The 288,358-nt window shown below is 40.4% G+C and overlaps 5 protein-coding genes and 3 long non-coding RNA genes across 10 annotated transcripts; 3 read left to right on the top strand and 5 right to left on the bottom strand.

Annotated features, from left to right (window-relative positions):
• The first annotated feature begins 67 nt into the window (after nucleotides 1-67).
• Nucleotides 68-4,599, top strand: LOC113030538 (uncharacterized). The gene is made up of 5 exons (XM_080291801.1): nucleotides 68-503; nucleotides 1,983-2,442; nucleotides 3,150-3,218; nucleotides 3,386-3,532; nucleotides 4,189-4,599. Exons 1-5 carry the CDS (start codon nucleotides 424-426, stop codon nucleotides 4,405-4,407), a joined length of 975 nt encoding a protein of 324 aa, XP_080147927.1. The 5' UTR covers nucleotides 68-423; the 3' UTR covers nucleotides 4,408-4,599.
• Nucleotides 4,600-4,884: 285 nt separating this feature from the next.
• On the bottom strand, nucleotides 4,885-7,892 carry LOC145421479 (uncharacterized). The gene is made up of 3 exons (XR_013902848.1): nucleotides 7,615-7,892; nucleotides 7,306-7,528; nucleotides 4,885-7,221 (listed from the first exon to the last, which is right to left on the bottom strand). It is a non-coding gene; the product is annotated as an uncharacterized LOC145421479 (long non-coding RNA).
• Nucleotides 7,893-17,280: 9,388 nt separating this feature from the next.
• LOC145421317 (uncharacterized) lies at nucleotides 17,281-22,674 on the bottom strand. Its single transcript, XR_013902651.1, has 4 exons — nucleotides 22,603-22,674; nucleotides 20,575-20,606; nucleotides 19,394-19,420; nucleotides 17,281-17,889 (listed from the first exon to the last, which is right to left on the bottom strand). It is a non-coding gene; the product is annotated as an uncharacterized LOC145421317 (long non-coding RNA).
• Nucleotides 22,675-45,941: 23,267 nt separating this feature from the next.
• Nucleotides 45,942-69,537, top strand: hgfa (hepatocyte growth factor a). 2 transcript variants are annotated; one of them, XM_026147716.2, is made up of 18 exons: nucleotides 45,942-46,333; nucleotides 50,037-50,196; nucleotides 50,356-50,468; nucleotides 51,054-51,168; nucleotides 56,164-56,306; nucleotides 56,472-56,592; nucleotides 56,744-56,862; nucleotides 59,938-60,109; nucleotides 60,229-60,362; nucleotides 61,289-61,382; nucleotides 62,486-62,625; nucleotides 64,421-64,453; nucleotides 64,693-64,801; nucleotides 64,903-64,977; nucleotides 65,635-65,772; nucleotides 65,927-66,033; nucleotides 66,148-66,281; nucleotides 66,632-69,537. In XM_026147716.2, the coding sequence occupies exons 1-18, from the start codon at nucleotides 46,270-46,272 to the stop codon at nucleotides 66,797-66,799; spliced, it is 2,139 nt and encodes a 712-aa protein (XP_026003501.2). In that variant the 5' UTR covers nucleotides 45,942-46,269; the 3' UTR covers nucleotides 66,800-69,537. The 2 variants fall into 2 exon arrangements, with proteins under 2 accessions (XP_026003501.2, XP_026003500.2); XM_026147715.2 differs by having other exon boundaries at nucleotides 60,211-60,362.
• Nucleotides 69,538-69,930: 393 nt separating this feature from the next.
• Nucleotides 69,931-76,508, bottom strand: pax4 (paired box 4). 2 transcript variants are annotated; one of them, XM_026147784.2, is made up of 10 exons: nucleotides 74,428-76,508; nucleotides 74,150-74,280; nucleotides 73,780-73,995; nucleotides 73,600-73,690; nucleotides 73,310-73,450; nucleotides 73,132-73,214; nucleotides 72,983-73,046; nucleotides 72,713-72,786; nucleotides 72,433-72,526; nucleotides 69,931-71,781 (listed from the first exon to the last, which is right to left on the bottom strand). In XM_026147784.2, the coding sequence occupies exons 1-10, from the start codon at nucleotides 74,459-74,461 to the stop codon at nucleotides 71,489-71,491; spliced, it is 1,221 nt and encodes a 406-aa protein (XP_026003569.1). In that variant the 5' UTR covers nucleotides 74,462-76,508; the 3' UTR covers nucleotides 69,931-71,488. The 2 variants fall into 2 exon arrangements, with proteins under 2 accessions (XP_026003569.1, XP_026003568.1); XM_026147783.2 differs by having other exon boundaries at nucleotides 72,713-72,789; nucleotides 74,428-76,506.
• Nucleotides 76,509-79,986: 3,478 nt separating this feature from the next.
• snd1 (staphylococcal nuclease and tudor domain containing 1) lies at nucleotides 79,987-259,173 on the top strand. The gene is made up of 24 exons (XM_026146181.2): nucleotides 79,987-80,344; nucleotides 82,282-82,431; nucleotides 82,967-83,084; nucleotides 83,266-83,347; nucleotides 88,575-88,735; nucleotides 92,181-92,272; nucleotides 92,929-93,087; nucleotides 93,192-93,298; nucleotides 93,477-93,567; nucleotides 98,886-98,990; nucleotides 109,528-109,629; nucleotides 120,095-120,195; nucleotides 122,416-122,526; nucleotides 124,060-124,132; nucleotides 128,079-128,220; nucleotides 140,505-140,614; nucleotides 191,223-191,411; nucleotides 216,072-216,213; nucleotides 229,600-229,723; nucleotides 234,521-234,590; nucleotides 237,432-237,545; nucleotides 241,846-242,049; nucleotides 255,426-255,470; nucleotides 258,140-259,173. The coding sequence occupies exons 1-24, from the start codon at nucleotides 80,270-80,272 to the stop codon at nucleotides 258,203-258,205; spliced, it is 2,733 nt and encodes a 910-aa protein (XP_026001966.1). The 5' UTR covers nucleotides 79,987-80,269; the 3' UTR covers nucleotides 258,206-259,173.
• Nucleotides 159,344-163,300, bottom strand: lrrc4.1 (leucine rich repeat containing 4.1). Its single transcript, XM_026146180.2, has one exon. It carries the CDS (start codon nucleotides 162,780-162,782, stop codon nucleotides 159,924-159,926), a length of 2,859 nt encoding a protein of 952 aa, XP_026001965.1. The 5' UTR covers nucleotides 162,783-163,300; the 3' UTR covers nucleotides 159,344-159,923.
• Nucleotides 239,024-281,704, bottom strand: LOC145421505 (uncharacterized). The gene is made up of 2 exons (XR_013902884.1): nucleotides 281,622-281,704; nucleotides 239,024-239,449 (listed from the first exon to the last, which is right to left on the bottom strand). It is a non-coding gene; the product is annotated as an uncharacterized LOC145421505 (long non-coding RNA).
• Between the last annotated feature and the right edge of the window lie 6,654 nt (nucleotides 281,705-288,358).

Here is a 288,358-nt window from a genome sequence, read left to right as displayed (position 1 = left end):
AGTGAAAACAGGGTACATTACTGTCTTTCTATTGGCTCAAATGATTAACACAGGGGACCAATAGAGAGAGGCACAAATGATTAACACAGGGGACCAATAGAAAGAGCCACGTTTATGTGTGTGTGTGTGTGTGTGGGGGGGGGGGGGGGGAGAATGTATACTGAAACAACGAACAATAGCTAGGTTTCATTTGACGTAGACGTGACGTCGACGTAAAGCGCGAAATTTGACTGGCGGTCGGAAGTGAAAAAGATAAGCGCAAAATCACAGACAGACAGTACGCAAAATGCCTATGTCCTGTTGTGTTTACGGATGCTCCAGTAGGTCGACCAGAGAAACTGATAAACGGTATTTTAGGGTACCAAAAATAGCCCAACGAAGAGGAGAAAAATGGAAAATTCTAACCGAAAAACGTAGGAAAAAATGGATTTTAAATTTACGTTTACAGTCGGGAGGAGCAGAGTCTGCCAATGCCCGTGTCTGCAGCGACCACTTCGTCAGAGGTAATGTTATGTTTGCAAACGAACTTATTAGCATTAGGTTGTCGTTAAATTCTCGTTTACTTAGTGCTTTTAAGTTAGTAGTCTAATATTGACTTGATTGGGACTATAGGCTGCCCAAGTGCTTTGGATGACGAAGAGTCGGAGGACTGGGCTCCGACGGTCAATCTCGGCTACGAACGAAAACCCAGATCGGAATCAGTTCTCAAACGAGAGAAAAGAATGAAGCTTAAGGCAGAACAGCATCGATGTGCAGAGGCGATTTTGGATATGCAACAGACGGCTGAGAGCCCGGATTTGAGCCTAGTAACAGTGGAGAATAGGCTACTAACCCTGCCATACAATTGCAATGAGCTGCAATCACTTCTCCATCCTCCTTTGCAATTACCCAAGTCTTCAGAGGTGTCTCGTTAGACCGCTGAGAATGGTTTACCTTGAAACAAACAACTGTCACTCTAACGAAGTCCTAAGGATGTGGCATGTTTGTTGACGTTAAAGCCGCTACCGCTAACTGTTAGCGTGTTTAAAAAGCAATATAAGAACAAACACTCACCCTTGCAAACACCAAACTGTATCCATCACGGAGACGTTTTGTTCCAAGGTTGTGGACCCACCCGCTGACAAAAAAATTGTACGCCTCCAGACTCTTGAAAGCTTTCATTTGCTGCCTAGTGTAGTAAGAAGTCTGGAGGACCAAGTAGTTGGTGATATCCACAGCCTCGATAGTAGGCAAATCCTTTACTTCTGTGGTGTATTCGGACATTTTCAAAGAATACGGATCACGTCCGATATATTTTTTAACTATCTGTTTATATCTCTCCCGAGAAACGGGGTCTAAAGTTGCACAATAGCTGCTCTCCTGACTCTCCACAGTGTCCTCCATGTTTACTTCCGCCCTCCACTCAAAAATCGCGCTGCCTCCGCACGTCATCAGAACCACGTGACCGCAACCCAACTATTTAGGCATTTCAATAAAGTTAAATCATCTCTGCTCTTTAGAAATTCAAAGCCACAGACCAAATTGTGAATAGAACTGTAATTTCACTGTTTCACTTCAGCAGCATCAATCTTTGCACAGACAATCTTCATATGATGATTTCTTGTTTATTGTCAGTATTTTCAAAGGAGATTATATGCTAGAAAATACAAAAAATAAATGAATAACAATTTGGTGAGAAAAAACATTACTTTCACCAACTTGTCTTTGCTGTAATATTTAGATTAATTCATAGAAGTCTTAGAACTGTCAGCTTTATTTTAAAACCAACGTTGTATATCAAAAAAAAAAAACTTTTAGACAGGCCTGTGTTTTTGGCCTGTCATTTTTAAGCAGGAACCTCAGAAAGGTATTTATGAGTTTTGTTTGACATCAGAAAGTAAAAAGACTGCACAAAAGCTACACGTGTTACCATATTATATGACCCTTGCTATAATAGAAATGTATTAACCCCTTAATATTTTTTTGTGTTGCTTTTTTTTCAGAATGGCTTTGACAAAACTTCTCAACAACCGCCCTGACACGCCATACTTCCGGCCACCCCCACTGCACATAAAAATTTTAAAGTCCTGTGACCAGCTAAAAGTCATTAGCTGGGACTTCAAAGATGCAACACCAAAACCCCTGATGACAAAGACGAACACCATTGCGGCGATCACCGATGGCCAGACTGTGACAAAGGTCACAATATTTGAAGCACATGCCTCTAAAGTCCAGCAGGGGGGGTCATTTATTATGAGAGGCCATGAACTCAGTGGCACAGGCCCCCCTTACAACATTAGTGTCACACCCAGAACACAATTTTTTAGGGCACCGACCCTAAGTGTGAGGGAAGGTCTAGTAAAACAAGCAGAGGATCTTCTGCATCCTCTTGCTCCTCTCACCTCACTCAACATGAGCTCCACAAATGACGGACTCATGACAGTTCAAGGGGAGGTGGTGGAGGTAAGTATTTGTGGTTCCATCAGAATTTACATGGATTTAGGTTTCCAAATAAGCCATTATTGCCAGTATTTTTTACAGTGAAAATAATTTGGGTTTTTGCTGTCAAGCAGAGACTAAATTCTGTTAAGATTGTTAAGCACAATTTTTAAAAAATATTTTCCTCAGAGCATTTCTGGCATTTTTGCAGCCAATTTGCATTGTGCCTACGTACATTTGTGTTGTAAGGGCTAGATTTTAATGAACAGTCTCTACTTGATAAATAATTATTTATTTAAAACAGAATAATTATTTTATACACTTCTGTATATAAATTCGCACAAAAGTCTTAATCTAAATATATCCTTTATAATAAAAATAAAAGCAGATACAACAGAAATGGTCAGAAAGTACCCTGAATTGGACATAATGGAAAACAAGTAGATTTTATATACCTGAAACTGGCAAACTTTTCATTTATGTTGCTGTCACTTAAACTAAGTTGCAAAATGTATTGTTTATAGAAGGATTTCCTACAACCTGTTTCATAATCACAGTATATGAAAATCATCCTAATGACCGATACAGATAAAACTGCTTCTGATAAGATAAATGGCAGAATACTTAACAACAACCATAACATAATCTAAACAGATTACTGAAGAAATAAAAACCTATCACAGATAACTACACTGACTATTACTGACATTAAATTTCAATTTACTTTTCAGGTTTCTGCTGTAAAGAAGGTGCTGTCGGGAAAAGAATACGTTCCCCTTAAAAATCTGCAGCTGAAGGAGGTAATGATGGAATTTAAGTTTTATATTGAAAATGGTTAAACTAATGTGACAAATTTGACATTGCTGGTACAGAATGTATGAGGCTGTGAGCTTTTTTTCTAGTTACTGGACTTGTTATCATTTAATTAATTAATGAATCTTTAATTCTGTCATGTTTGTGATTTCAGGATGGTTTTGCCATGACAATCTGCCTCTGGAGGGAGGCAGCTGCCAATAACTTCAACGTGGGAGACCACATCAGCGTCTCTCACGTTAAGCATAGACAGTCGTCTTATGGCATACATCTTCAGAGTACAACATTTACAAAGATTGAGGTATGAAGAAGCTAAACCTTTGTTTGTCTTATCAACAAATGTTTAAAACTATGTTTTCAAATTTGACATAACATTATATATATTTTATTATCTTACACACACACGCACGCACGTACGCACACACACACACACAAACACTAGATAGATAGATAGATAGATAGATAGATAGATAGATAGAAAAATTCACCACTCGCCCCTGCGGGTGGTCAATCCTTCAAGCTCGGGTCCTCTACCAGAGGCCTGGGAGCTTGTGGGTCCTGCGCAGTATCTTAGCTGTTCCTAGAACTGCACTTTTCTGGACAGAGATCCCGCACCACTATGGCTAACCAACCGGACATAGTGGTGCGCAGTCCTGGGAAGAGCTAAGATATTGCGCAGAATCCTCAAGCTCCCAGGCCTCTGGTAGAGGACCCGAGCTTGAAGGATTGACCGCCCGCAGGGGCGTGCTGGGTATTTTTTCTCCAGGTGAACATAATTAAGCATTTTGGAATTTACTTACCTGGATGATTGAGCATGCATCAAGACATAATGTGTGTATGTATGTGTCTTGGTGACTTAGTGAAACCACGTGATGACCATAGGTTTTCTTTTTTTCTTGTTGGATAAAGAAACCCAACGTTTTCTGGGCTAAATGTGTGCCTATGCTGTGTCAACAGACAAAAGTCGAGGAGCGAGCTGAAATTCTCATCATTGGTGTGGCCACGGCAGAAATGCCAAACCACCTGGAGGTGTTACTGGAGGATGGAAAGACCCTTTACATTCAAAATGAGCTGTGGAGTCCCTTTGACAAGGAACTGGAGGAGGCAGCAATCAAAGTCACAGTTAAAATAAAGGGAAACCATATTGTACATATTCAAAAATATCAATACGAATAGTTTAAACAAAACGTACCGTTCCTTTGTTCAGAAATGTGATTGTATTTTATAACTTAAAAAGTATGAATTTTTTTTCCTATCAGTATTTATAATTTTTAATGACATTTTGTTAAGTTCTCTACTATAGTTAACACTGGAAAATACTAAAACTGTTAAGTATTTATATATTAAAAATTCTACATAATAATCTTATATTTGTGTTTGTTTGTAATTTTTGGAACACTGGAAGTCTATAAAATGTTTTTTAAAAAAAGAAGAATAACAGAACTGATCAAGGCTTAATGTTGAATTTTGTAGATAATAAAGGGGGCAGGTCTATAAACAATATTTGATTCGTACCTTTTGAAAAAGCCAACAAATTCCTTCCATTATTGATTTTAACATTCCTGCTCTTTTAATTTTTAATTCAAATAATTGTGGTAGGGCAAAATGATGAACTCGAGATTTCTGGGTGAATATGATATCAATTAGAATAGAATAGATTAGAATAATCATTTAATTGTCCCACAAGGGGAAATGTGCTTGTATCAGCAGCACAAAAAAAAACCCCACATATACAAACAGAACAGGACACAGAACAGAAACAATTGTTACATATTTACATCATGGACAATAGTTACCAAAGCAGAGTACAGTACAGTTGTTAAAATTTGAGTACAGATCGAGTGCAAACAGAGCAGGATACTGAAAAATGTTTAAATAGTTAGGAATATTTAGAATTAGAAAACTGCAGATTGTGTATCGTACTTGTGCATTAAAAAGTAGACATATAACTCCCAATAAGTGGGTGTATATATATATAAACTGAGAAAAGTAATGTACATAGGTGTAGATCAGCAGGTGGTTCTCCTGAAACCAGTGGACTCAGTACAGACCTGTGGTGATGACAACTATGGCAGAGTTGTCAGAGAACTTCTGTTGGTGGCAGCGTGGGGAGGTGATGGAGAAGTCTGCAGTCTAGGAGGTGAAGAGGAACAGATCCATCACAGTTCCCTGTGAGGCCACCGTACTGCAGACAGTGTATCAGAGACACAGCCCTGTGTCATCACATACTGTGGGCGTTCTGTGAGGTAGTCCAGTATCCACTGTCCAACAATTGAAGCATCCGTTGGAATTGTGAATATATCCTTGTTTGCCATGTTTATGTTCACAGGCTATTTTAAAAATTTATACATATACATATATATATATTTATACATGGGAAGTGAGAAACAAAATATGTTTTCTGATTTGTTGGAGTTTTTTGCACATACCGTGTGGCAAGGATAAACAACATATTCAAATGCCACATTAAAATTTTCAAAAGCTTCTTTTTTCAATTAGTTTACAGTTTCCTAATTTGATGATGAATATGGTACCAAACTAAGGAATACTGTTGAAATGAAGTTCACATTGTGATATATTTTAGGTATGGAGAGTCACACAGCTGAACAATTGATGTGCATATTTAAAGAAACAGGGATAAAATAAAGAACATTGTTGGGGAATAAATTATATTGAAAAATAATCAATGTTAGAGAGTGACTTATGATCAGATAATATTTGGGTTAACTTTACCTCTTACAGCTTTTCACATAGTACTGTGACCAGGATGAAAGTCATCATGAAGAAGCTATAAACAGTAGAATCATTAACATGAATGTTATGGTTCTACTTTGACTCATGTCAGCTGTGTGACCTCATAAAATGATAAACAGAAACACATAGCACTGGATGAGACCTTCATGAACTTTTCAAACAGACTTAATGGGTCAAACTATATGTCTGACCCATTATCTATATATATTAGAGCAGCGGTCCCCAACCTTTTTTGCGCCACGGACCGGTTCATGCCCGACAATATTTTCACAGACCGGCCTATAAGGTGTCGCGAATAAATACAACAAAATAAAACTAGTACCGGTACCGAAAAAAAGAAGATTTATTCATAACACACGTGAAAAGACCCAGGAAAACCGAGTTAATGATAAAACGATGACAAAATAACGCTGAAAACCGATAAAAATCCTGAAAACTATACATTTCACACCTGAGCCTCAACTCTCGCAGCCCGGTACCAAACGACTCACGGACCGGTACCGGTCCGAGGCCCTGGGGTTGGGGACCGCTGTTTTAGAGCAGTCTAAGCACAGATGTGGAAAACCACTGTTACACCTATTCTATACTCATGTACTTACTGACACCCCATACTAAGACAATATTCATACAAACACACTTTAAGCTTTCTTTACTTATCCTCTTAAACACTTTCTTTTTTTGAGATTGTGTAATCTCTATAAAGAATATGTGTAATGGTTCAATAGATTCTGATTTAAATGTCCATAGTAATCAAATGATCATTATTGTGCAGCCTACAATTCAAGAGTTAGAGCTGTGTGTTTGTATGAATTCAGGTTGCTATACTTATAGACTAAAATTACAGTAATTCGCTATTTACCCAAACAAGTTACGTTGTTTGGGTAAATAGATTGTGGTTTTTCTACAACATAATTATTCAACAATCAAAAATACAAAACAATATATGTGCACATTAATCCAAAGTTCAGTTTTATATATCCGATATTGTTTGTAAAATCTGGTGACACAAACAGAGGCAAAAATTCATTGTTGGTGTGACATGTGGCTCTATTTACCTTTGAACAATGATGTGCTGCTAAAAAAAATAATATGTTAATTAAAAATGTTTTTGTTTAGTAAAAGGACTGAAATCACAAGGAAACTGTCACCTTAAAGCCTCACTTTAAATACCATCACAAACAGATGTTTTCCACGCAGTTAACAAAGCTCCAGCACATCCGATCACTGCATCTAAATCTAAAAGAAGACAAAAACATATCAAATATAATTTACACAATGGAAGCCTTTTGATTTAATAAATAAGCTCAAAATAAGTGTTACCGTTGAATATTTGTGGGAAAAATCTGATGCTACCCCAAGAATGCAAAGTCACACTGGAAACGATGACAGGCTTGCAGCCCTCTGTCTTCCTGGAGTGAGGTGCCTGATCAGTAGCAGTGAGTTGACAGAAGTTGGTGTCTGTAAGAGTGGCCAAACACTGATACTCTGTCCACTTGAGTAGAGTCTAAGAAGCTGGAATGCAGGCACACTGGACGAGCTTGTTCTAAAAAATACAGAAAAAGGAACATTTTATTTGTGTTAAGGCCTAAAAACTACAAATAAGTTATACAATGAACAATGTTGAAATACCTTATAGGTGCTGCAGGCCACATAACCAGAATCCAGAGCAATCTCACACTCACATGATGGTGAGGAAAGACATGAGCTCTGCAATGAGGTTTGAATGTCCCAGTTGGGACACTGAAGAACTCAAAAGACAGCAATACCTGCACAGAGAGACAGAGTAGAAAAAGCATAGATTTGTAATCCGTAATGTGAATTAAAACTCAAAAAGTGTCAACAAGTATAATCATTTGAGTGTGGAATTATTTATGCACTAAACAGGATTTTAATATATTAATTGAATTAAAAACACTGACATTTTTTTTATCAAAGATAAAGAATCATACCTCTCTCTGCTCTGAGGATCACTGAGCATCTCTGACAGGAAATACAGTTTCCTCAGTAGGAGTCATCATTCATGGTCTCAGAGGTGTGTAGTGTGGCAGCATCATGATGGTCTCCAGATCAGGCAGGAGGTCAGGTGATGGGTGTGTCATCTTCTCCATTGAAGACATACTGGTATGGCAGTTCATAACACAGCAGTCTCTGTGTGGCATGTAGTTATCTGTGCAGTCCAGCACTGATGGATCAGGTTTGGCTCAGCAGTTCATGAAGATGGTGTTAAGATGTTGTTGTTTCAGCTGAGGATGGTGAAGTTTGAAGGTTTTCCCACAAAGGAAACAGGACTGTGTGTGCCCTGTCTGAAAAAAATACATCTACAAAACATAAAGTGCTTTTAACACCACCCACCCCCCCATACCCACCCATCTCAGCCCCGCAAGTGTCTATGTAATGCTGGTATGGGGTGTCAGTTACTAAATCTAATTAGTGCGTCAGAAAGCGGGGGCTACACCTAAAGCCCCCGCTTTCTGATGTCTTTGTTTATTAGCAGCTTTTTCCAGCTGCTCAGAGAATTCTGACTTGGCCTTTATCCACCCAAACCCAAACCCACCCGGATAAAGGCCAAGTCAGAAAATGGATGCAGAAACTTTCCATGTACTTCTAAATCAGTTTTTATACAAATTCTGTAACCTGTAAAAATGTTTTTCTCTACATAATGTATAATTATAGACATCTCTGGTAGCCTAAAGATAGTTTAAAACTTTTAACATTTTTTACCTGTAAAACATGATAAGCAAAACCTCATTCATCCAAAAAACATTTGATTCTACAAAATTTACTATAATCAAGAAAATATAATTGTCTGTATTTATTCACGTGACCCATAATAAATACCTGCATTTATCTGGGATTTATTTATTTACTATTTCATATTTGAAAGCATCTTGGAGGGGAAGATCTCGTTTGTTGAGATACATACGTCAGAGTAAAAAAAGTATCAAAAAAGGAGATGACAATAAACATCCATGAAAAAATGTATAAGTAGATTTAGTCATTTAAAACATGAGAATAAAAAATAAATTATGTCCGTTTAATGCAGTATATTTCAGATCTGAGGTGCATGATAACAGAAAGCAGATCTCCCGGCTCTACATGAAGTACAGCCATGATTTGGTGAAATGATTAATAACATTGCAATAAGAAAGGGTCTTCTTACAGACAGAGTAGGGAAGACAATTTTTTCCAATGAAAAATATTTTTCATACTCTACAATCAGTAAAATCTGTAACAAACATGATCTGTAATTGTTTCAAAACTCACCAGACGACTTCATGATTGGCTCGAGGACAGGACACAAAAGACAGGATTGTGGTAACTGTAATATGTCCTCAGAACACCTGACTGCAGACATTTCTGTGGCTGAGAAATAAAAATGAGGTCAAGCAGGGTGTTCTTGTCTGTAGTGGCAGAAGAGATCAGCTGTGAATACCCTCTAGACTGAAACTGCTCCAGAATCTGTTTTCTTCCACTCTGCAACTGGTTCTCATTAAAATCTCCACACACAATGATTGGGTGACAGTCCATGATTTCAAGGGAATCTAAAAGACTTACCAGGTTTTGCATGAATGGTGTCAAACTGTAGTCAGGGGGTCTGTACACAACCGCAATGAGTGCAGGGAATGGAGCCTGAACCTTCAACACTAAAAACTCAAGATCAGTGACATTATGCAGATACTGTTTTACCTGAACCTGAAAATGATTCCTCAAATACACAACAACTCCCCCACCACTTCTGCTGGCCATGTGAGGAAAGTTTGTGTAGGACACATGTCTGTTGCGTTTGAACATGGTGTAGCCATCCAAATGAAGACTGTCTGCAACAAAGGAGCCTTGGAGGTGAGACTCTGTGAGACACAAAACATCTGCTAAACACATTTCATGATGACTCTTGATGTCACTGATGTGAGATGGCAAACCCTCCGTATTGTGATGGATCAGTGTAAGAGTGTCAAGTCTGCTGGCTGTTTCTCTGACCTGAAGAAGAGGCATCATTTCCTCAACGCTGGCTTGTCTCATGGTTTGGAGCGCTGCAGTTACCTCGGGATTGGAGTAAATCTTTTTCTCATCCAAGTCCTGCAAATAGAGTCCACTGAGAGACGTCACCCTGCTGAGAGCAACATAAGCCATACCTGGTTCAAAAATGTTCTTCATTGAAACTACAGCTGTCTGTGTTGTAAGACCCTGAGTTTTGTGAATTGTGCAGGCGAATGCTAGCTTTACAGGAAACTGTCTGCGTACCGCTCCTTTAAACTTCAGACTCTCCTCTGCTCTCTCAATGTAAACCAGATCATCAGATGCTGCATTAGCACTGCGGTTGTGTCTCATAGGCTGCCGGTTGTCCATTCTGAGCCCCAGTTTGATTATGTGTCCATCATTTTCAGATCTCACCACCTTTACCAGTATACCAAAAGCACCGTTGACTAAACCGTTTAGTGTGTCCAAGTTTCTGGTCAGCATGACTCGAGCTCCTTCAGCAACATTCAGAGTGTCAGGTAAATCATTTCGCCCACCTGTAAATGGTTTGTCTCTTCGTTCCATTCTGCCTGTACGTTTATCCTTCTGGAAATCGTCTGCAGTGATGATTATGATGTTTGAATGAAGCTTCTTCAGGGTATCTGTGTTGTGGGATTCCACATTCTTGTTGGTGGCATAAATGTGTAAGACCTCAGTTGGACATTCTTCTGGTGCAGTCACAGCCTGTGACAACAAATCTCTGTCGCACTGAGAAAGCTCTTCTGTCTTTTCTTTGACTCTAATCCTGTTCAACATCTCTGCAAAGGCCACATCATCTTTCTGACGCATGATCTCGGTTAGAGTGATCATCTGAAAATGTTCCTGCCATAGGTCAATCTGTTCTGGATCGTAAACACAGAGAGGTTTAGACTGTCGCACTGGTGGCAGCTGGTAAAAATCTCCAACAGCCAAAACTGACATTCCACCAAAAGGTCTCTGAGTGCCTTTGATTTGTTTCAGTCTTGCATCCACATAGGCAAAAAGGGGTTTTGAAACCATTGAAATCTCATCAATAACAATAATTTCTGCATTCATCAGCTCAGATCTGACTTCATCCAGTTGGTTACCAAGTCCTTGAATGGGTGGTTTCAGACTCCTGGGTAGTTTCAGTAGAGAATGTAATGTAGAGCCATTGATAGAAAAAGCTGCTGTACCGGTAAATGAAGTCAGTAAAACAGTTGGATTTGATATGTCAGCTTCTTCTGCATTAGCAGGCAGTCTGCTCAGGATCTTTGATGCTTCAGAGTGAATACATTTAATCAGATGTGACTTTCCAGTTCCTGCACCACCATTGATATAGAAGAAAAATGGATCTGGGTTCAAACCACAAACTCGCTGAATACACCAGTCTCTTATAGTATAGAACACGCAGGCCTGCTTCTGGTTCAGATTCTGATACATTACACGTACCACGGCTGGATCGACTGCAGGTTGTTCTCTGATGGCTCTGATCTCTGTTACAGCATCAGACTGACGACTGTAGTCGGGGACATTTTCCTGTTCGTTCTCATCATCAGAATGTCTCTCAGGAAGATTCTCATCACATTGCAGCCTCACAACTTCAGATTCAGGAGCAAGATTACACCATTCATCAATCACAACATCCCTATTTTGTTCAAACTCTTCCAGTGCACTCTCAATATCCTCAGAGTTCTTCTCATACTTGTCTTTATTTCTTTTCACAACCCTTTTCACAGACTCACTGTGGTCTGAACATGGAAGTCGTACAAAACCTGAGTTGTAGAAGGACTGATAGGTTTGGAACCCTTGTGGTTTCAGTTCCTGCTCTGATCTGTGTGGAAGGTAAAGTCTCAACAGTCGACCATAATATTGCTCAGGATCTTTTTCCTGTGAACAGTGGTAATATCTGATTATAGCTGGTTTATCATTCTTTCGCCTTTGTACAAATCCAAGCTGGTTTAGAAGAGGAAGCACATCTTTTCCTTCATTTGGACCACTCACCAACCGGCACAGGGCAGCAAAATCAGCCAGCGACATTTCCTCATATTCTGGGGTCTCAGGTCTGCATTTGTATTTATCACTCAAACTTGTCATCCAAATATTACAGCTGTCATGTGTTGTGCTTTCCAGGAAGCTCATGGGCCGACTCATTTTTACTGGGTTATCATCTGTTGGTACAAATACAACACTGCGGGAACATTTTTTCATTTTTAGGCCACAGACTCGAGTCACACACTCCTGTGCGCTGATCTCTCTCTTTTTTGAGTAAGCCTGCATCACAGCTCTCATTTCATCACATTCATTGACGGTGTTCTTATCAGAGTTATCGATAACTGTCTTCAGGTATTCAGAGAGGCCAGATTCTTTCTTCGTTATATATTTACAGAGGTATTCTACACATGAATAGGCATTCAAAATGAATGAGACATCTAAATTAGAGTTCCAGGCTTCAAGCAGGTCTGAGTTGTAATTGTTGATCCAACAGTCCTTTGGGTCACGTTTCAGAATCAGAGCTGTTTTCTTGTTTATGTTCTGGAGGCATTGTTCATACTCATTCATTGTCAAGTTGCATCGTGACAGAATCTGCTCTATGGTGAGCAAAGCAGCTTCAGGTTCCTTCAGCAGGTTCATCAAAGGTCTGAGTTTGGCTTTTGCAGCTTCAGTGTCTGAATCCTCATCCTGTCTCACAATCATTGTTCTTGTGGCTGGTGGTTTGGGAAACCCAAATCTACAACCAGAGTTCACACTCTTAAAGCATGTCTTTGTGTGGTTTTTGCTGTGCTTTTGTAGCTCAGTGACTTTTTTGTGCAGTTCAGGTTGTTTTTCTGGATCAGGGAGTTGAGCTGAGATGTATCTGTCAACAAAGTCACAGACAGTTTGGTCGTCATCCACATCTGCTTCTACCTTTTCTCGAATCCACAGCAACATGTGTATATGTGGACTACCTCTGTGCTGGAACTCAACTCTGTAAAAGTAATCAATGATCTCACCAAGGGGCTGTGCAGGAGAAAAAAGCAAATCTCTGAACAAAGCCTCAACACGTTTATCAAACATTCGCATGGTAGTTACTGGATTTGATCTTAGAATTTCACACTTTTCTGACCAGTCCAGGGCTTCAAAATCAACCTCTTCACCTTGCTGTCTCTTTATTGCTTGAATCACTTCAGGCCATCTCATCTCAGCAGCAGAGAAAGTGACAAAGAACTGAGGTGTTCCTATTTGACGAATCATACTGAATAAATCTTTGGTAGTTTTCTGCCAGTAAGCTGGAGTTCCTCTGAGTGGCTGCATAAATCTGATTGCATCTTTATTTCTTACCAGCTTCTCTACTTCTGTCTTACTTTGTAACATTCCTGATGTGATTTTGCGTCCATCTTTGGTCATAGTTTTACCTTTCCTTAGCTGTATTGTCATGCTGGAATTAGCCAAATGTATTTCAGTGACAAACTGTGAGAAAAACAGGTAATTTGTGTCTTTAGCAAATCTTGCATCAGTGTTGAAAAGCCTTGACTTGAAGTAAGCACTTGGTGTGAGTTTAAGAAGTCTCTTTTCATCCAGTGTATTCTGACCAGTAGGAAACTGCACAGGAAATGCCATGGCTTCCAAATGAGGAGTTCTGAAGAAGCTAACAGGATTGTTTCTTTCTGCAGGAGCCACACAATATGTGTTATCACTGAAACAGAGAATCTCTTCTGAAATGTCTAAAGGCTGCAGACAACTTTCTAGAGCAAAACCTCCATTGTTCAAATCACTTTCTGGTTCCTCTGGATTTTGTTCCTCTGGTTGTTCATCACAGGATGCCATATTAATATCTTGTTCTATTTCAGACTCGTTTTCGCACAAAAGGGCATCTTTTTCATAGTTGTCAATTTCCATTAAATCTGCTTCATTATAATCATCACTTGCCATGCTGGCTTCATCACTGCTGTCATCATCAGGTAACGTTGGATCACAAAGCAATGCATCATCTCTAATAACAATATCTGTGTACTGTGGATGAATTTGTTTCAGTTTACGCAGGGCTTCAATGAGTTTAGACCAGGTGACAGTCTGGAACAGCTGATGGCCTTTGTAGCACAGTCGTCTTTTCAGCTTTATCCTGATTATCTGTGAATGGTTTCTGAGCCTCGGTAGAGAGTCAACTGTTTGTTGGACTTCAGATGGTACACACACCACATTACCACGTATGAGTCTCTGTCTGCCCTTTGGAAGTGGAATAATCTTAGCAAAAGGTATGCATTTGGCAATCAGATGTCTCTCCAGAATGTTGAGATCACAAAGTTCAGCTGGAATATCCTGCAGTTCTAAACCATTGACAGCAGCAAGCCTTGGCATGCGTCCACTTTTGAGGGAACTGTGACACGTGTGACAGATATACTCCTTTTTTCTCTCAACGGGAAAGCTGCAGTGATCATGACATGCTTCATCACACACATGAACAAATTTACCAGTTAGACACTGCTGAGCTACAGTCTGGTGTTTTGAGTAATTTTCTCTTTTGCAGATTTTCACCTGATTAGGAAAAGAAGCTTTTAGACAAACAGTACAAACATAAGATGGTGCTGACTTAATGTTTGATCTGAAACGAGATATGGCCTCATTCATTAAAGTGTTATCTGGATGACACTGTAAACTTTCAGCTGGTCGATGCATCTGACGATATTTTCGTTTTATGTTGATTGCACATCTGATATTATGCATCTGTCTGAAAGAAAAACTGTTCCAATATTTTACTCTCATTCGTTCTCTCATATTCTCTTTGTGTTGTTGCTGAAATTGTCTCTCTTCTCCATAACGTTTGGTGATGTAAGATATTTTTTTCTTTTTAAATTCTTCACTTTCTTTATATAGTTTATATACATATGACCTCATGCAGGCTTTATGTTTCTCTCTGAATTCAACAGAACTTCTATATGTTCTTCTTATACGTTCTTTCTGCTTTTCTCGGAATATAGAAGACTCTCTATATGTTCTTCTTATACGTTCTTTCTGCTTTTCTCGGAATATAGGATTGTCTTTGTATGTCCTTATGACACATTCCCTTTTTTTCTCTCTAATTTTAGCACTTTCTCTATACAGCCTTTTCATTTGCTCCTTCTGTTTTTCCTTAAAATCATCTCTTTCTTTATAGATCTTTCTCAAATGTTCTGTCTGTTTCTCTCTATATGTAGCATTTACTTTATACAGATTATTTTTGTATACTCTCTTTTTCTGTCTGTGATTTGGATCATTAGACTTTCTACTGGAATTTCTTTTCTTTGCCTTAAAGCTTTCATCAAAAGTGTACATCTCCCTTTCCTTCCTTTTCTGATTTTCCTTTCTTTGTGGTAATTTCTGTTGGGCCACTGACCTTCTCCTCATTTTTTGTGCTTCCTGTTTATTACGTTTCAAAATTTTATGTGGCACTTCCTGTGTTGCCTTAGTTGAACAGGAGGCAGTGTTTGAATCATTCTGAGGAACAGCATCTGATACTACCTGAGTTTCTCTCACAGAAGATGCAGATGTTTCTTTCTGTAAATAATCAGAAGCACGATTCTTGTTTTCAGTAGCAGCTGTCTCATCTGAAGAATCCACCCTGGATGATGTCACGTCAGTGATTACAGTCTCCGTAACAGTTTTCCGTGTCTGCTCAGTGGTTGTTTGGGAATTTAATTCATGGACAGGTTCATTTAAAGCTGCGGCTGGAACACTTGCAGCGGTTCGTCTGTATTCGGTGGTTTGATCAGCATCTCTTTGGTAAGGAGCGTTTTGACTGTGAAACTCGATTGGCTGTAGCTCATAGGTACAGGTTGGTGCGATGCTAAACTTTCGGTACAAGCATTTGATCCTGTCAATCATGTCGTTAAGACGTGTGAATTTTAACATCACTGCAGTTCCACCACTTACATTCAGCGACAATGGCATTCCTGTAGACTTACGTGGGTGAGGATCAAAATATGCGTATTCACCTGAAGTCAGCCTGGAAACTGCAATGGCTGTTCCTCCCATGACTAGCAAAGCATAGCAAATGTCTGAAGCCAAACACTGTAGTCCCTGTTCAAGGCTCGGAAGATGATCTGTACCGTCAAATGTGCCATAAAGAGCAAACTGAGACATGTCGACTTGATACTCGTGTCTGCGGCTGATGATCACAGTGGGAAGTTCATCACAGGCTAGAAACACGCTGTTCACAAACCTCTTTCTGGCATCTGAATACACGGCATGGCCTTTGTCCAACACACGGTTAAGATCTGCTCTGGTAATGAATTCATCCTCGTGTAAGAATGACAGGAAAACCAAACTGTTCGCCATGCATTGCTGATTCCGGTACTTTCCATACTTAGCATTGGCCTGGCTTCGGGATGCACAGATGCTACTCACTCGTGGACGACTTTCACTGTTTGTAACCTGTACATGAGACGGTCCTGGAGCTTCTCCATCATGCTGCGTTTGCACAGTTAGCTGGGGTTCAGTCTGGATTACCTGCTGTACTTTAGCATTTGGCACCGATGATGAGCAAACACCTCTCTTTACCACATCTGCATAAGACACTGCGGCTGTCTGAACGCTGAGCTGCACTTCTGGACTGGGAATACTTGTAACAGACACCTTTACCTGCTCACCGGTCTGAGAAAGATTTACCTGTTCCTTCTGCTTTTGCCATCTAAGCTTCTGGGACTGTGACCTTTGACCTTTCCTTGGCATTTTGTGCAAGTACAAACTGGACCTTATATGTATTTATACACAAATGTATACAAAAATCAACCTGTAAACACTGAAAAACTCCTCAAGTTTCTATTAAATGGATAAATGTAAAACTATACAAATGGTAAAGTGTTCTTATAACTGTTTAATTGATGTAAAAGGCTGACTTAAATACAAACTCAATATAAAAGTTATTGAAAGATCTTTAAAAAGTTTTATTGTAGCTTTTTCAAAAACTGTATATTATACTTTTTTTTTTAACCAGACTGGTTAATGAATAGGTCTATACTTCTGTGAAGTAATATGCAGAATAAATCTCAACAATCAATCAACAGGCTATAATAAAACTCTTAGTTTTAAAGTAGACTTTGTGTAAATCTTTCAGATATCTAAAATCTAAAGCAAATATAAGGAGCTGTGGTGGTGTAGTGATCAGATGACAGGCGATGAGGATTCTTCAGCTGGATGTTCTGCAGCAGTCAGGAAACAGGAAGTCTGGGTTCTCAGGGCAGCCTCTAGATGACAATTGTAACTGAATACTTACACTGAGTGACAAAAAAAGGGTTTGTCCTTAAATAATAATAGTTTAAACTTGTAGTCAAATGTTATAGCCAGTGAAACAGACTTGAAAAATGTATTTGAATCTAATTTAATATTTATCTAAATAGAGCAGTCTGAATGTATATATTACAAAATAACCAGATTGTCTTATTACAAATAAACCTTTAAGAGGTGTATATTTTATATAATTTCTCAAAGTAATTGCACCTGTAAGCCAAACTATCACTGTTTATTTCAAAGTGTAATGCAAAATTAAAATGACAAATGTAGGGCTCTGTAAGTAGTTTCTACAGTGAGTTCTACTGTACTGTATATTCAACTTTTTACTTGTAATTTCCAAAAAAATGAGTGGATATGAGAGAGTTTAACGACAGGAAAGATGGAGCAGTGAGAGCAGAGATCTCTCAGATTTCTGAAAACAGATCGTCGAAGTTGCGGTAACTTCAATTTCCAAAAACTTGGTTTGTTGTCAACCTTGGTTTGTTGTCAAACTTGGTTTCTTGTCAAACTAGGGCTTATGCTTGTCAAAATTAGATAGAGTTCATGGCGGAGAAATGATAGAAGATAGAATCCCTTGTCAAAAAAGATGGAGCAGGGAGAGGGAGAGTGATAGGACAGACTGAAATTGCTTGTTAATGGCTTGTCAAAGATAGAGGGAGAGGGTTTTCTGCAGCAGGTCACCTGTAAGACAAAAAGGGACTGGAATTAGGCATATTTCCAATAAACATGGCTTTCCAGTATTTTTCAAACTATAAGTCACACTTGAAATCCTTTAGTTTTCTCAAAAATCAACAGTTTACCTTATGTATTAATTCTGGCTGTGCTTACTGACCTCAACCCAATTTTATGTGCTACACGGCGCTCAAACATCTGTCAAAATGTTTTAGGTATGACTTTGGAAAGCTACAAAGCTGCAGCGCTTGATGGATTGTTGGAGCATTACAGCTACAGTAGTCAGGAGCCTCGCCGAGTAATTCGTATTGTCCTTAAACATAATATTATGGTGTGTGTATGAGGACCTGGCATCTGTTTACAGACATGCGTACGAAGCAGATTTCAAAACCGATCAATCCATGAAGAATTTGATAGATTTGTGGAAGAGGACTGAAAAGAGAAAGTGAGTGTACTGTTCTGTGTTACCAGTGAAAAATGTTGAGAGTTATTGTGAATGAGTTGAATAGTTTGAGTTGTCTGAATATTTGGTTAGCTGCATACACCTTATAATCCAAAAAATACAGTACATACAGGGCTTTACATATTGAAGAGTTCCACAGTACATTATTGGACTGAACTGATTGAAAATGCTCAAAAATGGTGGTGGAAGTGTTCTAAAGAAATTTTTACATTCTATTAACACAATAAAAACAAACAGTGTCTATAAACCAAGATGTGCTGCTACAATAACCTACTGTAAATATCATATGGTCCAACAAAACCCACACATTGAGGTTAGAGCAGACAGTTTCAGACCACCTGCTTAAAATTTATGCCACATCACAGGTTATTTAATCCCCAAAGTACCTGTGACAACAGTACATGATAATATCTGGGCACACAGAAACAGGGATTTGAGATCCGTTAACATAAAAGTAAACAATACTTTACTCAGAATGACTTTTGACAAAATGAGAAATTTGGAGATGGATGGTTCCTACAAAGCAGTTTCTACATATTTCAGTCACATGTTTAATGCACAGCCATAAGCACTCCACTAAATCTAGGACGCACTTATAATGGTCGATTTAAAGGCCTAATTAAAAATGTAGTATGACGATAATTTCTTTGTAGATCATTTAATCATAAAATACAGAAATGAGTGCTGTATCTGTGCTTTTGATTTTTTCCAGTCATCAACAAAATCTTTAATTAAAAGACTAATTCAAAGAGCAGTTTTCAGACAGTGACTTAATTTAATGAAGAGAAAGAAGCTTTGGAAATCCACAAGGCCCTACTTGAAGACTTAATTGTACCTAAACTGCTGTTCATGAGCTGCTCTAATGTGAAAAAATATGCGCTGCTACAATAACCTACCGACCTCTGTAGGTCTGGAAATGTTTACACAGACTTTTCTAGGATTTGATGACTTTTGATGATCACCAATAGCTGTGCTCACTCACAGCACTACACTGAATCTCCTATAATGAGAAACATTTCTCACCATTGCACCTCAGACACCTTTACTTACCAGACTTGAGACGATCAGATCAGCAGTCTAGAGAAAGGAAACAATTCATCAGATCACTGTTTGATGATTCAGACTGTTGAGCCTCTTCCCACACAATCCAATTTACTGTGACAAAAATTAACTAGTAAAATTCTTAATTTATTTAAGGCTTTATGAGCTTACTGTAGTCTAAAGAGGAGATAAATGAACTGCAGCGTCTCACATGGCTATAGCAGGTGTAATAAAGGCATTCATTACTACAGAAGTAAAAAGAATAGGCACCAATATTTGTTGGCACAAGTGCAGGATATACCAAATATTTCCTAAACAGAAGCTTTGTGGCTCCAACATTTTCTACAACAGGTCAGTACTAGTAAAGTGTGAAAGCCAAAACTTTTCAAAATGTTAGATACAAAGTAATTATATAAATCAGAAGCAACAGAAAACCTCATCATGTCTGATGTGAATATACCTTTAAATATTGACATGTTACAATAGCAGAGGTGCACCATGTTTTGTAATTAAAATTAAATGTCTTAAATTTTTACACTAAAAAGCCCTTTCATTATACCTGTTGCTAGGAATATTTATGTATTTTGCAGTCACCTTTTTGGCAACTTTTCTATTAAATTTTAAAACACATATTCACCAAATAAGTGATAAACTAATTAGACACACTGGCTGTAATGTACCTAACAATGTCCACTCACACCTCTGGTTCTCTTAGTTTTTCATTATTGCTTAACTGTACAAAACACTTCTACAGTGTTCTGACTTTAATGTAACACATCAGCAGAATTTGAGAGACAATATGAATCAATCACTGTGCAGCTCTTAAGTGTTTGAGCAACCACTTATACCGACTCCCCTAAAACACTTTCATTGTTTTGTCTGCTACTTAAATCCACAAACATAAGGAGAAAATGAACAACTGACATTTAGCTGTATGTTTGGATTTGATAAGCCATAAGAAATTGAAATCATACATAAATGGGCTATTAAACTTCAGGGACATTTTCAGGGACAGTCAGAGGTCCCGTGTGAGGACTTTGCTGCTACGTGTAATAAATCCTGACTTTGTGTTTTTGCCAATCAGTAAATGGAAACATATCACAAAAAGTCAAACTACTGTATGTAAGTTGCCACATGTGCTACGCAATGCCAGGTTCATACTGCTTCAGTTACAATCACTGTTTACTTACCAGCAAAGGCAAAACCAAAGATCTCTTTCACTCTGTGTAACAAAAGACAAAGCACAAAAATACAGAATGAGACAACTCAAATCAGCATCACAGTCAATACTGCATCACTCTGTGTAGTACAAAAGATTCAGTACACTTCTTTGTTTACCACAGAAACAAACAACTCTCCTCTTTTTCCTACACCTTATTAAAGATTACGTCTTCATTAAGGTAAAATGTGGTTTCATCCATTTGTAATAAGCCACACACGTTTCTCAGTTATGTGATAGCTCTATTAGTTTGGTGCTATTAGATAACACAGTAGATTTAATAAGCAATGATTTGCTACACCTAGCTCTGCACACTTTATCAAATTCTGACATCACAATTTCAAAGCATGAACAATCATAAATGAAAGCTTGGATGTTATTTTTGTAGGCTTCAACATTTGAGTTCTTCTGCATTCAAATTCTGCTTCCTAAAAATATTATCACCTGCACACAGTATCATTTAATATGCTGTTGTTTTAAATATCTACATATCATATTTATAATATTAATGGTGCACTGCTGCATTTTATTTATTTGAAGGTGGACTTTTTTATATTTCGTTAGTTTTTCACAAAGTGAGAAGTTAAACAGAGCTGCAGGTGTAGGTTTCATTAAAAAAAAAAAACAACCTGCACAAACAAGTGTTTGTTAAACAGTTCTTAAAATTTAACTAAAAAACTAAAATTAACTAATTAAAAAAAACTTCTTGTTAAGAGATGTTATTATTCTTATATTATGTGTTTCATCCTCACTCTCTCTCTCCCTTCTGTTAATTAACCCACAGCACAAAAACACACCGGTACAGGCACGTGACTCTTTTTCTCCCGGCTTTCAGTCAGAAGCTGTGTCCCAAAATGTCGGCTGCATCCTCCGGAGGCCGCATTTGAAGGCCGATTATGTCACAGCCAGTCGACGAAGGCAGTCTCAAATGCGGCCGACAAATGAGTCCTTCATTTCCCCGAATAAACTTTTAACATATTTTTAGTCGAGAAAGTAGCGGTGTAAATTACAAATATCTGCTTGGTTTATCAAGACATCGCATATTTGCAAAAGTGTGCCGACATTTTCAGAGACGTCTGTCACCCACCGGCTCGATGGCAAGCCGGGAGGGGGGTTCAGACCCCCGCTCTTTCGCTACTCAGGTTAAACATGATATACAAGTCACTCTGATAACTTAAAAATGTAATTGTTTGCCTTTTTCTGTGTTTTATTTGTTCTGGAGTAAATCGGTTTGGCTGAGATCAAAGTTATTAGATTATTAGATTAAATAAAGCTTTATTAATCCATCCGGTGGGTCCTCCGGGATTTTCACACAGCTCAATAAACGTTAAACGGTCGAGAATTTACGCCAGTGTCCTGTTATATTTTAAATAGCAAGGAGCAGACGGCCGAGTTTATTAAACTCCAGCGAGACAGCGGTGACGCAAATCTGAAGGCTAGACCGTCCAGTTTCACAGCCTTCTCGGTCCACGTAGACCGCGAAAGCTGGGTCCTCCGAAAGATGCAGCCGACGTTTTGGGACACAGCTAATGGCGGTAAAATGGCTCCTTTGAAGTTGCCGACCCTGCTGCTTCAGCAGCTAATCAGTGGTTCTAAAATGACGGCTCATTACCTCACAACCGAAAGAATGAGGCAGTTTTTAACTGACTGATTTGTGAAGAGAACTAACTTCAGCTTCCCTAACAGACTCAGAAACACTAACACACCGAATGAACCAAATACAACACAATAACTGTAATAAACAATCAAATGAACCATATTAATTTCACACTGGGCCTATAGCAGCTAGGCTAGGCGTTAGCACTTAGGGCTAGCATACCAAACACTCCTTTTAAATAGTAAAATTACAACGTTTCACTAAAAAAGCAGCCATTGTGTTACTTTAACATGACTTATACTTCGACTGGCTTCATAAGTCACTAACAACAACTGGGTAAATCCCTCATACAGTTTATAGACATTTCATTTCAGATAAGAGAGACAGAGAAGCAGCACTTACCGGCACGGATTGAGCTGAGAGTGGACGGAGATTCAGGAGTCAGGCGGAGACGTAAAAAAGGAGGCATTCACGAGTAGTGGGAAAAGTGGGAAACTCCGCAATTACACAAAATTGGCATGGAAAACGTGAAAATATATGTAAATTTAAATATTATTATACTAGATTTTTTTGCAACAAAAAACAACTTTTAATTTAATTCTATAAGTTTAATAAATGTTTCAAATGGGATTCTTTGAATTTGAAATAATGGTTAAAAGACATAAATAAACACAAGGTCATTATGTTAAAATGTACTTTATTATGATAGATTTATTTAACTGACTGCAGTAATAAGAACAGTCTTCTTCTGAACACCAACACCAAGGAGCTGGTGTTGGTGATCGCCTAAGCATCCTCACAGTAGGAGCTGCAGAGGCTCATCTCACTCCACTGCAGGACTCAAGAGGTTCAGGAGGTCCCTTAACCCCACTGCCATGAGACTTTTTAACAGCGACTCCTGACATGTTCATTGCACATTTGTTTCTTTTACTCCAATACATATTGGTTGTAATCATATGAATTCTGAATTGCTTTAAAGCTGAAGCTGTCTGCTAAAACTAGCTGAAAAAGCTGAAAAGTTGCAGAAAAGGGTGGCCTTTTGTTGTGGGCAGTCTGAGGTACACCTGTGCACTACTCATGATGTCAGATCAGCATCCTGATGTGGCACACCTGTGAGGTGGGATGGATTACCTCAATATAGCAGATGTGCCCACTACCACACATTTGGACTGATTTGTGACCACTGTTTGGGAGGGATGGTTATATTGTGTATCTGGAATGAATTTTAGGTCTCTACGTCCATCCCATGAGGAATGGGAGCAGTAACAAAGGTGTTGCGTTTATATTTTTGTTGAGTGTATATTTGGCAGAAATACTATATTTGGCACAAATCTTATAAAATAGCAGAAATAGTATGATTTAGCACAATAGTAATAACTTAAACAGAAAAATTGGAAAAGCAAAATGGACAGGTGAAAAAATGCTGAACATGCTGAGGGTCCCTCAAATATACTTGTTAAATGAAAAAAAATCAGCAAAAAAATCTATAACAGCCACACAATCACAAATATGTACACATAAGGAAACACACATGCACAGAGAGACACACACACAACATCCAATTCAGTCACCCAGTCTAAATATATTGAATTTGAATCTTAGAATGAGATCATCCCATTAAAAGGCTTACTCTCACTCACTCTCTCTCTCTCTCTCTCTCTCTCTCTCTCTGTCACACACGCACACTCACACACACACAGGGAGAGAGAAGTAAGTTTCTAGGTCAGCCTGGGAGCTGCTGAATTTGAATCCACCAATCAGAGAGCCTGTGGACTTTTTCCCGCCAAAACAGGTGCTTCTGTTTACACACGCAGCACAGAGAGGCACAGGATTATTGCAGTCTATTTCTCATAGTGACGACTCCCCTCAAACAAATGACCATAATTTCCTAACTGTAGGGGCTAGAAGGGTCATTCTTACACCGTTTTGTTCAGAAGAGATGGGGGAATCTTCAAGTGTTGACAATTTATCATTAAAATATGAATTTTTAGAGATATATGACATGGATGACTTGTTGACTTAGAAGCCACGAATTCCCCAATATGCAAATTTGAATGCCTGGAGCCCACATACATGATTGGCTGGCTGGGAAGCTGTGCAGGCCCTGATTTGTGGATTTGAATTCCTCAACCCTCAGATATGATTGGCTGGCTTAGAAGCCATGAAGGCCCCAATATGCAAATTTGAATGCCTCAGGACACATATGTGATTGGCAGGGAAACCGTGCAGGCCCTGATTTGAAAATTTGAATGTCTAAGTCCTCACAGAGGATTGGCTGCCTGGGGACCTGGCAGAAATATATAGAAATAGTATGATTAAGCATAAATACTACATTTAGTAGAAATACTATGTTTTAGCACAAATACTATAAAAAGCAGAAATACTATAATTTAGAAGAAAAACTATATTAGGCAAAAATCTTATAAAAAGCAGAAATACTATAATTTAGCAGAAATACTATGTTAGGCACAAATCCTATAAAAAGCAGAAATACTATAATTTAGCAGAAATACTATATTAGGCATAAATTCTATGAAAAGCAGAAATAGTATGATTTAGCAGAAATACTGTATTTAGCACAAGTAACAAAAAGTACCAGATTTAGCAGAATAGTAATAACTTATTGAAACACAAATGCACAGAGGGACACACAAACACAGGCTCTAATCCAGTCAACCAGTCTAACTATATTCAATTTAAATCCTACAATGACATGCTGCCAAATAAGGGCAGGGTCCTCTCTCTCCCACTAAACACACACACACACACACACACATGCAACACACAGGGAGAGAGAAGTAAGTTTCTAGGTCAGCCTGGGAGCTGCTGAATTTGAATCCACCAATCAGAGAACCTGTGGACTTTTTCCCGCCAAAACAGGTGCTTCTGTTTACACACGCAGCACAGAGAGGCACAGGATTATTGCAGTCTATTTCTCATAGTGACGACTCCCCTCAAACAAATGACCGTAATTTCCTAACCGTAGGGGCTAGAACGGTCATTCTTACACCGTTTTGTTCAGAAGAGATGGGGGAATCTTCAAGTGTTGACAATTTAATATTAAAATATGAATTTTTAGAGATATATGACATGGATGACTTGTTGACTTAGAAGCCACGAATTCCCCAATATGCAAATTTGAATGCCTGGAGCCCACATATGTGATTGGCTGGCTGGGAAGCCGTGCAGGCCCTGATTTGTGGATTTGAATTCCTCAGCCCTCAGATATGATTGGCTGGCTTAGAAGCCACGAAGGCCCCAATATGCAAATTTGAATGCCTCAGGACACTTATTTGATTGGCTGGGAAACTGTGCAGGCCCTGATTTTAAAATTTGAATGTCTCAGTCCTCACAGAGGATTGGCTGCCTGGGGACCTGGCAGAAATATATAGAAATACTATTATTAAGCATAAATACTACATTTAGTAGAAATACTATGTTTTAGCACAAATATTATAAAAAGAAGAAAAACTATAATTTAGCAGAAATACTATATTAAGCACAAATCCTATAAAAAGCAGAAATACTATAATTTAGAACAAATAGTATAAAAAGCAGAAATACTATAATTTAGCAGAAATACTATGTTAGGCACAAATCCTATAAAAAGCAGAAATACTATAATTTAGCAGAAATACTATGTTAGGCACAAATCCTATAAAAAGCAGAAATAGTATGATTTAGCAGAAATACTGTATTTAGCACAAGTACCGAAAAGTACCAGAAATACTATGATTTAGCAGAATAGTAATAACTTATTGAAACACAAATGCACAGAGGGACACACAAACACAGGCTCTAATCTAGTCAACCAGTCTAACTATGTTCAATTTAAATCCTACAATGACATGCTGTCAAATAAGGGCAGGGTCCTCTCTCTCCCACTAAACACACACACACACACACACACACACACACACACACACACACACAGGGAGAGAGGACTAAGTTTCTAGGTCAGCCTGGGAGCTGCTGAATTTGAATCCACCAATCAGAGAGGCTGTTTACGTTTTCCCGCCAAAACAGGTGCATCTTTTTACACACGCAGCACAGAGACATAGACCTGCTTCTTTCAGTTTATTTCACATAGTGAGGATTCCCCTCAAACAAATGACCATAATTTCCTAACCATAGGGGCTAGAGCGGTCATTCTTACACCGTTTTGTTCAGAAGAGATGGGGGAATCTTCAAGTGTTGACAATTTATCATTAAAATATGAATTTTTAGAGATATATGACATGGATGACTTGTTGACTTAGAAGCCACGAATTCCCCAATATGCAAATTTGAATACCTGGAGCCCACATACATGATTGGCTGGCTGGGAAGCTGTGCAGGCCCTGATTTGTGGATTTGAATTCCTCAGCCCTCAGATATGATTGGCTGGCTTAGAAGCCATGAAGGCCCCAATATGCAAATTTGAATGCCTCAGGACACATATATGATTGGCTGGGAAGCCGTGCAGGCCCTGATTTGAAAATTTGAATTTCTCAGTCCTCACAGAGGATTGGCTGCCTGGGGACCTGGCAGAAATATATAGAAATACTATGATTAAGCATAAATACTACATTTAGTAGAAATACTATGTTTTAGCACAAATACTATAAAAAGCAGAAATACTATAATTTAGCAGAAATACTATATTAAGCACAAATCCTATAAAAAGCAGAAATAGGATGATTAAGCATAAACACTACATTTAGTAGAAATACTATGTTTGAGCAAAAATCCTATAAAAAGCAGAAATACTATATTAGGCACAAATTCCATAAAAAGCAGAAATAGTATGATTAAGCATAAATACTACATTTAGTAGAAATACTATGTTTTAGCACAAATAGTATAAAAAGCAGAAATATTGTAATTTAGCAGAAATACTATATTAGGCACAAATCTTATAAAATAGCAGAAATAGTATTATTTAGCACAATAGTAATAAGTTAAACAGAAAAATTGGAAAAGCAAAATGGACAGCTGAAAAAATGCTGAACATGCTGAGGGTCCCTCAAATATACTTGTTAAATGAAAAAATCAGCAAAAAAATGCACAGGGAGAGAGAAGTAAGTTTCTAGGTCAGCCTGGGAGCTGCTGAATTTGAATCCACCAATCAGAGAGCCTGTGTACTTTTTCCCGCCAAAACATGTGCCTCTTTTTACACACGCAGCACAGAGAGGCACAGGATTATTGCAGCCTATTTCTCATAGTGAGGACTCCCCTCAAACAAATGAAAATAATTTCCTAACCGTAGGGGCTAGAGCGGTCATTCTTACACCGTTTTGTTCAGAAGAGATGGGGGAATCTTCCAGTGTTTACAATTTATCATTAAAATATGAATTATTAAAGATATTTGACTTCTAATGCACCATAACTGAGTAGAGCGAAGCAAAAACTGCCTTGACTTGCCCTCAAACAACGCTTTCTAACTCTAAATCTATTTGGAGTATCGATATCATTCTTTCACCGTAAGAGACAGCAGGCTTTGGTGAACAATCATGGAAATTTTCAGGTCTCTGTGGAAATCCAACAAAAAGTTATGACGAGAGAAAAAAGTGGTTCATTTCCACAGTTTGAAATCTGAAGAAATCTGAGCGAAGGACAAATTTCCTACCCTCAAACAAGTCCAACTCATTTCAGAACGGTAATAGGTGAGAAAATAATTCTTGAATTGTGAGCGTCACGAGTGTCTGAAGATATACCGGGACAAGCCTCATGTCTTAACTTTGCTTCGTTAAGGAGATATGACGATTCGAATATGCCTCTCATTACAGAAATGCAGCGGTGATTTTGAACAAACTCTCCATTGACTTTATATGGAGAGTTTTCTGACCTTGTGTTAGTCTGAGGAGATTTGCCAAAATTCTATAAATCCCACAACAATGATGGTGACATTTTCTGAAAGCCAGCAAAAATACCTACGTTTTGATGTATAATTTGTGGAAGTTGAGTGAAAATTGAGCAAGTAGCAGGAAGTTGTTCGGACATGAAGTGAAAATTGCAAAACCTTCAGTGGCACACTGGAAGCCAAGAGCATAGCAACCATAACAACACATGTATTTTGTGAAAAATCACAATTTTGCAACTCAAAACTTTAAGAGGCATAAAAGTAAAACAGTAAAAGATTTGAAAAAGCTGAATCATACCTGAATAGCCCAATAATTTGTGAACATTTTAAAATTTGAATGGTTGTTCTAGGTGAAAGTATGAGGAAGTAGTTAAGTTTCAAAAACAAGCAAATTTTAGCAGAATTGCTGAAGTTTCCCATTCATTTCAATGGGACAAATTAAAGGAAAAAAGCTTAATATTTTAAAAAGTATAATAGCAAAAAATAGCAAAAGTCATAGCCGGAAAGAGCAAAAATAGCAGAATAGTTTAAAATTTGAACGGTGAAAATCGGCTGAAAATTGTGGAAGTAGTTCTACGGCGAAAAGTGTACGGAAGCAACTTGAAGAATAATAATAAAGAATAAAGAGAAACAGGAACTCAATAGTGTGGATGCTTAAAGCATCCACACAATAATAAAGAATAAAGAGAAACAGGAACTCAATAGTGTGGATGCTTAAAGCATCCACACAATAAAATAAAATATACAGCTGTCAGATGGTTACATACATTTATAATGGGCATGAATATCACAGTTTTAATCATTTCTTTGAAGTGTTTTCTAAGATGGAATGATTGTACAAGCGTATATGTGTGTAACACCTCAACCAGGTGTTTTTGCTATCCCTCAGCAAGCTTCTGGCATAATTCTTCTATGCATAATTGTTTGGTTTCCTGGTGTAGCTTTTAAACATAGTCCAAAAATTTCAATAGGGGCATTGGGAGAGCAAAAAACTTGACGTTAGCCTGCTTTATCCATTCCAAAACCAGGTTTTGTGCTTTTGATATAATTCCTGTTTCAAGCATTTAGCTGTTTATTTGAGGTAAAGTTGAAGAATCTGGAGGTAGTCGTCCTTCTTCATTATTCCAGTATCATTAGCAGCAGAACAGCTCCAGAGCATAATGTTACTACCACCGTACCTAATGGCTGCTATCCGGTTGTTAAGTCTGACGTCACTAGCCGTGTCTGGGCCTAAACTCCGCTGCAGGTCCATATATCAAACGATCACTATGGCATTACTGAGAGTTGAAAAACTGTCTAAAGTCTTTCGTCTTTAATAAAATGATCAGCGTTCTGCTCTACCAGGTGTAACAATTGAGTTTAACATCCAGGCATCCATGAAAACGGAATTTATGACATTTAACGGAGTTAGAAGTTAGCAGGAAGTTAGCTCGCTAGCTTCTATCTAAATACAATATAGCATGTCCTGACTGCGGGGTTTTGGAAACAAATTAAAACGTACAGCTCTGTTATCACTTCCAACATAAATGAAGACAGAAAACTAAACAGCAGTGACATTTGTAGGGTTACTGAAGTTTGGCTAGCTGGTATATAATGATGTGCTACGTGACCGCTAGCGACACAGGTATGTTAGCATAATATAAACAAGCTAACTTTTTTCCCACTCGATAAAAGTTAACGTGAGTTTTCTCAGTGGTCAGGAACAAATGCAATCGCATGGCTGGATGCTGTAAAAGGACCAAACTTCAGCCAGGAGAACAACTGAGATAATCCATCCACAATACGAGGTTAGTCATTCATATACTGCTGCATGGGCTGGGCTGTAGTTACATCCTAAGGTTTTAAAAACTGAGCTTAAATAAATGATTAGCAGTAATAAAAGCCGAGGGAGGTCAACAGTGATCACTGACTTTTTTAGGAGCTTTTTGAGATTAAATAGAAGAAAATACATAACATTAAACACGTTAACAACACAAAAGCCATATTAAACGCAGACTACTTTAGGCCCGGAAGTAGGATCCGTCACGTCATCACTTAACGACCGGATAGTGTTCTTGGGTTTGACCTTTACTCCTCCAAACATACCTCTTGTCATTGTGGCCAAATAGCTTGATCTCTGTCAGGTCTCCAGCAACCATTTGGCTTGTCCATGTGTAACTTTAATTTCAGTCAACCTTAAAGGAATCCATTTTAAAACAATGGCTACTTTTTAGGTTGGATGGTGATGTAAATCTCACTTTACTGTGGACAGTGAGGTAAGTGTCAAAGCAGTTTTCTGGATAGACAGACTGACACCAAACAGAGAAAGACAGAGAACTTAAATACACAGGGAAAGTGAAACTAAATACAGTGAACATGGAGACACCTGACTCTGACTGTGGCTACATTCACACTGCAGGAGAAAGCGCATCAAATCCAACTTTTTTGACCCTATGCGACCCATATCCGATCATGGTATGACAGTTTGAAAAGCACAAATCCAATATTTTCAAATCTGACCTAGGTCACTTTCGTATGTGGTACTGAATCCAATAAATATCTGATGTTTTAGAAAGCGACTGCTGTTTGAATGGTCATGTCGCATTAAATCCGTCTTTTACATCATTGACACAAGACGGACGCCAATTATCAGCGCCGGAGAAGACAAACCTCTGCACAGAGGTAGCAGCCACTGCTCCAAACAAAGCCATTGTTAAAGCACGGGCTCTCTTTTTTCTCAGTGTCCTTCTTTCTCTAATTAATTTGTCAAAATTCTGTCGATTACGACTATGCAGAAATTGATAGACTGCTGCAACAACACCTACTAGCTCTGTGGCCGTCATTTTTACTTCCATAAACAGAGAGCGTTGTGTGTGATGTCGTCTTTTGCACATGCGGGTTGCTTTGAAGGCCATGAACCGTTCACTCTAGAGCGGGTTTGGTGTCACATTTTATTTGTAGTGTGAACAACCAGACAAAAAAAAAATCGGATTCGATCAAAAAAATCGGAATTAAGCATTAAGACCTGCAGTGTGAACGTAGCTTAAGATGTGGATTTAAAATGGTGGACTGACGAGGAGCGTGAACATTGTAGAAACATACAGAGGGGGAAAGGAACTGGAGATATGAACATAACTAAGAGAGGAACACAGGGTGAAAACACAAGGGGAACTAAATCAAAAAGCAACTAACATGGCAAACTAGACAGAAGAGAAAGAGCTTTAAATAACTACATGACTTGAGCATAAACAATGAATGTCAAAATACAAGAAACTCAAAACACTGGGTCACACAACACAGGACCGTGACAGTTTCCAGTTCATGGCAGGCTTGATTCTTGGTGGTTCCTGGGTTGTTCCTAAACATCCTAACTAATTTTCTCTCATATAAAGGTGATAGTGTGAGCCTTCTACTAGACCACAGCAAAAGTGCTGACACAGCCAAACAACTTGTACTTATTTACAGTTGTTTGAAATGATCTTTGAATCTGCAATTAGTTGTTTAGAAATGGCTCCAAAAGGCCTCCCCAACTCATGCAAATCTACAATTCTCCTTCTTGGCTTATCACTGAGTTCTTTGGACTTTCCCATTGTTCTGAGTATCAATCAATCCAACGAGTCTAGTCAAATAAATCTTTTTTTTAATCCTGTCAAAGAGAAAATACCAGTCGTACTTAATCATGATCACTAACAAGTAGTTAATATGGTTAAAATACATTGTAGAAAGTGAATGCATGCATATTTCTGAACCTCTGAAGTCATTAAAGATACAGGGAGTGCAGAATTATTAGGCAAATGAGTATTTTGTCCACATCATCCTCTTCATGCATGTTGTCTTACTCCAAGCTGTATAGGCTCGAAAGCCTACTACCAATTAAGCATATTAGGTGATGTGCATCTCTGTAATGAGAAGGGGTGTGGTCTAATGACATCAACACCCTATATCAGGTGTGCATAATTATTAGGCAACGTCCTTTCCTTTGGCAAAATGGGTCAAAAGAAGGACTTGACAGGCTCAGAAAAGTCAAAAATAGTGAGATATCTTGCAGAGGGATGCAGCAGTCTCAACATTGCAAAGCTTCTGAAGCGTGATCATCGAACAATCAAGCGTTTCATTCAAAATAGTCAACAGGGTCGCAAGAAGCGTGTGGAAAAACCAAGGTGCAAAATAACTGCCCATGAACTGAGAAAAGTCAAGCGTGCAGCTGCCAAGATGCCACTTGCCACCAGTTTGGCCATATTTCAGAGCTGCAACATCACTGGAGTGCCCAAAAGCACAAGGTGTGCAATACTCAGAGACATGGCCAAGGTAAGAAAGGCTGAAAGACGACCACCACTGAACAAGACACACAAGCTGAAACATCAAGACTGGGCCAAGAAATATCTCAAGACTGATTTTTCTAAGGTTTTATGGACTGATGAAATGAGAGTGAGTCTTGATGGGCCAGATGGATGGGCCCGTGGCTGGATTGGTAAAGGGCAGAGAGCTCCAGTCCGACTCAGACGCCAGCAAGGTGGAGGTGGAGTACTGGTTTGGGCTGGTATCATCAAAGATGAGCTTGTGGGGCCCTTTTCGGGTTGAGGATGGAGTCAAGCTCAACTCCCAGTCCTACTGCCAGTTTCTGGAAGACACTTCTTCAAGCAGTGGTACAGGAAGAAGTCTGCATCCTTCAAGAAAAACATGATTTTCATGCAGGACAATGCTCCATCACACGCGTCCAAGTACTCCACAGCGTGGCTGGCAAGAAAGGGTATAAAAGAAGAAAAACTAATGACATGGCCTCCTTGTTCACCTGATCTGAACCCCATTGAGAACCTGTGGTCCATCATCAAATGTGAGATTTACAAGGAGGGAAAACAGTACACCTCTCTGAACAGTGTCTGGGAGGCTGTGGTTGCTGCTGCACGCAATGTTGATGGTGAACAGATCAAAACACTGACAGAATCCATGGATGGCAGGCTTTTGAGTGTCCTTGCAAAGAAAGGTGGCTATATTGGTCGCTGATTTGTTTTTGTTTTGTTTTTGAATGTCAGAAATGTATATTTGTGAATGTGGAGATGTAATATTGGTGTCCCTGGTAAAAATAAATAATTGAAATGGGTATATATTTGTTTTTTGTTAAGTTGCCTAATAATTATGCACAGTAATAGTCACCTGCACACACAGATATCCCCCTAAAATAGCTAAAACTAAAAACAAACTAAAAACTACTTCCAAAAACATTCAGCTTTGATATTAATGAGTTTTTTGGGTTCATTGAGAACATGGTTGTTGTTCAATAATAAAATTATTCCTCAAAAATACAACTTGCCTAATAATTCTGCACTCCCTGTATATGCTGAACAATCAAGACACCCTAGAAGAATAATGCTTCAAAGAAATAATTGACAGCCCTAAATTACCTTGATATGAATCCCTATGATAACTGTGTGTAATCATCTGATCACAAATGTATCTACCTTAACAGGAATAAAGGTAAGTGTGCAACCAGTTTTAGTGTGAACCAGCTCACCAGAAGATTGTTTATTTAAAGATAAGAGCAATTTCCTGGCAAACTGGTGATGCAGCATAAGTCAGTTGTGCGTTCTGAGAAAATTGTGAAAGTAAATCAGATTGTTTATGATTGTGTGACTATCTGGATTTGTCTTGCTATAACTGTTGTTCAACTGGTTGTCTAACTGCCTTAGTGACTGACAGTCCAAACGGACAAATTCCTCCTCAGAGTCACAAACAATGAGTCACTCTACTAAGCTAGCACTTCTGATGACTTATAGGTTTTCTCCTTACTAAGGCACATATCAGATACATCAGCTGCATCTCAGTTACATAACCCAGACATATAGTCAGACCAGACATTTTTGTTGTTAGACCGTGAGTTATTTCCTCCAGTGTGCGAGCCCCAGGTGTCTGATCACAATAGCGAGTCAGCATATCAACTGTGTGTCATAACACAGCGTAATTAACCGCCAGAGTCTGGCACACACAGAAAGTCGACTCTCTTAAAGATCTTCTGACACGCCAAGCCCTCCAACTACTGTGGCTAAATTAACCTACAGCTGGATCTCACAGCTGGAACTATATGCAGATGCTCCCATTTCTCCAGGCATACACACAAGCACACACAGACACATTAATACACAAAAGCTGTGCAAAAGATAAACAACCTTCTCCGTCTTTACACATACTTGAAAGCAAAAACAAAACACATGACTTTCCAAAGCGCAGGTGACTCCTCTTACTCATTTGCAAACCGCCGTGGAGCACTCACGCAAACATCCATGCCACCCACATTCATAGTTCGAAGAAAAAATTAGAAGCATTCAAGACGAGAAAGTGAAAAGCTCGCATGTGGGAACTTGCAGGAAGTCCATTAGATGCTGAGTAAGTGAAAAAATGGCGTTAATAAATAATTAGTGCAATGAAAGTGCGTGAGCAGCTCAGGGCAGTGTAAGTGTTATTGGGGTTTTTTTGTTTTTAGAAATAGATATAAGCTAATATTGTTGATATGGAGTGAGGATAGATGAACTACTATTCTTTCCTTGAATTTCTTGTTGCATCGCATCTGTCTGTGCAAAGCATGAAGCGGTCCAGCGTACTGTTGCAACCAGCTCAGCCTGTTCTCATTTCCAGGGTGTCATACATGTCTTTTGGCATATCAGAATTCCACACAAGTTGTCCTTTGACATCTGTGTCATGACTCACCAGGTGTATGGCAGTTGTGAAGTGGGTCTTTCAAATGCGTAAAATCGCAAAGGTCCACTTGTCTTGATATTTAAACAGACTCGTCCAGGGTTTATGTTGCGAGGAGGCATATTTAAAGTAAACAGCAATTTTTTCCTAAACCAAAAGGAGAAAACAGAGCAAACAAAGTGGGAAAAGGAAGCTCCCAAATGTCTCCTGGATGACAAACTTTTCCCAGTCATCCCGGTCAACTATTTTACACACACTTTCACCTCTTCAAAAGAGGATTACTACCTCTCTGCTACCGTGTTCCCCCCTTTTACCTGTTTTAAAACTTCATGTAATGCATGGCTGTTGTTGTCATCCCACCTCTTTAAGAACTACAACATTGTCGTTTGCTGTTTTTATCAGCTTTAACACGATATAAATGAACTTTCTTTCTCATGCTTGTAGATTATACTTCCAAACCTTAACTTTGTTTGATTGGAAAGAGTCAGGTGTCAGGTCCCGATGAACTTTACAGATAACTACTTTGGGCTGCTCCCTTGTTCTCAAAGGTAGCTTCACATGTTGATTTTGGCAGATCAAATGCTTTTCCTGATGCAACTTCAAGGAATTTGTGTCACCTCCCAGAAAGCTTGTCTTATGCAAATGTTTAAACTGCTTCTGATTAACTTTACAGATACTGAATAATTATTCAGGTGTCTTAGCAGCCTTAAACTAAAACTCTGACATGATATGCAGCAGACCAACCAAGCCGCCTCATGTTTTGATGTTTTATGTTATCCTGATTATTTTACATTAGTTTTCGCATTCTGATATATTTTAGAATTTATTTATGTATTTAATGTAATTACTCTTAGTCTTGGGTGTTGTTTATGTTTCTGCAGCACTATTGTGCTGAAGAAATTAGTAGTTTAACATCTAGCTCACTAGTGTTGACAAAATGAGTCCCGTTTCTTAGGGTTTGCTGCGGTGAAATGCATGTATTCTTCTTACAGGCCCACTCCCTGGGGGGCCTTGAAAAGCAAGGGAACCCTATGTACTTTTGGCTGCTCCCTTTGTTCCTAAAGAGATTGCCACAGTGGCTTGCATGTTTGATTTGGTACAGATATTAGGGTGGATGCCCTTCTTGGAACAACCCTTCCTTTTAGCAAGGACTGGGAGTGGCACTAGGAGTACACTATTGTGACTCCCCTGAGGCTTGAATTGTGACTCCACCCGGCCTTGAACCGGGTTCTTTTTCATCTAAGGCGAATGAATGACATTGAACCACTGAAAAGACAATTGACATTTTTGGCATTTAAAGTGGAGACATGCTTCTCATGTAGGTGTCAAATAGGGACAAAATATATAGCATACAACAACAAGTTGACAATATCAAGGATTTGTACAGTTAAAACAAAGGTGATAGAATCTAACAGTCAAAGACTACGGTGAGTAAGTAACTGCCTTCTGTTAATCGGGATTATTACCAGGACAAATACGATGTTAAAGACAAAAGATTCTATCTTCTGAGTCCATCTCAGTATTATTCATCACTGTCCATGTGGCTAAAACTGTATTGTCACATTAAATAAGTACCAAAAACTGTTTTATTTTACTCAGCGGATTTGGTATGGACCAGATCCACTGAGTAAAATCCCTTGGACCTTATCCCCTTTTCTATTCTTTTGTTTTTAGCTAACCTTCCCAGCTCTTTGACGTAGCGTAGCTCTACCTGTTCTTCATCTGGCTCTTATGTTCTCTTGTGTATCGGAACAACAGCTAATCTGTTCTCTTACTTTTCCATATTTTTGTTTAGCTTAGGCATTTATAAGCATAGAAGTATCAAACACACAACTGTTACTCTGTTTCCATCTTCCAAAAGTTAGTGCAACAAGATTAGGAGCATTTTTTTAACTTTGGACATAGTGAGGACATGCTGTTCCTCCCTGCATCTCATGTTAATTACAAGCTAGCTGCGATTCCAGCTGCAGACACGACAGTGACATTAATTCTCGCGTCTAACGTTTGGAACCATACCAAATGAGCGCATTTCTCAAAGCTTTTGAACTATTTTGATTTTATAAATGAACATAAATATGAATTTGTAAGGCCACGTCAACACTGAGGATGTATGTAAGCAGATCTAACAGTGGGTGTGTGCACACATGTCTGTCCCCTCTTGGTAAGTGTGTATCACAGGCATGCGTCTGGGGATCTGTGTTGAAGGGAGGTCAAACCTCGGTCCGGGTAATTTGCCACAGATGAAACTTGATTCCAGTCCAGGGGACGAGTGCAAGTAAACGTTTCAAAGCTGCAGGAAATCTATTAGCACCTGGTGGGACTCTCCGCACACCCTACTCCATCCCCGCTCCCCCTCCCTACCTCCTTCTATCCCTTACTCTGCCGCCTCACCTCTCCACTCTCCACCCTAGTTAATAAAGCCACACAAGACCACCACACTCCTGCTGTGCCACTAAAGCCAGGGGATTAGTGAGTGTGTGCTTGTGCACATGTGTCTGTCTGTGGCGTGTGGCAAAGCATGCATTTAATGCCTGTAATATGTGGACCTCAAAAAGAGCATGTAATGTATCTGGACCTGTCTTTTTTACACACGTGGAGCCAGTTAGCAGGGAATGAGGTGCCAGACAAGCATGCAGCAGCTGCCACATGAGAAACAATAGCTCATGATGCAGGCACAGTAGGTTGCTGTCACTGCTGAATGCTGACTCTAGGTCAGATAAGATGTCCTGCTAAACCTGGTGGGACGATGTTCGTAGTGTCCGGGGAAAGAGAATTATGGTCAGCTTCACCACAAATATACAGCTAGATGCTCAAAGGAGGAGAAAAAAATGTCACACTGTTTTTTCATAACAACTGGATTTCACATTAAACATTTAGATGAGAAAATATGGAAATATTTATGATACTCATGCCAAATCTTCTTCTGCACTCAAGCAATTCCAACAGAACTTGTTAGATATTCTTACAAACCCATCGGTTAGACCTAATCCTAATGATCAGAGCCATGCAACGCATTTCCATCTATTTCACGATCCACTCCAGAGACAAATACCCGTTCACACTTTTTATTTATTTCTCTGGACTGTGGGAGGAAGTCAGAGTACCCAGGCACCATTTAACTTAACATGCATGTTGGGCAGAACATGCACACTCCACACAGGAAGGCACTCCGGACCCTTTATTACCTGAAAATCAATTTCTTTTTGGGGGGAAACACTCAACATACATCACATAGTGTAAATAATGAGTGCACGGTTCATTAAATACATTTTCACTAGTAAATTTTCAACTGTTTTCAGTATGAACTGCATTGTCATGTGTTAAAATGGAACGCTTGAAAACTAGGGAAGACTGAGTCATCCATTGGGAAATGTTTGTGCTCGTGTCTGAGTCAGACTTTGCACCTGCAACATGCCAATAAGCAAGCACACCTCGCTTAAATACATAAACAAGGCATTTGTGAGTTAACTTTAATTAATAAAGGTGTTATCTTTTCAGTTATGCCAGTCACTCAAAACTGTTTCACTTATTGTAATCACTAAGGTATGTGTCTGTCACTTTGTACTCACATGGCTCATAACGTTTTCTAAGATGAAGCCTCAGATGAGGGTCAAATGAAAAAGATTTTTCTGCCTAATGCTGGGCAGACACTGTGCGATTTTTTCAGTCGCGCGATTCAGCTCCTACTCAAACTGTACGGTTGACTCGCAGGGGTTAGATGTTCATAGGTCATGATGCAGGGTCTCACACTATACAGCCCGATGCTCTGATGTGACCTAAGTGCTCACACTGTGCGTCCATAAAATGAAGGTTATAACAGAAATTCTGTCGCTCGCTCTCCCTCTCTGTCTTTCAATCACACAGACACACCACCACCATCAACTTTGCTAAATTGCTAATGAAAAACATTGATCAGGCAGCTGTGATTGAGCAGCAGTGTAGATCCAACTATTTTCACGGTTGTTGTGGTCGTGATAATTTTGTGAGGCCACATCGAAAAGGCTCGGATGAGCTTTCCAAAGTTCTACAAGATGTGCCTCCATCGCTTGTGTCCAGATCACACGCTGCACTGCCGTGCTGCTCCGTCTTTTTCGCTGACATTTGTGTTTGCGCGTGCGCAGTGTGACAAACTGCGGTGACACCCTCACGACGGTCGCAACGGTCGTGACACCCTCACGACCAAGCGATTGATGATCGGGAGCTGGTCGTGGGATGTTAATCGCATCTCGTTACCCCACGTATACTATACGATGCACGACGCACGATGAAGGCCAAAATCGGGTCGATCGCCAAAACGGTCGCACGACTCAAAAATCGGCTCAAAATGGGCCAAAAATCGCACAGTGTAAGCCCAGCATTAAGATATTTTGGCATAGAGATCCCATAATTATAATTGTGCATTTTATCCTGGGGCAAGTAATCTGGGTGGTGTTTCCAACTGCTGATACAACTTGTGACAGTTTGGGTGTGCTTTCAAAATGTTTTTGTTAAATGCAATTGCTGATATTTTCCGCGTAAATTTTCTCTCTCTGTTGCTAAATGCTGACTCCAGGTCAGATAATGTGTCCTGCTGAAGCTGCTGGGATGATGTTGGTAGTCCACAGGCAAAACTAGGTACACAAACACAGCCCTAACCCTGATTAGACCTCATCCGAATGATGATAACCTTTATGTTAAAACATAACATTTCAAAGGAACACAGGATCCTCTTGCTGTGAGGCACTTTTGATTTTTTGCTCAAGGGCACCTGCTACTGCCTCTTCTTCTTTGGGAAATCTCTACATACTGTAGGTAGTATGATATATACAATAAGCATGTAGTTCATTAGATAAATATTCACTGGTAAATTTGTAACTATTTTCAGTTTGAATTTCACTGTCTTGTGCTAGAATGGAAAGAATGAACTCGAGGGAACACTGAGTCAGTGGGAAATACTTGTGCTGATGTCTGAGTGACAGTTTGAAATAATGCCTGCAGCATGCAAACAAGCAAGGTATTCATCATTTACGTTGCGAGCGCTTAAAGCTATTTATCTTTCTGTGATCAGGAAGATATATGTCTTCCACTTATGCAAATTTTTTTTATTGCACGTCGGCCTGAGTTTTAAGATCAAATGTGCTATGTTGTTAGATCCAATCAGTAATTTTTTTTCTCATACATGTCGTTCTCCATGGTGGCTTAACTGGTTTTATGTTTTGTTTTGACTTTTGTTTTTTCTTGGTTATTTTGAACCACCTAGATAACGAAAAACCTGACAGCAGATACTGAGCCGTCAGAGCTTATTAATCGACCCATTTTTATAAAAGCAGACAAACTGAAAAAAATTTGTTTGAAAAGAATTGGAAAATTCTGCATTAGAACACTGGCTAACTCAAACGTAGTCTTTAAGCATAATTAACTCTACAGCTTCTTTTTTTCCTGCAGTGAAAAAATCAGATAATTTAAGTCAACTGAGTCTGTGGAGAGTTTGGGCGGTCGTGAGCACGCTCGCCTGCTCACCAGCTAGCTCGTGTTCAGGGTCCGACCTAATTGGGTTTATGTGCGGGAATGTTTTCCAAAGCCACACTTGTGAAATACCTCCACATCTGCTGCCCATTAGCGGTGGACATAACACACAACAGAGAGAGGAAAGCCCCCAACCCATTGATTCATTGGACCGCAGCCCGACTTTTATTGCAGCAGAGAAAAAAAGGCTCGCTGCAACACAACGAACGCTGCATTACCCATCTCTATTTCTTCCTCCCCAGTTCTCTATTTCATCTGGTTTTTTGTTCATTTATTTATTCATTTTTATTTTGGACATTTAATCTTTCTATCTATTTGCTATTCCCATGAACAACATCTTGCTCTCTTTATCTTGAAATTAGAGTTCCTGCACCAGTCTTTTCTCCTCAGGTGCAGCCAATCCTCTTTGAGAATCTACCCATTTTGCGAGTCTCAACCATCAACTTTTCACACCTATATTGTCTTCCTATTTTCATCAAACAGCTCTTATTTCCCACACCCGCTTCCCAACTCTGTGAGCTTCAGTGTCTAGTTTTTCGATAGCTATTTATCTATGTCGACATTACTTCCATCTCTTTCTTCTTGTCACTCCCCAGGGCAAGGACGTCCTTCTGTTTAATCCCATGGTGAGCATGAGGAGAAACTAGCAAGGGGGTCTGACAGCCCCCTGACCCCTCATCTGTCATCTGCAAGGGGAAAAGCACCCTCCTAATTGGGGAAAAGCGTTGAGGGGTTGTGGGGCTGGTATGGAGGTTGTTATTCTAGTGTTGGCGGGGTCAGAGGTGAAAAGGGGGTGATCACACCGGTGATTAGCCTCCTTCATGTGCAGGAATGGAGGGAAGCATGGACAGGGGGAGTGTTTGTTGAGCAGCTGGGGTGTAAAGTAATTAGAGAGAAATGGGTAAAGCCCTGCAATAAGCATGGCCAGTGCAGCAAATGATACCGCCCTGGTTCAGGGCACGGGGTTGTAAATAACAGAGGTGATGGCTGATGAGGCTCAACGCTGATAAGTTGAGTCCAGGTACAGATAAAAGCAAGAATAATCCAAGCCAAACTATGAACACCAAATATTTGCATGCATATGTACACATATGATCAAAGTGTGCATCACTGAGCACTTTATTCCCACTAAAAACTTTAACACTGTGAGATTTCATGTAGCAGTTCACTGAAAAAGGGTTATTAATATTGCTATTGTAGCCCTTTGAACTACTTCCTCCCAAATGCTCAGAATATCAGTAATCAGAGACCTGGAGCTTCCAGCTGGATAAGCAAATTAGCTGTGTTTAAAAAGCATTTATCTTAGACAGCAGTGTGCTGGCATTATGCTGCAAGCAGTCGAATGAGTCTCCTTTTAACGAATGCAGTGTGAGCAGACAATTTGAAAAAGCACCTTTCCTCCCTGAATCCACTTGATGAGCAACGCTACCAATCTCTGAAGGTCTCTCTGCTCTGCACTTCCCCTGTCCACAACTCTTTACTTGACTCAGCAGGCCATTAAATGGATGTGTGTTTATGTAGGCATAAATGGAGAGAGCAAGAGTAAAAAACAAAAAAGACAGCCGTATATACTCACACGTGATATGTAAATAATATGTAACATGTAAGAAAACTACGTCTTTGATACCTAAGTGGTATAATTTTCACTATATGCATCTATGTGTATGGCGATGTTTAACTCTGCAAAAATTAGAATTAACAAATGAAAAATTTATTTACAGACAAAAATGAATCAATTTCTGTCGCATTATATAAAGGCATCTGTGCCTAAATAAATTTTAATTTCAATTACGCTCAGTTTAATGAAAGATGAGTTTATTTATTAAGTAATTTTCTAACTTTCCCCCCTTTTTTGATTTGACACGTTCAATCCTCCATATAGGAAAATAAAAATAAAATTTTACCATTTCAACCTCAGCGTTTGATCGGGAAAATAAGCCCATTTGGTGTTTGGGGTTTTTTTTTTAAACAAAAGTAGAGATTGAGATCTAATAGGAAGAAGAAAATTGTTTCAATCAATAATCACATTTGTTTCTTTTCTGCCTGGAAGCGTATTTTCTTAATGTGGCAGAACCAAAGGACTCGAGAAAGATCAGGGTTGCAATTATTATCGTTATCTCCCCTGGATGACATTGGCGTGCTGGAATTTAAGGGCGATCTCACATCAGCTTGAAGTCATCTGAGAATTATCTTGCTATCAGATAAAAAAAAGTAGCTTGTGAACACGCTGTCATGAACTGGGCCATGTAGTTTCTGGCAGTTGTGAAGTTTATGTCAGTTACACTGATTGCGTCTTAAACTTGTATTTAAATAAAACGATCATATACATCATACATAACATCTCCTGCTCTCATTAACAGTGCTGCAGAATGACTGACATCTTGGATTCCTCAGCACCAGGCCTGGAGTGAAAAAAATAAATTGTGGAAGGCAATACTCCCATTGCTTTGGTCTGTTATGAAAGCGCACTCCAACTTCCAACATCTCCTCCCTCGATGCATAATCAGCTGTCAAACCTAACTTATTCACGCAAGGCTTGTGAAGCACATGGGACAGGGCGCGCTGTAATTCAAAAGGTACCAATCTACAGAAATTTCCTCCAAGACAGATTTCGAGTGTCTGGATTTCTTCTTTGCTCTACCACTGATTGACAGGTTGTGTGCATGCTGAACAGCGCACCTACACGCCTGCTGCCAGGGCCTACAGAGTTCCAGTTTGAAGCCCCCTGAGCGCACGCATACACACACCTCTACACCTGCTGGTACACTTTTGTACCACATACGCATACGAAAGGCAAGCAAAGGGACCAAAGAGAAATAAAATGACCTGCACGCGTCTTAATGAGGGAGGGCTGGGCGTCTGGCATTTACCTCAAACCATTTCTTCCCCCTCCTGCTCTCTCTGGAGGGCTTTAAGTCTGCCGCCTGTTAACGGCTGAAGTGTGGATTTCCTGTCAAATAAGGGTTAGAGCCCAACAAAAGTTCTGTACTCTAGTACCTAAATAGGATCACTTCCAGCTGCCCCACCTAAACACACACATTTCGTGTCTTATAACGTCCCTATAGGGATTTATACTGTTCCTGTGGTGCTCAGTGTTGTCTTTATAGTGACCTTATTGTACCTTTATGGCACTTTTAAACTCCAGTGATCAGTGCAACAATAATAAAGATAGAGAACATTAGAAAGTTCTATGCTGCATTTTGCTCCAGCCAATCGTATCCCTTTATAAAGCAAATAATATAGTTGTTAGGACTGTGTAAGGTCACTTTACAATGTGCTATTACCATACGCCATGACTCTTGGAACTGTTTTCACCTCATATATATTTTTATCCTGTCTGATTCGCTCAGTCCCTGACAGATATTTTTCATTTTTGTCATTTGACTTCCCTGAGAACAATTGACCCTGTATGCCTTTGAAAGAAGATGCTCTCCCGTGATGGCGAGTCCGTGCAAATTTGGTGGCATGTTTGTCACTGTGAGGAGCACATTCATCATAGAGACAGTTATGATACGGACATGCACTGACACGCTGAATGACTGAAGAAACTCAGTGTTTTTGTATCAATTGGCTGGAGTTCAGAGATAAAGTATTTGCTGCAGTTTCAGTGTCTTGCTTCAGGGAATTTAAGTGAACTATTTCTTCCTTGTTTTATGTATTCTTTTATGTCTGTGAACTGTGTCTGGTACATTAGGTATTTTGCAACTGGCTAATCCACAGAGGATGCAATCAATACCTTGTGCCAAGATCTCTTTGATGCAACATGTAAAGAATCCCATCTGCCTTTTTGGCTGAGCCACACTGAGGCAAGTGAGGAGGGACAGAAAAGGGGATCTTTCAAGAAAAAGCTCTTGCCTCATGATCACCAGACCAATAAAGGTCCTTTAATTATTTTTGCATGGCCTCAAGACAACACACTATGGCCACTTCAGCCTCAGTGCTCCACTGATGTAAAAGGGTGAACAGCTTCTACCAAGTAGCACTGGAGCCCCCCAGGGGTGTGTTCTGAGCCCCCTGCTGTACTCTTTGTACACATATGACTGTGTGGCCACTACCAGCTCCACCACCATCATCAAGTTTGCTGACGACACCGTCGTGGTGGGCCTGATCTCTGATAACAACGAGACGGCCTACCTGAAGGAGATTAGGAATCTGGAGAACTGGTGCCAGAGGAACAACCTCCTTCTAAACGTCAGTAAGACAAAGGAGCTGATAGTGGACTTCAGCACTAAGCAGGAGAGGAACTACCAGACCCCCGTCATCAACGAGTGCCCAGTGGAGAGAGTGGACAGCTTCAAATACCTCGGAGTTCACATCACGCAGGACCTGTCATGGTCCTGTCACATCAACACTGTGGTGAAAAAGGCCCGACAGCGTCTCTACCACCTCAGACGCTTGAGAGACTTCCAACTACCCTCCAAGGTGCTCAGGAACTTTTACTCGTGCACCATAGAGAGCATCCTGGCGGGAAACATCTTAACCTGGTTCGGGAACAGCACCATGCAGGACAGACGAGCTCTACAGAGGGTTGTGCGGTCAGCTGAGCGCACCATCCGCTCCGAGCTCCCTGACCTGCACTCAATCTACAGCAGGCGGTGCTGGACCAAGGCCAGGAAGATCGTGAAGGACCTCAGCCATCCCAACAACAGACTGTTCTCTCTGCTGAGGTCAGGAAAGCGATTCCGCTCCCTGAAGACCAACACAGAGAGACTGAGGAGGAGCTTCTTCCCGCAGGCGATACGGTCTCTCAATCACACCACCACACAGTACTGACCCACACATACAGTTCTTACACACACACTGGACTTTCTGGACTTTGGTTTTGCACAACACTGGTCACTATATTCTTCATTTCCGGTTAATACTTGTACAGCTGCTGTTATTGTGTATATATTTATTTATATTTAGATTTCTTCATACATTCTTATATAGTTCTATATTGTGTATTGTGTATTTTGTTGTACAGTTATTTTATTTTCAACTTTAATTTATATATTTATCTTTATCTTATTCTTCCCAGTTAAATTTACCCTTCATTCTAATTTGTGTTGTACAGTTATTTCATTTTTAACCTTAATTTATATTTTATTCCTTCCTAGTTAAATTTACCCTTTTTAATTTTTCATATTTATTTCCTATCTTATTCATAGCCTTTTCCTTTTTTGTTCTCTTTAGGTCACGAGCAGTTGTCCAAGCATTTCACTACATATCGTACTGTGTATGACTGTGTACGTGACAAATAAAATTTGAATTTGAATTTGAATTTGAATTTGTATCATTTTATCTTTTACCTTAATCACAACAATTTAGCCATAGATCATGAATAAAGGTCCTCACCTTGGCCATGCAGAGTAGTGTTAGATCATAATTAGTTGCAGTCACGGATTTCTCAGCAGCAGATGGTCCAAATGCAAAAGTTAGTGAGTTGTCTGTTTTTGGAAATGATGCATAAAGTATTTTTAAATGTAGCTACTAAAAAATTGTTAATAAATGAGTTTAATGTAGTCGAGTAATAAGTAGTTTATATGAACTTATAAATAAATATAAATAGACTGCATCCTGCATGTCGATGGCAGATTAACAGCAGATCTATAAAGCAATATTAAGTTATTTCTTTACAATTTATAAACTTCTTTTTAAAGTTAAAGGTTAAATTCTACACAGCAACCACCAAATGAGTTGCCAAAAACGGATTATATGTAACATTAATTCGTTTTTCTTTTCCTTATTTATTGGTTGACAGTAGAATGAATGTAATCCATTGCTTCCGTTTAAAATTGGAAATTAAAAAAAGAACGGCATCTGGTTTTAATTTGAAATGATTAACCGGAAGTCGTGCTATTTGCCCTGCTGCGCTTGACAGCAGAGAGACGCTGATAGTACAAACTTGAGAAAAAGGGGGTTGACCCGAGGACGTGTGGGTTTTTGGGAAGGTGACATCTGTGTGAGGAAGCTAAGTCTTCTGCTCACCATCAGCCACTCAGAACTTCAAACAAGCTCCGAGTGCGTCGCTCTCTTAATCCGGATTCTAACTTGCACCCAAATCTTTAACCATGAGGACATACGTTTGGATTTATCAGGCTTTGCTCTGTGTTCTGCTCACTATTGTGGATACAGGTAGGACTTGAACGGTTCCAGTGGATGATAAATATCTGCACGAACTGGCTGAAATCTGATTGTTTTCCGTCTCTGCTTTTCATGCTTTCAAGTGAGAAATGAATAGAGAAATTGAGAATTAATTAGTGAGAGTGAAGAAACTTGCAGGGGAAAAATTAAAAGTTGGAAATGGGAAAGGTGGAGAAATTCTATGTTATTTTTTTTAAAAGGGGGATTCTGACAGTCGTGATTTTTGCTTGAAGTTTGTAGCTGCACTTCGTTTTGTACAAATAATCAGTTTTTAATTGCACACCATGACACTTCGTGCTATTGAATGACCTTGATCACAGACCTCCTTCAGAAAAGTTCCTGAGAAAATAATAATGACTTACGTTGTTGTTTTTTGGTTTGTTTATTTGTTGTTGTTGTTGGTTTTTAGAAGGAATCAACTTTTTATAACCTTTGCGCTCTTTAAGACTTTGAATGAAATCATCACTCTTTTCACTTTACCTGCTGCTCTAACAGCAAATAGTTCAAGAGTTCACATTGGTGTGATTAAAGTTTCTGTAATTAAGACGGGATCTACAAGTTTCTGCCTCCACATTGAGGACGTGCACGGTTCTAAATTCCAGCTTCAAACCCGTTCCAGCGCACTTTTTTGGAATGACTCTGCTTCTTTGTCATGAAAATCTTTCATTGGTCGTGGTCCTTTTAGTAATAGACACTCCTGTGTCTGTTGGGCTTATGCCAGCTATAGAGAGGATGCCAGACAGCCTGGGGTTCACACACGGCAACCGGTCTTGTAAACGAGCACCGTGCGGGCTGCTCCTATGTTCACCAAGCGCTGATTATCTGGGGGCTGTCCAGAGTCACATCCGCCCCGCTGACATCTGACCACTGAATCCGTAGTTACCACCTCCAGGGGTGCCGACCCTGACATCTGACCGGCCCGGAGGTGAGGGGAAAGTAATGCGCGGCCCGGACTTTGGCTGGCCCTTTCGTGCGTTTCTAGAGAGAGAGATGGAAAAGGTGTGTGTGCGTATATGTGTGAGGGAGGGGAGGTGTGTGTGTGTGTGTGGAGGGTTTAACATCTGGCTGCTGAGCCCACTACCACATTTTGCGCTCTCTGAAGCAGATGTAATGTCTGCGTAATTCCCAGACAGAGGCGCACCTTTAACCTGTTACTTTCCTGTTGTTCATGTAATACAGATTTTCGTCTGCACTGTCCTAACATTTATATTCTTTATAATGATTATTATTATTACAAAGTGAGGTATTGTTACATAGGAAAGCGTGACTAAAACGCTTATCCAGCTGAGAGTTAAATTCTTTGCTCAAGGGCACCTAAGTGGAAGTTTCTGAGGTCAGAGTGTCGGCATTTCACCTTAGCTATCTGCATTTTTCAAGCTCAGCTAGATACTCCGAGCTGTTCCTCTAACCTGCAGCTGCCTCTTCTTATTAAATCTGATGTCTTTCACTCACTGAGCACCTTTTATTATAATCTTCAACCTCAGCAAATGTTTAGGATTTGGAGATAGCAGAAAGCTGAGTGCAAGGAGAGGAAGAGACTAAGTGAAATCTAATTGAGCAGCTTGGCCAGACATCAGGGCTGAAACAACACTGTGATGCGTGCCAGATGTGGTCCAGTGGAGCCCAAAAACATTAATAACACGTCCTCCCCGAAAACCATTTTCAACCACGAGGAGCCTCTAAACGCTCCACAGTTTACAATATCCTAAGTACACACACAGCGCCATGTGTCGGATCTTGGCACAGGAGCGTGTAGCTGTAATTCAGTAGCATAAGATCTTCCGGTGTGATTTATGTTGCACTTGCTCTTAATTGTAAACTCGAAACTATTGTGAGCAGACACACAACCCATCTAAAGATGTTCAGAAGCGTCTTTTACAGAAAGGTTTCATACCGCTGAAAGACGGGATCTTAACTTTTTCCAGTCCGTAAAAATGAATGATTTGCATCACTAGGGGGATTTAGGCTTTAAAATATGGTTTTGTCCTGCTTTTGAACCCAGTTGGAGCTCATATGCATCATGCCACATTGTTCCGATAGTAGAATTTCCTTTTGATGTACTTCTTTCTAGGAAAAAGCTCTCAACAAATGCCTATAAATAAAGCAAGAATGAATTGTGTATTTGAAGCGTTTCCATTTTTCCACATGAGCATCCAGCCAATTGCCAATAGCTGAGAGACTATGCATAAAATTTGATACATAAAATTTTACTATATTGTAGAAATTATGAGTGATGTTAAAGTTTTCCTATGAAACAAGATCTGCCCCACCCCCCGTTGGTTTTGTTTTTTTGGCTGCCCAATCTGCTCATTTAAAGCACCTCAGACTGATGCAGGGCTTTGCTTCCGGCCACTTTTCGTACTGATTTTTTATCCTGAAACATAACCTGACTTACCTGTTACTTCAGCTGAGGCTGCACATTGTATCTAAAGAATTGCAGAACAGCTGAGCTTGGAACAGCTCCGGACTTGCACAAAACACTTCAGTGTGTGGATGCTGACGTGCCAGCAAACACAAGGCTTGAAGCAAACTATATTTGAAGGATGTTTTCATCATCAGCTGGCCACCCAGTTTACTGGATGATGGGGAAATAATTTCATCTTTTCTCCCTGTTTGATGCCAACTCGCTGAAACCAGCCGTCACGCTGCCTGATAACCTCAATGGTGACACCATGAGAAAACTTTAGTTCTTGGCAGTAGCTCCTTAATAACAGCACTAATATTAGAGCAGTGCATGACTAAGGTTTTATACTTTGTTAATGAAGATGCAGTATAGAAACCAAGATCCCTGGCCCACATCAAAAACAGTGGTTACAAATTGGCATACACAATTTGTGATCCATCCGATTACCAGAACGGCCCAAATGCTATTAATACCCCTGAGTGGAGTGAGGCTTTAAATGCTAATGGCTTCAAAGAACAATGCCACCTCAATGTCTTATAAGCAGCTTTCACAGAGCTGAACATTGTGCATTCTCATACGAAGATATCTGTGACCAGTCTTCAGGTGCAGAACAAAATATGTGGTGCTAGAAGCTTTGTGTTTTCTGCTTGTAGTCCAAGCAGTACTGAGCATCACCTTTAAGTGGACCTTGGTTACAGGCAGGTAAATATTCAATGTAGACAACAAAAGAGGGATTACATTTGCCAGCCCTAAAATAGTATTATCCCCAGGGGTCATCGGACTGATGACTCCTGATGATGGGCTAATGGGTTCCCAGACTGACCACTGATTAAATCAGTCCTTGCCAGCCAGCACTTATACAGTGTTCACAAGGACGCCAATGTTTAAGGCTTACGTGCAGTCATATTAGAAGACCCTGAAAAAAATCTCTGGGGCAAAAGTAGTTGCCAGCTATATATTATCAAAGTCCAACAATAAAACAAAATTGGTTTACAAGTTAGATATGCAACTTTTATGGCGATATTAATGATATTTAACCTCTTAAAATCCAAAAGATGAGCAGTGATTTCATCTAGGGTTAAGGATAAGGTTTCAGCCAGATGCTAAACTATGAAATGTTGTCATTGTAAATTAAAAGCCTTGGCTTTTAATCGAGGATGCTTAAAAAGATGTTAAAAACCAGAGAGCAACTCCCATATGAGGTGATCCTTGGCGTAAACAGGCTTATTATCTGATCTAATGGATGTTTTAACATGTGCAGATCTCATGTTGTGTCCTTGTGTTTTGCAGGTTGCTGCAGAAAGTCTCGTCAGTTATTACAGAGGTATGAAAAGACTGAAAGCCACATGCTGGTTTGCACAGACTGTCCTCAGCTCCCATTGATACGAACCAGCAACTCAGAGGAACGCTGTGCCCGGAAATGCAAAGTGAAGAAAAACTTCAACTGCAGGTGAATTATATTTTGTTCCTGTGTTTATCTGATTTCCCGCACATGGTTTTTTTTTTATAACCAGGTTTCCTCAATCCTCTTGTTGTCCTTCTGGTATTTACACATTTTTCTTGTTTTATCAGTTGTTTATCTCTCAACTACTTCCTGGGTGTTTTTCAGAGCCTTTAACTTTCAGCGGCACAGCAAGAAATGCCACTTGCTTCCTTTTGACCGTTTCACCAACAATGTGCAGAAGCAGGCCAGCATCAACTTTACTTTATACGAAAAAAAAGGTAAATGGCAAAGCCCCAAAAATAATTCGATGTAATTCGCTTTTGTTTTTTTGTTTTTTTCTCATGAGAACATTCAGGTGCGGGGAGGTATTTACACGGGCAAAATGTGTAATTGCTGATTGCTCCTCAGTTTTTTAAGTCTTTGGTTTCTCTGTTGATGCAATAAAAGGAACCGAGCCACCTCTCCCCCCCACTGTTTAATCACCCCAGCGGGGAAAGTCGCATGCAAAAGCACGTCAAAGACCTAAGTGGAATATAAACAACAAAAAATCATTGCTTACAGTCAGAGCGCAAAGCTCTCTCAAGAGTCAGCTATGGAATCTAGCACTTTAGACTGCGCTACAGAATTTACAAAAGCTCCCTCCGGTGACATTTAATGAACTTTAGGGAGTCGTCTGTTTAGGGAATAACACACAAGCTGGGATCTACTAAATGCTGGCTGTGAAAAAACAAAAATACAAAATGTACCATATATGGGAAAATAAATTCCAGGAGGTCAAGGCTGTAAAGGCAAATTAACTTTTAATTGCAGGAATTATATCTGAATTAACACATATACTTTTTTATGCCTTTGCTGTTATTTAGATTACATAAGGGAGTGTATCACTGGCACCATGGACAACTACAGAGGAAGGAGGTCATGGACAAAGTCAAATATCACTTGCCAAGCTTGGTCAGATAATAACATCAATGAGCACACGTAAGTCATCTCTCTTTTTTTAAATTTATGCCTTTATTGGTGAGCAATCACAGATACAGAGAAGGAAATGCAACTGAAAGGGAGCAGCGCAGCCCCATCTGGAACCTACCATTTCGGCTGATGTGATTTACGCTATAATTGGGATGCTCCGAGTCCCGTCTTTTACACAGGGAAGTCAATAGCAAGTGCATTTTTCCATTCAGATCGTGTTCGAGGAAGAAGAGTTACTTGTGATGCCTTACTCAGCTGTACACCAGAGGGTTTTTTTTAAGGAAGAGAACATGTTAATCATTCACTTCCCCTTACCAGATTCTTGTAGATTTGAAACAACAGGCTTCAAAGCTTGCGTCTCTAATCTCCATGCTTCCACCACCTTCCTGGATGCTCCTTCTCTGTGTCTGACACTGAACAGGCCTCGGAAGCTGATTTATTGATGTTCAGTTCATCCCCTTGCACCTCTGGGGTTAAGGGAAGGCGGAGGCTCAGAGACAGTTGAACGTTTATCCAGAGTTAAGTCAGATTTCTTTCAACACATGTAGCCACCTCCTCCCCGGTGGGGCTGTTTATTTTTTTTGGAGCACTCCAGACCATCAGGTGTATCCCCGAAGATGTTTTCTCCCAGGCACAGCAAGGCAAAATCAGTGAATTTGCAAAGATGGTTCTGTGCCAGGGCCTCATTAGTGGTGCTCGTTAGTTATAAGATATTTTAACTGCAGCTAAGGCGGCGGGGTGGGGGTAATAATAACCGTTTGAAGAAGTGCAGTGTGAAAAAAAGTAGAATGGAGGTAAAAATGAAAGAAAGAAGGTGCAAAGACTTATAGACTGAAGTCATGTTCTGTCTGATGTCCAGCTGAGCTCACAAAGCCACAATATTACTGAGAGAAAATACAAGGTCAGTAATACAATCAAGAGAATGAAATGTTGATCCATTTTTACCCCCCTTCTTCCACATTCCCCTTAAGTCCTATTTTCATTTCAAGAAGCAGTTATTCACATTCTGAATCCTTTGTCATTGTTTATTTGACACATGGTCCCAGTCTCCTTCTCAGTTAGAAGGGGACTTCTACCGTTTTGACTTTCGGAGGGTCACAGGGAGCTTACTTAAGGAAGATTTAGTGGGTTACCTAACATGGGACTATCCCGCTGTGTGAGAATTACCACCATAATGAACCACGCACCATTTGAGTTTCAGGTAACTATTATTTTCACGCTTGACTGATCAGTGTGGGGCAGGGGTGATTTCTCAGGAGGTTCCCTTCCCGGAAAGGGACTTCCACCTGTTATCTATATTTAGTGTTTGAACCAAGGCTCCGAAAGAAATGTGCACTGATGTCCAGCCAAGCGTGGAGAATGGAATATTTTTCTTCGTATTAATAATAATAGATAATATTGTAATCATTTATCTGTACCCCTAGGGACTTTCTTTTGTTTTTCTACTAATTTTTCCAATGGGATGTCAGTGAATGCTCTCAGCTACAGGCACACGCATAGTTACAGCTTTGATTTATGATTTTCTTGAATGGAAAATATTTAGCATCTTAGTAGTTTAACCTTTGAAAGTTTAACCTTTCAAAACATAGGGAAAAAGAGATTAGCAACACGCTGCACAGAGATTAATTATTCTAAAAAACAGGGAACTATTTTTCTGTTTTCGAAAACATTTATTTAACCTCCTAGGACCTGGCATCCATAAATGTGGACATCACATTTTGGGTTGTCTAGACCAAAATACTAAATTTTGCTCTACAAGGGCCTCATATCCACTTACGAGGACATTATACTGCCACTGTTCTACTGAAATTTTAAACAAATATCCTCATATGTGGATCTCATTTTTCTCAGAAACAAAAATCGGGTAAAAAAAAAATTTTGGTAATTCTTTGTTTTTACATTCATCGGGTCCCAATATGTCCAAATATCAAAGAGAAATTAAAAATGCATGCCATGGAAGAGTTCAGGTCTTAGGAGGTTATCAGTGCGGTAGCTAAAATTGTTAGCTAATCATTTGGCAGCTAAAATTGTTAGCTAATCATATGGAAACTGATAAAACCAGTGAGAGTAAAAAATAGTCTTTGGCTGAAATAGATAAAAGTATGCATTAGTAGTTGGCTAACAGTAGACCTATCCATGAAGTAAAAATTAATAGGCCTCAGTTAGAATGCTAAATGATACATTTCATGATAGTGCTATTATTAAAGAAAGACTGAACAAGTATGGCTAGCAGCTAAAATTATTAGCTAATAATATGGAAACCGATTAAACCAGTGAGAGTACAAAATAGTCTTTGGTTGAAATGGATAAAAGTATGCATTAGTAGTTGGCTAACAGTAGACCTATCCACAAAGTAAAAATTAATAGGCGTCAGTTAGAATGTTAAATTATACATTTCATGATAGTGCTATTACAGAAAGACTGAACAAGTATGGCTAGCAGCTAAAATTGTTAGCTAATCATATGGAAACCGCAGTGGTTTTGCAAAGGGGTATCTGAACAAACAACAAGACTTCTTAAAAGGCATCTGAGACCAAAGAGGAGACTTTGTCCAAAATGCAAGCTAGCAAGAAACTAGCAACAAAACCTCATACTGATTGTCAAGCAAAATGGTGGTGATGATGGGGGCTCTTGAAGCCACAGCACCTAGGCACCTTGCAGGCTGCGACTCAACTATGAACTTCTCAGTATATCAATTAATTCAAGAGTCAAATATGAGACCATCTGTATGACAGCCAATGCTTGTCTGAAACAACAACAACAATCTGAAGCATAGCAGCAAATCTACAACAGAAAAGCTGAAAAAGAAAAAAAAATCAAGGTGTTACCATGGCCCAGTCAAAGTCCAGATCTCAACCTGAGTGAAATGCTGTGGCGAGTCCTTAAGAGAGCTGTACATAAACTGCAAAACTCAATGAAGTGAAGCAACACTGTAAAGAAGGGTGAGCCAAAATTCCTCCACAACAATATGAGAGACTGATAAAGTTATACAGAGTTGTTGTTGCTAAAGGTGGTTCTGCAAGCTACTTAATGGTGGAGTGTAGTTAGTTTTTCACAAGACTGCATAGATTCTTGTGACTACAGTGAGTTTGCTTACCATACAAATTGGAAACAGAAAAATACAGCTGTGCATGGTTGATTTAATTATTAATTAATGAGCAATGCTGTAGGCGTAGATGTGCTGGTTCACAGATGTTGTCACATTTGGATAGCGTCAGGCCAAGCCAGACTAAGCTGTAGCCATATTTAAAAGATGAGACTGAGTTCTCATACCCTCTCTGAAGTAGCAAATTTCTTTAATTTTATATCATTTCCTTTCGGCACAGAGTTTCCCATTGCACCTTGCTTCCAGAAGTAATTATTTATGCACAAAGATAAATTGTGTCTTGGTCTGCTTGCTTTAATCTCCGACTGCTTTATTCTTCGGATGCTCTAGTACTAAATCACAGCATTGTTCCACCAGGTGTGGGTATTGATAGACATTTTGCAGCAGTTACTTCAGGTCTAGATTTCATCTTGAGTGTTATCCCAAATCCAGCCAATATGTTTAGTCGTCCCCGAGAATGAAGCATGTGCACATAGTGTCTGCCTGTGCTCCGCTGGGAACAGATTTTGGCAAGGAGATGAATAGCTGGTCAACATCTGTTAGCACAACATCATTATGACTAACTTGCTCCCATGCTGGGTCCTTTTTACAGAGCTTCAGCAGATGCAGACTTTTCTTTCTTTTTGCAAAGTGAGTAACCTTGTAATTCCATTTATAAATTAAGGATATTGTATTATGATCGAGATACGGTCTATTGAGCTTTTGATTTACACTCAGCAGATGTGAGTTTTGGCCCGTGGAAACTGCTGCTTTGGAGGGGAACAAGTGTTTTTGTTTTAGTTTGGGCTACATGCATAAGTGAGAACTTGGTGTATGGCCTGTTATATTTTGACACATGTAGGTAAAACTATGCATTTTAATGGTCCTCCCTTTCGTTCTCCTTTGCACTCAGCTTCTCTTGACCAAGTCAGATGCCTGTGATTTCTCCCACCTCTGGGCTGACTGATGTTGTACATTATTAGAGAAATCTTGCATAAGCCTCTGGGCACAAAGGGGAAAGCAGAGCAGACTCCCTTAAGAGTCATTGCCTGAGGTAGTTTTTAGACAAGCTGCTAAAGGGAGGGTGGCCTCTACCTCTTTTACTTTTTTTAATTGTTCCTGCAAGTTGTTTCTTACGTCATTAGTTAAACAATGAACTTATTCCCTTTTGCTCACTCCATTAAGATTTTTGTGTGTACTGGAATCAGTCTCTTCACTTGTTTCTTTTCACCTTTTCTTCTGCCTTGCTTCAATGTCTCCCTGGGTGGGAGGGGGGATAGTGGTCGGCATGTATCAGGGAGTTGCTGACATACCGGCTTTTGGTCGCCTTGCCACGAAAGAAGACAAATTTCCCACACTGTCGATTTAGTATGGGAATCCCCAGACTGTACAGACTTGCTTGGACGGTCCGGGTTCTGTTTCTTAAAGTCTTGTTCACTACATGGAGCCATTGGGGATTAGGTTTAAACATGTTCACAGGGCAGCCAGCAAAAGACCTGCATGGGATGCTCCAAGTGGTGCATAACGGTGTTCTGTGCTATTGGAGATTGCTGTGCTGTGACAGTTTCGCTGCTTCATACTTGAAGGAGGGGAGATGTGGTTGGAGTCACTAAGGTGATTGTGCAGGAGGTGCAAATCTGGCTAAAGCAGGCATATTGATGCCTTATTTGCATAAGATTGCTGCGAGAGGATGTAAAATGTAACCCGGTCTTGCTATCGTATTTCACAGAGCGGAGGCATACGCCGTAATGTAAATGCCTTTTGAATTTATTTGGGTTGTTACTGAGAGCACTAGCGTGCAGGTGTGGTACTGTAAACAAAACCAGAGCAGTCAAGTGTGCAAGTACTCCCAGAAATGTATTTATACAGCTTACAGTATCAGGTAACACTTTCAGTTATGTGTGTCTACACCCCTGTAGGTTTTATCCAGATAGGTACCCAACGCAAGACCTGAGGCACAACTTCTGTCGGAATCCTAACAACGATCCCGGTGGTCCGTGGTGCTACACCACAGATCCCAATGTACGAGCTGAGGAGTGTGGCATACCACAGTGTTCAGAAGGTGAGACCCATGAAGTATTAGCACTAGAAAATAAGATTTAAACAAATAAAACCAAAGGAGATTTATCCGTTGCGTGGTTCATTTTTTTCTAAAAGACACGATTCTTTTTCGATTTCCTTCATAGGCAAAAGAACATTTTGATAACTGTTGCTTCTTTGTTGACAGATGTCTGCATGACATGTAACGGGGAGGATTACCGGGGCAAAATGGACCATACAGAGAGTGGCAAAGAGTGCCAGAGATGGGACTCGGCAAGGCCTCACAAACACCCCTTCCAGCCCAAGAAGTAAGCTGCAGATCACATAGTAATCTTTCTCACAGATAACAACAGCACACATCCATGACACAGGCTTAAAAAAGAGAGGTAAATCTCATGATTTGTTATGGCTTACTTAAATCCACCTTCTTTTTTTAACATTCTCTGTCCCTCTTTTCAGGTATCGGGACAAAGATTTAAAGGACAACTACTGTAGGAACCCGAATAACCGCCTCCGTCCTTGGTGTTACACCATGGATCCCAAAACTCCATGGGAGTACTGTAACATCACTGTGTGTGGTAAGAGACTGTGCACTGTATATACTCCAAATCTGAGGCTAGGGCTTTGAGGACAAAGTCTTCAAACAAACTGAGAGCAACAAATTATTGTTTTACTCGGATTTATGACTTTATATTGGTTCAAAATGCATTACCCTTGCAGCATTTATGTGTCACACATGTAAGAATGTAATACAGGATTCAGAAGTGAACATATGATTGAGCAAGCTTTGGTTTTTGGATTTGGTTTTTACCACAAGCAAGTTGTTTAAATGTTCAACAGGGAATCGATACATACAAGTTTTGGTGTCTTTGGAGCAGTTGTGGTCAACTGAGCTAAAAAAAAAAAATGGTCCCCTTCTCCCCAGCAAAGTCTCAGGAGACTTTTGTTTATCCGGATGGTGTTTTCATGTGGGCGTTTGCTCCAAGTCATTCTACCTCAGCAAGGGACATTAAATAGGCTGTTTGCAAGAGGGCAGTTATAACTTCACAAAGCTTGAAGTGTTTTACTGAAGCCATTTAGGGCTATAAAGTGGAGGACTACAATAGAGGCTGTTATGCCAAAATACCGCACATTGCAATCGGAAAGTCTAAAAGTTGTTTCAGTGGTGTAAACATTGATTGCAAAATGATGCAATTTTATAGAGAAATTAGAGAAAAGACCTGAAATAATGCACAAAGAGCAAAACAGTTGCATATGCTTCCTTACAGGGCATGTTGGGTAAAGGGATGATTTGTTGAACAGGAGAATGATGGATGTGAATTATATTGCGTGGCCATAAAAGTAACACTTTTTTGGTGGGCTCTTATTTTGATGCCTTAACTTTCACATTATGGCTGTTGCCATCTGCCGTGATTTCCCACAATCCAAGATTAGACAAGAGATCGTAGTTTTACGCTAGCAAAGCACATTCGTATGAGTGCATCTAACAGACAGTAGTATCTTTGTTCTTGGTGGTAAATACAATATACTTAGAACAGACTTCTTGTATAGTCTTTTAGTACAAGTAAGCACACTCCGAAACATATTTGTTGTCAGATATCTGCATAAAGATTATGTTAAAAAAAAAAGGTCCTCCCAAACTCTAGCAGACAGATAGAAGTGTACTTGGCACCTGTTTGTGGCTTACATCAGCCAAGCCCCTTGTAATGCATAACCTTGAGCCTTTATACAATTTAAACAGATGAGCAGCAAAGTGGAATCGTTGCCTCACAGCAAGAAGGTCCTTCCACCATCAGGCCGGGGTCTTTCTGTGTGGAGTTTGCATGTTTTTCTCATGTTTGCATGGTCTTCTCTCCGGGTACTCTGGCTTCCTGCCTCAGTCCAACGACATGCAGTTAGTGGGGTTAGGTTAATTAGTAACTCTAAATAGCCCATAGGTGTGAATGTGAGTGCAAATTGTTGTCTGTCTATGTTAGCCCTGCAGCACTGGCGACCTGTCCAGGGTGTACACTGCCTCTCGCCCTAAGACAAGTGGGACAGGCTCCCCCCCATCCCCTCGGCGAGCCAAAGAGAATGGATGGATGAATGGAGTTATATTTTTAAAAAAAGGCCCATATATTTGTCACAAAGGGGAAAATTATATATATAAAGTTTGTTTTTGTTTTTTTACACCAGGCAGTAAACATGACGTTAAGCATGTTAACATGTGTGCCTTTGACTGATTCATTTTTGGACCCAGGAATTGCAGTTTTTGGCATCTTTGCGTTGCCTCCAGAAGTTGGATCTAAAATGTTAAACAGTGAGCTTAAGAGGTGCTAGTAGAGATATTTGCTTTGACAGTTCCTACTGATTCCAGGTTTTGCACTAAGGAAACCCTTCTGGGGTCATTCACTGATCAAAAATGACTGTCCTGGAAGATGGAGAAGGTGGAAATCTGAGTGATACTAGGTATGAATGTGCATTTTATAACAGACAGGTATAGCTAACTGGGTTGTGCAGATGAACCATTTGCCCAAAGTCTTCTCCAGGGGCCTGGGTTATAGTCCACGCTGGACCCTTTATTGCACGTTGTTCCACCCACTCTCTCTCCCTATAAATATATGTATATATAATTCAGTAATTAAAGTATGTCTCTGTTATACACTGTTGTATTCTGGATGTTAGTTAAACTTTTTTTTTTTAGTTTTGTCCCATACGGGGACAAGTATATATAACATGTTGCCTTTATATATAATTGAAAAGACAGAGGGAAAATGAAATCAATGGAAATTAGAAAAGATGTTGCGAAATTGGAGAATTTGCATTGAAATATTCCCATATGCACACCCACAACCTCACAGAGCATCTCTCTTTGTCTCTGTCAGACACATACACGCATTGACTTTACTGTACAGGTTATGATTTACAGCGAGCATCTGCATTTGTCCAGATGTGTGTATCCCTCAATGCCTGCCCTTAGAAAGATAAAAACCACTGACCTGTGCTACACTGTGCACACAGATACTGGCATGCATTACATCAAGCCAAAGAATCCTTTTGCACACGCCTTCTCGTTTCAACCTCGAAACATTCCCTCGCCTCCTCCATCTTCCCCCATCCCATTTGTCAAAGGCTAAAGAAACAAAGACAGAAATCTGGAAATTGCTCACTGTGTAGTGCTACCCCTGCACTGCTATGCGGAACACCAGAATTCCATCTAAAGATGTTTGGAATAGTCTGCCAGTGGATAATATCGACCAAATCAGACTGGGTTTGTTGCCATTTTCTTTAGTTGGCCTGCAATAGAGAAATTCACAGGAATCATAATGTCAGTGTTTAATTTTGAAGCAAAGGTATAAATAAGATCAGGCTTCGAGCTCTGCGACTTGTTCTGTCAGCAAGTTAACCAACTTCTCATTGTTGTGGATGTCCATACGTGAAAGAATGTCAGGCACCACTGGTATGAACACACAGTAAGTTTCTATTACTATACAAGCAGGGGGAAGGGCTACTGTTTTTGATCATCTGCCTCTAGGTTAAACATGACACATTCTTGTAGGGATTAATATTCTCCTCCTTCTCTTCCTCCCTCATTCCTGACTACAGTTTGCTTTTTCAGTGACTTTCTCTTTTTTTGCATGCTTCCACCTTACAATGACATTTATCTGTTTCAGGTTCAGACCCTACCGAGGACTCCGATGTTGAAGTAACAACTTCCTGTGTCCAGGGAAAGGGCACAGACTACCAAGGCACAATGAATGTCACCCCGGAAGGTGTGACATGCCAGCGCTGGGATTCCCAGTTCCCACATAGCCACTCATTTCTTCCGCAGAACTACAAATGCAAGTGAGTAACAGCTGCTTCATAGCTGCTGACAACATGGATTCACTTCTCTCAGGAATGTCAAGAAGAGTACTTGATCATTGGCATCATCATTTAAATTGTAGTTTGTGTGTGTGTTATAGAAACCTCAGAGAGAATTACTGTCGCAATCCTGATGGTGCAGATTACCCATGGTGCTTCACTACAAACCCTAATCAGAGGATAGCCAATTGCACCCACATCCCCAGATGTGGTGCAGAGGCTACACAAAAAGCAGGTAAATTCTATGAAAATTAATTTCTGAGAATTGCTCAGTGTTTTGGGGAATGCAGTTGTTTGCTTTGTATAAAAAAGGGAGTAACAGCAAGCACAGCCAATCGTGTTTATTTAGTGTTTTAAAAAATGTATTGTAAAAACAACTTAGAGTCTTGTCATCACTTTTGAGTAAAGGTTATGGCTCAAAGCCCGGTTCATTTGACATAAAGCCAAAATCGGCTTTGTTAAATCTTTTTTTGTTATATCAGTTTAAAGAAATACATTCTAAAGTGTTCAGTGTTGTTGCTTTTAGACAGGGCCAGATTGCTTTCTTCAGTCTTTAATTTTGAGAATATATATTTGCAAAAGTGTCGATCTTTTCTTCTAAAATTACTAGAATATTTTAAAAGTAAATAACAAAGTACATTCAATCAATTACTAGGAAATTTCCATGTTGAATTCCAAACTACAGATGTTTTAAAAGAGATGTCATGCTTTTGTAAAGTAGAAGAATACTGCTCTCATAAGACTGAGCCACTTGGCAAAGGGCTGCCCAACGAATTCCATTTCATGCAAGAATAACAACACCAGACTTTGGCAATAGCTGCTCGTTGTCATTTCCCATGTTTCTCTGCTTTGCATTTTGTAGAACACACACGTCTCAAAGCAGCCAGTCAGTTTGCAACTAAAGACCCTTCTCTGATTCTATTTAAGACCAGAAATAATGAGATTTGGGAGACACCGTTTACACAGAGACCCATAATATTAAATGGTCCAAACCACAAAGACAAGCATAGACCCAAATTCTTTCTCTGTCTCTGCAAGTACATGAATTTGTGTTTGTGAGTATTCCACCAACATGAAGAGGTGTTTAACCAGCTGTTGGACTCACTAAGCTTCAGCGCTTTAACAAAGTCATCTGAATAATTTTATCCTGTTCTATCTCAGAGTGTTATGAAGAGAATGGAGAGACTTATCGGGGCACTTTATCCATAACTCGATCGGGGATTCCCTGTGCAGACTGGTCACATCACATAAACAGGTAATGAAATAATTTGTTCTGCAAAGACTTTTGTTGCATTTCTGTTGTTGGCTCCCAGTGCAACTCCAGCCGTACCGAGCAACCCTGCAACTGTTTCCTAGAGAGATTGACATTCTTTTCAGCTCACTTGATGAGTGTTTGTTGATAACTTAGCTCCCATTGCCTTGTGAAAATCCCTTTCAAATGAATGAGGCTAAGCACTGAAAACAAACAGCAAGAGGAAATCAGGGGTTCCACAGGGGTCAATACCAGGTCCAATTATTATTCATCTAGCTGACGAGAGGAAACCCGAGGGTGCTCTCAAAGTGACCCATACTGGGGGAAAGACTGCCCGCTCCAAGGCCGTTACTTCACGCTGAAGTCAGCCTGTTGGAATTACTTAATTTACAGGAATTTTAAAAGCCAAAATGGCACAGACAGATGGACATGTTCCAGAGCCGACCCTTGACCCCAGGAAGTGCTTTCTTAGGAAAGTAGATCAAAGCCAATCAGCTCCCTCCCGTAGAATGCAGCCAGCGAGTCTACTCTGTTCAAGGCTCAGGGTCATACTAGGAAACATGCTCAGAGCTACAACATTGTTTAACATTCTCCTGGGAAGTAGAATTGTCTTCACCCCCTTACAAATTATCAGTTGATTAGAATCCTTTTTGTGTGCGCGTGTCTGAACTCTTACCAAGTAACTGTTTTTTTACGGGTATTGTGGATGGCTTAGATGACACACAATTAGATATAAATTCCTACAAATCAGAAGCAAAACTGCATCATTCCATAGAGGATGTGGTTCCTGCTGGTCTGAACCCTGCTGAACGCTTAGACTGCATACTTTTGAACTCCCATGAGCACTCTTCGCAAAACTCTGCGTTTCCTTCTACAGGCTAAGCAGCAAATGTTGAGGATTCATTGCATTATAGGAGAGCCAGAGTCAGAATTTTCTAGGCATTCCATGGTTACTTTCGTGTGTATGTAATATATGTGCCTGACAGCATTTGTGCAACTCCGTGTACACATGTGCCCACCTTTATGAGATATGACCCAGTATTAGTTTTTGTCTTTCTGCAAAATAACACATGGGATATGATAATCTGTATTTGTGTGTTTTACAGTGGGGATTCTCACTCTACGGTGTCCCATGTAGGGCTGGAGAAGAACTACTGCAGGAACCCAGATCGCGACAGACACGGCGCTTGGTGTTACACCAGTCCAAATAACCGCCTGGCCTGGGATTACTGTAAACTAAAACACTGTGAGTTCCTTAAATAAACATTTACCCTATGTAAGTTTCGGTAAGTAGATAATATCTGTGTTTACCCAAGTAGAATGAGAATGAAAGATATCTGTGTATGTGTGTATGTAAATGTGTAGTCAGTGCCAATATATAAGCTTTGAGAGCCAAAGACCAACAGGACCACAACTCATCCATACTAATACTAAATACTCACACATACTAAACAAGTGTGATATAACTGTTGACTTTCCAGAACAGATGGATGTTTATTATATCATCCGGTGGTTTGGAGGCCACAGCTTTGAAGCCACAAATATTTAATTTTGCCATATTGGGCTTTTTGATGTTGGATGTGATGATATTTGGATGAGAAGGCAGACCTGCAGAGCTGCCAGCTAACACTAGCTTGGTTTGTAATTGGTTCTGTAATTCACTATATTAAATGAGATGCTATTATTTGGCTAATGACAACAAGCTTAAAGTAAAAACTATGTACCCGAGTGACTTTAACTGCAGCCAAACCCAAACATAGCAAAACAGCATCATTTCTGGCAGCCAACTCCTTCCTAATGCTTACATTTAAGTCATAAATTTGATGTTTATAACTTGGGTAATATATAAAAAGAAACACCGCCATACAGTCAGTGTAAATGTTAGCTATTAGCCATCAAATCATTTTCATTCTTTGCTGTAAATGTGTTTATTTTAGCTTCAAAGTTGGGCATTTAACATGGGAGTGTATGCATGCACAATGTAATAGATGGATCACTTTTGAAACCTCAAGATGAGTGATCACCATCTTGGTTATGAAAAAAGATGTGATTATAAAGGGTGGGTCTGACTTAAACCACAAGCTTATTGGCTAAAAAGTTTTAGCTAATGACTTTCTGTACTGGGTTCATTTTTCATACCCAGAAGCTACATCCATGTTTTGTACCCTCTTTGGCCTTTGCGGATTGATTGGCTTTCTGAACCTGTCTTAAGTGGCCATTAGAGCAACTGCAGTTTTTGGCACTTGGGCATTACCTTCTTTTAAAAGCTTTAAAGGCTGCTTAGGAATATATGTCCCTATTTAATTTTGTGCTAAGCTAACCAGCAAGGCTGTGTTAGGTAGCCTGTAACACCCAGGAGAGAAGCATTGCTCGCAAATCAATAACATGGCTGTCTTTAAAGGCAGAGAAGCTTGTTATGAAACTGAGGGGTACTAAATGTGCTTCCTTTTTATCAAACAAAGAAGAAGTTTTCAGAGCCTTTGGGACTGTTTAAATGGGACATCTGAAAGAACATGTAATGACATTTAGAACAGAAGAAGTGCTGATATGTGGGTGTAGTACATTGAAATAACACAAGTGATTTAGCTTCGTAGCGTTTAGTGACTTCAACCAAAATATCATAATTGTTTTCTTGCACAGCTTTCTGGGCGGCTTACGTAATCTGTTCGCTGTGGTTTAGTCCAATTGGCAGAGAATACACGATGCTCAAACAGCAAACAGATGCGAAAGTCTGTTGCCATTTCATTTGAGAAAACACACACTTGGGCCACTGGACCCTGCATGTTCTTCGGCTGGTTTCAGTGAAGCTGCATTGAATATTTTCCATAATGTAAAACACGTCTTCCGTGAAGTTTTAAGGTCTCGAGCAAATCTATTTGTTGCGGTTGCTGACTAATATAGCCTCCAGCAATTATTTAGATCCAGAGATAAGCCTTTATAAAGTATAAAAGGCTGTCATATTTACTCAGGTTTCATGTTTTGTATGTTCCCTGCTGCTGTGGGGTGTATGTTCATATTGTACTTTGCTTTACTTACATCAGGTGATTCAGCTACAAAGGCTCCTCAGACAAATAGTGAGTATGTCTTTTTCTTTCTTTTTACCAAAAATGGTCCTCCTTCTCATGTGCTTATCTCTGATCTCCTTCCTTTCCTCTGTAACTCTCTCTCTCTCTGTAGATCAAGTCAGTCTGTTGATATTTGCCTAACTGAACAAATAGTTTCCTTTTGAAGTTTTGATAAATATTTTCCAATGGAAATGTTAAAAAAACTACATCTGTCTAACACACAGTATCAATTATATCTCCTTGCTTAGTTCAAACGAGGCCCAAGATATCATGCTTTGTGCACATAAACACCAGAATAGTTGGAGGACATCAAGTGCGAGGTACAGATGGCAGCTGGGTTGTAAGCATCCAAAGACAGTAAGTGTTTTCCAGTCTTTGTTCTTTAGAAGCCTAGACCTTCATCCATGTTTATGCTGTGTACTGTGATTGATCCATTTTTCCTTCTTACCTTTTCCTAGGAAGGTCCATTTGTGTGGTGGCTCACTAATCAGAGAGAACTGGGTTTTGACAGACCAGCAGTGCTTCACCTCCTGGTAATTTCTCTCCCTTTTCAGACTTTACTTTACTTTCTTTCTTTAAAAATGCTTCCATTGCTGCTTCTATCTATAATTGCTTAAAGGCTGCACAGCGTACTGCCAGACAGACTTGACCTGAGATAGGGACCGCATGTTTTGGACTGCTGTTTAACCTGCAGTTGCTTATGTCAGAACTAATCATATTGTCCTTTTGCAATGTCTCTGTCATGTGTAGTACTGGCTTTGATTTAAAAAAAAAAGATCCCTTTTTTCTGTAGTAATCTGCAATGCTGCAAGTAATACATATGGTGTAGATCAGCAGCTTTTAGCAGATATTTTGATTTAGCGGGGAGCCTCGAGGTGCTTGAGGCCTTGCCTTTTTTTTGGCTTTTTTCTCTATGAAAAAAATACACATTTGCCATTCAGGAAATGTTATTTTAAGAAAGTAAGTGTATTTTTGAAAAATATCAAGAGCTAGTGGAATGTGTTAACTAAAAAAAAAAGTAGTATTTGTAAAGACAGTTTTGTGAGATTTGTTTAAAAGAGAGGCTGCTCTAGATCTGGGCAGGATTTCCTATTGAATCCGGTCAGTTGAATCATCGTTTGGCTGTAATTCACTGTACGACTCAAAAAAACTGTATGACTTTGTCTTACACTGACTCTTGTAATCATCAGCGTTCCAGATCTCCGGGATTACAGTGTGCAGGTCGGTCTGCATCACCTCGATGAGTCTAAAAACCGACCGCGACTACGAGTCTCTCGCCTGATCTGTGGCCCAGACGGCTCCAACCTAGTAATGTTGAAGCTAGCAGAGTAAGTGCTCAGTTAGTGGCTAGTGTCAGCTGATTTATGCTTCTAGTTAAAGAAAAAGACAGTGATAGAAAATACTGTGAGTGCTTTAAATTTAAAAAGAAAGGTCGTGCAACATGCTTTGGCTTTTATTTGTGATGATTTCTGTTGGTTCTAGTCCTGCCCCTGTGTCTGAAGGTGCATCCACCATTCATCTTCCCGTGAAAGACTGTCGCATCCCTGAAGGCACCAACTGCACCATGTATGGATGGGGGGAAACCAAAAGTACTGCCTTCTTTCAACCACATGCTGTTTTCCATGTTATTTTTTAATGACAAAAAAACCCACTGTTCCTTTTACAAATTGCTTATTGTGTTTTTTGTATCCTTCTCTGTGCAGATACTGGACACGATGAAGCCCTTAACTCTGTAATCATGCCGATGGTGGACAACGACATGTGCTCGCACATCAAAGAAGACGCCGGGGAAAGCAGAATATGTGCTGGCGGGAAAAGGGGAGAAGGCGTGTGTGATGTAAGGATCTCAAATCGCCAAATGCATCCTGAAGCAAAACAACATGGATGTGAACTGAATGCTCGGTGCTTAAAGGATCATTTCACCACAATTGTGTAACAAACACCATTTATTGGAACTACTTTCTACTGAAGAAATAGTTCCCTTTGTTGAGCAGCAGGTGTTTTAAAGAGCCAAATAACACCTAAGCCTTTTGAAGCCAGTAAGGCTTAAATGGAAAAATATGTTTGTTTTGTGGGTGAACTGATATTTTAAGCATTATATTATTATCATTATTATTATTATTACTATAGACTTGCTTTGGTGTAATTATTGCTAATCCACAGTCTGTCTTTATTTTGTTCTTGCAGAGGGACTACGGTGGCCCACTGGTTTGCCAGGAACATGAGCGCAAAGTCATAATTGGTGTGAGCATCCAAAGGACAAAATGTGCCTCATCACAGCCAGCACTTTTTGTTAATGTTGCTTTCTACTCAGAGTGGATATACAAAGTCTTCAGACTTTACCCGAATGTGTAAAGAAACTAATGGAGTGGTGTGAAAAGCAACCCACAGGGGACTACCATAGCTTGCAAGAGCTGACAGAGGAACTTGGGCCACAAATCTCCAACATGGATTATTGGGTGGCATACAGAAAACGACTGTATGATAGTGACAAGTTTGGATTTTATGGTGGAATCTGTCGCCATCTGTAGATGACATAAACTAGAAATTGGAGACTGGATGCATCTAATTGGTTCTCACCCATTCTTCGATTTTGCAAATGAGGAGATCTCGGCATTTTCGAAATCAAAGTCTTGTGCACATAAACGGAGTGCAAATTGTTTTTTTTGACATGTTCAGAATTTCTGAAGCCATGCAAACAATGACAGTGAGGAGGACACTTGTGATTCAGTATTATCTCCTGGAATATACTTGAACCCAACTCTTTGGTGGTTATCACTTTAGGTAGCCTTCATTGACTGGGACCTTTTCTTTTTTTTAGATGAAGAAGAAGAATTTTTTTAAGTGTCGAGCTGGTCTTTTTACCTTAAACACAAGCGATGTGGATTGACATAAATGTGGCCTTCATGACATAAAAAGGTACTTATCTGGTATTAAGGTGATTATCACAGCAACTAAAGGTGTCCATGTCCCAGAAAAGAAAATATATGCGTGAAAATGTCATTACAATCTGCCTATTATGTTCCCTTTGTGAAAATAGCCTTTCAGCCTGGCAGTGCTAATTGTGTGCAGTAGCTGAACTACCTTTTCCCCAGTTAGCTGTAACTATTAGTTTTCCCCATGAGAGGGTCTAAGTAAGACGGAGCAAACTGCTCCAAATCTTATGCTAATATTTGTAGCATGAGAGAAAGAAGAGCCATGCCAAATATAACATGGCTATTTGGTCTCCAGTTTGGAGGGAACTGTGGCCCCTGGCGGGCTGTGTGTGGTCAGTAGGATATTTTATAGGTTTTGGGGTTTTTTTGTTTCATGGAAAGCGACTCTGTATGTGGATACCTGCAGATTTGTTTTGTTTCTGCTGTGCTGTATAAATTTATAGGTCTTATAGATCTGGAATATTTTTGGGTCACTCGGTAATGTCAGATTGGCTTATTTGTGCTTAAGTATGTTTAATATTTAAAGAGACTGGTTGCTTCTAAGTAATGTATATTTATTTTTCTAAATGAAAAAAACTGTTCCAAAACGAATTTGTAATTCCACATGATATTTTGATGATAATTTCTTGTTTCGAAGAATTACAGACTTTTAAATAACTGTGGCGTAAACCTGACATTTAAATAACACAGACCAGAGCAGAATATTAGGTACAATATGCCTCATATGGCCAAACTTTAAAATCAAGGATCTTTGTTTCATGGTATTATTTTGCCCACAGGTAAATTTTGAATCTAGGAGGAGGGGGGATATTTTCTTAAGGCAGTGATAGTTGAAATGGGGTGAAGGAGACAGACTACAATTTAAGTTCACATTCACTCCTACAGCCAATTTAGCATCTCCAGTTAACCTAATATGGAGGAAGAGGAAGCTGGAGCACACGGCGAAAACCTACTCAGGTACAGGCTGGCTGGTTGATTTGAACCTGGGATGTTCTTGCTGTAGCACAACTACTGCAACCACTCTTCTATACTTTATTTTAGCTCATAAAAGGACCTGACAAGAGACAAGAGTTGCCGATTAATCCAGTTTTCGCTCATATTAATAAAGCTTCTTTGGGCTGATCCCTTATAAGGGGTCACTACAGCGGATGGATATGCATATCTGATTTGACACATTTTCCTGCACCCTCTGAGGGATTTGTGTGTCCTCTCAAGCTCAAACCAGTGATCTTTTGTCTGTTAGGTGAATATGTTAGTCACATTTTTTTCTTTAACATTGATATTAGTTATTAATGGTGTTCCACGCAAAGGGATAAACAAGATGAACAAAATCATCAGGGGAGGGGAAAATCCCTACATGAAAAATCAGAGCATAATTGACTTTTGACACTTTCAACTTAGCATTACACAGATTAGAAAAAATAAATATGTGGTTTGCTTACAAGACTCTCATTCCCACAACTTTAGAATAACCAGAACCTAACCTAATGATGCCCCAAGTGGCCTTGTGTTTCTCAGCTATCAGCAGCAAAGTAGCTGTGGGGATGTTTGTGCATGTCGCAACAGCATTTAAAACCTAAAATTCTAACTCTCAGTTCTAAGATAACTGCTGTAAATATCATGTTGGAAATGTTACAGTAGAGTCACAAAAAATGATATATTTGGCTGTAAGTCAATGGGTTTTATGTTCTAACCAGTGAGTAAGTCATTTGGCCAGGATTCACAGGAATTCTTGTAAAGAAACAAACGGTATTCAGTATCATTGTATGAATGCAAGCCTTTAATAGTCTCACACAGGTTTCCAATCAAAGTGAAGGTCTGTAAAGTGGCTAATTTATGGAAAGGTAACTTCCTGAAAGGCTGATTAAACAGCTAAAACCAATACTCATGTGGCAGATCATGAACCACAACGAATGCTCTTAAGGTGCCGTTGCTGTTATTTAATTTTCCCTAATATAAAAAGCCTCATACAAATTGTAATTTTTGTAAATATCATACTTGAGTATTTTTATTCCTTGATCATTCTGTTCAAATGTTTGTATACTGTAAAATATAACAGCTGCTATTTTGTGTTAGTGATTTGTTTCATATTGGTGATCTTTCCCAAAATTTGTAACCCTTTGTAATTTTCCTATTTTAATAAACACCTTAACATTACACTAAGCTGTATCCGTCTTAGCGCTTGACATATTCCTTTGCGGAATATGTTGCGAGGAACATGCCAGAAACACCATCTCTGAGTCTGTTTACTCCATCTTTTGGCAGTTTGGTCCTTATATCAGTCAGAGAAGCAAATTCTAGTGTATAATAAATACTCTTAAGTGGCTAAAGCAACGGGGGTCATACATACAACAAGGGAAGGAGATAAATAATAACATGTCAGGAACATTTGGATAACAAATTTGGACATCCCAGACTAGAGTGAGGTTCAGTTGAACTTGGATGTGCTTTTCAGCAATTCCTAAAGTTTTAGTTGCTCAATATGAGATAAGATACAGAGAATCCTCCAGATGTAAGATTAATATTTCTGTCAAATTAGTATATGAAGGCTTTTAAAGTAGTGCACTAAGTATTCAGGTTTATTGCTTAAGAAAAAGAAAGCAGTACAACAGATAAAACTACCACATGAAAGCCTTGTAACAAGAATTGGGCATGCCCGCTGCTGTAGACTTTACATACTATTCACTTTGTAATACTGTAGGAGGTCAGAATGGATTTGGTTTTATTTTTCATTAAATATCAGTAGATAAGTAATCTATGAGATCCTGAATTCATGGATACATTTCTCCATCCAGAAAAGGTTAAAACAGCTGAAGAGTTTAGAAGAGGAAATGCTAGCAACCAAAAATATTGGGAAGCACAAGGGCACAATGGGTGCAATCCATATAAAAATGTATCTTGTAAGAAAACCATAGGATATTTTACTATATAAGCACAAACTGTAAAGAAATCACTGGAGCTGAAAAAAAAAAACTCTTATAAAAGGTCAAATACTGATCTCTGAAATGTGTCATAAATTAGCATAAAAACACTTGAAAACTGCATGTAAATTAAATACATGTGTTCAGTACCTGCTGTTAAAAATTCATATGCAGTCATCCTAAAACTTGCCTCAATTTATGCAAGATTGGTGGATGTTTCAGAAACAGTCACAACACAAACGTGGAGATATCATTTGACTATCTGGCTTCGTGATGTTATATTCCAGTGGGGGTCATTTCGCCAGTAGGCCACTTCCATGCTGCTGACCAAGCTTTTTGTATTCTGAACCCAATCTTTCCCCTGCTGACCAATTATCAGGAAACTCAGAGACTTACTGTCTCCTCACTGTAGTAAAGGGATATAAAGGAACTCAATGCCTCTGCCCTGTTGCAGCCGTAAAAAGTGATACCGAGCGGAGCAGATATCAGGTCACATTTAAACTTTAGGGTTTTTTTTTAGGGATTCTCCCACCGGCTTTTCCTGGACTGAAATCTTGGAAGTGTTCCTTACGCTCCTACACTGACACAAATGTCAAGCCTAACAATATAAAGGAGATCACGTCCATATCATCGTGTGGTAACCTTAAATGATCCATGGAGCAATCGTTTATGTAGGAGTCAAGAAGTCTTTAAAACTGATATATAACTGAGGAGCACAGCAAAGTATTCATTAAAGATTATACTCAGAGATTAAAATGTATCTCTTAATAATCTCTGTCAGTACTAAACTCTACCTTCTTTAACTTGAACCTAACTTTATTGTCCTTGTTGCCCAGCAACAAGAACAATAAAGCTTTCTTCCAAGAAAAAGTTTATTATCATCCTCATCTTATCTATTTTCTCATCCCTTCTGGTGCTATAAAGTCACATTAAGTTTGCTTCATTGCAAATGGGTTTAGTGAATTAATTTAATTATCTTACCAATCAAAAATTACATTGCATGCTAACAGCACAGACCTAAGGAAAAGTGATGAGTCGAGCTGCAGTGCAATTAAGAGGCAAAGGGTGGAAAGGACAACATTGTTGGGTCCATACTTTGTCTCCCTCTACTGGTTGAAAAGTGTGCCTTCAGTCGAGCAATTAAGCAGCAGTCAAAAGCTCTTCCCGCTGATCCACTGGTCTCATTATCAGTCCATGTAGAGATGCTGATTCACATCCGGGACCAACAGAAACTGCTCATTTGTTTGAAACTGACTCCAGGTAAACGGCATTCCCTGCTGGTTCCACTGTTGAATCACAGGGCAGTCTGCCCCCCCTGTCTTTGTTGCCAAAGGGCAGGTTCTCCTCATGTCTGTGTGGTGGGGAACCAGTGGAAAACTGTATCCATCTCTGTGGAGATCCAGAGGAGTTTTGTCTATGTTTTGCATGTCACTCGGCAGATGGGGAAATGAGGATGTCGGACATTCAGAATTCCTCACGGCTGTACGTCAAGGGGGAAAAGATTATTTTCTTTAATTTCTGAAAAGTTATTGCATAGAAATTAAGATAGTACAGTATGTACTTAGGAACAATTGAGAGTAGTGATTTTAAGTGATATTGTGATCCAACAGGCAGGCTTTACCCTACACCTACCCTATTGTTCATATTTAAACGAATAAACACATAAATAGTGAATAGAGTTTACCATCCCTACAAATCCCAAATGACTTGTGAAATCGACATAAATTTATTACATGTTTAACGTATGGCTTCATAGATAGGCAACTTTATATGATGACCAACAGACAGGTAGGAGGGAAAATATTAGAATAATACCTTTTTTGTGCAACCTTAAATTAGTTCATAATCAGGATCATTGGATTCTTAATAGATTTTTAGCAGTTTAGTAAATTCAAACCCAAGCCCATCACAGGGAATGAAACTTTTTATAACATGTACTCTCATCACTGACCTTTATATCATATTCAGCTAAACTACAATCAAGCTAATCTCCAGCTTCTTTAACATCATTCTTAAATACTCTCTATCAATATGAATAAAAATTAAATTGAATGAAAATCCTCATAATCAAACAGAGAGAAAGATTATTAAAGACAGTGATTTGGTCAAAGACAGTTTTCCTGGATCTCACCTGTTTCTGTTGGGAAGAAGCAGCAATTTTGCAGCTTCCTTGCAACAGTGCTGTACGAGGAGCTGTCCGCATTGATTTTTGCCATTCCAGTAGCCTTGGAAACCGCATAAACAAAGTTTAAATACCACAATGTCACCAGACGTTTGTTAAAAACACAGAAATCTCATTTGGAAATTGCCTAGCATTGCCTAGAAATTGCCTAGAAAACTATGCTCGGAAAAACATTCACAGCGGCATGTTTTAAGGGCTCTAAAGTAGATATCACTGGTTTGCACAGTACCTGTTGAGATGTGAAGCTGTATGTCATTGTTGGATTCACAGGAACAAAGTCACTTTGCTTTTCAAAGTCTTCAGCTGCTACAAAGAAACACATTTTAACATCTATGAGGCAAGAATCGATGTGTTCAGGAGGACTTTCCATTACCAGTGTGTTCAGCTCCATTTATTATTGTCCAGTGGTCAAATTATACACATTCTTAACACATCCTTGCCACCCACACTCAGCTCCCAAGTATGTGTGCATCACACACAGACACACACTCACACTTACTCTGCGTACTACCTCTCTGCTTGGCTTCTCTTCTCCATTTAGCACGTCTGTTAGAAAACCAGACCTTTGAGGGACAGAAGCCACACCTCAGGAACAGACAGCTTAAATGTATATGAATTTCGTGATGCTAAAATTGATGAAAAGTCTACCTTGATGGTGTCCTCGGGAAGTTTAATTTCAGCAGATAGCTTCTCTCTTGTGTACATGTCAGCATACTGGCTGCGAGAGAATTCTGATTCAACACAGAGAAATAGATCTTTAACTATTACTGAGTCTAAAAATTATGCATTGTGTTAGTTTGAAATAGCTGTAGAGGTTTTAAGTCACCTTGCTCAAGTGCTCTGCTCTGCTCTGGCGTAAAGGTGGTGCGGATTCTGTGCTGCACACCTTTGGATTTCTGTTTTTTACTGCACTCTGTCTCAAACTTCTCAAACTTCTTTGCTTCTTCTTGAGCCAGAGAATACAAATCTGCACATATGGAAACACACAGACTACATGCAGTTAATATTTATACATTTATGTGTTAAATTGTCATGTTCAGTGATAAAAATTCTGATCAAACTCGATAGTCTTCCTAAACCGTTATAAATGACTTCTCCAAGGACCAAGTTACTTACCCTGCTCAACCCTGACATCAGCGTTGAGGTCCATCCACGATGGTCCGCGGTCCAAGTGGATCTTTCTTAAAATCCTATTTATGGACGACACCTTGCAGAACACAGTGTGCACAAAACACCATCAAGTGCTAGAATCGTTTCAGTGTAGTTAAAGTACATTTGAATTTGAATCTTACTTACGCTGGGGACGTTGGAGGCCTTGCATATCCGCGCCGCTGCGAGACGTTTTCGGATTTCCCAAGCAAAAATAGTCGGATTTTCCCTTTTGCACTGGATGATCGTGGAGATGACACCGGGGGTGAGAAGTCGGGGGCGGCTCCCACCGATGGTCTTGGGTTCCAGGAGTCCTGTGCGCCGGTAGCGGCTCAGGATCTTACTGACGCACCCGTTGGACACCTAAAGATGCAAGTGAGCTCCACTGTGTTAAACAAGAATAATCCGTTGATGCTGCATTTAACATAACATCGCAAAAGCTTATTTTTTCGAAATCCAAAGTTGTTGTTGTTTTTGTTGTTGTTGTTTTTGTTTATCACTATTCAGGTTACCGTACCCTGAGTATCCTGGAGATCTGGCTTGGACGGACTCCCTCCAAGGCCAGCTGAATCATTTTTCGTCTCTTGGGTTGTGGGAGCGGTCTTCCGTTGAGAAACATTCCTCCTAACTGGTTGACATTTCCACCACCTTATCACAACACATACTAAATTGGTTATTTTTTCTAATTAACCGAATACAACGAGTCCACTAAAATGTCTTACTGTCGTTCATATCTAATCCATATTCACTGATTTGTAACGAATATAAATAAGTGGTTAAAAAATGAAAATGAACCTTTATTTTCCAGATCAGTGTTCGTTCCGCACATCTCTCCTTGCTCCCAGCCTTGATGATGAAACTGAAGTCAAAACTATAAGAACTTTTTTCCAGAGAGGGGGGAGACCTTGGACTGCAATGTGAAGAATGCGATAAATTAGAATTAACGAAATTGTCGCGGTAACTCCACTCCAGTCTGGTGAACGAATTACAGTGAGAGGAATCCCACCCTTCAGCAGCAATTTATAGACCTGCACACCTCAACATGACGTGGTGATCCGATTCCTGAAATGTAAATAGTCTACTGCTTTGAAAGAGAATGTGCGTGTTAAAGGCTGGACATGTGCTTCAAGTTGGTGCGTTTAAGCGGCCAGAATCTTCGGACATAGAACAATATCCTAGCTTTAAAACCACCTGTATTCTGATCCTTTTCGGCGATTCACAAAGCACGTTTCAAGTAGCCTATTTTAAAAGCAAATGCAGACGGGGGAAGACCAAGTGAGTGATAGGAATGTATTTTGTAGAAGAATTTCCCACAAAGCGTTCCGGCAAGCCAAAATTAGAGCTCGGTTTTTGTTGTTATAATAACATCTAGACATGTCATAGTGTGAAACATCCAATCAGATATAACCTACCCCCACATCATGTCAGCATCTTTGCACCATCTACTAGTGGGATATTACACACTGCACACTTGGGCAAAGCTGATGCCACCTGAGCGCACTTTACTAAATTTCTTGGCAATGTCTGATCATCTAAAGCGTCACAAACAAATAGATTAAATCTGTTTTTAACGTCTAGTAGCCCGTGCACTGCTCCAGCAGCTGACACACAAAAGAGTAATATCCGAGCTTGGGAACTCAAAGAGCTTCCTTTTGCGCAGTAGCTGGTTGCAGTCTTAATTAGACAATGCAGTTTTCAGCGCAGCACACTTCAGTCCTTCTCTTTTCTGCTTTGGCTCTTCTTAATGTAACGAAAATACATACCTAACCGTCTTGTTTCAAAGAAACTACATGGTCAACATCAGTGTGTTTCTCATACTTTAGTGGGTCACGTGACTTGAACATCCTCTCCTAGGTTAAGTGGCTCAGATTAAAATGATCTCTGGTCTCCTTTCATAAAACAAACATTTGGAAATCTGCTCCTATGACGACTGCCATATGGTAAAGTGCTTTTGATAAATCATAAATCCATCACAAAGTCTCTTTATTACATTTTCTTTCAAAACGTGAACAAATAGACTCCTATATGGGCGCAAGGAAAGGGCCAATTGGGGGACCTCTTTTTATGCAGAAGAGGGAGGCTAAAACAACCCTCACAGATGTTCCTTGGGCAGCCAGCAGATAAAAATACGTTGTAAACGTTTCAAAGGGAAATATTTGACGAGCAAATATTAGCCTATGTGAAAACCCACACGAGGCTCGTCTTTTGGTCTGTTTAATGACTAATTGAATCATTAGTTGGGTCCACACAGATCGAAGTGCCACCGAAATAAAGGCTTAGATTTTAAAATGCCATATGGCCCAAATTATACATTAACCACGAGTTAGAGGATAATAATACTGTGTGTACAATCAGCCAGGTTGGATAGAGGACAGCCATTTTTGGACACCATCATCTCCTTGCCAACCGACACAAAGAACGACCAGGGCGACGGTTTCTATTTATTACCAGCGAGTCAGCGTGGTCATTGATTTATAGTACTTTACTGCACATACAGTGTGTGCCAAACGAGAATAATTAAAGAACTTATGCTGTGTTGTTAAGACAGCAACACGTTTTCGTTGTGCGTAAATTTTAGTATGTGCTCGCCAGGGGAAGGGGTGAGTTTCAGCGCTTAAATAGTGCCACGGACAATATATACGTTGTAGTTATATGCCATAGATCTTTGTCTTGTGTATAAAAACTTGCGTATTGGTGCTTTACTGCTTTACTGTGTCCTAAAGCGTTTAGAACTGTGAAAAACTCAGCCGCGTAAAAAGGTTACCACAACCTCTCCAAAGCGCACCGAGTAGCTGTGTGCGCAACGAACTCGTTTTCATGGTCAGTTTCCTCCATCCTGTTACGAGATGGCAACGCGATTCAAGGAATGTTGACCTTTTTGAATTTTAAGATCGTAAATGTTCCCGCATTCTGTGAATGGAGGTGATTGTTTTAGTTTTTAATCATTGTTAGATATCCTACATGCGGTTGCATGGCCGCAGATAGCAGGATAAAAGACGGAAACAGTCTGTCTTAACATGGCATTAAGTGTAAATGTGACTTAAATGCTTATTTTTATTTGATTTGATTTTTTACTTGACGGAACTAAAAAAAACTAATGCTGATTATATTTTTAACAGCTTAAATTTGGAAAATACACGCGTTATTCACACATTTTATGCAAGGTAAGTCATTCTTGCAATGCTTCATGTTCCACATGACCAGGTTTCCCAACATTTAGTCGCAACCTAACCCCCCCACTTTTTAATCATTAGGATTTGATTTATTTATTTATTTTTACATTTTCATAGATCCCCAAACCAAACTTTATGCAAACGAAAATAAATCACTATTTATCCTTTTTTAAACACGTTTTAATATAAATATACATTTTGCGCTTTGTTTCTTCTGTGTTCTGCAGCACGGACACAGAAAATGATAAATATATTTTTATCTGGATTTCCCCCTTAAACCTTGTGCAGCTTTGCCATATCAAAGCATGCTCAATAACATTTGATTTTTTTTTTAAATTGTAATATACCTAAACGATTAAAAATAACAACAAAAATACAAGCATTTTTAGATCGTCAATTCTATGATTTGATTTAGTTCAAAGGGTTTGATTTCACAATGGTTTAAAGCATCAAAAGTTTTATTAGCAGCTCCAATTTAACGGTCACCAGCTGCCCAAGAACACAGTGTTCTGGCGCTGGCCTGCCTTTGTTTTGTTCTGTTTTGTCAATAAACCAGTTGAACCTTTATATGTTCTATGCTTGGATGAGCTCGTGTGTGTGTGTTGGACAATATTTAGCTGTCAACAAGCTAGTAAAAACTTCCCTTGCAATCACTGATTGACTGACCTGAACATACAGACTACCAGGTTTAAGACTTGGTGATACTATTTATAGGACGTAAAATGAACGTGAAATGTGTATATATGTACACACAACATACAAGAAGATGAATACAAATTGAAATCAGATATACATGAATCAAACACAGCATTAAAACTACTGATAGGGGAAGTAAGCACTGACCTATTTTGAGGCAATGTTAGGTTAGGAAATATTAGTTTCTCCCATTCATGTGGATTTTACATTAATATCACCACACACTACTTACACTACTTACCTAAACAATGCTGACTTTGGACCACTGTCTATCTATCTATCTATCTATCTATGGAGAAGGATGACTGTCCTGCCAACTTGAATACTAACTAGAGTTTTAAAAAGCCCATAACGGAGATTAACCTTTACATGAAATATATAAATATATGTAAATGCATGAATTATAATTATAGTGAAAAGTGAGAATAATGGGGTAATTGTCCAAGTTTCTAGCAATACCTTGAAAACTGTTAAAAACTTCTCTTCAAGACATTTTTTTACTCTGCTGCACATCCTGCAGACTGCTGACAGTATTTTAAATAATGGAGTCAGCATCGCTGTTGGGGAGATTATCATTTCTAAATTACCCCGTATGTTTTTTCAAATAATACTCCTTTATTTATTTAAAAAGGACGTCATGTCAGTATAACTCAGTCTACATATACACCAATGCATCAGCATAGCCCAGTATTCATGTTACTTAGAGGGAAAATCCAGCTGTGGTCACCCACACTCATCATGAGCATGAATGTCATGGTAATTCTGGGCTTTAAATGGTTTCTTTGAACTGCTTTTTTCCAGCATGAAATGTTTGCTCAGCTTACATCTTTAACATTAGAAAGCAAGAATGTGGTGTAAAAGTTTGACTATTTGACTATATTTTAGATTTTCACTAATCCACAGTATACATATAGTTCTTTACAGTAAAATTATACATGCGGGCTTAAATATGTACATACCTCAAACAAGCTAATGGCAACATTCTGGCTGGATATTTGACTACCCTTCTTGTCTAAATTGGTCAAGTTCATTCAAATTGGTTGGTTTCCTGACATGGACTTAACTTTTAAGCACAGATTTTCAGTTGTGCTGAAGCTGGAGCTTTGAGACATCCATTCCAGAAATGTAATGCTAGACTGCATTACTTATTTCAAAACCAGTTTTGATGTGTTGTTGGAACACCCAAATGTGTTCAAGTTTCACCCATCTAGATTTTGAACTGAGGTAAAGTTAAAGAATCTGGGGGTAGTCCTCCTTCTTCATTACTCCATCCACTTTGTGCAATGTACCAGTAAAACTTTTCTCTAAAAGGCATTTGGCTTGTCCACATGTGCAGCTGCAACATTCAGTCAAGCTTGGCGGTGTTGATTTTAGACCAGAGTCTCCTTTCTTGGTCGATACAGCCCATGGAAAACTTGCTTCAGTGTGGACAGTGACCCTAGTGTTCCAGCAGTTTCCAGTTCATGGCAGCCTTGAGCTCTGATTGTTTGTGGGATGTTCCCGAACATCCTAACAAATGCCCTTCCATCTAAGGGTGAGAGTCCAGGTCTTCCTCCAGACTTTGACAAAGTGGTGAAACAACCAACTAACTTGTACTTATGTACAGCTGTTTGAACTGATGATCTTCAAATCTACAGTTGTTTAGAATTAGCTCCAAGAAACCTTTCCAATGTCTAAACGAAACACCCAATTCTTATTTTAGTCATAAAACATGTTTGCTGTACAATCATTCCCCTCTGAAAAAAAGAACAGTTCAAACAGTTAAAGCCCAAAACTATCATGATAGTGATGAAAATGAAGAGTGTTTACAAATGGAAAAGCACTCTCTAGATCTGCATAATCAGTCATTAAAGTATGCAATTTCATAACTGCCTATATCACACTGCTCATATACAGAACACAGGTGACAAACCGAAGTGAAAAAAACAAAACCTTTATGCTTGGCATTCTGTTGGAGACATTTTAGCAGCATAGTTTGATTCCACTTCTTCCCTCCCTACTGCAAATCAGTACAAGGAATTTCTGAGAGATTGTGTTTATTCATTGATGTAATTGAAGGATGTGATATATTCAGATATTCTGATGGTTTCTTCCAGTATGATTAAACTGGAGAATCAATACAGGCAGTTTGGCCTTTTATTTGAAATATCACTTACACAGACCACTATCACACCAAGACTAAGCATGTCCTTCACGACATCCACAAACCTTCTCTTTGGTTTTCCTCTGTTCCTCCTGCCTGTCAGCTTCATATTCAATATCTCCAGTATATCCACTATCCTTCCTCTGCAAATGCCCAAACCTTCTCAGTCTTGCCACTCTAAAGCTAAAATTTGTGAATATATCTGCGTTATTTCACTGTTATTATTGTTTATAATACATATTCTTTGTTTCCATCGACCAACCTTTAATGTATTTTATTTGTCACTTTGGAGGTGTGTGACGAAATTGACGTTTTTCCGACACGGCTTGAAGGCAGCGTTATCTGGGGTAACACTGTGCTGACGTGTCGTACCTCTTGCACCGGAAGTCTTTATTTCAAGTCGCTTACGCGGTCAAAAAGCATCTCCATTAACTTCCATTGACGCTGGTCTCCAGACCCGGAAGTATTTTCACGTGCGTGGCAAAGTGTGTTTCCGGTATAACGTGTGTGTTGATCGGTGTTCAGCCTTTTTCTCTTGGCTTTCATTAGAACAGTCACTCACCTCAGAGTCCCAGCTCACTTGCCTGGTTACCCGTTAACGGCGTTGAATCTCAAACCGGTGGACATGGCATCTGTTTCGGGACCAGCTCAGACAGCCTCTGCTTCGGCTCCTCCTCTGCAAAGAGGAATCGTGAAAATGGTAAAGAGCCTAACGTGGATATGTGTACACACTGCGTGAGTGTAGGGAGGCAGCTAGTTAGCTCAGGGACCCAAGGGCTAATAAAGGCTCATAAAACTCATATAGCCTTAAGTGATCTTATTTGACGTTACAAATAATACGATCTGTTGAATGCATCTGTTGACAATGTGGTGCTGACAAGTTTAAATAACTATCTTAGGCGATTCGCCACTAAATCTGTTAGCCTGCTAGTAAGCAGAAGGAAACATTAGCATGGTCGCTATCTTGATAGTTAGCTGGAAACTATTTGGTTAGAAATTCAAAGTTTATTGGAATTGAGTTGTTTTAAAACCCACTGACTGGTTTGAGTCACATTTTCTTGTAGACGAATTACCTAGGAACTACTGCATTTTAGTAACGTGGGAGCTGTAACGACACCAGATGTTTAGTTTCTCAGCTAACGGCTATGCTAGCCAATAGCTAACTTATATTTACTTTAAAGCAACTGGTTATTTATATGAACAAAGTTCGTTGTGTCTGTAAACACTGTCCACTTTGTGTTGAGCAGTAGCGCAGACTAAACCAGTTTAATCAATGCTTCCCAGACTAGCGTATAAACTAAGTTGAGAAACTCCTGTCCTCTAGTTGCCGTTTCGCGTTTTGTCACGGTTTCCTGCGGGTTCCGCTGAAACATCTTCTAGCTTCAAAGTGTCTGTTAATAACGGCGGGGCTCCAGACATTGTAAGATAGTAGCTGGCTGATGTGTCCCGTCAGCTGAAGCCACAGACGAGGGATTTTCTCGGTGTGCTGGTTAAAACCAGCCAGAGAAAACTGACACGTAGCTGCAGTTTTCTTGCCCCCTATAATCTGCCATTCATCTCGGTTGTGTGTAACCTATGTTTGTCCATATGTTGCTTAGGGTTGAGTCATGGGAAACTTTATTCAGTGTCAGTTTTTTTTCTCGTGTATTTTCAGTTTCAGCCTGGGCACTTCTGCTATCTTACTTTGTTTAAAACAATTTTCATATATATAATTGGTACATACAGATCCGTTTAAGCACCTCTCATGATGACAGTTTCATGGTGTGTTTCAATTAAGTCATTTAACATTTGAATGAGCTGACAAAATTAATAAGTTAGTGTTGTTGTTTGTTTGTTTTTTCAACTGCCCTTTGTGGCCCATACAGACCTCCGTACTTGAAACAAACAGACAAAAAACTACTGTCCAATTTCTGCACTCTATTAAAGAATGATGCTTCCCAGTCTTTTAATTTATTTAAATAGGACCAAATCACAACAACAGCCTTTGAAAACACTGAAAGAAGTTGATGCATTATGGTGCATGACAAGAAGTCTGAACAACTGTTTTTTTGTTATGAAGGAGTTTGTATTTGAGAAAGGTGATCAGTGAGTCAGGCAGAAAATTCAGGGTGTAACTGTCTGTTACTCGTTACAGCTACACCTCTGTTTTGCCTTTACTTGTAGGGAGTGGAGTCGGTTAGTGGGAGCACCTTTGATTTGATTTATCTAGAGCAGATCTTAGATCAACAACACCCAGTGATGCTTCCTGCAGACACCCTGGGGAGTTAGCAGATAAAGGTTGTTTGCTCAGATTTGTGTAAATGCCATGGTTGTCAAACCCGACAGGAGGTTATCTGTGCCATCACATGGGCTGATCTCGCCTTGCATTTGAATGACAGTCACCATAGTAACGTAGTACGAAGCTCCTTTCCAGTCAATTGTACAGGCACATTAGCATCCACACTGTTGATTTCCTCTTTTGCTGACTAATTGTATTTAATGTCACACCAATTTAAATAATTCCACAGCTTTTATTCACATCTGTGTGTGTGTGAAATTATTATGGTTTAAGAGCAGAATCTGTGGTGTTTTTAACCAATATTCGTACTTTTGCTTCTGTCGTACCGAACTGACCATTTATATTGTCTTCTTTGCCAGGTCTTGTCAGGCTGTGCCATCATAGTTCGGGGTCAGCCTCGAGGTGGCCCACCCCCAGAGCGTCAGATCAATCTCAGCAATATCCGAGCTGGGGCCTTGGCCCGCCGAGCCGCACAGGGCCAGCCCGACAGCAAGGACACCCCTGATGAGGTGAGTGGTTCTGTTGGTTTGTGTTTATATTTATGTTTGACACATATCAGTGTCAGTATGTTACCAATAATGGTGTGTCGTGGAAAAATCAGAGTCAGTGTGTTAAAGAGTAAGTGCAGGTCATATGCTTAATGAAATTTAAAGGACCTGCATTTGTTGATTTGGCTGGTTTCTCACATAAAGGAAATGTGCACACTTGCTGAGACATTGACCAAATGAATCAAGTCATTTGCATGTGCATCAGGGACATAGCATTAGTACACAATTTTAATTGTTTCAGTGACATATTTAAGAAGGGGCCAGCATTAGTGTGGCTATTTTCATGTCAATACAACACACCTTTATGCTGGTCTTGTGGCTGTGAACCTTGGAGGCTAAAGGAAGTTTAAGCTGTAGGTGGTTCCCCAACATGTTTTATCCAAAAGAAAGGATTGGATTTGTACCTGAGCCAGTATGTCTTTACTATTTGTTTACATCTACTGATACTGACATCTACTGATGAGTCAAATGTCACCTTTTCTTGTCTGCAATGTAGCCATGGGCCTTCCAAGCCAGAGAGTTCCTGCGGAAGAAGCTAATCGGCAAAGAAGTGTGCTTCACAGTGGAATACAAGAATATGCACAGGGAATACGGCATGGTCTACCTGGGGAAAGGTGTAGTGCCATTTCTTAAACTACAATTATGCTTCTTTTTAAAATTGTAACTTTAGTTTGTATTTCTATTATAAAGCCATGTCATTATGTGGAAAACATAGGTTGCTTGCAATTTTCTGACGGTACATTGCGGTAGACTAGTGATGGTAATACATTTTCTTTGTCTTTCTTTTTATTTTAGACACAACAGGTGAAAACATTGCTGAGTCCTTAGTGTCCGAAGGCCTTGCCACAGTCCGCAGGGAAGGATTCAGAGGGAACAAGTAAGATTTTTGGTTCTATTCTTTCTGTTATGTATTAGTGTTTGTTTTAAGAGTTTCATTTTTTATGATTTTTGGAATCTTAAACATAGTTGTTTTTTTTAACCAGTTGGGAGACTTTTTTTTTTTTTTTTGCATGTAGCTTCTGTGTATGTTTTAATTATGTTGAGAAAAAAAAGGCACCATAGCATTGCAGCTGTGTAAAAGTAATTGTCATAAAAGTATGTAAGTATGTAGTTGAGATCACAGGCATGGCTGACACATGATTAGACAGTACTCGTGAATACTTCTCGTGGGACACGATGTCAACACGTTTAGGTGTTGCTGCCCATCCGATCCCATTGCATTGTGGCTGATGCAGAATTTATAATAAGAGTTTAAAAAGTACACTTACTGGATAATATATGTATTTTTTTAAAATCAGAATATTTGAAAAACAAATCGCCCATAATGAGTAATAAACTTTTCTGTTATTGTTTAAAAAGTGCAGTATGTAAGTGAGTGAGGGAAGACACACCTGCAGAAATAAGATTCAAGAAAACTATCCACTCACAATGAGTTCTTCGACTGCTTTCAAGAATGTTTTGTTTATACAACATATGTTTGGGATGTGATATGGTTAAAATGTCAGGGTGATGGTAGCAGGAGTTACTCGAGTCTGTCAAGGTCAGTGCAGACGGCCTATTCAGAAAGACCAGATAGAAATGTACCTGATACATCCTTCTTCTGTGCTCAAATTGTTTTGAGGCTTGTTTTGTCTTGTCTTGTCTGGTTATTGATTATAATTGTTGTATCAATGAGTGCTCTACATCTCTAAACCCTATGTTACGTCTATGAAAGCTTTAGCTTGGTAGTGAAAGCAAAAGTAAATAATTACTCAGAATCTTCTCCAGCCAGATGACAGCACAGCAGGTCTAGACCTGATCCAAGTTGGTAATTTCACAATTCTAATGAATGGTTTTGTTTTTTTCAAAGACATGGTCTAATTTGATCTGGATGGATATAAGATATCCTTTATAAGATAAAGATGTCATCTATGTGCAGAGACTAAAACTAGGAACTAGAAACTAAAATGAGGATCTTTTAAAAATAATGTGGCCATTTGTTTTATTAACTGAGAGAAACATTACTGGCATCATCAGTCTGCTAACATGACAGCATTGTCATTCAGACTGGGTCACTTTTAGTCCTTTCAGCTTCATTGCTTACATGCAAATGATCCGTGGCAACATGCATTATATAACACTGGCTCCAGTAAAGAGTAGACAGACTTTCAAACATTAGGTCTTTATGGCTTTGTCATCAAGACAAAACGAAAGTGTGTATGTTTATACAACAGCGCTTTAAGACAGGGAAATCAGAAGCATACAAGAGATGAATGTTTTTATCTAAATGACGAGGTAGAACGTTAGGGTGTACATGCTTTTGCCACTTAGGGTGTTCTCCAAGGTGGTTGGCATCTCAAAGATACACGAGAGACATGTTCAGTCCCAGTCTTGTGCATTTTATCTGCTGCTGTGACTGCAGGCGGTTTAGATGTTTGCTGTGCTGAAAGTGACTGAGCACCCTGGTAACTTTGCCATAACAGTAGCATAGACTATCCTATGATGTCAGATGTAGTAACATTTTTGCATACATGAAGCTTTCAGGTGGCATCTGCATAGAGTGCGTGCTATGTACAATTTTAGTTGGTTGTATTTTATGTGTTAGGGTGCCATAATCAAATATGTTGGCACAACAAACCATAAGTGGGTCATTATATATGTAACTGATATTGTAGATTTGTTCCACTTAAAGATTGCTGGCTCAGTCAGTGCTATTAAAGTAATTTTGATGTCAGAGAGTTTAATTTGCATCTAAACACTTCGCACTTGGAACAGGGAGGAAATCACTTTTGGCAACATGAGGTAATCTTCTTGCTAAGGCTTATCGCAGTACAAAACTGGAAAATCCGTAGGGAGATATACATAAGTCCTCAACTAGTTAGACTGTAGAGAATTGAGATGGAGCCAAAGTATCCCAGATGGTGGCAGCATTACCCTGCTGCTATATCAGTGTCCCTCTGAAACTCTTTTCTGCCACATTGCCCTTAGGCAGTAATTCCCTAAATACACTTGCACATGCAGAGCTATAGGACAGAGTGCTGTATATCCCCCCCAGTGGCAGTATTTGCACATTACACACATTACAAGCAATTTGACTCACGCTGCTACATTTATATCTTCCAATATGAACAGAGATGATGTGACTATTTTGCAACTAATGACCTATTTCAAGCATTCTGCGCAATGGCCTAGAACAAGCACTAATGTAAATTATGCTTAAAGTGTAAGCTGGCATCATTTGGCCAAAGGGGGAACCCATTATTCAGGAAGGACTCGAGGCCTCAGTTTTTTGCGAGTGCACTAACCAACAGTATCATTGCTCTTCATGACTGGCTACATTGATCATACAAACTATGGTGTGATAATTATGGAGCTGATGATAATGATGATGGCTTTGGACAGTGCAGTTAAACATGTGCTCAGAAACTGAAGCTGCAGCTTAGCCTGTTCACAAATTTGGTGCACAGCAGTACACCATGTTAGGATGGTACTGTATTTAATGACACTTTTTGTAATGCTACCAGCGCCATTTATAAGAAAACTATTACTATTCTGTTTTTTTTCCTTTCTTTTTCTCCTTTAGAAGTTAGAATTGAAATATGTGTTTAGCTTTCATATCGAAGCTAACAGATTCATCATTTGAATGATTTTTGCTTTGACTTGATCAGTCGTAGAAAATGCTGTCTGTAGTGCTGAACCATAAGGGGACTGTATTGAGTTCAGTCATCAGTCTCGTCTTTTTAGTGTTGCATCTTAGCCTCTGTCACTATGTCTGCCTGCTTTTTCTTTGTAAATTGGTAATCTGTTTACAAAGAAAAGCTAGACCCTGAAAATTGGTTAGATTCCAGTGTGTTGCACTTTCCTTGTGAAATATTAAAGCCACAGGATGAAGGGGGAGCTCGACTTATTGGTTTATAAAGCCCACCCATCAGAGCCCCCCCCCCCCCCCCCCCCACCCCTCCCGTTGCTTCTTTTTAACTGGAGCCCCAGAGGAGTACTGGTTGAGGGGTGTAACTGTCTGAGGGATAAGCTGTTTTTCTTCTAGGTCTCACTATTCACAGGGAGTGGAACCCTTCCAGTCAAGTACACCAGGGAACACGACTTACTATAACCTCTTCGAACTGTATGAAGACTAGAGGGAACCGTTTACTAAAGTTCCGCATTTTTGTATCTGTTTATGGTATTTTGGGTTGCACAAGGGAGACATGAGGTGATGAAAGATTTAGCCTACAGCATGTTCAAATATAAGGGAATTGGAAAGCTTCTCCTTGGCCCTTGTTTCTCCAGCAGTCTTGCTCAGTATTTCGCTCTCTCACCCGTCAATATCTGTTTTGATTTGAAGTAGTGTTGGTTGGAAGAGTTGCTGACCTAAAAAGAAAGCGGTCTATTTGGAGACATGGATAAGTTTGCTATCGTCTTCCTCCACACATGAAGTTATTTCTATATCTTAACCAATCTCTGCTTATGAGTTGCTCTCCTTTTATTTTGTGGCTTTATTATTTTTCTTCAGTCTGCATTCCTTGATTGCATTCTTAGTTTCTCTTTCTGTATCTTTGTAGGTTTCTGTTCCCGTCTGGTTCTTAAATACTAAGTAGCTTAAACAAAATGGACTTCTTACAGAAAAGTTTCACCATTGTTGCTCAGTAAGCAAGAAACTGTTTCAATTCAATCTGAAGTTTGTAGCTAAATCAGTGTAGAGGGGAAAGTGAACTTGACTGCATTTTGGGCGCGTGGCCAAAAGCCCAATTAAGTGCACACAGCTGGAGATGGGGGGGGGGGATATTGTGTGTCCGTATGTGTGTGGCATTTTAAATGCGAGCCACTTTGTTGGCTCTGCAAAGTGAAGCAAGATGCGAAAAATTTCAATTTCTCTGTTTATTTTTAAAAACCTCTTGTCACAGACCGCAACTCCCAGTCGGTCGGCCTTTGCTTCTTGGAAAAACAAAAACCCGCCGGCCAATTGAAGTTCTGAATAATTAAAGTTGTGCGAGGCCTCTCAAATGGCATTAGGCTGCACAATTTAGGAAGCCAGCATGGAATTAATTATGGCGTTTGTAGCCAGCTGCGTGGCTGCTTTTGAAGGAGCTGTTAAACACTGTTATTGTCGCTTCACAAAATGCTCAGATACATTTTTAAGCAGTTGTAATCTGGTCATCAGCTGGTTGCCAATAATATAAGAGTGCAGTTTTTTTTGGAACCGGCACTTAATTTAACAAAGCTAAAAACCATTGCAAGCACGTACGGTCCTTTTCTTTTTTTAAATTATCACTTTTGCATAGCTTGTGACAGTTTTGTTGTGTGGGAATAAAAAACCTCCAGTTGGGGCTGTAGTTCTGTGAATTTGCGATGAAGCCAACATGACAGAAGTCAGTTGTTGTAATTGTAGTTATTGTTATGGTAATTTTTTGGCCTACTGGTATAGAGCTTTGAATCGACAGCCGGCATAAGAGAAGCATGTTGAACTTAACAAGGGTAGCGACTCTACAATCAAAACCTTTTCCTGCTTGTTAAATACAATGTGTGTGTGTCTCTCTAACCAGTGTGAAATTAATTGCAGCTTGTTAACACGCTGAGCCAGTGGTGGTTGTCAGAACGGTTTTATGGTGCTCAAAGACCCGCTAATCTTTGTAGGTGCTGTTTGTAACATGTAACAATATTTAACTCAAGCTGTTACAGCTTTAATGCACCTGTGTTCTTTAACAGAAATCATTTAAATTTCAAGGTTGGTGAGAAGCCACATATAAAGTAGTGCCGCAGTGGCAAGGTTTCATGCTGCATTGCGTTTTCACCGAAGGGAATCTTTTATAGTTGCCATGGAGTTTTTCGTTTTGGTCTCGCGGTTTGTTAAAATTAGAGAAACTCAACTGCCCCTGCAGTGATGAGCCCACACACTGCGGCTGCATTCAAGTTCTCATAGAATAGAGGGCTTGTCAATTGGCAAAATATCTCTCCCATAGTTTTCCACATATTTAAAATTGCATCACAAAGCTCATATAGAGAAAAGTTAGCGATGTTATTTCTTGCATATACATTTAGCACCATACAGATTTTACAGCTTTAAGAGCGGTCAAAATTTTGAAAAGTGTTTTTTGTGGGTGTTCATTTTTTGGTTTTGGTTTTTTCAGTCCAGAGCAGGCCAGACTGTGTGACTTGGAGGACCAGTCAAAGGCCTCTAAGAAGGGTTTGTGGAGCGAGGGTGGTGGCGCGCAGACTATCCGCAACATCAAGTACACCATAGAGAATCCCCGCAACTTTGTCGACTCCTTGCACCAGAAACCTATCAATGGTAAGGAATATTAGATGGACTTTTACCTCACTCTTGAAAAATGAATGTTTGGCCTATGAAGAAAAACAATACATGAAAATGTAAAAAGAGATTACATACATAACCTCTGTTTGTTTATTTGGATCATGGGCCTCATGAGCACTACATGTTGAATTGTACTAAATAACTTTAGAGCAGGAAAGTTTGGGCAGTGCTGTTTTTTCCCTTTAATATTGTGATCTGTAAGATTCTTCAGAAAAACTGATCTTATTTAAAGTTAAGACTCTTAGATCATATCTTTATAAGGCAGCAGAAATCAGTTGATGTGGGCTTGGATGTTTTGTCCTGAATATCCACTTCATGGCATGTAAGGGCACACACTGTCTCGCTCTTCACCAGCTCATTCCTTTGGCCCTCATCTCGACCTATTCGAGGTGTAATGTGCCACTCTATTTCGAGAAGAGTGCCGGTAACAGTGGTTAAGCTCATTTCACCACCCTTCTGCGGAATAGAAAAATGAACAAGGGGCACTTTTTCTTTCTTTCATTTCTTATTCTTGCCATTTATGAGAATCTCAGGGCTATTTTAAAATTGGAGGCAGCAATCCAGTTGAAGTATTCTACACACAAAAAATAGCTGTTTAAAAATGGGTATGCCAGTTTCTCTCATCTGCTCATGCTACTCCCTGTTCCCATTGACATGCATGTAACACCTGTACATTCACATGTTCTATAGAGAGAAACCTTTAAGACACTGAGTGAGCCGATCGCAGAAGATTATTTAGGTGTGAAATTCCTTTTTTTAACAGTTACCTAAAAACCTGTCTAGATTAAATGCCCCTGCATTGAAGTCTGTTGTAATGCATATAAATTGGTTGTTTTTTTTCCCCCCACACAAAGAATTATGAAAGAAGTATGTACTGGGAAATTATGAAGCATACATTCAAGCTGACCACAGTCAAAGTGCTTTATTCATGTAGTGTCAGTTCAACAACAAAAGTGATCTCAAGGGAGTTTAAATTAGAGGTGGGAATCACCATACATCCCACGATACGATATTATCACAATACTTAATGCACGATACGATATTATTGCAATTTTTTAAAAATATTTTGCGATATTCAGATTCTGTACATAAAGGTAAACTTTATCAATATTCATTTTATCTAATAACAAAGTCTCACACTCAGTCTTTCTCTCATTTCACTCAGTTTTATTGTTGACAAACTGAACGGTTTGTATTACAGTCTAGTCCAACTTAACTGAATGCAACCATCTGGTACAATTAAATGGTAAATGGCCTGTATTTATATAGCGCTTTTCTAGTCCCTAAGGACCCCAAAGCGCTTTACATATCCAGTCATCCACCCATTCACGCACACATTCACACACTGGTGATAGCAAGCTACATTGTAGCCACAGCCACCCTGGGGCGCACTGACAGAGGCGAGGCTGCCGGACACTGGCGCCACCGGGCCATCTGACCACCACCAGTAGGCAACGGGTGAAGTGTCTTGCCCAAGGACACAACGACCGAGACTGTCCAAGCCGGGGCTCGAACCGGCAACCTTCCGATTACAAGGCGAACTCCCAACTCTTGAGCCACGAACCACGAACGATTATAGCTATTCTGAACTATGCAATTTGTGAAAACTATGCAGCCCCTTCAGCAACTGAAGAATTTGAAAGTAAATTAAAACAAAATATAATTTTACATTTTACATAATGTAAAGTTACATAATTTTACATTAAATAAAAAAGTTTTAAACTAAAATATCGATTTCTGCTGTACCTGTATCGATACATTATTAGCAAACAAAGTATCACGATACTACACAGTATCGATTTTTTTCCCCCACCCCTAGTTTAAATTATAAGGTAAAAACACCAATCATCAGACAGTCCCCCATGAAGTGACATGTGGTGACAGTGGAGAAAAAGAACTCTTAACAAGGAAGAGCAGACAGACAGAACAGGCTCTCATTTTTTGCAAATACTCGAAATAAAGAGGATTAAAAAACAGACTGCGAGAGACAGTGGATTAAAGCTGGTTAATTATAACTTTAGTATTATTATTATCATTGTTATTATTTCAAGCAGTTTTGTATTCTTGATTATTTACATGACTCTTCATTAGCTTATCATACATTTATTAAACAAAAGTGTGTTTTATAAGATAATTTGTTGGCATTTTTGCCTTTGTTGGATAGTGAAACAGTGAAGATAGACAGGAAGATGAGGAAAGAGGGGTGCAAGACATGCTGCAAAGGGCCACGGGCGGGACTCAAACCTGGGCCGCTGCTCTCTGAGCTAAATGGGCGCCTAACAAAAGTGTCTTTTAAAGGGTTTAGTTCATTCATACACAACTTAGAGAAAAGGTAAATAATACAGAACACATAATTTAAAAAAAAAAAGCGAATTAATTGCTCTATTACCACACTATGGCGTGAAGGAGAGGTGAATGAGACGTCCCTCTGCAGCCTGAACTTACAGCGCTTTCTAAATTCAAGATTGTTCAGAGTCACCTGACCTAGCCCCTAACTTCAAGGTTTATAAAAGAAAAAAGTTTTAAGGTTAGTGCGTCTGTCTCCTGAGCTCACATGAGAAGCTGTTTCCAAAGGTTAGGTTTGTGATGAGAAAAGCTCTTAAATTCAGTTCTCAATTTAACATTAGAAGAGATGGTAATATGGGAGAAATGTGATCTCCTTTTTCCGGTTAGTACTTTTTGTACAGCATGTTGAGTCAACTAAAGATTTTTAGGACAACCAGATGACTGGGAATTACAGCAGTGAAAATAAATAATGATAGAGTAGTTTTTCAGCGTCCCTCCGAAACAGGATGTTCCTAATTTTGACAGCATTGCACAGATGAAAGAAGGTATTTCTAGTGATTTGTTAAATGTGTGTTCCACAAAGTTGTCATATCATGTTAATTATATTTTTTGCAAAATCATTCGAAGCAGCAGTTTATGAACACGATGTTACTTTTAAGGGTGTGAAAAGTATTCCAGTTCATTTTAACCAACATGAGCTCAAACTGATCACAGCCTTTTGATGTCAAAAAGAAGGAAGTGTTCTTCCTTTAAATCTAGAGTAGTGGGTTTTGGATGAAATGTGACTTTGATGTGGAGTTCAGTCTGTGACTTTCTCCTCTCAGAGGACAACTCTTTTCAGTCACACTGTTCATTAAATCATTGGGTTGTGTGTGCCTGGTTCCTGTTTTGAGTTCAATAACAATCACTCATTGAGCTTTCTAAAAGCAATTGGATTGCACCCTGGATCACTAATAATTCACTCCTAGATTTCTATCTTTTAAACTCTACATTTTCCTAAGCCAGCAGTTGCGTGATTTAGTTTTGTGTAGTTCACAACAGTTACATTTAACTTTAAGAACTTGAGGTATTTAAGCACATCATAATTTGACACACAATCTTTGATTTTACATTATGTTGTCTCTTCTCCCTTTAGCCATCATCGAGCACGTGCGGGATGGAAGCGTTGTTCGTGCCTTGCTGCTCCCAGACTACTATCTGGTCACTGTTATGCTGTCTGGTATTAAGGTAACCACCACTTATTTGCTGCACATACAATTACATGTTACATAGTGTGGTTTTATTTGCTTTAAACAATTAAGTCTCTGCAGTTTCTGCAAGGAGATTGAAGTAACAACATGTAGTTAAATAAAAGCCACCCAGCTATTTTTTTTTTTGGTGGTTTTTGACGGTTCCTTCCAAAACCCCCACCCTTTTTTATTTCTTTTTTTTTTTTTTTTTTTTACATAAGTAATGTCTCTTTCTGTCACTTCCTTTAGTCTGTTTATTCTAGCAGTGGTGTTCTTGCACATTTGCCCATTAGTCTCTTTCATCAAGTCCAGCTTTGCCAATAGATCACTTAAGATAAATAATGTTTTTCATCCCCCACTTGAAGACATTTCATTCATTTCAAGGTGTTCTTCGCCTCATTGTTCAAAGACTTGTCTGCTTGTGTCGCCCATGGCGCTTATATTTGTCTGGTATTTTGCCACGCTTCAGACATGATTAGAGATAACATGCACATCAAGGTGACAACAGTTAAGAAGACGGCAGGCACAGTGAAAAGAGTTTCTTGCAAAGTGTATTTAATCAGTTATACATTTTAATGCACAAATACTTGGAAAACATACACTGATTAGTGCATGGGTAATCTATATTTCTTTTTCCGTTTCTCTTCCTCTCAGTGTCCCACATTCAAGAGGGAAGGAGATGGTACAGAAACGCCAGAGCCATTCGCAGCAGAGGCCAGATTCTTCACTGAATCCCGTCTTCTTCAGCGAGACGTTCAAATCATCCTGGAGAGCTGCCCCAACCAGATCATACTGGGCACCATCCTTCACCCGGTAAAACACCGGAATCAGTACCTAGTGGTGACATTGTTAATTCTTGGCTTTTCGTTTTATTCCTTTTGGTTTTTTTTGACTGTGCTCATTTGATTTTGTCTCAGAATGGTAACATCACAGAACTCCTGCTGAAAGAAGGGTTTGCACGCTGTGTGGACTGGTCCATGGCTGTTTACACCCAGGGAGCTGAAAAACTCAGAGCTGCTGAACGGTACGCAACAGAAAATACATTTTGACACAAGCCAAATTCGATTTAATCACCTGTTTTTAGTGTTTTCCAGCCAACTGGATATTTCTAGTCACTTGATTAAATCATATCTCCTGATATCTGACTAATGATGAGTATTTTATGTTTTTATTTTAAATTTTATTTGTCGTTGTCTTTCCAGATCTGCTAAAGAGCGCAAGGTTCGGATCTGGAAAGACTATGTGGCGCCGACAGCCAACTTGGATCAGAAGGACAGGCAATTTGTAGCTAAGGTGAGGACTTAAAGTGGTAATTTGTAGTCTTATTAAGAAGGGGCTTGTTATGAGGATCATTTTGCTTCATCGGGGGGGGAGCGAGAGCATGTGTAGAGTGTAAATCTTTGTGCATGACATGAAGGCATTGTTAAGTATGTGTAAGACTTAAATTTGGTTGTAAAAGGAAGCGAGAAAGGCAGCTTCACTTGGATTCACAAGTTGATGCTTTCTGCTGCATTTCCAATTTTCTCTCGGTATCGCAGCAAAAGCACGAGCACTCTGATGCTTGTAATGAATTATCTCTTCCTGACACTTCTTGCTTTCACGTTTACACACCCCAATGAATATATAGGGAGAAAAGATCCCCTCAGTAAAGGTACAAGGAATGCTTAACAGCAACCTTGAAGCAATCCCCAGGCAAATTAGTGCCAAATTGCTGGCGTGTGCTGTAGCAGCGGCACAGAACGACCCCAAAAGCCAACAACTAGAGATATTAGCTTTGGAGGTTATTGGCCCGGCCCTCGGGAGAAAAGAAACATCCATAATATCAAGTACAGTGGATGTGCAGTCCATCCTAAATGTCAGCACATACCGGTTCAAACCAAATAAGATTGACTCCTTGATACATTTGGTAATATAGCTTAACCTTGTTGTCACAATGAGATAACACATTACAGGGCACTTTAATGCAGTAAAGCAACTCTAGCCTTAAAGCGTCAGCTTTAAATGTGGCCCCTTCTGAGCATTTTGGCTAGTTGCCCCCATACCTTCCCCTTAGTAAATATATATATTTTTCTCTCTGGAAACGCTTAATAAAAAGAAAAAAGTTGAGCCTTTTGGAAGTTTCTTTTGTCTGCATTTGCTCCCTCCAGACCCCAAACTTTTAAGACCCTTAAAAATTCATACCCGGCCTAAGGGTTACATAAAAGGTGTTGCTTTGGCAATCTGCTTACAGAATGAATTTGATAAACTGCACAAGCATATAGAAGGCACCAAAAGAAAACTATGAGCATGTATATTTTTTTTCCTGAGTCAGAGGGAAGAGGATTGAGAGAGGATAAAACATTTATATTATCGGTGCGAGCTGCGTTTAGATCTCTGTGAACCCCCTCAGTAAAAGAGGGCTGAATGTGGGCAGTGTGCAAGTGAGGGAACATTTGGTGGTGAGCTCAGGGGAGTGTATGAAAAGCAGGCACAGAGAATATAAAAAAGTGAGAGGTAGAGGGTTAAAGAAGACACTGAAAGGGTAGGTTTGTGTGGATGTGTATAGGATGAAAAGGAAATGAGTAGTCAGTCTTTTTTTTCTTTTTATTTATTTATTTATTTTGGCCTCCTGCAGTGCACTGCTCATGCCCCCAGTTAAACTTTGATGCACTTTTGAATTTTTTCTCAGGATGTTTCTTTGTCCTTTACTTACCTTGCAGCTTAAGCTTGCTCAGTGTCAGCTGCTGCTATGTTAGCCAGTTTATTTGGGCATTAGTTTAGATATCGTACTTTGTGGATGTGGTGACTCGTCTGGGTGATCTCCTTTAAAGTGCAACTTCTTTCTATAACTTAAAATGCTGTCTGTTATAGCTTGCAAAGTAATTCCAGTGAGTGATAAGCCTCTGAGATGGCAGGAGGACCACGCAGGTCTAAAAATGTTCCCTTAAAAATTGATTTGATGGAAAGTGTCTTGTTGACCCTGCAGCTAGTTGAACTGTTTTAACGCTAAGTACATACCGGGCAGGCTAAAGTTACGCAGGCCCGTCACTCCCCTTCTGCACTCGTCCCTGTTACTTTTGTCGGCACCTAATGCTGCAGTGCAGCCACTCTCACAAGGACACTTTTATCCATCAATCCCATCATCATACACTCCTCCCCTCTCCTCATCCACTCTGCTTTTCACTTCTTATTACCTGAGTGATGGATAGAGTGGAGAGACGCAGCGGGTCCAATCCCCACAAGTCAATCCTGCTGACGCATCTTCCTTTTTGACTGTCTCGACTCTTTCTCCCCCTCCTCTGCTGGGACTAAAGAATAGGAATGTAGGCCATGTCCCAATAGTACCCCCTTTCTCCCCCAGGTAACCACTGACTTGCAAGGTGATAGACAAAGGGTGACGTACTGTAAAGCCCTTTGCCAAGCTCATCAGCGGCTTGTCAGGAAGACTGCTGGTGATGAGCTCATCCAAATCCATAAGAATCATATGTATAAGGTATCTGGATTTACTGCTCTCCAGCTGGGAGTTTTAGTAGTTGCATAAAGATTTTCTGATCGGTGTTGGGAGTAAAAAGGCTTATGCGTGTGCTGTTAAATGTAATGAGGCATAGGTGCAAAATACAATTAGTAAGTATGGCTTAATACTGTGTGTAAGACAGAAAGGTGACATGTGCACTGCCTTTAAACCAAGTCAGACAAACTGGGCTTAATATCTGACAGCTTCTTAAAATAACAAAACAAAATGACACATTTGGAGAGAAAGGCTTGCAGGTTAAACTCTAAAGTTGAGCAGCAGTAAAGTAAGAAAACAAAAAAACATCCCTGCTAGAGCAGGGGTGGGCAATCTCAGTCCACGAGGGCCGGTGTCTCTACAGGTTTTAGATGTGTCCTCGAACCAACACAGCTGATTTAAATGGCTACATTAGCTCCTCAACATGTCCTGAAGTTCTCCAGAGGCCTGGTAACGAACTAATCATGTGATTCAGGTGTGTTGACCCAAGGTGAGATCTAAAACCTGCAGGGACACCGGCCCTCGTGGACTGAGATTGCACACCCCTGGGCTAGAGTCCCTCTAAAGCAGGGGTTGGGAACTCCAGGCCTCGAGAGCCGGTGTCCTGCAGGTTTTAGATCTCACCCTGGGTCAACACACCTGAATCACATGATTAGTTCATTACCAGGCCTCTGGAGAACTTCAAGACATGTTGAGGAGGTCGTTTAGCCACTTAAATCAGCTGTTTTGGATGAAGGACACATCTAAGGACACCGGCCCTCGAGGCCTGGAGTTCCCTACCCCTGCTGTTTAGTGTTTTTGTACAGCATTGTGCAAATTAAGTGCTTGTCATATCTATGTGATATGCTTGTTATCCCTATATGCAGCTTTGATGGCATTTAAACCTTTATGTTAAACCATGGCATTTGGATCAAATCCACTGGTGTCCACATGGAACACAGTGCATTGGTGATGTGAGGCAAGTAATGACCAAGTCCTGGCTAAGCCCACATGTGGCCATGTGGTTAAAACCAACTGAATAAACGTGAGAGTCAACCAGCACTTTCCCCGATAGTAGCCAAGATTCTCCTTGCGCTATGACTGATCTTGACCACTGCAGATGTCATGTCATTACTAGGCAGAGGGTGGCAGTAGATCCCCACCGTTCGAGTAGCAGAATAGACCAGTGAGTCATGCTGCCAGCCTGTTTGTCTCTTCTGCCTGCTCGCTCAACCCTCGTGGCAGCTAACTTTCCAAAGAGTTTTTGCTCTATTTTTCGATCTATTCTCCATCTTTTCCTCTGTCTCTGTTCCTGTGATATTTGCTGTGAGATTACACTCTATCTCCCTGGCTCGCTCCAGCTTTCTGTTCGTCTATCTTGGTGTGTGTTGATCTGTCCTCCTTCGCCTCGCTCCTCTCACCTCCTCCAGCTGATAATTAGCCAGTAAATGCTGAGCCATTTTTATTCTGCTCCCGCCACGTTCTCTCTCTTGCACTTTATTTACTTGGGCAGGCCACAAAATGACCTTGTTACAGTGTGAATGCATGTAGGCTGGTATGTGTGCGCGCGTCTATGTGCACGCACGCGTCCCCTCGCACTTACTCATTACACCTCTCCCCTTCTCCGTCTCTCTCCCTCCTGCTCCCTAAGTCTCTGTATCTCTCCCACTCAGCTCAGTGATTAGTGTATGATGTATTTTGGCTGCTTTTGCAGGCAGCCTATTTAGCATGTGGGCTGGTCTAATTTCTGTTCTCTGGTGGCAAAATGCAACGGCAGTCTGATTTGTTTTCATGGAATAATGAATCTCCCAATGAGCCTAATATACCTGGATTTGTGTCTGCAGTATCGACATAAAGTTTCAACTTTTTCTCAGTTTTTGGTTGGTTTGTTTTTCTACCACAGCTGCAGCCACACAAACACCCACGCAGTCCAAATTGTGGTTGATACATCGCTCAGACCTGCATCTCTCATTTTGAGGACTTTTGTGCCCGGCCTACATATGAACTCCACTTTGAGTGATGATGAGGCCATTTAATGCATGTGTGGGTGGCTACATGTGTAGGGCGATTGATTTCTCAGTCTGTTGCAAGTGGCCTACTTAAAGGCTCTGGGTTTGGATGCCTTCTCCGTCTAAATCACATTATACCCTCAATCTGTCTTCCAACTAAAGTGAGCACATTGGACGCCACATATATAGACTGTGCTGTGTTAGAAATATTTGCTTCACCCTTCATTTTTAATGACTTGACATGAGTACACATTTCTCTGAGATTCATAATTTATCATCTATGTCAGTAGATTTCAGATTTCCCTCTGAAGTTCTGAGTGCTTTTGTGATGTTCTGTCATTGGGAAGAAATGCTGTAGTTCTAAGCTATCACTTTTGAACATCCACACATACTTCTGAACTGTACTTCCCTAAACTCCCATTGGAACAGAGAGAAATAACATTTAAATGCCAGACATAAATTAGTCTGTGTATTTAGTTACACTTCTAAAGGTCTGCAGAACAAAATGCTGCCAGCCAGTAGTCGAGTAGACAACTGCGTAATGCTCTGCCAGTCTATCTTAAACACGATGTTTGTGGTTTAGAGCTTTTTTTCCACACGCACTCTTGTCTCCCTCCTCTACCCTCCCTCCTTGCCTGCTGTCAATCCCCCAGATTGCAGAACGTCCTCGCCCTGTCCTCCAAACCTAGCTGGCCTACTGGGATGCCTTAGCTTGCTAACTTACTCATTCACTCAAGGATCGCTCTTTCTTACCTCCCTCTTGTTGCCTCCTGCTCATGACAGCACACAGTGTGCTCTGTCACTCTCTCTCTGCCTTTGAACAGATCTCTTCCTCTCCATTTATCCTTTACCTGCTCCTTCACTTCCCATCTTTCTGTCAGTCTATCTGCTTACTCACTCAACAAAATGCAATGCCATTCTTTTTCTTACTCTAGCACCCCCACTGCCCTGCACATAGGTTTGTAATTACCCCAAGGTTTTAAGTTTTTGGACCCTTAAATTGATTTCTAATTGAGTTTCATGTTCTTATTTTTGTGCTGTATGCTCACCTAATCACATTCCCGAAGTTTTTTTTTTTTTGGGTGGTTGTTTTTATTTTAATCGTTCCCGCTCCTCTGTTCTTCTATTCCTTGTAGGTGATGCAGGTGGTCAACGCTGACGCCATGGTGGTCAAGCTCAACTCTGGCGAATACAAGACCATCCACCTGTCCAGCATTCGGCCCCCAAGGAATGAGGGAGAGGTACAAAAAAAAAAAAATCTATCTGCTTTTAAAGTTTGCACAGCTTTGCTTGCAATGAGGAGCTACTTGAAATTGAAGGAGTGAGTGAATGTAGTTGAATGAGTGAGAGCTTTGTGGTCAGCCAGCATCTGGTGTCAAGGTATTTTCCACCTAAGCTTAGTTACTTAAAAGCTGCACAACTATAAATATCTGTCTGCCTCTTTGTGTTCTCGTGGCCTCTCTTCTTTTCTTGCACGTCAGTCTAAATTCTTTCCAAAAGACTGTGGATTTAAGTCTGACCACTTGGTGGCGCCCCTGCAGTTGGGGCATAAGCAGATACAGTGAAACAGTAGTACACACCCAGTGGTTGCAGCACTGCAGAGAGTGAGGCAGATCGATTTTTTTTTTCTTTTTTCTTTTTCCCCTTCCACACTCGCTTTCCTCAGAATCACTTCAAGACTGAAAACACACAAGTACATGCTTACACACGTATACTTGGGGACACCTGGGAAAAATACTAATTGATACAATATATGGTGTCCTTAAAAGACGAAACAAAACAAAGACTGCAATGACCTGGAGTCTGTTGTGCTCGATGTCTCTCATTCCTTACCTCCTGAGCACTCATCAGGGAAATTAGTGTTGGAGATGAAATCTTTTGCATTACTGTGCAACGAAAACATGCATTGCTTATATTTCCAGGTGACTGACTTGCATTTATTTTTGAGAAAGAACCAATCAAAGCATTTTGACTGCGCTTACTTATCACAGGTTTGACCATCGTGCTTTCAGTCAGCACACCGTTTCGTGTCATATCCTTTTATATAAGCTTGTATTACATTTTCCTCCTCTAAAGGTACGAGGCAAAGGGGTGTGGCGCTTTTGTCTAGGCAGCGGTTGTAAAAGTCAGCTTACAGACCATCTGCAATAACCCTTTTGTTTTTCTTCTGTTTTGGTTGTTTTGGTTTTTATTGACTCCCTCTTTGTGCATTCTGTCTGTTTTATGGCGTGCGCTTTCCTGTCTTTTCCCTTTTTATTGTCTTCTAAGTTTGGTTTTTATTCTCTGTCCTCGTCCTATTCTCGCAACTCGCTCTCTCTCCCCACCCCTGGCATTGTTGGTGCCTCCCATCATTAAGACACTAGTACTTTGTGTCTTCCCTCCCTCCCGTCTTCCTTCTGCTCTCTTCTCCCTCTTCTCCACAGTCACTTTCTGCTGTCCTTTCCCTCCGGGTGTGCTCAGTGTGGTCAGATTGTTGACCTGTGCCGTTGCCCTTCGTGTGTATTTATTCTCCTTAGTTATCTGTGGTTGTAACAAGCTTGTGGGCAAAAGCTTCTCCATTTTGTCTCTCTCCTCTTCTCTCGTTTCCTGCATTACACAGCATTTGCTCCTAACTTTTCTCAGTGTCTCTCTTTACTCTTGTCTGTCGCTCTTTTTTTCCTCTTTTTTTGCCTGCACCAGATGCTTCAACAGTATGTGTTTTGTGCTTCATTACACTGTCGTATGTTACAGGGAGCCTGGGAGAGTGAGCCCAGATGTGAACGTTTGTGTGCATTGTATTGGTGTTACATCGGCACAGTGCTGTATTGCTTTTATCGCACTTCATGCATGTTTAATTGTGTGGTCGTGTGTCAGATTATTGTGCAAATACCCATATTCATCAAAATTTGTTTGGTTTGGGTCTTGCCTCACTGAGCTACTAGAGTGAAATTTGTAGCAGGCTGGATAAAATTTGACTGAGTATAATGTACTAGCTCAGAGTACTTGTTATTACCCATTAGATTATTGTCTCCTGTTGTTTATAGAAGGATTATATAATAACACAATAATTACACTTAAACTTAGTCTTCCTAATCTAAACAATAAAGTAAGAACTACCTAAAAATTCCTTTCCATGTTAAAAACATGGAGATTTTTTTTAATTGAATTGTATATGTCAGAGTTGTTTTGTCACACACGAACCCGTCTATGTGGAAAAGTCGGACCATATTCTCAGTTTTGATGTTGTTGCATGTAAACTGCTGCTATGTTTTAGTTTTAAATGAGGGTAGTTTGCGGTGCTGCTGCTGGTGTCATTTGTTAGGTTGTTATTTCTGTCTGTGAGCTAAAGAGCTGCCTGCATGTCTCTAATGCTGTTGACTTAGCTTTGAATGTTGTCGCTATGGCAGCAATACAGAGTTTTGATAGGTTTGCAGAGACTTTGATGAGCCCTTTGACTTTAAGGTAGAATATAGCAAGTAAGGGAAAAAAATGCCTGTGCATGCAATAGGGAATTTTATGTCCTGTCTCATTTGCAAACTGGCCCCTGTGTCTGACCACTAAATTAGGCAAGTAAGCTGTTATCTTAAGTGAGCAGGAGAACTTAATTTCATGCCCTGTCCACACACCTTTACAGACGCAGATGTAGCAGTTCCCCTTCACTTATTAGAAGCCATTCTGGACATTGTAATTTTACATTCATTACTGTTGCTTGAATGATTTAGAAAGCCCCAAAAATATTGTTTGACACCTCAGAATACCGGTGCTCATCTGTATTCTCAAGCTCATAGCTAAAAGTTGCCAGGAGGATGGATCCACACTGAAAAAGCCTAATTTTGTCAACTTCTTACCTGTGGAGGTGATTCTTAGCTTTAGATTTGTAAAGGGAGACGTCAGGGCAGGTATGTCTCAATCAGGTCCACGCACACTGACATCATGTTGGCTAACATCACCAGTGAACTGTCTTCTTGCTTACAGTGCAGCAGGCAGTCATAAAGACATTGCCACAGTTTGAGGTGCAGCTTCAAAACACACACACAAACAGACATGCTTGGTTAAGCTGCATTAGCCTATGTCAGGAAACATCTTGGAAATTGGCGTCAGAGTGTCTGCAAACTGATTATAATAAGAAGTGATATATATGGCTGTGTTAGCACTGCAGTCTGCAAGCTTCAAGGAAACAAACTCAGCAGTTACACTCATACATTGTAACTTAAATGTCACATTATTCATTACTATATAATGTTGACATGATATTGTATCTAAACCGACGAGTAGGATATTTGCTTATAGGTTCTTTAGATTTATTACAGTCGTTCTCAAATCGTGACCATGGCCTATATTTACCTGGCAGAACAATTCATTGTGAGTGAACATGCTTTAAATTTAGCTTGCTTTTCATTACTTTGATGTTGTTTTTCTTCTTAAGTACTTACGATGTCATCCCATATTACCAAACTAAAAAATTTTTGAAGAGATTTTCTATTAGATTCAAGTGTGCTTGGCCCAGCCCGAGTTTTCACATTTTTCTTCCTTAGGAACTCTTGTGTGATTTTGGCAGTGTGCTTTGGATCGTTATTATGCTGGAATATTTCTCTTCAGCCAAGCTTCTGGAGACCGAGAGTCATCTCATCACCCAGTTTTTCACTATATCCACAGGCATTCATCCCACCATTTTTAAATGTAATTTCCCTAGCACCTTTTGCACTTCTGCAACCTCTTGTCATCACGATCCCATCTCCAAGCTCTCCATGTTCAGATCAGACTATGATAAAAGTCATGCTACCAATTGTTATCGGCTTCTTTTCATGTTCTTATTTTACTGTTGATGTCATCCAAAGAGATTTGCACCTTTGAGTGCAAAGAATCTTTTGGAGCTAGATTGTGCAGGCATTTTTCTGCTGGTCATTTTAGATAAGTGAGAATATTCAAAGGTTAGTATATAACCATGTCTATGCAGATGGCATGATGGGAAATTGTGTTTAAATGATCAGTTTTCTTCTCTTTTTTTTCAGTGCTCACAGATACACTTTAGTTGCATTCACTTACTACTTTGCGACCTGTATTTTCACTGTAGTCATTCTGAAATGTTTGTTTTTGATTTCTCATAACAGGAAATCTGCAACAACTTAGAAATAATACAGTTATTAAGAGGTGATACGGTTTGAATCATTTGGCATTTAAGTGATGTTGCACAGGGATGTGCTTGTTTTTGTCGTTCATACACCGTATGAGTGTTGTGTTCTGTAGAGGTCTGTCGGGATTGTGTCGTGCCAGTTGTCATTATTATCTTTGTCTGTCTGGATGTGTATGTGCCCTGTTGAACTTGGTATTCTGCAACAATGCCATTTATGTTTGTGTGTCAGGTTGTGTGTACTTTATTGGAGTATGGAGACCAGATGCGATGTACCAGTGCACTGATGAACTGTGACAGTTCCTGCCAAGTCCCTCTCCTCCTCCCATCTTCTGTGGGTCGCTTTAGTGTCCTAATGCCACATCTCCCCCTGTCCTCTCTGATGACTATGCTAATTGTGCTCAGACTGACAGATTAGTTGACCAATGGCGTCTGTTTGCAGAAAAAAATAGGATACAGAGTTCCTCACTTGTTTTTTTTTTTCTTCTTTTCTTTCTTTGTTTGATTTTGGTTCCTTTCCTCCCCAGTGTTATTTTGAGCTTGGGAGTTGGAGTCAGCTTTTTCTTCTCTCTATTTTCCTCTCTCCTTTCTCTTTCCTTTTTTTGGCTTTCTTTCTCCATTTCCTTTCATGTGCAGTAGGACAAACCCAGTGTAAACACGAGTGGGGAGATACGTCTATACCACAGAGTGACTCACTGTTACGCCCACTCACTCACACTCATTGTGTTTGGATGTGTTTGTGTGTTTCTGCTTCGATGATACGTGCATCAAGTCTCAAATGTTTGCGTATGCGTGTCTCTTTGTTCATTTTAATGTATCTGTGTGCTTATGCAGTTTAAGTAGGGTTAAGGACGGTGTTGACGGAGCACAGAGAGCAGTTAACTCACTGTTCTTATACTGTATACAGCAGCATGATGAATATGGCTCTTACATACAGCTCTCCCTACTTGTCCAACCTCAGCCAGATTGTTCAAACCTGTGGTGAAACCGCCATATTTACCAAAGTGCTAATCACTGTGGCTTGTTTCTCTAAAAATTCAGTACATGCAAAACATGTGGGCAGAATATGACCTTTGAAGTACTTGGAAGTCACAGTTATAGTCAGAGTTATTTGACGTACTATTTTTGAACAATACTTAGAAGGCAGAGTGGTTTACCACTGATTGACATGACAATGACAGTCAGAATGTCGAGGTCTTTAAAAAAAAATGTTACAGTTGTTAAACTAATTACCAATTGTAGCATAATGATTGTTCAATAAAAAAAAAGACACAATTTCAAAGGAAGCTTGAGAATTCAATTAATTATTCAAAGTGTATGTGGAGATGAGGCCTATATGGGAGTGTTTGTTGATTTTCATTGGTTTTCCAGAACCGCACATAATTTTTGAAAATTAGATACAGATTCTTTAAAAAAAGTCATGCTCGTACAGATTTTGTAAAGAATTACAGAGATACAGCTGTATAATTACCAAATCTTTCAGCATAAAGGCTCATTTGCTGTTGGCTGTGTTTTTGTGTTCGACACTTTATCTTCTCCCACTCGGCTCATTGTTTTGGTTTCCTCCCTCTCTCCCTCCTCCTGACTTCTGTCCTCATCCTCAAAATCTTGTGTCAAGCAGTGTGTGCGCTCGGAGCGTGCCTAAAAGCCTAGCAAGAAATGCTTTGACCTCAAGATTGGTAGCATGATGACAAGGGAGGAGGGTCACCCCACCCGTGATTCACTTATGCGCCACTGGCTGGGTGAGGCACACCGGGAACTGCTAGTACCCTTCTTCTCTTTTATTATTTATTTAATTATTTATTTATTTTGCTTTTCCTACTTTTTAGATGTCTGTACTTTAAAAGTAGAGGCTTAGCTTCCTTTTGTTTCTGTGTGAGCACAAGAGGGGGCGATATTTAAAAAGCTGCATTAGAAGATTATCTGAAAGATGTAGGTTAAAGTACTGATTTGCACCTCTTGAACAGGATTTGTTTAGATAAGAGTCATTTATAAGCTTTGTGGGGCTTTCTCTTTGAGATAGGTGCAGTGTTATCTGGCGCTGAACTTTTAGAAGTTGAATGACTTTGGCTTTATTGGCTTAAAAAAAAAAGTGGAAAAAAGACATGGAGAGCTCCAGCTACTCAGTCTGTCCATCACTCTGTCCGTCTGCAGGGCAAGTTCGACCGTCTGCTTCAGAAGCTTTTTTTTTTTTTTTTTTTTTTTTAAACAAAAGCACATTAAGTTGCAGTGTAGCTCTCTTATTCAGGCAGCAAGTGTGATGATTTAAGTTGTTAAGTTGCAGTTGGTGTTTGACATTCTTATTAATAGCAGAACAATCTGAACATGGGCTGAAACCTGTCCCAGCTGTCCCAGTATATTTACCCGTGTGGTAGCAGCTAATCATAAGTCGAGAGGCTGTTTGTTTTGGTGGCGCTGCGGGTAATTTCACTGTGAAATACAGGTTTGTTTGTTGTGTCTGTTGTGAAATCAATTCAAGTCGGTTTAGCAATGACTTATTCATATCCTGCATGAATTTTGGATTGTACACTATAACGAGCAATAATTTTTCTTTCTCTCTCTCTCTCTCTCTTTTTTTTGTAGTGCTATCTCTCCACCCCAGCCTACCTCAGCAATTTATTGTTTATGCATGCATATTTTAGTAATGTTAATGGGCATACAATATTAAATGCTGACTGTTTGTCTAAGCCTCCCTGTGCAGTGCTTAATAAAAAAAACAGTGCCCATCTTGTCTGGGACACACATGCAAACCCCCAAAAACTAAGCCCCAGAGATCACGTACAAAAGATTTTTAAAACAGCGATCTGAAAACAAACTAAATAATCCCTCCCACATAAGAGAACCCGTAAACAAAATTGAAGTGCTGTCAAGAGCCTGCCAAACCAACAGGCGGCGATATAATCTAAACCCTAAAGCCATGTTGGCCAATCAGAAGCCTGTCAACATGTCAACGCTGCAGAGTTTCTGATTATCTTAACCCCGGAAGGAGTTATCCAAAAGGTCTGTTTTCAGTGACCTAAAATTGTTTTGGCGTGTGGAAGAAAGGCCAAAATGCAGGGGAGGGGAAAAAGAGAAACAATGGTGTTATAAAAACACACAAAACCCAGAAAAAAAAACCAAGTGTTCATGAAGAAAGGGCCCCAAGCCCAATACTGTACACTTCCCCCAACACCAAAGCCAAGCATCACAAAGTGTGACATGCTCCTGAGTCATGATTTCACCCCAGAAGCTGCAGATGCTCCCAGCACGAGCATCCACACATTTGCAGCCCAGTACTCTGCAGCCCTGTGACACTGTACAAGTCAGCCAGAGCCATGCCTCTGCAATCGTCAGACACGATTCCTGAGCTGTAGCGGGTAATTTAGAATGAAGGGAATTTACCCCAAATAGAACAAAACTCCCCCCGAGGACACTGAGAGCAAACTGTTCTTAGTGGGTTATGGCTGAGACAAAGCAGTGACACTCTCCTCTCTCTGCAACCTTCCTGCAGCTGCATAATAGCGGTTTATGGTAGAGTCTGACCAGTAGTGGACTTTTGAGGCCAATACAGTATTTATGGGGAATAAAAACAGTACTGTGTAGATGCCACCACTGTCTACATATTGCACTTTCAATATATGGGATATTGAAAATACATTTTGTGAACTTTTATTAAAGCAACTTTACCCACTAAGGCAGTGCTTCATTCCACACCACTTTATTTTCAGTTGACAGCTGAATGTGCTGTGGGCAGCACTGAGAATGTTATAAACATTGGTGTAGTAGCTGCTCGATTGGAAAATCTATGAGATCACGCATTTTCCAAATTAATCTGGGAATGACAGCTGGGATGGGCTCTGGCCCAGTTGGATAAGTGGGAGAAAGATGGATGGATATACTTTTTTTTTTTTTTTTTTTTTTTAATAGTTAAGCATCGTCTTCTGTGAATAACTGCATAAATGATTAAATAAATGTTTCTGTATTTGAGTTGTATTTATGAAGACACCTGTATCTCTGTAGCCTGCTATTGTTATCATTTGAATATCAAATGATAATATTAGATTGTTTGGGTGTGGGTGATGTCGGTTTCTCCACTCCAAAGTTGAAGACTTGTACTCATCAAGGCAAATAGCTTTATGTTATGCTTGTTTGGCAGGGAGAGACATTTATTTTGAAAATCTTTGAATTGCGCTAAAATTGTCCACAAAGTTGTTAGGCCTTGTTGTGCAGCATAGCACAAGTTAGACTGCAGTAACGTTGGACCGCACTGATAATACTGGGCAGTTGTTGCAGTCATTAGGCATTAGCGCTTCCTTGTCTCACTAAAGCGCTGGCTGTTTTTGTTTAAGAAATAGCTTTCCCCTTCAATTTCTCGCTTAGCATGGTGGTGACAAGAATACTATCAGCCAAGGTGAGTTTTAAGGCAAGGTTAAAGTTGTCCAGTGGATAATGCCGGACATGGGCATTGGTTTGGAGAATGATTGCCTGTGTGTTCTTCACTACCGCCTGTTTGTGGTTTTTTTTTTTTAGTTGTAACATTTCCTCTGATTGTCTCATCTTCTTGTTTTCCGACTCTTTCACCTTTCCACATTCCACTCAGTCTAGCTCTGTTCCCCGTAGACGTTCTAAAAGATGCAGGAGAAGTACCTTTTGTCCTCTTGGTCTACTTCTTCAGTCCTTGTGCCTAATTGGCATAGAGTGCTGACATTTACACTCTTGGCCCTCAGTGACATGGCTACCTTTACACCGTGAAACAGCTTATTAGTTAGAAATGAGTCTTCCTCCTTTCTCACTCTTCTCAAGCCCATTCTTTGCTCTTCTCCATTGAAGTTATCTTGTTGTTTTGTATCCGTCTCTATCAGAATCCCAGTGTAAACACCATTATCTTGGAACTGTCTTAATGTTGAGTTAATGTGGCGTGATATGACATTAAGGAAAATATGCTCCAAATGATTTATTTCACCCCAGCAACGTCAGTCATTCTCATCCCCAGAAGTTGGATGACTGTGTCTGCAGCTCAGGCACTAAATGCAGGAGGCTTGGCTGGCAATGGTCCTAAGAGGCCCCATTATCCCAGTGCAACTGACTTGGTAGGGATGAAATTCCCAGGCGATTTGCCCCGACTGACACAAAATGAAAGACATTGGCTCCTGTCTGAGTGGTAAAGGGATTTCCACTTGGAATACTTGAGATTAGCCCTGAAGTTTGATCCTGCACAGACTCCACTAGTGAAAGTAGAAGGGAAGGAAGCAACAAATATTGAAATTCCATTATGGTTAAAGAAAGGCTATTTGAAGGTAGATTAGGTTATTCCCATTATGTGCCAGGGCAGTTGAGCGTATTTCTTTTGAGGACGTTTTGATTTTTTTCTTCCTTTTCACCAGTAAAGTTTGCCCCACCCTCTAACAAGACTAGTTTTAAACACCGTAATGCCTTAGTGCCATAGGCATGCACGCATTCTCATACATCCTTTGCTCCCCATGTGTCTCATTCCACATCCATCTGCCCAGCTGTGTGCCACACCTGGCAGCTCGGAACAACTGGAGAGTCATTAAAAATGAATGAACCCCATTGAAGACAGACGGAAATGAGGAATTAATCCAAGCCTGTGTGCTCATTTGAAGGAGACTCAGTTCTGTTTGTATGACAGATAATGATGGCGCTCATAGAAGAGCGTGGGAGGGGCAGGGGTGGCGAGCACACTGGTATTGTCATTCATAGCCTCCTTTCTCCTGTTAGTGTCTGTCGTACTTTCCCACTGCATCATTGTCATTTTGTGCATTCAGTTTTTTCCCTCTTCTTTTTCTCATACCCTCACAAAAACTACACCTGTCACTCTGCGTTTGTGCGTCCGTTTCTATTACACACGTGCATTTATTCACTCTGGGAGCAACACAAAACCTCAGCCTCCTTTGAAAATGCAAATGGGTTCTATTTGTGGCCGGCTGCTGTCACAGAGTGGGCGATCGTGTTGAGGGAAGTTTTTGTCTGCAGCTGTGTGTGTAAGTGTGTTTGCAAGAATTGGGCTCCATTGGTCAAAATATCTTTGTGTGAATGCGCAAATGATTAAAAGACCACCTTATTAGAATACTTTTTTTATCTGAGTAAAAAGCATGTGGTCATTGTTTTGATAGGGTTTGAAGAATCAGTATTTCTAAAGTGTAATAAACAAAAAACAAATATTCTGAACATTCATTTACCTTTAAAAAGGTGCGAATAATGTTTTATTTTTAACAAGTAACAGGTGTTTTTACCTGTGGTGCCCAAACTTTTGCAAGTTCGTGTAAATGAAAATGTTCCAGCTCACCTCTGAACATGTTTCTCTTTGCCTTGGTACTTTCGTGTCTTTTTACTTTGATAACGCTACATTTGATTATTTCTTTGTGTAATGTGTCAGCACTGAAAGTAGCAGATGCTTTTGTCAAGAGGAAGATGTGCAACACTCTTAATTTTTCCATTAGTTCCGGGGACTGTAATGGAAAGTGAAAAAGAGACAAATAAGTTGAAAAAATGTTTTCTCTCTGTCTGTATGCTTGAGATCAGAGTTGGTGCATGTTCTTTTATGAGAGGTTGTAGAAAGTGCAATATGAATAACTTTCTCCTTCCCCATCCTTCTTTCTCTTTTCATTTTCTCCTGTCCTCCCCTCATCTTGATCCTGACCTCCTTCATCACTTATCAATCTCTTCAGGAGAAGAACAAGGACAAAGACAAACGCTTCCGCCCGCTCTATGACATCCCCTACATGTTTGAGGCCCGGGAGTTCCTGAGGAAGAAGCTCATTGGTAAAAAGGTAAGAACCACTGAGAGTCACACAAACACACCTGCATTCACCAGTTTTGCCTTGTGTATGTGTGTGTGTGTGTGTGTGTGTGTGTGTGTGTGTGTGTGTGAGAGATATTGTGTGAATCAAAATGAATACCTCTTATCAGCTTTAAGAAATTAAACAATAGTTGTAATGTAGCTGCTCCAACACCCTTTCCCTCCCAGTGGTATCCAAATACATTTCAAGTTAGATAGCTATTTCTCTCAATCTCTTAGTGTGAATACCAAATACTCCTGGTAGATGCCCTAGGGCTTGGTGTTGCTCCATTTAAACAAGCAATGTTGATTTCCCCCTCTTGTGTCTATTGATCCACCGGGTCTGTACACCCTGGGGGAGGGAGCTGGGGCTGCTATGATTTACACACATCTGACCCAGCAGAAACCAGCAGTGAACTGAAGAGCACTCCAGAGAACGCACCATCGCTTGAGCATTTTATCTAGTTTATTAAAGTGAAATTGAGCTGATAAATGAAAGATGGTTTTGTGAATCTTACCAAAACGACATTTTTATCCGTCTCATACGTACAGGTTAGTTTTTGGAGAAGGGTCCCCTAAGTAAAACCGATTAATTAGATCTATGAAGCGTAATATACCTGCTCAAGACTCCACGCAACACCCAAAACCTTCCAGTGAATGAAGAGGTTTATTCAAAGTACCTATCAAGAAAGAAAGAAAGCGTATTAAATGGAGATATTGCCAGCCTCAGAACTGACAAACAAATGAATGCTTGAGGTTCAAATGGCACACGGGCGCTTTTAATAATGATGAAAGGGAAGATGTTGGATTTAATTATCAGTCTATCGATAAATAGCGACTGAGCAGGGAGCTAATAAACGTCTGTAAGACTTAATTAATTCTAACCGGGACACATTCAGACTAATTCACAGCAATTCAGAGTACCAGCGACATCAACTGCGATCCTAAGGCATCTGATTTTTCTTTTTTTTCTTTTTTTTTTTTGTCGGCTCGTCTCAGTTAGAGTCAACACGGCTCTGCTGCGCCCCAGCACAAGCTGCTATTTTGGGGTGTTACCCTACTTTTCAGGTGATCTGCCAGCAACGTCGAAGCACGTTCAGACGGGTAGAGTCAGGCGATATTAGTGATGCAGTTATGCAGTTAGAGGTCATCAAGAAAAAAAAATGACTTTTATTGTTCCCTGGGCAGCTTTAAATGTTGTTGATTAAAGTCATTAACTTAATATGGCTTAAGAATCTGTGTAGCGCATCTTTTAACTTTTTCAAAATAAAGAACTAATTCATCTGCCCTTTTTTTCACTCTGTCACATTTAATTTTCACAAACTTAATGAAAAGCAAACATTTGTGAACATGTACAGGGCTTGCCGGGACATCCTCTTAGGTGTGGTTAAGGACTTTTGTGCTGGTCTCCTCTCAACTCCTTTGTATAAAGCTTATACTTTACTCTTTTAGACACACAAGTCCATCTCAATTAATGAATTAAACACCATAAAGATGGCAGTTATTGTCTTGGACACTCTCAGGAACCAGATTATGACTTTTTTAAAAATGCAAATAATTAAATGACATTATTCATACATCAAATTCCACAAACAATTGCATTGAACTTATCAATTTTGGAAGCTTGAGCATATTTCTGAATGAGCTTTACTACAGCTGCGCCTCAGAGGACTTGTATAAAGAGGTGTATAGTAGACTCCAAGCGGAGCTGTATTTACATCAACTTTACACGCGAAGTTTGCATGCCAGCAATTTGCTTGTGGAACTCTAACTTTCTTCTCTGGCGATGATTAGGTTTTTTTTTTGGTTTTTTTTATTGGACGCATGAGCCACATTCTTCATTTTCACCATGATGAAATGCAAATAAAATGATTCCAAGAATAGCACAAAAAAGTTCTTATGTGTAGACAGAGAAGATTGAAATTGTGTTGCAACATAAATAACATTTCAGAGATTTTCAGTGCTTCAGTCTGTTTGACCATTGCAACGTCATGGTTACCATATTAGGAGACGGAATAGTGATTTGATTATTAAACTCAAGAAGCAAAGACCAGAAGGGTGAGGGATTAGATAAAGCGTGGAAACAAGGATGACCAAAGAATCATTCATCTTCCTAATTGCCGATTTCTTTAGACATTAATGTCACTAACAAATGCAGTTCTTTTCAGGACTTGCATTTTACATTTAACCAAAAATCTGTGACCTGGATGTCCTTCACAGTCCATCCTAATTCCTTCATGATTCAGATTCACAGCCTTCTCGCATCTGCCTTTTTTACTTATGTAATTAAAACACTAGGTTAGTTTTATGTCTTTATGCTAAATGATTGGTCTGTAAGATTGGAATTGTTCTCCATTTTTGCCTTTTAGTGTATAACTCTGCATCTTTCATATGTACGCTACACCTACATTGTTTTCATTGTGCTACAGTGGCAATTTTCCCACCTCCAGTGGCAGTAATGCATGGAGAGAAGGCGGCAGACCCAGAGCTTTTGTCCATTGCCTGAGCCAAATAATGGTTTATGTTTTCCCATAAAGATAAGTTTAAAACTTGTCAGATGCACAGGGGCCATATAATAATAGGGCCATGATGGAAAAGATTGCAGAAATTTACATGGAAATGCAGTTGCGAGCACAGATTGATGGAAACTGTCATTATGCGCAATCACCCTGACAAAATGACTTCCCCAGATAGAAGTTAACTCATAAATTCAATACTGTTTTGCAATTGACTTCCAAAATTTTGGAGCTTAGACCTCAACAAATCCATCCTTTGTGTGCTTTGTGAAGTCTCAGCATGTATTTCCAGTGGTACGAGAATGTACCAAACAATTGTAGCGATTTAATGGGGCCAAACTACAACAGCCTTACAATAAATGGAGCCAACATGTCACCCACACCTTCATACTTGTTCAACTGAGTTAAAAAAAAAAAAAAAATGGCAGTGCAGGCTGATAAACACAAAAACACGCACCCACTCAAAGCCAAAAGCCAATAGAGTTACTTTTGGCATTCCGTGTGAGAGTGAGATTCATATCTCTGTCCCAGCCTCTCATCACAGTCATTTTAATCATACTCATTAATGTTGTTGTTTTTTTTTTGTTTTTTTTTAATGACAGAAAATTCAGCCGTAAGCCGGCTTCTGCGACTGAAGTGCGAATAATGATCGCGCTGTTTATTTGTGGTGTTTGTGTTTGGAAAGATGAGCGTGCGGGTAGGGGGAATAAAAAGATGTGACAGTGTTGTGATAAATATGCACGTGTCATGTTGACTATAAAGGCTTGTCTGTAGGGCGTGTCTACCAAACAGTAGCTCATGTGTTTATGGTGCATGGACATGCATATAGATGATGTCACAATACATATACACTTAATTTAGAGCTTATGACGTATATGTAAACATGCATCAGAACCCTCACTCGTGCGCTGTAGCCTTTAACTGTTTAGTCATGCAAGTACAAATGGCATGCAACTCAGAACATGTGACATTACTCATATCAGTCTGCACTGTCTTTATACTAAGTTTGATTTCACGGTGTTTCTTGCTTAGACCCACGGGTGTTTCAAAAGTCAACTCAGCTAAAGCCTTACTGTTTCTCTCTAAGCCTCTGGCAAATCGCTATTTTGTAGTATTTATTGCAGAGGAAAGTACGCATGATTGTGTGTGCGTCAAAAGGAGTTAGTGTCTTAAGTGTGTTGACTATGCATGTTTTCACAGGATTGAATCACTGGCTCTGTTTGCCCAGTGTATTCAAATGAATCCTGGCTGATCCAATCACATGTACACAGCTCTAAATGCAGGTGGAAGCACCGCTTCATGACACGTTGAAAGATTTGATCACTCAAGGTATAGCTGGAAGTGGTGGCCATTAAGGATCTGTTTGTCTGCATGCAAAATCAACCTTGACCACTTAATCAGTGCTATAATATGTGCAGGGCGCAAAGAACTCCCACAGAACATTTAGTACCCGAGGCAAATTACCATCTCTCTTGCTACAGTATCATCCAATAGCTTTCGCTACATGGCATTTCTCTTAAGATCTGCCCTCGTGCTTCCCTTCTCTGTTAAGTTGAAGATCATTTCAAAGAGTTAACTTCATAGAAAGTGCAGTTAAGTGACATATTCTTAGTTAGCGTATTGTCTGTTTTGTCTTAATGTTGGTTTATGTTGGTTTATAATGGAGCACTGTAACAAAAAAATAATTTCCCCCAGGGATCAATAAAGTATTCTGATTCTGATCTGATTGCTGTCAAAACAGTTTGACTCAAACTGTATTTTTTTTCTTTTTTAAAAGAACTTTGTACAGTTCTGCTGCTTTAGGCTATGGTTCATTTAATCAAAGACTGACTCTAGAGTGGTGGCTTAATTAGTAAAAATTTAAACAAGAGAACAAAAATGATGACTGACTAGCTTAAAACTGAGAAACACTATAAATTAAGCATAATCTATGTGATGAGAGTAAACACTATCCATATAAATATTGCATGTCTCTGTAAAAGCTACTTGTAATTGTTAACTATCTTCTTCAACACTCAAAATGTACATTTTGCTTGAAATCTGTGGCAGTTTGCAAACATATAGTGCCAGATTAGCTTGTACATTGTGACTAATGCTAGCAGTACTAACACCAGTAGCCTTGTTTCTTAGCAGGTGCAGAATGTGGTTACGCATTGCTGCAGCTGAGTGGTTGAATGTCTGCTGACATAGCCTACATAAAAGCTTTTACTTCTATATTAGAGTACTGAAGAGATTCAGAGACCAGGGTAGACAACTGCCATCGTGCCTTAATAAAATATATAATAAATTGGATAAATATGCTAAAATGGATGTATGGAGTATGAATAATTACTTTAACCGACTTATATTTCCGTTGCCTAGACAACTAATCATGCACGTCCCTACTCTGAAGACATCCCTTTATGACTTTGACTGCATGTTTTTCATACTGCTGAATGAATTTAGAACTGTATATATAGCATATGCCACCATATTCCTCACCATTTGATTAGTATTGACGTTAGATTCCCCCAAGTGTGTACTTATAGGCTCTTTGAAGTGAGTTAGGTTTAAGTGGAGAGCTCTAGCCCATTTGCCAGCACTACAGCTTCCTCTCTCCTCACTAGTGAATCAATAACAGAGCAACTCTGGAATGTTGCCTTCCTCCTGTTTCTTTATTGTTCCAAAGACACAAGGTTAAACCGTTTGTCACATTGTATCATTTTTAGAAATAGTTACTCAGCCGTACCTGACTTTTGAAGGAACAAGAGTTGTTCTTTACCTGCTGTGTTGAACCCCCCAAAAATGATGATGGGGGAATATTTTTGAGCACAAATCCAACCCACGAGGCTTTAATGTTAATCAATGTTACCCTGGCCTACTTGTGGTGTCAAGTTGGATGCAGGTATGCAAGTGTGCAGATGCATGCTGCGATCCAGCAAGGAGAGGAGTTTAGTCGACCCACTTATTGTCATCCTGTCTCAGAACAATGAGCTCCAAGGAGACAGATTTGGAGCAGACTCCAAGACCACAGTTTCCCTTGAAATTTTTCTCGAGAAAGCCCCACTTTTATCCTGTCTTCCTTTTGCTTTCTGACACAAATGCAGACAAAGATTTGACCTCAATATTGTTGGGGGGTAAATTGGAAGTTCTTGCTTCATGTCTTCCCTGAAAGAAGCAGAGGATGTGATTCCCTCTAACTGCAGATCTGTCAGATAACAGTAGGTGTATTTCAGCATCATCTCGAACAGGTGTTGACCAACGCTAATGGTCCCTTCCAGTCACAAGGTTGAACTATCATATCGACCTCTGCTTCTCCTTTAAGCCCAAGAGCGCAATACATTACGGGAATTGGAAAACAAGCAGATTTCCCTGTGACTAAACCTGCTAGAACGTGACTAAGCATTAACCAGCAGTCTCAGTGTGCTCAGCTCAATACCCTAATGCCAGCGCTCTGGTTTAGGAGAATAAAGCTATATTAAATGCTTTTTTTCCCCCTTCTTTCTGTTAAACCCCTATTCCTCATCTCTATAAGGAGAGCGTGGGGCTTTTGATCTTTTATAAAGCATATCTAATATCCATATTCAAAAGACTGCTTTTTTCCCTTCTTTTTTTTTTTGCCCAAGCAGAGGCTATAACTCTCTGAGGCAAAAATGAATTGGTTCAATACCTTTTGAGCAGCTCCTGCAACTAGACATTTTTGAGTTTCATATTGACACATGCTAATTTCCTTTAATTTTAATCATGTTTACATTAAGACTTTGAAACTAAAACTTGATGATTTTTGTTTTTTAAATGTGACAAATAGTAGAAGGTGTTGGAATTTTTCAGTAACTCCTTCTATCTCATATCCAAGAACTTCTTCTGAGCTATCCCTTTATGGTAGGCTATAAATACACTAAGGCATTTTCTTTTTCTCCTTTCTTGATGTCACTCTACGTCTTTCTGACTGACTGTCTTGGTCTTTCTCATTTATATCGCCACCCCCATTGAAATGGCAGTGCTTGCATGGTGACATAATCCCAAAAAGCTTGATGTGGCTAACTTTATAAGTAGTGCTTCTTGTGCGCCTGGGTCTCAGCCTCAGCAGAAAAAAAGTAGAATGGAAATGTTGCATTAAGCCACTTATCAGGGTTGAGCACATTCGGATAATCCTGCGTGCTCAAAGTGGCTCCTGTTATGCAGCTGCTTGTGTAGTACTGTTAGCGACAGAGTTTCCCCCTCTTATTGGTGTGCACATCAGTGTGTGAATGAATTGAGAATGTTGTGTGTGTGTGTGTGTGCGCAATGTGGTATTTGATGCAGTGTGTGTGAGTGAATGTGAAAGTTGGTTTGGGAAAAGCTTGAGGTATGTGTGTTCAAGCAGACGCAAAGCAGGTAGTCAAAGCGTCATCAGGTCCCATGGCTGAAAACCCAGATGGGGCTCCCTCTTCCTCTTCCTTTACTCCCCCCTCGTCCTCTCTGTATTGTGCTGTCCCAGTATTTTCTTTCTTTCTTTTTTTTCAGCACAGCTCACTTCATTAAATGATAGCCAGCTGTGATTATAGCCTGCTAAAACACAGCAGCAACCTAAGCAACTCTCTTGCACACAAACGGTTGTTCACTCACCCACACAGTCTCCCTTCTCTTACAGTACCTTCATACCTCATTTTTTTCCGTATTGCACTAATTTTCTTAATTATCCCTCTTTCTTTCTCCTCCATTTTTTCTCTTCGAAGCTTAAAAATGTCCAGTCTTTTATATACGATAGTCTCTTGTGTGTTGCCAACATCCAGGTGCAGGTGAGGCTGTTCTAACACCTGTGTGTATTCCTGCATGTCGAACAACCCCACACCCACCGCTTTCTTTTTTTATCACCTTGGTATGCATGCTGCAACAACTGAACTGTGAAATTTCCACTAAAAGCTTTAGCACTGTTAAATGCAGTCTTTGATTACAAATGAATCTTTACAAGTTTTTAAGTGTGTATTTGTTGCCATGTCCATTTTAAATAGTTGCAAAAAGAACAAATTGTGAGGAGCTGGGTAGATAGACCGTGCAAGCAACGACATGTTTTTTTCTTTTCTTTTCTTTTTTTAGCTAGAGCAAAAATTAATCACCTACATGCTATTGGGATAAGCTGCCTGTCACTGTGCTCCTGTCTGGAAACCCCATCATGCAGAACCCATACTGGGCTTCTCACAACATGGTACCTTTCCCATATCACAGCTTAGCATAAGTTATCTGTAATAGCCTTTCACTTAAGACCATCGCAAATGGAGCTCATTCTAGGAAGCTCGACAACCCCACAGTCACGAGCCTGTCATTATGTTGCGTTATTGGCAAAGGTTGTTTGCACTGAATGCTAATTCGACTTAGTCTTCATGCATCCGTGCCGGTAACAGTCATGGCATAAGGCATTATTTTTTATTATTTGCACAAAGATCCATTTGGGCAGATGAAATCATTAGATTCAGGTATTTAAGGTTAAGTTCACTGAGCTGGTCAAAACTTACCAATTCATATGCTTATGATAGATAATAGGATGAAATGATAAATCCTATGTCCTTAAAATCAATAAAATGTCTTAAATTCACTTGGATATGAGTCTTGAATATTTTAGTCATGACCCCACAAGATTTTACAGCACACAGTGCTGCTATTTTAGCCATCTCTATACATTTAGCTTACACAATGACTGCATTAATAACTGCTTGCTTGCTTGCTACTTCAACTTAATCGGTCACAGTGGGTTTTTTTTTTTTTTTTAAATGTTTATGAAAATGTATAAAGGGAAAAATACAGTAAACGGTAACAGCAAGATGATAAGATAAAGGACATTGCTAACTTAACAGTTGTAGCTTACCCGTTTAAAAAAATATTAGAATTACAGAAATTCTCAGCAGGCCTGGTTTAGGCCCAGTGGGCCACCAGGCTTACAGCACACTGGTGTAAAGCTCAGTCTAAGATGCAAGTTTAAAGATAAATAGCTCGAGAATAAGAATTTCTCTTGGTGGTTAAAGTCGATGCCTGGAAATCCTTAGAAAACAAACTGCTTTGTATGCCAAAGTTTTTCCAAACTTCTTCACTGTCGACATCTCTCCATTGAAAATTTGGCATTATATTAAAATTAAAGTGGTATTAAAAAGACCTTTCTTATACCCTTAGACACAGAATGAAGCTGTGACATTTGATCATTGTGAATTCCGAATGTTCTTTAAGCCCACTGTGTTGGCCATTATTCAACATCGTAACTCAGAAGCAGAAAGGAAGATTTGATTTTTCGTACTGAACTAGTGACCCGTCTTTAGACTTAGGGGATTGCGGTGTAGTTTTTCTGTGCCGCAAGGTTGAAGATGCAAAATTTTTGCAGCAACATCCATTTTTCCCCTCTCTCTTGTGGCTACAGCCTTACGTTGTTTCAGAATGACCTCATTGGCTAGGCATGTGAACACAGAACTCACATTTGATAAGCCAATTTTTTTTTTTTTTACTGCAGAATACAAATTTGCAAAAAACAAAAAAACAACAACTATTACTCGAAGTCTTTTTGAAATCCTCTTCACGCTAAACCCTTTGCCAGTATACACGCAGAAACGCCAGTATATAGTAAAAAGAAAAACAAGTATTTTGTTCCTTTGGCAGAGTTGACTGAATATTCCCATGTTGCTTGTCGCCTCTGCAGAACAAACGCATTTTGTCTCTCACTTCTCCTACTGTCCTTATCACTCCCCCACTTTCTAATCCATCCACTGCCTCTCCCCCTCTGTTTCACTCTCCTCTGGGGGGTTCTTATAGATGGCTCTGCCTTATCAGAAGATCTGGTAGATGGCCCGTGGAGAATAGGCCTGGAACTCCTCTAATCTAACATTGCTGGTCAGAGTTATAATCTGTCATCACCTTGCTTAATGGGGAACCACTGGAATTTCAGATACAGAGCTTATAGCATCCAGCATTACATTTTGCTTGGATGTTGAAATCTCCCCCAGTCTCCTCTTTCTGTGTTGGATTTCTCCTTTTTACTATTTCCTGTTTCTTCTGATTCCTGCACTCGGGGTCTTGTGTCACATTGCTTTGGCTTTTATTCTTCTTCTCCCACGCCTAACCATGGATATGGGCATGGTCATTAAGAACAATTTCACACAAAACCAGTACAAAATTTTTATTTTCTATTTTTTTTTATTTTATTATTTTTTTATTTTCTCCTTTCTGAAATTACAGTTGCAGTTACTGTTGAACAGCACGGCACTCTTCTTTTCCCCTGTTCACGTCGCTACATACTCGTTCTGTCCATCTAACGACAGGCCAACATTGTTCTTTCATGTCCCTGTAATAGGCCTGCCTCCATTGTCTGTTGGACTCATGTCTATGCTTTGGCGCTGTGATGCAAAGTCAAATTCCCACATTCTTTTTTCCTTTTTTTAATATTCCTCCGTCTTATCACACTTGTCTGACAAGGTTGAGACGTAGCTCTTAAACTACCAATGGTGTATACTGGTATGGCTGCTGTTACTGCTGTCTGCCTGGTTCTAGCCCGCAAAGCAGGCTTTCCCTGTCTCCTGCCTGCACATGCACGCAGCTGAGTGACAAAATTGTATCTTCGGGGTGGGTGGATTGGAGTCTATCCCCAGGGAGCTGTGTTGAGAACACACAGTGTGGGGTCATTTGGGTTCTATCACTGTTGTGTGTGTGTGTGTGTGTGTGTGTGTGTGTGTGTGTGTGTGTGTGTGTGTGTGTGTGTTGTCCCAAACACCCACTGTGTGTTAATACTCCTCCTCTGGGGAGATCTGCAGTACTTGCTGATGTGATTCACACTGACTAGGGGTGACCTTGAGAACTGGGACAAATGAAAAGACCCTGATACACATACATAAGCCAGAACACACTTCTCACACTAATTATTACCATAACCGTTGTTGCCATCACTTTGTCTCTCTACTCTTGGTATATTGTTTGACCTCTGCCTTATGTTCCCCCTTTCAGGTCAACGTGACAGTGGACTACATCAGAGCAGCTACTGGTCCAGGAGAAGGCACGCCTGCCTTCCCAGAGCGTACCTGTGCTACAGTCACAATTGGCGGCATGTAAGTCATGCACCACACTGAGTCGCCTGCTTTATATTCTTTTCTACCGTTTTAATCCCCTTTTCCATTAATACCTACTCGGGTCGGCTCGCCACGGTTTTCAGGGTTTTCCATTAGGTGATAGTACCTGGTACCAGGTACCTTCTCCCCTGGGGTTCCAAGCGATCTGAGGCGATCACCAGAGTATGCCACCGATTGGCTAGTCAGTGTCATCACTCGATGAATCATGGCTTCACATGGAAATGGATACACAGAAACAACACTGTGGTCTCAGAGTCTCAGGAAAAGCCACAGTATGAGAGGTATATTGATGTCTCGACGTCCACCTTTTGGATGTGGCGTTCGCGTTGTGTACTAATTATGTCATAGGACACACTCGGCTGCGTTACTATAACAAACCCACACACATTAGGTGGTACTCAATTGCAATGGAAAACGAGTTGAGGCGAGCCGTGCCGCATCGAGTCACGCCGAATCAATCCGAGTTGGTACTGATGGAGAATGGCTCGAGATAATCCAGCAATATGAAACAAGAAAGGCTAAGTAAAACATGGAAGTATAGAAAAACTGCAAATCAAAATACTTTAGGTTTGTTCGGTTGTCTTTAGTGTGCAGTAGGAGACCACTGAGCCAACCTTATTGGGAGATCACACAGCACGTAATTTATCAGTGTAAATTATTTCACTAACACATTTCTATTTTGTTAGTACAGCTGCTTCCCTATTAAACCCTTTAAAAGTCAGGTTAATCTGTTGTAAAATGACACAAAATATTCATTTTTAAATCCATATTACTCGTAATCTCACCATCAATCATAAAGTAACCTGAAAGTGTTTCTTTGTCTTTTAAGTTCATATTAAAAAAAAGAAGAAAAAGGTCACCTCAGTGCAAGCAATTATTTTCTATCTACAAACTCTGCTTTGAAGGAATTCGGGTCATCCGTCTGAAACATGTATTTTACACAGTACCAAAGATATGAGGACACATACCTACTACTACAACTGTTCAGAGGTTCAAATTTAATCAGAGAGGCGCTTTAATGCCGCAGTGCTTGAAATGAAACGTCAGAAGCCTGTTCTCACTCAAAAAAAATAAATAATAAAAAAAAAAGTTAAAAGCCACACTTATCTTCTGGTTCCCTCTGTTTATATCACTCAACACATCAAGCACATGCGCACATGGAGACGTAGATGCCTTCTTTTCATCAAACCAGCCGTCCTGTGTTTGGTAGTGCATGTCCGTACAGAGGTCAGGTCAAACCAGAACCAGCAACTCTGCTTCAGATGGAACAGTTGGTGAGGCTCCCCATGAGGCCTGAGGTCAGGGCCTGATTTGGTCAGCAGGGCAGAGGATTTTGACCTTGTATGAGCTATTCTTGTGGTAATGGACTCGAGACTCGGTAGCTTGTTTACGAAGAATTGCGTTTTGCTGGAAACTTAGCGGGTGGCTATTTGTTCGAAATCACTCCACGAGACACTCATGCACAGTACACTTAAGATCTAACAGTCTTGGAGAACTTTTAGAGTCTTGTGCGAGTTAAGATTGTCTAAAGTGCTTCCATCGTTTCACGTCATCCAATATCAATTCGATTATAAGACCATCTGTTGAGGGACCTTTTGTTCCCTTTGTCCATGAAAATGTTTTTCTGTGGCTTTGTTTCTTGTGTCGCTATTGCTTGCAGAAAGTAAAATGGGGATCAAATGCCTAAAACCTTTTCATACATAGTTTAAAGACGATTGCTTTCAGGTTATCGCCCATTTAGCGGCATTATTTCCAACAGAAGAATTTTAAAATATAGAAAAGGAACCGTTTAACTGGCATCAACAAGGGCTGAATGATTGCGTCAGTCTCCATGCCTGCACCATGTTGACAAATACTCTGAAGAGTTTCTTTCTGTCCCTTCATTTCTTTCTCCCATGGTTTAGCTAGAACACTGATGTCCAAGGGCTAGCAACTAAGTGCTACATTAAGCAGCACAATGTCCCCGTCTTTCTGCCTTCAATCCTCTCTTCCCTACATCAGTATCACACGGTAGAAGGGGTTAGTCAAGTGTGCATTGTCAACATTTAAGTGACCTTTGTTTGTAAGCAAACCCCCCCCCCCCCCCCCCCCCCCCGTTGAGCTAGCTCCCTTTAGAGCTCCTTTGTGAAGCCGAGGGGTTTTGCTTGTTTTTTTTGTTTTTAATTAAAGTAATCTTTCTTTCTCTGTTCTGTTCCCCAGCAACATAGCAGAGGCTCTCGTAAGTAAAGGCCTTGCCACAGTCATCAGATACAGACAAGATGATGACCAGCGCTCCTCCCACTATGACGAACTGCTTGCCGCAGAGGCACGGTGAGGAACACACGCTCCTTCACACAAAGCACTCTCCGGCTACCTTTTACTTGAACTTAACGCTGCTGTGCACGTGGCATGAAGGGGGGCTGGGGGGTCTTTGAAATGATTAATTCTCAGAAATACACATTTTTTGCTTCAAACGAAACATGCTTGTGACGCACATGTGTGCACTCTCTCTTTTGACCTTGAGAGATTTTGCTTTTGTGAAATGTAGGAGACTAAAAAAAATGACCTTGAGGCTTTTTTCCTCCTTCAGTTTTCTTTTGAATTTGCTGTTAAATGCTGCACTGCAAAGGTGAAGTAATTCAATTTCTCAGTGTATTTTAGCGTCACCACCGTCATAAGTTCCAGCGTGTCACAGCTATTGCTGCTTTTTCCTGCAGAAACATGTCATTACCCTCACATATTGAATCATGCATGCATTTTTGCCCTTTCCTTTTTTATTTTACATGCCAAGGGACATAAACACACGTCTTCCCATGTGCTAGACATTAAATCAGAGGCTCTTTACACAGGGCCTAAGAATAATTATATGGAGATGCTGAGGAGAGATTTAGTACAGGCTTTATTACTCTGCCACAGATTAGGATCTGCTTGCTATAGGTAGAGCAAATGCAGCCACAGCCTCTTGGTTTAACTCTTTCTCCTCTTTCTTTCGTGTGTCACTGCCCAGTTGCCCTGTTTTTCTCCTTTCTCACCTGATTCCCGCTTTCCTTCTTCCTTTGCGCATTTTGTCCTTATTTCTGCACCTTAGCTAGTTTTGTCCTTCTTTGGTCTAGCTCTCCTCTTTTCCCATTTCCTTTTCTCTCTACCCCTTCTCTTTTTCTTCTTCTCTCCCTTTCTCTCTGTCCCTGGTGGGGTTCTATTAGAGTTGATGGGAGGTTTCTTTCTGTGGCCTTGACTTTATTTTTAGTTTCCACTGCACAAGGCTAGTGGCCCAGAGCCTTCAAAGGAACCTCCTCCTGGCTGTTAAATGCACATGTATACATGCTCATATGAATGTACACAGTCAATCCTTAAAGGCAGTGCTTTTGCATCCCAGTGACCCAGTTGTGGCATGTTCGCCCCCACTTCGCAGTTGCAGCCTCAGGCCATCTTCATTTTATTTGTCCCTGGAGCTGTGGTAACCATCACTAAAAACTGCTAGCTGACTCTCTATAAAAGCATCTCTCAATTTCTCCTCATTTTCGCTGGTATAACTGTAATTTTTCTTCCATTATTATTCTTCTGCCATCATTTTGACTTTTCATCTCAAACATATAGATTATCTGGCTGAGAGGAGGAAAAAAATCCTCCCACTAGTGCTTTCAGTTGTGCTGTAATGGCAGTTCAGGGAAAGAAAACTGAATGAATTTATATTCTACTTCTACAAATCCACAGTAGCTCTCCATGTATCTACAGTGATGACAAAGAAAGAGCTTTTGTTTCTCCAGGTCTAATAAACCTCCAGTCTTATGCTTTTTCCATCTAATAAAGCCATTGAGCTATGCTTGAGAGACATGTGTTTATAGCTTAACCCTTTTACTGCAGGGCCATCAAAAATGGGAAAGGGCTGCACAGCAAGAAGGAGGTTCCCATCCACAGAGTGGCTGACATCTCTGGGGTGAGTATGTTTTTGTGTATAAATGGATACAGATTGGCAGATTCTGTGTAAAGCGGAATAAAAATGTATGTACGCTGATTAACATGTAGTCATGCAGACTCATTTGCATACAACCTGAAGATACATCAGGCCAGTGATTCTCAGAAGACGCTCTCTAATCCTTGACTCACCCCTATAAGTGTCCTCTAAAAATATGCAGCATCATTAATAGAATCATCAGCGAGACTTGGTCCTAGCTTGTTTACGTGTGCCCAGGGGCTTGATAGAGGCATCGTTTGGCTAATGAAGCCTGATTGAGAGTGCTTACCAAATGAGCATCAGTGTGAGGAAAAGTATTTCAGTAACAAGTGATGGGTGATTGGTGCACTTTCCCCCCCTGTTTTTCTTTTCTTTTTAAAAATCATGCATTTTTCCTCGCAGTTTTTCAAATTTTTATCATCACGTCTTTCTGTCTTCTGTTCACCCTGTCGTCGCTGTCGCGCTCACTTTAATATAAAAATAGATTTTTTGTATTTTATTCATTAAAGATATGTAGTTTTATTTATGTGGAGTTTATGGCAATCATCCTTTCATTTATGATTGTGTTTGTCCGATTGCTTTTAAGTACAGGATTCAGACTGTGCAAAAATGGCTGTAATTGAAAGGGTTAATTCTTCTTTTTGTTAAACCCTTTTAATTAAAGCTGAAAGCAATCACATTTTGATTGCCTCATTTGAAACCCATTGTGTGTATAGAAGCAAAATTCTTAACACTGTGCTTGTCGACTCCCCGTCTCTTATAGATTTTGACAAGACACTTAACAAGTGGAAACTGAACTTCAGAAACATTAACACCTCATTGTCTCTCTCACTATTGTAGTACTCTTGTTTGCTCCGGAGAGACATTTTGTTAAATTAATTAGTCTGTATTTCTTTTCTTTTTTTTTCTTACTCATAGATTCTGTATTTTTATTCTTGGACTCTAGAGTAGCTTTGCATGATTCACAGTTCAAAATCATGCCTATTTATCTTATAATGGGCTGTGATGCAGTTACCCAGTTTATTCTGTATCTGCAGACAACTGTGTTTATATAGATTTGGCCAGACACACTCATTGGACACTTCAAGTTCACTTGCTAATGCCCGGTTGTATCCTTCTTTATCTTCAGAACTACCTTCACTCTTTGGCGCAGATTCAACAAGATGTTAGAAGCGTTCCTCTGAAATTTTGGTTCATTTTCACATGATGGAATATCACAGTTGGTGCAGATTTGTTCGCCACATCCTGGAGGTTCTCTCTTGGTGGCTGTGGAGGTCATTATCATGTTCAAGAAACCAGTTTGAGATGATTTGAGCCTTGTCGCTTGATCCATTATCTTGCTGGGAGCAGCCATCAGGAGATGGGAACACTGTAGTCATAAAAGATAATAAAGGGACCAAAGTGTGCCCAAAATTCTATTCATAGAATAGCAGCCTGAACCACTGATACAGGGTAGGAGGGATCTATGCTTTCATGTTGTTTACACCAAATTCTCCCCTCCTGTTGCCTGAATCGCACAATAGGCAATCAAGACTTACCGAGCCAAGTAACTTTTCGCCCCCCCCAATCTTCTGTTTAGTGAGCCAGTGCAAATTGTAGCTTCAGTTACCTGTTCATAGCTGTCAGGAGCTGCCAGTGTGGTCGTCTGCTGCTGTAGCCCAACTGCTTGTATTGTCTCTTCAGATATTCTCTTCTGCATACCTTAAATTAACGTTGGCTATTTAAATTACTGCTTTCACATGGAAGCTTTTTAAACCCCAAAGGTAGCTGTGCAGTAAAATCCCAGTAGATCAGAAGTTCTTGAATTACGCACACCAGCCCGTCTCGTGACTTACATCAACTTTCATCCCCATTCAGTCACCTTCTCCTTGTTTACATAGCTAAATGAATTAAGTTGCCGCCATGTGATTGGCTGATTTAGATATTTGTGGCAACGAGCAGTAGTTAAAAAGCTATACCTAACCAAGTGGCCAGTGAGGGTATAAGCTCCTGCTCTAATGATGCATTTGAACGAATCATTAAAGCTCTTTAACGCCAACTGGACTTCAGAGTCTGGCTAATAAGTCATTAATATGTGGCTGTGTATAAGTGCTCTCAGATGTTTTGCTCTTCTACGTTGTCATCATTGTAGGCTCATTGTGTCAGCAGCACAAATAAATTACCGGCAGTCCCTGTAAAAATAATTATGACAGGGAATTGTTGTGCTGACTGAGCAGCTCTTATATTTCATCTGGGAGGTTTAATGCAATTCCTGCTTATAAACCTCCACCCAACTTAACTGGCTAAACTGACCACATTTAATATGTGGCAATGACTTGGAAGTGGTTGCACGGGGAGGTGCTCAATAATTAACTATAACAGTAGTAAGAAAATTATTATAGGCCACACAGAGAATTGCACATCACACTCGTTAAATTCTGTCCCATTAAGCCCACAAAGGTCGGAGCCGTCCTTGCATTTTTAGCGCGATTGTGCTCCATCATGTGTTTATGTGTGACATGCACATGAGTGCTGTGCAGAGCCCCTCTATAGCATTTCTGTCACTTTCAAATAAGAGATGCATGATTTGCAGCACCAGCTAGGATTGATGCCAGTGGGCGTGAGCGCACGCGCGTGCATGCACATGCACAGTTGTTTGGCTAGGCTAATGTAATGAGCATTCTAATAAAAGGACCAAAATAGCAACATTGCAACTCCACACCTCAGCATCCATCCACTTTCTTCACGCTGTTTTTTTTTTTTTTTTTCTTTTTAATTTGGTATACGCCTACATGCAACTGCGGACATACACGGGCACCCTCACACACACAAGCACTCACACACTTCTTACACGCTTCTATACGTCAGCATCCTTTGGTGGTACAGGTTTACTGAAAGGGATTATGTACATTGAGTGGGATGCAGTCACAAATAGAGCAAGGATGGGTTTATAAATGTATTGTGTAGGAGATGTACAGAGGTAGTGGGAGGAGAGTAGATACAGCACTTGACTCACCTCATGCCTTTAAAGGTTGCATAATGAGGTCCTCTCCTTTCCCATGTCTCTTCATTTCTTTCTTTCTTTTTCGGAACCAAGTTAGACTGCACAGCCCACACACTGCAGGTGCTGTAAATGTGTGTACGAGCAAGCGTGCAGTTCTGACGTCTCCCACCGAGGGGGTTATTTTGGATTGCAGTGGGTGCAGTTCAGGTGGTACATCTTATGACTGAAGCACATACCCTTTACTCGAATACTCAAAAACCCCGGTGACGCGCGTTGCATGGTTTTTCTCGTCCGTCTTTTCTGTTGCTGCTTTATGTCTAGTGTAGCATTCTCTAAAAAAGGAACGGGATTATTGATATTTGTGGTTTTGAACCGCTCTGACCCTCGCATAAACTCGCAATAACAGTGGGAGAACACATGTTTTCGCTCTGACTTTACTCGTTTTAGCTCCGTCCTTTCCTCTGAGGCTTCGTGCCTACTCCCATGTCCACACTGCCACACACTGGGCAGTGACTCACTGGTCTGTTGTGCCTACATGCTCATGCCTGGAGTAGACGCATATTAAATATTTTTTTTTTATCGTTTACAAATCTTCCGCCGCCACTACATCACTGAACCGGCTTCAATACACATGATTTGGCTCTGCTTGTAATTTTGGCCCAAGCACACCACTAAGCTAGTGACTCACCCTTGAGAACAGAGACTGAAACGGGAAAAGAGAGTATTTTTTATTTATTTATTTTTTTAATTGGGTGGATCTGATCGACGTGTAAAAATATCTGAATTAAGCACACACATTATGTTGTCTATTAACCTATTTACGCTGTGTCTTGTCTACATAGCTATTTCAAATTTGAAATGTTTTGGTTTTTTTATTCCTTCTCAAAAAGTCCAGCTGTGACTTAAATTGACGATGCCATTTCTCTTTCTTTCTTTGCTGGTCAGGAGACACAGAAAGCCAAGCAGTTCCTGCCCTTCCTGCAGAGGGCTGGCCGGTCAGAGGCTGTGGTAGAATACGTCTTCAGCGGCTCGCGCTTAAAGCTGTACATGCCAAAAGAAACCTGCCTCATCACATTCCTCCTTGCCGGTGGGTATCTTTTACCTTTCTGCCGTGAAGGTCATTTAATTTTGTGTCATCTAATTGAGTCACATCTGGGTCTTGGTGGGTATTAGTTTCTTCTATGATAAAATTCCTCACCATGTCTTTCAGTAACAGAGAAGAATTATTTTCATTTAGATTGCAGCCAGTGCAGATAGTCAGCGTCACATTAGGACACCGGATGATGCAGGGGGCAAAGGTTTAGGCTCTTCCCACTCCTCTCAGCAGCCAACCTTGAGAGGGCACAGAGGTAGCTGGGTGTGTTCCAGCCCCAGCCCACCATCTTTCAGAACACCAGTGTTGGCGTGAAACATGTGCCCCCTTTAGCCTCGCCTCCCCCCTTCTGGTGTTCTGCCAAGTTTGAAATGGACTCCCTCTCTGCTCTCCACTTGGTAGTAATCTTCATTAGAAACTGGCTACTGTTTCAAGATGAAGTGAGGTTTAAACTCCAGGTTTTTAGTGCTACACTTTATAATTTCTTCCGTGCTTCAAGTACAAAACACGCCTTTTTGTCGTCCTCTTTTACCTTAAGTATGTGGCAAGGTATGTTGTGAAAACTGCAGTATATGTTCACAGTTAGAAAAGAAGAAGAAGTGGTAAACGAAGAATAAACTAACCTGAAAAGCAGCAACACAGAGAAGAATCGAAAATAAATAAACTGCTGCTGCAGTTGCTTCATTGACTGATTAATCCCAATATATGAAACTAAACTATATACAGAAGAGTGACCAAGGGGAGAAAAACAGAGAATTTTGCTGGTTCTTTCTGCTAACATGTAAGGATGTGGCGGATTTCTTTGCAAATATCACAAATCTTTTGGCGTCTCAGATAATAAAAGTAAAAATACATGTGAAAAATATCCCACAGCTATCCCACAAATATCGCTATTGTTTGACATTTTATAGAGAATAAAATTCAGAGATTAATCTCACGTGTCCTACCTTTTGTAGACCTTTATATTATTTTCAGTGAGAACAGCAGATGCAGATGGGATGAAATAGGGACTGCTTGATAGCAGGTCCAGTCATTTATTTCAGTTCCCCGACAGTGTTGACAGTTGGTGCTAGTAATAAAAACACAGAGACTATATCTCTAGCAGCCACCAATGATTTGTGCATCCTTCCAGATCATGGGTGGTAGCAAGAAGGCTTACCCTTTACACAGATAATGCTCTTTTTGCAATCAAACTGTGTTTCAGTCCATCTTCATTTCAGGCAGACATTTACTCGCTAAACAGTTCCTCTTCATTTCCAGTAGAACAAACACAATATATTTCTGTCAAGACAGCCAGATTCAGTTTAATTATGCGTGGCTGACTTGTTGATGCATTCATTAATTTTGTAATTTTGTGTCTGATTGTCTTGCGATCCACTGATGGCTTTTTAAATTGCATTGTTCTGTCCACTGCCTGCACCAGGATACATGTAAATGACCCCATCAAAAGAAGCCATCTGTACACAGGACCGTGTGTTTGTTGTTTTGGTCTTGCTTTTCTCGCTATCTAAATGCCCATAATGTAAACTCAGACTGATGTTTACATGGTATACTTTTGAAATGATTTTATTCAATCAAAGATTATTAGAAAATCTTAGGAACTGCATTAGTGCTGATGGGCACTGAGCTGACTTGATTAAAGCTGTTCCCAGAAGATGACCCATGATGTCTTTAATACACACATTTGGTTGGATTAACCCTGATTGATAAAAATGATTCATTTCCCTGCCTAGTTAATGTATTTAGCTTCTCTTTCATTTAGTCCTCTGCATGAATTCAAGAGCTTACATGTGTACTTATTCTTGTTGTCTCATTTCTATTCTGTTTCTTCTATTTCATATTATTTTTCTCCTCATCTTTAATGGTGGGCACCAGTTCCTTTCATCTATGTTGTGCATGGTTTTCTTTATGCGATAACAAATTTTAAACAGTTAGCCATACATGAAATGAAGCCCCACAGCACAAAGGACACCTTATTATCGCAGTACCTTTTAATCTCCAAGTGCGTCATATCTCTTTCCTCTTTCTCTTTCCTGTCAAAGTTATCTTGCAATGTTTTATTCGCACATCTGCACCAAGGGCTGTGGAAAATGACACGCACAATAAATTGGCTGCCCTCAAGCCTGTCGTGTTTATCTGTGTATGAAACTGCAGGGGCCCTTTGGACCTTTTTTCTTCAGGCTATTGCATATTTGTGACGGAAAATAAAATTTTCAGAGGAAATCTTTATTCATTTTTCCAATATGTTCAGCTAGTTTGAAAGGACTTACCGTTAATGTATGTCACGTAAGAGTCGTTCATAAAAAGAGATAATTGTATACATGACAAAAGCCTTTCTGGCACTAATTTGTGCAGATTTAATATTTATATTTTAAAGCTGTGCGATTGGAAGTTGTAACTTGATATCGAAATTTAAGCTCCTATTTATGCTGCATGGTACATATGTGATGTGTCGGAACAGTTACTCTAAGCCTTTATAGTCTATTATGTCTCATTACCATAACCATAAAGTTTTACAGCTGTGTCATTTTATGCTTTCGTAGGGTTAAGTATCATCATTACTCATCACCCCATTAATTATGGATAAAAGGTTAAAGTATGTTTTCTATATGCAGAGTCCCCTTGTTTAGTAATTTGCTCCGAGTGCTATGTAAATATTCACTACATGCAAATAAAAAGGAAATCATTCAAAGGATGCTGCTTTTAAAACCTGCCCTGCATTAGTCATCTGTTTCATTAGCTGCATTTTCTTCATACTGTATTCATCAAGGCCAAATTTTTATTCTTTAACAGTGTTGTGGGAGGGCATTTAAGAACAAAGTGTTTACAGTAGCACTGCAAATGAAATCATCCCAAGGCAGTAAGTGATGTAACGCCGCAATTCAATATTACAATACCAAAACACAATTTAAGATCTCCCGGCCTGCTTAGCCAGCAGCATTTTTATTCTTTTGTTTTAGCCATACTTATTTGTCCCGGTTTAACACGGAACCCTGCTGACTACTGCAAGGAAATTGGTTCTCCAGCGAGGTGCCTCAAAAGGCCCGGTGTCTCCTTCCTTTTCCAGAGTTTTCCTTGATGTAGAAAGACAGTTGAGGAAAGAAAGTACAGCAGCAAGTGAAGCCCATGCTTCAAACAAGACCGGAGGTGTGCTTCAGGGGTAGTTCCCCTTTAGTCTCCTGAAGCACTTTGCCTTACTTTTCTTCTTCTTTCACTCTGGCTGGCTGGGCACTGTCACTCCAATATGTAAGTTTGATAAAGGGTAAAGGAGTCATCCAGTTTCTAAGAGATGGGGGTACTGTATAGGAAAGGGATTTAAGGGTGTGGTGAGGGGGTCTCGATGGATGATGAAAGGAAGAGCAGAAGTAAGATGTGGAGGCTGGAAGGACATGGAGGTTAACAAAAAGGGGATACGGTAAAAAGGAGACATAAAAAAGCAATTCATGTAAGGTGAATGGGAGTAAAAGATGGTTTAAACAAAGGTGGACAAAGTGGTGAAAAGGATGTAAAAGTTCATTGTCTTCAGTGGATTTCAGAGTTTGAGTTCAGAGCAGGTGAAGTGCACTTCCAGAGTTACTTGTTGTAAAGTTATGAGCAGCAGACTGTCAAAAAGATGAACCAGCGATCAGACGGGCACAAAGATTTCCAGTGTCACCAAGGAACATTAGCCATCACACAGTGTTTGGTTTAGTGCAGACAAAGACTGCCCTAAACACCCGTGTGTTGGTGGTACACTTTAGGCATTGTCTGAGGGCAGATTTATAAAAATAAATAAAAACAGAAAAATAAATGAGGTAGAAAATTTCAAGACACACTATCTTAAAATGTGAAAAAAAAAGAAGAAACATAATCCCAACATAGTCAGGAGAGTATGTACAATAAAATGCTGTTGTGCCCTTCAGTAGAACCCAACCGATATATTGGCTAATATTAGCTACTTGCCAGTATGTTGGTATCAGCATTTCTAGCGACACATAAATTAAAAAGGAAAAAACCAAAGAAGATATGGAAGAAACACTCTTTAACCTGGTTATCAGCATGAAACAGTGATTTTCCTGATGTTGCATCACATGCTTGAAATATCACAAAAGCAACAGCATTGTCACATCATCTTAGTAAGATTCATGAAAAGCTATAACATTTTAATGAAACCAATTTGTGTATCTGATAAGGAAAGAAAAGATCAGCTAATATGTCTATATATTTTTAAATCACCAAATATTGGTATCAATTTTAACAATGCAGCAGTGATCAGGCTTTACTATGGATCAGGTAGATGGCTGCCCTTCCCTGAGCCTGGTTCTGCAGGAGGTTTCTTCTTATTAAAAGGGAGTTTTTTCCTTCCAACTGTTGCTAAATGCTTGCTCAGAGGGGGTTGTTTGATTGGAGGGCTGTTCTCTGTACTAAGGTAGGGTCTCCACCTTACAATATAAAGCATCTTGAGGCGACTGCTATTGTAAATCAGCGCTTTATAAATAGAACTGTATTGATCTGAAGGCCCCGAAAACACAGATAAAGACACTTGCTGCTATGGAAGCATGGTGGTGCAAACATGCTATGAAGAAGACCCTCTGCCTGTAAATGGAGGGACAACATTGTTTATTGTACACAAACAAATATAAAATATAATTATACATACTAAATTTCCTAAATCCTAACTGATCCATGCAAAATGCAATGTGTGCTCTAGAGGAACGGCTCTAACACTGCCTAAGCTTTGTCTGAGGTAATGAGGCCTTACATTTGAAAGCCGTGGTGAGATGATGGTGAGGCGGAAAGACTGATTCAGAGGATGAAAGAGAGTCAAACAATCCAAAGATTTTCCCTAATAGCACGCTCTCGTGATCTTACCATCAGCTGCCTGCACTCTGTGGCTTGGCCACCTGTGTGTTTACCCTCAGGTAAACTTTGGCTTGGCTTTTTTGCATTAATGGAAGTGAAGGATGAGGTGGACATATTCAAATAGGAGAATTTTACCTTATAGTTGCACACGGGGACGGACAGCAAGGATTAATGAGATGATAAAAGGGGTTATTGAGGAAAGGATTTTAGAGCTGAATTCACACACACGCTTAGGCATGAACCTCCTAGTTGTTTGTTTGCCTGTTGCAAGGCTAATTATAACCTGCCAAGAGCCTGTCAAAAATTAAGAATTAGTGACTTCATAAAATAAAACGATAGACAGTAATAGCATTCATACTGAGCTGCCTTTATCTTTTAAGCATCCATTTATACCTGCAGACATGCCAAAAACAGTACATCTGGCAGGGTATGTGTAAAAAGTCGAAGGCTAATCAGCATGCCGGTTACCAGCTTAGGGATTTGTGGCGTGTTATTTGTTTGCATAAACTGCATGATGACACTAGTGCATGACAGCCACGAGAGGCACATGTCTTTAGGAAGATACTTGTCATTTTTCATCATTACCAATGGAAGAGAAGTTGATCCACCACTGTGATCTCTAGTCACCTGAAAGCTCACCGAATTCCACAGTAAAGTTTTTGGGAGGAATTTGAACTAGGTTACTAGATGCTGGCAGTGTACATAATATTTGTCACTTATATATCCAGATTGGTTCTTTTAGGTGAGCTGTAATGATTTGGAAATAATAATTATTCTTTTAAGTGTTCATATTAAACAAATACGCAGCTAAAGTTTGACATTTTTGAAATTACGTTAATCTTGTTGTTGTTGTTGTACGCTGTACGACAGGATCACTATTACCTTCATGTCTTCCTGTGAAGAATGAGATTGGTTCAAGGTCGTTAGCTTGGTTTATAACAAAGATTTAAAGCAGGGTAAATGCTTAGCTTTATATAAAAGATAGATGTAGCCACTGTGACCCTCACATTTGTTTTTATCCTGTTTTTGAGTCTTTAAGTGTGACATTTTGACAGTGTTCAGCTTGTTTGTTTGTTTTTTTTAAGCATGACGATGAGCAAGGTTTGGATGTGAAGCAAAGGAAACTGATCACTCATAAGTTACTTTAATCCTTTACAAAGCTGCCAAATCCATTTTGCTGTAGTTAGGATAATAGTTTTTTTTTTAAGTAAGTTATTCTATAGTGAATATGAATTTAAACTAGAGACTGAGACTATAAACTCAGTAGGGTGGGTTTTTACTGAGGTAATGCATCAGGAGAGAAGTAGTCATTTTCTCTGTACTGTGCAAAAGTCTTGAGCCTCACGTCATTTCTTTGTATTTTGCTAGGAAAATGGAAAAGAGATAGAAAAAAAGTATAGAAGTATAAGTTCTAACAAACTGGAAAGTCAATATTTGGTAAGACCACCTTGACATCTTAAAGTCTCTTAGGCAGGCTTTCTTGTAATTTAAGTAGTCTTTAGGACGGATTTACAAGGCTTTTTGAAGGATATGCAACTCTTCTTTGGATGTTTGCTGCCTTTTGATTCCACACTGCTTTAACATTGTTAAGGTCCAGGGTGGGGAGGTCAATCCATGACTATTACATTGTCCAGGTTTGCTTTCACTGCATCGGCAGCAAGTTAAAAATTTGAAAATTAAATCATTGCCAATTAGGCCCTTTCCAGACATTTGACTGAACTTTTATGCATTCCTAATTCTATTCTAAGCCCCAAACCGCGACAGAGCCTCCACCATGTTTACCAGATGGCATTTGACCCTCACTTTTGTACTTCTCTCCTGATGTTGTCCATACTTACTGATAGCTATTTGGACCAAAAATGTTTACATTTGGATTAATCACTCCACAAGATCGATTGCCACCGATTTTCAGTTCCGTCCTTGTGTAATTTGGCACTCCTCAGCCTTTTTTCCTCCCTGCTTTCTTTCGTTGAGATTGGCTTCTTGACAGACACCCTTCAGAACATTTCTGATGATGCTTCAACAAACAGCAGATAAACAGACAGGTCCTGTGTCAGGTTTTTTCCCTGTTTCTTAAAGCCATGACTTTCAGATGCTGCTCATCTGCTGTAAAGCCTGGAGAACTGTTGCTCAAAACCACTTTACAAAATACACAAAAGTCTGTTTACAGTTTATTTTGCTTTTAATGATTCGATCTAAACCATAAACAATCTGCCTTTAATTCAAGCTCTATCTTTAATCTGGCTATTTTAAACTAGTGCAGCGGCCCCTTGGAAAGAATACAGGTTCAAAGCACTTGAGCAGTGGATTCATTTTTCAGATCTACAGTCTGTGGTTGTATTTTGTTTAGTATGCACAGCCCACACAGCAACACAAACATATGTTGAAGTTTTAATATCTTGGCTTTAATGTAAGCGACTCGTGATTTTTATTTTTATTTTTTCTTCTTCTTCTTCTCTGAAATGACAGTGGGCACAGAGAGTACTGTTAATGCTTAAACGAATGAGATTGTCATCTTTCTTGGTTGTACGACAAACAGTTGTCAAGAGAAAGCTGAAGTGGTTTAGCTTGCGTGTGTACGTTTCTGCCACAAGGTTAGAAGATTGACTTTGGTTCCATACATCTTATGTGCGAGCCCTTTTTATCGATTTATAGCAGAACGTATAGAAACAGTTGCGCCTCGTGTGGAGAATGATTGTGGCAGAGAATGATGGAGAATTTGTGAGGACCTGTCTGGATGGAGGGATAGTGTTTTGGTGCGAGGCAAAGGAGCTTAAAGCGTGTGTGTGTGTGTGTGTGTGTGTGTGTGTGTATATATGACTAAGCAGGAAAGGTGTTTTTAGCTAAGGGGGCAGGCAGTATTTCATCAGTCATGTTGCTCACCCCAAATCACAGATTAAAAACATCTTCACCACAGGGCCACCCCACCCGTCTCTGAGCCTGAGCTCTGCAGAAGGGAAGGAGGAGGAAGCGAGGCGGGGGGTGGGGTGGGCAGGGATTGGGGGTGATACAAAACCACAGCATTACTAAATGAAACTGCTGATAGCTTGTCATCTTTTACGAGTCGAGTTGCAGCATTTGGAAACGACAAATTAATTCTTTAATCTGCTCATTCGATTGTGCGTTAATTTGTTCCAAAATGAACCAGTCATTCATTACTAACAGTCCTTCCAGATCTGTCTCTAAAGTCTGGCTGAGACATTTAAAAATGCAAAATCCAATGCCCGTGTCTTACACATCAAATCTAATGATTGATGGTGGATTGACAAGTAGGCAGGCACTGCAGGCAATAATGAGGAGCAGCTGTACAGCAGAATCTGTGTGTGTGTGTGTGTGTGTGTGTGTGTGTGTGTGTGTGTGTGTGTGTGTGTGTGTTGTTGTTTTTTTTTTGCTTTCGTATATAGTGTGATGTCAGGACGATCAGTGTATGTCTTGTTTGTCTCGGAGATAAGATGGATATCCTGCAGTTTGACCTAGATGTTTATCGGGGTGTCAGGCGTGAGTTATGTATCGTGGCGCAGGTTAAAATTGGCTATGCTAAGTGACTCCCTGGTTCGGTCTAAATGCTGCAGGGAGGAGACTACAGTATGTGTGAGTAAGTCGCAGGATATTGAGTGCAGTTAGGTCATTTGAGGGGACAATGCAGTGTGTATTTGTTTGCAGATACGTCTGACTCGATTAGGGGGACTTCTCATTCAGGATGCATGATTAGTGTTTAAGAAATTCTAGCTACTTGTTAGAGGTTTGCTTTTCTTTGAGTATTAATGTTTTTTAAGCTCTTTAGTTGGTTTGAAATCGTCTTCCCTGCATGCCTGGAAATTCCTTGTACTTTGTGTACTTATACAATTAAACCAGACTTCTTTGTCTGTTACATTAATGTTTCGTCTTTTCTGTGGATTATGCTAGGGGGGTGGGGGTAAAACCCTACATTTCCAGCCCTTATCATAGCTTCGGCCAATTCGAGCAGAAACTCAAATATCTCTCCCTCTCCAATTATTTCATATACCAATTTTTGCTAACGGCTTGCAGTATTTGCAAGCTGTTAACAACCTTTCCTCTTGTCTTTTTCTCTCCCCCCCCCCCCCCCTCGGCATCCCTTACCTCTCCTCCTGTCTTTGTTCAGGCAGTGTTGTAGCTACAGTGTCCCTTGTGGAAGTCCTGTCCTGGTCCACTTCTATAAATACTTTCAAATGATCTTGGCCATCAGTGTCTCCTCCTCCTACTCCTTCTCTCTGTTTTACTGGAGGCTTTATTTTCTTTATGTTCTTGTTAATGTTTGAAAATAGACAAATACTTTGGAGAATATGCACAACAACTATGATACTACTGAACTATTGTATGCTATAATTTAAAAAAAACCCAGATGTTTCTTAATTTTAAATATATTTATTGTTAGTCTTTGGCATTTCATAGCTTTAAACTGTCTGACAGTCAAGTATATTGTAATTTAAACATCATGACCTTGAATTACTCAGGAACATGATATTTGAGCTGCAGTGAAACGATGCAAACTTCACTGTAAAAGAGAAATTCTCACGTGTCTGTTTGGCTTTAAAGCTAGCTGTTGGACACTTTAAGTCTTGCAGAAGGTTGACTCAACAGTTCTTCGTAACCCTTGGGTGCTGACTGTCCTGTGGCCTCATTTTTGCCTTTCCTGGGCCATTTTCCCTTCCCTGCCAGTGTGAATGCGCTGATGTCTTCTGTTCTTGTTCTCATAAATGGGACATGGTCACACAGGGAACAGAAAGTACTAAACAAAAAGATGAGATTAAAAAAAAGTCAGTTGGTCCTTCAGTCCAGTCTTTTTCTACTTCTATACATGAACAGTAATGTTAATCTTTTGGCAGTTAGAAAGTTTATAATGACTTCTTAGAAAGGACAAATAAATAAAATAACCTTATAAACTGCAGTAGCCAGTGTTTATACACTTTATAGGTTCATAGTGTCTTAGATTAATGACCCTGTAAACTAGGGATGGGCATTTCAAGTAACATCATTATTCTTTGAAGACTTAACACCCCTCTAATATAATTGGCCATAGTTGCGATAGACTTGCAGCATGCTATCTTAAGCTGGTGGAGTTCACGCTGGATGTAATTTTGTTCATTTTAAAAGCTGTTAAATGGCTCTCGCTGTGGCCCACACGTTTTATTGGTCTGGGGTCTGGTAGTTAGCAGAGAAACACATTCTTCTTTTTTTATTGTTAAACAGTAGTCCAAAAACAGCTTCTCTATGTGTTACCGCCACCTTTAAGTGGTAGAGGTAGGAAAAATATAAACTCACTGACCACTTTATTAGATAGAACTTTCTACCAGGTTGGATAATGTGAGCTTTGTGACGTGCTATGTTCAGGGTGTGTTGTGGTCTTAAAGGGATGGACATTATCAGCAACAATACTCATGCAGACCTTTACACCACCACCCTCAGTGGGAACTGATACAACACTAGATGGATTCATACGTTCATGTTGTTTATGCTTAATTCTGACCATCTGAATACTGCAGCAGAAATTAAGACTTACCAGACAAGCCAACATTTTTCCAATCTTGGTGAGACTGTTCTTATTCAGGAGTGGTCTTCTGCTGCTGCTGCAACAAGCTGGTCTTCTGCCTACCTTGGCTGTAACAAGTAGTTATTGCACTTACTTTTGTTTTCGTATAAGCTCAAAGCTATCCGTTGAAATACTCATACAAGCTAATCTGGCACCAACAACCATGTCACGTTCAAAGTCACTTAAATCCCCTTTCTTGACCGTGTCTGCATCAAGAAATACGTTAACTGCATATTTATATTAACTAGCTTTTAAGCAGGTATACCTAATAAAGTAGCTGCTGATTGCATATTTAAAAACAAATAGTCTCTGAAATAATGCATTTTTGTATATATGAATTTGAAAACATTTATAAAAAAATGGATATAATAAATCTTTAAATTTGAAGGCTTTATTCACCGTATGCAATTCCTCCCTTAATCTAACACACATGAGCTTTTCTGTTCCATACACACTTTCCCCCCCTTCAGTTTTGCACACAATCTCAGCAGCATATACCTCTGCGAATCTCAAATGCCTCTTATAGAAATACATCATCATTCAGAAGTTCTCCAAGGGAACACAAGGAGACCATAAATAATACTTACGAGGACGAGGAGTGAGATTCAAATCCCAGGATAGTATTAGAGGGAGATGGCCAACGCTGAGCACTAAGTCACCAGGATTCCCTAGCACATCTGATTTTACTCTTCTGTCATGTATTTGTGAGTCCATCCTGAGGCAGTATATCTGTCACTCGAGTGAAGCTCATTAAATTAAACCTTGAGTCAAAGAGGGAAGAAAAGACCGTAGGAGAGAGCTGTTGCTTTATTAGCACAGCGCTCGAGGGTTGAACTCCCAACCGAATCTATCATTAGGCTACTCTGCATAAAACAATAGAGCACCAACCTGCTTGTTTTAGTGGTTAAGTGACACTAATTGCTTATTAATTGAAGTATTTGGAGAAAACTGGATGCAAACGAATACGAAAATAAATAAATAAAGCTGTTGTGTTTTTATATTCACCGTTTCCATTTGAATCTTCATCTGAAAGAGATTCCATGAGCGTTCACATCATCATGTATGAAAGGGAATAAAAGGAGGAGGAGGCGTCTCAGTCAATGAAACATATCTTCTCCAGTACAGGTTATACATGTATAATTCAGTATGTGAACCGAGCCTTTTTTTAAAATATTTATTTATTTTTTATAAGACTAAGATCCTCGCATACTCATGAACTGAAGGCCGTTTCTGGGGCACCTTTAAATACATAAATTCTCTGTTGCATGCATACATATCTTTTTAGTTTCATACTGGTTGATGTAGATATTCTACAGTACAAGCACCTTTATACCTGCTCTTTCCCTTCACCTCTGCTCTCAGGCTTATTCGTTCCCTTCTCTCTTCTATTTAAAAAAACAACAACAAAGAAGCCTTTGGAAATATAGTAAAGTTCATGTCATAGGATCCAAAGACAAAAATTTATTAGTGTAAATGTTTTTCTACAGAAGTGCTTCATGCACTCAGGTATGACCTCTGACAACCAATTATCCATTTAGCGCAGATCATAGTGCCGCTGGTTAATCTCTGTTTTTCCTCTGACGTGCATTTGTACAATTGAGCAGCCAAACAATTTTTGACCTTTTTAAGAGGGACGAGGAACGTGCTTAATGTGGTCTAAGCTGTCAGGAGCGGCTGGAAAATGTGGATGTAATTTGATGGGTTTTTCCTTCTTTTTTCCTCCAAATGATAATTTGACTCAGTCATGCCTTTTTACAAAATTTTTATTTTATTGTTCTGGCTCTGCGAACCAAATAATGTTAAACCAATTTTTGGCATCTTGCTGTTCTTTTGAGTAGCAGCTGTGCTCACCTTTAACTCCTGCAACTGTTTTGTCTTTGGCCAGGTATTGAATGTCCACGCAGTTCCCGGAATACGCCCGGAGGCGTGCAGGTGGCTGAACCCTTTAGTGACGAGGCCATGCTGTTCACCAAAGAGCTGGTGCTGCAAAGGGAGGTAAGCAATGAAGTGGAACATTTTGGCCCCAGTTCTTATTGTTTCAAAGCCCAGCTCCATGTTGGGCACTTTTGATATTCTGCTGTTCTGGCGCTTAACTTCCTCTGTTTCGCTCTCTTATTCACAGTCTGAGTTTCAGTATCCACTTTGCAGCATTTTAGTTTCACACTCACACTTTAGTTTTACTTTACTTTGAACATAAGATCATTTTGGTTCAGAGATGTGAGAAGAATGTGTGTTGTGCTTTAAACAGCAGATGGGAGAGCAGCTCTTTTAGCTGAATTCTGCTATCGAAAAATCCAAGTTTTTCCTTCCTTCTGTCAAACCTAATATGAAGGCAGTTTGTCCATAGATAGGGCCACTAGCTTTAATAAGCTGATTAAATTGTTTACTCCCAAATGAGCTTTATTACAGGTGCATTAAAGTGTTGGCAAATCTCAACAAGAATTTTGAAAGAAGTGGACACAATCCCAATCCACTACCCTCAAAAGCACCTACACACACACCATCCTCCAGTGCTTATTCCAGTTTACGGAAAACTCACCTGATAGTGGATCAGTGCTCCTGGGCTTTAGAAAACTCCATCCACTGTGTGCCTCTTCATTCACATGCTAATAGGTTTTTATAGGAGGCAGTGAACGGACCAAAGCCATGATGGAACTAGCTATAATCCTGCCACCACTTATCCAGGACACACACACACACACACACACACACACACACACACACACACACACACACACACACACACACACACACACACACACACACACACACACACACAGTCTCTCCTCTCTCTCTTTTTTTTTAAACTACTCCTCTCTATTCTTATCTCAGTCTTAAAGGGGTTTTTTTTTTTGCGTAGGGTGGCTAACGCCACTGTCCTCTGATGTTTAATTGTAATGAAAATGGAGCCAGTAGCCACCGTCACAGGTGGACCCGTGTGTGTGTTTGTATGTGTTTGAGAAACCTAGATTTTTCAGAATGCCTGGACTGTTGAAAAAGTGATGCAAACAACTGGGGAATTTGGTAACAGAAGCGCAGAAGTCGAGGAGCAAGTATATGATCTGAATTTTTATTGTTTTTACAGATGCATGTATGATTAAATCTACAAGAGGCACACGGTCTTCGGAGATTACGTTTTCTTTACAGATTAAATTAAAGTCCCCCTGGAATGAAAATAGAGTTTTTAACCTCGTTCACATATCCATTTTTTTTAAACTCCCCACATCTGAACATTTTTACCATCAAGCTGCAGTGCAGGTGTGCTGTTTTGGTGCTTTCCTGCACTCTCTGTCCAACCGTGTGTGTGTGTGTGTGCGCGCATCTGGTTCATTGACACCGTGGACATTTGTATGCCCAAATGATGCCAAAGTCAGCTGCCTATCAAAGCTGTTTTAAGACATGAAATGCTTATTTTGGTTGGGGAAGAAAAATTGACTTTGAGGATTTGCCATCATGTACATAACCTCATCCATCCATACATACAAGCTCGTGCACACACTCTGACACACATTTTCTCCCTTGCCAGTCATTGGTGGTGTCAGCAAGTTTTTCACAGGTAGGTGGGAGTTAGCAGGAAAGACCGAGCCATATAATGAGTCTCGAGCCCAGTGTGGGGGCCGGCTGTTTGGCTGGCTGCACCGACCTCCTGTTTGGGCTAATATGAACACAAACCCAGTCAAACTCTTGAGAGGGACACATTCAATTAGCTAACAATAGAGTTAAGCATTCACACATACGAAAGCTGTCACTTATTAGAAAGAAAGTTAGTAGATGATGAATCACTGAGTAGAAAGGTATTTTAATGACGCAGTCTCATGATGTCTCTTGAATACCTTGAGGGGAAAAAAATCGTTACATTTCGGTGAACAAATTGGCTCAAGTGCACATCTAGCTGTTAGAGAACACATGTGAGAGAAAGCTGGAATGAAGAGGTGACAGGAAATGGAGTCGCTTTATTGAGGCAAGTGAGTAGCTACAGAATTAAACCGATGATAGACAGAACGAAGAACTGGTCCTTGCCCTTGAATCCATCTTTTTCTCCATCTTTCCCATCCCTGCAGATCGCAGCGAGTCTAAATGAAACTGGTTATTAAGGTGTGTCTCACTCCAACGTGAATGTGGATCATTTGATTTCATTAGCATGAGATTCTGCTGTTGGTTCATCTCTGAATAGCATCTGATTGCAGCGGCTTTTGAGGCTCCTCCTAAGGTGGCCTCACGTGAATACCATTTGATTTTGGGTCTCGGTGGCGCAGTCATTTGCATTCATAAAATATTTTTCCTGCTTACGCTGCTCGACAGCCAATTTTAGTTTTCTAGGGCTTTGTTGAGCTAACGATATGTTGACTCAGTGGCCACTACGTTCTCTCACTCCGACACCTCCGTTTTTTGCTCTAATTAGCTATTTCTTTCTCTTTGTGGCCTTGAAATTGAGTTTGGTTACTGGAATGAGCACGCAGTGCTCTCTGTCTCTTTTTTTCTGTTGTACCACTCTTCTGGTCCCCTTTCAAGAAATAAAATAAATCCTTTCTTGTCTTCAGCGTCCAGTTTGAAATCTTTGCCTGACATTTGCTCCCAGCTTTTTCTCTGCTTAACGCCCATTTCCCTCTACCCCCTCCTTTCCTCAATTTATCTTTAAACTGCTACACGGCTATGTTTTAATTTCTCTTGATACAGACATGCATAATTAATGTGGCACCCAGTGAGGGGAGAGGCCTTGGCTTCCATCTTAGTCTATTTACCCCCTCACCACTACAACTACCGCTGCCACCATCGTCACAGATTTGCCTCTGTGTCTCTCAGTTGTTTTCTTTAAAAAAAAGAAAAAGATTTCTTGCGCTTTCTGATTCCCCTTGTTTAAAAAATGAAAAAGAAAAAGAAGACTTTTGTGTTTATCAGCTCTGTCTTCCTTTATCCCTCTCCCTTCCTCATACTCTGTGTAGTGTTAATCTCTGACAGACACTGCTCCCGTTCCCAGCGTGGGACCAAAACAGCAGCATAGAATTCTGGGCAAAAAAAAAAAAATGCATCGGTAAACAGCACTCCCCAGACATTTCCTTTTTCTTTTCTGATGTCTTCCATTTAATTTGTCTCACCTCCCACCTTCCATTGACAAAAAAAAGGGAAAAAAGTCAATTCACGAGTCGCTGATTTTTCTTTGTTGTTTTTGCGTGGCATCTTCAAAAGCTCAACCTAACCAGGAGGCAGGGGAACGGAAGAATTTTACTGCATTGACGTTGGTTTTCTGGGATGACTCAGCTAGTCTTGGGATATATTTAGTGTTGTAGTGTTAATAAACAAGATATTAGTTAGTGAAATAATATTTGAACCATCTCGGTGGCTCATTAAAATGCTGCAGGCCCAGTGATCATTCCAGTGAGATGGCTGCCGTGTGATCATCTGCTTGATACATTAGATGATGCATTGTATTTTAAGGCTACTAGCTCTTAGGCTCTGAGGATTGAACCATTTGTTTCTGTTAAAACGCATCTACTTGTGTTCTTTTTTTCTTCTTCTTTTTATTTTATCTTTCAGTGTGTTTGGAGTAATCAACACAGAAAGGATCCCTGATTGGAACTGTTGGTGTTGCATAACTGCCTCACCAGGTGGGAGAGGAGGCAAGAATAAGACGGGAGGGGGGTGCGGGGATGGCGTGTTTGAGCAGGGATAAGAGCAGGCTAAGTGGACAGTAATATGTGATGCTCTCTTCTGCCTACGTATACTGTCACTTCTATTGACCTCATTCAGTCTGGGTGTTCTCATCTAGTGTATACCGCTGACTGCCTACTCAATAACACTTACCTCTGTTTTGCATACATTTTAATAGCCTTTTCTCACATATATCAAGTTGAGAAAAACATGCACATTGACATAAAAAAGGTCCCTATCGTAGTGTGTAACCTCTCTGCCAAAAAAAAAAAAAAAATCATACTCTAGATTAACCTGAGGTGAATAAGGAAACACACACCCAATATCAGTGGTCACAACCATGTGTATTGCCAGAGCCAAAGCCTGGAGAAAAGCGAGGGTTGTGCCAGGCAGGGCGTCCCACATAACGTCTGTGCCATCCTCCCTGGCGACTTCTTGGGAAACCAAAGTACCTACCATAGTTTCAGTAACCATCCACAATAGATACAGCATTCAAATACTACAGTTTTATTCACTCGGATGAATTGCCTTCTGTTTGACTAAACCTGAAATAACACACAGTAAAAGCTACACATCATTATTCCAAGTGATTGCACATCTTCTTTCTTCTGAGCTTGAATTACTAGATACTTTGCAGTTTAAGAGAAGCCTTATTTTCATCTTGTACTTGAGCTGTATTTGACAATAAAAAATAGCTGAAAACATAGGAAGATATCAGTAATTTTAGCAAAAGAAATTTGAAAAATGAACCAGCTCTTTAACATCCAAAGTGCTCACACACACACAGACACACACACACAGAGCACTTACTTCAGTTTCTGTGTAGGGGTTCATTCCCTTGGTTTCACGTGGTGTCGCATGCGGTCCTAAACGTGGCCCCCTCGTGCCTAAAAGAGGTCCCCCAAACCCCCCACCCGCATTTTCCACCTTGTGACACGAGCACTGTGTGCATCAGGCTGCCATGGGTGGGGGTTGGCAAAGGCTGCCTTCAGACCTGCAGGAGGTTGTGTTGTGGAGCGTTGATGAGTCACTGTGCCAGCGTGGCAGCACAGATGCCTTGCTAATGCCTGCCTGTGCAGATCTCTCTGCTTTAATAACTGTTCTTGGTGAGCATTTTGATTAAATGCTAATAAACCCAATGCCTTTGTAATATCAAGAGGATTTTTGCCTTCTGCTAGCGTATAAAGGCACACTGTGGCAATTGGTTTATTGAAGTGTTTCTTAGTGTGCCTTTTCTATTTGTCCCTGTACATCTGTGATCATTGCAACTGTGACCACTTAATTTAGCATTCCTCACACATACAACCCCTTCGTGGATCTGACCCCTTTTTTATATGTCCTATTTTGCCACACAGCGCCGCAGGACACCATCGAATTTCTTCACGTCTTCCATGCTCTCACATTGATTTCCGATCAAGCTTGAATTATTTTGGCGAGAGATCGATTACACAAGTGCTGGATCTCACAGCCTTTGACCATGTCTGCTCCTCTCTTGTGCTCTCTCACACACAACTGCCCCCCCACAACTGTTCTGTTGTTTATATTGGCCTTGCCTTTGCTATCTATTTTTGACTCGAGTTTCTTTGTCATACTTCGGCATACTCGTGCTGCGTGTGAGCGTGAGAGGTGGAGAAGAAGTATACACGATGAATAATTCATGGTGTGGTTTCCTGGTCAGCGAGACAGACGGTGGGGACGGTGAACTGGCCCTCAGGTCCTTTTTCCCCATCACATGCTGTAGTTAAACAAACCATGATTGCAGAAGGCAGCCCCATATCCAGATTACTGCTGCTTCATAACCACAGACAGGATCTGTCCCCATCCATTCATAACTCTGGCACTAGCCTAGCAGCATGACCAGTTTGGACTATATCCATACAAGAAATATTTAATGCTTCTCCTATCATATGGTAGCTTGTTGCCAAAAGCGGTTGCACACGAGTGTGTTTTATTAGCAAAGAGTAGCGAACGACCCATATGGCGTTTTTAATGGTTTTCATTTAAGAGATGACAGTAAAATAAATCTGAAAGGAAGCACAAAGTGTTAATGTTGTATTTAAATTTGACATAGATATTTAAAACCAATCCGATCTCAGTGCGATTATTTTGTTTCGGTTCTGATAGCAGATAAGTTTCTTACTTGAAAAAACAAACAAACCACTAGCTCTAGCTGCATGACCTCTGCAAACCATGCAAGTTTGCAATTCCAAAAAAAAAAAAAAGAGGAAAAGTTCAAGCTTGAATCCCACATTATGAGCATAATGCTATTATTCTTGGTTTTAGTTAACTTCTGACCATAAATTTTGTTGCCCACAAAAGCTTGTCTGCATTATATTGGACTAATTGGTGTCACAGGCGGAGTCGAGCTTTTACTTTTGCAGCAGTTTGGAATTTAAGTACCGCTCTGCCTCTTTGTTCCCTGAAAATAGTGAATTACGGTGCATTCGCGCCATCGCAGACGGGGAGATAAATGGGCTTGAATGGAGATGGAGAGAGAGGTAGAAACCTTCTCTCTGCTTTATGGTCACAACTCGTTTACAAGGGCGACCTTGTGTTTAGTGTGTGTGTGCGAGTCAGTGTGATGAAATTGCAACTTCATCGTCCACCCTGATAAGTATAACGTGCAAACTGTGCTAAGACTGCAACACGGTGCACACAGGGACCCACTGAATCCTCTTAGCCTATCCGCTACATGAAGGGCACTGCAGTGCTCTTCCACGTCAGTGAGGGCAATGGTATAATGCACTCTCTTATTGTCTTTCTCTACACTCCACTTCTTTTTATTCCCACACTACATTTTGCTGCTTCTGGATTTTTAAACATAGAGTTGGGCAAAATGAAGGTATAGGACATGGAGTATCAGTGTGAGTGCTCACATTCATAGACACATTCCTTGAATTATTACTGAACCTAAGGACAGAAGACTGGATGTGTTTCATAAGGAATAGAAGCAGCAGGAAAAGGAAGGGGGGGGAGGCTTCGGTTGTCTTTGTCGTGTCTTTATTTGCCCTTTCTCTACTTGTACTGGTCCATCTCACTTAAAAGGAAAATAGCCAAACTACATATTGGATTTTGGTCTGGCTGTGAATACCCGAGGCAACCAGCCAGATAGCCAGCGGCTGTGTCAATAAACACGTCACTACTCGTCTTATTGTTTGGCTTCATTTATTCCGCCTTCCAGCTTGTTTGAATTTGTTATTATATCCCACCTGTCTATGCAGCGCTGTCAGGGATATTCAGAGATGGCAAATAAAGAAAATGATAATAAGAGCAGACTGACTGATTGAAATTCAAAAATAGGGCTTGCTGTTTAAAACTCAGAACAGAGCTGATGAAATATATGAATACCTTTTGATCTTTCTTGGATGCTGGTAATCAAAGCAATAGACAAAAGTGCGAAACTTAAACATGATCCTGAGATGATATTTGTAAGGTGAAGTGATAGGCGTGGCATCTCTGGGTCATTTTAAGAAGGTTAATAGGGTTTTGTTTTAATGCTGCTAGTTTCATTCGCTCACTTTGAACACACACAAACGCCCAAATCCTCATGCTGCATTGCCTTCTGAGCTGCTGGGTTGCTAGGCGCTTACCTAAACGCGAACATTGGTTGACACTGTAGCAAAAATGACACGCAGTTGGCATCGGAGGCAAAATTAATAGTGTCACATTTCTTATCAGCAAATATATTATGCTCACAGTTGGGAGAATTCTGAAGCCATTTCCTTCTGAAGCACTCCTGAAATAAATGTCTTATTGACATTTGCACCTGGAATAATACTATAATTTGTTTGGGTCGTCTTGCAGTTTTCTGTGCTGCAGTTTGCTCTTGATAGTGTACAGTTCTAAAAATGGTTTATACTCCGTGTCCTTCACCGTGTGTCAGATGAATCACAGATGAGCCTGCCTGAGGAAATGGCTTCGGGTGCCTATGGTTTATTGATGGTCAGATTGATCCTATTCTGTTGATTCATAACATATTAACAGGTTGAGAGACGGATGCGTATTTATCTTTGTTTCTCCGCCATACATACATCAAATATATAGACTAGTAGTGCATGTATCAACTCTTGCAGCGTTTTGCAATCCATGCCATGTGTAGGGGTTTTGACAAGGAATCATTTGCGTAGAAAATGCCCATAAATCACCAAGATCAATGCAGTTTTTGTGTGCGTGCGACTCTGGTCTCTGTGCTAATGGTTCCCTTGACAACACAGCAGTTGCTACACATCGACATCATCCTGGCTTTAGGTTTAACCACAAGGACGTACAGGCGCAGAAATCAGCAGCCATTATAAAAAGAGACATTCAGTCCTTGTGAGACTTCGAAACTGGAAGAGCTGAGCACTTACTGACATTCACACACACATACAATCCGCTTGTAACCTTCCACACGCCATTAGTATTTTTGTGTCAGCGGTTCATGCCAGTTGTATGTTGCTTGCTTCCTTTAAAAAGTTTCTAAACACCTGTCTCCTGCTTCATTGAGGTCATACGTATCTCGACCAACCGTTTCCTCTTTTCTTTTCCCTCTGGCCTTTTCCTCTGCCTTCACAAAGCTACCATTTATCTGTGCGTGTGTCTGTGTACCCTGGCATGAGAAGGAAGGTAGCTCCAAATGATCTGAATAAGTAAACGGCAAATAAAGGCCATAAAGAGGAGAGACTTGAAGAAGTAATCCTTCACCAGCTTACCCCAGCATAATGTCGGCACACCTGCACCTTTATCCCCATCTCAGCATCGCCTTGCATCTACCTCTCCTCTCATTCCATTTCTTTATATCCCTTACCAACAACAGAGAGGCTATCTCAGTGGCTGTGTCAGCGATCAGCATCTCTTCCCTCCCCCTCCCTTTCCCTCTTTTTCTATGTTTCCCAGAGGACAGTCGGGGGCATAAAGGGAAGAACAAGCCTTGCAAAATCTATTCAAAATCCGAACGGAGATTGGGCTCTCAGCTTTAAATTCAGCCAGATAAAGCTAATGGTAGAAGTGGGCGACAGGCAGGAGGCTGTGTGTATAAGCATACTTCGATTGAGGCCAACTATAGAAATGTAGTTTCTTTAAACCCCTTTTCTGGCTGAATCTCTCTCTCTCTGAATGTGCAGGGGTGTATGCAGAGTAAGTTCCCAGAAAGGCTGCAGTTTCTTAAAATGCTCCCTTTTCCAGCAGAATTTCCCTTAAAGAGAGAGCATTTGCTGATGCTTGTACTGCTTCCAAAGCCTATGGTAATTTATCTTTTTGTGACATTCATTAAGTCATTTTATTAATCTTAGTGGTGGCCGGATGTATACCAGATGTACAGTTAGACAGAGGTTGGGAGTCAGAAATTGAATTAGGAAGACATGGAGTGCTTATATTCCTCTTATTCCCTGATGAAGTCCCGCCTCTCCCAGGTTATCTTCTGTTCTACTGATTTTCAGTTCTCAGTGTGTTTTCCCAAAAGGTTTCTTTCATTGCACATTATCAACAGCTGGGTTCCCTGTTCATACTCCAGAAAAACAAACAAACGAAAAAAAAAAACTAGATTGAAATAGGTTTAGCATTCTCCTACTATGTAATGTTTTGTTAGCCTTTGGTAGTTCTGCATCTGAGACTAATGAAGGCTGTAGTTGTTAGGGAGCTGTGGTCTTGTTAGCGCAGTGGCCTCTGGTGTTTCTACACTGCTGACATTTAGCACCACTATTACAGTGGCCCCTCAAATAATGCCTGTTTGGAACGGGCAGATTGCATGCTTGCTTTGACATGACTACGGCTGTGATAACATGGACTATAGGGGTAGTTTATAGTTACAAACATAGCATACAGTTTGATCTCAATTAGACAAAATGTCAAATGCAGTGAGCGTTTAGCGTTTGCTAACAATCTGATGTGCGATCCTTTAGTGGTGTTGTCGTGCCCAAATTTCAATGCCGAGTTCCCCACAGGTTTTGAATTTACCTGCGGCGGTGGTGGTTGTGGTGATGGTGGTGGGCGGCAGCACAGAGTATGACTGATGTCCACACAGAGTCATGCAGTTTACCGAGGGTGTAAGTAACCCCGCATGCAGGCGGTCATTAGTAGAGAAAAGCTAACAGTAAACAGCTTTTACCCAAAGTGTGACGATGGCACTACACATGCTAAGTAGCTCAGAGGAACAATTGAGAAAAGCAGGCACATCTACAGAGACTCCTTCATTTATTAGCCTGACACACCCACAGACAAACGCTTATTTCCACATACATGTTATACTGCCACTCCATATTGTTAATTTGTCACCTCATCACAACTTGTTAGCCACTTTTGGCTGAGAATTGACATCCAGGAACACATAGAACACACACAATCACACACACAGTTATTATCTCCTGGAACAATACTAATAGATGCATGTACTGCTGTGAGCAAACAGTTTGTGCCTCTGCTGCCAACAGAGTAGGATGGTGAATAGTTGCCAAATCTCCTCTACCCTGAGCCTCCTCTATTTCTCCTCTCCCCAACAAAAACCCTAACCTTTCTGTGCCTCCCATTTCTGTTTTAATCTTTACTTTAATCATTTTCCTCTTCTCACTCTGTATATTCTTCCCATGGGCTGAACCACATCCTCTTTTTTTTTTCTTCTCAAATCCCCTTTGCACATTACCACTCTGTGATTTTTCAGTTTTTTTCCCTTTCCTGGGCTCACCAGGCTCTGATGTTTACACTCTTCGAGCACAAACTTGGTTTGAAGTTGTTTTTGTTGCGATAACAACAAAACTATAATTGATGGACAAACACAAGCCTGTCTGCACATATACGCCTTTGATGTGTCCGGTCATGTTTAATTAGCTGGAGTTAGTGGCGAGGGGGAAAGAGAAATATAACTCCCTCGCTAATTATTGGCTCCCCCGTCGGGCAGGAACTCTCATATCAGCCGGGCTGTCGAGGTCACGTACAGCTTCGGGCCACATTGCCCTCGATTCACCTGCTCTCGAAAACATCTTTGATCTGAAGTGCTTTAGAAGTCCCTGAAAAAAGAATCACTGTTCAAGGTATCTGCAGTGCTGACAATCTGGTTGTTCAGTGATGACGCGACGAATCCTACTTCCGGGTCTAAATAGTCTGCGTTTAATATGGCTTTTGTGTTGTTAACATGTTTAATGTTATGTATTTTCTTCTATTTGATCTCAAAAAGCTCCTAAAACAGTCAGTGATCACTGTTGACCTCCCTCGGCTTTTATTACCGCTAATCATTTATTTAAGCTCAGTTTTTAAAACCTTAGGATGTAACTACAGCCCAGCCCATGCAGCAGTATATGAATGACTAACCTCGTATTGTGGATGGATTATCTCAGTTGTTCTCCTGGCTGAAGTTTGGTCCTTTTACAGCATCCTGCCATGCGATTACATTTGTTCCTGACCACCGAGAAAACTCACGTTAACTTTTATCGAGTGGGAAAAAAGTTAGCTTGTTTATATTATGCTAACATACCTGTGTCGCTAGCAGTCACGTAGCACATCATTAGATACCAGCTAGCCAAACTTCAGTAACCCTACAAACGTCACTGCTGTTTAGTTTTCTGTCTTAATTTATGTTGGAAGTGATAACAGAGCTGTACGTTTTAATTTGTTTCCAAAACCCCGCAGTCAGGACATGCTATATTGTATTTAGATAGAAGCTAGCGAGCTAACTCCCTGCTAACTTCTAACTCCGTTAAATGTCATAAATTCCGTTTTCATGGATGCCTGGATGTTAAGCTCAATTGTTACACCTGGTAGAGCAGAACACTGATCATTTTATTAAAGATGTTATTTCTTAAACATCAAAATGTTAAAAATTACATTGATTTTTTTTCACCTTCCGCTGACGTTCACTTAGGCTGGTCCCACTGCAGAAGATCTTACAAACTTAAGTTTTTGTGTGTCTTCTGACTTCAATAAACTGCCACTGGGTCTTTTTGCCTGTTTTCTGAGATGACATATGCTTTGATCAGTTTTTATGTGGAGGTGGCATAGTTAGACTGCCACAGGTTCACTCCTACAATCACTCCTACACAAGCACTTTCACATAGACAAACATGCTGTCACGCATCTGTGTTTCAGTTGTTACAGGGAGCCAAATTCAGCCCTAAGATAAGAGAGCAAAAACACACTGGACATCACAGCTTTGCAGAACACGTCACTGCTCTTTTCCCTCTTTAGACCGAACGCTAAACAGATTTATTTGAAATCCGAATTAAAGGGGAGAGAGAGATGTTTGCAAAAATATGGCATTGTTTCCCTGCCACATCAGATCTGCCATTAGATATTTTTTTTCTTCAAAGTAAGGGCTGCATTTTAAGTAGGCATGCTTGGAGATGATGTTTATTTGGGCTGCATTAAATCTTTTGGATGGCATTAGTGCCTGAATCCACTTCCCCATGAAAACAGCTTGCGAGCTTATTCCCCCCCCTTTCTTTTTTTGAGTATACAGGAGCTGCATTTACATTTTATTCCACTTAGATTAAGTTCTTAGCAAAGTCTGACAATTTTTCAAATACCCCCTACTAAATGTTAAAAACTCAAGTGAGGGGGGAGGGGTGGGTTGGACGCCACTTTGTACAGTGCAGTGGGGCTTAAGCTATAGACTGCAAACAGAGACTGGCTATTGATTAGTTTGATCTTTAAAGATCACTGCTGACCCAACCGCACACACACACTTAAACACATGCTGTATTTTGCTGCAGCGACTGAATAATTTCGGCTCCACGTGAAAGCTGTGTTTCAGCCCCGTTGTTGCACGACGCAGCTTGTCAGTGCTTTCCTCTTGACGTTGCTTTCCTTTGCCATTCTGTGCTCAGCGGTGCACATTTTCTCAGCAAGTCTTTCACATTAGCACACTGCTTGTCATCTTGAAGTCCAGATCAGAGTAAATGCATGAGCCTACAGTTACTACACAGTGAACTCTGAGCTCTTCTTTAAAGTACACAATAGGGGCACAATAGGGGCTTCTTATTTATTGCAATCACATTGTAAATTCTCCTTTCAGCTTCATTGCTCTGTGTTCTTATCCCTCCCCTCTGTCTGCCTCTTTTTCACACTCCTTTTCTTCTTCTTCCCCTACGTTCCTTCTTACATACGACGCTGCTGTCCTCTGACATGCCAAATTGGAGTGTCATAGATAATTTGGATTTTTTGCCCTCACCGTTGAGCTCAGTTCATTCTCTCTCCCTTGTCCGTTGTTGTTGTTTTGTTTTCTTCCCCCCTCCTCAGTTTCTTCTTTTTCTTGTTCAGTACAGGGCACCATTTTGTAACCCCGCTCCCACCCCTCCACGATCACCAAAATGTCTATGCTCAGATACACACATTGTCACCCTTGAAAAGATGAAGTCCCAGAATACTCTCCATAAACTCCATGCACTGCTAGTTGCATTGAGTATCAGTCTTCTGGTTTGCAAGAAAAGCTTCCTTTGTCCTCATTTCTTCCCATGCAGCATAAAAGCAGAGATTTTCTCAGTAACACTTTGTGTATGGGCTTCTTCTGGTCTTTCATGGACTCTTTTGCGTGGAAACGTACAAAGATGGAGGGCAAAAACACAAATGCAGTTCTGAAAAGTCACATTGGTGTTCTAGTTGTGTGGTCCACACATGACAGCATGAATCTAAATGAATGCCTAAATGGCTAAGAAAATTAGAAGAAGTGAAGGACGTCTCACTGCAGTCACTTCACAACACATCTATGCTACAGTATACATGTGGTGTTCTCTTTGGCTTGATAATAAAAGTGTCAAAGTAGTACAAACGTCATTTTCAGAAGATCAAGAATATTGATTATAAAGGAGGTCAGCGGTCAGAACATTTGCTTGGCAGCTTGTGCATATTTCAGCGCTAAACGGGGAGCCGGAGCTCGTTAATACATTTCAGGGTAAACATATCAAAGCAGTCCAGTAAAGATGACATAAAGGCATCTGAACCGCGTGGCTTTGGCTGCTCTTGTGCGTTTCTGTATAAACGTGTTTGTGTGGGTGAGTGAATGAGGTTTGATCCTGAGTGCAGTCTCCTTGGTGATACTGTGCCTGTGATGATGATTTCTCTCCAGGGCGTAAATCTCAACAAGCAGTGAAATTAATGGTCAGTGGCTTCATTCTTTTTTTTTTCTTCCCCCCTCTCTTTGGTGTCTATGTGTGCACGCGTGTGTGTATTTATGTCTTTATTTGTGTTTAGTGTGCGCACAAACACCTCAGCATACCCCACCTCACATATGTCTCAGTCCCCTGTTTGTTGCTCTCAGTGGACATGATTTAGTACACACACAAAAACACACACACACACACACACACCTAAGACTCAACTGTTGGATGGGATCATAAAAGTAAGGCTTCATCGTCTCTTGCTGTTAAGAAAACAGGGATGTTTTTCACCCACCAAAAGGGCAATAAACTCTGTCTCACAGGGAGTAACACACTTGAGCGGTTAGCTCGTGGGGGGAGGAGGAAAAAAAAAAAGCAGCCCACCTGTCATTCACTCTCGGTTACGGCAGCAAAATCTGTGGGAATTCGACCACGGTGTATGTCAGTCTATTGGCATACACCTATTCAACATTACAGCCTCAACTGCACTAGGCACATTGCCAGCAGGATACTGCGATGAAATTTCTTCTTCTGCCTCTGTTGACCTCAGTAACAACAAATCATATCACCAGCTGGTCACTGAATATGGCTATTTGCATCCATTTTCACACAGCTGAAGCAGATGCACCGGCACGCATCCACTTGCCTTTCCTCTAATCCACATGCACAACTGTCACCATTACCTTCCTTAAACGTTCCTTGATTTTTCAAAATGAATATCTGCAAAGCTCGTAAAATGTATTCTCAGTGTAGCATGCATTCTTCGTGTAGTAATGTTATTAGTAAGGATAATGCAGTAAAGCCAAATGATTAACACAGAGTAAGTTAATAATCCAACTCCCTTAAACCATCAAAATTTTGTCATAATAAGCACGTCCCTGCTTTATTCTTCTGTCTTTGTGCTGTGGTTTGCCGTTTCCACCTTTGACTCTGCTCTCTGTTACAGTCTCTCTATTTGACATTAGGACCCAACAACTCTTTGGCCCTGACTCATGTTGACTCACAAGGCAGCACGCTCACAGGCCTGCTTAGAATATCCTCTCCTCTGCTCCACTAGCACAGTGGCTAGTGTTCACACAGAAATCCTAGAGTATGCACCGTGCAGCACACATCCTTCGCTTCAACCGGGGATTCAAGGCAGTTTGCATACTCGGTTATTAACAGGAGTATATTTTTTAGTACTAACTAATCCATAAAAGAAAAATGCATGGTTAAATGTTGCGCTTATGGATATGCAAATTATGGAGTTATCACAAAAAACAACACTTGAACGTTAAGAAGCAACACCTTTGGATTTTTTGTTGTTGTTGTTTTTTGGGAGACATTTTGCAGATATGTTTTTGAGGAGTTGGCTTTTGCATGGCTGATGCTGTTGATTACAATGGCTGTAGGTGTAGGTTAAAATTAAAGAAATACTTTTACTCGTCCCAGCTTCTATACTGCACGGTAATTAACATGAGGAAAAAAACCTAATTAAAAGATTGCATCAAAATAATTGGGTTTTTGAAATGTCCTGCAATCCCCTTTTAGTTTAAAATGAACTCCTTTAGTCTTTTTTTTTTAATTGAATAGAGGAGCGAGTATGTTTACTTTCCAGCAGGTTTAAGTACTTTGACCTTTGACACTGAAAGCATACACACCTCGTCCCTGCTATTCCATTTCATTCCTTTCTGCTTTTATATTCCTGAGTATCTCTTACTCAAGCACAGTGGTCCATTTCTTGTATCAGCACTTCTCATCTGCTGCACTCTGCTACGTAACCCACCCCCCCTCCTCACACACACATACTCTCCTTGTGGTGCAGATCAGGCCATTCACCAATCATGCGAGAGCCATGACGGCCAAGTTATATATCCCCTATTCCATCTGTAGCTGGCACTCTTGCATCACATTTGCTCTGTTTCCTCTTCCCCAAGTGCCTTTGCTTTTGCTTTCTTTCACTCTTCCTGAATTCCTTTCCCCTCTTTTGGTAGCTCCATTTCCATCTTTTCCTCATTTTCAGGTTAGTTTTTTTTTCAATTGCTTTTCCTCCATTTTTTTTCCTTTCTCCCACCATGCTTATCTTTCTTTGTGTCTTTTAATTAACCTCTTCTCATCACTTCCATGTTGTCTTCTGTATTTCTTTTAGTCTCCCACCACATCGAGTTCTGCCACATTTTTCTGCGTACTTATTTTCTGTGATTGCTTTCTGCTCTTTGCTTATTATACTTGTCTGTTTATCAATTTTTACCAAATTTCCACCTTCCCAATAACTTATTTTAAGTAATCTGTCACGAAATCTCACTTAAAATGTCTTTGATATATCTTAGTTTCTATATCATTACCTCTTCTTTGTCCTCTAAGTCATCTCCCTCCCTGCCCTACAGGCTCGGTGAGCTGTGGTTAAATAGGTTCATCTTACCCTGCTTCCTCTTTCAAATGGCTTCATGATTGCTAATGAAGCTCATAAACAGGAAAAGGAAAAACATGATGTGGAGGAGGAAGGGATGTGGAGAAGTGTTTTCCATGGAGACGGGCTCTTCACCGACTGGCAAGCTGATTGGCTGATTGATGACCCTGTAGCCATTTTGACCGATTAGCATGATGGAGCCTTTTATAGCACAGTGCAGCCTAATATGTGATCACATTGCACAGCATACTTTCTCTTTCTACTTCTGGGTTGAGCAGTGTGATGAAGCATAAGCCCCATCCTGCTATACCTCACTGGGGCAAAGGAGGTGTAATATAGCACTGCCAAGCATATGATAGACTGTCATAACAGAGCTAAATGCGTAATATGGTGCTTACATCTGTCCAGTTAGTTACAATCCATCTAATCCCACAACATTATCTATTTAAAAAGAGCGTGCTGATCCTGCTTTCTTACACTTGTTTGAACATTCCTCTCACACGTGTCCCATTAGAGACAATCGGGAGCTCATTGTCTGGATTTGCATAGTTATCAAAACAATTACAAGTAAACAAAAGATGTGGGAGACAACGGCATGCAAACTGAGATATGAGAATTAGCTAGAAATGGTCAGTACAAGATGAAGTGGTCACATTAACTCTTCAATTTAAATAATTCAACTTGCTATCTTTTCTTTCTGTTGCATTTCTATACGTATCCCAGCACACTACAAAATGAATATATGGCAGAAAAAGCAGGGTAGGATAGCAAGAACTGTTGCTGATTTGATCTCATTTTTGTCCAGGTGGCCTGTCTGGACAGCCCTGGATGCACTGCAGTAGGTTAGTTTTTCTCAAGTTAGTCATATCGGAACATAAAATCTATTCTTTTGCATTGTGTATCAGGAGATTCTTTCCTTTTGGGCTGCCTCTAAATATTTCCAGCTCTCATCGTTTTTGTCTTGTTTTATTTTTTTTCTCCAGATGTCTCTTTTCATTGGGATGGTTATATCATACCCCTGTAATGTACAATGTTAGACCTCTAAATTATACATGCTCCTATTCTACAACAATTTGATGTTTCCAAGCACAAGACATCTGCTAAAACATTTGTAAAAAGGTGTGCTTTGCTGTGTCCTTCAGCAGTCTTTTTTGACCTCCATTTCTTACACCAGCACACTTCATCTCCATCTTGTCCGTTTCAAATTTTTAGGAACTGGACTTTTTACCCCTTCAAATAAACATCAGTCTGCTCTTCTGTTAGCCTCTATTGCATATTGAGCTGATATGCTCTCAGCTTTTGTCACACTCCTTTTTTTTGTTTAATATTTAACCTCTGTCGCTATACTTCCTGTGACACAAAGTTTGAAATGTCACATTGTCGAAGAGAGAAGTTCAGATATTTTAGGTGCTCACCTCACAAGTACTACTTTTAACCAGCTTTTTATTTGCCACGCTTACTTATTATGTAAACAGGTGTTGTGAACTTCACTACCAGCCATAAGCTTCGCTCCCAGTACACATCTGTGACTGTGGATCTTTTCACGTCTTTGTTCTAATAATGTTTTGATTAGCTAAGGAGTATCTATGCTGGTTGTGATGATTATGATCAACACAACTCCCACGGAGATCTTTTGTAGTATTCTCTTGGTCATCTCTCACCCACATGTTGCCCACTCCAAGCATGGTATGTTGCTGTTTACTGAAATGTTCTCCCAGTGTACTGCACACCACCTTCTCTTTTACATTTTAACAAACAGAGCTCGAGACACAGTATTGTCATTAAATAAGAGGAAAAAGAAACATTCACAGAAAATGTTGGCGGGTCTTTAATGCCCCTCGGCCGAATTCCAGAAAGACAAAATACGTGGTTTACCTGTCTCACAATACTACAGGCGGTGTTTCCTATCCACGGTGTATCATTTTTTGTTCGAACTGTGTGGCTTTATTATGATTGAGAGGGGTGATATTGTTGAAGATGAAAAATGCACAGTTAACAGTGAGACCCAAATGCATTTGTCACCATAAAAAGACCCCATACTGATTGATGAAGCCCCAACAGCTGGAAATGTAATGAAAAGAGATATGAAGATCTATATTTTTTGGCAAAGTGCACCTTTTTCACTCATTACGTTTGTGATTAATAAGACTACCTTGCAATAGAGAAAATGAGGTGGGTAACACAGATTGGATTCTTGAAGCATTATATCATGAGCATTTCAATTAAAGTATTTGTAATGGCACTGCTGTATGTCTCTTTGACTAGACCATCAGTTCTTTTTAACCTGTTAACATGTTTGTTGAACTTAAACTTTCATCAAATGCGTGCTTTGATCAGCCACAGGCTGATAAAAGCATCATGACAGTCACTCATGTAAAAGTAAGCGAAAAATTAAAAAAAGCAGATTGTTGCTGTAAATAATATAATGGGACGTTTGGAGGGATATTTTAAAAAAACCCATCCACTTGTGCACCATGATTCATTCTGCCTGACTCATTCAGCACACTTAGAGTTAAAGTATAGCTGCAGCATCTTACTGCAGTGTCTAAAGCATTTGGCTGATTGTTACAGTATACGCCAGGAAAAGAAGAGAAAGGGGGGGGGAAAAACATCTCTTTCTAATACTTTTTTTTTTTCTTCCAAAAATCCTTTTTATTGCATTTATAACATTTGGCACAGTACAAATTCTTGGTGCTTTTACAAGATAAACCTGTAAAGATCAACACTGACCTTTTTTTTTTTTCCCCGGATTTTGTTAAAGAAAGTCTTCTCTGTATAAATATTCTTTTTTCTTATCACTGCATTCTCTGTAGCATGGTGTAAAAATCACACAGAATGCCCTCTGTTAAAACAAGACTACCCTCATTTTTCAAAGTCAAGACAGCATCTTAAACAACTCATTATTTTAAATAGAAGTTACAAGTTAGAAAATAGTTTCAATTTCTTTTTAATATACGTTTCTCTATCACCAACCCATGGTAATTTTAGTTCGTCCATATATATATATTTATTTATAAGCATGTACAACAAGAAATCATCAGTCTTTTAAGTTTTGCACTCTGTACAAAAGTATGTCCTGTCCTTTTTTCGTTGTGCATTCTATTGCATGATTTTAAATGAGGAAAGGACAAGGGGCGTGTGAAAGAGGGGTGAGTAGGAGCTAGGAAACTGGGAAAAGGGGTGAGATCCTTTTGGAGGGGCCTTTTTAAATCTGAGTCTCCTGTACCTTCTCCTTGTTGTGAGTTTTTACGACATAGGGCTCAGCCATTGCTGTGATGGCACTGGGCAAGGTTCGCGGCAAAGAGTTCCCAACATTGTTGTCTGTCCATTTAGCCCCATGGCCAGTCGGTTTATAGGTATTATATTTGGGCTTTAGAGTGCTGTAGTCCACCATATGAGAGCTGTAGTCCAGTTTATGTGGACTGTAATCCAGTTTAGGTCTCTGAGTTTGTGGACTGAAGTCAGACTTGAAGGCGCTGTAATCCACTTTGTGGGGGCTGAAGTCAGTCTTGAAGGCGCTGTAATCTGTTGCAGTTTTATGTGGGGTGTAGTGGTCCTTAGCTTTGTAGGTACTGTCTGTTTTAGATCTCTGGGCACTGTACTCTGTTTTGGATTTAGGCTGAGTGCTGTAGTCGGGTTTAAATGGGCTGTAATCAGGTTTAGGTCTTGGGTGTGTACCAAAATCAGGTTTGAATGGACTATATTCAGTTTTAGGTCTATGTTGTGTGTTGTAGTCTGATTTTAATGGGCTGTAGTCATGTTTAGGTTTCGGCTGAGTGCTATAGTCCCGTTTGAATGGACTGAAGTCACTCTTCTGCCTGGGATGAGTGCTGTAATCTAGTTTGAATGGGCTGTAGTCTGATTTAGTTTTTGGATGAGTACCAAAGTCTGGCTTGAAAGGGCTGTATTCTGCTTTAGGTTTGTGGGTGCTATATTCTGGTCTAAATGGGCTGCAGTCAGGCTTTGGTCTGTGAAGGCTAAAATCCGGCGTAGATTTGTGTGTGTTGTAATCTGTGATGGTTTTGTGGCTGCTAAAGTCCATATTTGGCTTATATGTGGTATACTCAGCCTTTGGCTTGTGAAGTGTGAAATCAGGCTGGGGTTTGTATTCAGCCTTGGGTTTGTGAAAGCTGTAGTCAGTCTTGTGGCTGATAAAGTCCAACTTGTGTATGCTGTTATGGTCTCGGATTTCAGGCAATGTGAGAGCTGACTCTTGGGCTGCAGATGCTGGTGGTGGAAGGTCCTCCTCATCCACCTGAATAATCTCAACAGTGCGGGCAGCTGCCACAGTGCTCCTCTGCTGGTGGCGCTTTCTCAATTTGTAGAAGGCAATGAGCATGACAGCAGCCAATAGTGTCACTGCCACAAAGCAGCCTATTATAATCTTAGTAGTCTTCATCACTTCATCAAGGCTAGGCCCAGACTTGCCTGGTTTGTTAGTCGATTGAATTCCTGGCAACACAGATGGTTTAGCTGCCCCTGGTGGACTGTCGGTGTTTTGTAACAGTACAGTTGGGGTGGAGATGAAGACTGGTTGAAAGACAGAAGGAGAGGCAGTTGTAGTTGTTGTCCCTAGGCCTACTCCTCCCCCAGCAACACCAGCGCCTGCAGCAGCTGCAGTGGTTGTTGTAGTTTTAGGTTTGGGCATCTCAGTGGTTGGCCCCAAGACCTCCACGGTCACTGTGGTAAAGTAACTTAAGTTGGATGTATTAAGCTCAGCTGCACTCACATTGAGGTAGGCTGAGGCATTAGAGTTCCCAGCTGCATTGGAGACCATGCAGGTATAGGTGCCTGTGTCTACTGCAAGGACATTTGAGAAATTAAGGGTACCATCATTGAGGACTGATATTCTCGGGTGACTAGAGGCATGTGTCAGTATAGTGCCGTTGGGTAGGAGCCAGCGCACTGAAGACATTGGAGCTGTGCGGCATCGAAGCTCAGCCACTCGCCCTGCTGAGATGTTCAAGTCCCTTGGTGCATCAGCAATGAATGGTGCAGAACACTGGACTGCAGCACCCTCACCTCGGTCCACGTCCACCAGCTGTCGACCTCTCATGCTCGCAGGGGAGTGACAACGTCCACAGCAAGTTGAATTAGTAGGGATGTACTCCCTTAGCCAGCGTGCTAACCATACAGCCTCACAACCACAGTTCCAAGGGTTATGGTGGAGGTGGAGCTCCACCAGGTACCTGAGCGGGGAGAACAAATCATGTGGCACAGCGCTCAGATTGTTATGGGCAAGATTAAGCTCCACCAGTGAAGATAGGTCATCGAAAGCATTGCGCTCTATTACTGTGATTTGAGAGTTCATCACCCATAGCTTTTTCAATGAGCGCAGACCTTTGAAAGAGCCTGGTTTTATCATTGGAAAGAGATTTTCAGAAATCTCTAGCTCCTCGAGGCCTTTGAGGGGACTTAGGTTTGGCATATCACCCCTTATGTTGCACATTCCCAGGTTGAGGTACTTGAGATTTTGTAGGCCCTCAAAAGCTCCTTCTGAGATGTACTCCAGTTTCCTTAACTCTCCCAGGTCCAGTCGCATGAGTGAGGGTACCCGGTTGAAGGCATAGGAAGGAATACTTTCAATGGGGTTGTTCCTCAACCATAGTTCTCTTAGTTTGGATAGGTATTCAAAGGCCCCACTGGGCACCACCGTCAACCGGTTGTCAAACAGCTCCAGTGTGTTGAGGCTGGTGAGTCCATTAAACGCGCCCACCTCAATCTGCCGAATGGCATTTCGCCCAAGCTGGAGCACCTCAAGGTGGTGCAGATGGCGGAAGGAGTCAGCCTGCACCGCCTCAATGGCGTTTTCCATTAGATTGAGGTGTCGCGTGTTGGCAGGAATCCCAGGGGGGACACGGGTGAGGCCACGACGGGTGCAAACCACTTTCCCCTGCTGATTACTACAAGAACACTGCGGTGGACAGCCCTGGGGTCCTTGAGACACCGCCGCCCCCGCCAAGGCCAGGGAGGCGCTGCTCCACGCTTGCACCATCAGGAAGACTACACAGAGCAGGGCGGCTTTCCTGGCACGATGCACAGCTACCCGCCCCAGGAGACTCATGATGTGGCACGTTCATAATTCAGCATCATCTGGGGGGGAGGATGGGGATGTTTGGGGCTGGTGTTTTGGGGGTGTGGGTGCAAGGAAATTAGCTGTTTGGCTAGCAGTACTGTTTATGGGGCCAAAGTAATAAGGTTAAGGGAACTGATGTGGGCAAGGGGAGAGCAAGGGTTTAGGTGGTTGCTAAGGGGCAAGAGGACTTGACCTGTCCTCAGTTAAGGGGTGATTTTATTTCCATGAACTGTGCTCAGGGGCAGAAAGAAATGGGGTGGTGGAGAGGACTGGCTTTTCTGAAATATGTGTATGAGAAGAACATGATGGCAAATTAAGCAACCAAAAACCGTATTACAAGACAGAGGGGAGGGGAGGGTGTTACAAATTGATGCAGAGAGGGTTTGAAACACTAGACACCTACCTCAAGTTATTATTACAGGTCCTTGAACTGAGATATATAGCTTCCCTCCTTTTTGCAATCAGAAAGAGCTGATGTATTCGCATCAGATGTATTTATATCCAAGAGCAGCAAAGAAAACCTTTTATGTTTGCCCTGTCAAAACGGGCATCAGTGCCAAAGAGCTTAAACAAGATGAGCCCTTTTGTAAATCCATACATCCAAAGAGAAAGGTTCGAAGGCCCTTTTGTGAATGTTTTTCTTCCTTTACGTGCCGATTACCAAGAAAAAAAAAAAAGGGGGGGGGAAACGACTGTAGCTAGGAATCCAGTCAGGCTCCCAAAGCAGCAGTGCTCCCTTGCTCGCTCTTCGCTGTCGGCTCCTCTTCTCTTGCTTGTCCTTGGAATCCGACAGTTGATCCCCCCGTTAAACACCTTAGCCAGGTCTCCATAGTCCAGGCAACCACAGAGATGCACACGCACTATTGTTTTTTGTTTTGTGCAACAAAACCCAAGGCAGGAAACAACAAAAGGAGGGAGGGAGGTAGAAGAAATTACAATTACAGAAGGATAAAAAAAACAAAAAAAATCCAGTCCTTTCCAGTGTTCTATGTTTTATGTTTGTAGTGGAAAGGAGGGGTTAAAAAAACAGGAAAAAAAACAGTCCTCCTTATCTGTATTCCTCTTTTCACTTTTTAGTAGTCAATCAGTTGGTCGGTTGGTCAGTCTGACAGCCCTTCTCCCTCTCTTGCACTCTTTTCTTTGCTCCCCTTTTCAACGCAGTGTCATGTCCACTTGATTCTTCTTTATTTTATTTTTTCTCTCCTTTCCTCCTGGGGAGCTCTTGGCAGCAGTTGAAAAGGCTAGGCGACACACACAGCCTTCATTATCTTCTTTCTCCTCTTAACTAGCCACATGCTCCAGCCTCGGCAGCCGCGGTGGCGACAGCAGCAATTGCGAACGCACACACACCATCCCCACGAAGCATACAGCAGCAGTAGCGAGCACACACACAGCAGCAGCTGCAGCCTGCCTCCCGTGCACTTCCCAATAATCCGTCAGTTTCTTCAGAGGGGGAGTGGGGTGGGGGATGGAAGGGGGTGCTGGGAGGAGTGGGGGTATTGTAGCTGGGTTGATCGAGGTGGGTTAGAGGGAGGAGGGATGGCGCGCAGTTTCTCCTTCCTCTCTCTGGGTTGTTTCTTTTTTCTTCTTGTTTCCAGTTCTTTTCTTTCTTTTTTTTTCTCCCCCTCCTTTTCTTGTGGTGATCAGCACCCCCTCGCAAATGCAGCGTCCAACTGGGAGAGGAGCAAGGCAGAGAAGGCAAGCGCTGGGCAAGCGCGGCTTACAGGCGTGACGTTAACAGCAGCGTCGATGTGGAAAGGATCCGTTGTAGCAGCGAAAGAGAGAGCGTGCACCGTCTCTCTATCTCCCACTCTCTCTCTCTTTCTCTCACACACACCCTCTCTTGCTCTCCCTCACACCCTCTTTCTCTCCCTGCCTCCCTCACACTCTCTGCAGTGTCCTGAGGTATTTGGGTGAGCTCAAAGCACTCAGACCTTTTTAGAGATCTACCTCTTCAAAAACCAGTTTGCTCCTGCTGTCCTTCGCTCTCCTTTTTTTTTTTTTTTTTTTTTTTTTTTAATGCTCATAGTCTCTTGTTCTGTGGCTTTCTGTGGCTTTTGTGGCTTAGGGGAATGGACAGGCTGTCCAAGCACAAGTCAGAGATGGACAGTGGCATCCCCACAGCAACCATATTTTAACCCCCTCGTACCCAGCAGTACTCCAAACATTCCAACGACTCTGGCAAAGCTTTCCAGTTTTGCTTTGGTGGTAAGGAAAGGCTGATGGGTCACCGCTTCTCTCACTTTCTAGTTTCCTCTCTTTTATCATGCTCTCTCTCTCTCTATCTTTTCTCAGCCCCCTCACTCTTTATCTTTGTTTTCCTTTCACTTGAGCTCTCTTTGCTCTCACTCTTTTTGCCTCGTCCTTTCGTGAAAAATAGAGGAACATGAATGGACTGCTGACGCATCCTGCTTGGAGCGGTGCTTGGGTTTGATGCAGTGTGTTATGTGCATTAACTCCCTCCACCCACTCCACCCTCACCCTCCTCACTATCTTTCCCACTTTGCTCACTCCTGATCTGTCATTGTGTCACTCTTCTGGCTGGCTATTTTTTTTTTTTTTTACATGAAGCCTCTTAGAAGTTCAAGTTTACACAACTTTTTTGGTCACCAAATTCCATCTTTAGTTTTGTTTCACAGGTTGGAATGAAGTATAATCCCCATTTCTTGCTTCAGCTCCAGGAAATTAAAAGTTTACTTTGTTAAATCCATAATCAGATACTTTTACTCAACTCGGGACTGCAGTAGGACTTCAGAAGTGACTCTAAAATCAAAGAATTTCTTTAAAAGAATACTGGAAAATAAATACTGGAAAGTGAAGTACATTGTATATAATGGAGACTCTCCATCCTCTTCCACGTCATACGCCTCTGAAGGTAGTTAGAGCACTTTAAACAGGCAGGCCTTAACCCTCAATTTGAGCACAAACTGTCGCCCGGAAAGCACACAGCCATAAAGGTCATGTTAAAAGAGGCACAATAGAGAAAACAAGACAAGCTTTACCTTCCTGATGGAAGTGGGAGAGGTAGAACAAATGAAGCAGACTGTCCTGTAACCCTCTACCTCAAATGATTTGCACCAGCCTCATGCCCATTAAACAAGGTAGCAGTGTGGGTAATTTATGCTTGGTAAAGCTAGCTGTGACACTGCTGCTAGGTGTGTGCATTCGTGTCCAAGGTAGAGAGTAAGCGTGTGAAAAAAGAGAGACAAAAAGAGGGAGGAGAGAAGGCACACGAGCTAGAAAAGGTCACACTGCCTGTAGCGCAGTACGTTATTCCCACTGGCACAGGAGTATAGAGCCAACTCCTATATTATACACACACAGACTTTCTCCTTGACTTCACTGCAGTTGAATATGAACAGGCTTCAATGAAGCACATGTAACAGCGAGGTGGCAGCCACAGGAGTATAGGGGAGATTTTCCAGTATTATGAAAGAAAAGCTATTTCGTCTCCTTTCCTCTGGGATTGCATAGCATCGCAGGCTTGCAGAGCATGATATCGCAGGTGTACTGCAGCTTCTTTAGTGCATTCTCCAAGCAACTGATAATGTGAGATAATGCACTTGCATTTAAACAAGCATGCTGGAGCAGTAAGCTGGACATGGAAGCTCGCAGATGTGATTTTTAGGTACAGAAGTTAAATTTACTACTGTGTACATAACGGCACTCCTTTGTTTGTGTCGGGTGCTGCCTCTGCACTGTTCTTAAGTGTGGTGTACCACTGTTTCATGAGCAAGTGACCCAGAATGGGTTCAGGTTGCGTTTAACCCACCCAGGACAGTACTTCTTGGACTAATGTCTAACCAAAATCATCCACTGACCCGTAGAGTGACCACCACTGCAAGGGCAGCTCTCGCCTCTTGGCCCTTATCTTGTCCATTTCTCTCTTAGCTGTCTTTTAAAAAAAGTTCCTGCTCAATTTTTGTCTTTCCGTGGATATGCCGCTTTCTCAGTACTGATGGAGCCTGGGTCATGCCCTGCCAAATGCTGTAATGCTCCACTGACCAAAAGCGGGCAGCCTTTTGCGTTATAGTTTGATTCTGCCCCAGAATGGCCAAAACAGCCTGATAGCCGGCCAAGCTCTGCAATCACTGCAAGGTTTTCCCCAAGTCCCCCCCCCCCCCCCCCCCCCCCCCCCGAAAAAACAATCTATATGTGTATTTTTCTCAAGCTGAATCGAGTTTAGTAGTATACTTGAATCTAAATCAGTTGTTTGGTGGTGCAAGCCAATGTTGAAATTGCAAAACTCTCTTTTTGCGGTTCAGATTATGCCAGGATATCCATGGTGGATAGTAGCTAACATCCAGGTCATATAGTGGTCTCATATGTTCACAGTTTAACATGCACTGACTTGACAAGATGGGTGTTGTCAGGCCTCACCTTCTGGACTTGCCGAACGATTACATTTTGATGAGCTGTCAGATACGTGGGACCTTCACGCTGTCATGCCAGGCCCAATCGCCTAGTGTGCGACCCCTGCCCTAACTGCTTCACACAAAGCTCTATGGAGCCAAGCGCTGCACCAGGCCAGGAGGGCACTGGTTGTAGTTTAGGGTGCTGCACGACCTACTTTGGTGCAGTTTGTCCGCCAGCATATTCAAGGGGTATATGTAATCAGTACAGAACCCATCCCCTGGGGTTAGTGCTAGCAAATCTGGGCTACGGCCAGTCACATGTAGGTCGGCAGCCTGTCTGTTAGCGTGCGTGCGTGTGTGTGTGTCAACCCTGTTTGGATGAATGACCTGCAGTATGGTGTAGCAACAATCACAATGGGATTAAAGGTTGATTGATAGATCTAATGACAATAGCATTGCCTGTGTCATTGCTGGGATCAACAATTCACAGCCCTTTGTAATCCACATATGTTTTTCTGTCAGCACGTGTAAGTCAGAAAACATTTCTCAAGGAGACAAGGGGCACACTGTTTTTACAATTTGCTTTGTGCTTGAGAGCTATTATAAATTTTATTCATTTATTTCTCTGTGTTTATGAATGGGCATGTCCTCTGAGTATTGAGTAATGTCCCAGTGATCTATATCATAGTAGTGACCACCCTAACATAGTATTAGTTTTAAGTCAGTTTATTCTAGGCCATCATCTTGTACCTTAGTATGTGCTCATAAGGACACCCTAAACTCTGTGATGCTGACCTTGAGATAAAAGCCCTATTATTGGGCAGTTTGTTTTCCATTTTCATTTTAATTTCTAGGAATTAATTCTGCTAGAGATTACGTGCAATACACTTGCACTCTCTCTCTCTCACACACACACACGCACACACACATGCAGTGCTATCAGTGTCCCAGTGAAGGCTTAAACTGCTTGGTGGGGATTTTTTTTTTCTTTTCAGTTTATTGGTTTTCTCATCACAAAGAGACACACACAAATCATATGCCAGCGTATCAAGAGATTATAATAGGCAGTAGGGTTTATTAGTGGCTTCCTCTTCCATCTGTTCAGGTCGTTGTTTCATCGCAGTACCTGATCTGTCTTGCTAATTTGCTTTCACTGACCTTGTGTGGCCTCCAGTCAATACAGCATAGGAATATTGATCACCTTGTGCTGTATCCCACATATTAACACTGTTGCATTTTCATGGAATATGGTTTGGTGGCATATTTCTTTGAAACGGTTTAAGCAGGCAGGGAACTTAATCAAGCAAAGAAAAGTGGTTGAACATTTTTTTCTTAGTAAATATTTTGCTTTTACTTTAAGACATTAGACTTTTACTGTTTTTGACTTTTCTGGCTACTTTTAATCACTCTTTTCTTTCTACCTGTCCTGCTTCTCATTTTCTTTGTTACTTTTAACACTGCTTTTCAAATTCAAATTCAAATTCAAATTTTATTTGTCACGTACACAGTCATACACAGTACGATATGTAGTGAAATGCTTGGACAACTACTCGTGACCTAAAGAGAACAAAAAAGGAAAAGGCTATGAATAAGATAGGAAATAAATATGAAAAATTAAAAAGGGTAAATTTAACTAGGAAGGAATAAAATATAAATTAAGGTTAAAAATGAAATAACTGTACAACACAAATTAGAATGAAGGGTAAATTTAACTGGGAAGAATAAGATAAAGATAAATATATAAATTAAAGTTGAAAATAAAATAACTGTACAACAAAATACACAATACACATTGTGTTCTTTTTATGTTTCCTGGAAGTCTTATTTCTCCCTGTTTTGCTTTTGCTCTCACTCTCCTACTCTAAATGAATACAGTTTACAGTGTTTTTCACGACTGGTATTTGCAGGCTTGTCTCACATTAATTGTGTTTGCTCATTCATTTTATGCTCTATATGTGTCTGTGACATTGTGGGTGCTCTCTCAAGCGAGGGCAATATCAGGTCATAGCAACTGAAGGCACAGAGTAAAAGATGGGCTTTTTTATGATCCAGTGTTTTTCAGCATTTGAGCTTTGCTAGCAGCCATTGTCTCCAGACTAATGGGCTTCATTATGGTTAGCTGTGTTCGTACTGGCTGCCAGAGCAGGGATTAGCCCTAGTGCTGTGATAGCTGGAAGCAGAAGAGAAGATATTGTTAGGTTAGCACTGGTAACCCAATCAGCGTGAGCCAAGATAGCTATAGGATAGATAGCAGGAGATGCTTCATGCACATTTGGATAAGACTGTTGAACCTATTTAATTTTGATTTTTCATTTCATTTTACCGGTTAAAGCCATATTCACTCAGAATAGAATTTTTAATTAAGTGCTAATTATAAATACTGATATTCCATATTAAACTTGTCTTAGTATAATGTGCCAAGCATGAGCTAAAATGCCCTTGGTTCCCCATGTTTTCCTCACCATATGCTAATGCCCTCCATGACCCGCCTTGGCCACGTCATTAGTCAGCTGGCCCCATTAGGATTCATAGAGCATCCCTGTATGCGCGTTCATCACAGTGTTGCCTTGCCAACTGCCAGGTGAAAGAAATTGATTTCTCTGAGCAATGTGAAGGTAAAAAACATACTAATTCACCACAGAGAGATGAGCTTAATATCCTATAATATTTTACTTCTAAAGACCCTGAGATCCACCTCCCTCTCCTCCATTACTTAGGTCAAAACAGAAACAGTGTTGTAAGATGTTATTGTGAAACATTACATTCTCCTATTTTGGATTTTGAATTTGTTGTTGTTCATTAAATTGTTTTGGTTTTAAAATCAAATTAGAGCTATACCAGGAATTATGCACTGTATTTATAGCATATAACATACTGAAAATAGTTTGCCTTTAAATGCACATATCTCTCTATATGATCGAAATAAATCCATTACTAACATGTAATGTGGTCATGAACGACTATGCCATCATCTGAGTCATACTTTATTAAAATTTCATCTCCAATTACAAAGTAGCTGCATTTGTTTTCTGCGGTGCCCCTCTTCTTAAAATCATAGTAGCTGCTGCTGTCTTTGATGTTGATCTACGACAGGGGTAATCACAAGGATCTGTGTAGCGCTCTAAGGGAGAATTACAGGCAGTTTATGTTCACCATTGTCATCATAGTGCACAGCATCATGCCCCAAAATAAACTCGCCACTGCCGCCTTGTCGTTTTTCTGCCAATTTTTGGAATCTTACGTGTGCAGTGTAGCTGGCGGGGTCAGGGTGGAGGCACACGTGTGCAAACAGGTCAGTCTCTGTAGGCGTCTTCATGATACATCAATGCCAGAAGCACAGGTAGCCCTTCATGGTGCAGAGGGAATTTTGATGCAAGACTCGGGTAAGATCAGTTGTGCAGAAAACTTGGGAAAAACTTCCACGGTCACTCTTTTCGACTTCCTGCTTCAGTGGTGAAGCAGTGGTTTTTCTGAGCAGGAGGAACAGCACGTATTGTTTGCAAGGCGGCTGCAGTGTGCTTCAAGCGGATGATGTGGACACGGTGCCATGATGACCATAACAATTGCTTTTATTCCTACTAAAGTCTGTTACAGTACAGACCGAGTGATGGCAAAAAAACAAACAAGTTTTCATTTATCCAGCAGATAAAAGGTGTCCATGTTGAGGCCAGTATTCCTTTTTCCCCCAATGGTTTTCTAGTTCTGTGTTTGTGTTTACAAACCTTTTCATTTTGCCCCACACCAGATATCTTGGTGCAGACTACACATGATATTAAAGGCTGCTTTTCAGTGGCTTTCCAGCGATGGAAAGCAGATGATAGGTAGGTAGGGAGTAAACACAGTCTGTTTCTAATATGCATCCAATTTGGATTTCATTACCGATAGTTGCCATTCTACTTTATCTGTGTTCAAATGAACCCTGATCTGCCATGTGAACATAATGAGAATCACACACTTTATATATTTAAGTATACTTTAAGGAGCTCTGAGGTCATTGTTGTGAGGGAGTCATTTTACTTGTAGAAAAGAAAAGTGGTATGTTAGAATGAGTGTGTGTACAGGAGATGATTTTTGTGTGTTGTCTTGAATGTTGACAACTCGCCACCAAGCCAAGTATTTTTCCCGTGGAGCATTCTGTCTCTCTGCCCTCTTTTTTTTTTTTTTTTTTTCTTTGCATTTTTTTCCTCTTGGTACGGAGGATTTGAGAAGCCTAGCTAAGTGTGTCTAATCTATGAGTGCATCCAGCACAGCATCAAATGCTTGGTGTACCTGCGGCATCCAACAATGCAATACTTAAGCAGCTGTTTGCCCAAGCAGGTTGGAGACAATGCTGGATGGGAAGGGCTGAAAATTGAGAAAGGGACACCTGAGTGGACGTTAACATTATTGCTAAATGAGCGTGGAAGCATTAGAGAGAAAAAGTAATGAGAGGAAAAGCAAATATTTGGGATGAAAGAAAGAACGCTGGGGGAAAAAATGGAAAGGAATACTGTTTCAAGGAAAAACCACATCCAGCTCATACACACTGTACAAATGGACTTGGTCCCATCTAAACTCCCGTTCCCGTGGCATTGCTTAAATTTGTTTTCTTTAGCAATGCAATCAGGGACTTCCCCCAAAGGTAAGCTGGGGTGGTGGTAGTGGTGGTGGTGGTGAGGGGTCTTGGCTATGAAAATAGGGAGGGAGGAAGCATCAAGTCAATAACACAACAGTCAGTTCTGTCAGAACCAGGTCCTCCCACACAGTCCACTTACAGCCAGTAAGAAGAGCTGAGGTTAGGATGCCAATTTGAGTGCTTGAAATTACCACAACCCATGGCAACATGTGTTTATATAGGTAAAAGCAAGTGAGGAAATGTTGGTGTGCACGTCAGAAATTTGATGTCTAAGAAAACAAAATCTCAATCTCCCACTCAGGTTTGACATTTTTTCAACAGTACTTGAATCTTAAGTAGCGTTGTGGTCTTGAGTAAGAAGAAAATCTGCAGAACTTGGAAACATTGGGATAAATTAACAAGCTCAACCAAATGCTCAAGCCTTCTACACGCAAGTGATTTCACTCTACATCTGGCCCTCGTACGAAATCTTGCTAATGCAGCCATATTTGAGACACATGCACACACAGCTTTATTTTGCCTTTAATCCCTTTTCACATGTTAGCACTTCTACATAGCTTTAGGGGATTAAAACGGGTATGGCTAGCTTTCCCTGAGCATGTGTAGGAAAGCGAAATGGGTGACTGGTAAATGGTAGACATCTGGCTGACATGACGTGCCAGTGTGTCGATGCAAGTGTGCTAAGCTTACATGCTTATGAATCTGATGACGGCTACGTAATGTTACTGACATATTTGCACAGCATGGAACAAGCACGATTTGTTTGGGAGCTAGCACTTTTTGTTCACTTTTGCTGAGCAGAACGCTAAAAAAGAGTCGGTTAACAGCAGTTTTAATACCCTGTGTTCCCAGTAGTGTGCTGAAGTGCATATGTGCGTTTTGGAGGCCAATTTTCAGTTTCTGGTATGTCAGAATTTTAAGTGCATGCATATAAATACTGCTTGTTTGAGGGTTATTTTATTTTATTTCATCCTTGTGTGACAGAATGTGTTGTTAGCTAAAGGTTATCCGTGTGGTGGATTCTGTCTCAAACACAATCACATACAGTGATGCAATGAGATGTTTAAATTTCGCATGATAGCGGGGGAATAGGCTTACTGAAGAGTGAGGCTTTTCTTTAACCATGGGGATTTTGACTTTTTAAGCATGCTGAGAATTGCCTTTGGATGTTACCATTGCACATGTAAAGCTGTCATGCTTACTATGTCATACTAGCGTGCATACCATTATCTCGTGCTTTTGTCTCTTGTAGTTCTTGGGGGGTTTGGTTTGTTTTTGCTCTTTTTAAACATCCAGATATATTATAGATCCACGTTGTACACGGGCCACTGCCTACTAGTCCCCCTACCAGGTTGCATTCTGTCTGCTCTGTCAGGCCTTTGAATGATAGCATCAGTCTAGGTCACTCACACCCTGGTTGTGTTTATTGGTGAGTGGCCCTGTTATTCTCTCTCTCTCTCCTCCCCCCCCCCCCCTCCCCACCACCCACACACACACACACACACACACACACACACACACACACACACACACACACACACACACACACACTTACACTAACATAGAGACCTGGTTTGACACATGGATGAACAGTGGTAATTTCCCAAGGTGGACATTGATTTAACTTTCATTTTCTCGTCTCTCTTTGTTTGGCATCTCGCTGAAAGTTATCATTTTGAATTGAAAAATTTACCTCATTCCAAGCAGGCCTTTTTCTATTATTTTAATTTACTGTATAATATGAAAGATCTGAATTTCATATAGTGATAAGGGCAAAAAAAATTGTAGTGATTAGAAATGCTACAGGGGTTCTCAGTAAGTTTCTGCTTTTGAGATGCGTAATGTCATTATCACAGTCCATAAAGGAACACGTGCACATGCCACTGACCTCTCTTACATCTAACTGGCTATAAAATGTTAACTCAGATGTATGTATGTAAGTTTTAAATGAGGGGCCTGCAGATGTTTTTTTGTTTTTTTTTTTCCACACATGGCTTTGCTGACACTCGAACTGCTCTAGTTTCCTGACACTTTTCTGCCATCCATTAGTTTGTTGCTCAGCTTTACTCAGGAATAAATTACTGAGTAAATAAAATGAATAAAGCCACTAAGATGCCGAAGTTCTAATTTTCTTAGGAGAAAATATTTGATCTCACCACTTTTGTTCCCCCCATCAATTAAAAATAACATAAACCAAACGCCTATGTACATGGGGTCTTCTTAAAATGTAGCTCAACCAGTAAGTCTGGGAAGCATGAGTGTTGACCTGGCCACAAAATTGCCTAAATAGCTTGTGATCAGTGTTGGGGAGTAACCGAATACATGGACTGGCGTTACGTATTTAAAATACGAAATATGAGTAACTGTATTCTGTTACAGTTACTGTTTAAAAAGGTGGTATTCAGAATACAGTTACTTTGTTGAAATAAATGGATTACACGGCGGTCTTTTCCTGTTTCTTATGTTAGGCTATGCCCTCTCTATTTTTGGTAACACGCCGGTGGAAACCCAAACAAAACACGCATTAAGAGGCTCTAATGCCTGGGTCTCAATCTCACAGCCCATGTCAAGAGCAAGCATGTAAATATAATAATAACCACTGCAGCCAAAAAGAGTGCCTGATGAGTCCAGTTGTAAGTAAGCTATTAAGACTCGATTGTATACTATGTTCGTGTTTTCCTCCGAAACAATAAGTTCGGTTGGAGCAGCCTTTCAACGCCTCTCTCTCTCTTGCTAGCAAAGTTGACCCAGACAACAAAGTAAAGCTAGTTGTTGGCTACGAGCCTGACCCGAGTTATCAGCCAGAGGTCCCTTTACTACAGTTCGGAGCTGCGGACCTGTTTTATATATGCGCGAGAAAAGTGCAGCCTTACCTAATGTCCACCCCACTGTTACTCATATTATAGTAAGATTTAAAAATCTAGTTGGTATTGGTATGGCAAGTAACCTTCAGTAATAGTAATAAATTACACAGCAAGAGTACATTCATGTAGTTGTAAAAAGCATGATAATATATTAAGTAATCCGAAGTATTCAGAATACGTTACTCTCATTGAGTAATGTAACGGAATATGTTACAAAATACATTTTGAGGTATGTATTCTGTAATCTGGAGTGAAATACATTTTAAAAGTAACCATCCCAACACTGCTTGTGACTCTGACACTGTGGAATGGTAGTTTGGTGTCTGCTTTTGCCTGTGGCCGCATTGTTGAAATTGAATTTGAAGAGTGTGTGCACTACTGTCTGTTTTGAATCAAGTGTTATCCATCCTGTTTGGAAGCATAATTGTAATATCACACACCTGGTGGTGTTAAAAGCACTTCTGCTGGAAATGGTACCTTGTAAGCCAAGTGTTTCAAAGTGCATAATTGTGTGCTGTTCGTATTGTTTTCTGCAGAGTTTAATAGATTTTTACTATAAATAATGGATTTTTTTTTTTTTTAAACATACAGTTGCAGTCAGAAGTTTACATACACTTATCATGGACATGGATGTGATGGTAATTTTCAGCTTTTAATCACTTCTTTGAACTGTTGTTCTTCCAGGGTGAAATGACAGTACAGCATACATTTTTATGGAATTACAAGTTGAAATTTGTTTTCGATTTCCTCTAATCTACACAGGGCGAAAGTATACATACAGGCTCAGACGTTTACATACACCCACACTAATATTTGGTTAAGTGTCCGTTAACGCTTAGTGCACCTCAACTGGATGCTTTTAGTTGCCAAGCTTGTTCAGGGTGGAGATTTTTGCCTCTTTTTATGGTAGAATTGGTTAGTTTGTAGCACCGGTCTGGCTTCTAAGTGTTTTCCAGTAGGGTTCAGGTCTGGGTTGTTTGCCACTGTAGTGCGTTATTGTGGTTGTTTTAAAATCAAAAAGTTTCCCTATTCTTGCCTAATATAAAATTTCCGCTTCAGAAATGAGAAGGACAGCTTTTAATAATAATAATAATAATAATAATAATAATTTTTTACACTATTATTTTTCTGATACCTAACAGCTGTATATTAAACTGAACTATGTGCAGTCCATAAACTCATGCTATATATTACTAATAAGGCAAGGCAAGGCAAGTTTATTTGTATAGCACAATTCAACAACAAGGTGATTCAAAGTGCTTTACAGAGACATTAGAAACAAGAACAAATAAAAATCATGATTTAAAATTGATTAATAATTAATAATAGTAATATTACTGATACTCTGGTATATACTTTAAGTCAAACCAGCTAGGGCCTGGCCATATTATACCGTTCACGGTAATACCGATATAATGTAAGGCAATGATAAAAAAAAAAAAAAAAGAAATATCACGAAAGAATATGGAATAGGGGAGACCGGGGATAGTTGTAACGTTTTTGACATTTCTGTCTGTAAATTGAAGCTCTTTTAAGGTAGTGGATTCAAAGTGTAATGCAAAGTATTTACATGTCTCTGCTATTAAATGGTGCAGCTATTTTCTCTGCAACACAATTACCCATTGCATGGTATGGTCTCAAACACAAAGAGTGAAATGTTACAATTAACCCCATAGTCTGGGTTAGTTGTAACATATCCTGGGGTGAAATGTAACACAATGAAATAAGGGTACTAACAAAACATTAACATGTAATCTTTGTTTATTCAACACATGAATGCACTTACATCCATTTATGTAGCTCTGTGTGTGTGTGTGTGTGTGTGTGACAGAATGCAGAAATCTAGCTTTTGAACATATTCCATATATACATATTAGTCTTCCTTGAGTTTGGCCTCTTTGGCTCAGTGGGCATTATAACCTACAACTCTTGCACCAATTTTGAACATAACAATGAAGCTGAAAAAATGTAGTTGTTCACCAGCATCGCAATTCCATTACTTTTTATCATGGCTTACCTTGGTGTGGTTTGCAGAGTGCTTCAGAAAGATGAGGAAATCTGTTTCTTGCACCCATCCTGATTTATTTCCATTACCAGTACTTCCTACTGGTCCATCTCTGACACAGAGGTCTGCATAATGTATGTGTGGGAACACAAACAGTGGAGGAATTGTCTTGCCAATGGCATTAACCGCATATACAAATGCGACCAGTGAACCTCTCTCTGCTGATGTCGTTGCCCCAACTTGTTTAATAGAAGTTAAAGTAATAGTGTGGTACGTTTTAACATCTGCGTTATTGTTACAACTGACCCAGACTCCTATAGCCATGAACTAGCTAACACTACAGCCAATGGCTAAAACATTAGCACTAAAGACCTACACAGAATATATCCCCATAGACATACAAATAACATAATTTAAGTTTGATGAGTTTAGCTGCAAAGCAGATAATGCTATTACAAATTGAAATAAAGTAGAAAAACTTACTTTTTGGCATACAAATTACTTTTTTTTTCATGTTAAATTGTCTGTGTTTGACAAAATGTGCTGATTTTTCACATGTGATAGCAGAACTGAGTTGGGCATGCACAGGATGAGTCACATCATTTGAAACTTAGCCCTGATTGGAGAAATTGGAAGTGTTACAACTGACCCATGTTACAACTATCCCCGGTCTCCCCTATAGCAGTTTAAAAAAAAAAAAAAATGAGGAAAGTGATGATTGGACAAAAGTCACAGCAATAAAATGATGTCAGCCTGAAACTTACCTTAAATATTAAGAATCGCCCGGAGAAGCTAAATTGTCTTTCTGTGGATATAGTTGCTATAGTTGCATAGTTCCCTATGCAGTGTGTTCGGGAGTGCAGGCGGTAAGCAGTTGTAACGGGTTCAAACTCAAATTGGCGATTTAAAAAAAAAAAAAAAAAAAAAGCACTGTTGTCCAAGAATTTGTGCTTTTCCAAGTATGGCCCAAATATTTACTATATGTGCTAACTCAATATGAGCAAAGTTACTAGCATGAGACAACCTAACCTTCCATTTAGCTGATCTGTCTTTGAGTACTGTGTACCTAAAGGTGGAACTGCTAATGAAGTCCAGGTGCAAGGGTGGCTCTTATCTCATTTATTTGACACACGCTGATTAGATAAACTCCTGTGTGCAGGGTACTAGTCAGACTGGTCAAACCGCACAGCTGAAGATGGAAAATTGAGAACAAATTATATTTGCCAATGAATCATCGTTTGCAGGCCAGCAACAGACTAACTGCATGGCTCATAAGTAAGCATGACTTGATTCAATCTGTCCTACCCCCTCCATCTTGCGCTCACACACAATCACACACCAACACCCACCTCAATTCCCTATCTAATTTGTTTGATCGTCACTTGCCATTTATGTGATTGAATATGCGACGAGCTTGAATTGGATTGGCAAAACTGACGGATGATTATGCAATGATTTGTCTCAAGAGGTGCTCTCTTTTATGCGGCTGAATGGCGTCATATCATTTCCGATTTTATATATGTGATCTCTGGCTACCTGTTTCCACGAAAGATTCATTTTAACTGGCTTTAATGTGATCTCTAATAGTTGCCACACTGCAGTCTTGTGTATAATTTTCCACTTAAACCTGACTGTGCTTTTATGGCAGCCCTTTAGAAATGACATGTGAATCTAGAATAAACGTGTTCAGAGCAGGAACGTCTTCCTTCTGCCCAACTCCTGGTGGCCTCCAACCTGTAATGTCGACTCTTTAATGCAACACTAGTCTATAGCAAACAGGAGTACCTCTTCAGCAGCTCATCGCTACCACTCTTCTCGCACTCAAACTTCAACCTCTGCCTAACAACTCTCCAACCAGCCCCGCAACTAGGCACTGCCTCTCCATTTGACAAGCACACAGAAATTGACAAAAAGCCATGTTGAAAAATCCTCTGTCGGCGCTTTTCCTCCCCTTTTTCTCACTCTCGTTCTTATACTCTGTCAGCACAAGCATGGTCTGGGAGGACAGAAATGGCTTTTTGAGTGACACAGGCTGGCTATGCCATTTGCCTTGTCAACTAGTGAAAGAGGATAGAAAAAGAGGTAGAGACAAATGATGATGGCCTGGCCGTGATTGCCCCGTGCCCCATCTCTCTGTCACTTGCCATCTCTTCCCCCCTGAGGTCATTGAGCCATAATAACGTCGCCACTATGCCGGTAGGTGTAGAAGTGTTTGTCTCAGTGCCTTGGAAGTTTTTTTTTGTTGTTGTTGTTGGGTTTTTTCCCCCTCCCTTCTTCACTCGCAATATAACTTTGTATTAAAGATTTTTTGTCGGTACGCTGAACACTTTTTCAGTTATTACTTGGAAATTATATCTCTCTTGAAGTGAGAGGAAATTCAAGTAGGTACTTTGGGCCAGTCATAAATAATGAACCAAACCGCCTCACAATTTCTTTCTGTTGATCACCATGTCTAAGTGTTGCCTGGTCTCGTGGGGATGTTGCTATTGCTGTCAGTCTGCACTCTTTTTCTGTCTTCCATCTAGCCTCCGTTCATCTGTTCTTTAAGGCTGTCGTCGTCTACAACTGGCAGTGCTTTAAGATGTCCAGTAACACCACTGTTTTCCTGACAGATCACTATCATTGCACTCTGTTGCAGTTGGGTCACTGCAGCCACAGAATCATAAATATTTAAAATTCCATTATGAAATCTTAAATTGATTCATAAAGCTGCTGCAAGTGGAGTGAAGAAACAGCTGCTCGTGTGATGGATATTACTGCAGAGTATCACTGTAGAGATGTTTCATAAGTCATTGTCTTTTACTTTTACATGTATGTCATCGCCCATAGTGATAAGCCGCATTGGGTGGAAATAGTAAATGGGATTGAGTGTTGTTAATGAGTCATCTACCCCATAGAGTACATCACGCTTATAAATCGAGCCAGTGCTGAGGCTTTTTCTTTTATGGTGGGGGGTAGGGGGGTTCTTCCCCCATGAGAATGTATCCACTGTTAACTACACTGGGGAGAAAAAAACATAGTTTTGTAATGTAGTGGAGGAAAGAGTGTTTTTTTTTTTTCATTGTAAAGCGAGCAGCTTTACAATTGTGTGTTTGAAAGCTGAAAAAAAAAGAAAAACCTCCATGTGATTAAATTACAGTTGCATTAAATCATTTTCATGATTAGAGCCGTTACCTGCAGTTTATATTATACAATGAGCTGCACTGGTCAGCTGAACAATATGAGCTACCACTTTAGCGTTTACCTTTTATTCTCCTTGTTATTGTTATAGGTTTTTTTGAACCTCCTATATTTCTTTGTTGCTATACTGTTCATTGCTCATTGATTGCAGAATAGTGGCTTTACTTCATTGGTTATGCAGTCAAAGGTGTACGTGTGAATGGATCTGGAAAAACCACGCTGTCATTTTCTGAGGTAATGTGGCTTAATGTGGTCTCCAATCATTTCGACCACCCCTGAATGTGCTCAATGCGGCTTGACTGCTCCCGCCAAGCTTTTCACTGCTTTAGGCAGCGACTTGAAGATTTGAACTGCTGTGGGTTTCCTGTACCCTTGGGTCTTGACAAGCTGAGCATCTCAACACACAGCACAGTGTAGCTCTGGGAACTAAGTGAAAAATGCTTAAAAACAAAAGGACAATATCCAGTGTTGGCAGAGAGGCTCTTTTTTTTTTGTAAAACCCCTTTGTATCTATTCACAGCTATGGTAGCTACATCATGGTGTTATATTGACAGAAAAGAAAATTGTTGTAAACTAATGATTTTCACAGATGTGTGTGTGTGTGTGTGTGTGCTTTTAACAACCATTCAATAACTTAGAGCTCAGTTCAATTTGTTTCCCCACCTGTACCCTCACGACACCCAGTTAAGGGGAATTATATGATATTAGCAATTTTACAAATGTAGCTCAATATTCATCGACCCGAATGCCATGTCCCCCCTTCCTTAAAAATGAGATGGATTGTAGTTATTGCTGTTATTGATTTTAATAACCAGGCTGTTAGGGCCAGTGTGGAGCTTTGCTCTTTCTCAGCTATGTCTTGTGCTATGCAAGGACTGTGCTGTTCTTTCATCTGGATAACAAATAATCTATAAACTAATTTAGCTACAGGTTTAGCATGATTAGTTTTCCTGACCCTTGCAGTGTTACCTTTTTATCTTCAAGCCCTCTTTGAAGCTGTCGCTTTTATCATACCGGTATATACTTTGTTAACCCTTTTTTCCCGTTACACACAATTCAAAAAAGCAACCCTTCCATTCAAAAATGTAATGAATTTCATAGCAAAATGGGTTTTTTTTGTTATAAGTAATGCAATATTCATTTGTAACTGTTTCAGATTGTGGATTTTGAAAGATTTGTTTGTTACTCAAGGGATCAACCATCCTGACAACATTACTGAGCTATCAGACCAGATTTGGCAACATACACTGATGCTGCACCTTCTTGGGTCATCATTACTCTGGCAAAGGTTTTATGCTGCACAGTATTGCTGACCCTTTGATTGTATTGGGGCCACGGGTTCTGTGATTTGTAACTGTTGCACATGTATTGGCTTTGAGGTGAAATCAAAGAAAAACCATCACAAAGATCAACGAGCATAATGAAGGCCTGCAGGTTCCAACCAGGCTGCATTTCAATTTCATGCAGTTTACTACAACCTTTTCATGAATCTGATTAATGTTACAAAAGGCACTATTCGGTCTTAGATTCACTAAATTCAATGGTAAGATCTACTACTTGTTGAAGGGCTCTTTATGGCAAAGTAGCTGCCACCATGATAGAGTGATTCAAGTCATTCTTTGGTTTCTCATGTGAAGTCGCTGGCAAAAAGATGGATTTGTTTTTGATAATACTTCAGTTAAAATGCTATGTGTAGTCAGCAATACACAGTATGATAGTCTACAGTAGATTGTTTTGGAGGACAGCAGCAGATTCTGCCCTGATCGATTCCTTGTTGACCTTTGATTTCTTTCTCTCAGTCTTTACTCTGACACGTTTTCTATGAACTCTTAGTTTTTCAAAGCCGTTCTCTAAAAAGAAAAGCTGTTCTTCTTATAATTAACTTTGTCAGTGCAGCCAGTCACTTAGACTGTGAACAGAACTCTGGCTTTAATCCTTTTCTCCCCACTTTTTTTTCCCCTTTCGAGATGCACGATAGACAGAACCATCTGCATTTAAACTGGGGTATAGTAGACAAAACAAAGACAATAATGCGGTCTGTATGCATTGTTTGTGAAATTCATGCAAAGGCAGAATTGCTCTGACCCTTTGGGGCATTGACATTGGACCTCTGGGAGCATCCTGTATTGTTGGGTGCCAAGACATTAACAGTTTGCTCTGGTGACGTCCACTGTGGGTTAGGCTTGTTCTAGCATATCCTACGTATGCTCAGTTGGATTGGGATCTGGGGATTGTAGAGGGTAGATGTTTCTGAGCAGTTCTTGGTGTATGATGGGGCACGTTGTCCATCTGGGGGAGGCTGACACTGCCTGTGTTTGGAGAAGTGTGGAACATGTTAAAGTTAGATCCACATTAAAGTTGGATCAAGGTTTACATTGATTACATTTTCAATGTTTAACATGTTATCTGTCAGTGGTTTTTATATTGTGGCTAATCAAATCATTTCCTACCACTTATTCGTATCTAGGTGGTAGGGGGCAGGAGTCTAAGTTGAGATGCCTCCAGCTCTTCAGGGGAAAGTGAGGCAAGCTGAGAGATATAATCTCTTCAACATACCCTGGGTCTGCTCCTTCTTCTCTTCTCAGTTGGCTGTATCTACTATATTTCCACGAGGCTTTATAGTTACAATCCAGAACCACCTTATTAAATGACTACTTATGAAATAGGTTAAAACTGTGTTCTTGTTTTTCTCCATTTTCAACAAATACCACATGATGTGAAGAGAGTTGATCTGTGCTTGAAAGGCAAGTGATGCCAGGGCCTAATAACAGACTCATTAAAAAATAACATGTAAGACTTCTATGTTATCGTTTCTCCCATCTTTTTTACCTGAATAGTATTAGTATCACGTGGCTTACTATTCCCATGTTTCTGTTTCTCCTATTCAACTCTTTCCACCAGCTTTCCTTCATTCACGTCTATCATTAGAGTAGTGATGCATGGGAAATGTCAGTTATCTATTGATGAAAGGAAAACTCTTTAATTGGCATCAGGCAGGTTTTAATGATGGGGATCATGCTTGCTTGCTTGACTGTTAATGGCTCTGGCCATTTGAAAAACTGTTTGACTTTTCCCCAACCACCTCACCGATAGACAGCAGCCTGCCACTGACAGTGATGCATGGGACCCCCTGAGTCACATTGATCACCCTTGGGAGAGTCAACACACTCACAAAGACGCACACAAACACATTCCTGTCCAGCTGGTATGTTATAGCTCGATGCAAGCAACACCAGCCGTTGCAGAAATAGGTCACAACTCCCAAAGAACAAATGTTAACCTTTATTTCTACAGGATGCTGAGTTTGTACATTGACATTGTAAAGCAGCATAAAGCCCTTTTCAGACATGTACCTCACTTGTCTGTTAAAATGACAGCATTCTTCTACGGTAATGACTTCACGGTTTAATTCAGATATACGCAGTAGATGAGGAAGAGAGCCATGCAAAAATATGCATTTTTCTCATACTTGCCTCTCTGTGAACCCTGTCTTCACAGTCCCAGTTCGGCCGAATGATAAAATCTCTGTCCAAGTCAGCCAAAAGGCTGCAAAGGTCCTCTGAAGTCTGCTGATGCCTGGCCTTTTTTCTTAGTCTTTTCTTTCACCGGGGAGTCGTAATCGTGTCCTTTTATGCTTCAGAATCTGGCATCACAAGTTCACCCGCTTCTCCTTAGATTTGAAAGAAATTGACTGTTTGCTTCAGGAACAGGATGTCAGGCCAGGGTGAAGCACTCAAATCTGAAAGACCGGAGCGTACGCTAGTTGATTTCCTGTAGTGCCAGTAAAAGATTTGTTTTCCTCAAAGCAGCTATGTCTATAACTGTAGATGCTGGGCATGTAAGGAAGTAGAGTGAGTGAGTCCCCAAAGTCCTTCTGGCACCAAATTGTTTAGACAGCCAGATTGAGACTCACTCGAGCTCTGCAGTGAGCACTCTGGACAGCAATATCCTGCCAGGGTGAAGCCAATCCTCACCTTACACCATACAGCAAATTGACTGTTTCTTTCTTTCTTTTAACATTTCCACCTATTTGAAGTTCTTGCACAGAAACAAGTCATTTATAGCTGTACAAACAAGCCCTTCCTTTTTTGATCCCTTTATACTACAGATATGTTTACAGATTTAAACAATTAATAATACAGAATCGTTTTTCTGTCATGCTCCTCTTACCCATTTATCCTGACCCTGTGATCTGACAATTATTGAACTAACCTAGTTTGGAATTTGTTGGTGCCAGAGCTTTAGCTGTACAGTCAATAACCCACAGCCATAGGCATCCCACATCAGAAAATGTTTGTTGTTTTCAGGCTACCATTGTCTGTATTACAGCCGTGGATATGTTAAAAAATAATAAACAGAGTAAGTTTAGAAAAAATGTAGCCTATTAATATTTGCAGATATTAATAAAAGAACAGAAGTAACATCAATATGTTTCCGACATTTGATGGTTGGAGACCTATTTTACCCACTCTTCCTCTCATTACATTTTTTTTATGAAGGGTGGACTACATAAATCATCACTTTGGTCACTCACCTGTGTTTGAAATTGGCTGATGTTCTTTCCATGTGACGATTTTTTTTTTTTTTTTTTTTTTTTTAAATTATAGGCCCCCGTTAACAAAGTATTTAGATCTCTGCCTGATCGGTGCCATTAAGCAATCAATAGTGGTTTGTTTAATTCATTCATTTATTCTTGTCTGTCTTTCTTGCTCTCTCTCTCTCTTTCTCTCTCTCTGGCTGTCGTTCTTTTAAAGGTGATCTATATTTATAGATTTCTCCTGGAACCAGTTAGCTTTTTCCTCTCCTGATTCCACCACAGTAACCCGCTAACATACATAACCTGTTTTAAACTCAGGGAACCTTTGTTTTCACCAGTGGATAGGTTTTAAACACTAAAAAGAGGTGGCTTTTCTTAAAATTGCCTCATTTATCTGTAAGGAACTGTAGTAGGATTGCCTGCCCAAAAAAAAGAATTTAATTTGAGGGTTTTGCAAATTCCCCTGTTTCCCAGGCATGCTGTGTTACTGTTTCCCATTAACAGCAGTTTATGGACCTCCATTACTGTACTAACAGTAATGGACTAAGGAATAATTTTTTACAGGTCGACGGTGGCCACAACACTAGAGACATGATGCTAGCACATCCTAGCACGTTTACAGCTTATCCACACTAAAATACTAATCCCAGGTGTCTCATACTTACTTGCGCTCGCACATGTTAAAGTTCCCTTTTACATGCTGTTGCTTTAGTAAGTAATCACAACTATAAAACATATTATGTATAATTTAACTTAGTAGCAGCTTTTTCATTATTTGTCGACAGCTGGGTTCAGTTAGCAGTTTTGATAAATGACCTGCTCAAACTGTATACCTTTATGAAACTTTAATTGAGGTGTAAATCTGAACAAATTTCTGTGTGTATGTCTGGCTTGGCCGTGCACATGTGCCATATAAGCTCCTTGTGCCCTCTTAGAAAAATGATCAATATAAGCGGGAATGCGTGGGGAATTATTGAGAGATGATGGACTTTTGTTGGATTGGGGTGCTCTACCCACAAATGGAGTCTTCACGCAAGAGTGGGCTCGGAGCACTGAAGCTGACCAATTCAAAGCTTGGCTTTTTCTCCTTAAATCCTCATGTGTCCATGAAAAGGACAGTTTGTCCTTTTCATGTGACATTCATGACTCTGAATTAAGTGTCTGAAGGCTGTGATTTCTTTTAAGTGAATAGGGAAGGTTTGGAATATGAAATAAGGTATAGGGATTATCTGATTACTCCTTTCCCCCCCTGCCCACTTTGCACCTCAATGTAGGGCTTAGGACAACTCATTGCTCTAAGAAGGTTTGATGTTTTTGCCCCTGCACACAAAGGAGAACACACATACGTGCGCATTACACACCTCCGCATCACTTCTTCAATCTTCACCAAGGCTCAGTTTGATAGATGGCTTATTCTGCTGGATGAGCAAAGGGTATGTGGGAGTGACTTAAGCGTTCCTTTTTGTTTCTAACACAGATTCTATCCATTTGCTTGCCTCATTCTTTCTGAGTCAAGGTCACGAGGGACATTAAAAGATATGTGGACAAAAAGTGATGCTATTAATCAACGTTACAGTAGAATTGCTACTTAAGAACTATTGATTGTTTTTTTGTTTTTTCTCTGGTTGGTTGTTTTTTTGTTTTTTTAACTCCCCCCCCCCCCCCCCCCCCAATGAATATATTTTATAGATACAGACACTCAGAGACTTGAGTCTGCAGCTAAGTGGTAGAGTACTACCACTATAAAAGCAACCACCTTCTAGTGGCTCAATGAAAATAAAGAAAGACATTCCTAAATGTCTGCCAGTTTGGTTTTCCGGTGTTCTGTGCATTACAGAGCCCTCTTTGATAAACAGACTTTTTGACTCATTTTCCTCTCTGGCAGCCGCTCACACACAGCAGCGGCGGCCTAGAGTACACTCTGAACATACACTATATTTGTTAGTGACAAAGCCTCAGGCTTTAAACTTTTATGACCAAAACTGGTAATTTCACTCATAAATGTAAATCTCTATGGTGATAACTGTGATCTCAGTAATTGGATCATGCACTAAAACTGAGATGTAAGTTGTGACAGAGCTGCTGTCAGTGATGATTGAAAGCTCTGATTAGTAGATTATTCTCTTGTGTGCCTTGCATAAATGCCTACAGGAAGCTGTTTTGGATGCATAGCACATAATGCATTGCTAAAACAAGCTTTTTACCCGCCACGTTCGACCTCATAGGGTCTAAAACGGCTCACAGAGAAATGGGCACACCCTGTTCTCTGTACCTTGTGCTTATTTAGCCACTGGCGTTTTTCCCTCCAGGTGTTTAAAACATCTTTTGTTTGGATCCCTTTGCATGCCAGGTTTTACACTGCCAGCCCACTGTATTCCTTCATTTTCTTTTTAGTGTGGGTTTGGCCCTGACATGATGTGTCACCAACTGCGGTTTAGTTTTGTTGTTTTTTTTCTCCTCACTTTCAAACAGCTAAGTGAATTCAATCTTCTGCAGTTTTAAAACATGCCCTTGGGCCATGGTTTCACTTCAGTTGTACCAAATGGCTTTGTGTTTTGTACTGGTCAACGAGTGCACATGTGTATTTACTTGCACACGCGCACACACACACACACACACACACACACGCTTAGCTTTGTGCGTATGCGTAGTTTGCTTTTTCTTTTCTGTCCACTGTGTCGACACAATCCCAGCGTTTATGAGATTACCAGAGCCCATTTGTGTTCCGACGGGAGCCATCTTGGCTCAGATGAGGCCTCCGCTGGGAACCATCTGGGCTCTACTCAAAGCAGTTTCCACTCCGCCTCCCCTGTCCTCTGCACATTGTGACCAAAGCTATTTACTTTGAAGGAAAGAAGAACTTTGAATTCTGTCTGTGTCTTTGTGAAACTCTTGATGCTTTAGATCTGCCTGGTGAAATGTCAGTTCAGTTTTACATATGCTTTCATGTTTTTGTGGTCACTCAATATACGCATTTGTTGTTTATTTTGACTTCAGTCAGGGAATAACATTCTTAATAATCATTTTCTATTGATTGACTAATTAAAGTTGAACTGTCCGGGTATAGTCCTTTTGATTATGACAGGCTGGCGTGTGTGATTGTAGCCTGCTGTCTTTGCTGGTGCTTTCCATTCAGCTCATGTATCCTGTAATATTACTGACATTTCTCAGTAGGTCTGTTTGGTGGTTATTAATGCTGTGTGCTGTTACAGCATCCCTGTAGGCAAAGACAAGAGTCATCTTGTCGTCATCAGCTCAGGCAGGCTCATTTTCTTTGCATAAGGTTGGCAGTATGTGGTAAATGAAGTTTCCCATGTAAGTGGTCCAGGAAAGCACACAGACGAATTTGTTGTTGTGACTGAAAAAGTGTTTTCTTAGGATCACTTTGTTTTCCTTTTGCTTTTTTTTTTTTTTAACATCAGTTCTCGTTACAGATGGTTGATCCGACTTACTCGACTGCGTATTTTCTCCTCACGTTGGTGATATTCATCACATTTAATAGTTTCTACACGGCCTGGAGAATTATATTTTCCTCCAAAATATGATAATTAGAGAATAATTGTGGATTATGATTCTCTGAGGCAATAGAACATTCCAGTGTATAATTCCCCCCGTGGAAATATTATTCCATCTATTAGTGTGTCTGTCTTTATAGCTCAGATCGAGATATTTTTTTTCATAACTGAATGTTTGCTAGAATCTCCTGCCAAGTAAAGGACCGGTCAGAGTTAAAGAAAAATGGGTAGCCAAAAGGCTTTCATTCATTCTGTTGAGCACACTAGAGTTGCCCTCGTATCTCCTGGTTTGTGCTTTTTGTTTTTTTTGCCCCCCACAGCGAGCATAAACACTTTTTGCTTTGGAGCTTTGCGTGCTCCAATCATAACTTCTAGACAACTTCTAGTCGAGTTTCTATTTTTCCTTCAAATTGGATTTTTTCCCAGCTATGAGTGTTGCTTTTAGTTGTCAGCATTGTTTTATTTTTGTTTTTGCATTTGCTGCGTTAATGGAAGCTGGTAACAGTTAAGTTGGCTCTTTTCTTCCAGCACTCGCCCACTTCCCCATTTGACATTTGGATACTCAGAGGACCGGTGCTGCTCTTATAGCCTAGTTATGTAACTGCTTCTCCACTTAGAGGAGGAAAAAAAAAGATAAAATGGGGTTAGTATCTGAGATGGCAGCGAGGAAGACAGAAAGACAGTAATGAAGATTTTACAGAGGCGGATGAGGTACGAGTGAATTTAGACTCCATTGCTGTCCTGGGAGGGCAGGCCAATGTTTTAGCTGCTTGTTTTACATGTTAAAAACAAGTACTGCTGTGTTTTTATTAGTTGGTAGGAAACAGGTTGTTTTCTGTAAATATGAAATTGTTCAGCATAGTTTGCCAAGTTTGAAAACAAGAGCCTCATTGATATGCCACTGTACCAAGTAGAGATGGACCGATCCGATATTACGTATCGGTATCGGTCCGATACTGACCTAAATTACTGGATCGGATATCGGAGAAAAATAAAAAATGTAATCCGATCCATTAAATATCACGAAAGCACCTCACAAAACTTGCAACACGCCGTAACTCACCTCAGAACGTTAGCACGTCGGAGCAGTATGCATCACGTGATAGAGCGGCTGTGGCATGCGGGACCTGTCGGTGGTCTGGATAGCATGTGGAGCTTCGCTACCAACCCGGCATTTCATCTCCGACAAAGTTATCCCCGAGAGAAGTAAAGCAAGTGTGTAAGTCCATCTCTGAATGTTTGTAAAGCATTCCTGCGTTAAGCTTAACAAGCGATATATGGAGTGACTGCCTCTTCTTGCTGCTACTTCAATCATGAAACTGCTTAACGATCAGCTGATCGGCTTTTCTGTCGCGAGTCCGTCTCTCTTGTTTGTTTTTGGCCCACTTTGCACCAGAAAGAGTAAACCAGCGGCTGAACAACAGCAGCACGTTTAAGCTTGATAAGCTGTTGTTAGAATTTATTTAAATATTACTTTCTACTCGAGGATCTTTTCTACGTAGCTGACGGCTGGTAACTGTGCAGGGGCGGATCTAGCAAAGTTTAGCCAGGGGGGCCGATAGGGCATTAACAGGGAAAAGGGGGCACAAAGACATACTTTTCTTTCTTATTCTCATTTAAAATGTCTAGCTTTTAATAAATAATTATCCAAATCTTACACCCAAAGTTTTAATTTGATGTAAAATGAATAGAAGTCAATTACTGTATATAGTAACTATTAAGTCTAATATACCCTAGTAAGCTATAGTACTTTTTCCTTTGGGAAGGTACCATCTGTGCAGTCTGCAATTTTGTTGAAGAAAGATGTTGAATCTATTTAATATTTCTTGAAAAATAATTGGTCCAAAGACATGCAGCTTGTGGGGATAGGTTAATTGGATAATCCAAATTGTCACTAGGTGTGAATGTGCGAATGAATGTGAGTGTGAATGGTTGTCTGTCCCTGTGTGTTAGCCCTGTGACAGACTGGCGACCTGTCCAGGGTGTACCCCGCCTCTCGCCCTATGACAGCTGGGATAGGCTCCAGCGCCCCCCGCAACCCTGAAAAAGGATAAGCGGAAGCGAATGGATGGATGGATGGATGAAAAATAATTGATTTCTGTGCATTTTTTTTCCACACTGCATCAAATTAAGGTTGATTACGTCGATTATATCTGCCGATATCGGTATCGGCAGATATCCAAATTTATGATATCGGTATCGGACATAAAAAAGTGGTATCGTGCCATCTCTAGTACCAAGTGGTGTTACATTACATTATATCGCTTTTGAACAAACCCTTGATGAAAACGCTTTATCCAAATATAACTGGATCCAGAAAGTGGAAATATGTGTCCCACTGTTATATGAATGCTTGTCAATTTTATGCTTAATAAAAGAACAGATTATACATTCAGTAATAAAAGCTTCTTTTTTTAACTTCAGCTGAGAACAAGGCAGAGCAGTTTACAAACTTAATTCCCCTCAGATTTCCCTTGTGAGTGCAGGGCTAAGCAGTCCAAGTCTTAATCGCTTGACTACGTCCTATCTCCTCAGCACACCTGCCCTCTCACTTTCTCGCTGACTTTAGGCTTTAGAGTAAAGAAAAATGCTATTGATTTTTTTTTTGTCCTTTTTCTTTCGCCTCCTGGTCGTCCATCATTTATGAAACAAAAAGTAATGAATAGATAATTAGCCTGAATAGGCAGAATTTGGTTATAGTCCATCACGGGCAATGTTGTGAAATCTTTCCTACTTTGTCAGCAGGGTTAGCTAATTTGGGTGCCCTCATTTGTTTACTTAAGGGAATGGCAACTTAGCTGTCACTAATTGAAAATGATTTGCGTTGTTTAAAAAAAAATAGGATGAAGAAATGTGGGCTCTTAATTAAGGTTGAAGTGCATATGCAACACTAATTTAAAGCCTCTAATAGCCTCCACTGTTTGTGCAGGCCAATCACAGGCCCAGTGATTTCTAAATAGACACGTTATTGAAAGCTGACAGTCATGCTTAATTGAAAATGTCAAACACTCAAGTTATTCTGAAAGTGTACTTAGATGAGCAGTCGCTGCTGGTGCGGGCGGGGCTTTCTCTGGTTATAAAAGTACTGACCAAGACCAGATTCATTGGGAAGTCCACAACAGTGGAATGAAACAGGATCTGCATATGTGTGTGTGTGTGGTACTGAATCAATAGAAAGCTCACAGGTCTTCATTCATGTTTCTATTTAAGAACAGTGATGTCTCCTCAGGGGGACCCCCTTCCTCCTATTGCTGTAAACGAATCTCAAACTTAATCTTGATACAGAACATTAACTGAGCCTCTTTTCTTTCTCTCGTTCCTCCCTCCCTCCCCCCTTCTCCTCTTGTGGTTTTCCAGGTGGAAGTTGAAGTGGAAAGCATGGACAAAGCAGGGAACTTTATTGGCTGGCTGCACATTGAAGGTGTGAATCTGTCTGTGGCACTGGTAGAAAATGCTCTGTCCAAGGTGCACTTCACAGCGGAGCGCAGTGCCTACTACAAAACCCTGGTTGCAGCAGAGGAGGGGTGCCGACAGAGGAAAGAGAAGGTAGGTTTGATTTAGATGCTACAAGAGCTCTACTGCACAACCTACAAAACAATGAGTCCCAAATGGCATTAAACTGGCCCTCAAAAACCTTTCAAATGTTAATTGCACAGTAAACTTCATTTAACCAAAGCTAGCTATCTTTAGGTTCAAAATTGCTGATGGAAGTAAATCTCAAGATGTCATCTGGCTTAGCAGCAGCATCAGTGCTTGATTTACTGGCTTTCCCATCTCTGAGCCATAGTGACTTAGGGTCTGCCTGCCTGTGGCCATATTGTCCTGTGTCCATGTGTGGGCTATTTCTTCCATCGCAGATCCAGCAGCTCTTTTTTCCGCCTTCAACATCAGTGCCAGTAATACATTTATTAGTAGAGGTGCTGTCTGGAGAAATGATAATCCTTCAGAAGTGAGTGGAGAAAAATAAAAAGCTTTTTGTTCAAATAATGCTGAGAAATTGCACTAAGTCACCCAGGTGGCAATATAAATGTGACTAAAGTGCATTAATAAGATGCAGTGCTAAAAGTTAAAGTTACAGTGTTCTGAAAATACTCTGTCTGCTTCTGCAAATAGCCACATATTTGCAGTTATCATTGAAGCTTTTCTCAGTGGGAAATCTGTGATGGATAGAGGCCTCTCTCACAGTGATCCTGATCTCGCCCTGCATTTTCATTATGGCTCCGCGACTCACCCCTGGCAGATGCACGAGGTGCCCAGCCAGCTGTCATCATTGTCCTCTTTCTCTCTATCTGTGTAACTTATTTCTTTTGCTCATGCCTCTCCTCCTCTCGCTCTTCCACTTGCGTCCACCCATTTGGGTCCTTGAGGAGACACAAATGCATCTTCTCCCCATATAAATGTGATGTAGTGCCGGAGCCAAGAAGGGGTTGCGTTCTTTTTCCCCTCCTCTGAATCTATCATGTTCACAGTGAGTGTGTTCCTACTCTTGTGTCTTCCCTGCTCTCAGCTCTCCTCTTTTTCTTCCAATTACTCTCTGTCTAGGTCTTCCATTTCTCACAACTCTGAATAGAGTGGTGCGCAGGTGAACCTTTTGTCTGACATTTAAAAAAAAAAAAAGAAAAAAAAAGAGGCAAAAAAAAGGAAAAACATCTTGCCAGTGATGTGAGCACACAGACGCTGCCATGTTAAATCTAACTGCAGCATGAAGGCGCATTCCTGACACCTCCGATAACAATTTCACTACCGGTTTCCAAACCCCCTTGCAGTGTTGAGACAGATTGACTTTCACCACAAGGTTTTGACTTGAGCTAACCTGAGCGCGGACAGGGCCGTGAGGAAAGGCAACAGAATGGGGCCTGAATTGACCAGACAGACGGTGATTATGTTTGATGTTAGTTTGCCAAAGGCACCGGTGGACAAATCAACCTCAGCCTGATTTGTTTGTGCATGTGTGTAGTGGAAAGTGTGTTGTGTTAGCAGGGCACGGGGCAGTTAGTTGTATTTGTGTGTGAATGCATACTATGCAACTTGAAGGCAGATAAGGTGGGACTTGTGTTCTAATTAACCCATAGAGACCATCTTGAGGGAAAAAAAAGCTAAGAGCATGCATTTTTTTCCCCGCCTTTCTTTCTCTTTTGAAGTTAAGGTGGTTGGTCTTTGTGTGTAGGCTGAGGCTCAGTATTGTAGCTTGTATCCCTTCCCATCGCCCTCCCTCTTTTCCTCTTTTCTCATTGCCCTCTCTTTATTGTCCCTGCGGCAGTAGATATGGAAGACATCATTGGTACTGCTGCGTCAGGCGTCTCTCTGAGAAAACAAGGTTGTCATAATGAAGAGGGTCCCATGTGTGCGTGTATGCATGCACACACTCATTAAGAAAAGCGTCGGTGGTCCAGCAGGACATCGAGGGGGAGGGACTCAGGCTTGCTGCAGTAGCATCCTGAACCAAAACTGCTTAGTTCGAGTGACTTAAGCGAATATGAGATTTTGCTACAATGAGGCCAATGGGACAAAGTGATTGTCTTCTAAATGAAGCCTTCCAAAGGGTTTGGAGAAGACTCCTTTTCTCAGAGCTCAGCGCATTTTGATCTTGCACATCAGCATCTCTTGGAACAATATCTGGAGCAGTCCTGGGAGCAAATCCATCTCACACAACATGCAGAAGGCTTAAGTTGTAGACCTGGAATTGCTCCAAAGCCTGTTTCCCCATTACATTTATCTGTGCCTCGACTATTGTTTACATAAATCTCTAAAGTGTGTCCCCCTGTAAGAATGATCATCATGCTATCAGCACTAACATTCCTATAATTCAGTGAAAAAGACCGACCCAGGGACACAGTATAAACTTATCTTGTGGTGTTTTAACAATGATTTGATCGCTGCCAAGCCATGGTCACGCCCCCTCCTTAAATCTCCTCCGTGGTTTAACAAAGTAGTCTGGTGTATATTCAAAATCTCCTTTGGTTATAAAAACAAACTCTCGCTCAGCAGTCATCTGTGTAAACAAGACTCATTGCAAAGAGGGTGCATTTTGTCTTTGTAATAAGACAGATCTCTTTGCAGCTAGTCATATTATGTTCCACGACTATCTTTCTGCAGCTCAGAGAAATGAATTGTACAAAATGGTAGTTTGGCTCGGTGGATTGGTAACAGCAGAGTCTTTGACAGGGGAAATGTTGGCTGTAGCTTTCATTGAAGTTCCCTAAAGACTGAACAGGTGTGGGAGCCGGCTCGTCGATATGTAGTTGTGCCTCGGGACTTTCCGATTTCAGAAACAGAAAAATGAAATAAAATACTTAGAAATTAAGAGATGGGTTCACGAGAGGGGAAATCAATTTAGACTCCCAGAAGCTCTTGGCTGTGCTCTGCTAGTCAGAGCTCTTCGCAGATGTGCAGTGTTATTTTTTGTGTGTGTATTTATTTGTGAATATTCTATTAAGGCCTACCTTTACTTAAAAAAAAAGAAAGAAAAAAAAAAGGCAACCAAGTAGCTATAAATTGGACGAGGACAGAAACATGTTCGTAATTGGAGTGGCCTCATTATGAAAAGATGAATCAACAATCGGTGCTCACAAAACAGAAGTGTGCTTTCTGTTGGGCAAGCGTTTTTTTCCCCCCCCTTTTCTTTGCTGCTATAATTACCCAACCTTGAAGGAGATTCATACACTCCGATGGCTCTCAGAGTGGGTAAAAGAAGATGGAAAAGAAAAGGCATGGAAAAAAGGGCAAAAGAGGATATGACAAACCCTGTTAAAGATATTTCATGTCATAGGAATCTTCTCCTTTCATCACTACCCGCCCCTTTCCTTCAGTCCTACTTGGCCCTCTTCACAGACCACTCTCCTTCTTTTAATCTCTTCTGTTTTCTCACATCCTTACCCTTCCTTCTGCTTTATTTTTCTCGTCTCTGTCCTTCAACTAATAATCAAATTCCAGTCATGCCCCTGGCATCTTTAGATGCTTTACAGTTTTTGGATCATGCGGGACAGTTCCTTGGCCTGGACTCTGTTCAGAATGAATCAGGACCTGCAGCAGTTGTACCCTTTTCGAGGGGGGGGGGAACCTTTGGAAACATAAACCCAGGATCTGGTGCTGCCGTTCCTAATACTTCACCCGTCCATCAACAGCATCCGTCAAAAGCACTTGAAGCGGCATCATTCTGACAGTGAGCCAGGTGACGTGTCCTTGGAGCAGCCTGATTGACGTACATAAACTTGTTTCAGCATTCTTTTCTTTTTTTCTTTTTTTACCCCAAGTGGTCCCCAGACTTGGAAGTCCAGCCGACTTAGCTGTCACTTTGCCAAAGGCCCTGTTCACAAGTATAGATTACCACATGACCCAGGTCATCCGTTTTTACTGTGCAAAGCAGATCACAGAACTCGAGTTTGCTGCTATTGGCTGACTAACATTGTTTGCATGTCTGATTATATTGGTACAGTGCAATTTTCTAGATCTTTATTTTGGTTCAGTTGCTTCTTGCTTACTCTGAAAGGTCAGTTGGTAGCTCACAGTGGAAGCCAAACATCTCAGTGTGCTTTTTTTATGAGTTGTTTTTTTTCTTCTGTTTTCAAAGACGGTGCAAAAACCTGTCCCTGTCTTGCTTTCTAAGCTGTGTCTTCTCTGCAGTCAGCACATCACACACCTGGCTAAACAGGAACACACTGTGGATGAATCAAGATAATTGGGCTTTTAGCAAAGCTAATTAGCTTCCGTCCCTGAGTTCATGCTGTAGGAAGTTTACCTCTAGTTGGCTGAATTCACTCAAAGGATTTATATGGTTAGCGTTCTCTCGTTTGTTTGCATAAAATTCTAGATGTTGTTGTATATTTCCCCTTCAGTGAAATTAGATAAAATGTGTGCATTTAAAAAAAAAAAAAAAAATTGCTGTAGTGTGAAGGATTTTTTTATCACCTATGTACCATAATAATTCTCAGTCTTCTGTTAATAATCTACATAAAATTTCATACTGCCGTCTTTGTTTGGTTTCCATGGATGACAGTCCCTATTCTATTAATACCACGCTCAGTGCTTTCTTAAGCCCTGAAGCCACTGAAATCCTTCCAGGGTTGAATTTTTTTTTATTTCCTCTATCCTTTCACATTTTCTTGGCCTCTCATAGTGAAATAACCTATGGCAGCCACCAGGCAATATAATGGAAAAACGCTGGGGATTAACATTAAAGTAAGGTCATCTGTAGAGTCTTGAAGTGAAATAAATTTGGTTCTTTCTATGACTGACTCTAAAATTGTTTCTCAAATTTGGGTCTTTTTTTTTTTTGCCAAATCCCTTTGCTGCTCTCGCAAATTATTTCCTCTTAACTTGAGCCATTTTTGGTCCGAGTCCCTGGCTGTCATGTCTCTGCAAAGAGAGTTTTTGGCTAATGTGAAATAATTAGTGCCGTTACATTCCTCTCACAAGTTGCATTAGAGTGTGTAAAGAATTAAAATATAATGGCATTTGGAGGCACACGGAATGATTGCACAACTGTATTACCGTTCCAGGCATACCTCTCGAATATCTCTCCAGTGTATTGCTTACTGCTGTCATTGTTGCCTTGTGATTTAACAAATGAAGGCTGTGTGGCGTCGAGACGGGAACAATGACCATGACATGGGCAATCACAGAAAGTGATACTTCCTTAATGACTGGGCTCGACACCTGTCCAGACCACTTGAGAGGGAACGAGAATGGCAGCCGAGGAAACTGCTTCTCGGGCCTGGTTAGAAATGACATACCTGTGTTTCAGGGAAGTCATTCTTACCGGGCTGACGTTTTAAGTTTTTCTCGCCACTTTTTTTGAGTCTCTTCTTTTTAGTGTAGTCCACTATCTTGCCTGTTTCTTAATTATGTTAAAATCCATACTCTTTGTTGTCTCGGTGGATGGAATTTTCTTCTTTTCTAAATGTCTCCTGTAATCCCACAAAGGTTTGTTTTATTAAAGATTATACCTGAAGACTTTAGTCCGTACCATATGGATTTGCATTTCTTCTTCTCTGATTTCTTGTCTTCTTTGTGTGCAGTATACTTTGTGCCTCGAGACTGCGATATGATAATGAAATAATTTAAAATCTTTACTTATGTAGCGCTGTGTAATATATCTTTGCAGCTTGTGGGATATGGTGAAGGTCATGAGCGCGTACAGCTTGTTTGCATTTCCTCGGCTGCTTTTGGAACGATTTCAGAAGAGTCCATTACGAGAATTTCAATGGGTGAACTTGAATGAAAGGCACTTTGTCTGGTCGTATGCCGCAAATGCCAGAAAACATCCTCATCTTAATTTGAGACATTTTTACCTCAGGCAGTGTTGGTTACGAGGCTGTTACACCCCCCCCCCCCCCCCCCCTCTTTTTATTGTTTCTGCTTTTTTTTTTAACTCTATTTAAAGGCCTCAGATTTATACTAAAGACTTTGAGGAACGCATTGTATACAATGTGCAGCTCATGCATAATGCAGGTGTTTAAAGACCTGCGTAAGCACCCAGACATGTTATGTACCAGTAAATCACAGAGGCGAACAGTACATTTTCAATCTGCAGTGCTGTTTGAATGTGAGCATGGAATGTCGCGTACAAGCAATCAGAATGCAGGGATTTACAAATCATTTAAAATCTATATACAGTTGCCTGGTGAGTATTGTTTTCTATTTATATGATACATGAAGCAATGTACAGAGGCTCTTTTAATCACCCCCAAAAATAAAATAAAAAATAATGGAAAAATGAAAGGGGGGGGGAAGTGGTGACATCGCAATGATAGAGAGCCAGGAAACCATTATGTCACAGGCAATTTGCATTTTTTTGCTCTTTAAGAGATGAGTAGCTAAAACTGTGCCAAAAGTCACAGTGCATCATCTCACCCGTGGGCAAACTATCGATGCAAGTCTAGCTTGTGCTGGTAATATATCGTCCACAGAATTAGAAAGTCCAGCACAACAGCGCTCCCTTGTCTGATAACTGCTATACCCCAAGGACCCTGCTTCCCTCACCATCACGTCCGTTGCTTGGAACACAGTGTCGTAGCTGCAAGTAGCAATGACCAAGTTAGTACAGTTTGATGACTCATGGTGCAGCAGTCCTCAGCCTACTGTGGGCAAATCACCTTTTGTGTCTTCATTCAGGAAATCAGATGTGTTTTGTGCTCCATTCACAAAAGGTGTTCATGTTTATTATACACCACAATGTATCTGTACTAAAAACTAACCAAGTGTGTGCTTGGATAATAACTGGAATCATATAAACAGGCCTCAGAGCAGGGGTGTCAAACCCCCTTTTAGTTCATGGTCCACTTGCAGCCTAATTTGATCTTAAGTAGACCAGACCAGTAAAACTATTTTCTAATTTATAAAACTCAAGATAAACAGGCTGAGATATTTCTTTTGGAAAGGGAAAACATCTCAGTGTTTTCGCATTACAAAGAAATCCTGCTGTAATCAGTCAAAGAAGCCGTCATCACTGCTTCCTGGGATTAACCACTCTCTAAGAAATAAATCTGTAAAACTACATTTAAAAGTACTGGCAGCTCATTACTGTGAATTTGTGCCATAATTTAAAAATGTAGAGTGAGTGGTGGGGGAGGCAAACTTGTGATGTTTAATGCTTTTAATTAAAACTTATTTATTTGTATTATGTTATCAATTTCTTTGGTGTAGTGTGGGTGATGTGTTTATCTGTAGGAAGGCTGTAAAACCTACAATTATTCAGACCACTGATTCAAATAGAAGTAACTGTTTAGACTCTTGTGATGTGATTCATTTTTAAGGTCAGAGTACTGTGGAAAAATCCAGTATTTGCACTTTACTCTTAGAAGTTTCACATTTCAGGTGGGCTAGATTGGATCCTGTGGTGATCTTGTTCTGGACCCCGAGCTATTAGTTTGACATCTCTGTGTTAGTTTGCATAAATCTAACTGAGCACTAAAAAATGTGTTTGTAATAAGTCAAGTCAAAGTTAATTTTATAGCATGTTTTAAACAACCTCTGTCGGCAGATTCTTAACTATATACTGTACTCAACTGTAATAAGTGTTTTATGTTAATTACTTATTATATCATTTCACATACTGGAAATGATTGGGCAGTATAGAAGCAAACTGAAGGTTGAAGGCTTTGGTGGCATGTGTGAAAGGACAGTAAGATCACAGCAGGGGGGACATCATTCCCTGCAGGGTGGTTACTATGGGAGTAGTGACCCATTTGAAACCTCCCATCTTTGGATAAGATGGAGCGAACCTTGCATTCTGTTATCTACTACAGATTCCCAGGCATCCGTCTCTGTCTGCATTGTGCCTTCACATTCATACGTGCACAATGTGTGCAGATGTGCGTTTTGAATGTGACTGCATACCATTTCCTTTTTGTTTGTTTACTACTGTAAGCCAGTGTGTATGCCCGTGTGAGTGCACGGCTGCCTTCATCCTCCCTCTCCGCACTATACGCACAAAATGAACCACCTACCACACAAAAGCAAAGAGCTGACAGAGCCTTTTTTTTTTCTTTCTTTCTTTCTTTTTTTTTGTATAGCTAAGAGATTACATAATATGATTGAGTGTGCTGTGTACACATCTGCACACATACACACAAACTTTGTTGCAGATGGAGGGAGGTGCCACACGTGCACGCACCATACTCTCACCGTCTCTTTCCTGCTTAGTCAAACACACTTTGAGCCCGTGCAGACAGACGGTGCACGCACAGATGTACACATGCACGCTCTCTCCGGAGACACCACCCCCACTTTAGTCGGCAAGCTGGACCCTCGGTGCCCCGAGGCAGAGACAGACAGACAGAAGAAGAGATCAGTGGACCCAGTGATGTGTGTGTTATTTACACCCCAACTCCCAGTTTTCTCTCTCTCTCTCTCTTACTCTCTTTCTCATTTTCCCGGTCTTCATCTTCCTTTTCCCCAATTCAAAGCTGCAAATTCAGCACTCTGCCAGCTCTGCTCGCAGTCTTGTGAAATCACATACTAACATTCTTTCCATCTTTATTTGCTTCATTCTCCATTTGACACAAAGGCTGCACCCCGTGCTCACATTCTTCTTTTTCTTCTTTTTTTTTTTCCTCGCGTTTTTTTTAATGAGCAAGAAGCTACCCCAGTGACATCTGAGCAGTCCCACCTTCTGCTTGGCGAATTATATATTTACGTGAGTTGCAGGATAACACGCAGTCTTTGAAAATGTCATCTGAAAAATGCATCCAGGACATCAGGCCAATCCTAAGGAGCCCACACCCTCATATGAAATATTCTACTTGATGAAGCATATAAACAGGAAGTGGGCCTTTTTTGTTTCGCACAACATTTTCTATGTGTATTTGTGCAACTGTGTTCCAGCAGCCTGCACGTGATTTCATTAGTTTGCATCTTTTCTTCAACTGTGTTCGTGATGATTATTTTGCATGTAATCCTATACATTTGTTTATGTACGTCTGTCTCTGTGTCATTGGCCACACGATTTCTTTCTCCAGTCATGCACAAGATACTTATGCCCTCCTAGCGGAGGACCTCGCAGGCAGGTTTGCGGCTCCCTCTGCTTCATCAGTGTAGAAATGACTCAGGCGCCCAGCCTCCCATCACTTCGCTCTAGTCTTAGGATGAAGGTTTGAGGCCATGAGATCACAGAGGGTTGCTCAAAAGGGAGAGTGGAGGTGATGCACTGACAGAGAGCATAACATGATATGACACAGTGCGTTGCATTATGGCTGATTAACACATGCTCAGCTCTGTCACCCGCAATAGAAAAACACAAAGGTCTACCCATCTGCCTCTCTGCACTCTCCCTGCCTCTTATATCTTGGGGCTTCCCTTCTTTTTTTCCCCTCTCCTTTGCCCCAGTTACTCCGCCATCTTTGCTGATTAAAGTAAGTGTGAAGGACATGCACTGACTTCAGTTGGGCTACTGAATTATTTGCTATCTTTTTTTTTTTTTTGGGGGGGGGGGGGTTAGTCCCTCCTGGGACACTGTAAGGAGACACTTTTCCACTTGATTTGCCGAGCACTACTTGTGGCTGACTGCCTTCTACCTTCACCAGAATGAGTGCATGCAATAAGAGCAATGAGCCTTGAATTTTAACGCAGACATATTTGACCTTAGACTGGAGAGCATTGATTGGTCAGTTGCAGCAGAGGTTCTTCCTTTGTGCTTAATGCAGTATTATGAGTGTTTCCTTAACTGTTACGCATTTACTTCAAACTACCCGTGTGTAAAACTATGCCTTTTTATAGAACCCTTTAAATGTCTTCTTTGAGAAACTTTAGGCTTTAAATACTTTGAATAGTTTAGAGGACTGGATTCAGTTAGATGATAACCGAAGTGAGCATGGATTTGCTGTGCCTTGTACAAACCACTCTTATCGTGTTTTTTGATAATGCCATTCGTTTGAACGTCCATTAGCAGCACTGGCATTTTCTCCGTAGATGACTGACATTTATGTATTTTTGGGAGTCATCAGGCAGATTAATCAGAAAGATTTACGCTGCACATTTTTTTGCCCCGCTTCAGGTGTCCTCTCTAATCGTCCTTATTTAATCAGGAAAAAGAGCAAAACAGGGTGGGCTATTTACGATCGCACTAAAAATAAGACATGCAAGTAATAGTCATTTACACACACTTTGACATTTTTTAGGGCCCCTGCTCGCAGCCACACTTAACTCTATTTACTATGGGTCGGCAGAGAAACACCCCTCCCTTACGTTTCCCCCCGCCTGCCTCTCTGCTTCCCTTGCTTTTTTCTGTTGTCTAATGAAATGCTAAATATTTGTTTCTTGAGGGTAGCATTTAAATGCTGGTCCTGCGCTAGTTGGGATCTGCATATCCTGTTCCACTTAATGAGTTCCAGTTATATTAGTTTCCAAGCATTAAGATGAGACTTTTTGACATTTCCCTGCTGGCCTTGTTGTCACACAAACAGGTTATGACATGTACTTGTCCCCTTTGACACCTCTGACTTGCTGAATTTGCATTTCTATTTACACATATTAGCCACAACAAGAACACCTGCCTAAATACTTCCCTTGTTCCACCAGAGGAGTTCTTGCCCGTCCTGTCGTGTCTTGCAGGAGGCAGATCCTTCTGGGTATGTGAGTTGTGCTGGTTTCAGTGCACTCCACAGATGTTTGATAAGTTGGGGATCTGGGGAGTTTGGGGTCAGGGTCAGTGCCTTGAGCTCTTTCTTTTTCCTTAGCTGTTTTTGTGTCAGAGGTTCACACAAATGCTAGGACTAGGGTTTTGCAGCAAAAAATTGCAATGTAATAAGAATATCGGTGTTATACGTGTTGCTTGTCGGTATTTTCGATGTTGTGGCTGATCAGTGTTTGATTACTGCGTTGCTGCTGTTGTCATGCCAATATGCAAAGTGTTCCTTTAGCATCTTCTCGGATGAGACGGATCAGAGCCGTCTTTGTTTTGTTTTTTTCAGCCACAAATGGAGAGAAGCAGCTTACTGTATAGCCGCTGTGGAAGCAAACGCCTCATCAGTTCTCCTTATTACCTGCACACAGACACGGAGTCCTCTACACATTGGCATACTCCCCTTGGTTGAGCAGCCAATTCTGTTCCTAAATGAATTTGCTTATTCTTTTTCTCCATTTGCCTCATGACCGCCTCCCCAGTTCTATATTTCTCTCACTTTATCCCCCTCTTCTACTCCTTTTCTGTTGCACTGATTCATTTCCAGCGACAACAGCACAGCTGATTTTACTGTCAATTTCTGAGCCTGTCTTTGTGACCAAATATGGTCTTACAGGCACCTACTTTACTGGGAATTACTGCTCTTTTGGCATTTGCTTAATGCAGTACAGTCAGTACTGTGCAAGATGACCAGAAAACTTTTCAGGTGTGTAACTGAGATCAAAGGAGTTGGAAGAACTCACTGGCTTTGCAGCTAACGTGTTCCGCTCACAGTACAGTCTGTAGTTTCCTCTTGCCTCAGTGCCTACACACTATCATCCCCATCTTTCTCATCTTTAATTCAACCTGTTTGTCTTTGACTTCCTTCTTCCCCTTTTGACTTTTTGCAGTCTAGGCTCTGAATTAGATACTTATTTGTCATTTCTCCCTTACTTTACCCGTACTCTAACAAAGTACATTATTACTATTATTTTTAATTGATTTAATTTCTTGATGTGTGATGATTTCTAACAATATTATTTTGGATCCCTACACTTCCCAGGTTACAGTTTCTCTAACTGCCATTGTATGTTGACTTCCTGTATGTTTTGTCACTTGTGCTGTATCAGTACAGGGCCAATTTGAGCTACATTTCTGCCGCTACCAGCTCTAAGACTGTCTGAATGAATACTGATTGTCATTGTGCAACCAATTATAGGAAGGGAAGTTGAAGGTTGTGGACCTTAAGGTTATCAGACCAGGTATTGTGTGCATTTTGCTCTCATCAGTGGCTTCAGATTGACTCCTAACATAATCGTTCCGTTGCTCTCGCCTTTCATAAATTTTTGTAGTCATTATTTCTCTGCACCCTCTTTTCTGTCACTTGTGAGCAACTTTTTTTAAACCCATGTGTTACATTTTTGATAGACCCATCCATGTCACCACCATAATTATTCAAATGACTGTCAAGAGCATGAATGTTGCCATATTTTCTATGCATTTACACGTAGTTATTCTTTGACTGACCCTTAGGGGCATGACTGGCATATTATGCTTCATCAGTTAAACTAGGCGTGGGATTGGAGCGTGTGCAAGGTGCCTGAAATAACTTTATTCCCACCTTGCTTTGCTGCCTGATTTTACAGACTTGACACCTTTTTTTTTTTTTTTTGAGACCCAGGTTGGAAATAATTTTTGATTCATTCCAGGACATTCTTTTTAATTATTATAATTCTCAGTAGTCTTCCTTTGTAATTTAGGCCTGTCCACTTCTACTGTGTTCAGAATCCTTGCTTGCCAGCCTGCAGGAAAACCCCTCTAAATCTAGAGAATGGGAACACTCTGCTAGTTTTGGGAGTGAGTTTTTGTGCATTTTACGGACCCGCTGTTTTTTTGTGTGTGTGTGTGTGTGTGTGTGTGTTTTTTCCTTCTCTCCTCTCTTGCCTTAGGGAGAGACTGTTACATAAACAGGCTCTCGTCATCCCCACATTTTGATTCCCGCTGTTGTACCAGCCTCTTTTCATACTGCATTTTTCTCTCTCTCTCCCGTTTTCAATTATTTACTGACTTTTCACCATATGTCTCCACACACTATGTGTTTATTTCCTACTTCCTCAGTGTGCCAGTAAGGGTCACCCTGAAGCTCTTTGCATGGTTCAAAAGTATATTTGGAATTCAGACATACAGCTGCTGAGAAAGCGTACACTTTATATTACTGTAATATGGGAATGATCTCTGTAGCTTGAGCACAAACTGAGAAATGTTTCATGATGTTTTAAAATTGTATTTTGCTGCAGCCATGTCAGCTTTAGGTGTAGCATTTAGTTTTCCTGCCAAATTCTTCAAATGAACAGTTTTCTCCAAAAGAGCAGACAACGCACAGGATAGATTTTCAGCTGTTATGCACGGGCTTTGTTTATATTAGGCAAAAACCCTGTCGTGTAGTACAAGATAAAGTGTTTAGCAACCACTTTTTCATTCACTTAGTATTTTACTGGTGATGTGTTCTGCAAGCCATCAGGCCAAGCCACTCGGGTTCTTTTTCTCCACTGCTATAAATGCAGTCAAGGAATTTACAACAGAATCTATTTGACCAATCTCCTAATCACTAAGCGTTCCCGTTTAAAATGTGAGGAGATATGGGGGGGGGGGGGTCTGTGAATGTTGTGTATTATGCCTTTTTTACCACTTTGTCAGCTTGGAGATTTGCTCTGGCATGTGCAGATGACAATGCCTGCCATGGCGCTGCTGATAGAAGTGCTCATAATCTCACTTTTGTAAATGGAACATCAGATATTCAGGGGAACAACATCAGAACAGTTATTCAGAGACATTTACGTTTTTTACCTCTGATTTCACTCAAATCTGAATGTTATGCCCTTAATATCCTCCCCCTTTCAATTTATTTCTCTCCTGTCTAGTTCTTACTTCTCTTTTTGCTTTCCATTGCTGTTCCTCACCGCGCCGCCTCTCCGTCTCTACTCTACATTACTCCTGTTCCCTTATTTCTCACTAACAATGATCAGGATTCTTCTACAGAGAAAAACAGACTAGGGAGGATGTTGCCACCCTGTGTAAAGGCAGTTGTCATGGCAACACTTTGGCAATCCAGGACGGCCTAGCCTGTTAATTAAAAAGTTGATTAATTGTCTTTTAATTGCATACTTGTACACTGTAAAACCAAAGTAGTCCTTTTTCTTAATCACTCTATACTTGTCTTTCCTTATTCTCTTCTTGCTCTTGTTCCTTTAAGCTTTTCTATAGTTTCCAGTGATCAGGCAGAGAGCATGCTCTCACGGACAGTAATCCAGTTGAGCTTATAAACATCTTATGGAGGAGGCTTGAAAGACAGAGCAGGGAGAGGGGATGAGCTGAAAGGATGTGCAGTCACTGTTAATTTCAACCCCCACCCCCCACCTTTTTTTTTTCCTGCACACAGAAGCACCATGCAGGTAATGCTATAGAAAGTAAACTTGACACATTTGGCCTCAAGGTCATACCAAGGACAGTTACTAGGGAAATCAACACAGAGAGGTGAAAGCTGTGTGCCCTGGGAGGGCTGGCCAGAAGAGATATTAGAGATATATAATATATTAGAAAATATTATTTTATATTACTAAGTATTCATAATTATGTAGCTATAGCACTGCGTGTTCAATGTAGGGAAAGGAAAGCAAACACTTTGCGTTTTGGTTGGTAATACGTTAATTTATAAATTTGGTATAAGCTCAAGTGTTAGTGTTAACAGATGCATTAAGTAAAGGTTTGTTATAATTTGAAAATAAAATTAATTTTCCATCGTTAAGTTGATTATCTCTACATCCAACACTATGCCCATTTTGCTGGTGCCTCATTAAGGCACTACCAGCAGCTTCACATGGCACAGTGCTGGCACTGTTACATTGTCTTCACAACAGTTTCTTTTTCATGTGTTTCTTTTATCTGGTCCTCCTCGTGGTAACTTTGTCCTTGTTTGTTTCTTTCTTGCCCACTCCGTAACCCTGATGCTGTTATACTCGTGTGGTGTTTGTGCAAATTGCCAACCTGAAAATACCAGTCTTTGACTAACAAATACCATTACTCATTATTTCCTTATTGTTATTGAAGGACTTTTTTGTTTTGTTTTGTTTTTCATTATAATTAACAAGACTATTTTATAGAGCCAACATTAAGGATACAGGGCAGCTGTGGAGGATGCAGAGTTCATTTGGCAAACAATTGCAAAATTAGTGCATGATTCATGGTTCAGGCAACTTACTGAACCAAAACCTCAGAATTTGTAATTGTGGCCCTCTTTTCCAGCAGCACTTCTTCCTTTTTTAAATCAAAGTTATCATGAAATAGTGAGACAAAGTGTTTGTCTTTCTCACAACTTAATTACTGTATCACTCCCTTTTTTCTGTCCCTTCTCGCTCTTTGTCTAAACCTTTGAAGATTTTTCTGTATCATGTTCTTGGAGCTCGTTGACTTTAATTGCATGCCTGTTCCCCAGCGATGCCTTTGTTTGCTCTGATCTTGTGCGGCTTGATCATCTTTTAATGGCCTCCGAAAGACCCAGAAACTGCTCGAGTTAAAGAAACAGCCCACTTGACATAAGGCTCCATATACTAGAGGGACTACCTCCAGGGACCATGGGTTTGTTGATGTTGTCGTCTCGTGTGTGTGTGTGTGTGCGTGTGTGCGAACACGCTTCTGTGAATGTCATCTGTAAACAACGCCTGGATCGATCTCGCAGCTGTCTGTCTTTTCATACATGGTGAGTAGGGTGGCACCCGTGTGCAGGGTAGCTCAGGTGTAGGTTTTTGTGCGTGCACGCAGATCGCTCTTGATTTCATATGCACCCACATTCTCTGTTTCTATGGTAACGCCATGCCCCCCTTCAGTTTACATGCTCATACCACCAATCTCTGTCAGGTGTAACTTGGTGTTTGTTGCTAATAGTACTTTGTCAGCGGTCTGACAGACCTACTCCCACCACCCACCCGAACACACACGCACACGTCTAAGTGGATCAATTTGTGTCAATTTAAAAAGTGTAACAAGTTGCCACCATGATAGCCTTAGGTCGTCTCCAAGCCCTTGACTGCTGTTTGCACGTCCGTGCACACGTATGTGTATGTGTGGGGGTCATATTAGCCGTGTAAAGCTGGGGTTGAGTAGCCTTGCCGCCTGCCTGCTGCCTCTTTGATGGGAGAACATCTGTTGGCTGTGATATGAAGCTTGGGAGTATCTCTTTCTCTCTCCCTCTCTCCTTCACTTGCTCTTCCGTTTCTGTTATGAATTCCCCAGCTGCTCGGCTCCCTCCCTTCACGTAAAAAACCCTGTCCCAGACCACCTGTGCAGTTTTAATGCATAATTTATCTGCTAAGTAACCACATCCGAGAGACTCATCTCTCCATCCGTCTCATCCTTTCCCTCTATGCCCTCATTGAGGTTTGGCTCGGGATGTCGACGTGGACCCCGGTTTCCTAATATTCCCGTTAAAGCAGATTAGGATTGATTAGGTTTCATTGGTGGGCAGTGTATCCAAGTGTTGAAATCAGCAGCCAGTAGTGTCAGCTCGAGTCAAGAAGAATTTTGGAACTTCAGTTTAACAAGACTTCAGTTTCACCTCTGGCAGCAGAACAAGAAGCCACGCAACACCTATTTTGACCTCTTTATTGGCAAGCATCAACTAGACGATCGATTTACATATCTTATTGATTATTCTTCAACCTTTGCAAGAGGTGCCATGTCGAATCCTAAGGCAGAATACTTTTGTTGGACTCCTATACTTTTATACTATTGTATATTAAGATATGTCTCCAATCTTAATATACTGGTGCTGTATGACTCCAGTTTTTACAGCTTGTCATACGCCTGTATGCAGCTGACATGTTTTGTTACCATACCCACTTACGTGGCCTTGCAGGCCCAAAAGCAGTCGTATTGCATTAGCCCATTGTGACAGAAACGGTGTTGTTACCACATTGTAGCTTAACCTGGACCAATTTTTCCCAGGGCTACAGTCATGTATTATGTCTGAGTATGGCAAGGAAGAAATGACAAGGAATATTGCAAAGCAAGTCCCTCAACCTCTAAATCAGTTTTTTATTCTCCTGTCCTGCTTACTTAGACCACCAAGACAAGGTGAGCCATGAAGGTTAATGTACCATCAACAACCCCTCTTAACCTTGAACACTCTTTTTTTTATGCTCCATGTGATGTATTGGGTTAGTGTCTTTTTAGTTTAGTGTTCAAGAGCAATTGAGCTTTCGCAGCACCTGTCAGTCAAGTAGCTGTCCAGTCAAGATCAATAATGACATTTTTCATGTGGAGGCTACTCCATTTGAATTGGAAGTTGTCAGAGACACAGCAGTGACCCTGAACTTGTAGTGTTGCCTTACATTATGATCATTGCACTACAAATGAACTCTTAAACAGTCAGTAAATCAAAGTGGTGGAGTCTGGTAGAATGCCCGTCAGTCGAGCTGTTTTCTACCTTGATCAGCTCCGAGTATCTCCTTGTTAGACATTGTTCTGAAAAGAGAAGTGAAAAAAGTTTGCACTTTCACCATTTCAGTGATACCAAAAATAAATTGCTCTCCTTGAATAATCGTAAAATGAGTCAAGTCTTTTGTACAAGTTTTGGGGGAGTCGCCCTAAAATAAGATCAATATTAAACAAGAGTTTTCTTAATTTGGAGATTGCATTTGATAAAGCAGAGGGTTGTCAGATTCCTGAGAACTATAAAATTTACCCTACTTTATGCAGAATGTGCTGAAATGTTTGTGGTCTTGTGCTGTGAGGCTAGCCCAGTATTTAAAGTTCCCTTTTGTTTAAAGTGGGTGTTTCACAGTTAATCAGCCCTAAGAGTGTTAGGCAGCCCAGTTCAAACTGCTGGACTTTCTGAAAGTCTGTTTCCGCTGCCACATAGGAAAGAAATTTGTGACAAATGAGAACGAGTTCATAGCATCTCCCAACCACAGAAAATCTGTCGAACAGCCAAGAATTACAGCTGTCACAGATGATGAGCTCAAGATGACTGCGTCAGCTGTCAGCAAAATGATTCTCAGAGTGTGAGTAAAGTCGGCTTTTTAAAAACAGCTGCTGGGAAAGAAGTCGGGGTGACACATATTCAAGATCATTTTAAAGTCCTCCAACTGGCATTAGATTGTTATAACTATAGTAGACCATCACTTCACCTTTTGTATTAAACATGATTATTATTATTATCATTATCCATGCATCCACTTTCTTAACTGCGTGTGCAGGTCAGGGTCATGGAGGAGGATTCTGTCATAGAGGTAAAAGTGGGACTGGCAGTGAGCTGAACACATTGCCAGTCCCTCACAAGGCTGACACAGAGACAACCACACACATTCATGTGCAGATTTACTCTGATTTAGGGTCACCAGTTATACTACAGCTATACTAATTACCCAGTGAACAAAAGGACAGGGAGAGCATGCAAACTGCTGACCACTGCACCACCATTCGAGTTTGTTGCTCTTGATTTACTTCTATAAGTGCAACAACAACAAACTTGGGTTAAAACTACACGTTTTATGCTTATAAACTAGATACTTTTGAAAATTCACTTCTCTCTTTTGGAGGATTCTGTTTAGTTATGGCAGATGCGACGAGGCAGCTTGTATCTCGGTTGCCCCCATATCATGCTGTACTTCAGCTGCGAAGACCCCCTCATTGCAGCGCCTTTGCTCGTGCACAAATGATGCCGGCATAATGCCGCCGCAGTCCTAAGATGGCATGCCAGCATGACATTGTAACTCAACAGTGTTGGTGTCTAGTGTGGCGTGTCCTGCCATGCTGGCTTTCCCTTTCACACAGACAATGATTCCGCTTTGTGACTGCCTCTGCTGCTAGCTTTAAGGCGCAACAAAAAGCACCCTTCCCAATCCCATCCCAGTACCTTTTACACAGAAGCGGCGAGGTGGAGGAAGAACAGCCCCACCTTGAATAGGCTATGAGAAAGTGGCGGCTGTCCATCTTGTTGGTCATTCTCCAGCTCTAATGACTTTGTCAATATAGAAACATTGTTAAAGAACAGAAAATCCAGGCCTGTCCACCTTTCTGCCAACCTGACCCAGTCATTAACATAAGACTGTTGCTGATTTCTAATGAGCTCTTTCTCACTTTTTATGCAAATCAGATTCCTCTCTGCTCCTAATTTAGGAGCAAGCTTTTAGAGTTTTAAGGCAACATCTTGTCAACACAATCTAGCTCTTCGTTTTAATACAGTATCCAGTAACAACCATCCACGTATTATTGTTTGACAGTCTTAAGAAATGAAAATGAATCTTAAAGCAAAACTGTTTTCTTATGTGCAGCATAAAGGCTTTTGATGTGAAAGAGAAAAAACGTGCCCTCCAATTGAGTTAATGAACCTTTGTCGCTAAAGGGAGATTCATCAGGGATATAATGGGGCTAAATTGATTCACAAAGTGCACTTGCATGAACAACGTGCTCCTATTGATTTCAATTGTTCTTCAAGTCTGATTGGGTAATGAATAAATAATGAAACTTTGTAAAACACATGTAATAAGATAGACCACCAAGATTTTATTATCTTAATCACATTAGCCCTAGCTTCAGCTAGTTTGCAGCATTCTTTCCGAGGGACGCCTGTTTGCTCCAGGTTGCGTGGGCTGAGCCCTCTAGTCTCCTGAAGTGTGTTAGACTCAGATGGCAGTGCTTCCTCTGAGTGTCATGTATTTGTGAGTGCCATATATGAGGACAAGACTTGTAAAGCTACTGAATTTGTTGCACAGATAATATTCTTTTCGAATGTAATTGCATTTATGCCTCAAATAAGTGTGATGTTCTCAATTTGGTGGAGAAAGTGAGTTGTATGAAATGAAACACTTTTTTTCTCTTAGAGATTTGTTTCCAAGCAATTTGCATCTAAATGAGGCATATTTGAGATGTTTACTTTTTAATGTTACTGCACTGTTTTCTTCTAACATCTGGAGGTGAGGCCTTGTTTTTTTTCTTTGCTTCTCAATCTTGTATTTGCATTTGTCTGGCGTATTAGACCCTTGCTATGATAAAAATTTGGGGTGTTTGTTTGCGTAAAAAAAGTGTACACTTTGTAGCAATGGTGATTTTAGTCTTAACAGACCATACACAATCACATACACACACACACACTCTACTACAATTGACACACTGCCACATTTAATCAGTGTTCAAACCAGCCCTCACACCCTCGTTCTGGCACTACGTGTGTGTTCAGTCATCCATCTGTCTGTGTATTCATCCACCTGTGCTTGAATGTGTGAATCTATGAATGTTGCACCATTGCTTAGTCTTTCTGGACTGCGGCAGTCTTCTTCAGATTAGAAATATTCAGATAAATTGACTCTAAGCTAATCAGCAGACCTCTTAATTATCCAGAGCAGAGCTGCACTTAACTGTCAAAGAGGTACTCTTCAGCCAGAGAGGTGTCTTGGGTGCCAGGCTTAGAAAATAAGGCTTGCCACTATTGCACTGCTGTAAAAACCTGGCCATGACAGCTCATTTTTCTTCGGAGCTGTTGGGGTTTCGTTTTGGGTTTTTCTTTTTGTTATTATTATTATTTTTTTTATACAGCCTTTCGCTACTTAATCAGCATTTGGCAATTAAACATTACACTGGCTAATGCCAAAGCTTCTCAGCTCGATAAGCAGAATTTCTTTATTTTTTTGGTCAGTTTTATCATGTGCGGTTAAAGTGATTAGAAAAATAAAAGAGTTGGCATATTCGTTTGTAGCCAAAACCAAGGAAGCAGGATAATGGAAGATTAACAGAATGAAAGTTAGAGGAAACAACAAAAAAATCCAGCTGGAAATTGGAAATCAGCTAATCCCTAACACACATGCTTCAACAATTTTTCCAGCTTTTTTTTTTCTTTTTTTAAATGTGATTCTGATAGTCACTCTGAGCGCAACCTTTCCCCATCACCACATTACCCCACTGGACTCACTTGTCACTCACTTGGGTGTAAGTGTGTTTTGTCATTCAAGAGTTGTGAAGGTCAGCCTAACCTTCCATCTCTCAGCTTGGGCTCCATTATTAGGACTTGTGCTTTCAACATGAGCTAAATGGCCTGCCGCTTTTCTTTTTCTTTTTTTTTTTTATCCCTTTTCCCCATAATTCTATCTCTCTCCTCTCGTCCCCTCTTTCACTCTCTCATTGTCTGTGGCAGCTTGGTGGCTCTAGCGTCTGGCTGCAGTTGCAGAGCAGCAGCAGAAGCAGCAGTCACATACCTGCATTCAAGTGGAACAAACAGGATGGTTGGCTGCTCACGGAAGGTCATCAGCCCTGGGCACAGTGTGTGCACGCTTGTGTGTTTGTGTGCATATATTTCAAAAAAAAATTTTTATGGCTTTAAAAAGTGACAGAGCTCTTTCTTCTTTCTAATGATGTACTCGAATGATGCAGAATAAATTTTCATCTTGCTGTAATCACACTGATCACTCGTGTCTTTTATCCGTATTGGCCACAAATAATAAATATGTTAACATATGACCTTCTGCCCTCATTCAATTATGCAGCAACAAAGGGAAAAACGGGGATCTGATGTTTTCTTTTAGCAGAAATCTGCTTCCGAAGTGGACACCAGGATCAGAAGTGTAAAGATCAAAACTAGAGACACAGTTAATTAACTCAGGGTTGCGATTTATTTATTTATTAAATTTTTTTTTTGTGGCTTTTTGTTTCTTTAAGGATATCCTAAATAAAACATGTTTTTTTCTAATAGTTTATAACTTTGAACCTTTGCGCTTCTACACATCATAGAATCGGATGTCGACATGAAGCCTTCTCATTGTGCTCTCTGTCCAGTCCCCCCGTAACTTGCTATCAGCCTAAAACTGCTGCAGTGACATCTGCCAGGCTAATGAATGGTGACACTCTAATCTTTGTCTTCCCTAATTGGTGCTGCAGGTTTGATCAAAAGCCAAGTCATGCTAGCTCAGTTGCAATATGGTAATCATGTTTATTACTAGACTCTGTGTATTCCAGCATTTGTAAGTGTGCACATAAAGTCTGCATATCTAAAATAGCTATGCTATCCTAATATTGGTTGATCTTGGGGGGTTTGTTTTCAGCCCTAAGTGACCTTAATCAACCTCTACCCCCAGAATTTCTACCTGTCTACATTCTTTCTGTCTTATTTCCTTTCTCCCAAAGCTGCAAAGCTGTAAGCTATGCACAATTAACTGTGTGGTGCTTCAAAACTGTTATCTGGTGGCAGGCTGCAAATACATCAATTCTGCAGTCAAGTTGGGCAGTTTAACTCTGGGGGCATTCGTGGAGCTGCAGTTTTGGCACTTGCATGTTCCATTTTTCAGGCCCTTTACTATTTGCTCAACAAAACCATCAATTGCCCCAGCCTTAAAATATGCCTTCAGACGATAAAGAAACCATGTGCCCCCCACAGTATGATGGTGTGAACAGATTTGGGTCCCCTCGGCATGAATAAAACCTGGGCCATATCAACGAGGTACAGGATCATCTTAGCGCGCAGAGGAGCGCATGTTATACTAAAGCCTCAGGTGTGATTACCACGTGCATCTTGGCAGATGAGCCAAGACAGAGTGGAAAAAATGACAACAGTAAAACCAGCTAATCTAATTAGCTGAAAGATACTGTGCACTGAAATAATTAGCCAGAATCTAATTGGCTGATATCAGTGTGCTGTTAAAAATCTGCCTGCTTCATTTTCTTCTTTTTCAGTAACCTTTAAAAGTAAACAGTTCCCAAATAGCCTGCAGAAATGTGCAGTAACAAGCAGTCGGGCTACAGCTATACAAGAAGTTGGAGCAGTATGAAGCTCAGCTGTACTTGTTGACTTTTGAGATCCCCACGTAACCTCTCCTCCTGTTTCACAATGATCCATCAACAGGGAGCTGATTAGCTCGCTTTCATCCTAACAGTCTTGTGTTTATGCATGTGTTTAATGCTATTACTGTACCTGAAGCTGTATACAGACATGCTGCTTTTCCCTTTAGCCGCCTGCTCTTTCTGGTGCATCCCCTTCTTTATGTAAACACACATACACGCGCGGGCTTGCTGACATCCATGCAGTTTGATATGTGGCCCAAGGCAAAGCACTTCTCTCTAATGAGCCTCCTGCCCTCCGTTTCTCCTGGGGAGCCGAAAGAGGACTAACCTTGATGCAGCTTAGAAAGGATGTAACCTGCTTACACGCATCCTCATAAATTGCTGTGCTCGTGAAGGAACCTAATTGACAACATTCTTTACCGAGGGAGTGATATTATCGCCGACATTACATGGCTAATCTTAACTTGATCCTCGGTCCACCTTTAATCCTTAACCCTAAAACAGGGGTGGGCAACTCGAGGGCTGGTGTCCCTGCAGGTTTTAGATGTGTCCTTGAACCAACACAGCTGATTTAAATGGCTAAATTAGCTCCTCAACGGCTGTATCCCAATTCAGGGTCTGCAGCCTTAACGGTCCACACGGGCCGCGTACTCAAAGACCGCTAAGGCCGGAAGTGAGAGGCTTGTGAAATGGGACGGTCTAGCCCCTGTCGCGCTGCCCAGGTTGCCTAGCAACCATGACACTAACAGCTGGAAACGTTTCATACAGCTTTGTTTGACAGAAATGAAGGACAAAATCTTTTGTTCATTTGTTTGTTTGTTTCTACATGAGCTTTGATTTGATAAGTATCTGAGGCTGAGACCACGGGACTGTGAAATCATGATTATTGGGCTTCACTTCTGTACTGAACAGTCATTTAAGATTAGCTAGTAAATAACAATTAGCTAATGTTGTTCATGAGACTTAAGTCATCTCACTTTGGTAATGTAAATCTAATATGGCCAATTTTAAAGTTACAATTTCAATCATTATTAGTTATTACAGCAGTGAATGAACTCTGTTTCAAATCCTGAGCTTCAGTAAAGATTCAAGCAGCATTTATTTATATTATTTATATTTCCTGTCACCTTAAATCTTCACTCAAAGACAGGTTTCTTTGACACTGTGTATATAACTGTGTTATATATATGAGAGACAAATGTTGTTCTTTTAATATGTTGGCATGACTAAATTTGTCTCAGTGCTTACTTTAAATATCCATAAAATCCTCACATTCTCTGCAAGATTAACATCAACTATTGAACGGCGTATATTTTAAAGTAAAGGCTTTAAAACCAAGTTAGTACAAACATCGCTAATGTCACATAACTTTGCTGACATGTGGCCAACAGTAATGTTTTAATGTTCTTCGTTATTAAACATTCGCACATAAATAAGTGACATAATATTCAGTACTTACTTTTAAAAGTTTACTCTTCGGCTGCCCGTCTTCCGCCGTTTTTTCTCTCCGGAAAAATTATCCACACCCACCGCTGCGCTATGCATTCTGGGATATGTTGGGCCACGAAGTCTACACCGCCACATCCTTAAAATTCAGTGAAATGAAGGACGCATTTGAGGGCCGCATTTCGAGCAGCCTTTGAATTGGGACAGCCTCCGTCGCGTCGCTGTGATGTAATTGGCCTTAAAATGCAGCCTTTAAGGCTGCAGACCCTGAATTGGGATACAGCCAACATGTCCTGAAGTTCCCCAGAGGCCTGGTAACGAACTAATCATGTGATTCAGGTGTGTTGACCCAAGGTGAGATCTAAAACCTGCAGGACACCGGCCCTCGAGGCCTGGAATTGCCCACCCCTGCCCTAAAACAACTGCTGGAAGACGTGAGGAAGATCTTTGCAAATATGTGTTCAGAAACATCTTTGTAGTATTATGTGAGGTCAGAAATCTGTCATAGGAGTGATGGACTGTCCCATATGCTGGCAGCATCAAGGGTTTGAAATTGGACCAAAAATAATTAGTGAAAACGAATGTTGCTTTGCTGTTGCTTGTGCAATATGCCACCAAGACCGGGTATGTCAGCATGACATTCCAGTCTCATTCAGTAGTCTCATGCTGTTATAAATCTCGGGCCACTGGTGCAGCATGTACGAATTCTCATTGCATGAATTTCTATCCCTGAAAAATGTTTGGCACATTAAGCTTGACCTATCTGATCTCCATGTTTGTGTTGCATTGACATGTCTTTTTTTAAAACATTTTTTTACTCCTTGTATGTGTTGTAGGTCTGGGCCAATTATGAGGAGAAACCAGTGGAGGAGGTCGTGCATCTTTCAGAGGAGAAGGAGCGCGTGGCAAACTACAAACCAGTCTATGTCACTGAAATCACCGACACCCTGCACTTCTACGCCCAGGATGTAGAGACAGGTACCTCGAGATGGTCGTGTGCATGAGTGAGGGAGTGCGTGAAAATTCATTTTTGTTCACTTAGTTTTCCAAGTATATAATTTTCGAGTTGGCCTAAAGAGGCAGCTTGCAAAACCAGACAAACAGACTCCAGTGAATATAAAATTTGATAGAGTAACCAATGAGAATTCGTTTAGAAAAGTTGAAATTGCTTTATAAACATGCTGTTTTACTTCAAGCTGCAGATTTTTTTCTGTCAGCTTTTGCAGCTTCACACTAAATACCACTATCTACACCAGCTCCCAACAGCGGTGGCAAGCAAGGACTTTGCATTTTATTCCCTTTTAACACCAGACTGACTTTATGAATGACAATTATCTCTACTACTCAGACATTCGGCTCATCCCCTGCTGCAGCATCCCTCCCACCAGGAGACAAAACAAAGGACGTCCCGCTTATTATTACTACTAAATGATAGGAATAAATCACTACATCCCCTCCTGTCACCATTGATGTTTGCAGTTTTTTTTTTTAAGTCAAATGGAGTCTTACAATCTAATCTACTCTCTCTATGATAACAAAAAGTTTGCCATTTAAAGCTCGGATAGGCAATTTGTTTGAAATTTTTGTGGTTTTAAAAAAAATTTTTTATGATGATCCAGCGTGAAGCAATGTGGGGGGACTAGACTCCAGCACATCTGCTGGCCTTTGATTTTGGGCTTTAGAAAATCCAGCCAATCATAGAACTCTTGAGATCAGATCAGATGAGTAGTGTGAACACAAAAGTCTGAATAGGAAGTAAGGCATACATGCTCAATTGGATGAGCAGAGGTAGTGGGTTTCAAGTCTTGTGTGAAGCCAAAAAACAACATGGAATTTGTTTTAGTTCATATGAAACGCGGCACTTGTACTTGTGCATCTCAAAAAAGTTCATTTTTTTGGGCTACAATGAGGTATAAGCCATAATGATCCAAATCAAAACACAAAAAAGGCTTGAAATACGTAAGTATGTGCTTATCTGCTTTGAAGGGTTTAGAATAGAGGCGAGAGCGCTTCAGGGGTGGGTTGTCTATTTTAAATTCTGTCTATGTAGCTTTAATTATTGCCATGACACAATTTTGCATTTAGAAACATGCAAATACATTAAAAGCTGCATTGACAAACTAGCTGGAACAGATCTGAATCCTTTATGCCAATCACTATCCCTTCATCGTCTGCCAGTTTGTAGGAGCAACTCAGGATTCTGAGGTCTTCCTCTCTCTCTCTGCCGCCCCCCACATCTGTCTTCACTGGCAGTCGCCTGGTAGAGGCCATGAAATTGACTTTGGCCACCTTTTAATTTGCCTCACTGTCATCATTAATTAATTTGCCTTCATTTACTGCCAATCTAAGCCTAAGCATCACACGCATCTTAATAATCCAATCATTTATGACCGTGAAAAACATTTAGCTCACAATTGTTTGTATAACCTTTCTGTACATTGAAAGCTTCGGGTATTGTGACATGCGCTCAACAATATTTTCTATCAGCTGTAGATTCAAATCTAAAGCCTTTTCACTGCCTCTGGCTACTTCAGCTTCACTTTCCTGCAAGTCAGGACTAATGTTCAGGTTGAGTGAGTTGTTTTTGGGGTTTTTTTTATCACTGATCTTAATTGGGTGTCTCTGTGAAGATGCTGAAATATATGATACATGGCACATTAACCTGAAACTAGGGTTAATGCTTTCAGCATCCTTTATTTTCAGTTGGGTGGGGTGGGATAGAAGCAAAAATATATTACACAATATCTAAAACTGAGTAGGAGTTCATGGTCTTGTGGGAAACAGAATGTACTCAAGCTACACATAAAAGAGCAAATCAAAGCATTTTTATTGATTTTTAGCATATTTCTCATAAGTTCTTTATACCTATAAACGAACCTGGGGAAATGGAAGATGCAAGGTATTTACAACTTCAACGTTTTTTTTACGGGGTAGAATCTAAAGTGTTGCATTTAAAGAAATTGTACGCAATCTGCTTTTTTTTTTTTTTTTTTTTTTTAAAACATTGCTGCTCTCAGTGCATTTTGACAGGGGAGCTTTGAGTTATTTAATCTTTTCTCATATAAAGCCTTGATTTTTAGATGATCCAGCAGTGCTAGGGCTTTTTTTTATTTATTTTTTTCCCTCTTAATTGGCTCGTGTTCTTCTACCAAGAGACTTACGTGCTACTTTAAAAAAAATGTTATTCTCAGCAGGGAAGAAAAACCTGACCGGTCTTCACCCTCTGCTTTCCTCTCCTCATCTCCCTCTCCTTCATGTTGTTTGCCCCTCCCCTCCTTCCTCCATCTCCTTTTCTCCCTTGGTTTCTTTCATTTTCGCTGACGCTCCCTCAAAGCTACATTAAGTCATACCAACCTCTTGAAGAGAACATCAAAGTGTTAGGGCCTGTAAAATCATACAAGCTGAGTGCTTTATCATTACATGCCCCCACTTCCACCCCAAAAAATTTTCTGAAAAGGACTTTTATATACTCAGATAAGCTTGGAAGTGGAGGCAGAATTTTTTAATATTCTTGTGATTGCAACTGATGACAACATACCACCTAACATAAATGCATAAGTGAAAGAGTGATTATAACATCTGTCCCACTATCAATGTCTGAAAACATCTGGAATAGCAGGCTTTTTTCTACATATGTGCTCGCTACTGCCCTGATTCCAATCTATAGGTAATAACATGTGTCAAGTAAGGTCATATGAAACAGGAATTAACCGGATGAGTAAACACTGAGTTGAATTTATATATACCAACAGATGTATTTAAAATTTAACATAGTAGTATACCTGATATTCCCATCCATCAGCGTTTCACACACGTTTTTATAACAGGGGCTGTAAAACAACATGACTTTGACTTTGACTAGTAGGATTTTTTTTTTTTTTTTTTTTTTTTTTTAGTAGGACTAGTAGGACTTTAGTATTTAGCAGTAGTGTAGATATTAATACCAATGAACAGTCGGGCAGAAAAAGATGTTTTAAGTCCAATATAATGAGAAGATGATGCATGTATTAAAAAGATAAAGAAAGAGAACACACACACACACACACACACACACACACACACACAATCGGTCGGGTTACAGTCATTAATATTTAGATGCAGTTTCCAAACCATTAACCCTGTGGGAGTTGTGGCTATCTAATAGGATGGAATGTATTTATTTATTTATTGTGGCCTGCTGTGATCAGTGGGTATTGAAAAGCTTTCACAGCTGTTGCTGTACTTTAAAAAAAATGTGTGTGTATATATAATATAGATTTTTTTTTTTCCCTAAACGAAGGAAATTTGGTTTATAATTCCTTTTATTCTCCTGGGCCCCTCTGTATCTGCACTGTATTTTACCCCTTTTCCCATTTTAATTATTCCCATTTATAATTAAATAAGGATATAAGGGCTTGTTTTTTCTCTCTCCTTTTCAGTATATGAAAATCTTTACACAGACTCGATAAGTGATTAATTTCACGTTAGGAGTGGTTTTCCAAGTCACCAAGAAGCTTGAGCAAGAAGCTCTTTAATCCTCAGTTTATTTTAAGGGTCTTTATCGCTCATTGTTTCGTGCCCCCCACCTCTCCCAGTACACACAGACACACACACACATCTCTCTGCTTTGTACTGCTGTGTCTTCCCCCACCCCCTATTTTCCTTGTGCATGTTGCTTCCTCTCCGGAGGCTATATGTAATTACTGTCAGAGGGGGGCCTGCATAGATCTGTGTGACCTTGGACATTGAAAGACAAAGGCCACTCCAGGCACAGGGGAAGGAAGTGACTCTGTGCCGTACAATATTGCTAGTTTACCACTATGCTGGAGAGTCTATGTAATTTAAACACTTGCTAAATATATTCTTGCACTCTTGATAGGTATGAATATGAAGTGGGCATGTGTGTATAAATGTATATTGGACACCGTAGTGACTAAATATTTCATTTCAAACCTTGTTTACAGAAAATCTACCTGACCAAAACACTACAGCCTAGGAAAGTTGGTTACATTGTTGTCCATTCATATAGCTTTCACAGTGAGAGGAATTGATGTGATTACAAGCAATACAAAGACTACAAAGACATATTTGTATGCTGGTTTCCAATAAGCCAAATGTGCATAACCAAGATGGTGACAGAAGTAGACATTTTGAAGTGTTTCTATCACTCACTACATTGCAAAGACCTTTTCATGATATGACTTCTGTCAGTGGCAAAACTAAAAAAGCAATAAAACACAAACATGAGCAGAAAATGCACATGTTACTGGTTGTTCCATGTATTTTTGACACCAAGTGGAGATGTAGACATGGATCTGAAAAGCTCTGCTCAGGTTTATAATGCACTCTACCAACACAGTGGCATAAACGAGACCTTAAGTGCCCATACTAAGGACTGAGTGTTCCAAGGAGCAGGCGTATCCAGCTGGTAGATCCTAATAAACATCTGTAGCCATGGCCAGTCAGCAGCTGCTTAGATATCCTTCACAGAAAAGGGGCCCATACGCTAGCTGCACGTCTGGGGCATTGCGCGTGTAGGAGACTTCAGTCCTCGGCAGTAATGTGCCAACATAATAGCCTCCACCACCCATTGTGTTGACCGCTGTAAGGTAAGAAGCTTCCCTCAATGAGTGGGAACCTGGGAAACAAAGAGCTGCTTTCCTTTTTTCTCCTTTTCTTTTCTTTTCTTTCCAATCCAACTGGATGCACAAAGGCTATACATAACAAAGTGAATTAAGCTACTCTCATCAACAAACAGCTGGGGAGAAAAGCCAGTACCCCCCAAGAGTGGGGCATATATAAGCAGGCTAACTGTAGCTATAGTGATTTGAAAACTTCAAACAGGAACTATGGCAGATACAACATGTAGTTCACACATCCCTTTTGCTTCTGAGAAAGCCAGCAAAAAAGATAATTTTGAGAGAATGTGCCTTCAAGTCAGCACACTTCAAAGGAGCCCTGAGAGCCTCTGAAATGATGGGCAAATTGCAGGAGGCATGCTAGAGGCTTAAAAGCAGGGTGCAGCTGATGGGCTTCCTTTATAAACCTTCTCATAAGCCTATGCTGGCCAATTGGCATGTTTCCAAAGCCCACTTGCCCAGCCAAAATTGAAGCCAAACGCACATCGGCAGTGAAAAATGTTTTACCACTATATAGCAAATGGTGTAGGATGCATAACACATCTAAAACAGAGCACTGCAATGAAATGACGCCATCTCTCAAACACTATATCAGCACTATGGTACCCAGAGAGCTGAAGCTGTCCATCTAAGTGTGGCATTTCTAGCTAGTTCTCGCTTATTGTGGCACACTGGGCCAGTATGGGTTCTTTAGATCTCGGTGTCTTTGGCCGTGGATGAATCGGCTCATATCAGTTGGCCAGACTTGGAGCACGGCATGGAAGAGGCTACAATCACAACCAGCCCTAAAACCTTTGACAGTAACTTTGTGGCAAACTGTTTATCCCAGAAATGTCTCATCTCTCCAAACCACACTCAAATAGAGCCCCAGCTACACTACTACATGTGGGCGGGCTTCATGGGGTGTTGGGAAAGACGGCGGCTTACTGATGGGACTGCCACTGACCATGACGCCTGTGCAGCAGGGAGAATGACATCCTCATCATACTCGATGTCATCAGGTTCTCCTCCTTAGATTTTGTGAACTGGGTAGAAGGAGAAACTCTGTACCTGGGTCTTCCACCTGTATCCTTTTACGAAGTGCAAGCTGACTTGAGTTTTATCCAGCAGAGCTGACAGTTCTGATGATCTGTGAAAAATTTGCACATGCTTCACTGCAGTGTTGGAGAGACCGAGCTCAGTTTTAGGGGCTGCCAAGTTGCAGGTGACATTCCAGGAACCGTACAGTTATTTCAAATCAGTGCTTATATAAGCTGGGGTCTACCTGAACATACAGCTTACAGCTGCCACAACACCATTTATTCTGTCTTGTAAACTTGTGTAGAATAGATGTTTAATTTGTGACACACTGTTTAATATTACTGCATTGGATTTCCCAAGCCACAGATTGTGTTACTGGGCAAAAGACTTGTCTCTGCCTAGCTAGTGACCTCCCCCTGATTTGGCCTTAACGCACTTGTCACATCCACGGTACTGGGCTGCTAGGCCTGGCCCCGACCGACAAACACACATTTTCTGCTCACCCCAAGCCTCAGCTGCAGCGCGGTTGGCGGTACATCCTGTCTACCGCTTGTTTCCTGGCACCCATACAGCCTCATAATGAGTGGAGTCGTTCCCCCCAACCAGGTGCCACTCCGTCCACATTATTCACACTTCTACCTTTTACACACAGCAGCTGTTCATCACCTAATGATGCTGGACCCAGCTACTGTTGGAGCAATGCAGGCAGAACAACACTGTCTGGCTGGACTTCAGACCAAGTCCTTTCCTGCTTTTTGAAATGGAATTTCATTATTTTTACAATTTAGGTTCAATTTATTTTTTCCATTGCTTTTTTTTTTAGTTCAAGTAGATTTTTTTTGGGCTAGTTCCCTTTTTATTCACTGTGTTGATTTCAATAAGAGAACATAAGAATTACTATAGCGTTTCATATGAATTAGGGTGAGTGGCCTCATAATTAGATGTCATGTCAAGGCAGCCAAGTGATGACTACTCTACAGAGTACAGCTTACTAAAAAAAAAAAAAAAGGCAAGAGTGCACTGAAAAAGGTTTTTGTGTGTGTTTTGGATGAAATGTCTAATTTTAACACTGTGTGCCAGAGTCAGCCAGGGGTTAAGATAATTAACTTCTGTGCCAGTGCCATATCATACTGTTTGTTTGGGTTTTCCCCCCCAAAGCATTAGATTTAACAAAGTAATTTTTGTTAAGCATGAGTTCTCTGTTGAACAGTCTTATTAAAGTTTGAAGTAGAGAAATTGCAGAAATTTAGCAGTGGAAAATAACAACTTTCAGGCATTACTCTGATGGGTACATTAATGATTGTAGTAAACCTTTTTTTGGTTCAATAAAATTACAAAGTAAATGATTTTATAATTATACTAAGTGTATGTGACTACAACTATGTTTGAGCTTCAGCTACTTGTTTCCAATACAATACTAGCTTTAATTTCAAATTCAGTCTAATTAGAGTTTTGCCATTAAAACAAAATGGACCATACTCTGAAAAAAGAAAAGTAGTTATTTCTGTGGCCTCTGTATCCCTGTTCTCCTCCCTTTTTATGTCTAATATTTAATTCAGCTGAAGTGTGTACAAGACCTTGTTGTAGTCCAATTCGACCATAAACTGAACAAAGTAACCAAGCTAGGAAATGAAAGTTGCAGGAGAAGAAGCACCCGATGCGGCTTGTTTTTCATTTTTCCAGCTCCCTGCCACTGCAGCAGATGCAATATTTAGAGGTCAAGTCCCGCCAAGATGATCTTCCGCCTCCCAAGGCATTCATTATTAAATCAGATGCGCAACTTAGCTTCTAAAAGGTCAGCTCACCTGTCGGTTTGAGGTGGGGTGCATTTGCTTTTCAGGTGGAAAATAAGCATGTTTGTCCACACTCATAGTAAGCACGATTTGCACTAATGTCAACTTCGAGGTCGATTACCTAAAGCCGAATGGCAGAATGGTACTTTTCACAGTGGTGAGCCACTTGCAGGTCTAAATCTGGATCTCATCAACTCTACCAAATGTGGGCAAAAATGTGCAAATATGTGCACATTTGGGGAATAAGGACCTTCTTATATAAACTCCCCACAATCAAATCCAGGCATTAGCTGCAGTCAATGAGACTCGACAGGTGGTAGAGAGAAGAACAGAAGAGACTGATGCAAAAAGAGAGCCACAGATGCTTTCTCTCTCAGTGATGGCTTTTCCAATTACAGAAATGGTAATTTGCCGTTCAAAAAAAAACAAAAAAACTACTCCAGTCTGGCAGGAAGTGAAAAATGGAAGAGAGTTATTGCTGGTGGAGTATCACAAGACATAATCCATATCCCGTTCTAGAGGGAGTGGAGCAGCAGTTGTCAGGTGGGGCGATCATTTGTTTTTCTAGCTTGACCTCCTTCGACATGCTGCAGATGCTCAGAATATTTTAAAGATCAGCCAGGAAGGGGATTAAATGGCCTTTTTCCTATTTTGCCTTTCTTTTACACACTGTCTGCAGGTGATTGCCTTACAGGTTCTTTGTTGACCAAACACGGGGGCCAATGATCTCATAACAGCTTTGCAGTGTGCTTGCTCTCACTGCAGGCCTTCCAAGCCAGTACGCTGTATACTGAGGCTGTGTTTTGTTGTTTGTCATTGCTGCCTTTTTACCTTGAAATTGTTGCTCGCATGTCCTGAAACACAGCCATTCCTCTACCCCGAGAGGATGAAGCCTGTCCAAACCTCATGCATATTTAACACCGCAAACTAAGCTCCGTTCAGTGTTTGTGAATCTCTCAGATGGTAGATGATGTACCATCCATGTATCCACACAGTCTTTGACTAGCCAGGCAGGGGGCACAACAAAGGTTCTGCAGCATTTTCAACATGAGCGAGAATGCTGATGTAAAAAAAAAAAAAAAGAGAATGCTGAGGGGGAAAAAGGCTTTTGGGGTAATTGTGTGTCTCCTCTAGATCTTACCATCCATTTTGCTTTTATAAATCTGACTGAGCTGTAGCTAGGTTTATGTGTCTGGATCTCCTCCAGTCAGTTATTTCCCTGGCAGTTATCTTTTCATAGATGCTCTCGGCTTTGACTCCTAATTTTGTCATTCTTATAAACCAGGAAATTGGAAGGCTTTCATAGGTAGCCATTGCTCTCCTGGCCTGAGCTCCTTTCATATTGTGATTATTTACCGTTCTGTGGGTTTAATGCCTTTTGTAAACAGCTTAATAGAATTCAGTGGAGCCTTGGGATGCGTAGTGAAAGGGCACTTGATTTGCTGTTTTTGTTTGTTTTTTTGTTTTTTGTTTTCCCTCGCCTTTGTTCACACACCGTGTGCCACAAAAAAATAAAATATGATCATAACTAACCTGTAACATGTCAGTCTCTCTCCCCTCTCTCTTTTTCGCTCACCTTTTTGGTTGTTTTCTTGTTTTAAAGCCTAATTGTTCCCTCGCTATTCTGTGGGCATTCAAAATGTAATTACATATGATTTACAAACAGCTGCATCCATAACGGTGAATAAACAAATTACAGAACGAGGGAGGGGGTGGGAAATAAACAACAGATGAATAAAGAGATGAAGACAGAAAGAAATTGGCCGCCATAAGACACAGTCAGTGGTTTGGCTGCTTTTTAGATCGTCACTTTGGCTCTCCATTCAACGCAAAATGAGCACTCACGCTTGACATGGTTTACCCAATCTGCACGCAGATATTTAGTTGTCTTCATGCCAACGTAAAATGGGAATCTTGTGCTGTAATGCAGCGTTTCCTCGCTGTCCTTCCATGCTAATGCGACTCTTCCTATTCATTCAGAATTTCCGCACTTGCGTAAGCTTTTATCCAATTCACCCCAGATGGCAAATTACTTCTGTCAGTGCTCACCTGCAGTTTGTGAAGTTCATTTTAGCTTTCTTCCACACTGATTGCAGTCAGAGGAGACCTAATTGTAGGTATTTGTGTGTAATTCCTTGCACATCCACCTTATTTCCATGTGCATTTTGTTGTTGTTGTTGTTGTTGCTTTTGTTATTATTGGTGTTGTGATTTGCACCTTGACAGTACACTGATGCTCTTCTATGGACAAGCATAGACTTAAACCTGGACATATGGATGGAGTGTTTCTGAACTTAGATCCAAGAATTCTGCACTCCTAATTAGACCTTCAAATCCCAACACGGAATAATGATAATGCGCGAGTCCCACACTGCATACTAAATTGAACACACCTTGCAGTCTGCAGATGTGGAAATGAACATTATTGAGTGCTCTGTCGGTGTCAGTTTGCAACTCTATCAGGTTGAGACTGAGATAAGAAAGTTCTGGAGCTCAACTGTGATGCAAGAAAATGCATCTGGTAAATAAGGATGTATTATAGTCTTCATTATTCTCTTTCTAGAGGATAAGAATCAGGAGGTGAATATGAATATGTTAATTTTCTTCTTCTTCCAAACATCAGGGAAAATAGAACCCTTAGCTCAAACTGTACCAAACAGCAGTGTACACGAGGAAATAAAGGTGATGGGCACTAAAAGGCCCACCTGCAGAGTGAGATTTGTTTAGGAAGTCTGCATAATTATGCTCATGCTAAAATCTGTGATATGGTGGTCTCATAAGCTCCAGCTTCCAGTTCAAACTGTAAATAATCCATTCTGTTGCTCGGTATTGTAAATACCATTTACATCAATAAAGCATTTTCAATTAAATGCACACACATTCGCACGCACTAACTTTTTTAATTTGCTTAATAAATCAAGGAGGTGGCTGACTGTGGAAGCTGTAGTCCACTGCAATATTAAATTCTGCACCAAGCCACAGTGGTAAAGCTGGAGTATAATGATGCAACCACCCCGCCTGTGTGCGTGCGTGTGTGTTTGGTCCATATGATGCAAGTTGTTTAGAAAGCAATTCATCTGATGTGTTTTCTAAAAACTGCTTTCTCTACAAAATGCTGAGGATGGGTCTGTTTGGTGTGTTGATGCTTCTTCCCCACCTCTCTGCTGCATTCATTAGCAATTGCTGTACCAGTGGGTGGCTAGTGATGTGTCGGACACCCCCACCTTGACCGCCCCCCACCCCCCCTCCTCACAATCAAACTGAGCTCCCAACTTTTCTTACACACTCCCACAATCCCTTTGTATCCCTCGTTGGTGTTTTTCTCCAGGTTTGACAGCATGCAAATGAAGGTTTCCTGTCTGCTGTTGGTTTGCAGCTTGCCTGCCTGTCTCGGCACAGATAACCGTGGGAAAAACAGCATCATTATTTGTGTTTTCTTGTTCTCCACAAGCATAAATAATTTTAGGTGTTAATGACAACTCGCAGCAGTACATAAGTAAAAAAAAAAAATAAAAATAAATTTTTTTTTTTAAAAAGGTGCGTGCAGTGCCTGCCTCCAAGCTGTTTGATAGTAACATGCATAAGCAGCACCTACTAATTTTGCACGCAGATACATGCACACGCTGACTGCATTTATTTTCACACAAGAAAACAGGTTAGTGGGAGAAAACATGTTTTTGTAATATCCCAGTTATACTGTAAAATAAAAGTACACATGTACAAGGTGAGAAATTGGGTTTCTACCCAAGGCTGACATGCTAGGTTCTTCTATCCATGCGGTTTAAAAATATCCGGATCTGCTATTGTAAGACTGGGAGTAAGTGTATGCGTAGATGCAGTATTGTCACACAAAATATTGATATGAATGTTATGTTTACCGCTTACTACGTGATTTTTATTGGGGGGAGGAAAGGAAGCTATTTGCAGTATTTTCGAAAGCATCTCTGCTTTCCTTGAATAACCTCCAACATTTTCACAGTGCTGTATGTGTAATGCAATTTTGTTTTTGCCTCAGTTTCCTTTCCCATTGTATGAATTTATGTTTTTAAAGATGCTCCATTGCACATGATTCTGGCGCTCCTGCCCACAAACCCCCTCCAGGTGGTAGATCAGTGAAAATGGCCTCTAAAAATACCACCATGGAAATTTATATGGGCCACTTTACTAAACTAGCTGCTGTAATTGCTTCCACACTCTTCATACAGCTCTACACACAAGACGCACAGCCACTTGCGAACACTAATAGACATGCTTGTGTAAACATGCTCTGCAATACACAAATAAATATACTGTACATAATACACAAACACCAGAAAAGTGGCTCTCTTGGAGATGCACATACTTAGTGGTGTTCACAATCAGCTCCCCAATTGCAACTGATGGGTGCAAATCAGGCTGCCACTTACTGCAGTCATTGGATCCATGAAGCCCTGACTCATAATCTGATTTCTCAAGCTCCCGCCATATCGACAGCCCCATTCTCGCCGTGAATCCACCATAATAGGTCTCCCTCGCATGATATAATGGCTTGATAGGCCATAAAGACCCACTGGGAGAGCTGGCTTGCTTAATTTAAAATTCTGTTTCTCTAACAGAGTCAAGGCATAACAAGAGAAGCAGGTTGTTTTTGGGTTGTTTTGGTGTCTGTATCTGAAGGCGTTAATGTTTTGTTTTTGTTTTTTGTTTTTTTCCCCCACTGAGCCACCAGTCGTGCTTAAGTGTTGAAAAAAATAAGCCTGATTTAAATTTGACTAATCTTACATTCAAGGTCATCGTCTTGTGCACCTCTGGACGGGTTTCAGCGTGGCTATTATTTTTTAGATCTCTCAGTAGAAGTCATGTCCCCTTGCACTTCTGCCTCTGTGATTCACCTCCAATATGTCAAAAAAGGGCTATCCTTCAACTTGATTTTCATTTTGAAGAAGTGGAAGCAAAGATTGCATTTGAAAGGCCAAAAGAATTCCTGCTTTTTCAGTGCATTCAGAGCATAGGATGGCAGACTGGAACCCACCATAATCAGATTGTTTGTATTCCTCAAATGTAAAAAGGCTGATGCGGTATTGTCGTCGTCGTGCCAGGCAGGCGGCACAGACACCCAAGTTTGTGAATGCGATAATTCGAGAACAAGCCAACGTACAATTTTCAAATTGATACCATCTATTTTTCTGATTCATACAGAATCTGTTCTGCTAGAAATCTCAGGGAAGTTTGAATTTTGGTAACCTCAAGGTCAAGGTCAGAGGTCAAGATTTCTGAAAGTCTTATGTGTTTTCAGAACTTTTTGAGCACACCTATTGTGTCTGTCTATATGAATCAAGGCATAAAGTACATTCTCTAAAGCAGTGATTTAATTTAACTTGAACTGAAGTATCTTATTGTACTCGAGCATGCAGGAATGCTTTTAATTTATTCATAACAAAAAGGAAAATGATTATTAGAAGTTGCACCATTCGGTTATGAAGGGAATAAACAAGCCGACAGAAAAATACTCACTCTCACAAGAAGCATCATAATGCCTCACAAAGCTGCGCCGGACTTGATTTCATTTATATTCATACAATTATTTAGGAGCCCTGCATGGGGTAAGATACACGTGTTCATTTTCTGCCGCTGCCTCAGGATCCACCCTCCATCAGTCACATACTGCCAGCAGCTGAAGGGAGGAATCACAGCACCTCTGTATAGGATTTGAATGAATTTTAGGTCCATTTTACACACAGATGTTACATATTTTTAGTTGCTGCTGCATCAAGAGTGGAAAGTCCCATTTTTAGTCGGGTGAAATGCAAATGGAGAAAAGATTGAAACCACAACAATGTTAAAAACTGGCCACTGGCATGTAATGAGTATAATTTGAAGAAAACTCAAATTACATTTGGAATTGTAAGTTGAACTCCAGTCCTCACCTGTTATCTCACATGCATTTCCTATCAGGAAGTCAGCTGGAGAATCTGATGGAGACCATGAGAGCAGAAATCGCCGCCCAGCCACCAGTGGAAGGATCCTACTCTCCACGCCGGGGAGACTACTGCATAGCCAAGTTTGCTGATGGTGAATGGTGAGCATGCGTTATAGTTCCTCTGATGTTAGCAGCCTCATAGCAACCTTATCAACATTGTCAGGTCATCTTATGACAAACAGGAAGGATTAAGACGTCTCTCCTTTGACACAAGGGTTATTAGCTGCTGTTCTTCAGTATTATAAAAAACATTACATTCAGTTTTCTAGGCAGTGATATGAATGATGCAGTGCATGTATAAATAGTTCGATCGGTGCAGGTTTTCTTTTCTCAATGAATAATCACCCAATTTTGACAGCACCGGTCAGGAGTGACACTGACCTTATTATGTGGATCAGGTGTCAGCTGATGTGATTGATGGTATCTGGTTTCTTCATCAGTGTCATCACATAATACAATGGATGGCCAACTTATTGATGGATTTTACCACAATACTCGGTATCAACAGATGCCCCGAGGGAAGAAAAAAAGAACTTGATGGTGGCGCGTGATTTATCAGCTGAGGGAAGAAACTCGAAACTAAACATTTATTTTATACATTTTTGTGAGGTACAATATGTGCTTGCACACTGTAGTTATTTCCCTCACAGGAACACCTGACATTTCATTTTTACCTTGTCTCTATTTAAGCCTGTGTCGACTGCAGACACCCACAGGGTGTAATTAGTTCAATGCCACTGCTTTGGCCCTTCAGAATCAGCAGTAGCTTGACAGTAGCTCACATACACACTTCTTCATCATCTCCTCACTGGATGTTCGTAGTTTACAGATGGTTATGGGACAGATAGAAGTCACAGTGATCGAGGGAGGGAGAGGGAGTCTGTCAAGAAGGTGACGGTGAAAAAAGACCACAAAACTGATTAAAAACCAAATGTTCCCCCAACCCAGGTGCTGTCCTTTCGTTCTTCCATCCCTCCTTCCATCTTCCTGTCCTGTTTTTTCGGGGCAGGGCTCAAATTTATAGCAAACCATCTGCTGTAAACCTTTCACTTCTTTAACCTGTTTTTTGTGGAAAAAAGTCTGTCAGGAACCCCACTTTAGGTGGAAAATATCTGATATCTTTGTCATTTTTTATTATTTATCAGCAAGCTAATTACATTCATTGTTCTCTGTATCCGTATCGAAGTATTTTGTGATGCATGCGGAATGTCCTCCTTTCATTCGGGGAGTAATTTGTCGCCTTACAAGGCCTCTCGGAATACCACAGAGTCAAAGTGAATTGGGGGAAAAAAGAGCGAATAAGAAAAACTGTTCATTAGTCACTCGTCACTTTGTCTTTTGCTCTTCTCATTCCTGTTCTTTGTGCCCATTGCTGTTGTCTTCCTGTTAATCACTTATTCAGTTTTAACTTTGTGCTCTCGTTTCTGTCTTTGCCCATGTGGACCTAATTATTTGACTTTTTCCTGCTGTCCTTGGTGTGCAGCCAATTTTTCTTCCTCACGCTCATTTGTTAAAGTTAAGAGTCAGCGATGGTCAGATGAAACGACACAAGTGTGAGGGAAAACAAGTTCTTATGTTGCGTCTGTATGAATTGAAGAATTCACAGGAAGGATTTAGCCACTGTTGAGGCATTTTGCAGAGGTGGGACCAAGTCATTGTTTTGCAAGTCTCAAGTAAGTCTCAAGTCTTTAACCTCAAGTCTCAAGTCAAGTCTCAAGTAATGTCAGGCAAGTCAGAGTCGAGTCTCAAGTCACTGGTGTAAAAGTCCGAGTCAAGTCACAAGTCTGAAACTTTGAATTTCAAGTCCTTTCGAGTCTTTAAAAAAAAAAAAAAAAAAGCATGTTGCAGTTATGCTAAATGTAAATATTAGACCATGTAATTTTAAAATCTGTGTTTTTCTCAACACATGACAAAATAGTGAACTTAGAAAATATACACAAATTGTAAAATTGTGTATATTGTGTATAAATTGTGCAATTTTACACCAAGAGGTGTAAAATTGCACCTCTTGGTAAATGCATTGAGGAAATCAATGACTGGTTGTGCCACAATTTTCTCCAGCTAAACAAAAACAAAACTGAGGTAATGGTCTTTGGCGCCAAAGAAAAACGATTACAGGTCACCAGAGAACTTCAATCTATACATCTAAAAACCACAAACCAGGCGAGAAATTTGGGTGTAGTGATGGATGCAGACCTAAACTTAGAAAAACACATTAAGACAATAACAAAGTCAGCTTACTATCACCTCAAGAATATATCAAGGATAAAAGATCTGATGTCTCAACAGGACCTGGAAAAACTAGTCCATGCATTCATCTTTAGTAGGCTTGATTACTGTAACAGCATCTTTACAGGTCTACCTAAAAAATCAGTCAGACAACTACAGCTCATTCAGAACTCTGCTGCTCGAGTCCTCACTAAGACCAAAAAAGTGGACCACATCAGTCCAGCTCTGAGGTCCTTACACTGGCTGCCTGTCCGTCAGAGGATAGACTTTAAAGTTCTGATGCTGGTCTATAAAGCTCTGAATGGTTTAGGACCAAAATACATCAATGACCTCCTGACCCAGTATGAACCTTCCAGATCCCTCAGGTCATCTGGATCCGGTCTTTTATCAGTTCCCAGAGTCAGAACCAGACACGGAGAAGCTGCATTCAGCTTTTATGCTCCTTATATCTGGAACAAACTCCCAGAAAGCCTCAGATCAGCTGAAACACTCAGTTTATTTAAATCCAGGTTGAAGACTCACCTGTTCTCAGCTGCATTTGAATAAAGCACCAAATCCACACTTTAAGCTTAAATTTCAAAACTTACATTTAACTACTGATTTTATCTACTGTTCTGATTTTATCTGTTTTGATTTTATATACTGTTTTGTTTGTTTGTTTGTTTGTTAATTAGTTAGTTAATTTGCTTGTTTTAATCAATTTTAAATCATGCTTTTTATTTGTTCTTGTTTCTAATGTCTCTGTAAAGCACTTTGAATCACCTTGTTGTTGAATTGTGCTATACAAATAAACTTGCCTTGCCTTGCCTCTTTAAAATGCAGCTCAATTAAACCTAGCTCCAAGAATAATTTTCACCGACGGTTCTGAGATAAGCTGCATGTTATTCTTGGATGCGGTTGTAGGACCGGCTTTAAAATCGCATGACAAAAATATCATACATATTAAAAAAAACTGCATCACCAACGTAGCCTGGACAACATTTGCTAGTTAGATGAAGTCAGCTATCTCATCGTAGCATATTTATATGCATATTTATAATCATACGGTTCTTGGAGTGAGCGCATACACTCATGAAGTTTAGTAACTTCAGGTCACTGTAACAAGCCCAGGTACAGTTTACCGCCGGATGGGTGCAGGACCTTGAAATGCACCGTGTAGAACGAAAGACTATCGTACATATCATAAGTTTACCAGTCTCACAAATTGTCGTCATAAATACACATTCCTTAACCGTTTATTAATAGGACCTTTGAGCTCAACGGTAATTAATTAGTAGTGGAAATAATTTCTGGTAGCATCACAGAAATGTAGCAGTGACAATAATATTGTATGCTGTAATCGTACTGGACAATTAGTGATACAAACCTGTTTTATCCTGTGAATAAAAGTATATGTTTTTGTCAGTGTACCATAATAACAGAAGCGAAACGCAATATTGTGTCAGGACAATTCACTATTTATGCACAATAAATAAAGGAGCATAGCGCGACAATTTCTGTTCAGCGCCAGACTTGCTTGTAACCTATATCACCAATTATGTTAAGAAAAATGACGCATTAACTACAACAGCAGACTGACCTTTGTGTAAATGCTTGGAGCAGACTAACCTGTGAGCTGGAGTGTTCTGGGACGTTATATTTGATCTTTGAATGGCTGCAATCCAGGCCACCCGTCGCGTCTTTGTTACTTCGGAAACATGGCTCGAACAATTTCTCTTCAACGACGTAATCCGATAACAACCGATCTCTTTACCCGTCGGCTTCCCGTGGCTGTCATGCGACCGGCTATTGCAGTTAATAATACAACGGCTTCTTGACATTTTTGTGTTTCTTTTTATCGCTGTGTGACTGATTTTAATTGAAAGCCTAGTACCGCTTGCCACGAGTTCCCAGAATCCTTTGCGGTTCTCCCCGTGAATCACGTCACATTTTCAATCTCTATATAATATGCATGTTAAATTTTATATTTGGGGTAAAATATCAAGTCTTTTCAAGTAAACCGGTTCAAGTCCAATTCAAGTCCCAAGTCATTGGTGTAAAAGTCCAAGTCAAGTCACAAGTCTTAGAACATTTTTTCAAGTCAAGTCTAAAGTCATAAAATTAATGACTCGAGTCTGACTCGAGTCCAAGTCATGTGACTCAAGTCCACACCTCTGGCATTTTGTTGTTTTGTTTTCAAGGGTTTTTTTTCCCCCCTTTAATTTAACCCTGATTAGTATGTCCTTGTAATAACAAGTTTATTTTCATTCGGATTGTCGGATACGCTTGAAAATATAACCGTTACAAAGTGAAACTGCTGGGTTTTTTGATTAGCACTAATGCACTGACGTTATTTGCTACAAGGCAAAAATAGGTTTAAATTTCTCTCTTTTATTGCATGGAGCCCCCCGTGCAATTCGCACAGCCCTGCTATGTCCTGATAGATCCCCTTTGTCCCACCTCACCCCGCCTCCTCTTCCACTCCTCTCCTCCGATCACAACAGACAGATCCTCCAACACATTCTCCCCAGGGAAATAAGCACAGAATCATTTACTCATCTCCTTTTCCTCTTGTGCCCTCTGTCTTCATCTGTTTCCCCTGTGCTGTATACTCTCTCTCTCTCTGCTCCCCGCTACCCCTTCCCTCTGTCTCTCTCTCAATTATTTTTTTTTTTTTTGCTGTTACAGGTACAGAGCCAGAGTGGAGAAAGTTGAGTCACCGGCAAAGGTCCATGTCTTCTACATTGACTATGGCAACGTGAGTAACTTTGTGACGATGAATTTGACTGACGTGTACATTCTTGTCTTTGTCCCTTAATGATGGATTATCATCATTAGAATATAAAACAAAGTGCTGGTGTTCAGGGCTCAAAACATATGCACAGTAGCAGTGCTTTTTCCTGGCCAAACCCAACAGCCAGAAGGAGTTTAGTAACTGAAGAGGGATTTTTTTTCCCATTATTATCCATCTATTCAGTCACCAGTTGTTTGCTTGTTCCCATATTTATTCAGCTGGAGTTTTTCTTTTGATGTGACTGAAGCAGACTGCTTTTATTCATTCTGTAACTATGACAAAAACAGAGCTGCCCCCCTCTCTGAGGATTCTCATTCAGTGACTCCGTGATGACGAAGGCACTACATCCTCACATACGCGTTACAATTGCGTCTCTGCCCACGTGCGTACACATGCTTTCGCATCACCATACCACCAAGTGGCTCATTCAGCCAACCCCCACCCCCGCGACCACCCTGCGGAGTTTTCCCATGATGCAGTGGAGCGGCACAGTGTGTGACTGACCTCAGAGCAGGGGACACATCGAGGTTTGGTTGGCAGATGTGATGCATCCTGGCATGTTGCTGAAAGTGTGATTCTCCGAGGCTGACCCGGCACACAGAAAGGGGAAAAAAATCAAGCTGCTATGTACCTCATTCTTTGTAGTTTTGCGTCATTTCAGTTTGGGTCAATCTGGCCTTGATTTTTATGGCTCAGGCTATTAGCTGATAATGTTGCAACCTCGCTCGGGAACAGGTCAGTACCTGAATTATTATGTGATCATTAGAAAACACAGCAGAACACTTTTGGCATTTCATTTTTAAAGCCCGCGTTCAAAGTGCTGTCAAACCAGAATATGGCGGCGATAAATCTTAACATTTTAGCCATAATAAATGTTCAAGGTTTTCTCTGTCTAGACTGTACAGACCAGTGAACACATTAGCCTAAGATATGGGGGTCATTAAATTAACTCCCCACTTCTAACGGCCATATTTGTCTGACTTTCCACCACAGTGTAGCCTGTGGTGATCAGTGATTGGTTATTGCTCACGTGTGCCCTACCTGTGTTGATATATCAAGTTTAGTGCTTCATAACATTGACATACAGTGCATACTTTTAATTTTTATACATTTTTTAAAAAGATCTGGGAGCCAAGTCAAAGCACAGCACTGAACTAACAATCGGTATTGTGAACATGCATAAAACTGTTGTTTTTATGGACTTTTCTATGACATTTTAAAGGGGACCTATTGTACTTGCTTTCTGTCATAGATGTATTGTTACATTAGTGGATGTTCATATTAAACATGGCCAAAGTTTTTAAATAATCTACAAGCAGTCACTGTGAGCCAAAACCTCAGGCTTCAGACAACTTATTATTACTTTTTGCTTTGGATGATGTCAGTGAGAGCAAATGCACTTAATAAAGATCTCCCACGCACAGCTCTGGCCCCACCGACCCACTCTTCAAACCTTTTGTTTCTGAAGGCTAGCCAATTAGGGGAAAGCTGGTTTAAAGGCAAGGGGAACAGAGGTAAAATGGCTTGTTTTATAATACTCCACTATAGTAGCTTAGAGTTGAGTTCAAGAATAGAAAATCTGGTTTTGGGAATGAATACAGCAGGTCCCATGTAATGTCAGTGCAAAACAAATGAATTCAACCTGAAATGCCTATCATAGGCACTTTAAAGATTCATTTTTGTGATTTGGTGTTGGAAGCATTTGTTGGTGACAATCAATTTGACATGTATTGCTTTCTTTACTCTTAGCTCGTAGCTAAACTAGAGAGCAAATCTAGTTTAAGCTACGTTCACGCTACATTTTGACCCTATGTGACCCATATCCAATCATGGTATGACAGTGTGAACGGCACAAATCCGATATGGGTCACTTTCGTATGTGGTACTGAATCCGATACATATCCGATGTTTTAGAAAGCGGCTGCTGTTTGAACGGTCAAGTCGCATTAAATCCGTCTTTTACGTCACTGACACAAGACAGACGCCAATTATCAGCTCTGGAGAAGTGCCCGAGAAGACATCGCGAACGCTTCCTGGCCATCCAGCGTAGATGTCAGTGAAACTGCTGGGAAGACAACGTTGGAGAAACGTGAACATTTTATTTATAGATTCTGACAGAAATCTGCAACTATCCTTTGAAGCCCTGCTCCTCTCTTAAACAGCAATAAGAATAATTATTAGGTTATTTACATTATTATGTAAATAACAAAATAACTTAAAGCAAAAATTGGGAAATGTAAAGTCCGAACTCTTTATATTAAGGGCCATCTATCAAACAATACTGTTTGCTCTGGGTCTAAACAGAGCGCATTGTGTGTGACGTCTTCTTTTGCGCATGCGGGCCGCTTTGAGGGTTCGCACTAGGGCGCGTTTGCTGTCACATTTTATTTGTAGTGTGAACAAGCAGACACAAAAATCGGATTTGATCAAAAAATTGGAATTGAGCATTAAGACCTGCAGTGTACAGATGTACAGATGGCACAATTGATACAATATTATTTGAGAGATGGGGGCTGGAATGCCAGAAATTAATAAGCAGACAATGATAACAAGCTATGTTTTTTTGTGTGGGTCATATAGGTAACAGTTCACTATCTCAAAATGTGAAACTCATAAACAGTTTAAGGTTTAAAATCTGTACTGTTTGGAAATACCATTGAGGCTTCACTGATCCTGTAACTGACCTAATTTCTTAAAAAATGGAAATAAAACAAACTCCATTTTTATGTGATTGCAATTGATGGGGCAGCTTGTAATGAACTTGTTTTGTATTGATTGTTATTTTTGTCCTTCTTTCATATTCAGAGGGAAGTTGTGTCATCCACCCGTCTGGCTCCCATACCTCCGGCCTTCAGCACCAGGACCCTGCCAGTACAGGCCACCGAGTATACCTTCGCCTTCATCCAGGTCCCCCAGGACGTAAGTGCACAGACGAGCACGCGCGCAGAGCTGAGATATGTGTCGCAGCTGAAAGCTTCAAAATTAACTTTGAGATATCGGCTTCTTCAGTCTCATTTTCTGCCAGCGTTTGAAAGTCGACTTTCCTGGCAAGACATGACAACTGTTTGAGTTTCACTTATCACACGGGGCGATAAGTCTGCAACTGACAGACGGGGTTGAGTTGTCATTCCAGGCGAGTGTTAGTGAAAATTATGCTCATACATAATGCATATTGTACAAAGCAGACACAACAATGACAAACACCAAGTCATTGATTTACTTGTTTGCACCAGATTTGAATATAATTGGGTGCCCAGACATGGTTTTATTAACAGTTTGATAGGATGGATTTCGATATACACGCTGCTTCAGCAGCCCGAACTTTCTCATGTTACAGAGCGATTAAAAGCCTTCCAGTTGCTTTGTGTGTTTGTGTACTTGGACGTCCATCTGACCATCTGATAGCAGAGCACCAGTGCATTTTTTTTCCTCCACGGCACTAATCTTCTTGTTTACATCTGAGTGTGTTTTCTCAACCTCCAGTGACCACTGGTGTGTGTTTATGTCTCAGTATGTGTGTGAGTGACTGTGTTTTGCGCGTGTCATGGGGGGTCAACCGATTGGTAGCGTTTTGAGCGAGCAGCATCCCGAATAGAAATAAAACAGAAGCATGTTTTCGTTTGGTATGTGCCCGATTGGCGCATTCGAGTGAGTGTTTACAGGGTTTGGATTTCACTTAACTCGGTGTGCGGAGCATTTGCGTGTTTTCACAAAATAATATGATCACACACATTTACAGTAAACAGAGTCTAAATGTTTAGGACGGCTGTGGAATCATTTTTACGGTCAGTTTAGAGGCTGTAGTCTGCGATGTACTATTAAATGCATTTGCATTTAATAGTGCATCGCAGATTATCAAATGCACTTAACAGTGTAAGCAAAAGAGGCTCCATTTATTCTAAAACATGGCAACCCTTTGAAGGAACTGTTTTGTTTTGTGCATCAGTGAGACAGCCTGTTGCGTTATACAGTCAAATTGCAAATTTGATATCATTATGTTTGAAAATGTAGCGTAAAGTATTTTTAATGGGCTTGTGAATGTGAGGAAACATAGCAGTCAAATAGCAGAGTATCAATCAAATCCACATCGGCACCCCCTTTAAAAACCACTGGATAGATTGGCACAGGGATGTCAAACATAAGGCCCGGGGGCGAAAATCAACCCACCAAATAGTCTAGTCTGGCCCAGTGGACATCTGATAAAAATACAGTTTACAATAAGTTTATAAATAAGTCTAAAATGTAAAGTTTTAGAGCTTTTCCTGCTGATGAAGACCTCTCACCAAAGTAACCTCATAATAGATAAATGATGAAAAAAAATGTTCACAGAAATAAATAAAGAAAGAAAAAGAGATTATACAATGACAGGACGGTCTGTGCAATGAGCTAACAGATTCTTTTTTGTCATGTCACATATTTATTCCTCACAATTAAAGCTCAAAACAACATTTTTTTCCATTTAGAAATTTTTAAAAACAGACGTTGTGTGAAATTGATTTTTTTTTTTTTTTCATATATATTAAAATTTGTCAGGGATTAAATTTGTAGTTAAACTTGTTTATACTGTGGGCTGGACGTGGCCTACAGTATCAAATTTGTTTAATATCCCTGGCATCGTCAATATTTAAGCGTAACCTAATATATCGTTGGATGTGAAAACAGAATCACTTTCACTAAAAAGGAAGAAAAAGAAGAAAAAGTGCATGTGTTCACAAGCAGGTGGTACCAGGGTGCATGCTGTCACCTGTCTCATGAGTCAGTGATGAAGTGGCCCATCTGTTGATCCAGCCCAGGGGACAGAGGCATCACCTACACCTTACAGCCTGCAGACACACACACATACGCGCACAAAGCTAAACCACATGTTGGAGGTTGACATGCACCTTACCCCTCTCTGTCAGTCTGCATCTGTTCTTTCCTATTTCTCTTTTCATTTTCCTCTTCTCTTGTGTCCGCCATCTGTTTTTTCTGAATCCTTTTACTACGTCACTCAAACTGACAGCACGTGACAGCCCACAACCCCTTTTGTACCACACCTTTGCTGCTGCACTTGAAAAAAGCTTGCTGCCTTTGTCTTGCAATCTGCAACCTGACACCTTTACACAAGATGTTCACCATCCCAAGTCATTCATTGTCAGTCGTATATCTTTCTTAACACAGTTCTGCCAGTAGCATAAGATCATTCTCCTGCCTCCTAATGCCTTTTCATATAGCGAAAATATCTTTGTAGGGGGGGGAAATGCCAAGGTACACTCTCACTGTTCTGCTGTTATGAAGGAATAACACTTCTAACTTAAAGTTTTTATTTGGAAAGAGGCACAGCGTGTTATTTCCATGACATCTCACTCCAGCAGCATCTACCACACATTTATCAGTAATTAATCCAGTTTTCTCGTGTGCATCATGAACTCTCAGCTGCCTTGCCATTTTCTTTAGTTTGCCTTTTCAGCTAATTAAAACTTTTTTTGCTAAGACTGTTCTTGTAGAAAAGATGAACACCCAAGTTATTTCTTTTAACAAATGCCAGAAAGAAGCACTCCAACCAAAATAGCCACTTTCTAATGGTAGTGGCTTATAAACAAGCCTACTATTCCATCCAATTACTCAATCACGTACTAAACTGCATCGCTTACACTGGACTGCTATCGATCTCTTCTCATTAACAGATGTGCAAATTAAGCGGTGGAAAAAATACACTTTTTCTTTTTTTGGGGGGGGGGAGCTAAAATTCCAAAGCAAAGCTCATTAGACAAAACTGTAGAACACCTGCTGACACTACGCATCTATTTTATTCTTTTCAAAATTTGCTTCAAAAAATTTTCGCAAAGAAGACAAATAATTTTTGCTTCAAAAAGAAAAAAGAAAAAAAAGGTGCTTTGTGCCGGGACAAGATGTAACATTATCTTGTCTGAGAAGTTTGGCTTGTGTTGTTTTTATTAAAAATTACATTTTCTTCATAGCATTTTAATATCGCTCAAAGCAAGTCATTTTAAAAAAGAAGTGTTTTGGTATCCGAATGTAAGCTGAGGTGCAAATGCAAACATTGTTGCCCTCAAGTGCTTCAGAAATGTCTGTTCTACACACAGTGGATGAGAGCGGGTCACTGAAAGGCACTCATTAATTTTGTATCGTCTCTTCACGAGTGTCAGTGCAATTCCTCTTCTATAGTAGTCTCTCTCTGCGTTTTTCCCTTTCCTCCTGTATCAGCTGTCTCTCTTATCTCCCTCACTCTCTTACTTTCTGACACACACTGACTCGCTCTTCCTCTTTTCCCCTCTCTCAATGTTGCCTCGAGCTTCCCTGCAGCGCCTGTGACAAGTTGGCCAGGGGGAGAGCGGGGACAAAAAAGGCCCTTAGTTTTGTGCCTAGAACAAGCTTCCCTGCTCACACACACGCACACACTCGCACACACGCACATAACCCAAGGGCGGCTAGTTCGAAGGGGGTTGCCATGGAGACAAGACCAGGGCGAGAAAGAAGGGAAGCGAAGAGATGGATGGAGTAGGGGAGAGATGGATGATAGCCAGGGACTGATTTTTGTTTCTAAGTGTCTTCTTGCCTTTGAAGTTGTGGCTCCTTTTTTTTTTTTTTTTTTTTTTTTTCCCCCACCCCGATTGCTGGAGGACGTGAGGTCAGGATTGATCTGCAGCTGTTCCACCTCCTTCTCTACCATATGTTCAAACAAATGCTGGCCTTTCACATTTGAGAAGGTTAGGAATTAGAAGAGGTAACTACCTGAGGAATAAGAAGAAAGGAGAAGACGACTGATCTAGATGAGGAGAAGGTTCAATAGGAGTCTAACCGTAGATGCTTCAGACAGACTAAAGCCTCTTCAGCTGGTTGAGTAGATAACTGTCATTTGTATAACTGACATGAATGAGGTGGTGTTATTATTGTCCAGTAGGGTTTTTCCCCCCCATTTACCAGTGTTTGTTTCCAACAGAATGATGTTACAGTTTGGCTGGTGCACATCTACACTGCTTCAATCAGTCTCTAGATTGCATTTGTGAGCTATTAGTAGTGATAACCTACTTAATTATCTCTTTCATCTTTTTTTCTTTTATTTTCTCTGTCCCCTCTTATTCATTTCTTCTATTATCAACTCAATTTTCATTTTTTTCACTCTTTAATCCAACATCCATTTCTACCCAATTGTTTCCCTCTTGCACCACCTTCCATTCCTTCCTCATCTTTTCTTAAAATCTTCTCGCTTCTTCAGGAGGACGCCCGTGCTGATGTGGTGGACTGCGTGGTGCGAGACATCCAGAACAGCCAGTGCCTGTTGAATGTGGAGTACTCGGGTGCCACCTGCCCACACGTCACAATACAGTTTGGGGACACCAAGGACGACGTGGGCCTCGGCTTGGTCAAAGAGGGCTTAGTCATGGTGGATGTCCGTAAGGAGAAGCATCTGCAGAAGATGGTAAGTGAGGAGAGGAGATGTGATGCTGGTGACGCAAGCTCTCACTGTTAGATTAAAAAAAAAAACAAATTCCTTGTTGTTTCTGTTGTTTCCATGCTGCTTCTCTCCCTTGGTGAATTGGCTGCTGTTATGTTTAGGCAACCAGACCTATTCTCAGTCTAAGTTAATTAGTCTTCTGGTCTCAACAGGGCCATAGATGTGGTAGTCGTGTAATTACATAGCTGATATTTATAGGTAGCGTTAAGATTTATAGTACTGCTGCTTTTATCAGTTCCACTACTGTAATGTTTGGGTTGAGTTTGTGTTTTGTTTTTAGACTTTTTTTTTCTTCTTGTGGAAAATAAGACATTCATGATGTGTTAAACAGAGAGAACCTGAAAGAGCTTTGTTTGAAATCAAAAAGTTAAATCCGCCTCTGTTTGTGTGCAGTGAGCTGACGCGCTGAATGATACTCTGACCTTTTCACATTTGAATTTCTGAAAATACTTCTAGCCAAATAATCAGCTGACTAATGGTTCCTTTTAATTTTAGTTACCCATATTCAATGAGGTAGGCAGTTGAAAACTGCGTTTATCCACCTGGATGTAATTCACTAGGTGTTTCAACAGGCTGCTTGTTTTGCCAGTAAAGTTTAAATGTTTGTTTCTTCCTGCTGTAAAATCCCGCAGCATGTGAAACCGAAAGCCGCCTTCACCTCTCTAAAAAAGTTAGAACCATTCAAGATTGGGAATAGCAAAAACGCATCATCATTTCTCCATGGCTGACATCTGAACCACTTTTCAATAATACAGTCTTAAATAATTTAGCCCCTGTGCCTGTTTAAAACTAGTCCTTGCTGCCCATCTTTAATTGTTTCAATGCAGTTCAACTTTGCAAACAGCGGCTGACAGTTATTCATAGTTATGGACAGTTATGGACTGCCTCCCAGGAAACAAGGCAGCGAGAGAAATATGATGTCACTGAATTTGGATCTCAGCAGTGTTCACTGTTGACAATAGTGCAAGTTTGTTGGACTGCAGTTTTAGATACACAGTGAATGTTTGGCGTTCTCACTGGCGAATGACCCGATTGCATATTATTTCACATTACGAGGTCTTTTGCTTCCTAGCAGTTAAGTAATCACCACGTTTTGGTGCTAGTTTGTCATGGAGAATTTCTCGATACATGAAAGCTAGTACTACACTGGAAGGCTGCAGATTTTCTAAATGTAAACACTGTGGCACAAAGGACTTAATGCTTATCTCATCTCACTTGTCAAACGCAAGTCTCGCAATACACATTAAAACACCTACACTTTGCCTCAGACGGTGGCCATTTTGTCAAACCACGAAGCATCACTCATGTGCTTTTCTCTCATTATGCTAATTCTCCTCGTAGACTCAAAGCCACTCTGCACATGAAAGATAAAGAAACATGGAGGATATTTATTCCTGCTGCAATTACTCCTTATGCACAAGCGCAATATTAGTCACTCTTATTTATTTCAAAATTAAAGCTCACAAAGGAACAGAGTAATGTGTCCACCAGAGTGTAATCGCTCATAAATATAATCAGATTCTATATTAATCTAAATTAGAAGCTACTGGGAAGAAGAGACTTGTCAACGCAGTGTTTCAAACAATTTATTTACTCTCCCATCCCGCCTTAGTCAATAAAGCACTGTGCATCGTTGTGAGAGTGTTTTGAACTCTGACCTCCCAAGAATAGCCAGCAGCCGTAATGCAGTCTCTGGTTAATGGTCCCTTTAGACAAAGGACGGTGATTAAAACCTCCCAGCAGTTCAACTAATAGGCTTATAGACTCCACAGATTTAGGTTTTGTTGGATCAAACAGTTCCTCTTTAGTATGCAACAGCTGTGCCTCCACATGCATTTGCCTCTTCTGTGCTGGCTTCAGACAAATATTTTGATGTGGAGAAAGCCTAACAAGCAGCAGTGTTGCCAAAGTGTTTACAAGTGTGTGTTAAGTAAAGCTCTACAGCTTTCTTGTTGATAATTCCACCCATCAAGTCGGCTTCCAAGCTCAAAGCCATCTTCCACATTCTCTTCTTCGTGAAAACAAACTCGAGTAGGATCAGACGACCTCTGAAACATCTAAACGTGGTGAATTGTGCGTCTGAGTCACACTATATGTGGGCTTATTTGCTAGACTTCTGTTTGTTGTTCTGCTCTTTATAGCATTATTAGAAATGATGAGCATCTATCGGTTTGTTGGGTGACAGAAAATCAACAATTGATTAAATGTCTTTGGTTGGCCATTTGTTTTGTTTTTTAGCCAAAAAGAATAACGTGTTAAGTAACCAAATATTGTGGAAATGAATTGATAATTAAAATACGAATGAGTTTTAGCCTGAAAGAGAACCATTAGTTTTTATAGTTTTAATCACAAATCAAAGCTGCTCAAAGTCAAACTGTTGTACAGTTCCCATTTCCCTCTTTCTTGTAGGCTGCTCAGGATGAATGTGTTCACCTTACTTTACATTTTGCTGCAGTGAACTTGGACTGTTGATGGAGAGTAATTTGTGTGCAAGGTGCATTGTGGCTGGGAGATTCATGAGCTCAACTGTGCCTGCTGCTAGCACGACAACAGAAAACGTTATCTTGAAGGTGCAATAGAGCCAAAAAAATGTACTAAAGTACAACTTCTTGGGGACCTCTGGATCATTCTTCCCCTATATAGAAATTCTCCCAAAGCTCAGTAGTGTAGTATCCAAGCATTCTTGCTTTGTACTCTGTGCTCTTTTACTCCTCCCTTCTGCCTTTTCATGCAGCTAGACTATCAGCCTCCTTGTAAAAATGACTTTTGTCCTTTCTATTTGTTCCATTTTGTCTCTGTTCTTTAGTCATTATCCATGCCTGGGCATTGGAACACGGTCATTGTAATCTGTACTCTAGTGCTAAAGCATTACGTAACAGATGGGCTGTAATGTTCACTGGCACTTCAGCAACCATTAATAGTCAGTCATAAGTGCACGGAAGGTTAACACCAGTCTTTGAGGATGGCAGTGTCGCAATAGAGCAAAAGCAGGAAGGAAAATTCATCCATTTGGGTCTTTATTTCTTTTTTCAAATACCTCTCTGCCTTAAGCCCTTCTTTAGTAGATGCTCACTATGCACACCATATGGACAGCTATCACATCTGCTGTATAGCAGTGTCATGAAAAGGTATAAACATTGTGAAAGTGTAGGTGAAATGATGATCATATACCAGCTGCTTCATCTTAAATCTCTAGTTCCACTTTAAAGGAAGGCGAGAAAGAGGAAATGGGAAGATACTGAGCCTAATTATGATCAATAGAAAGTTCTTAATAAAGAACTTACCCACTGATGTCCTTGGAAAATAAAGCACCAATTCATATAATATGAAAATGATCCAAAGCGACAGACTAACCTGAATCAGAACAGCTGTAAATATTTTAAACTGTTAACAACTGTTAATATTCACCCTCATAACATACTGGATGTGCGTAATCAAGAGATTTTAATCTCATAGTGTAATCTGTCACATGCATATGGCATATCATGTGTAGTCCATCTGCTCATGTGTTTTTATTAAGCTTTTATATTTAGATTATCTTTGTAGCTGTCTGTTCTTGGACTCTATCACTGTTCTGACATTTTAAATTCAGCTATAGAGCTCGACATTGTGCACGCTTCTGTGGTAACAAAGAGGTGTTTGTGTACTGCTGTGCTCTGACTGTTAGGTAAATTTGGCCACAGTTCGTAGAAGAAGCCAGCTGTACATGTTTTCATCAAATTAGTATCATTAATGAGCAGTAAAGCTGAACAGCCACGTTATGGTTGCCTTTGGTAGCAATATTTAGAGCGATGTGTCATTTGGTCTGATTGCCCCTGTTGGCAACTGCTGTCATTGAGATGAAGAAAATTTGTATCTCTTTACTTCAGTGTAAAATGGAGCATTTGTGTCATTTTCTCTGACAGTAAAAGTGTAGAGGGAAAAAGGCATCGGGATGCACGAGAAAACAATTTTCCATCCAGTTATAAACGCTTAAGAATGACAATGCTGTTCACTTTGGCAAACAAGAGATAATGAATGTTTGCCAAATGTCCTGTTGGAAGGTTCTGTGTACAAAGAAAGTGACTTTTTAAAAAAACACACATTTAGATCCTCTCTCATGCGCTAACCTGAGACTTGAACACAGACTTCAAGGCACAAGAGATATACTTAGCCAGCCTTAAATCGTCCTGGCACCATCAACTATCCACTCGCAGAAGGGCAGCTTTCCACACTGGTGCCCACTTAACAGACTTCTGTTTCTTTTTTCACCCTTTTTATTGTCTTTCTCAACTCACTGTTCACCTTATCTTTTTAGTTTTTTCCACTCCATCCCTTCTTTCTTGTTCCACACCTACGCAGTCCATTCCTCTGAATTCTTGTATATACCAGTGCCTCATTTCTGATTGTCATATTTCTCCCCATGTGTTCTGTTTTCAACTTTTAGTATATTTATGTTATCCTGGGCCCGAGCCATGTCATTTAGATGTCAATGGCGAGGTGCCTCATTTGGCTTTTGCTGATGTGCTGATTTGCATTTCGTCTTTCAGTGCTGTGTCATGATGAGCAAGAATCCCCGGGAATTATAGTGGAGAAGAGCTCAGATCAAACCTGCTGGTGGCCTCATAATGAGCTGTGATTCAAAATGCAGTTATGTGCAATTATTTGCAACTTACCTCAGATGTTTCTGTCCTTCAAACCCACACAAGGTCGATAATAATGCCCACAAGTTGCATGACAGATATATTATTTTCTTTCTACCTGATTGGGCGCACAAGTAATAAGTGCCTGGAGCAGATATTTTTAGCTACTGCACAGAACTTCACACTCGCACTTAATATTTCTTTATCCAAGTTGTAATGAGCCTGTCATGGCAGCTCAAGTGGAAGATGTCTGTGTGGTTAGGAGCGCTGTCGTTTGTGCTCTGCTGCTTTTCACCAGTGTTTTCTGTCAGCAGCTGCCAACAAATATGACTGATTCAAACTGTGGCGGGCCACGGTGCCGACTGTCTCACTCGGTCACCTCATCTAACCGAAGTCTGTGCTGGCCCCCAAAGTTCATTAGTGTTACAAGCTAATAATCTCCAGTTTACTAATTACAACTCAATTACAAATACAGAAGCGTCTGCCTTCACCACCATAATTATTATCAATCACCAACAGCCAAGCTGGAGTATCGACTTCGCTTCCACCTTGTTCCCCACAGAAAGGATTAAGATACCTTAACCTAATGTATATAAAGATGGAGAGAAGATCTTTACCTAAATGTTTTCGTGAGTGTGTCGGCAGAAGGTGGACTGTGGGGGAAACAGCTGTGAGGTGGCCTATTCAAAGTGAAAGCTATAATTACCAGGAACCCCTCAGGAAATATGGTTTTATTTTTTGCCTTTTATCTTCTTGCTCTGTATTCTTGCCGTATTCACACTGATGCTTTGCTTTTACCGTATGAATTTTGAGCAGCTGACTTTATAGTTGTGAAAAGCTTTGATGGCCCAGAAAGTAAGCGGAAGCTCACATGATGTGAGGTTTGTTTATTCAGACTTTTTTTTTTTCCCTTTTCCTTACACAAAGGGCCTCTTGGGTAGTGTAGTTTTCTTACAACTTGCTATAGTCCCCAGTGTTAGCTAGTAGGACAGAATAATTGTGTTAATGGAGTTTGAAAATGTAGATAAAGAGGGAGCCAAATGTGGGGAAATCAGGAAAGAGGGTCACACGTGCAGAGGGCTGCCTCCAGGGATCGCCTCTTCCATTTATCAAACCACGATTGCCCCTTTAGTCTCCAGTCAAGGGTCTCATGTGGTGAGCACCTCTGCTGCCATGCTGTTAAGGCACTGCTTTGGACATTGAAGATATGCCTCCTGGGAGTGTTGTTGCCTCTGTAGAGTAGGTTCTTTGTAACAAATTGAGGCCTGGTGGGCAAACCACGTTTCATGTAACACTGTTCCCCAAGAACAGGAGTCACATATGTAGCTGTCCCTCATGTATTTGACATGGAGGAAAGGAGGAAAACAATAGTAAAACACACAAGTGCAAACCTGGGTGATGAATACCAAAGATAAATAGTAATGTAGTAAAATTTGTGTTTGTGAAATTGTAATAAAAATGCCAATAAGATTAAACGAAGAATAACAAAAAATAGCAGGTTGGAGTTTGTGTGGCCGAGTACAGAAAGTAGGTACCCCACAGTGTATCAGATTTCCGCCGCCTCCGCCCCCAACCCAAAAAGTCGTCACCGTGTCATTTATAAATGGCTTTTAGCCATATCCAGTCCACCAGTTGACTGATTTTTCAGGTTGATGCCCTCGCTTTTCAACCCCCAACGCCTGTCACAGCCCATCAAGAGCCTCTTCATCCCCCCAAAACCCACAGGGCACACATAAACACCCCCCCACTGAGTGTCACGGGTGTGTTACAGCATAACCGCGCTCCACCAATGGCTCAATACCTAATTTACAAGTAGAGTTAGAGATGGGGCCTTTTAATGGACATTTTCTGCTCCCCGTTATTGACTGCATACACACTAGCATGCACTTTCCTCCCCTGCTGGCACTGCTCTGAGGGTCTTTTTTTTTTTTTTTGTACATGTCCTAACTGACACGCGCCACTTCACAGATGCCATTCCTTCTGCAGATGTGTACACACACACACACACACACACACACACACTGTTACGCGCCATCCTCCCTCCTAAGACCCCGGGGTGAGTACAGGAGGGGAGCAGAGGCACCAGGCTGTTTTAATTTATTCTGTTTTGTGATATGACCTTGCTGGGAAAAATAAAATGGTACTGGAGAAGAGCAAAATGTTCTTGCACAACTTTTATGAGAGTAAATTTGCACGTTAGGGTGAGATGCAGTGGTGTTATTGCATATTTACAAGAGCAGTTCCTTCCAGAACATCTGGGAGAGCACTAGACACTGTTTGCATTTGCATTTGTTGTATGTGCTGGGGGTACACGAATGTGTCCTCTTTAACTCCACGAACCTACGCTGGTGGGCTTGTCATGCCACGTTCCCAACAAAGCATCTGATCTCATCCGACAGCCATGCTGGGGGGACCAGCATGTAACAGGACGTAGTCTTAGTTTGCAGCAGACAGGGGCAATGACACTCATGCACTCGATGGAAAGGAAAGCGGTGTGCTGTGATTTCTAACACGAGATAAAACGATGGGTCATCGCAAAATGGAGTTTTGCTAATTTCATTTTATCTCGATTATCAGGTTTTAATAAGTGTTGCAGGCCAACAAGGGTAGTCTGGTAGCTCATTATTTGGCACTGTTGCCTCATAGCATGAGGGACCTAAGTTAAATACCCAGCTGGGTTATGTCTACTTCAGAAGCTTCAATTTCTCCTGCTTAGTTAATGCCAGAGCATTCACGGAAAAGACAGGATTTGAATCTGCAAAATAAACAAATAAGCCAACAAAAATAGTTAATTGTAAGCGTTTGATCATTTGTGCAGCCCTAGTAGAAAGTAAAGAAAGGATTAGGAGAAATAAAAGCCACACACAAAAAATTAATTGCCAGACATTGTAGATCTACTTTGTTTTACATCCATTATTAAGAAAATAAATAAAAAATCTGATTCAGTGTCTTTCTATCTTGTCTTTACATAAGCACCACTGTATTCCTTCAGTCCTGACACATGACAAACCTTCAAGGAGTCCCTCCCTTGTTAGCTATGCGTGGACATGTTGATTGAAAGATGTCTCATAGGACAGTCCATTGCTTAACAGTAGGGCTGAACGATTATGGAAAATAATCTAATTGCGATTTTTTGCCCCAATATTGCGATTGCGATGCGATATGCGATTATTTTTTAAGGTCTTTGTCTTCTGTATTATTAAACAAAGACAAGCAATACATCATATAGTATGGCCAATACTATATTACATTAATTTTAAACTGTTCTTTCCTGGAAGACAGACCTCTGTTATGATGACATGAGGTGATGCATGAATTGATGACTGACATTTTTATTTAACTTCTTCAATCACAACAGTATATTTGAACATACACAATAGTTTATTTTTAGCTTACAAACATCTGAGCATAAAGTGCTGACAAGGAACCCTGGTGTAAACATTAAAATGAAAGTCAGTACAATGTGCAGATTGCAGAAATATACATAAACAAAATCAGTGGCTTTACCACACTCAGTTTTTCGACATCTGTGAACTACTAGACAGTCATTCAATTAAAAAATAATATTAAATAAATAAAACTAATAAATAAAAAATACACACATCTTACTGATCTCTGCAGTCAGTAACATTACACATAAAGTGCAAACATAATAGCAATTGTATAAACACACACACAAACACGCCTTTAAAATTTAAAGGCGTGAAATTGGACGGTCTAGTTCTGATTAGCGTCACCGCTGTCTCGGTGGAGTTTAATAAACTCGGCCGTCTGCTTCTTGCTATCTAAAATATAACCAGACACTGGTGTAAATTCTCGACTGTCTCATACTTCTGTTTAATAAGTTTTCTGTTTGACGTTTAGTCAGCTGTGTGAAAACCAAGGAGGAACCCACCCGGGGGATTAATAAAGTCTTATTTTATCTAATCTAATAACTTTAATCTCAGCCAAACCGATTTACTCACGAACAAACAAAACACTGAAAAAAGCCCAACAATAACATTTTTAGGTTGTCTAAGTGACTTATATATTACGTTTAACCCGAGCAGCGAAACTCCGCGGTGATCTGAAAATGATGTGCCGGGAGTTGTGCCGTTCTCGGCCGCATCAGTAACCCTCGAGCTCCCGGCTAGCTGTCGAGCTGGTGGGTAGCAGACGCCTCTGAAAACGTCGAAGCACTTTTGCAAATATGGGATATCTTGATAAACCGAGCAGATATTTGATGTTTACACAACTACTTTCTCGCCTGAAAATATTTTAAAAGTTTATTTTGTGACCCAGAAAGATTAGTATGAGTAATTTTAAAACTTAGTAGCGGCCGCCATTGTTGGAAACTGGAGTTTGGCTGGGCCGTGCTATGAATTCTGGGATATGGTAGTAATTTGGACAGCCTTCGGCGCGTCGCTGTGACGTAATCGGTCTACAAATGCGGCCTCAGGAGGATGCAGCCCATGAATTTGGACATGTCCAGAGTATAATCGCAGCCTTTGCGGTTAGAAAATTGCACTTGATCATGTCGCGATATTATCGCAAATGCGATATATCGTTCAGCCCTACTTAACAGAGCATTCTCAACTGGAAACACCCTGAGCTGCGGACATGAAAGCTATTATTTTCTGGAAGAAGCTCTGATGACGATTCGTCTGCTGCAGAGTTTTTTGTTTGCAGTGTAGTCAAAAGGAGGCTGTGATGGCAGGCGGGGGGGACATGAAACAAGACGAAATAAGGATTGATAGAGTGGGATGAAAAAAAACGAGCAAAGCAGCAACAAAGAAATAGTGACAAAAGGCTGTTAGTGGCAGTTTTTATGTTGGAGTTTGACTGCATGTGTCTGAGAGGCTGTGCGCCTGATCATCATTGCTGCTAATGAGAAAAGTGCAACATGCACAGAGGACACGCCTCATTGTTCCCTTTCCACTCGGGTGGTTTTTAAGTCCTGTGACATCCCATATCGTCAGCGAGGACCACGTGAACACAACCGGGCACCGAAACGTCGATTAGTCACTTGTTTTTCATACACACGCCATCCAAAAATCTGACTAAATCTGGTTTTACTTTAGCATTTTCACGTGCTGTGAAATTCAAAGTCGACGCAGCTCACCTACGCACCAGACGTGCACAACCTGTCACAAAAGTGCCGCGTTAGCGCTCGCTCCGATCCACCACTTTCACACCGCATTTAGCAGAACACCACCTGGGCATGGCATGCTGGCCAGTGCGGGGAAATGCACGGTCTCCCTCCCTCGCTGCCTCTCTCACTCTCGCAGATTCACAGCCAGTCAGATACACAGATTAGTGCCAAACCGCCAGACCGACACCACCTGTCGTTCATCTTACGAGAAGCATCACGCTTACACAAAGTCTCCCACCAAGTCTTGCGTGAGAAAGTTACCTGCATACATTAACGCTGAGTCAAAACGTATTTTCAGATCCTTCCCCTTTGGTGCGAATGCGAGTATCAGATAGATGTTTTTAGTCTCAGTCTTTTACAGTAGAACTTTCTTGTTGCAAGTAATTGCAAAGAATGAAATCACATGCATTCAGGAGCACTCCCACGTACGCTGCAGCCTCCTTAGCCAACAACATATTCTCTGGTGCCAGCATCCATAGCCACTGCTCACCGTTAATGGCATCTGTCTGGCATATGGGAGCTCTGTAGGGTCATCCAGACAAGCTCACTGTCGCCCGCAGCCTTCTGCTACCTGAACCCTCTACAAACTCTGCATTTTCTTTCCTTTTCTTATTGGACTTCTTTACTTTACGTGCCATCATTTCCACATTTCCCTTCCTCCTCCATCTATATGATGACACCCTTGTTTGCTATAAAGATAAATATTCCCTTTCTTTGCCTCTCCAGACGAGTTTTACATCACTTTGTGTCACAAATGAGCCATTGTGCCTCTCTACTGGAGCCAATAGAAAAGCTATGAAAAGAAGGATCCGGGACAGGATACGTGCAGCCGTTCGAAATCCAAAGTCTGTCATCATTTGTGTTCAGTGAAGTGAAGTGAGGGGAACAGTGAAAGATGAGGGTGAGCCAGGAAAGGCACCCTCCCGACCACTGTACAAAGAGGCCCACCATGATAATTTCAGTATGGCAGCATATCATCTGTGCATATTGTGCTGTAGTGCTCTTGACTTTGCATCTTTCACAGAATACTTATCATTTGGATTCAGCCTCTCAGCTCTATGGAGTTTGGAAAAAGTGCAGATGGAATACATTTCCTCTAAAGTTGAGCTCTTTTTGGGGTTTGCCATTTGTCCTCACAAATGCAATTCTCTCTTTTGTGTTTATATATTGCCTAATCCACTTTGGCGCGTATGAGACCCTCTTCCCCATCATGTTAGCTTCCCCTAGCTGTCCAAGTGTTGCACTGGGAAAGACTGCTGTGAGCACTGAGAGCTCTCCTCCAAAGCCCAAATGGCATCACTGGCCTTTTGTGTCTGTGAAATATCTTCGGCTGGGTCTTCCATATGGTGACATCTGCCTGATGGGACCAAGATGCCAGATCCCAATGCCTTCCAAAAACAAAAAAAATCTCTCCTTTAGCTGGCTTTGACGGATGACTTGTGCAGCCACAGCACTTTCCTCAGCCGCTCACTTACATGTGCACGCGCTCACACAGACAGACAGGTCTGTTATCTTGGCTGTGCCATATGCAGCGCAGCTATCAAATCAACCTATGTGCACAAGCTAGCTAAGCAATTAAACTCCCGAGCCTCATCCACACTCGACTGTTTTAACATCTGGCATCCTTGTTCTAGATGTGTATGTGCCAACCAGCTCTTCTGCTCTTATAATCGCCTTCAAAACATGCTGAAAAACGGAGTCTTTTATGTGGAAATACAATGACTTCTCTTTCAATTGACTTTTGATTTCTTTGTGTTCTTTCATTTAAGTTGTTTTCTTTTTACTGTCATGGTTATGTCTGCCACTATGTCAGAAAAGACAGGAATGAACAAATTCATGCATGCATCGTACAGATAGTGCTTATTCGGTAGATGTGGTGCAACCTCTTATTTGTGTTTGTGTACCTCGTGCATAATTTTATCCAATATTGTGAGTGGTGGAGGACATCTCGTTCCAGGGGTCTGTTGCTTGAGCTTTTCAAGGTCCAAACATCCACTTACACTGTACCCACCTAAGCAAACTGGCTCTCTATCCCCCCCCCCCCCCCCATGACTCATCACTGGTTCATTCAATGAGGCTAAATGGCTGTTCTAGCAGAAGCAGTCAATATGCTCAACACTGCACATTGGTTTGCTCTTCTCTCCTCCAACTCCTGTATAATCCTCTCCATACTCTCAATATGTGCATATTACCTTTGAGTAGATGTTTTTAAAGCAGCACTTCTATTGAGCAAATGGATAGCGTGATATACAGTATGTGGCAGAACTATCTGGGGACTTTACAGCTTGAATAATACTTTAAACTTGTACTCTTTGTTTTTATTTCATATTAGTTTTATTTATCACAGATTAGAAAGTTTAGATTTAAAGATTTTATCAAAAAAATACACCCTGAGATGGCACATGCTCAAGTTTCTAGCCTAGACTCAGTTGCTTTACCATAATGTCATAGCTTAATTCCGCTTTTTAAGGCATCGGGTTTTAGCATTTAAGTTCATTTGCAGACTTTGATAGTTCATTGTTGCATAGCCTTTGGTGAATAAACATCAGGTTGGCTGTATTTGCTATTTACAAGTTGATTCAATGTTATCTCTTGGCTCTAAGTTGAGATAACAAATAACTATGATTACTTGATACCTTTTCTTCTTTTTTTTTTTTTTAAAGAAAACAGCAGATCTGTATCTTCGGTTCCTTTTTACACTATTGTATGTTTCTAATTAGCTGAATTGATTTTGCGCTTCTGGTTGAGAAAAAGCTCGATTCAACTAAACCTGCCGGAGCCTATCGGAGAGTCAGTGAGTGAGGCTGTCGTTACAAAGTGCCGTGCAGTGTTGTTTTTATAGTTGTAGCTGATTAATTGCACAGCACCTACAGTATCCGTTACAATGCTTTTTGTTTAGCAAACAGTTGCTATAGTTAGCTATACAGTACTGCTCATAGCTGACTCTTTCCTTGTTAGTTTTCACTGTTCCACAACCTTACTGTAAAAACAAAACAAAAACAAGACAACTGGTTTTGTACAAAAAGAGGAAAAAAACACCAAAGGAGAACACCTTGAAGGTGTCTTACAAATGCACTTGTTTAAAAAAAAAAAAATCTTCTGCACACCATCGACGTGTTGGCCCAAGGCTGGAAGGCATGAGTATGAGAGTCACTCTTATCTTGAGTGACTTAGCATGAAGTGATGCCACTCCCATTGGTGGATTAACTCAGTTACAGAAAGCGTTGCACTGGAACATGACGTCGGGAGCTCCGTGTGCTTCCTTTGCATGTTTGTGTGATCTGCATCGCCCGCAGTAGCATAACCACTTTGTGTCTGCGTGTTGTTTCGATCTCGTTGATCTTCAGAGAACATTGCGCTCCTTCCATCTAGTGCTGAAGGGGAGGGTGAGCGAGTACCCTTCTTTATAAAAAGTGAACTTTGTGCAAAAAAAAAAAAAAACTTGTAAATTTCCATGTATGCAGGTAAAAGAAATGTCTCAGGGGCAGAACAGGTTGAAAGGATGCATTGATTCACCTTAATCCTTTAAAATCCGACGGGTGACGCAGGGATGTGATATGCTAATGACTTGTCTCTTTCTGCCTCAGGTGACAGAGTACCTGAACAGTCAAGAATCTGCCAAGAGTGCCAGGGTAAGTCACTTCATCCCAGCCACCATCTTATTGTCTGTCGTTTTCTATTTCTTTTTCCTTTTTTTTTTTCCACTTTTCCGTCGCCGCCTCTTTGAGAAATCTACTGATGCCAAAACAAGAATACATTACAACACTAATTACTCTCCCTTGGAAACTATCAGAGAGAAAGTGTATCCTCTCCTCGCTGCTTTTTCTCTTTCTCAAGATGTCACACATTACATTGGCAGTCCGCATTGTCCCATATGGACTGCTGCCCACAGTCTGTGCAGGTCCGTTCTTTGAAAGTAGGGGGTGGGGATTTGTGCAAAAGAGTGCAGTGGGGATAGTGAGGAAGGAATGAATAGGATTTAGGGTCTAGCACACTGGGCTCTCATGTTGGAATGAGTCGAGTCGGAGTTTTGACATAACAATCCGCCGCAAATGTATTTATTCTGTGACCAGTAAATTGTGCGGCCAGCCAAGTGAAACTGGCAGCAAAAGATTGGAAAGGAACCCAGGAAATGTAAAAACAATAAGTGCTTTCAGACCAGAGAGTTCTAGGGACTAGTTGGTGGGGGGTTACAATTTAATGTGTAGTGCTATCTCGCGCTATGTGTAGCACAGATGGACGGGGAGGGCTGCGAGAGTCCAGCTCTCCAGACGCACTGCGAGTGCCATTGTTTACTTTCTCGTAATACTGTTTCAATTTCTTTTTCTCTATACATCGCTTCACTGTGTGTGGGGTTCCTTAGGTAGTGAGTGGAAATGGGATTTTCACTTAGAGTGAACATCATATTGAACTTCCTCCTTCACATATAAAGCCTGGAGACCATTGATGGTTCATTTCTGTGTTTTGTTGTGTTGTGTTTTTTTCCCCCCTTACACAGCTGATGTTTAGACTTCATAACATGTCCAAATTGCCACACTTGTGTCTAGGTCAAGTGCTGTATACGCTCAAAGGTTCCTTTTCTACTGAAGTTTCTACTTCCTCCATTCCAAAAGCATCTATGTACTGATATATCATAAATATGCACAAGAAACTAGAAAGTCATTGCCTTTTTTTGGCAATAATGAACTAAAACATATTCATCCTGCTGCTTTTAAAAGTCACCAGTGCACTATATATGACTCGTTCCTCCATAAGAGTGATGACCTGCCCTGTACCTTAATGCATATATATCAGCACATCAAAGATATATGTGGTTTGACGATTATTTGGACAGTTTGCACAGGCGGAGACCACCGTCACTAATCTCTGAAGCGCACTGGGTCATTTTGTTCTATAAGCAGGCCTGAAATATTCAGAAAAGAGCTTCTATGGTTTCTCCTAGTAAGTTATTTTTAAGAATTAAAGAGTTTAAACTACATTACCCAACTTCTTCAGGAAATCTGAATCCTGATCCTTTAAAACATAAATAAATAGAAGCCACTTGAACCTCGTCTCTTGTGACAAGGGGTCGTCCCAGCGGTTAGCGCCGCACGTTTTTCAACAGATGCCCTTCCTGACACAACCGCAAAGGGGATTAGTGTCTTTAGCTTGACTTGAACCATCAACCTTTCACTTGTCAAACACGGCTCTACAGGGCCATCCTTTAAAAGAAAAATAAACTGATTTTTAGTAGCAGGACAGAGATGTGAACAATTGGACACATTTATGGTTATGGTCTTTATGTTGAGGAGTAACAAAAAAAAGACATTATGTAAAAATAATAGAGGAGTAATAAAGGTCTGTTCAAATAAGTCCTGTTGACAAGGGCTGAAACCTGGAGACTTTGACAGGATCGTACAAAAAAGAAAAAGCCTTTCACAAGAGCCCCAGGAGCATGCAATAGACACTTGGATGTCGCTTTGTTTACTCTTGTAAAGCATGATGGCTCTACATTCTAAAAGAATCAGTCCCTCCTGTGCCGCTTTAGCTACCCGGCGGTTATACAGCATGTCCAGACAATGAGTCAGTCAGAGGTGGAATTGACTGTAATCACAATCGGAGTTACTGCCATGTTTTCAGGGTGTCAGGGAGGAGCAGGAAAAAAAGGCAGCGGAGTGCGAAACGGGGAAACGGCTTCATTCATTTCATTCATCCTAATAACTACTGCTAATTAGCACAGTCGCTAATTAGGTATGAATCACAGCATTAACAGCTGAACGCGCATGCTTCTGAGAGCCATAAAAGGAGCATCCCAGACAGCAGACCTGCACATATACACACAAACACCTCCAGACCGGACGGCTTCTACGGCTTTTAAAAAGGCAGTAACTAACTGGGTGCTGTTCCAAAGTGCGCACACTCTTTGCCAACCACGTCGCGGTAAAGCCGACATTCAGGCAAACGAGATGGTTTATGGGGCAGTGCAGGATTGTCAGTGTAATGGAATAGGAGAAGTAATAGACGTGGTGGCGTTTGAGGCACTGCGAACCTCCTGGATACGCAGGTCCGATTAAATGGTGATGGAGATGATGATGATGCTGGCTCTTCGCACTGGTCTGTGAAAGCACTGAGCTCTCTCTGTGTGTTGCACTGTAGCTCTCTCTTCCCTTTAGCTTCTTTTTCTTTTTTCTTGTCCATTTAACATGCAATGTGCTGGAGAGGTTATTGGAAGTTCCATTCAAAGCAATGGGGCATTTTCACCACATTGTGCAGTTATCTGTGTCAGTATGGTCAATGAGATCTGTCTCTGTCCTCCCATCAGCTCAACATTTGGCGCTATGGAGACTTCCGTGCCGACGACGCAGACGAGTTTGGTTACAGCCGTTAAAGAAAGGAAAGATAAAAGAAGATGCACAAAAAAGAGAACAGACCATCCATTAAACACCATTCCAAAGACCAACGTGGACGGCAAGTGATGCTTTGGACAGAAGACGAACTAAACAACAAGCTCGCGACTCACTCTTCCCTCATATTTAGCATTTCAACCCTCCCATCTGGCTTTTCTTCTTCTCTTACATCTTGTCCTCCTGCTAGCCCCAGTAGCTCCATATAGAGCATGCTAGCAAAGCTATAAGAAAAAAATAATTATCATGCAAGAATCACTTTCCTTTCGTCCTTTAGTTTCCCTAATCAGCGCCTGCACTATTGCCGGTCCGTTATTTGCCACACTATCCTCTCAGCAGTACCTGTGTGAATGATAATAAGTGATGTCTACGTATGTGTTTCAGCCAGTCATCGACTTTGCTCTCTGACACTCTATCCCAAGCCCTGCTTTCCTCTTTACTCAGAAGGGAACGTCTGTTTCGCAGGAAAAAGCTCAATTTTTTAAATCTTTGTTTTTTTAAGCAACAAATGCTTCCCTAATGAATTTCTTGTAAATGTGAGGATATGTTGAAAGGTGTATATTGCTTTGTTTTAGAAAAGTGCTGTAGGTGAAGCCACACAGACTTGAAAAGAAAAAAACAAACAAACAAAAAAAAAAAGGATGAATTATTTTTGTCTTCAGTGTATATCTGTGTGATTATGACATTTGCAGATGTTTTTGTGGGGAGTGTTTCGTCGTTTATTCACTGTCACACTTTTATGACCAGTAAATATCGATGCCTTCACGTGGCATTTTATCATCTCTTCTTCTGTAAAGTTTACATTCTGATAACGGTAATGATCCTGTCTCTGGCAGTCTCTTCTCTTCCTGTCTCTGTATGCCATGGCAGATACAGTGTTTGAATTTGTTTCCACATAATGGACCTTTGCATTCTATTAAAAATCTGATGAATAAAAAATAAGCAAATTAAACGTGGGTTTTTGTTATGTTTTCCTCAAATAAAAATGAAAGAATGCGAAAATGCAACCTGAAACAAAGTCCTTTAGACATAAAGCTCAGGATTTCAGTTTTTTTTATGAAACACTTGTGCCAAAATTTAAGAGCACTTCAATGCAGATAAAAGGTTTTGTTTCCTGTAAAACACCACAATCCAGCAAAGGTCTTTCACTAAAAGCTTGACAGTTTGGGGTTTTTTAATTTCTTTTTTTAACCACAAAATTTGCAATTAGCGATGCTAATTTGTCTAAGCTTGAGCTTGTTTAACATTCACCTCCAAAATCTTTCAAATGTATCACTTCCTGCTCAGCTACTGCTAACAAACGGGCTGTAAAATCAACTGTTTTCACTTAAAAGTTTAAAGTTTATGTAAGTCGTGCAGAAGCACAGCTACTGAATTTACATGAAGTGATTTTTTTTAAAGTACAGGTTTGAAGTGTTTCCTGCCCGTTTAAAAACAAAAAACAATTCTCAAAAATAATTTTTAAAATAAAACCTTTTCGTGCACTGGATTGGATCCATCCCATTGGCTGAAACAAAATATATCTGTATTGGAAGAGAATTTGTAGCCTCTTTGCGACAACAGTCCAATTTGAAGATTTATCTACAATCAAGGCCAAAGTTATTTTTTTTATCCTTTTAAAATGTTTTATTTTACTTTCATTAGTTTTAGTCTTCTTCATTATTGAACATGGAGGGTGTTTGTCAGGGGCAGAATTTAGACAAAGAGTTTACCCAATATGTTCCAATAAACGTCCGTCTAAGCCTCGTCAGGCATGTTGTTTTGTCAGATGTGACCAAAATTGACTAAAACCTCTAAATTGTTGTTTTACTTGAGTTAAATTAGTAGCATATCAGGGTGGTTAGCGCTGTCTGTCTCTTCACAACAAGAAAGCGCTAATAAAACTAGGTAAAAAAGAGAGAGCAGCAGCATAGCTTTGTGCTGAGAAACTGCACTACAGATGTCATGCTTGCTTTGAGAGAGTTGATGGAGAAGCAGAAAGGTGTGTTTGTGGATCTAGAGAAAGCATATGATGAGCTGCCAAGACCCAAACTGTATGAGGAAGTCCGGAGTGGCAGAGAAGTATGTGAGGGTGGTGCAGGAGATGTATGGAAGACAGAGTGGAGAAGAGATGGATGAAGTTAAGCTACAGACTGACAGATTAGGTCAGGCAGGAGTGTCTGTGGATAATGATGTTTACAGGTGACATTTGACCTGCAGGGAGAAGGTGGAGGTATGCTCTGGAGAGAGAAGAAAGGTCAGAACCAAGAGAAAAAACATGCGAATGAAGACGAGACGGATATAACAGGGAAGCCACAAGTAGAGGTAGCAGTAAAATAACAGGGGCCAGCAAGATCTATGGTTTGGAGACTGTTACACTGAAAAAATGACAGGAGGGGGGGTACTTACTCATCAGTCACTAAAGTATCTGCTGGGAGTGATGAGCTCTGAGCCTAGACACTAAACTCTTAACAATATTCTGCTTCTGTTGAAAATAAATATAAAATAAAAATCAGTTCAAAGGTGAATTGTCTGAGTTAAATGGGAAATGAAGGTAACACTTGATATCTTTGCTGAGGCAGAGGTTTCTATAAAAGTAGATCCATTATATTAATTTTCAGCTCCATATAGTCTTTTTTTATTTTTATTGCGGGACTCTTAACAGTGTAAGTCTTTGCCTGACTCATAGTTTTAGCTCTGGATCTTTAAGGGGACCCTGCCTTTGTGGCTTCCACAAACAGTGCAGTCATTCCACTCCCTTTTAATCCTATTGCACATAACTGTAGCTGCCATTCAGCTGGGGGCGCTTGCGAGCTAGTCTTTCATTACTAGGAGCTAAACAGCTAAAATGATTAATTACACATGCACTTAAAGAATGCCTAATATATGGCACTAATTAAATAGAAAATTACATTCCCCTTATTAAATTAACTCTGTTTCGGTAAAGAATATCAAAATAAATAAATAAAAGTGTGCTTATTAACAGTTACATGAAGTAAACGGACAAAAATTATCTAAAGGAAAAAAATACAAATATTATCATTATTATCTCTTAAATGAAAGACCAAAAAATATAAAAACACCGCTATCAATGTGCACATAATCGGGTAACAATAGTTCAGCAGTTTTAATCCAACACAAGGAAGAAAACCATTTCTTTTCATCTAAAGTTTCCACGTACGGATTAGGATGCTTAAAAGGACTTAAAACAACAGGTCTTGAGTGTAAATATGCCAACGTAATTATTTGAAACCATATTAATAAGTCAGTGAAATTGTAAAAGCATATATAAACATAGACAATTGAAATAATAGTCGGTATACCTCATGGTTGGACACCATCAGCAGCAGGTTGAACCACTCAGACACCTGTCACACGCAGAATTTCTTTTCCTTTTTTGGCGAATTCTCTGTCAATCCTGGAGGTTGTTGTGCGGTAAACTCCCTGAAATACTCATCTGACTCTTCTTTGGTTTTGATCTTTTTTCTTGAGGTTATCTTTATCGGCTTTTGCCTGCAACTTGACAAAAAATAATATAAAGGGTCTATAATACAGTGCCCATAAACATTTAATGTAGCCTGCCATATAAATAAATGCTCTACTCCACATTAAATGACTGTTAATCATAAAGCACTCATGCTTTGCCAAATCTTACATAAACCACATCATTGCCTCCTCAAATCACCATACATATGGTTTAAAGCCTATTTCCCGAAGAGCAAACCTAACAAGGATACTGCAATAATAAGAATTCAGCAGCGCTTTGCATTAGCAGGTCAGTCACCCTGACAAAATAGGTATTTAACACACTGAAAACTGTGAAGCAGACACTTGATTTCCAGTGGGCTTCGGTTTACAAGCTTTTAATGACAGCTCTGTTTGTCATTAAAAGAAGTGCATCCAGACCTGCATAAGAAAAAAACCTCATCGCTCTCTTTAAATCAACACTTTCACTGAATTTCATAGGAATTTATTTTCAGGGCAGATTTTAGTGTTTAAATAACTCACAAAACAAGCGGCCACATTATTCCCAGCGCTAGAAAAAGCTTGAATCATTGTGTCATGACCTGGCTGAAAAGCCATGGAAAGGCACACAAAGGGAAGGAAAATATCTTGAGATTCTGAGTCAGTGGCGAGGCGCCGCGAGTGTGGATTAGTGACGAGCGAGATGTTGGATAGCACAAAGAAAACACAGATTAAGCAAGGGAGGGAGCTGAGGAAACACTGGGCCCAAGTGTCACCGATTGTCCTGATGGTCTGCTATTCCCACCTACTGCATCACAGAAATAGATAACATAGGCAGCACAGACAGGCAAGCAGACCATCGCTGCTGCTCAATAAAAAGCCAGTCCTTTAGTCCAAATGAAATCCCACTTGTCCGTTTCTGCAGCCAAAAACGTCACACGTTTTTAAAGAATGTATTATTACTGCTAGAGTTTATTAATAAAAGGCAAATGCTAGAAAATATTTTTGACTGAGTCTTTGAAGAGGCACATTTTTGACGGGCAGAAGCCTAGGCAGGGGATCATGGATAAGTAGAAAAAGAAAACATCTGTGCTGATTAAATCTGTACTGGCTGAAGAGACACATTCATGATACATTTGTTTGTCGAGGTGTAGTATGAAACCTCGACTCACTGCTCATTTGCTAGCACTGGGTTGGACGGCTTTTCCCCTTCATAAACGCTTTAATTCTTCATGAGACAGATTCCTGAGAGATTTTGGTTCATATTTACATGATAGAATCACACAGTTGCTGCAGATTTGCTGCATTTCCTTCCAGGACATGAATCTCCTGTTCCATCACATCCCAAAGGTGCTGTTTTCGATTGTGATCCTGTGACTGTAAGTTCAAGAAAAGTTGTTATCCTGCTGAAAGCAGTCGTTAGAACACGGGTTCTCCGTGGTCATAAAGCTGCTGGTGTAGGCTGTGGCATTTAAAAGCTGCTCACTGTGTGGTCTTCTGCTGTTTGCACTTTGACCTGTTGTGCATTCAGAGATGCTCATCTGCACGCTTTGGCTGCATTGAGCTTCAGCAGCTCATCTTTATGTATCTAAAAGAACTGAGTTGCTGCAATGTTTATATTTTGCCATCCACCAAGTAGTATTTAGTGAGGGTATGTTTTAGGTCAGGGGTCGGCAACCCTGGGCACGAAGGGTTAACTGATGGCACAACCATAGCTGGACTGGCCATTTGCCCGGTGGGCCGATGTGATTTTTTGTTTTTATGGGTCGATGTTTTTTGTTTGTTGTTTGGGGTTTTATTTTGTAACGGTATAAACAATGAAAGGTGATGGATTGGCCAGATGCTGGCCGATGTGTAAAAATAACTCAGTTGTTTGGTGGTGGCTATGGCGGAGCTTCCACAGAGGGCAGCAGGTGGATGAGGGAAAGTGGAGGCAGGAGGAGGAGAGATCCGAGGCGGCCGCCGGTCCGAGTGTCAGGTGAACTGAACTTCAGGTAAGAAGTTATGACCTGCAGTCTATCTGGGTCAGATATAAACCAAGTTTAGGTGGAGTTTATTTTCGTTGTGCTGACTTTTTACAGTCAGTTACAATAACTCGTACTGCGTGCTAGCTAGCATGACGGAGTTTCTATACAGCTGGGTGGGTGCTATGATGTTACTGATAGTGAACTTTATTTTATTCATAAGGTTAGTTAGTAGAGTTGCCAACCGTCCCGCAAAAAATGGAATCGTCCCGCATTCAGAGAAAATATTACGCGTTTCGTATTGAGCTGAAAAGAAATAGTTTGTCCCGGACTTCAGCTAGAATGGAAAAAGACAGAAAGCTGGAGTTATTCTGCGTCTTTACACTGTCAGCTGCCTCTTCTTCTCTCATTCTCTCCCCCTCCCTCTCCTGTTGCTACTTGAAACTGATCAATGATCAGCTGATCGGCTTTTCTCTCGTTTGTTTATCTCCCACTTTGCGCCAGAAAGAAGAACCCAGCGGATGTCGCTCTAAACAACAGCAGCACATTTAAGCTTGATCAGCTGTTGTTAGAATTTATTTCATATTAATTTCTAGTATCAGCTGATGTTTGCTGGAGCCACAGCTGTAAAGCTGCTGGTCATGATATCGGTTTGGATATCCTGGTGAGAGGGAAACATGAAGATGAAACCAGGAGATGTTCTTACTGAATCATCAGAGCTGAACACGTGATGGAGAAACAGGTTTACCTTTTAGGTCACATGAATTAGTTGAAGGGAAGTTATGAACTGTTTCTGAGAGACAAATAACACCAGGATCCTTTTCAGCTGGTAACTGTGCAGGGGCGGGTCTAGCAAAGTTTTGCCAGGGGGGCCAGGTAGGGCATTAACAGGGAAAGGGGGGCACAAAGAAATACTTTTCTGTCTTATTCTCATTTAAAATGTCTCGCTTTTATTAAATAATTATATGAATCTTACAACCAAAGTTTTTATCTGATGTAAAATGTATAGAAATCATACATATACCAACAAGACTGTACATCACTGTCACAACAGCGTTTGTTTTAATTGTTGTGAGGAGACCATAAATAGCATTTGCATTTTCTGTTGTACAGTTCATTTTTTTTGTTTCAAAATAGCTGATAACTATTCGCTGACAGCTGCCAACATCTGCGAACAAATATAATTCTGTAAAGTTGTTCTATATAGTGTGTAGAGCGTTATTAAATTTATTGCTAATGCAATTATATGGCACATCATCAAAAAGGTTGCCGACCCCTGTTTTAGGTTGTGTGAGCATCTGGCTGTAACAAAAATGATGATGTCATTGCTTTACATATAGCTGCTTTACTGGCTATAAAAAACCCAAAAAGTATTAAAGCATTCTCACAAGTTAATGCAAAGAGAGGCTGAGTAATCATTGACCTGAAAATTATTATATATAAGTGTGTAACTTTGGACTCGGGGCATATGATTTACAGAGCAGATACGTATGCTGTAGCAGAAAAACAATATGCAGTTTAATTTCAGATGGCTTTTAGAATGAAAAACAACTGCGGTGGGAACAAACCGGCTTGGCTGTTTTCTTCTTGAGATTAAAAACTCTGACGGAGTGACCGAACTGCTTTGAAAGAGGGCGACAATAATAGAAGTTTGCCTACTCAACATTCAAATTGTGTTTTTAAGACACACCTCCAGCCTGGAAGATATGTTTTTCAATTAGACATGGCAGCGGTACTTTTATTTTATATGGCTCTTTCTGACACACGGTTTAAGTTTTTACTTTACATGTAAGAACCGAAGGCGTGAATTACTATTCATGAGTAAACACTGTATTGTATCTGTTAGAAAGCGCATACACCGAAGTGTTAAACGGTTTCGAATATATGTGTGGAATTGAAAGCTGAGGCTGGTACAAATAAAAAGTGCTGCCAGCATTTCTCCCCTCTGGATGCCAGTTATAATTTCAAGGTGCTACATAGCAGTCAGCAGCCACCAAATCAAAGATGGCCCAGGCAATTTATCACTGGTGTTCATGTCCAATTACCACAAGTTGGGATGAGAAATATGCTCTAAGGGCAATTAAGAATCCTGTCTGTGCTGTGAGCTGACTCGTGGACTCGGTATGATGTCTTTGTCTTTTACATCCACGTCCTTTCTCTGTCTTTTTTTTGTCACAAACTATTCATCGTCCTTTATACTTTGTCTCCCCATGTGCCTGATTGGTTTGCCTCTCAGAGCTGATGAGATAGCAACCGGGCCACGTGCTAAAGAAGAAAAGGAAAGCAAAGAAAGCGACCGTGCACGATATGAAAAGTGGTTGTCTGTTTGAGTTGTAAGTTAAGCCCTCTGATTTCATCTCCTCTCTGTTTGTAAAGCTGTCATAGTTGAAACTACGCCCAGCGGACGTAGCAGCCAGATTACAGAGAACTGTTGTCAGCAAATTGTTTGCTTAGAAATGTCGATTATACGGCGTCTTCCACAGCATCTGAGGCAGCCGAATCAGAAGTGTCTCAACACCAATTAAACCATGAAATGTTGCCTTGTTTTTGAAGGTATTTGTAAGAGAAAAGCAGGCATCACAGAGGTCCTTTCTCAATCAGGCAAATAATGTTCTTCCTGTGATCTCGCCGCGTGCGCACAACAACAGTGCCGGAAAGACACAAAAGAAATCAATGATTTGATGTGAACAAAAAGCAACAGTAGAGGAAATATGTTTTTTTTATGAACCAAAGACATGTTTTCCTCTGAGGGGTCTGAGGAGAAAATAAATCTTAATAATTCACAAAGCAGGAGAAAGAAGGAAGAAAGGAATCGAAAGCAAGCAAAGAAAGAAGAGACATGTAAAGGAAAACAACAATGGAGACAAATAGGAAGAGAGTAAGGAATTGGGGACATGATGCCAAACACATGAAATAGCTCATGCATCACCCCAATGATGGACTGCTTTACAACATTAGCTTCTTTTAAGACTCCTCTTTTAACAAGCTGGAATCTAAAATCTGAACTTCATTTGATTTCATTTAATCTTCCGAACTGTTAATTTACTGTTCATGCCACCTAATTTTATGCCTCCCCTCGCTAAAAATATTGCACTGCTTCCCTGCCTTTCCTTATCTCAGAGTAACACCCGCTCACGTCCTGCCCTCTTGTCCTCCAGTGGTCCAGTTTGGTATCCGGTATTCACCTGCTTTAGTCCCTTCAGGCTGGCAGCCATCACCGCACTGGCCAGCTCACATTCAGACAGCTCTTCGTGGATGTATTTATAATTTTAGGCATGGGATCCACTCTGTAAGGGCTTCTCCTGTCTGTCTGGCAGTTATGAATGACACTTTGTTAACACATCACACAGTGCTACACACATTGCCAAAAGGGATACTGCAGTTATTGGGAGGTAGTAGCAGTGTTAATTAGTGGTCGGTATCTAAAGGCAGCATTCATGATTTCAGGACAAGCTGTGCATAAAGGGTCAGTGAGAATTACAATGAAATGGACTAATCATCTTATTTCCGTGCCATATGGCTGTTTATATATATATATATATATATATATGAAAGCAAAGTTTCACAGCAAACTTTTGATGTGTGCATTCTTTCATTGTGTTTCTGTATCTTTTTGTGTATTATTGTCTCCTGCATCTACTAATTAATCTCCTTTTATGTTTCAGTGAACGTCTTCCTCTGTTTTTCGGTGACTTACCCCTCGTTTGCACCTTAAAGCTGTCCAAAAGAAAGGACGCCCTCTGTCGCTTCGAAGGTTTTACATTTAAGGACATGAAAAAAATAATCTGGTTCGCAACAGGTGTTTTTTAAATGATTTAACCCTTGTGTGGTGTTCGTATTTTTGTTACTCAGCCAGTGTTCATGGGTCTGGTGGACCCGCTAGAGTTTTGGCTTTCCAAATTAACACTATCAAACAATTTTATGTTAAATTACTCAACAGATGTTTACTTCATCCCAATTACAAGACATATGAACAGCAAACATGGTTAATTTTTTCCCTTTCCCTTTGTTAGATCACATTTATGAATTAATGTGCTTCTCGTTTTTCTTTTATATAAAATGTTATAAATAAATCAGTTATAATCAAGTGGAGTGAGTGGAAAGACACAACACATTTACACGTGAAAAAATAATTAATTGTTTAATTTTTCTTTTGAAAACAACTGAACACGGGTCTCACAGACCCGAACACCATACAAGGGTTAAATAAAACCAGAGATGAACAACAAAACAAGACATATTACATTGTGCCATCACTTATTAATGAAAAACCAAAGCCAGAATGCAGAAGCAGTGTGTAGGTTCTTTACCCTACAATAGAAAGCGCCTTGACGCAAAAGAAGAATCAAGTCCAGTCGTGAAACAGAAAGTACACTGTTACATTTGGTGCTGTATAAATAACAAAAAACTAACAATTTGAAGTTCATCAAGGGGAAAACCATCAAGGCAGTTGGAAATCTTATCAGGAGTGGGCATTCCAGCAAATTCTCCCCAAATTCAGACCATTCATTGGTCAGAGAAAGTGCAAAAAACCCAAGAGCTACATCTCAGACTGCAGACCTCAGTTAGCATGTTAAACGTTAAAGTTCCTGACAGTATAATTAGAAAAAAAGATTTAAAAAGTATGCTTTGTTTAAAAGTGCTGGCAGGAGAACGCATCTACCCTTTAAAAAGAGCACTGCAGCATGGCTTAGTTTTGTTGTATCTAATTAACCCACAGGAACAATGTCCTTTGAACAGATGAGACCAAAGTGGAGATGTTTGGAAATAATCCTCAGCACCACATTTGGAGAAAACCAAACACAGCATATCAGCATAAACCACTCATACCAATTGTCAAGCACAGTGCTGGAGGGGTATTAATTTGGAATTGTGTTGCAGCCACAGCATCTGGGCACCTTGCAGTCAGTGAGTTGACCAAGAACTCTTCTTCATACCAAAGCATTCTACAGTCAACAGTCTGACAGCTAAAGCGTGTCCAAAATTGGGTCATGCAACAGGAGAATTATACCAAGCACAGCAGCAAATCTACAATAGAATGGCTGAAAAAGAAAAGAATCATAGTGTTGCAATAATTCAGGCAAGGTCCAGACCTCCAGCTGGCTGAATGCATCAGAGAGCTGTGCATTAATGAATACTTGCAAATCTAAAAGAACTGTGCGAAGAACAATGTCAGAGACCGATAAAGCTGAAATACAGTCTACTTTCTGTTTCACGATTTTATGCAGAAGTCTGTGAGGCTCTGGACTTGATTCTTCTTTTCTTCCAAGAAAAAATGTCGCTCTGTAGAAAACCCTCTTGACCTTTGTAGTCCAGAATTTTTTTTTCTTCACCCAAAAGTCTTGTGCTAATTTAGGGTGAATTTTACTTTGAACACCTGCTTGAATTTTGGAAATCTCACCTTGAAAGCACTCTCTGACAGATTTGCTTTTACTTTCACAGTCCCCTCAATCCTCGCACAGGCGGACAACTCTAAATGAAACTAAATGGATGTTCTCTTATCAACTCGGAGCTGCACGTGAATCGTTTCGTGCATGAATTAACTGAATTAGCTGGCCAGGAAGCGTTCAGTTGAAGAGTGTCCAATTACTTCAGAACCCTTGCAATTTGGGCACTTTGTGTTAAATGGCCAAATTGAAGTTGAGACACGGCATTTTAAAGCATCCATCATTTTATTTCATTTTGAATGTGCTGAACAAACTAAAAATAACAAACTGTTAAAAGCAGCACATTTGATCAAATGCCCACAAACAAAACATAATGCAAATTGAGTAAAGAAAAAAAACAAAAAACAACACGTTACATCAACAATAAGCTGGTTATATATCACGCATGGTTTTATATGAGGCATGAATCAGCTTTGAGAGATGTATCACAGGCACAGACCTGCATTTAGCTTTTAGTGGTTTCAGTAACAGCTACAAAGAAACCTGACTTTTAATGTGCATTAGCAGATGGTGTTGTAAAGTGACTCAGCATTTGGGCCATTTACTATACAGCTTAAAAATGATGGTGAAAAAAATAAATACATTTATGCACAATAATAAAATAAGTTGGGGAGATGTGGGGCAATTCATCACAAGTTTGCTGTTTTGTATTAGGAGTTCAAAAATACTAGCATTTCACTGTGTCATGCAGTCAAGTGTTCCGTCTTTGCAGGCTAACACATCCTGTTTTTGATGTAACCTCACCGTTTTATTAGTTGACCTGCATAAAGCGAATGCTTTTAGTATTTGATGTGGTTTACCGGTCAGGATGTGTGGATGAATGAATTCCACAACAACTCTCAGGTGTGACGTAAAAGCTGTTCGAAATACTGAAGTAAAATTAATTTTGTTTAAAAAAGGCACCGCCTCTTTTAAACAGAAAAAGAAGCCCCACTTTTCTCCATTCGCTGCATTGCGAGCATATTTTACGTGTGTGTTTTAAACCTGTGAAGTAAAACATAATGTTGCCATTTTGTTGCCCGGCGGTTCACTACGGTTTTATCAACACAAATTTGCCACCATCGGTGATGAAATCTACCCTGGAGAAGATTTTATTGGGGATTCTAGCTGCTTTATCCCCGAATGATTTCAAGAGCATTAGACTTACTCTGTACATCATCACATCACACCACAGATAACGACGGCACACAATCGCAGGAGATTCAACCCACTTCCCTTCCTGCAGTTCAGGATTCCACTGAACTACCTTTTCTCTTTTTTCCCTCCCAAATGCTTCTCTTTATTTTTATTGTGTTCTTTTATCCCACCAGTGAACTCCTTTAGATCAAACTGCTGTCTGATTTAAAGTTGGTTTACCTGCAGCGAACAGCTGCCAGTCCAACTGTGAAGTGCAAACTATATATAGCTATTATTTCCTTTGAGCTCCTTTGCACTCCTCATCATCTCATTTTCTGACAATTCAGATGAGAGTGGGAGTCAAATCAGCTTTCTGTGCAACACATGTTACTTATAAATCCTCAGCTTGCCATGTATTTGTCATCTTATTCAGTGACTGTGAGAGCTAGAAGAAAGAGCTGTTTGGCATCAGACGTGTGACTCACCAAAGCCCCCTGAAGTTTCACTGCCAATAACCACAATGAATTGCAAAAAAAATGGAAGCGTGTTTTGGTATCAAACTACTTGGTCAAACAGCTCCACTAGTTTCAAGCGCCTAACTGTTCCAATAAAGAGTATTTTGGTTGTATATTATAATACAGCCAGAGCTATCTTTGGAAAATATCTCAGTATATAATTAGCAGTTAGTGATAATACCTTTATTACCTTAATTCTTTTATCAATTTTCAAAATCTAGCAATTATGAAGAATTTTTAAATTGAACTACCAATAACAAAACTGCCTGATGAAAGCTGAGGCAACACTGAATGCTACCTTCTGGTGTCTGAGTGCTTTCAGAGCCCAGTTAAGATGATAAAAATACTAATGTTCTTAAAGCTGTGTCTACACTGAAAGAGATTTGCTCGTCACACATCGCTTTGAAGCTGACGGCTGGTCGCTTGCAGAGATTCCAGGCTCCGGTTGCCTAGGTAACCTTCTAATGCATTTTCTATCAGGTCATGTGTCAGTCACAGATATTCTTCACTCTCAATGGTAGTTGCTTCAATTAGTCGTCTGGAAATTGAGAAACGTTTATCTCCGGTCCCGCCCACTTTGTATCGTCAGCGGTTATTTCCCCGTAATCGTTTTAAGACACCAAATGTCACTCTCTTTATGTGACCTCTGGTAAGCCTGTCGCTACAAATCGCTTCCCGTGTGGATGCGGCTTAAGGGACTAGATGATCACTCCCTGGAAACCCCTGGTTGCTTGGGAAAAATGTCACATAGCGTAAGCCAACAACCACTAACGAATTAGGAAATCACTGAAAAAAAAAAGTGTGGATACTGGAGGTTGGTGGCTGTGTGACTGTGAAACTGATTGCCGGACAGTGACTACCTGGCAACCACAGCTTGGGAAAAATGTTGATTCCCCAACCAGTTGTTAGTGGAAACTGGGGACAAAGAGGTAACTGATACTCCACCAAAAACCTTGTGAAGGCGTCTGTTGTTAGCGGATTGTTACAGTTGTTTTTAGTTTGTAGGGACACTCACCAACTATTTGCCGAGGAGTAGTGATACAGTGAAAAGTGACAATTCATTTTCAAAGTGAAAGTTGTCTCTTTTGAAATGTGATGGTTGCTACAGTTACATTATCACTTAGAGAGCTGTGGGAGATTGTCTGCAGACAAGTTGAGCTTCCAGTTTGGATTTGGGAGACAGACACTATTCTCTACTTTTAAGATTAGGCTTAAAACTTTCCTTTTTGCTAAAGTATATAGTTAGGCCTGGATCAGGTGACCCTAATCCCTCCCTTAGTTATGCTGCAATAGGCGTAGGCTTCTGGGGGATTCCCATGATGCATTGAGTATTTCTTCTTCGGTCACCTTTTTCACTCACTATTTGTTAATAGACCTCTCTCCATTGAATCGTACTTGTTATTAATCTCTTGCTCTCTTCTGCAGCATGTCTTTTATCCCGTCTTCCTTCTTTCTCACCAACCAGTGGGGGCAGATGGCCGCCCCTCCCTGAACCTGGTTCTGTCGGAGGTTTCTTCCTATTACAAGGGAGTTTTTCCTTCCCACTGTCGCCAAAGTGCTTGCTCATAGAGGCTAATATGATTGTTGGGTTTTTCTCTATGTGTTATTGTAGGGTCTACCGTACAAAATAAAGCAGCTTGAGGCGACTGATGTTGTGATTTGTAAAAATAAAACTGAATTGAATTGAAAGTCGGGGTCCTCTAGCAACCCATAACAACCACTCACCAACCAGTTGGGGAATACACATTTTTCCCAGTGAATGGAAGTTGCCAGACTGTATCTGCCCAGCCTGTGTGATTGAAGCCCAAAGGATAATTAATTTCTGAATAGTTCAAGTTGTCCTGGATATTAGGTCTTCTTTCCAGCTAGCAAAGTGGCTGCTCCAGATGATTAAATTAATATTTTAGGAAAGCTGCAGGGAGCTTGATGTTTTGAACATAGGATGTGTGTATGACTGTGTTACAGCACTTACCTAGATAGCTGTTGTTGATGCGCAGAGACAGATAACACTACACAAAACCCACCTTCTTAAAAAAATCAAAATAACACAGTAGTATTCAACTGAAACATCTTCGCGATACAAACGCTTGTTTGAAGGGCATCACGGGGCACTTAAATAAATCATTTTTCTGTGTAGCCGATAGAAAAAAATAAGATGATACCAGTCCTTTTTCTAACTTCTAATTGGGAGGGCAGCTACAAATCACATACAAAGGCACCGACTTCTTTTGATGTAAAGGTACAAAACTATACAAAAGCACAGAGGTCAGAAGCTGGTCTGCGCGCTGCATCTGTCGGAGCACGCAGACGTGGAAGGGAGATGCAAAACTTTTGAACCCAGGGCAAGGCCACAAGTACAGCACGCACATCCATCCGTGCAACAAAGGCATAACCTGCACGAGGTTACCAACTTAACTCGTCATTCAAGTGTAAATGTCTGTGTAGTTTCTTGTTTACTTGTCGTAGAAGGTTTGTTACTGGTGAGATGTGCTGTGATTCTCTCTCGCTGTGTTAAGCTAAGACATTTAAAAATCATTAAATCTAATTTAAACTGAAATGGAACAAAAGACTATTACTGACGTCTTCCTGGGTTTTGATTTTCCCCGATCTGCATCTTTTCAGGCTCCCTGCAGAGGATTAGAGGACAGCCTGCCACTGTGCGTCTCTGGGTATTAACTGTGCCCCATGTAGCTTCTTATAGGTGCATTATGGTGTTACATTGTTTTGGAGTATCATGCCGCATTCTTGTGTAATCTTATGGAAGGATTACATTTTGCACATCTCATTTTGCTGTTCCTTTTATTAAACTAAAGGTGTTTTTACAAAGTGCATATTTTTTTTAATGTGGTTTGACACACAAAAGAACCTAAACAGCTTTTATTGTCTGTATAGGGAGAGGGGCTTCCTGCCACTGTGTACGTGTATTAACTGTGAACCGTGCAACTCTTATAGAGAATCAATGTGCAAATCCTGATTCCTGCAGTTGCTGGTGTTCTTAAGCCTCTGAGCAACCATCTTACAGCTGTTCAATATGGATTGGAACAAATTAGTTTTTAAAGCATTCATTTGGTCAAGTTTCTCAATACTAATCTAGGTACTTTTGAATTTATTGGGCTTTTTAAAATACTAATATATAAAAAGGGTGATCTGAGAGAAAGAACACACCAGTATCTGGACAGGGGCTCATCCACAATCTGGCATGTCATTTCTTCTAAACTCTGGGCTGCATCGCTCACACGTTTCCCACCTACTTTTCCAGCAGCCCAGCCTAAACACAGTAAGCTAAAAAAATTTATGTGGTCAACAGTGTGCAGAAAAATCGTGGAGAGGGTAAAGCCTGTGATATAAACATGTAATATGGCCACAGTTTACTGCTTTAATTTGTTCCCTAGACAAATCTATTCAGTCATTTGTGAACTACTGTGTTGAAGCACATTGATATTTGCATATTTACAGGGGGGGAAAAAAAAGATTCTCCTGAAATCATTGTCCTTTCTTAATGCTGTCATGGATGTTGCTATTCTTTATCAATAAAACGTTGTAATTAAACCGGCTCAGGAAAAGTGGCTATGTGAATCACATGTACGATACTTGTGGGAGGTTTTGTTTGCCTTCTCATTCTCATCAAGAAGCCATCTGTGAACTTTTCTCTTCCTCAATCGAACACCAATAAAGTTAATAAACTAACAGGCATTGCACTTAGCCCTGGGATCGACTCCGTGGTTAATGTCCCCACCAGGCAAGTAGTAGTCACATTTGGCCGTAGGGCTCCTCAGCTTGTCTTAAGCTTTATCTTTCATCATATTTAATTTAATTCACACTTAACTGCTGCTCACAGAAGTGGATTTATTAATTTAAAAAAGCTTTTTTTTGCAAGTCAGTCTCTTTTACTTGCTCATTATTCTGAAATAAAGTGAATTTACAGTTTTGAATACACAAAGGAGGGAGTGGAGAAGCAGGTTAAGCCGTAGAATAATCCTTAAAAATACTGTGCAATAACAACCTTCTTGAAGAATTACTGCTTCGCGGAAGACACTCTGGAGAGCCAGAATTTAAGTTTAATTAGGTAGACATTGTCCAGAATATATAGATTTACATGTAATTCCTTTTCAGGTTTTAGCGTAATCCAGCTTCTTAACATTTCACCACCCCAGAGTATTTTTTTCTTTCCTTGTAAGCTCCTATTACAACAGCGGGTCCATTCCATTGTAGGTCCCAGATAGTGATGAAGTTGCTGTGAGTGGACACAGAAATGGGGATTTGCGTAATTTAATTAAACCTGTTGAGCTGTCCGAGGCTTGCTTTTGTGCATTATATTCAAATGCGATCACAAGAACAGAGCAAAGAATTTCGTTTGTGCCTGCAATTCAGAAAAAGTAGGGGCAATCGGCAAAATTTGTCAAACCAACATTTTTGCATGTCTTAGTATCCCTAACAAAGAGAAGGTTTATCACAGCCGCACAGTATGCTGCTGACATTTTAACTCATGTAGTCAGTCGGTAAACTGAGCCCTCGGGATGCCCTTCACCACGAAAGGCCGTTAACAGGCCAACAACAGCATAGTGTCAAAACAACTTCAAAGGGCTGCGTTGGTGTGAATGCTGCTGTGGGCATGTTTTTGATGAAACTATAAGGCCAATTTGAAGACCTTTTAGATGTAAATACTCTGTTGTATTAAATATGTTGTAGCAAATAACCTAACAGAAAAGGCTTTGCTGTTCGAGAAAGCTCTCGAGGGGTCTGAGCAGCAACAGCAATTCTCCCTGAAGAGCTAATCATCACCTCGTTCATAAACGCTACTATGAAAAGTTTTCCTACCTACGGTTGGGTTTTGTTTCAAAACCAATCCCCTGCCTGTGCCTGTGTGGGTTTTCTCCAAGAGCTCTGGTTTCTTATACCATCAAATAACAGTGCAGATTAAAACTGCCTCTCTCAGCCCAGGACGTTCAGCATTCCGGCTCACAAACTAAAACACTATAACCCTACTGTGATATCAATAGAAACTTTGAAACAAAGAAAAATGTTGCCTTGTCAAATGTGTGGGTAGAATGTCCTGCTCTTATCTCCCTTTATGTCATTTATGCCTCAGTTAGGTCTAAGAAGCTGAAGGTGGCCCAAAACAATAAATAGCAACTGCCAATATAAGAGGTATCTGTAGGTGACTATTTTATTTGAGGAAATCAGATTTATATTCAGTCAAGATCAAATGTGGCCCATAGGCCAAATATTTATTGATAACCGGGGACTCGGAAATAGTTTTTAATCCAGATGTGCCAAGCTAAGGTTAATCAACGCAGCTGGTTTCTTGGGGCTTCAGCAACTTTAAACTAGAGAGTGGGATCATGAACTAATCTGAAAAGTGTTTACTGCGGTTATAAATGGAGTGAGAAATACGGGTCGTTTTCTTTCGGATATCTATACGAAGGACTTCTTTTTGCAACCAGAGGAGTCTCCCCCTGTTGTCCTTTAAAAGCAATGAATGTTGCCTTCACTTTGCAGGCAACCGAAGGAACCTTCCTTTTTTTATGTACAAGCTGTGACGGCAACTCGAGTTAGTCTGCAATATCACTGCCTACTATTTTGGAATGTAAACCAGAAATTGTGAGCATATGTGCATTATGAACACCATCTCGGAGTCTTGTAGATATATAACGTGTCAGAAAATTGCTTTCATTAAAATCTTAACTGCTCTAAAGTTTAAAGGAAGAAAAAGCTCAGTGCTAGATGGCATACTACTTTCTATTTTGCCCAGCTGCCTGGCCAACACAGTACTTCCAAAGTACCAGGTCCAAGTGATTGAAAAAGCCACGCTGTCATTGCCATTCCCACCCACTCTGCATCATTTGGATGTGAATTCAAAGAGAAGGGAACTCCAGGGTCTTCACTAAACAATTTAGCGCTGATCCACGCAGACGCACAGATCCACTTGGACGTTCAGTACAGTAGTCTATCACCGCGTAAGCGTGACACTAATGCACATGCTGACGGGTTGTTTGGACATTATATAATCCATCAGCGCAGTATGACTGCGACAGGTGTGGGTTCCGCTTAGTTTGAATACACCGAAGGTCCTCAGTGGGTGAGTGAATAAAAGACTGTGAAAAGAAATGGTGAAAAAGGAAGACTTATTCATACAAATCATTCTCTGACTCCAGGTTTTGGGAGACTGCAGTGCAATTTAAAAAGAGGCCTCCAAGGACGGCGAGCAATAATTTGCTCACAGATTAATCATGTATCCAATAGGGCAAAGATTCCTCTGAGGCTCAGAGAAGCAATAATAATCCAGATAATATTTATCAGATTGCACTGCTATTTAGACTCTCCAAACATCATTCAGACCTCCTGTCAAACATCTTTGTGTTTTTATTCTGCATGTAAGTGTTATGCGCTTATGTGTGTGCCAGGACATATTCCTTTGGACATGTTATTTCCTAGCGGTGTTTCAGCAGCAGCCCTTTTCTGTAAATGTGACTCATGTTGTCCTGTACTTGCACTCAAAAGGAGACAGTTTTGTTGTTTGCTTTTCTTCCCCCAGCACAACGTTTCCTTTTTAAGTATTTACTTTTGTGTGTCCACATTCCTGCTATACCCCTAGTTGGCAGATGACTCCATCTTACCACTAGACTGATTTTAAGTGACTGACTGACTGTTTTTTTTTTTAATAAATGCTGCAGCAAGCACAAACACTTGAGAAGAAAAGGAGATTTTCTACTGGAAAAAAATGTTCTTTTCCATAGAACGTTATTTGGAATGAGCTCTAGTTGGTTGGTGAATCAAAATAAAAATCATCATCCTTGTATTGATTTTACTTTTGCTGAGGAGACTGATGCTGACAGCTTTTATGTGTAAAAAAAAAAACTTAATAAGGATAGATGTTTTCACAAAGACTGGAGGAGTTGATTTTCAGCGTTCCTGTATCAAGCAACAATAGAAAGTATTTTTTCCTTTTAAACCAAAGCAATTGGTCTCTGCAGTTTCCAAGCGCAGTGCTATTACAATAACAGAAGAGATGATGAAACACAGCAGTAAACACCTCCAAACTTTCCTCTTACTGGCACAAAATTCAAAATGAGCACATATATATCTCGTTGCCTCAGTTTTAATATTTGATGTTTTGTCTTTGTACAATTTTCACAGATTCGAAAAAGATTGTATTTTTTGTACAAAAAATGGTTTTTGCACAAAAGATGTCAATGAGTTAAAATACTTTTAGGTTTGATGTTGCTGTCTAGAATTAACAGTTTAAAAAATGGATTTAAATCTGTATGCAGTATATCTATATTTAGAATTACATATTTTCCGCTGATGCGTGTACCTGCGCTGGTGCAAAGTTCTGCTTTGATGCCTTTTGAAGACCACTTGTCAAAATTGACAGCTAAGCATGATATACAGCAGAAAAGGAGTTTGCATGTTCTCCATGTGCCTACATGGGTTCTATTGTTCCAATAGTTCACGTTACATCAGCATGCCTTGGATGTGGACCTTGCTAAACCAGGCAATATTTAGGCCAGTATGGCTTTACTTATATGTCTCTTGCTAATATTCTAATCAGACTTTAGTCTAAGGGAGACCCTTACTAGATGCATGCTGTGACTGGGATTCAATCATCAACCCATTATTCCAAAGGCAGTGATGTTGCCACTACTATGCATTGCTACATATATATATTTATATACATAAAGTAATATGGAGTGAAAAGGACAAGTAACTCAAATTCAGCACTCAAATGTACTTTATTACTACGCCCACCTTTTTACTTCAGTTAAGAGCCAGCTTTTTCCCCCAAATACTTTGAAAGGTAAAAGCTGCTTAGTTTAAATACACAGTGTGGGTTTCCATGGCATTTTCCAAGACAGGTTTAATTATGCACCGTGTGTATAATTTAACACAATATACCCTCAACAATCTACATGGCTGCACCTGTACAGGCATCCAGGCTTGAGAACACAAATTAACCTGTCTTTGATTAGAAAGTGGTAACTGCTCCATGTTGAATCCTGAAATGCAAACTGAAAAGGAAGGAGGACTGAGAGGAAGCTGGAGGAAGTTGGAGCACAAAAAAGGCCACCCCCCCCTTCACACACACACACACACACACACACACACACACACACACACACACACACACACACACACACACACACACACACACACACACACACACACACACACACACACACCAATGCACGGATACACACACTCATGCAGATGATAAGCAGTGCATGCTCTGCTCTGCTGTCTTCTCCTTTAGCACCTTGTTAGAGGAAGCCCTCCACTGAAGTGACATCACGCACCAGAGGGTGCGAGAATCTTGTTACTAGAGCACGATGGCTGCATCTTTCCCTGAACCTCGCAGTGCTTTCGGTACACTGGCAAGCCAAGCATACACAAGTATAGTTCGTGGCACTCATGCGTACACATTAGAAAAGCACAATGACATTGTTCTTCTGCGGCCTCTTCCTGCCCTCCAGCTTGCATCCACAGTCACCAACATGTTCAGCACTGCACCATATGTGCATATATGCATGCCTCCTCACACCTCAGTCCACCACACACACTCGCTTTCTAGGATCGCACCCTCCACATATGTTCAAGTGCCAAGCCAACACTTGTTTCTCCACATCCCTTCCACTGAGGGCTATTGTTTTAAGCCTGCATCTGCTTGCTGTGAGCCACCTGAGTATAGTGTTATCAAGTGCCATGCGGATCCCACTCTGTGCCTGATGTGGTGGCTTGCAAGTTTTCTCTTGTACCTTTTACTGCTCTGGGGATGGCCTCTGCCTAGGAACACTCCCTACTACATCCAAAGAAGAAGAAGAAGAAGAAAAACCCCACCCTTCCCTTTCTCCCCAGAGGGTTTTGTGCAAGTTCTCGTTGTGCTGTGCCAGCTTTATGCCATGCTAATGCCCTACAACTGCGGAGATGGCGCTTGCAGCGGCAGGTGCCAGCTGGGGACATCACAGGCCCCTGAGTGAGCCTCTTAGTTGGAAGACTGCATGTAGAAATGCAGCGCGCCGACATGCTATGATTATATAACTGCTTCAACGCAACACTTGTCAGCAGAAATGCTCTGATTCATGCTGTTCATCTGTGATATTCCACAAAGAAGTGTAACCTGTAAGCGCAGCAGGTTTGCGGCTTGGAGTTGTTTGTTTTTTGATGTAATAAAGCTTAAACTCCTGTATCACCACCTACAGTTATATGTCTTTACGTCTGCGGGCATGTTCTAATCTTCACACTTAAATTGACTTGGAAACAAGCCTGCAACTTTCCTTACAGTTTCCCATATGAGCTCTCTCACACTAATATGAGAACATACTGTCCATTTATTTGAAATTGAAGTTGCTGTCTACTGTGAAAGCCTCCAGAACTCATTACTCAGCCCTGAATTTGACAAAGAGCATATTAGATTTATGGTATTTATCTTGTCATGGTGGCTTCCTTGTAATTTCACCGTGCTCTAACACGACCAGCCACACTGTCTGAATGTATGATGAAATACCAAGGGCTATTATCGCTGACAGACTGAGACCCAGGTACCAGGCACCAACAGGGGACGCGTATTAAATTCATCATTTGCACATTTCCTTGATACTTTCAGCCAAATCAAATCGGTCCAGAATGTCTCTAAATAAGCACAGCTGCTATCGTGTTTTATTGAATTTTGTGAGGCTGCAATAATCCCCTTCTTCATCCACTTTTAATTCTTGGCCGCCATAGCAACAGACTCGGCTGTCAGGTGTGCGTTGACATGTACACTCCACCCATGGCAATCACGCATTTACATAAATAGCCATTCCACCAGCTTATCTGTTTCCCTGGTAACACCAGGTGATTCTCCAAGGCAACCTCCACCCACAGAGCAGGTCGGCTGCATTTCTCTGTTGCTGAAAGTGAAGTTTAAAACTGCTGGTTCTGATGGCAAATTAATGAGAGATGCAGCTCCCAGAATACTGATATTTGGTAATGGGTCTACATTTCTTATTATCTTGCTAAAATGGCAAACACAAATTCATGTGCAACAGAGATTCAAACCAATTTACTCTGTAAATAAATGCTGTAATAATACAGCAATACACAGTTATGCTCTCCTCTTTGGAAACGCGGCCACAGCGGGGGTCCACAAGGCAGTGCACCCCCGCTGCTAGTCCCAAGCCACAATAAATGGACTGGATCAGAAGAGCATAAAATCTTTGTTAAATCAAACATGACTACGAGTGACATTTCCATAGTGGATCAGTCAAGGTCCAGGTTAACAGCAACTGCAGCCGGTGCTGTTGACCAGTAGGGTGCTAAGGAAACTAAAGAAAAAGGAGGTAGCGAGAGAGAATGAAAGGTAGGTATGGAGGTGAGACAAGGGACTTTAAATGTAAAGATGGATGTGATGAAGAGGGTTGGTGTGACAGAAAAGAATGCAAGGGATAGGGTGGAGGCAGATGAATCCCTGTGGTGGTTGTGTAAAACCTGATTAACAGGAAACCACTATACAATGATATCAAAGTTTTGCTTTTTTATTTAACCACCTGGCGTCCACATATGTTGACATCACATTTTGGGTTATTTAGTCTAAAATACTCAATTTTGCTTGACATGGGCCTGATATCCACTTACGAGGGCATTATACTGCTACTGTGCTATCAAAATTGTAAACGAATATCCTCATATGTGGCTCTTATTTTTCTTAAAAACAAAAATAAGGTTGAAATAAAAATCTGGTAATTCTTTGTTTTTACATTCATCGGGCCCCAATATGACCAAATATCAAAGAGAAATTAAAAATGCATGTCGTGGAAGAGTTCGGGTCTTAGGAGGTTATGGCTGAAATGATTCCCATTGTGTTGCTTGAGTAAAGCTCATTTAGTGCACAGTCAACTGAAGAAGGAGAGTTCCCTAATGGCTAGCACAAAGACTTACAGGACTGTAAATCCATCCATTTTTCCCTTCTTCTTCCGCTGGTCCCGTTCAGGGTCACATGGGGGTTGGAGCCTCGCACAGCTATCATAGGATGAGAGGTGAGAATGAATGTAAAAGTTAACACAAAAAATATTCATCTTTTAGTCTTGCTAGGGCTATTTCAGTCATTTCCTGTTTAACTATTCTGTTGCCTAAGAAAGGATTTAGCTACCGATGGGCCACAATGACCGAAGTTTTGTGTGTCAATTAGCCACATTTTTCAGGTGTATTATCCTGAAGCCATAGGCCACAAAAGACAAGAAGCTGAATCCAGGATATGTGTTTGAGGACCTGTAATAGGATGGTGTTGAACACAGTTATGCATAAACACATTTCACCACAACAGCTATTAATGGAGTAAGAGCATAATGGCAACTAAATAGCTGACAGTAGTTGGCAGAAAAATGTCACTCATGACTGAAGGGTATTTTTGTTGAGCTGAGAGTTGATGTTAAAAGTGGGGTAGTTGCTTGACATCTGCGACAGTGCCAAGAAATAAAAATCACAACAAAATAGTGAGAAGATAACAACATCAATCAGATGGTGGGATAGCTGTGGAAAAAAAACAGCTTATGACTAAATATTTGTCTTTTCTGTCATTTAACCATTTGCAGAAGTGATATTTGGCACAAACACAAGGCCCGGGGGCCAGAATCGGCCCAGCGATGACTTTGTGTGGCCATTTGTACTACACCAACATAATCAAGTTACAGATTTCTGTAGTTTTACACATTTGCTTCTTACAGTCCAAAAAGTCGTGACATTTCTTAATTTACTACAGGAACGTGTTTATCATGCGGAAGAACTGAGACATACCATTGAAACTGTGCTTCTTTGTCTTATGTTAAGATATCGCATTGATTAAATTTGGTCACTTGATTAAATTACTTCCATTTCTGTACACTGACAGAAAGAGGTTTCACTTGTCCGGTCCACATAAGTGGGCTGTAGTTTGCCATCCCTGCTCTAGAATTCAAGTGAGTGGGCATGCAATAAGAATAAACATGGCTTTCATAGGGACATCAAATGAAACAAGCTCAGCTGTGATCAGTTTTGGCAAACCCAGACGCTGTCATTTTTTGTGGTGAATTTGTGCTGTTGGGCTGCCACAACATTTGACCTTTACTTTTAAGTAAGTAAAAAAAAAAAAAATCCCCGAAACAAAACTACAAGTGTGTATTAACATTGCAGGCCATGCCTTGTACTCCAGCGATGCCTGTTCATGAACTGCGATGCCCCTGGGGTTTTTGAATTTCCAGTCTCTAGCTCCAGATAAGAGCCGCTGTAAATCACTACATTATTGGTTTTATGACAGACAGCTGACATTAATGCCCCCTCCCCCCCTTTTTCACTAGAGAAAGCTCTAAATTTAGTCCTTGCACAAACACAGCTATCCTGAAGCTATCATCCTTTCAGTTCTCATAATACTTTAGGCATTTGTTTGTGAAGGTAAAATATATCCTGCCCTCTCTCTGGCCTCATCTTTGATGGGAATGAATATGGAACTGGGTGTGATAATGCCCCAGCCCAGTCTGAGGTAATGGGACAAGAACGATGAGCATAGGTGCCTGCCTCACAGCTAACAGTCTCAGAGTTTATCATGCCTTTCAAGAGCGGAAAAGAGAGAAGATTAGGAGTGCAAACACACATTAAACCTAAATTACATCAACGTCTCTCCCTCCCGCTCTCTCTCTCTCTCGTCACTACTTCTAAGTCATGTCTGGCTGGCGGGCGAAAGAGGTTTACCTTAATTCAAAAAGCACACAAAAGCCATTTTGTTGTTCTTGTATTGGAAGAACACGATCAACAGGTTTGTGTGGGCAGGCGATTACAAAGATGGTTTTTGGATAAATTGCCTATATTGTTGTCCCCAGCTGAACACTAAGCATTACAATTACCATCCCAAAATGTGGCAAACAAGGTGTTTGTGTTATTGTTTGTCAGAGAAATACAATTAAGTCTACCTGAGCAGCAGCGCTCTCTTTCATTCAGAGTATCCTTGGATCTTTGCCTTTTGATTTCTGACATTAAAACCGTCCCCTTGCCATTTGTTATGCATATATTAGCCTTTACATGATTGATTGAATTAATTCATTATTTTGCTGTTTAAAAAACAAAAAAGAAGAAGGAAAGAAAGAAAGGAAACTGCCTGTAGGTTGGGGCTGAATAGGAATTACCCGCAGGAGCATAGCTAATTACCGAGCATTAGCATATGCAAATGAGAGCCGTTATCTTGTGTACAAAATGTTGCTTATGGTAAACACCGGCTAATCACTTTAGCAAGTTTAGCTGTTTAAATGCTGGTAATTGCATATTGTTTGACGAGATCGGCTTTAGTCGTTGAAAATGAAGGCAGAGGCGAGAATGTGAGATATTCGTCTTTTGTGTCCACTTTCTGTTTCACCTTGGAAATGGCACTTGGTGCTGTAGATCCTTTGATGAAAAGATTGAAAAGGGAATAAAAGATGTGCTGTGCCTTAAGTGAGAAACTTTGGTTTTCGCTGTTAAAGTGGTGTCAAGGAAGTTCGATTACTTTTATGTAAGTGCACCTCATCCTGACGCACACGGCGAACCTTATGAAAGATTTGTGTCATGCCGCTGTAAGAGCACTGGGGAAAAAAAACCAAAAAACAAACTAACAGAATGTATAAAATAACAGAAGCTCGTTGCACATTTAAGCTGAATCTTAATGCACTACAACAAGAGCACTTTTATTGCGCTGACATGCCAATGATGATCATTTTCTACATTTCATATGCAAAACACAAGAAAATACTGATGAGTTCCCAAAGCATTAAGTGCTTGTTGTGTCTAAGCAAAGCTCCCAAGCTAATTAATCATCTCTCTATCACATATATTCATCATTTTACTTGTTTTTTTTTTTTTTAATTTTACAATTACGGTAAAAGAGGAATAACAGCACAATTGAAACACATTTGACATTTGTGCTAGAGAAATGACTCCGGCGTTCAGTCTCTTATCAAAGTAAGAGCAGATTCATTTTCAGTCAGTGCTTGTTCATTGTTAGGATTCCTTTTGAGAAAATGCATGAACAGAGTCATTGTGGGAAGTGGCACAAGCATCGCTTCCACTCAACATGGTCATTAAATTAAGGCCTGCTTGTCAAAATAAAGCCCATCACTGACCCAACTTGTAAAAAGACACTCTTCCATCATTTTTGTCATTACTGTCTCTCTGTCATCATGCTCTCATGCTCCATAAGTCAAAAAGCAATTTGGCCCCCTCTTAAAAATGCCCTGTCATGTCTGAATAAAATCACAATAAGCATTTAGGTAACTAAGACTTATAATCAGAGGAAAAACAAAGTTATGACAGTCGTGCAGTATTTTCTCCCTTTACAATGTCGCTTTAATCCATTGAGGTTTGTGGATATTCGCTTATGCACAGCTCTCTTAAAGTCCTACCATATGGCCTGGCTTTGGATCAGTACAACACCAAATGATATTGTTCCAGAAGTATTTTGGTTTCTTCAGATGCAATTTTGCAAACCTAAGCTGTGCTGCCAGGTTGTTTTTAGAGAGACGAGAGCTTCTCCCGACGATCCTTCCAAACAAGCTACTGTTATGAACATCTAACATGCTGACGGAGGCCTATAGAGTCTGAGATGTAGCTCTTGGGTTCTTTGCAATTTCTCTGAGCATTGCACGATCTGACCTTGATGTGAATTTTCTTTGATGTCCACTCCTGGAAGACTGAGGCGTTGTGTGCTAACACACACCTGAATACTCCACACCAGCAAACTGCCAAAACCACCTTTCTATAGAGGTGCTCACACCTGCCTATGATCGATTCGCAGCACCTGGCTGGTACTTACCATCTTAATTCCTATGGAAACTACTTAGTTTTTCCACAGGTGTGCAGAGAGCCCTGTAAAAACTTTCTTTGTCACAGGAATCCATGCTTTCATATTCAAAAAATGGCTTTAGAAAGGGGACATACTGCTTTAAGGAAAGGAAAGAGAAATCGCTGATATAATGTGAAGATGTGAAAGTATGCATGTGTCTTGAAAGGTGATTGTCATATGTGGGAGACACAGAAATGTCATAAAAAGAAAGCAGTCCTCAGTTATTAAAGCAGAGGTTTCTACTAAACAGAATCCTCTAGCTAAAGAATCTGTCCTCAGGGGTTTGAGCTCAGTGAATGACAGTGGACAGAGAGAAGCCCACAGGCAAACTCTCCAGTGTGAAGATGTCCAGAGTTTTACACCACACACACAATGTGCAATGTTCTCAGGGTGATTTAAAAGATACACTTCCCCTCTTATGTGCACATGCTCACACTGTCACATACAGAGGTTGTGTGTGTGTTATGTGTGTGCAGGAAACTCAAAGAAAGGTAGTCAGACATGGAGAGAATAAATGCTCATGCACATGTCTCTCTGAGTCACCCTGCGGACCTCTTACAGAAAAGATACAATCATTTCATCATGTCGCAGTGAACACCCACCTTATCTCTCGCTGTAGGGAGCAGGGTGTGAGTCAAACCCACCAAAAAAGACCATTTTGCTCTCTAAACGCACTTATTTGATGATACAGAAAATCTATGGCAATACTTCAGCCCTCTGCGGGGTTGGACTTTAACACTAATTGTGAGCAAGTGGCTCATACTTTTTGTGGAGTGAAGCGTAATTAGAATGTGCACGTTTCATCTCTGTTCCTGTCGAAGAGCACAGCTGGTATGGCTTTTAGTTCACAATGCAGCCTGTGTTTCAATTTGTAAAGACTGAATACTAGCTGGCTCCCTTTCAGTTTATTGCTAAAAAGACAATGGCGACAACAATGTTTTTGCCAGTTTCTGAGCTTTTTAAGGAGATGAACTGGTATTTGTATTGCGCTTTTCTAGTCTCATTGACTACTCAAAACTCTCTTTTATAATAGCCAGAATTACTCATTCATGCTTGTAAGAATACAGTGCTTTATTCCATGCGTACAGTGTTTTATCTCTGACACAAAGGAAGATGCATCAAGGACATCTGACACTATGGCCACCACATGCAGATATATTAATGTAATATAAATAATGAATGAATGAATGAATGAATGAATAGGCAGACTGGGTAACCTTCATGTTCAACCCGATCCTCAAAAGCTAATATCAGTTAAAGAAGGTCACTAATGTGGATTTTAACAGGAAGTAAAAACAAAAGAAAACCATCTCTTTTCTGGCTTTAAACTGCAAAACTTTGTTGATTTACTTCTGATACACAAAATGATAACAATAGGACTGAGTCCCTACTGGGGACCCACGGTACCACTCGCTCCCCTGTCATCTTCATTACTAGCTCTCCACTGGGATTTGTTGTGAGCCCACTGGTATACACTCTGCTAAATTATGCCTGCTCAGCCACAATCGTGCGTCCAGAACATCCAGGCTGAGAAACAGCTTCTTCCTGGAAGCTATCAGACTTATAAACTCTTATATTATATTTATCAATGCCCTCATGCAGTCTAACACTCACAGCACCTTAGACTGCTTTCTTTATTTATATCCTTGCATTGTCCTTGCTAGCTCTACTTATTTTGTTGTTTCATTCAGTTTCATGGGGACCTCATTACTTAACTTTGGTCCTTCTCATGCTACCTAATGTTACAGAATGACAATAGATGTCTTGAATCTTGAACCTATATGATAGAAAACTAAATATATTTAGGTTTTGGGTTGCTAATGATGCATAATATAAAATTTAACATACCAATTTATCCTGTGGATTTTCCTTTAACAGTTTTATGAGTGATTAGCAGTTTTAAATCTTACAAATAAGACCCAGTTGAGCAACAGCAGCAGTGTTTCTTGGTTAGGCAGCGCAAGCAGACTAGGAAAAAATGAGTGAAAGAGTTGGCCTAATAAACCAATAGGCTGCGTGGGTTATCTGTGTATCACCTATATAAGCTGCTGATGCAATCTACCTACAGGAACACAACATCAGTTTTAGCTGACTAATGTTTTTAGGTCAATCAACCTCCAGACAATATAAAACTTAATTACCTGTGGATAGCAATCTGTACTGCAAACTAACAAGGTGCACTGAGTCCATCGTTATCCTGCAAGTATAGAAATGTCTTTATTGGACCTCCAGATTTATTTTCTTTCTGAGGATGACCTCAAGCTGGCTGTTAACTGCCACAAAACTAGAGGGATCTAAAAGTCTGCATGCCACAAAATAAAAACACATGTTTCCACCACTCATACAGACCCACTGTTTAAGGTACAAAGATCACTGCAATCAGAAAGACTAAAGCTCTAAGTAAAACACCCAAAATTCAACTTTTCAACTACTTGATTATATATTAACCTGCACTTGATTCATGAATGGTTGAGTCTCGCTACTATGAAAACAGGAATAGTTAGTTGCCTGATAATCGCAGTGATTTTTTTTTCCTTTTGAATTTTGGCAACCATGTGCAACCACTTTCAATTGAAACACTACAACATGGTGGGAGGCAACTTGTCTCCAAACAGATGCTGTCTTCGCAATCCTTTTTACACAGATTAACAAATGTTTGAAAATAACTAAAGTCTAATTTCTAAACAGAGACTGATTGTCAACATCAGTCTGGGCCATCCTGCACCAGCTGCATCAATATTTATGGAGGAACTTTTAAATTTCTAAATGAATGTAAATAGCTACTATAAATTTCTACATATGTACACATGAACAGATAGAATTCGTGTTATGT

Source organism: Astatotilapia calliptera, chromosome 17, assembly GCF_964374335.1.
Source record: "Astatotilapia calliptera chromosome 17, fAstCal68.1, whole genome shotgun sequence".
Classification (NCBI taxonomy): domain Eukaryota; kingdom Metazoa; phylum Chordata; class Actinopteri; order Cichliformes; family Cichlidae; genus Astatotilapia; species Astatotilapia calliptera.
This window is presented reverse-complemented; position numbering and strand designations above follow the sequence as displayed.

What these genes read in the sequence shown, in the direction of transcription:
- LOC113030538 (XM_080291801.1), top strand. Translation starts at nt 424, where the DNA reads ATGGATTTTAAATTTACGTTTACAGTCGGGAGGAGCAGAGTCTGCCAA. An exon ending in CAGCGACCACTTCGTCAGAG is followed by an intron (nt 504 to 1,982) that starts GTAATGTTATGT and finishes CTTTTTTTTCAG; the next exon opens with AATGGCTTTGACAAAACTTC. An exon ending in AAAATCTGCAGCTGAAGGAG is followed by an intron (nt 3,219 to 3,385) that starts GTAATGATGGAA and finishes TTGTGATTTCAG; the next exon opens with GATGGTTTTGCCATGACAAT.
- pax4 (XM_026147783.2), bottom strand. Translation starts at nt 74,461, where the DNA reads ATGTGCGGAACGAACACTGATCTGGAAAATAAAG. An exon ending in TGATGTCAGGGTTGAGCAGG is followed by an intron (nt 73,451 to 73,599) that starts GTAAGTAACTTG and finishes CCATATGTGCAG; the next exon opens with ATTTGTATTCTCTGGCTCAA. An exon ending in TTCCCGAGGACACCATCAAG is followed by an intron (nt 73,047 to 73,131) that starts GTAGACTTTTCA and finishes TGTCCCTCAAAG; the next exon opens with GTCTGGTTTTCTAACAGACG.
- snd1 (XM_026146181.2), top strand. Translation starts at nt 80,270, where the DNA reads ATGGCATCTGTTTCGGGACCAGCTCAGACAGCCTCTGCTTCGGCTCCT. An exon ending in GCAAGGACACCCCTGATGAG is followed by an intron (nt 82,432 to 82,966) that starts GTGAGTGGTTCT and finishes TCTGCAATGTAG; the next exon opens with CCATGGGCCTTCCAAGCCAG. An exon ending in ACAGGCAATTTGTAGCTAAG is followed by an intron (nt 93,568 to 98,885) that starts GTGAGGACTTAA and finishes TATTCCTTGTAG; the next exon opens with GTGATGCAGGTGGTCAACGC.
- hgfa (XM_026147715.2), top strand. Translation starts at nt 46,270, where the DNA reads ATGAGGACATACGTTTGGATTTATCAGGCTTTGCTCTGTGTTCTGCTC. An exon ending in TACTTTATACGAAAAAAAAG is followed by an intron (nt 50,469 to 51,053) that starts GTAAATGGCAAA and finishes GCTGTTATTTAG; the next exon opens with ATTACATAAGGGAGTGTATC. An exon ending in CATACCACAGTGTTCAGAAG is followed by an intron (nt 56,307 to 56,471) that starts GTGAGACCCATG and finishes CTTTGTTGACAG; the next exon opens with ATGTCTGCATGACATGTAAC.
- lrrc4.1 (XM_026146180.2), bottom strand. Translation starts at nt 162,782, where the DNA reads ATGAGTCTCCTGGGGCGGGTAGCTGTGCATCGTGCCAGGAAAGCCGCC.